Below are 288,358 nucleotides of genomic sequence, written 5' to 3' on the forward strand. Positions count from 1 at the left end.
TGAGAACAGTGTTGGGAAGCCTCTGGGTCATTTTTCCAGGTGTACTCCCGGGCCTGATGTCACACAAAGTTTCAGCTAATCCTCATTTTTCTAATGTTATTAGAAGTGGCACATCCTGGAGGAATGGCATAGCTGAGAATTAAAGAAAGGACCTGGCAGTGCCCATTACTATTCAAAAAGTGTTCTCTGGTGTCAAAATCCCTGACCCACTCACAACATGCTTCTGCTCCACCCTTGTGTAGCCTTAACCGGGAACCCTCTCCTCTCTGAATTTTCCCCTCAGTTGTAAATCCTGAGTGACCAACTGAGGTCAATTGAGTTAGCTTTACCTGCATAAATGTGCAGATTTTGGCCCTCTCTGTTTGGAGTGGCTAGAAATTTTCCCAAAGTGGTTCAGGTCAAGCTATTTTCAATAAAATTGAAAAAAAATGTTAAGTATGTAAAAAAAATCTTAAAATAAACAGGAAAGCAAATACAATATAAAACATATCACTATGTGTGTATATATTATACATCTAAAACATTGCCTGGTAACCATGGGGCAGATGCTGATCACGCTAATGTACATGCAGAATAACTCTGCTGAAGGCAGAGGATTTACACAGAGATCAGCATCTGACTGTATGGGCTAGATCCTCAGCTAGTGTAAATCATTAAAGCTCCACTGACTTCAGCTGAGGATCTGGCCATGTATCTTTGGACATGCTACATGCCCTTGGAAGGACAGCGAGTGAAGAGCTAAAAAGTGCTTTTTCAACCATTGGTTTAAAAGAGGAGAGGAACGAAAAAAAATATAAAGTCAATGAAATTGCTTCCGTCCACAGCAGACGTGAATTAGGCATTTTTTGAGCAGGAGAAGCAGCTTCTGGTAGATATTTTATTGGACCCGGATGGGCACCAGAAAGAGAGCAAGTGCCCATGATGGTGGTGGCATTTACCAGGGAGAGAAGAGATGAAGGGTAAATACTGATTTCGCTCAGCTCTTCTTTCTCTAGGCTATGGTTGTGACTGATTCCTTTCCTCATAAGCTACTAAGCCCTCTGCCTTGTTGACCTTTCGTATACAATGAAGTGTGCTCCTTTGAAACCAAGTAGGAACCAAAGTACCTTTATAGAACTCAGTGTCATTACAACGCTGTACAAGTAAGAAAGTATTGATGTAAACTATGAAAAGAGGAACCTCCGGTGAGCTGATCTCTCCACCTTGCGCTCCTTTGTCTCCCCTTGCTCTCATTCACGCGCTCTCTCACAGTGACCCATTCTCCCCAAAATGAAACTTCCTCCATGGAGGTGGAGTGCAGCTGTCCTTCAGGGATGTCAGCAACTGCTTGTCCGGCTGAGGCTGTCAGGAGGATTGCATCAGGCCTGTGAGGCGCTTGCCTGCCAGAGACTTTCCCTAGAGAAACAAACAAACAGAAGACGAAAGCCAAGCTGTGAGTGAAGCTGCTGTACAGTAAAATAGACCAGCCTGCTCAATCAGCTGGGCCATGACTGAGCACGAAGGGCAGGAGACTGAAATGGTTGAAAGGGTGCAGATGCAGCTGAGTGCAGGGGATCAGTGCCTGCCACTTAAGGGTGGTGACGGGAGCATGTGGTTTCCTACCCATGCCAATGCTTACACAGGGGCAGTAAATTTGCATGTAACAGAACTCTTGGTATTTCAACCCTTCTGTGCCTCAGGTACCTGATCTTGCAATGGAATAATGCACATAGGTCATACTTACAGAATGCGGGACTCTATCCTGGGAAGCAGTGACTCAGAAAAGGATTTGGGGGTCCTGGTGGATACTTAGCTGAACATGAGCTCCTAGTGTGATGCTGTGGTCAAAAGAGCTAATGTGATCCTGAGATACATAAACAGGGGGCTCCTGAGAAGGGGTACAGAGGTCATTTTACTTCTGCATTAAGCACTGTATTAGACTGGTGCTGGCATACTTGTCCAGTTCTGGTTCCCCTCAATTCAAGAAGGATGTTGATAAACTGGAGAGGGTTCAGAGAAGAACCATGGGAATTATTAAAGGATTAGAAAACATGCCTTATAGCGACAGATTCAAAGAGCTCAATCTATTTAGCTTAACAGAGAGAAGATTAAGGGATGAATTGATTATAGTCTATAAGAATCTACAAGAGGAACAAATATTTAATACTGGGCTCTTCAGTCTAGCAGGGACAGGTACAACACGATCCAATGGCTGGAAGCTGAAGACGGACAAATTCAGACTGGAAATAAGATGTACATTTTTGACAATGAGGGTGATTAACCATTGGGACAACTTACCAAGCGATGTGGTGGGTTCTCCATCACTGAGAATTTTAAAATCAATATTGGATGTTTTTCTACAAACTCTGCTCTAGGGCTTATTGTGGGGAAGTTCTCTGGCCTGTGCTATACAGGAGGTCAGACTAGATGATCACAGTGGTCTCTTCTGGCCTTGGCATCTATGAAATGAGGTTCAGCTGAATGTTCAGCAAGACGGGTATCAGCTCAGACACTGAAGTCTGCCCTCTGGCATTAGCTCAGGGGGTTACACTTTAATCTCTTAGGCTAGGTCTACACTGGGTGTGTGTGTGGGGGGTGGGGATTGACCTATGATACGCCGACTTCAGTTACGTGAATAGTGTAGCTGAAGTCGGCGTATCTTAGGTCGATTTACCTGGCCATGAGGATGGCGGTGAGTCGACTGCTGCCGCTCCCCCGTCGACTCCTCTTCCTCCTCTCGCCGCGGTGGAGTTCCGGAGTTGACGCAGAGTGATCGGGGATCGATTTTATTGCAACTAAACTAGACGTGATAAATCGATCCCTGATAGATCGATCACTACCCGCCGATTTGGCGGATAGTGTAGCCATACCCTTAGTGTCAAGAGAAGTTGAGTGATGGTATGCGAATTAGCCAATGTAAAGCTCATTTCTAGCTCCCTTACTCACACTGAAGAGTACTTATCCATGGGAGTAGACCTATTGAAACCAATAGGGCTAGTCACATGAGTAAGTGTTGCTCAGTGGAAGTAAAGGTTGCAGAATTGAGCCTATGAGCACTCTGACAGCTTCCTCCCAGTGTGTACTGGGCTGTACTAAGGACGAGCCACCTGGGCACGCAGCTCAAACCCATATCACACAACCCTGGATACTGATTATCAATCCAATAGAAATACATTTAGGACAAACATATTTTAGAGATGTTTTAATCACTCCCTTCCCTTCTACCAACCCCCCTTTCTCCACACCTCAGTCATCTCACACCATGTCTACTGCAAACTCCACCTCTCTGGCTTCCCTGCTTGCTCTCCTCCAGGCCATTCAAAACACTAAAGGAATTTTGCTGTCCAGGGCCCCGATACTGCACAACTGATGTTCGCAGGAACTTTGCCATTGATTGCAATAAGTATACGATTAAGACTCAGATGCCCATGTCACTACCAGATTTGAATCCCTTCATTGGATTTCCCTTGCACCATACAATCCCAGCCCCCGGTCAGTGCATATCAGCCCTACCTTCTTTCTTATGCACCTTCGGAGATGTGCTTATTAAAGGGACATTGCCAACTTTACAGCTAGTCAGGTTTTAAAAATAGGTTACATGTAATTTCAGAGGTAAGTTCAGCAGCTGCAAAGTCTCCCTGGTCATTTTTTCTTGTGTGACAATAATACTCTCCTATTATAAAAAAATATATTGAAATAAGCTTACAAGGAATAGCAGAGCTCTGCTACCGCTAACAGGTCTTATACAGAGCTTATTTTATGTTACTGTATTTAGCCAAAATATCCACATTTTTGGAAAAGTCTTATTTATTGCTGTTTCAAAGACCCACACAAAGAGTAAAGGGAAACAAATGACACAGTGAAATTGACTACATATAAAATGCAGTCAAATTCATAAAGTAAACAAACTGAATAATAAAGAAAAAAATTTCTCTGATCTCTTCCGGTTATAGTGTTGTTAGGTGTAACTTGTAACAATAGTAGGTAAAAAAAAAATTGTAGATAGATGTTTGATTTTACGCAGAGATGTGGCTCTTTAACTATATATTAACTATGCCCACAGGTGGAGTACAATTTACCACCCATCCATATGTTGGCAGATTTTTGTTAAAAAATGTCCCGCACATGAACAATGTGTGGTTTGCAAAGCTTCATAACTTGGCCCAATCTTGACCCCGGTCTCCACTTCTGGTAGCAAGTAAAGAGAGGGGAGTTGCTGGCTGAGGATGTCGGGGGGGAGGGGGAAGAGCTGACAGGCAGTGAACAGTGTCACAGCTTCTCTGCTGGAAGAGGGGCATCCAGTCCCCCATCCCCATGTTACTTCCATGTTTAACAATCCAGCTTGGGGTGAGGAGTAAATGGGGGGTCCCACCCTCAATGCTGATTTTAATGTTTGCATGTTTAAATTGTTCCCAGGGCCAGGCTGCTCAGAGGGAATGGGTCAGCTGACAGCAGAGTAAGGGCAGAAGGGTTGCATGGTCTCATGGGGAGCAGAGAATGACTCTGAAAATGGAGATTGGGGCCCCATCTCCACAGCTGTTAAAGCAGCAGAAGGGGTAACTGACAGGTGAAATGTTGGTGACGAGTAGGGTGACCAGATAGGAAGTGTAAAAAATCGGGATGGGGGTTGGGGGTAAGAGGTGCCTATATAAGAAAAAGCCCCCAAAATTGGGACTGTCCCTATAAAATCAGGACATCTGGTCACCCTAGTGACCAGCTAGCAGGGGTGAGGCCTTTGAATCAGGACAGGGATTGTTGCCAAGAAGCTGTTCCTTCCTCTGCCACAGGCTCTCACCATCTGCTCTTGCTCTTCCTAGGCAAAGGCAGGACACTCATCACTGCACTCCTTTGCAGCCATCTGCAGTCTTTTGGTAAAGGTATTGGCCTGGTAGCTAGGAGATCTATGTTCCCAGCTCTGCTACAGACTTCCTGTATGTGAACTTGGACATTTCACTTTATCTCTCTGCACCTTAGAGTTCTGGAAGGATACATTTGTCAATAAACTGGTAGGGATTGAGATAGTATGGTGCTGAGGTTCAGATAAAGAGATACAAGGTGTTTTATAAAACACTAAAGAATCTATGCCCATTTTGCAAAATATGACATTTCAAAAGATGATGCCAAATCAATGGTCACATATATATTCTGTGTGAAGCTAGAATGGGGGAGGGGCTCACAGGAGTACCTAGACAATTTGATTCTGTATATTTTTGGCAATGGGTAGAGAAGGGCCTCTAGGTGAAAATTTCAGCTCTGAAACCAAAGAGCCCCAGTGTTCAGGTGGATTTAGGTGCAGGGTTGTGGTTCAGCCCACTACAAAGATAGGTCCCAGGCACAAAGCTTGGATCTGGATCTGACCACCCGCAACGCTGGAAGGGTTTGATTTAGCCTTTTCTCTTTATACAGGTCTTTCTTTTCCTTTTACATTTTGAAAACTAAATTTTGTGAGGAAAAATGGTGCAAATTTCCTGTGGTTAATACAAATAACAGGGGAGTCAAATTCACAGATAAAAATACTGGGCCACATGCTTAGCAGGTGTAAATCAACGTAACTCCGTTGACTTCGGTGGAGCAAAGCCGACTCACACCAGCTGAGGATCTGACTCGCTGTATTTATGTTTCCTTTGTAATCCCTTCATTGCTTTATACTCCCAAAGTCCTCCACGGAAAAGACATAAATCCACAAAATGTTGCTGAGTGTGGTGCTTTGCATGTGGAGTTAGCTGAGAGAGCTGAAATAAAAGACATAGTGCCGTACAGTTCCTTAGTGGCTACGCACCTGGTCATCCTCGGGAGAGCGAGTTAGTCCTGCATTTTGACACAGCATTCCTTCCAAACCCAGCTCTCTCTGGTTGACCATAAGCCACATGCCACAGTTTTTCAAAAAGTGCCTCAACGTTTGTTAGCACCATCACTTTCGCATGCAAATGACAGAATGTGTGTACCCAGAGCAGAAGGCGGTAGTGGCGCCTCAGGAAAGGCAGGGTGGGCACTGTCCTCCTGATTTAAAAGAGTTGCAATAACACTGTGATGGAGTAGTCTGTCCCATTAAGTGTAGTGGTGCCTAGGGAGCAGCACTCCCCTATCATGTGGCATGGCCCTTTAAAATTTTGAAAGGTCTGATATATATAAGGATCTAGGCGATATTGGCAGAGAGGAAGTGGTCACAATACCATTTTTCTCCAGCCCTGATGCCGTAGACAGCGACCTTACACAGGCTCTCCAGCATGGTTTGGTGCTGCTCTGCTACCCTGGCCAGCTGCAGATCCCACTGTTTTTGTTGTGTCGTCCAGATTTGCCAGAGGACTGCCAGGATCTGTTTGGATGACTCTGCTTCCTCCAGCAACTGACATGGGAATGCCAGAGATCACATCTACGCCCCAATACATCAGCTTGGGAGAGGAGACCTTCTTCCGGCATTTCTGCTCCATTCTCCAACTGCAACTGTTCACAGTCATCCGTGATTGGAGATTGTCCCAGCTTCCCTTGCTACTACCACCAAGTGGACATTGGGAGCTGCCCTCAAGTATGCCTCCTCCTGGCCCTGCAGGTGCATTGCCCTCAGCACTCACTCAGGTCCTTTCAATCAATTACCGAGATCAGATTAGTTCAAAACATAGATCCCTTTCATAGGGTGTGGCTTATTACCTCTCTCTGCAGAGTGTAACTCACTTATTTGCTTAAGTTAACACCCACTCTGGTGCCATATAAGAGTCATGATAGATTTTCTTGCTCCAGTTCGGGAAGACCCAGCCCTCCTCCCAGAGCTGGGTTGTACTTCAGTCAGTCACTCACTCTTAAGACAGGAGTCCCCAATGCTCTTCCTTGGAGCTGGGTTATGATTTCAACCATCTGTAGGGCCTTAGCTAGCTTTTCTTTCAGCTGGCCCCTTCCCCCAGCTGGTCCCCAGGATCACAAGAGTCAGCAGGTCAGTCCTCTCCTGCTGCAAGGGTGGGGACAGCATATAATCTCGTCCCCTTCCTTAATGCTCAGCCCAACTGCCTGAGAACGGGGGGCTTTGCTTTGCCGATTCTGCAAATCTCCTGGTTCTGGGCCCATAAACAAACAGTGATGGGATTTCCTCACAAGCACCACTTATTCCCAGGTGAAGTTCCTCTCTACAATGTCTCATAAATCCTTGTATATATTGGAGTTGCAGCTAGCAAGGGATGTGAAGGGTAACAAGAAGGGTTTCCTCAGGTATGTTAACATGAAGAAGAAGGGCAGAGAGAGTGTGGGACTCTTACTGAATGGGGGAGGCAACGAAGTGACAGATGATGTGGACAAAGCTGAAGTACTCAATACTTTTTTTGCCTTCTATGATGAGATAACTGGTTCTGTGGATATGGGGAAAGCAGTGGACATGATATATCTTGACTTTAGCAAAGCTTTTGATATGGTCTCCCATAGTATTCTTGCCAACAAGTTAAAGAAGTATGGATTGGATGAATGGACTATAAGGTGGATAGAAAGCTGGCTAGATCTTTGGGCTCAACAGGTAGTGATCAATGGCTCGATGTCTAGTTGGCAGGCGGTATCAAGTGGCATGTCCCAGGGGTCAGTCCTGGGGCTGGTTTTGTTCAACATCTTCATTAATGATCTGGATGATGGGATGGATTGCACCCTCATCTAGTTTGAGGATGACACTAAGATGTGGGGAGAAGTAGATACACTGGTGGGTAGGGATAGGGTCCAGAGTGACCTAGACAAATTGGAGGTTTGGGCCAAAAGAAATCTGATGAGGTTCAACAAGGACAAGTGCAGAGTCCTGCACTTAAGACGGAAGAATCCCATGCACTGCTACAGGCTGGGGACCAACTGGCTAAGCGACAGTTCTGCAGAAAAGGACCTGGGGATTACAGTGGACAAGAGGCTGAATATGAGTCAACAGTGTGTTGTTGCCAAAAAGTCTAACTGCATATTGGGCTGCATTAGTAAGAGCATTGCCAGCAGATCGAGGGAAGTGATTATTCCTCTCTATTTGGCACTGGTGAGGCCACATCTGGAGAATTGCATCCAGTTTTGGGACCCCTGCTACAGAAAGGATGTGGAAAATTGGAGAGAGTCCAGCAGAGGGCAACAAAAATTATTAGGGGTCTGGGGCACTTGACTTATGAGGAGAAGCTGAGGGAACGGGGCTTATTTAGTCTGCAGAACAGAAGAATCGGGGGATTTGATAGCTGCCTTCAACCATCTGAAGCGGGGTGTGATGTTGCACTCCATATGCTTTATGAAAATATGCTTGTGAATATGATGTAACTGGAATATGCTTTATGCAAAAGGTCTCTTGTCATTTATCATTATAAAGACTATAATCTACTGAGTGTGTTCTTCCTATTTGTTTGCATGTATTATTTCTATGTCTGGAGTTAAGAGTATAAGATATAAACTTGTATTACTATTGTAAACATACAATAGTGGAAGCCATTAAGGGTGCTTCAGAATCAATGAACTGTGAATGGGTTTACCTCCAAGCTTTCCTGTGCATGTGTGGGCCAGCCCGTGGGTAATGAAGAATGAGGTCTCACAGGACATGTCCATGTTACAGGATACTGGAATCCATCTTAAATCTGGTACTTTTCCATTTAGAAGGAGGGGTGGGGACCCAGAGAGACAAAAGATTCCCGCTTTGTGCCAAAGCTATAAAAGGGGGTGGAACAGGACAAAGAGAGTGGCCCTGGCTTACCACCTAAGATGTCTGCTGGAACTAACAAGGACTGTACCAGGGAAAGGATTGGCCCCAGACTAGGAAGGAGTCTAGTCTGTGAAAGAAGCTTATTGGAACACCTCTGAGGGTGAGATATTACCTGTAATCAGTTTCTTAATGTATTAGGTTTAGACTTGCATGTTTTTGCTTTATTTTGCTTGGTGACTTACTTTGTTCTGTCTGTTATTACTTGACACCACTTAAATCCTACTTTTTATACTTGATAAAAAGCACTTTTGTTTATTAATGAACCCAGAGTAAGTGATTAATACCTGGGGGAGCAAACAACTGTGCATAATCTCTCTATCAGTGTTATAGAGGTCGAAAAATTTATGAATTTACCCTGTATAAGCTTTATACAGAGTAATAAAGATTTGTTTGGGGGTTGGGTCCCATTGGGAACTGGATGTCTGGGTGGCTGGAGAGGTAACCTGCTGAGCTGTTTTCGGTAAAAGTCTGCAGTTTGGGGGTGTAGCCCAAACCCTGAGTTTGTGTTGCAACAAGCTAGCATGTCTGGCTCAACAAGGCAGGGTTCTGGCAGTCTCAAGCTGGCGGGGAAAACGGGCTCAGAAGTAATTTCGGCACATCAGCTGACAGTCCCAAGGGGACTTTCTGTGACTGAACCTGTCACAGGCGGTTCCACAGAGGATGGAGCTAGGCTGTTCTCAGTGGTGGCAGATGACAGAACAAAGAGAAATGGTCTCAAGTTGCAGTGAGGGAGGTTGGATATTAGGAAAAACTATTTCACTAAGAGGGTGGTGAAGCACTGGAATGGGTTACCTAGGGAGGTGGTGGAATCTGCATCCTTAGAGTTTTTAAGGCCCAGCTTGACAAAGGCCTGGCTAGGCCGATTTATTTGGGGTTGGTCCTGCTTTGAGCAGGGGGTTGGACAAGATGACCTCCTGAGGTCTCTTCCAACCCTAATCTTCTATGATTCTGTATCAGACCTTTCAAAATCTTAAAGGGCCATGTCCTGTGACTGGGCTGGGTTGGCTGGGCCCTAGGCACCACTGCCTTTAAAGGGCCAGTCTATGCTATCACAATGCCATTTTTCTACAAAATTTGCTCTGAGTTTCATAGTCTCACTTTGAGACATCATCAGCCTCCCCTGACAAACGGGATTTCTGAATCCTTCTCACACAAATTCTGTTATTTATGAAGGCAGTGATTGTGGGTGCAAAGCTGAATGCACAGATTGCAAAGTAGGGGGTCTGTGAGTATGGGTTTGTGCTAATTTGATCCCAATATCATGTCCCGTCTTTGGGACTTGTCTACCTGAGATGTAGAAGTCAACCAGGAGGAAGACTGGAAGCAGTTAAATTGATCCTCACTTAGGTATGATAGATGCCAAAAAAGTTAAAACCCCAAAGGATATTTTGGGCCAAATCTCACAGTCTTGACTTGGTGAAAATTGCCTCGTTGGGAGCGCTGACTAAGGAGTCCAGGGTTTGTCTGTCAGTGTGGCTATGATGGTAAAATATGACACTCTGGATTTGCACTTTCTTAATAGAAGTTCTAAACAAAATGCATATTTTCTGCCACTTGTATCCATCAAAAATAAAACCAACCCAACTTCCCTCTTCTCCTGCCATGGTGCTGTTGGCTGGCTTTATACAGTATATGATTTTGATTTCAGCCTATACCCACCAAATATTGATTTCTGACTGTCAAACACATATGCTGATCCACTTAAGTCAAGGACAAAAGTGGGCACAGTCGTAGGGGTAGACCTTCAACAGGGGCTAAATCTTAAAAACAAACAAAAACCACCAATCAAAAAACCCCACACACCTAAAGTCTTTCAGCAGCAAGATGTTCTTCATTGGTAGTTATAGCAGCAACAACCAACTAGCCAGACTTTTCTCACTCAAACAGTATGTTACAGCTTTAGGGGTATTGCTGGAGAGTTTTGGAAAGGAAAAGGTGTTAGTTCCTTTTTTCAGCTGTTCCCCTGCAAACAGTTGTACTTCATTGTAGATGTCAAGAGAGGATCCAGTCCATATCTATTGCAGGTGGGGAAGGTACTCCTCAGCTCTGTTTATGGAGTGGAATGAGTTTGTTACTCTTGAACTCTACCATTTGCAATAGTTGCAGTTTTAGAAATAGGGACAGACTGTGGCTGTGGTGTGTAATTTGAAACTGGATTAACCCCAAGGGAATTTTCAGGGAATTCTTAAAAAGGATTTTGGCGATTCATGTTCAGAACCTGACTTTTGACTGTCCAGTCCATTCTACTATTTGATCAGCTGTGGGACTTAGGGAATCCAATCCTCTGAGGTGCTGAGCACCCTCAGCTCATGCCACAATCTACTGAAGTGAAGGTTCTCACTATGTCTCAGGAGATGATTAACATCTTGCAGGTTTGGGTCCAAGCTGACCTGCTGCTGAACTAAGATTTAAAATTCCATTAACATTCAGCTTCTTAATGAAGTGTAATACAGTAATTAAGCACAACCGCCACATAGAGGCAAAAAGCCAAATGAAAGCAAACTTTCCATCAGGCTCTCTGCATAAATAGAGAACAGCATTTCTTTCTAGCCTGCTTTAACGGACTGTGTGTCTTTGTGTGTTGTGTTATTCCCCATCTTGTACTTTGCTAACGCTGTAAACAACGGGAATTTGTATACAACGCTGTATACAACAGGCTGCCGTTCTCATAGCTAGGAGGAAATTGTGAAGTAACTGTCTTCAAAAAAAAGAAAGTTTTGTTTTGGCCAGATTTTGTGGTTTCAGAATACTTTAATGTGCTCTGGCCAGCACACAGACACATGCAGACATTATCAGCATCAGCATGCACTATTCAGCAATCAGCATGCACTCTATCAATTACTTACCTGGGCAGTGTTTATCCTATGGGGAATTTGGTGGTTATGGGATGGCAAAGAGGAAGTATGTAGGAGGGCTTCCCGCATCTGGGCTTCCCTTGCCAGACTGACCCAGACCAAGTGGGTTTAATGCTACGAGAGTTCCTGTCCACAGTTCCTGCCACCCTCCTTTGACATCAAGTTAAGACTTCAAGAAATTGATTCAGATATAACAGTTGGTTTTCCTGCCACCCCTCCCCCTCCCCCCCGCATACCCTCCTTGCTGCCATTTCCCCTGTTTGTTTGATCCCTATGCAAATCATCCTCCAGGAGGGCTGAGACTTGAACTATGTACATCTTTCTTTTGGAGGCAAACAAATGGTACTTCAATCAAACCTGGGTGATAGATATTCTTGACATTTTGGACCGAAGCAAATCTTAACTAAAGTGGCACAGGCACATTAACTGGGTATTGAACAAGAGAGTGTTGCTACCCACCAAACCGTTCCTCGAGAAAGAGATTTTCCAACACTGGCCATCTTTTCATTGCTAGATTTCTGTATGGATCTTAGGGCAGTTTCATTTTTTAATGTTCTTTTTATTAGACTTTTTCCACAAAAAGACATATTACCAACATAAGATAAGTAACAAATTAAGAAAACAGAAGATAAATATGAAAGAAGGTTAAAGAAACCCAATAATGATAAAGTAAAATAACTTAGTTGAACACTAAATCCACACAGACAGTCACATAAATTAAAAACATTTAAATTAGAATACACAAAAGTAATGGACAATACCACCAAAAACATGCCTTACAGAGAATACAAACCAAGCTTTTAACATTAGGTATACAAATAACAGCTCACTTCATTTCCAGCCATGCCAACCACTCCTTACCACTGTGTTCTCAAGAGTTCCTTCCAAAACATTGCAGACTGGACCTCTTATCTGGAGACATTTGACTGTGGTATTCTATCTCACTACTGCTCACAGTTAGTCTAAGCGACTATAGTTTACTCCTCTCCAAAATCAAAAGCTTGAGTGTTTGCTCTTTCCCCTCCCTCCCCTGCTCCTGGTTATGTTTCTGGCTATACCTCTATGGGCACATGCTTGGACAATAGGTGAATTAAAACTAACATTATCCATCTCTGCTCTATTTTCAATTTACGGAGTATTTCCTATTCTTAAAGTGTTTACCTCACCAAGGCATTGTACTTTACCATAGCAAACAGCAGTAAAATGTACAATAGCCTCTAAGTATAAAAGAAGCAAAGAACTAAGACAAACTTCAAAACCCACCAATTCCTAGAGATCCATTTGCAGATCTTGGTGATCATCCCTACAATCTCATACCTAATGAGAGAAAGATCTTCTTCAGTCAAGGAGCAGTTATGGCTCCTTGATTCTGAGAACTAGTTTGTGCCTGTCCTGGTACCAGTCCTAATCAAACTCTGGAGAAGGACTGTGATCAAAATATGTGATCTGGAACATAGAAATAGTTTTGCATCAATATGGACTGCAGGATTTGGTCTACTATATGTCAAAGCTGATAAAAGGAGATTAGGGTTTTTTTAAAACAGCAAAATCACAAAGTCTAGAACTCCCTCCTAACAGCTGTTATCTTCTTTAATATGTTTAAGAAGTGAAAATAAGTAATTCCCAAATATCCTCCAGGTCACAAAATACCTTGATTGGTAGTTCTAACATATATGCTATTTTCTGATGTTCACTGGAAGGGAAAAGGTAGTTTTTAAATCCCATCTTCTATATTATCTAATAGGTAAATTGTAGATAGAACTATGTTATACGCAACTCCTAAATTATTATGGCCAGTGCACAATTCTATGCAGAATGTGTCCTATTAATGCTGAAGAAGAAGCCAGCATTCTATGTTACTGTTTCAATGCAGATGCAACATCAGGTTCTATTCTTCTCTTCATGACAGGGCCGCCCAGAGGATTCCAGGGGCCCGGGGTCTTCGGCAGCAGGGGGCCCCTGCTTCAGCAGTAATTCGGCAGCGGGGGGCCCTTCCATTACGGGACCCGCTGCCGAAGTGCCCCGAAGACCCGCAGCGGGGGCCCCCCGCCACCGAATTACCGCCGAAGCGGGACCTGCCACCGAAGTGCAGCTGCCTCTTCGGCGGTAATTTGGCGGCGGGGGGGGGTCCCGCCGCGGGTCTTCGGGGCACTTCGGCGGCGGGTCCCGGAACGGAAGGGCCCCCCGCCGCCGAATTACCGCCGAAGACCCAGCTGCACTTCGGCGTCGGGTCCCGCTTCGGGAATAATTCACCGGCGGGGAGTCCTTCCGCCCCGGAGCGGAACGACCCCCCCGCTGGCGAAGACCGGGAGCGGAAGAGTTTTCCGGGCCCCCTGGAGTGAGTGAAGGACCCCACTCCAGGGGCCCCGAAAAACACTCGTGGGGGCCCCTGCGGGACCCTGCCCCTCTTGCCCCCCCTCTGGGCGGCCCTGCTTCATGAACAGGGAGCTTTACTTGCTTAACTCCCTTTAGTGGAAATAGGGATTACTTACGTAAATATCTTGTACAATAAGAAAAGAATAGAAACTCGTGAAGTCAAAGTTCACTTGCTTGCACCTGTTTTGAGAAGGAAATTTAGACTAGGCTAAGTTGAAATCAGAGCTGGGTCCAAACAAAAGCCCAGAATTGAATCTATCAATTTGAGGGTATTTGAAATCTGGATTTGAATTTAGCAGCCAGAACTCAATCTCTAGCTGAAATGTATTGATATTTAATCGTTCAGAGCTTGGATGTAGCTGGAATAAAAGACAATGAAGGAATACTAGTTTTTTCTTACACTTCATGTAGTGCCTTTCATCCAGAAGGATCCAAAAGCACTTTACAAACTGTATATATAAGGATCACTCACCCACTGCTGGAATGTAGTGACCTCTGGAGTGTAACGCAGCAGCCATTCTGTGCTAGCTAAACTACACAACAGTGTTCTTAGGAAGGGATGGGAAGAATAACGTATCCAATAGAAACTATGAATATTGATCTTTAAAGGAGCCCTTGTGTAGAAGAGAATATGCAGCATACACGCAATACATGCAGCCTATTTTTACAGTAGATAAAGCATGCTGTGTAAGCCCATGTAGCATATACATAATACAGACATAGTATTATGTAGATACAGGGAATAGATGCAGTATATTCAAGCATGCAGCATATATTCAGTACATGAAGTACATAGAATGTTTGTAATGTCTGCTACAGTGGAAGGTATTAACTAATTACAATAAGTGTTACAATGAACAGAGGACATGTTGTGAATGTATATTAGATACCCTCACACTGTTGGTGCATTCTGTTGCTTTCTGCCACCTAAATAGTGCTGGTACCTTTCTCTAGTATAGTCACATCCCTCTTAGAGTGATTGTAAATATAAAATGATTAAAATATTGAGTGGACAAACTATTATTTTTATATTAATAAAATATCCTTCCTAAAGGTAAAGCAATCACATCTCCAGATAGCCCCCTTAATGCAACATTTGAGAAGCTTTGACATTTATTTCAGTGTCTCTCTCTCTGAGCTAACTGTTCCTGGTACCTACTTTGCTTGCATCTCAGGTTACTGCCTCTTTATGCTTGTTGCAGTTTGGGTGTATTTATTCTCTGTTCACCGGTGTCTTTGACTTTTAATTTTAGGCCAGGTGGCACATTTGTTTTCTTATAGTGCAAGTGGCAAATAGTTTCCATGCCCTCTCATGATGTCACCTATTTATCTATGTTGCATTAGTCCAGTGTCTGGAAAGCCACAGATAAATAAAGGTGAACTGAAAGGTCTACATGATTTTCAGGGAACAAGTTAAAAAAAAAGAAAGTCCTGGCCTGTTGTGTGACTATACCAGGTACTTACCCATCAGCCAACCAGAAGCCTCCTTTCACAATGTTCACATCATAAACATTTATAAAATATCACATTAGATTCCATGTAAAAGATAATTCATTCAGCTGTGAATGATGAGATCCCATCCACACTTTTCACATGTATGACATCATCCTCATGGATTATGACATTAAACCAATAGGGACTGGGCTCTTGGAGTGTGATGTAAGAATTACTCCAATGGCAGACAAAGTGAGTGCACATAATAAGCAGAGTAGCATGAGGCAGCAGCAGTGACCAAGAGCTAGGGGTAAAGTAAAGGAGGTGGGGGTATGAAAGTGGCAAAAAGGGGAGGCAGCAGGGAAAGGACTGCATAATATGCAGGGTGGGGATAGTAGGGAGGGGAAAGAGGTTGTGCGTGGGACAGGGTACAGCAAAGCAAGGAAGGAATGGCGTCCCATGTGGGGCATAGACCCAGGAGTCTGGTTTATGTGTAATATAAATTTAAAAACAGAAGAATGGTGACTTTAAGGTTCTTTGGGTTTCATTGACTCTTGTGGTTCACACTGTCACTAAAATATTTTGATTCTGTTACAGTCATATAATTTCCCTCAGGGCAGGCAGTGTCCCTCCTATTTGAATTAGACACTGTATACTCTGCTCTCTATCTACTGCTGAAAATTGGCTCTAAAATTCACTTTTACACATCACATTTGCCTACTTGTTTTCAAATGTCACCAGCATCTACTGTCAGCTGTTGACTCTAGCCTGGTGAATATTTAACAAATATAGCAAAGATCCTGCAGCCAGCTACCATGTAAAGTCCTACATTATTATCTAAATAGATTTCACTAATACATATATAGAATCATAGAATCATGGAAGAAACCTACAGAGGTCATCTAATCCAGTCCCCTGCACTCATGGCAGGACTAAGTATTATCTAGACCATCCCTGACAGGTGTTTGTCTAACCTGCTCTTAAAAATCTACAATGATGGAAACTCCACAACCTCCCTAGGCAATTTATTCCAGTGCTTAACCACTCTGACAGTTAGGAATTTTTTCCTAATGTCCAACCTAAACCTCACTTGCTGCAATTTAAGCACATTGCTTCTTGTCCTATCCTCAGAGGTTAAGAAGAACAATTTTTCTCCCTCCTCCTTATGACAACCTTTTATGTACTTGAAAACTGTTATCATGTCTCTCCTTGGTCTTCTCTTTTTCAGACTAAACAAACCCAATTTTTTCAATCTCCTCTCATACATCGTGTTTTCTAGACCTTTAATTATTTTGTTGCTCTTCTCTGGACTTTCTCCATGTCATTTGTCCACATCTTTCCTGAAATGTGGTGCCCAGAACTGGACACAATACCACAGTGGAGGCCTAATCAGCGCGGAGTAGAATGGAAGAATTGCTTCTCATGTCTTGCATACAACACTCCTGCTAATACATCCCAGAATGATAGTTGCTTTTTTTGCAAAAGTGTTACACTGTTGACTCATATTTAGCTTGTGGTCCACTATGACCCCCAGATCCCTTCCCGCAGTACTAGGCAGTCATTTCCCATTTTGTATGTGTGCAACTGATTGTTCCTTCCTAAGTGGAGTACTTTGTACCTTATTGAATTTCATCCTATTTACTTCAGACCATTTCTCCACCTTGTCCGGATTATTTTGAATTTAATCCTATCCTCCTATCTCCACTTGCAAACCCTCCCAGCTTGGTTCATCCGCAAACTTTATGAGTGTACTTTCTACGCCATTATCTAAATCACTGATGAAGATATTGAACAGAACTGGACCCAGAACTGATCCCTGCAGGACCCCACTCGATATGCCCTTCCAGCATGACTGTGAACCATTGATAACTACTCTCTGGGAACAGTTTCCCAACTAGTTGTGCATCCATCTTAGAGTAGCTCCATCTAGGTTGTATTTCCCTAGTTTGTTTATGAGAAGATCATGTGAGACAATATCAAAGCCTTACTAAAGTCAAGATATACCATATCTACCGCTTCCCCCTATCCACAAGGCTTGTTACCCTGTCAAAGAAAGCTATCAAGTTGGTTTGACAAGATTTGTTCTTGACAAATCCATGCTGACAGTTACTTATCACCTTACTTTCTTCTAGATCTTTGCAAATTGATTGCTTACTTATTTGCTCCATTACCTTTCCAGGTACAGAAGTTAAACTGACTGGTCTGTAATTCCCTGGGGTTGTCCTTATTTCCCTTTTGGCACTATATTTGCCCTTTTCCAGTCTTCTGAAATCTCTCCCATCCTCCATGATTTTTCAAAGATATATCACTTGTGCATATCAGCTTTCACAGCATTTTAGACAAGAGAAATTTAGTATACAAATAATCTTACAGCTACTGCAGGCTGATTGGCTAAAAGGGACCCACTACTGCAACTCCTAATCACCTATGAAACAGCTATCAGTCTGAGTCTATTGTGAAATACATTTGAAAATGAACATAGCTTCTAAAATGGTTTCCTATGTCTCTATACCAAAAAAGGGTGTCACAAAACAAAGATGCATCTTTAGACTCCTCCAATCCCAGAGCCAGCCTGGCTCCTGGAATATGTTAGATCAGCAGCAAAGCTACCCTAAATTACCCATGGTTGCCAATAACCCCGGCAACTGAGTATAGGCAGGATATAGGAATACTATGACCATGCCCCTTTTCCCTGCTCACATCCACAACACCAGGATGAAGGGTGGTGTAGATGCCAGTCAGGTGGCTCTGTGCCTGTAATGTGGGGAGACTCCTCAGGAAGATGTATCCACAGGATTCATACTACAGTGTTCTTGATATCAATGTCTCAATTTTCATATTTCTATCTGTGCCCTAAGTAGCCTAGACAGATAAATGAAATGCTAATAGGCTAGAGCATGGCTGGAACCTGTAGGATGACAGTTCAAATCTTGTCTGGGTTGGTGGTAAATTAAAGCTCTAATAATCTTACTTTTGCTTGGTGGCCTGTGTGAAATGGTCTAAGCCCAACTCCAAGTGGACAGGTGCCTAAATCATAAAAACTGCCATCACCATGAGCACTAATTAACAAACCTTCCCGTGGATGGGCAGGTAATATGAAATAGCCTCTCACTCCAAGAATGGTCCATCCAAGTCATAACACCTCACAACATAAAGTCAGAAATGCAAAGCCTAAGCCACAATGCCCATCTGGATCCTGGATAAACGTAAGAATAGAGATTACTTTGGTAAGGCATGAATGATCCCACTGACAACAAATTATCACGTGTGAAATCTGCAGTTAATACAGGAAACAAAATGGAAGAGAACCACTGAAACTACCCAGAATTCCTGATCAACCTCAGTCCAAGGTTTGGCAAAGGTCTATTTGGATTAAACGAGAAAGATTAGATTACCTCTTATTAGTGAAGTAGTTACACATTAAAAAAAACAAAACCCTGATCTGTTGCACAACACATTAAGTAGCAGCATAACAACACATGATTCATTGCAGCATGCTCACGACAGGATTCAATGGGAGCCTGCAACTCATGAGTAGGTTATGCTGGCAATTCACGTTGATGTCTCGGTTCACAAACACCACACATATAACCTTAAAATGCAGCTAAATTGGTTAGCATAAAACTCAATACAAACAGCAGAGAATTGATTTTAAAAATAAAAATCCTGCGGACTCAGGAGCTCCATACCTAGCACTGTTAGAATATCACAACACAATGCTTTATTGGGATCACAGTTCAGAGACTTATGGGCTGAAAGAGAAAAACCAAACCAAACCTTCCCCCTATAATTTCGTGTCAACATCTAAGCTTCTTGAGCCAAAGTCAATTAAAACCTGAAGTTGTAATGAAAGAACTAGATGCCAGGAAACTAGAATGGAAGAATTACTATCACAATAACACCAAACAGTTACCACCTGTTGACAACCGAGTCATGAGCAGTCTGGCCTAGTGGTTGGAGCAAGAGTCCAGCCTACCAGTTAGTCCTGAATCCAGATAGGGAAGGTCCAAGAGTGAAGCCAAGAGTTGTAGCTGGGTGTCAGAGACCAAAGCCTAAGCCAAAGGGTTAACCGGAGTCACAGTCAGAAGGCATAGAAGAGAGTCAGAGCCAGGAGTCAAAAACCGAAGCCTAAGCCAAAGGGTTAATGGCATTGCAGTCAGAAGGCGAAGCTGAGGGTCTGAGTCGGGAGTCCAGAGTCAGGAAGAAGATGGGAGCTTGAGCAGGAGCATGTAGAGGTTGGGGCTGGAGCAAGGCTAGAGAACACAGATGGAGGGACAGGTCCAAGTGCAGCTGTGTGCTAGGAATAAGTTGAACAGCCACTGAACTGCTGCTGCTACTGAACTTAACTACCAGCCTCCTGATTCCTTCAACCAATCAGATGGCACAGTCAGACAGCTTCTATCAGGGCCAGCTGTGCTCTACTAGGTTGCCAAGAGATTGGCTTTGCTGCAGGCTAGGCCCCTGACATTACCCCCACCTCAAGGGAGCCTCATAGGAGCCATGGGACCAGCTTTTAGAGTGTATTTCTGATGGAAGGCAGGTACGTGTTCTGGAGCATGGATGTTTTCTACCAGCTCCCATGATTGCTCTTCTGGTCCATAACCTTCCCAGTCCACCTGATAATAGCATTTGGCTTGTACTCGGTTAAAGTCCAGTATTTCCCTAACCTTGTACTCCTTTTAGCCCTGGACATTTACAGGGAGGTATTGAGGAATCACAGTGGTCAGGAAAGGGATTCTCTACATAATGGTTCAGACAGGACACATAGAAAACTGGGTGGACCTTCAAGAATTCTGGGAACTGGAGAATAAATGCTACAGGGCTAATTTGTTCCATGATCTTAAATGGGCCTAGGTACTGGTGGTCAAATTTGGGTGAAGAATGTGCACATCTCCTACTGACATGGTTGGTGTGGCTTGGCATCTGTTGGCTGACATGATGTTTGTAAGCCTCCTTGGCAGCTTCCAGGTGTTTGATAAGCTCTTGAAGGTGGGCAACTAGATCTGCTGCAGCAGGGACTTTGGAATCTGCAGGTGCAGCTGACTGGAGGCAAGGATGGAAATCATAGTTTGCATAGTATATTTTAAGTTGGGTGGATGCATGGGTGGAGTTGCATGCAAACTATGTGTATGGCAGAAGGACAACCCAGTCATCTTGACGATAATTGAGAAAGCAATGGAGGTATTGTTCGAGGATCTGTTCATTTGTTCTGTCTGCCCATTGGTCCATGGGTGATAGGATGAGGAGGTAAGCAGTTCCATTCTTAAGAGTTTGCAGAGTTTGTGCCAAAACCAGGACGTGAATTGTAAATGTCAATCTGAGACTATTCTGGTCAGGAGACCATAGAGCTGAAAAATCTGTACTAGGAAAATATAGATCGTTTCCTGGGAGGCTGTGATGGAGCAAATGGAAATAAAGTATGCCATCTTAATGAGGAGATGCTGAGGATAACCATGCAACTCTGGGAATGAGGTAGCTCCATGATGAAATCCAAGGATACTAATGACCAGGGTCAAGATGGGATAGGCAAAGACTATGGAAGAATGAGTGGTTTCACATGCGGGCACTGGCTTCAACAGCAGAGACCATATGAACTAATATACCTCTTAATGTCAGTAATCAACCTTGGCCAATAGAAATTCCGTAACACTAGGTCTTGAGTCTTGAAGTGGCCGAAGTGGCCAGCAACTGGCATATCATGATACAACTTTAATATCTTGAGACTGAGCTGGCCCTCTAGCATGTACAAGGCGCCTTCTACAATAAAGCAGACCATCCTTCAAATGAAATATTGAGCTAGGCAGATTATTAGGATAATCTAGGGTCTGACAGATTTTAGTAGATTGGAGGTCTGGGGAAGCAGGCACCAGAGGAGGGACATCAGGTCCCTGTTTTTTGACCCTCGAATAAAATTTGAAGGGCATAAAATAGTAGCCAAGGGAGCTGTATCTGACTCAGCGTATTCATCCTTGTAGGACAAGGTGTCTGCCTTCCCATTTCCTGATCCAGTATGGTAGATTATGATGAAATTGAATCTGGAAAAGAACAGTGACCAGCAGATCTGTCTCTGGTTATAGTTCTGAGCTGTTTGGAGATATTCCAGATTTTTGTGGTTGGTAAGGACCTGAACCAGGAACTGATCTCCCTCTAGAAGGTGCCTCCATTCTTCGAATACTGTCTTTATTGCAAGTAGCTCCTTGGCCCAAACATCATAATTCTTCTCAGTAGGGTTAGTTTTCATGAATAAAAGGCATAGGGGTGAAGTTGGTTATGAGGGACAATATATTGTGACAGAACAGTTCCAATGAATTCATTAATAAGTGGCAAAAGGTAGTAGTTTTGGACTGTCACTTTGTTCAGAGCTCAATAGTCAACACAGGGTAGTAAGAAGCCATCATTAGGTTGCCAGAAGACAGGCTCTGCTACAGGTTAGGTTCCTGACACCTTCTAACAAAAAAAATCCTTCTCCCTGATTCCTTGAATCTCTCTGCACTCATTCATTCTCTCTGACTGCTGGATTCCTTTCCACTTCATGTTTTACCACACCATACAGATGCTAGGTGTATGAGATGTACTATAATCTACATTTAGCTTGTATGTGCATACATAGACTGTAAGCAGCTGTGAAACTTTCTGTAACAAGTTTATACAAATGACACTTAAACAAATTCCACTGCACTAGCAGAGAGAGAGAGAGAGGGAGAGAGAGAGAGAGAGCACATACATGAGGGGATTGTTCCACAGGCACTAATAATTATCCTTCACAACATGCTTACTGCTTTAGTCAGAAGTATGACATATACACCTTCCCAGGCCAATGACTTGGCATCAACCATTACATCCTCTACACTTGCTCTATGGCTAGGCACTTAGGTTTGGGTTGGTATTTGACAGGCACCACAATTGCATTGGAGGCCATTGCTGCCAGCAGCACATTTTTACTTCTCTTTGGCCATACAAATATCTTTGCACTGTTCATTAAGTGAAAGAGAAGTACATAAGAACTGCCATACCAGGTAGGACCAATGGTCTATTTAGGCCAGTATCCTATCTCCTTACAGTGGCTCATGAATTAGAGGAAGTTTTGAAACACCCAAATAAACTTAAACCATACAAAACTATCCCTTGGCTAGAATTCCTTTTCGACCATGACTGGTGAGCATTTTATGGCCTGAAGCATGAAGACTGATACTCCTGGTCATTTACAAAAAAAAAATCCTAGCTATTGTAACTGCAAGTGCTCTTTTTGTTCATATAAATGTCAAGTAGGAATGGAGTGTGGGGCCCCTAGTGCTCAATATTGTCACTGGCTTTCATGCTGGTTTTCTCATGGCGACAACCTCCTGTAATGTTACAATTTTAGAAAAGTTCGGATTCTGATCTGAACTTTATAGCTCAAGCTCAGCTCTGCTAGTCACACAGATGCATCCTGCAAAGGATGGAAATCATGGTTTTAATCTCAGAATGGGCACTGGACTAACTACCAATTGGACTTCAGGCAATGGAAATATTCAATATGCTGCGGCATGCAATAAGGGAACCATCATCTGTTTCTCCTTTTATTAAATGTGGGAAATATTATGTGCTACCAGCAACAAGACAGGAATGGACCCAATGGCTTTCACTGTAATATAAAAGCATCAATGTTTTCCCTCCATGTATTCATTAAAATATATTTTCCTTCTACTCATGGCCCTGATGGATCATCCCAGCTTATGAAAACTAAGCTTCTGCCTATCTGATTATTAAATCATTTCCAAAGCAGATGGGAAACTACAGCAGTTTAAACACCTAGGCTGAGACTGCATGACTAAAAATAGCACCGGTAGGCTACTTTTAATTAGCAAGATGATCACACATGTCAGAGAAGAGAAATGTAGATTATATGGATTTATTTGCGTGTGTGTCTCTTTAAAATTAAGTTATAACCCTTAATACCAGGTGCTATTTATAATATGATATATGATGTCTGATTTTTATGATGTCTGATTTTTATCTATACTTGTAAGGAGAGAACGGATAACTCAGCTTTGGTTATGCCACTCCTTGCCATACACTGAAGAAAACAGTAAAAAGTTAAACCTGCCACTTGCCCGTGCCATCTTTGTTAAAATGAGGTGGATTAGAAGGCACATTGAAGCAAGAGGCTGTCAGATCTGCAAAGTCCTGTCCACCTTGACTGTGACTGTCCCCTAGATTTACTCCACAAGAATCTTCCCAAGGCCCCTTTGAAAAGTTTAAAAGATTATAGGTTTTAAATTACACTTTCAAAGAATGAGCATCAAATATGTAGCCCAATGGGCCAGGTGAATCTTGATGGATCTATAAGTAGGCTCTGAATGAGCTCTCCCCTGATATTTACTGTTGAGCTGGGGGAAAAGACTTCAGGAACAGACTGTTTGTATAGAGATGCCTACTCTGCCATGGTGGAGCTGCTTTGCCAAAATGACCACTTTTGGCTGGTGTTGGGTTATAAATCACTTTACTATTGAGTGCAGTGGTAATGAAATGTTATCCTTATTGTATGAAAAAAGGCTAGCAGAACTGTACTTAGCCTGCCCAGAAATGGGCCAGCTCCAGGCACCAGCGAAGGAAGCAGGTGCCTGGGGCAGCCAATAGAAAGAGGCGGCACGTCGGGGTCTTTGGCAGCACTTCAGCAGCAGCTCAAGTGCTCTGCTTTAGTCTTTGGCGGCAATTTGGCGGTGGGTCCTTCACTCCGTCTCTTCCGGTTTTTCTTTCTTTTTTTTTTTCTTCGCCGCTTGGAGCGGCAAAAAAGCTGGAGCCAGCCCTGGCCTTGAATGAGGAGTTCCCCCTAAACTGAATCTCACTCACTAAGTAGGGGTTAGGGATGCCAAATTTCAGTGAAGGAGAGAGAGTGTGTGGAAACAGGTGCTCTGACATAGGGGTGTGGGCTCTGCCTAAGAGCCATGGACAACATTTGACTCTCCCCTTTGCACTGCTTAAAGACAGAGTTAATTAGACTCCATTGAGAGTCCTTGTTTTGTTCAGTTATCACTAGAGCTGAAGTCACTAATAACCAGGTGCTGAGCCTTACAGCTGGTGTGGGACAGTGTTGCAGTGAAAGTCACTGCACAATCTGCACTAGCAGTGAGGTTCCCCACTACCCTCTGAAATCACTCAGACTGGGTTTAGCGGTGGAACCTCAGACCATCATGTTGCAGCAGAGACACAGAGGTAGAAGAGTGCAGTGGCAGTGGGAGGTGGTGGCAGTGGTGGCAGTGTGACCAACGGTGGCAGCAGAGTGAATGGCAACAACTGGGAGCCAGTTGCAGCAGCAGTAGCTGAGGCATTGCTTGATGTGTCCCCCCTTGCCCTAGATGGGTGGTGAATTCATATGAATGTACTTCTGAACTGTGGGTCTTCACTGACCAAGAACAGCCACTGTGAATGGGGTGCAGTGGAGGGAGAGAGGAGTGATATGTTAAAGGAACATTTGTTGTTGGACTTTCATGCTGCAAGGTGAGAAACTGAGGCAAAGGACACTGCCCAGCATGCTCTGAGGTGTTTGCTTGCTCATGGTCATTTGCTTTCAAAATGTGGTAGTGGTGTTTTCCCAAATTAATGCCGGGTTCCTTTCCCCCATTTATTAAAAGTTTTCCTTGCTCTACACAAACTCAGTGCTTGTGACAGGGGAGATATTGCCTCTTAGAAGCACCCCAAAGGTGGCGTTTAATTTTCCCAGATTACCAGGTGAGGCTTGAGCCAGTTCTGATGTGTATTGCTAACAGGAATCCCTAGATATTGAACCTGGCCCTTGTTGCTGCCGACTCCACCTGGCAGAAGGGTTACAGATGCTTACATCCGACCTGTATATCTGTCCATATATTTGCTCCACAATATAGACATGGACCATCAATGTTGCACTGATGGCTGTGACATTTGGTATTAAGACTGTATAGCTATTACTCCTGGCTGTGGTGCAGCTGGGGTGGAGCCAGAGCTTGAGGGAGAGTGCATGGGGGTGACTAGACAGCAGTGTTGATGATGCAGGGGCTGCCACAATGTACAGTGGCATTGTCATTGCCCATGTCTTACTTCTTGGCTGCTTAGAGGAGGCCTGAGGCTCAGAAGCAGAAAGGAAAATAACAATGAAAATATGATCTGCACATATTTCATAAGAGAAGTTGAGGCGTCTGAGGATATCTGGCATGTTCTGAGTTATCAGGTCAAGTGAGCTGGGACATGAAATTTAATGCCCTGATTCTGCAGGTAGAACTCCCTTTGGTGCCAGTGTAGAACTCCACTGGGGAGCAATTGTAGAATATACCCTTTGCTACATAAGGGTCATGGAGCAATGAGTACCCTCCCCGTGTAGTTGTGCAAAGGTATCAATTGTTGCTTCAGGAATATTTGTAAGTAAAACATGAAACATTTGTTTTTGTGACAATTCTGAAAGCTGCTGAAGGGCAAAATGTTGCCATTTCTGTCGGGTTTAATGTGAAAATGGTGGTGTCTGGCTTTTGGGCAAACTTGGCACATTTTACAATAAGAAAAGATTTTAGGCAATTTCATCTGTGAACCTCTTTCTGAGTCAAAACTACCCTATGAGAAGTCCTCGCCTTATGGATTTGTAGAAATTAAGGTTCAGGGTGAAAAGAATCATCTTAAAAAGGTTTTGATGTTCCTTACTCCTCACTTGTCTTCCCTGAAGGCTCCAAGTGTCTGGCTAGCTAGTGGGGTGCCATGGTGTCTTTTCTGATAGTAGTTTACCTGGTTTGGAGTTAAACTACATCATCCAGGGAAGGGCTCCCAGACACAACACTATTTTTAATAGCTTAGGGACTGAGCCCACAAAGCATTTCACCCAACTGAGAAGGCATTTTGGAAGCAACAAAAGCTTGTATTTCATTTTACCTGACAAAAACTGCAAAATATTTTGTGGTTTGAAGAAACCATATAACAAAATAAGCTTCGGCCTTTTTCTCCAGTGCTGTGAATCTCTCTTTTCACACTTCTATATTTATCAAACAAGCATAAGGAGCCACAGGTCATGAACCTAGGCCCATTGGCTGCTGCCACATCCACAACTCCACCAAACAGCTCTGGCAGGGACTAGCAAATTGGGAGCCCTAGGGCCTTACATTCCACTGAAAGTACCACCCACAAGGCCCTGGTTGGAGGATCTCTGGAGCCGCTGATTGGACCAGGTACACTATTTAAGCCAGAAGGGGATACAAGAAGTTCTCTGTGAAACAAAGTGGATCCTGGCGTGCTGTTGCTACTCCCAGCCTTGATGCTGGTTCCTGACTTCAGCCCTGCCTTTTTCCTGGTTCCTGCTCCTGTTTTCTGACCCTTGGCTTGACTCTAATTCAGCTCTGGCCTATGACTCTAGTCCTGACCTTTGGCTCTGATTCCTGGCTTTGATTCTGGCTTGACCCTTGGCTCTGGCATCCATCCTCTGGTTCTGATCCTTGCTCCCATTGCCCAACTCCTGCTCTGACCACCGTGTCAGAACACCTACTTCCCAGGCCCTGACAACAAGGAACTATGACATATAATAAGCCACAACAGAGAAACATGGAGGGTCCAATTTTCACTTACACTAAGGCTCGTTTTATGGTTTTATGGCAACATAAAGAGACTTAAACGGTGTGGATACAGCCCCCAGTGAACATCCCTTGGTTCATAGGTCCTCCTCTGCTGATACAGTACCAACAAAAGGGCTCGGTGCTGTCTGTGCTCTCAGCGCGCAGTAAAGAAGGCAGATTGTGAACATGTTAGGACATGAGTGGGCTGCACTTGCTTATGCCTAGTCTCAGTTTCCCAGGGCACTTAGGTGGCCTGGGGAAGCAGACCATAAATTAGAACAGCCCCAATTTACAACAGAGGCCTGGTCAATGCTTGCCTGGTTCCTGAATACAGTGAGCACAAAGATGGCTTAAAACAATCACCCCCAGCCCTTTCTCTAGTGCACAAATGGTGTAACTGCAAATCAGACCAAAAGAGTTTTGATCACATGATGGGAGGAATAAGGGGGGGAAATTAGTAGTCTGCAATATTATCAGAGATCAAGTTTTCCTGTGTTTTCAGCTTATTGATCTCATGAGATTTTAAACAAGAACAATTCTTTTGCTTCAAGTGACAATGACAGGTTAAAAATCATATGGGTCAGATTTTCAGGTGGTGTAAACTGGCATAGATCCATAAAAATTAAAGTACAGCTAAACCAATTTATACCAGCTATAAAAGGCAATGAAATCATTTACAGTTTTTTTTACCAATAATACTGCAATATCTAAACTATAGATCAATCTATGATGATTGCCTTGACTATCTTTTATATCATAATCCTAGCACTCCGAGATGAGTTTTTCATACTAACCTTGAAATCAAAAACCTAAGTACCATATTCTGCTCTCAGTTATGCTACTGTAAAACCAGTTACTCCACAGAAGTCACTGAGTTACTCTCAGTATACATGAGCATAACTGGGAGCAGAATCTGGCTCCAAGTGTAAAAATATCTATACTATATTTCTTTTCGTTTTCTTCTCTCTCGCTTTCTGATAGAGGAAATCTGCCAGTAGAGCTAACACACATCTCTGGAGTCTGCAGACATATCAGATGTCACAACTGAGTTTCGCTTGTATAGTTATCATGACAGCATCAGAAAGGCCCCCTTTGATGCCTACACATTGTATTATAGCTCACACTTACCTGTGTAGTTTCCCCTTTTCTATCTGTGTATGCAAATATTTTCTTTATATATCTTTATCTTTATATATATGGTGCATACACATGTATTATATATAAATATACATACATGTATGTACACACACAAATGCGAGCATATGTACTGTATGTACATATAGTACAATTGCTCCATTACAAAGGTGTTATGAAAATGTAATAAAGATCATGTTCTTTTCACAAAGTCGTGTACTGAACATAGCTTCTTACAGATTCAACCACATTCTGACTATCATCTTCATACATCACCTTCTTACACCATCACCAACAAATTTGGGCTACCAAGGAAGTTGTTGCAGTTGATATATAAAAGGTGCAATATGGGTATATATGTTTTTTTATATATGTTATCATTAACCATGCATAGAAATCAATATAGATACAATACAAATGATGCTATTATAACCATGCTGTCCTACTACAATGTGCAGGGGAAGCCATAACAAATATTGTAGTGTGAAAATAGCAAAACCACAACCTGCCTTTTAACACTAACCAAAATTGGCCTATTGATGTGGTGATTTTTATCCAGAATGCACATTATGGAATTCTGCTCCCCGCTCCCACCACCCTTTTTAAAGAGCTACAGTTTTGATGAGCTACTGAACTAAAAGAAAAGCTGCAAAAAGGCTATCTGCAAAAAAATTTAAAAAGAACTTAAAAAGTTAAGCACCAACACCCCACAACTAAAAGTAAAATGCTGAGGAAAGAAAAAAAAAATAAGGAACTTACCACACTGCGAGTGAACTTTTCTAGAGAAGTTCTACGACCTTGCTCATTCTCTGGCTTTAAGGGGAAAAAAAGTGGGGAGAAAAAATACAGAAAAAAAACCTTCAGCTTAAATGCAGTTTTTCAAAACAGCAGAAAAAGATAAGGAAGCAAAAAAAGAAACAAATTAAAAATTGGATTTTTTTTTAAAGCAGCAACTGCTGTTTGCTACAGCAAACAGCAAACCCTTAAAGAATGAGAGCCAGCAGCTGCCTTGGAGAATGACACCTTTTCTTCTCTTCTGTTCAAAATGTGCTCCATAGCTGATTCAAAGCTATAAAACAGGGTCTGTGTAGTGTTATTGATTTCTTGTTGAACTTTCCTTCTGTAGCTGTTTGTGCGGAGACCTCTGATTCTGGTTAACATCTGCCAAACAGCTGATTGGAGGCTCCTATGCAGATTTTAGAAAGATGGAAGAATGACATCAACTTTATAATTTTCTGGGCAGTGAATGCAGTGCTGGAGAAAAACAGCGCTGGAATTACAGCCTGAACTCCTCCATTTATTGAGAGGGTAGAAGCAGATTTTCACCGCACTGCATCACTCAATGTGCCTCACCTTTTCTCAGGAGAGGCCACCTCTAGGTATGAGACAGCATATGTATACTGTGAATGGCTGTGGAAAGATGAGGTCATGTTTTTGGCCCGGGTTTTGGTTTGCACAGAGCTTATGGGTATTCATATGCTAGAAGTCATAAAACTTCATTGCAATAAGACTGAAACATATACACCATTGGCTTATTAGCATTTACATGAGGAATATGGCTCACCTCAGGACTGAATAGTATTTCATTTGGCACAAGAGAAATTCTTTTGGCCACTAATGAGGAAAGAAATTGATGAGTTATTGGCATGTTTGTCAGTATGTTGAATGAAAAAAGACCTAATAATTAGAAAAAAATCACCAACCCTTGGCAGAGCACTACAGCCACCACCCTTCTCCATTGATTGGCTGCATTTAGACATTAGTAAAAGGAAGTAGAGAACACATCATTTCACTACATTTACACAGATCTGTCCAACAGCTAATAAATCCAGCAGAACAGTTGCCAGTAAAGTACTCAGAGACTTTGTCCTTCAATCTGAATTTTCTGAAAAGATCCATGAGCATAAGGGATTTGAGAATCAACTCTTAAAAGAGACTTGGGGAGTATACTGAGATACAAAGCACCCATACCACCACCACCCTTGACCATGGGGGGGGGAGGGATAGCTCAGTGGTTTGAGCATTGGCCTGCTAAACCCAGAGTTGTAAATTCAATCCTTGAAGGGGGGCCATTTAGGGAACTGGAATAAAAATCTGGCCAGGGATTGGTACTGCTTTGAGCAGGGGGTTGGACTAGATGACCTCCTGAGGTCCCTTCCAATTCTATGATCCCAATTCAAGGAACCCAATTAAAAGAGTCTGCAGAACTTTCTCAGTAATGATACATTGTCTGAGGAACAATACATTCAGAAGGACTATCTGTACTACATAGTGCATGATTATAATGGGACCAAGCATAAACACATAGTCTCCATTTTACTGCTGTATGGTCCCATCACCAAGATTTCCTATAGATAGGTTTGACAGTGTACAGAATAAAGTGGGGAAAAGTCATGCCAAAAGTGACAGTTTGAGGATGTCTGTATCAAACTGTGAAACTCATTTTGTTTCAGAAGCTCTGCTTTGTACTCTAACCTTCTTCTTGGAGTGTGACCTTCACGCTGTGTTGTAACCTCCAGGGTAGATTAGAGCACCCATCTTGTGGCAGGGACTTGACAGCTGGTGGGAAAATTCTAAAAAGCTGAGACTGAGCAAACAAGGGCCATCAATGCTAGAGAACTCTTCCCTACTGGAAAAATAGATTTTCTATCATGTGGGCCATTGACTTTGAATGACTGTCTACTCAGAAATTAATGGGGCCAGGGAGGGGCTGGAGATTAGAACTTCTCCAGCAAGCACATAGGTGAAGAGGAGTGCTTCTCTAAGCAAGAGGCCAGACCATTGCCACATGCAAGTAAGAAGACAAGAAAGGCTACCTAGTCTAAGGACGCTGCCCAAACCCAGGACTCACAGGAAGGGTGAGATCAGGCCTGCGGGGGCTGTGCTCAGGACTGTGTGTCATTTTCCAAAGATCCATAATTCCCTAGTGTGCTTTTTAAGAGCAAAGTGTGTGGTTAAGAAATTCCTTTATTAAGCCTGCATTCCTGGCTCATCTGTCCCTGAAGGGGTTAGCTGAGAAACAAGAGCTCTCACAGCCAGGTGGATCCTGGGGGAATATGTCTAAGCAATTGGACATATTCCACTGCCCAAGAATAGCATCAAACACCTGGGGTCCACCATGGAGTGTGCCCGAGAGATCCAGGGTTAGGAACAGTAATGAGTCATTACCCAGATGCAGGGGGCTTAGAAGCATATGGGTTCCAGCAGTGGGATCCATTAACAACTGACTGGTGTCCACATAGAGAATGGGATTGAACCAACTATACAAACTGATGAAGAGAACAGCTGAAGAGGGCCTACAAATTGTTATGGAAAACAAGAGCGATTCAGTAGTGTGATTGCAAGCACTGCTCAAAGCTTTCTGTCTGCATCCAGAAGACAGAGTCCTGGAAAGAAACTTATGTGAATGTGACAAGCCAGGGAAAAGATGATGCTATTGGGAGGACACAATTTATACTGGAGAAGAGGGAAGAAGAGAGGGCCATGTATATGAGATAAAACCCATTAGAGAAACAGATACAAGAAAAGTACTTCTCTAGAATCTTCTGCTTGTGATTACCTACCAGTTGTGACTTCAGCTGGAATATCAACCCAAAAGGCCAAAGAAGGAGTACAGAAACAACAAAGAGAAGATACAAAGAATCCAAAAGGAAGGCAGGTGAACTGATAAAGACACCTGTAACTTGATATATGTCAAGACTTTATCAGATTATACAGACAGTTGATTACCTCTACCACCAAAGAACAGCACTTTAATACCTAGAAGACCAGACTGAACTAGCTGTCAGTGATAAGACCTCAGAGACAGCAGGCCCATGGAAATGGACATCCCTTGTCTACATGAGACAACCACGGAACGTTTTCCTGTGTAACTATTTAAAAGAGCCACACTATCAGCCAAGATGCCACCATATGGCATCCAACACAAATGCTAGAAATTCTAGGATGATTAAATTTTATAGCTGAGCTATAAAATAGTGTTATTTTAAAAAGCATATTCGTTTACTGTGATTTTTAATTCTAAGGACAGCATTTCAGTAGGGAGGGAAGACGAACAATGAGGCCATGCTTTCAATACTGGTGTTCATCTACGCAGGTTATACTGATATTCATATTCCAGAACCACATATAAAACAATGATAAATTGAAGGTTTGGGCCAAATATAAGTTAAAATGGCAGGTGTACCCGGTAATTCCAAACTGGATGCGGGGAGCTGTTCATTGTGGCTTCTATATGGCACGCCAGCAGCACCACTCTGCGTAGTATAAGAGTTGGCGGGGGCAGGAAAGCTGATGTGGAAAGTATATAAAGGAGTGAGAGGTAAGAGGTGGGGGAGATGACTGGACTCTTCCTTCTGATTGGGTAAACTGTTGGAGAGTCAGAGAAACCAACCCCGCCCAAAGGGGTCCAAGGTAAATCAAGATTGGGAGGAGCCCAGTACAGAAAGAAGACCCCTGCTCCGGGAAGTTAAGGAGAAGTTATCGTAAGTGATGGTCTTAATCTTATTGCAATAAATTTCTGCTTCTCAAGCGAACTCTTCATTCCTGTGAATTACTCCCAACCCTTCCACCTATCCAAAGTGCAACACCTTCCAGGATGCCCAGCTACGATGGTGATCTTTGTGAGTTGGACTTCTGTTGAACCTGTCATAATTTGGTCATTGTGTGACAGCCACTATCTTGACCAACTCTGGGGACTGAACCGTAGCCATCCAGAGCTGAAAGCACAGATCTTTACTACTGGAGCTAGAGAACCAGACTCCATAGCTGGGGGCCATAACAGACCTATACCCTGTGTGGATTGGGCACTGTGGGGGTTGTTTAACATTCACACCACGGTGTGTGAGTAGAGGAGAGAGAGGAAAGTACTAGGAACCTCCAGACTCACTCATATGTGGCCAGTGTAAGATTAAGTCACAATTGCAGTCCCGGTGCACAGGGAAGGGCAGAAACTCCTCCTTCCATGCACTCACAGGGGAGCATGTCACTCCAGAGGAGGCACATGGGAGAGGTAGGGGGAAAGTGAGGCATAGAGCTGCCCTTCGACACAGATCAGGCCAAGTGCAGCACTGCATCAATCTAAAGGACAACACAGATTGTGCAGTACCTTTGTGCATTGGGCCTCTTAGAAGCAGTGTCCCTTTCTGTGTAGCTAGGAGTGGACATTTGGGTGGGCTCTGACTTTTGTGTGGACGGGCAATGACAGACTGTGCGAGCTAAGCTTCTCCCCCAATGCCACGCCCTCTTCGCAGCCGTGGTGCCCCCAGACACAGGGCTTCACCTGCTGAGCTGGGCACGCACATGAGGTGGCTCAGAAAACGGCAAGGCAGAGCTGTCAGAGCGTAGCTTTCTGAAGGGCGGCCACATAGCTCTGTCCTGGATTTCAGGTGCCTGAGTGACGCTCCGGGCCGCTGTGGCAGCACTACACCCCTACTCAGATTTGGGTGGGCCTGGATGCTGAGTGGGTGGGCTGCGGCCCACTCAGGCCCACCCATGGCTATGCCCCTGCTTCTTGACCTCCCACTGAGGTGATGAAGCTTTGCCTCATCCCCAGCAATGCCCAGTGCCTTATAGGCACAGTTTTGACAATGAAATGTAATGTCTAGGCCAGTGGTTTTCAAACTTTTTAGGCTGCGTGCCCCTTTCCAAATAATGTAGTCTACCACATACCCCCATCTGAGATAGGCTCATATATAACTATGAAAACAGAAAAAAAGAGTCTGTAAAAGGGATAACACAATGTAATACAACGCACAAGCCCTGGAGTGTGTTGGCCCAGATACAATTATTATAGCAAACACAGGCATAGTTTAACTTCTATATTTGGGGAGGCATGGCTCCCAGTCAGCAGCTGCTGCTCTCTGGCCGCCCAGCTTTAAAGGTGGTGCCACCACCACCAGCAGCAGCACAGAACTTCAGAGCTGGGCGGCTGGAGAGCAGTGGCTGCTGGCTGGGGCATTCATGTTGTTTGCAGTGCAGGAAGGCTATGTTTTTAATCCTGCTCCTGTCCTGCCCCGCAATACCCACTCTCACCTGCGCCCGGATTGTTTCTTAATTTGTTATCCCGCTCTCGCTATTATGGCAGCAAGTCCTGCAGGACCTGTGGGACCCCAGTCCTGCTGCAGGGCTCACCTCTGAAGGCAGCACTGCCACCAGCAGCAGCGCAGAAGTAAGGGTGGCAACAGGGGCTGGTGGGGCATCCCATCCACTTTGCATGACAATGCATGGAGGGTTAGAGTTTTCTAATCCCTTTGAGTGGGGGAAAAGGAGATGCAGGGGCTGCTCATGCCCTTGTAGAAGTGCATGAGGACTCCAATCCCTCTGCATGGGTGAGCTGGGAGTTCCCATTCCATTGCAGGGTGGGTGCTAGTGGGGAGACATCCCGAGAGCAACATTTCCAGCCATTGCTAGGAAAATGCCATAGGACCCACTACCATAATAGCAGAAGCATGGAAACAATGTGGGAGGGAGTGGGAGTGGAAGTGGGTATTGTGGGACGGGCTGGGAGCGGGATTAAAAAAAATAGTCCTCCTGCACTGCATACAACATGAACTCCCGTGGCCAGCAGCCGCTGCTCTCCAGCTGCCCAGATCTGAACTTCTGCACTGCTGCTTTGCTGCTGCTGCCGCCCACAACCAGGAGAGCTAGAAACATAGGTGTTTTTGAAAGGAGCTCCTTTTGGTAGCAAAGGTTCAATTCTCTGGCAAATTCTGCAACTGCAGAATCAGGAATGTCTGGAACACTATTGTAGGCTGATGTCGTTTCCCATTCTTAGGGAAACTGGAGTCGGGGGTGTAAATGGACCACAAAGATTCAGTTTGGGGCACTGACATTTTGGATCAACTCACAAGCTGCAGCATATAAGGTTTATTCTAATATTGAAAGGGTTCACTGGGAACTACCATCTGAAAATTTAGCCATGCTAAGGTCCTATATTGAAACCTGCCTTGCAAACACTCCCAGCTCCACCATATGACACACATACGGTGAACTGTATTAATGCAATAGCCCCGAGTTTAAATCTAACTGTGTAAGGTATCTAGAGAACACCACTCACCAAAGTATCGAGTTGCTGATCAAAGCATTACATTTTTCTATTAAAATAAAAAGCACTGAAACCTGGCTGCACGCCAAGCAGCCGACGTGCACAGTTTCAGGAGGACTGCACATTTGTGCTGGCTGTATTGCTCTCCAGCATTTCCTGCCCGCTTGTCTACAAAATGTGTGACTGGCTATGTGTTATTGAGGTAACCGCTTGCCTGCCTCGGTCCAGATCAAAGCAAAGGTGCTTGAGGCTGCCTTGCAAAGTGGAGGAAGGAAATTTAAAAATAAAGTGGTAAGAAAGTAGAAAAATAAAGACTAAGGATCTCTGTATGTTTTCTGAACGCATCAGGTAAAGCACAGGAAGTGCACCAAAATGCTTTGAAATATGACAACTATGCTCGTACAAACACACATACACAAGCTTGTTCAAGCAGTCCTCAAACATGCAAAAAGAAAACTTACCCTCATCAACAGTAAACAGACCGACCTACTGTACAAGTTAACAGTAGGATACAGATTTTTTAAAAATTTAAAAAGCTTTTATTAAAAACAGCTGAGCCCAGTTAGGTGCAGAAAAAAATCCAGAATATACTGGACTATATCACTAACCATTTACTGCAGCTCTCCATGTTTCTTTTTCTTTTGTTAATTATTTATCAAACTGTTCAATTTTAGTTCTTTTGAGTAAAGAGTCTGTTAGCACAGGGCAGCGTAGACATTAGAAAACCAACTACAAATGACTAACAACATGATTAGTAGGAAATCTCATAGCATTCTTATGGCACTCAGGTAAAGCTCTATCACAGTCGCACTTCCTCTGAAGGTACTGAGAAGGGGATGGAGAGGTGCTGAAGTTAGCTTGGTAGACACTAAGGAGACCGAGAAGGTGAGAGAGCATGAGACTGGTTTTCAGAGAGAACTTGTTTGCAATGGAGACTGTCCGCCCATGGATGCTAATATGACTTTTGAGTTCTCTTCTCTTTCTAATATGTATACTAAGGTCCCAGTTGGCTCATGCTTGAACCAATGAAAGTTTTGCCATTGACTGAAGGAGAGTATGAACGAGTTCTAAGAGCTCAGTATTCTACACTGTAGGTCACCATTAATAACGGAACCTGGTACTAATTTCTCCTCAAGGCTTTTGTGTTTCAGAAGCATGAAATTCATGTCTTTCAAACAGAACAATATTTTACTAGGCATAATTATAAGCAAGGCTGGAAAAATTCCCTTGATACTCGCTCACCTGTGGACTAAGAGTCAGGTTATCAATTACCCTGCCCCTCACGTAGTCATTGACACCAGCGCAGAATGAGTGGAAAACACTGCTAGCTCAACAGGGTGGCAATTTATACCTACTTTGCACTCACTAGCACAGGGTAATACGGAATCTGGCTCGATGTGTCCTTGTTAGGGAGAAAAACAACTGCCCCACTCTCGTAAACCAGGCATATTTTATTTACATTGGCACATCAGCTCTCCTTCACCAATAAACTGATGATAGATCCACCTATTTGCAGAGCTCCTCCACTGTTCTACCCCTCCTGAGGCTCAGATAGCTCTCAGCCCCTCACCTGCAGCTGGGCCCTCTCCAACCCTTCCCTGTCCTCCTCTTAGAAGACGGTGGCTCAAAGGCCCCCTGCGCCTCGTTTTTGGTGAGAATGGCTGTAGTTGCTTGCTGTTCATTTTACACAAACATTCGACTCTAAGAAGAATGCCAGTGCAGCAGCCACTGTCCTTACTGCCCCATCTCCGGAATGAGAACTAGCAGTCTCGGGGTCCCTCCACTCCCTCCCTCCTATTTATCTAGGTTGTTGAAAGGGCACCGGGGCTTGAGCTTCTCTGCCTTTTTCCTTCTCCTCAGAGCAGGAGCCAATGACTATCTAGCCCCCCTCAGCCAACATACCCTGTCAAAATCACTATTCGCCCTCAGTGAGTGGATGAGGAGGTTTTTCAAGGCCTAAATGTAACAGGCATTTCTTCTCTTGCATAAAGTTCACTGTCATCCAAGGGCATGGCCATTTTTTGGCTCCTGAGGGGAAGGGATGGTGGTTATTGCCCACTATAAAATGTGGTAATGTATGTATCAGTAGAAATATGGGCAGACTGATGCTTGGTCTTGCACAGCACAGGTGTGGCATGTTGTGCATATGCACAAGAAGTAAAACACAATGGGTAGGCGAAGGAACCCAATCCTGCATCTGTGAGATAGCTGCCAACAGCAACCTAATGACTCCTACCTAGAAGCAGGAGTGAGGCTCACAGACAAACACATAGCTAAGTGGCTCATCTGCATGCTTACCAGGCTAAAGTCCTTTTCTCCTCAGACACATGGATGAACTGCCCACATCCTTTCCCCTTTTCGCCCTGCCCTTTTCAGAGTAAGAAGGCAGGCATGCAAGGGTGTCCTACTTCTGTGCAATGCAGAGACCTACATCTAGCTCTTAACCTTCCTTGTTCCTACATGGAGCCTCCAAACACACCCCTGCGGGAACCCAGTCCTGCACTCAGAGTAGTATACCAGGGATTTGCAGGCTCTAGGCCATCATATTGTGGCACATATAACAATGACAGTGGTAGGAAAGAAGGAAAACTCCATCATGAATGAATAAGGAATTCCTTGCCTATACAAGGCCCATGTCCACCACCTGTGCATCCATGAGTCTGTGTAAAGTATGTTCATTTTCCCCTCTCCTCCTCAGAACTCTGCCACGCGCCCCTCTTGCTCATTCCACTTTCAGACCCTGGATCAGAAACTCTCACATGTGCAGTTATTTTGTGATGTGGAAAAACAATACTTTGCACTTACACAGCGCATACTATATAGATATTTGCACCTGAGGATCTCAAAATATGCTAGCCATTTTTACAGACATTAATTAAGACTCACAACATCTCTGCTACACAGGTCAGAATTATTACCTGCATTTTACAGAGTCGGGAGTATAAGGCACACAGAGATTAAGTGATTTACCCAAAGTCACACAAGAAAATTAGTGGAAAAGCCAGGGAACAAACACAGATCTCATGATTCCCAATCCTGTACCTTTGCCACAAGGCCTATATATGGGATGCAATGTATGGCAATAACCCAAAATGAGGGGGACACAAAAATGCATTCATACAAGAAACTTAAAATGCAGTGGGATTCATTTCTTTAGTGTAAATAACTTTCTGTAATCTCAGTTCCATGATTCTGCATTTCTGCTGTAATTAATAGTAAACAAGAAAAGCGAGGGCACATCACAGATATGGAATGCGGGCCAGTTTGGGACTAAAATGAGTGCTGTCCCTTGAAAGGAGGGATATTCGGGAGGTATTCCCGACAAGGATTCAAATGTTTCAAACCTTATTGAAGTCAATGGCAAAACTCCCACTGACTTCACTAAGGCCAAATTTTTAATCTTGGGATTTAAACCCAAAGCCTCAATACTGAAAGGCTCTGGTATCCCACTGTTCTTCCTTTACCCCCACTCCAGATTCCAGGCTGCCTCAAGAAGCCCCAAAGGACTCCCTCAAATCTGCTGTAAAACTACTAAGGCTCTACCAGGTAGGTCAGCATATGGAAGCTTCATTTTCTTTCAGTCAACAACTCTGTGCTATTGGGGTACAATGTCTACTAGCCGAACACAGTAAGATGTGCTTTACAGCTTCTGAAGTAACTTTAATTTCTACCCACCATGTGTTAAATTGGTGAATGACACATCTACATGATTTTTGCCACTGTCTTCTTTTTGCTTGGATATGTTTACTTGAGTACACGCAGATCTTTCTAAAAGAAACTAGATTCTTATTTCCACTGCAGTGTTAGCATGAGACTGAAATCTGTTCCTCAGGTGGCATGAGAATCATTCAAGTCATGCTGACAGGTCTAGCACTTGATCTGACAGCAAACGATTCCAAAGAAATCTTTGATTCAAAACTGGAGCTGGGAAGAGAACTTCCCTTTGTATTAAACACATGAACCATCAGGTCCTAATGTTTTGAAAGGGAGAGCTTGAGAGGGAGAACATACAGGGACGCTCGTAGGGATAAGACAGCAAAGGTTTTAATTTTTCTTTTACATCATCACAGGGTGTTCAAGAGTTTTAACTGCACCCCTTTCTTTCCCTCAACCTCTGAATTCTGACCCAGGTTTAAAGAGCAACTTAAAATTTCAAATGTTAGCTAGAACTTTGCATTTCTTCTTCTGGTCTGTACTTGTCTAAAACCAGCTGGTTTTAAAAGACAGGGCCAGTTCATGTCCTCAGTCACACCACTGCAATCCAACTGAAGCAAATGCCAGGCACAACGGAGAGTAAAGATTGGCCCCTTTTATCACGATATGCACTTTGAGGATCCATAATAGCAATGAGCCTGTAAAAAGCCAATGGGATTTCACTGAGTTGCGCCAATGAATTGTAATTTGACAGCCCATTGAGAATGCAGTGGAGAAACAGCAGAAAGCATGGTGATGGAAAACCACAAGCTCAGGCTGCAGTAGCTGGAAGTAATTGTATCTAGTGTTTTGTAAGTGGGTCACACAAAGGTAGGTGCATGCACACAAACACTTTCTCGCTCTCTCTCTTGCAGAGTACTGGAGTAAGCTGGGAGGTACAGAAAGCATTTAAACACAGCCCCAAATGCAGAGATAAGTATCTTACCTTCCAACCCCCCTTGCCTGAATAGAACTAGCTGGATAAGAGCTGACTTAATCCTACAGAACCAATTCTTTGCTACTCTGAATGGGTAATTCATGGCAGAAAATATGTTGCTGGCAGTGGACATGCTGACACCAAGGGGATGAAAAGAATTGAGGCCCAGGTCTTTGGTGAAGAATATGACTGAAGTTCTTGATTTCTCTCTGGGTTGCAATTATTTCTTGTTTAAAATAAAAAGCAAACATTTTTGGGGAGCAAAGAGCTGGGAAAAGGGGAAAAGGAGGAGGGGGTAAGACATTACAGGGAGGTCCCCAGGTAAGGCATCCCAAAGAAGGACCACATAGTTACATCTAGAATGCTGCACCATCTTCCCAATCTTGTTACCCTGACTAGCAAATGAACACATTTATGGGGTCTAATTCTGATACAAGATATTATCTTTGTCATGAAGAGGAGATAGTGGACTTCTAATTGCCTGCATTGAGTTTGGAAGACGCCGGTAAAATCTGAGCATTTTTCCATATTCTGTATTTTGACTGGCTGGCCTTTCTACCTTTCCCCTGTCATGGTGGCTGAAGCAGTATATAGGGATGCCATACCCTGGGCCTTCAGGTGAAGGAAACAAATGTTCTCATTCCTTTTTAAAAAAGAAAAATAAAAAAAAGTAAATGAAACAATATTCCCATTTTCACACTAGCAGCAAGCAGCAGGCGAGAATCAATAGGTGCTAAGAGATGCAAGCATGTCCTTCCCAAAAGATACCTTCTTCTTCGCCAGCAATAAGTCTTGGTACGTGTTAGAACGGAGGAAACGTGCGTAGCTGTCACTCTTCATCAACTTGTAAATGTGCTCCTGTGGGGCAGGAGGAAAGGAAAGTTTGAGAATTGTTACCAAATACCATTCAGAAATCAGAGGGATTCAAAACAGTCCAATGAAAGGAAGGGAGGGAGAGAGAGAGAGAGAGACAATTAGAAAGAGGGAGCAAAGTCCTAATTATAATAATTTATCGTTTGTATTGTGGCAGTGCCCAGGAGCCCACGTCCTGGAGAACTCTATTACGCTACGCACTGTACACCCCACCCAAAAGATGGTCCATGCCCCAAAGAGTTTGCATGTATTAATCTGCAGCCTAGAAAAGGGTTGAATTTGTAAAGCCCAAGGCTCTCAGAAGCTAGTATATTATGACCAGATTCTGCCATCTAGTGCTATTGAAATAAAAAAGACTACAGAAGGAGTGTTGTACTACTTAAATGAGAATAAGCATGAAAGAATCTGTCCCTTAATGTCCTATCATCAAGGTTCGAACAGCCAGTAAGACTTTACTCTGAGGATGTCATACTTACAATCTGATACTCTGCTTCAGAGCTTTGGCGGGTGGAGTTTCTCTGCAATCAGACAGAGCTGTTCCCCCCCACCCCACATCATCAACTTGCTTGTTCAGTTTTAATTAATAATTGAACGTATCTTGAAAAACTCAGTTATTTTTCTACTGCCCCTGTAAACTCTTAATAACCCCGTGCCAAACACAACAAAATATACTTGACTGAGTAAAGACAGAGACTAGCAGTAAAAAAGAGACTCTAATTCACAAGAGGGAAAACAGGAACACTGGGCATTCCTATTAGTTCTTGCCTGTGGAAAACTCTTTTATGCTGTTACATTGTGTATATTTATACCATACAAACTCTTTTTTCTCCACCCCAAAACTTCAGCATTTAGGTACATATGAACCTTTAGGAGAGAGGGAGAACCAGTGAAGGAGTTGGTTGAGCTCCATAGATCCACAGTGGTGGCAAACCAAGCAAAGCTCCAGGATCTATATAATGTTGCTCAATCCTGGAGTTATATGTGTGAGTCTGAGTATTACCCTAGTCAACTTTTTTACTGTGTTCTCTGTAAGGTAGGCATTGCTGGCAATCTTTTTACTCAGACACAGTATAATCTTTACCCTACGATGTAATCTGGCTTGGAGCAATCCTTTACTTGTCAATTTTGCTTACTCACTTTCAGATGCCACCATCCTCCACTGGTGCAATGTTCTATATTTCATGAAGAGCACAAGATTTTACAGAAGAAAAGCCCGTTTACAGAAAAGCCAAAGTCTCTCTGTCCTACTGCATTCTTAAGAAAGAGAATCTCAAAAGACATAAACACAAACAAAGTGGGAGCATAGCTTTATTTCCCATTACCAATACAGCAGCTGTGGAATATTTGCTCTAGTAGTTCAGCACTGAACATAGAGAGCCAAACTCACAGCCAACTAGAGGGGAAAAAATAAAGCATATGGCATGAGTTTGGTCACTAAAAGCCTTACATTGTTCTTGAGTGCATGTGACATTACTTATTAACTCTCACAGTATTTCAGTAAGATTGTAGGACTCAGTTGTATTAAATTCAACTGGATGATGACTGGCTCAAGTTAATTTCCTCTTATATCATGAACTCCATGCCCAGCAACTAGAATTTCATAATGGGTTAGAAATTAAAATATGTCAAAACACACACAAGGTTTCCCCATCCTGAGACCAGGAGCATTGTAGAGATGATTCTCTCTGTAGGTTGGGAATATTTGGAGGCATTGATGGAGGTGACATTCATAGTCTCTAGAGAGTAAGAGTGCCTGGAGTATCATAGAGGATTGGTGTCTGAGGAGGGACTGGGCCTGTCACGGACATGAGATTCCCAGCCTCCGAGGACATGCTGGGCGCATGGTAGAGATTATGGCCTATGTCTCTGAGGAGTGGGTGGAGGAAAGTGTTGATTTCATCACTTTTTAGCATAGTTATGAATAATATTTTAGCCTTGGAGAAAGACACAGGGAGGCCTGAGCACAAAAAATGTGCTGCAATACATTATTGGTGGAGGGATTTGGATGCCACTTCATGGGGAAAAAAACCCTAGTGGCCTATATTGCCAAGTCCGAGAACCTGACAATTTCTGCATGGCTCAATTCCATCTTCCAAGAATCACTGCCTCAGGCGGTGCCCTTAGTAAGTGCTGATGTCTGGGATCTGCTATATAATGGAGAAACTTGTATTCAGATCCTGGGGCTTGCTGTCAAAAGGAAATGATCCTTACGGGGTAAAAATATTTTCAGTCCTCGTAGGCGCAGAGACATACAGACATATGGCACTAAATGTTTGCAGATTAGAGAGAGATGTACCAAACCAGGTCAGTTAACAGTAAAGCTGTTGCCCCAGTACTGTAACTAGGGCAAACTGTCCTCCTCCAAGCCAAGACAACAGCCTGTATTTGTTCTTTGTTAGAAAGAGTAGGGACTTTACATCTGAGGCTGGGAGAACAAAACAATGATTCATCAGATCTTGAGATTAAATAAACAGTGAGCTGACACCTTGACTGTGTCCCTCCCAGAAAAGACAAGGCACAATCACTCCCAAAGGTCTAATGTAGATGTATTCATGTCATTTTTACTAAGCATTCTCTCTGGGTTTCACAAGTTGGAGCCAGCAAACACTGATATTTCTACTGTTCCTCTGCAGGGCACTGACATTATGGAATTGTTGATAATTATTCCTAAACTTTGGACCTTAATGAGGAAAGGTGGTTGAGCATGGGAAATATGTAGCTTCCAGAACCAAAATCTTGTTCTTCAGTTATAAGTGTTCAAGGGTTTTCTTAAACTCATGACTGATGACACGACTGATATGCTGACCATTTCATAATATAGCTTTTCTGGAACATTCACTGGACATCTGAACCAGCTGTTCATGTCTTGCAGGTCTGCAGAGTGTCTTCCAGCTGACACATGCTCAGCATAGCTCCCACTGGCTCATTTGAAAGAGCTGCTGAGAATGGACCACAAAGGTTCCAGTTTGAATTGTGGCTGCAATAATGTGCGTACACAACAAATCCAGCCACTGGATGGTGGATTCTAATAACTGGCTAAGTCCATACTGGTCTTTGATACCCTCCATTAATAGACACCAATGTATTGTTGATACAACTGCCATGTTAGAATCTAGGGAATCTGAGATGACTTGTAATTATAGTGTCTAGCACCTCACAATTTCTGAAATACTCAGAAAAGCAAGCAAATTCAAATAATAAATATTGGGGGAAAGACAGATCGACAGTGGAGCACGTGGGAATTTAGCTGCACTACTCTCATATAGTGCAAATGGGTGAGTCCCATTATGCATATGACTTTAATTCATTCCTTGTTCTGGGCTATCATTGCTACCTATCGTGATCCCATTTCCTAACCTACAGAGCAGCTGCATGTGTTTCTCTTCTTTACTGTGTGGCTGAGAGGCTGAATAACCTGGTGTGAGGCAATAATCTTCCTCTACAATTATTTTTAGGGATGTAACATTTTTGGGGATGTGGAAGTGCAATGCCCTCTACAGACATGCACATTCCAAGATGTGCTTATCTACATGGGGCTGCTGACATGAAATTCAGGGCTGTCCATTGGAATGTTGAAAGAGTATTTCATTTCACAGAGCATGTATCCCAAACCAGCGAGTTAGCTGCAATTGGCACAGTGACGCAAACACACCACTTATGCGATCCACAACAGCTCAGTTGCAACTCTGGACAGTAGAGCCTATTTCATTGGGAGAAGGTTGGGCAGTTCACTGGAATTGCCCATTACTCTTACTCAAGGAGTGCCATGGAAAAGTTGTGTCTTGCCTTGCACTGTCATTCAAAAGAAGGAAGAGACATTTTTTATTTTAGGAATAGCAACAATAACTCCCCTAGCAATCCTTAGGTACTGCCTCTCAGCGTTAGCAATCAGAACGAAACTAATATAACCTCAGTCCTGTGCACTAACCTTAAGACAACACCCCTCTATATAATGTTCTAAAAAATAAGCCTATAATATAAATCTCACAAATGACTTTTAAACATCAACGAAGGGAGCGTTCTACTTTTAAAACTCTAGAGTAAGTGGAAAAGAGCATTTTTCAAGAACGGGCTGACTTATTATGGATTTATTATCCATCCCATTGGCTCTGTCTAGGGCCTTCTCTCACAGGCTCAACTCACAAAACCACAGTCTAATGTTTTTTCTGTCACATAAGAGCACCACCATCCAATCACAGTGGACGAGGTGCCTGATATTGGATAGAATCATAGAAATGTAGGTCATCTGGTCCATGCCTGCAGGACCAAGTATACCTAAACCTTCCCTGACAGATGTTTGTTTAACTTGTTCATAAAAACCTCGAATGTTGTCAATTCCACAACTTCCCTTGGTAACCTATTTCAGTCCCTAACTACCCTTATAGTTAGAACGTTTTTTCTAATATCTAAACTGCTGTATATTAAGCCCATTACTTCTTGTCCTACCTTCAGTGGACATGGAGAACAACTAACCACAGTCCTCTTTAAAACAGCCCTTAACTTATTTGAAAACTGTTAACAGGTCCCAATCAGTCTTCCTTTCTCAAGACTACGCATGCCTTTTTTTTTAATATACCTTTCCCTATAGGTCAAGTTTTCTAAAGCTTTTGTCATTTTTATTGTTCTCCTCTGGACCACCTCCAACTTGTCCACATCTTTCTTAAAGTCTGGCACCCAAATATACCACCTTTACTGCTTCCCCCCATCCACTAGGACACTAACCCTAAGTAAGAAGGCAGTTAGGTTGGTTTGGTATGATTTCTTCTTGACAAATCCATGTTGGCTATTACTTATCATCCTATTATCCTCCAAGTTTGAACAAACTGATTGTTTAATAATTACTATGTATTACTGAGACCTGGCTAGATAACACAGCTGGAATTGTAGCGGCTCACATTGCTTTAGCCAATCACTTAGGGTATGTCTGTGCTGCCAAAAAAGGGTATACTCAGCTCAGATTAGCTAACCTGCATTAGCTAGCTTGGGTTAAAAAAGCAGTGAGGACATGGGCAATGAGACTTTTAACTCAGATTATCAGCTTGAGTTCAACCCCAGGCTCCTTTAGGCTTTCACTCAAAATGCTAATCTGAGATAAAAAAATGCATTAACCCAAGTTAGTTAATTTGAGTTCAGAATGCATTTTTTTTCAGTGTAGACATACTCTTAATACGGGATATGGAGAACGACAGTGAAAATTTAGGTTTGCTTTGTGATCTGATATCAAACACAGCTGATCTCCCCTCCCAAGGATGGATTAGTTTGGGTATGTGCACCTAATATCAGGAGTCTCACATATTTATCTATTTATCAAGTAATATGGCCCCATGTCACAGTAATACCAGTATCTCACATGTGTTAAAACAGTCACAAAATGCTCTCTCCCCCTTTCTCTACCTGTAGGAGTAAACAAGAACAGTTAGCCTGGGTGTATTTTTGTGCATATGGGTGTGAAGAGCTCATTGTGGAAAACTAAGTCAAAAAAAAGAGAGTTTTGCATTTTGTTCTGAAGGCAGAGAGGTCTGTGGTCATTCCCCTCTCTTTGGGTAGTGAGCTGCATAGAGTTACATGGGAACCTCTCTGAAAATTCTGTCTTCTGTGCTCATAGGCCTCCCCAGGGTTGGCAGCTCCATCATTCCTATTGAATGCAGATGTTGCAGGAGGCTATGGTTATGGATGCAGAGATAATCTCTCATGCACCTTGGGCCAAATTTATGAAGGAATTTGAATATCAGGACAAAGACCTTGAAGTGTAGAGAATGGAGCACTGAGGTGATGTGCTCACAACAATCTGTTTTACGGTTAGATTTTTTTAGGGTATATGGCTCCATTACTAGATAGGAGTGACATGATCATATCTAAGAATGAATTATACATATAGTTAATTATCATCCTCTAGCAAACGAACTAAGGTAAAGTATCCAGGCTGATTAGATCTACGGGTATCATTTGTTCACTCACACCTGTGGTCTAGTGAGCATGATTAGAACAGCCCTTCTGTAGGTTAACTTTTTCTCCTAAAAGATCCCAGAGGTAGTGCAGGCAACTTGCTTCTACTCTCTGAGACTGTACAGTATCTCCCGACAACAGTCTTTGCTCCCCAGCCTCTGAACTCGAGCAGCTGGGAGCTACAGGTCTGTGTATACCCAGCATTCTGAATAAAGTATCCCTTTTGTGTTTACTACATGTGAATTCTGTCTCTTCTCCAGTCTGAAGAATACTACGTGCTGCCGGAGATGTACCGCTTCCATCCCATATTCTCTGTGCATAGCTTTATATGTTGTCTGTTAAATTTTGCAAATAATTGCTCAGTTGCTGTTGCAACATATGTTACACTGTAAATGTGAAAATAAATAGTAAATTTAAAAAAGGAAAATGTTGACACTTCTGTGGATTAGAAAACAAAGGACCAACTAGGTAGTAAATCAGGGAAACTTTCTTTACGAGAGTTATGAGAGACCGAAAGGAAATCACGCCCCAGCTATGGCTGACAGCTGAAGTGTGGGGAAGTAAACCCTGATAAGACGCAGCACCCCTCTGCTGTTTTCCCTTCACATGCCACATCTTTGGAAAGAGATGAAGGACAAGCTTTGTAAATTTTCTTGACAAGAGAGGAAAGAAAAAAAAAATCAAAGTTGGAAATCCAGACGGGAATGTGGGAGGTGGATGAGATAGCAGAAGCTGTCTCAAAGCTGCACCTGCTTCAAATCAATGTGTTGCAACAAGATCTTAAGTCTCTCCCTCCCCCTCCCGTAAGCAATCAAAGTACAATGACCCTGACTAGGGCAGAGGGTGGCAGCCGGCCAACCAACCAGGACCTTGGGAATACCAGACAAGGATGTTGGAAACGGCTGAGTGATTTAAAAAATAATTTTATAATGCACTCTTCTAGGCTGGGTACCTGATAGCGCTCAGCAAGCATTTTCTTCATTCAAAGCATCCTTTCTAGTGGGAAAACTTGGCTATTTTCTCTGAATTGTGTGTACAAGAGAAGGGCAGTTTCTCTGGTTGAAAAGTGGGTTGTTGTTTTTTTATAGCCATCCAAAATCTCATGTGCTCCCTGCCTGGTGCAAAATCTACACAAAGGCCAAGATTTTGGGGTCTTGTAGACTTCTGGGCTCAAGTATAATGTTCTTGCAACCTTCCAACTCAGATGGCATTCCCATATGCCCCCAGATTCTACCTTGTTAACAGAGTGCCCCACATTCTGGTATATATTTAGGAGTAAGCAGAAGCTAATGCTTGTCTGTAGATGTTTGGATGGACAAAGACACATCTTGAGATTGTCTATACCCTGTGTGTTTTAAGGTACAGTTTCTATCACATTTGGAGTATAAAACATTCTATTAGAATAAAAAAATTGCCCCTTAACAGAGGATCTACACAAGGCCTGTGCACCCTGTAAGTTCTACAGGCTTCACATTACATTCCTTCAGCTTGTCCTCTGGAATCCTGCCCTGGCTTACAGGATTATTGTAGCACAACAGCACAAACACAGACCCAGGGATCATCAGCAAGCTACGTGCAATAAAAGAACAGAACAAACCCTGGAGGAGAGTCAGTTACAACATTTAAACCTTTTCTGTGTCATTGCTGAACTTAATGTTCTTAATAAGCACTCTTATCTGATCACCATTTAGTCTACCTGAGTATTGAGAACTGCACTGCAACTTGATTCAGATTAGGTAGGAGGAATTGCCACATCAGCACCAGAAGCAGAAGCAATTGGTAGCAGATGTAGTTCAGAGTATGCATGAAATATGTAGCAGAGGGAAGGACCTAACCTTACTATACTCTAAAAGAAAGACACCCATTAAAAACTCAAAGGGTTTTCATTCAAAATACCCTTAGCCTTCCATAGCCCTCACACAAAAAACCCCATTCTTCTGCATTTGCTTTATTCTTGTTTCCACTGCATTTTCAATTTTCTTCCCTTTCCCCCCCCTTTTCAGACTACCTTTGTGTAATCATTTTAGCAGTGTCTGCATGCACCAACTAAAGCAAAATTACAAAGTTCCCTGCTTGAGCCCACTGGATAACTAGAGTGGTGCTAGCTAACATCGCTATGGTTAAATGATCATTGTAGACTCTGTTAGAGCCCTAGATTTTGAGAGATTTATAGTTTAGAAAAGAAATGTTTCAGGCTGTTAATTGACACAAAAGATCTTTGCCTGAGAGTGAACTGCTCTGGAAAATTTGAGAAAAATCTATTTGTCCATTCTCAAGTTATTCTTTTATTTAAGTGACACAATAAATTACATCTGAAGTTTTAGCTGTTGGTTTTCCTTTGCACTCAAACAAGTGATTCTGTTATTTAACAACTGATGTGTAATTAGATCATAATATGGACTTACCTCGTTGCTAAACTAGAAAAGCATAAAACGATGATTGAAATAAACATTGGGATGAAGGTACAGTAAGGTAGTGATGGAGAAAAAGAAATACCCTAAGCATTCAGAGCTCATTTTGAATAATGTACAGGAATCTGCTGCTTAGCCCTATAGATCCATAGTTGGAAATACAATGTAAAGCTTTACGGTTAGTTTATAATGTATAGATGGTAATGCAGTACAATGTATCTTTAGCATCAGAGCTACTGGAAATCTATTTGATAGTTGGTTTTTCACTATCAAATATATGGTAGAAGTGCAAAACTGCTAGATGTTCTTTACATGTTCATTGTGGGAGTGTGCAAAGGCGCAGAGTTCTGGAATTTGGTACAATCCAGAGGTCAGCTTCGTACTACAGGAAGATTTAGAGCTAAATATAAAAATAGCTCTCCTGGGAGACAGGAGTGGACTCAGTATTCTAATGTCATATGAGCAGCTTTAGGTTTTGAGAGCAATGATCATTGCTAAGAAGTTGATTCTCACAATATGGCGAAATCCTGGTCCTTGGCAAAAAGCCTGAGTGAACAGGCTTTGCCTCATGGAGGAGGCAGGTTCTGCAGGGAATGGAATCCCCTTTCAACCAGGAGACACTGTATAGTGAAGCCTCCATAAACTGAAGCAGTGGCCATAGCCCACTGCACCCCCACACATGTTGTCCAGCTGATACACAAGGTTCTTGAACTTACTGGTCAAGACTTTGCCATAGCCCCGACCCATCTGCCACTTCCCTTTCCAGGTTCCCATGAAGAGAACACTACCACAAAGCTGAGTTTCATTGTGTGCAGGGATATTTGGAGTCCCTCCGCAGCAGAAGTGTCATTTTACTGCATTTTGGGCATTCCCAGGGGTGAGAGTGGAGGGTCAGGATTTGGCCCTATGGAAGTAGCGTACAATAGCAAATATCATACAACACTGTCAACGGCAGGGGTTACATACAAAAAAAGTGTCCCTATTGTGATAAATTATGTCAGCCCTTTTGGCGATAAGTGAATGCATGCTGGGTCTATGGGTAGATTTGTGCTATTCACAAGTTATTGCAAAGTATCATCATATGTTTATATGCTCTGACTATAGATCTCAGATCAGATTTTGGCTTCAGAAGTTCGATGCTGAGTCATCCTGGAGGAGCTGATATTGTTTGCAGCACAGGAAGCTAGTATGCCCAGTAATTTACACACCACTGTTCCTTGGGGAAATGCTATGTGGAAAACACATTGGCCGGTGTACTTCTCATCTCATTCTCATGCGCTTTGAAGAGATCCTATATTACTGAATGTACAAGGTGGGAGCTCGTTCCTTATGCCCTCTTCCTAACCCTTGTGCAGTACAGGAAGGGAGTCAATCATTGAGGTCTCATCTTGCAGAAAGACATTAGCTTGACAAAGGCTGTCATTTCAGACTTCAGGACAATATGTCACTTATCATGAAGTGGTGAGATTTCAAGTCCATCGGTCCAGTTGCAAAATATGGATACTGAACAACAAATTCAAAATGAAAATCATTTCAAAACCATAAACTACTTCAAGATTTGTGGCATGCACATGCATTCTTTTTAAAAGAGTCAGGAAACTGAAAGAATTCGTTGTTGAATACCATCTACTATGCAGAACCCTGGTTGGTATCTTTTGTCTTCTGCTTCTACAGTAACAGGGACTCAAATCTAACCCTTCACCTTCACTTTCCTGATTTTCACTATTTAGTACTTATACTTAATTGTTCCCCTGAAGATGATCTCCCATTAGATTCATGATGTTTGGTGATAGGCTGCTTTGTGAAATCCACAGGGAATTTATTCATCCTTTGGTCTGCATATTAACATAAGCTTAAAAGACAGAAATACATGGTGAGGGTTCTGGGGAGAGCTATACTTCTGCAATCACAATAGACCACACATGGGTAGAGAAATTGGAGAGAAATGGAAGGAAGTGTTGCCCCCTACAGCCCAAAGGAGCTGGACACAGCCAAAGGAGCAGGGGAGAACACTACACCAGCTTTGGGCACAGTCTCTTCCAAAGAAGGATATCACAAAAAGTTTAATAACTGAGAATATTAATTAGGAAAACTGTGTAGTCTGGCGATAGCAGCAAAAGACTGAGCCAGGACTCCTGAGTTCTGTTCCATGCTTTGTCATTAACTTGCTCTCTGACCATGACCAATCTCTGAACTTCTCTGTACTGGCTCAGTTTCCCCATCTAAAGACTGGGGATAATTCTACTTACTTTCCTTTACAGGAGTGAGTGTGTATGTGGGCTGGGTACATGAGCGGGGGTTGAAAGATATGATTAAATTGTTTGTAAAGTGCCCTAAGGGTTTTGGACAAAAAACATTGCAGTTCTGCAAAGGTGTATTCTTTTTAAACTTTCCTTTCTTCCAATCATTTCTACTCAAGACCCATCAGAAAGACATCTGTCTACTGAATGGGCAACATGCAATACGCTGCCCTTCGTCTGCTTGCTTCATTTCTTCCTTGCATGAAAACACCAAACAACCAACACACACACACACACACACACACACATACACACACACTTTCACTTTCCCTTCTTCCTGAAAGAGAGAACCTCTGAGAGAGTCCACCTCATACTTGGAGAACATCTCCATTAACCCATTAAGTGTTTGCTTTTAATGTCTGAGTTCAACATGGTCCTAACATTATTACGGTAATAGTCTCAGCTAAAGATGGAATCAAAATGAAAGCCTGATTGCTTGAAAATTTTGTAGAAGTTCCTATCTCTATAATGTCCCAGAACAAACTGGATCCAAATTTGGGGCTGCTGAGATCTGGACTTGGATCCAAACGTCACGGGCCAGGTGCATCTCTAGTTTGAACAGCACGGAGTTTGGCACAATGATCTATCTCTGCTTGGGAAGTAAGTATCTGAGCAGTACAGTTAAACCCTTAATTGAGCTGGGATTAGAACTGAATTTCCCTAAATCATCTCCTTAGTAAGCAATAGCTGATTACCTCGGGTAATTGAACATAAATCTAAAATATCTGTTTGATTTATCAAACCAGAAAACAAACACCAACAAAATTCCAACTAACCATACACAAAAGAAACCTCAAGGGCAACTATGTGGCACATTCTATTAAAGTATGCATGGGTCCAGAATCTACCAGGAAATGTCCTACAACCAAGCATTAATATCAGGAAACACAGTACATTCTTGTGCTGTTGGTTCACAATGCCATAGCCTATGAGAATGGAACATAGATCAATGGCTCTCTGAAGACTAGAGGACATTTCAACTGGCTAGGAACCTAATACAAATTTGAAAAAAACATAAAATGGAGTTTATTAAAAAACAACCCAAAGAATGTCAGGAGAAAGCTGAGCTTGTGTGTCACATAACTAAGCCCCTACTTCTACCTCAAGTAAAAAATGGGTTGGTGATCAGCAGCTTCATTTGCAGAAGGGGGATGTTTGGATACACTGGTACCAATTTACTTTCCAGAGTTGACCCTGGCAGTGTCATGTCTTGGGGCCTCACACTGGTTGCTCAGTGATGCTGATACCTGTTCTGAGAGTTTAGAACTTGCTAAGTGGTGTACTGGTTTAACTGAGCTGACCTTTCCCCATGGTGTCCTTGTATTAAAAACTGCTTTAGTCCCAAATGAACACTGTTTTGAGCATTATAATCTTTTGCTTAGTGGACAGTTGTCTCAGAGCAGAAAATAATCATTTAAATTGGCAGTGTCTCCTGCAGAGGAGCCCAGGATTGGAATAACAAAAGATGCTGCAGATCACGGCTGAGGAGCATTAGCATAGCTGTGTATATCGGGGATCAGGGCAGGATGAGCAATGTGGGTTGTGCAGATGAAGGAGCTGCACTTGTAAAAGTATCAGGGTGGGAGTGGGGAGCTGGGCTCAGGAGTGGAATAGCATAGAACAGGGCTAGATAGGACTTTAGTGTACTGGCAAAGATGGATGGGGAACTGGGATGTGACTGGCATAGCAAGAGGTGCTACAAGGCAGGATGGATGGCATAAACAGAGCAGTATAGGAATACATGAGTAAAATCTCAGAGGGTGGCGGGGGAGCTTTGGAGGGCCGGATTGAGTCACGTTAGCAAAACTGAGTGAGGGAAAGGTGGCAAAATACTTACTCGTGCCTAAAGCTATCTTATTGGGAGCACTGTAATGAACACTAAATTTATCTAAAATTTAGATCTGGATTATAAGTACTTCAAAGTTCAAGAATGTTTGGATCTAAGATTTTTGTTCAGCTCAGTATAAAGTTAGGGGCCATCAGCAAAATTCAACCCCCCTGAAAATGGGGGTAGGGGTGGGACTTGGATCAAGAGGTTTTGCCTGGGGCTCATTGACAATGCTTTCTTAGCCTCCCTTGTTGTTCTGTGTGGCTGTAGCTTTTCTGTATAAGTTCCTAGTTCAGGGAAGCTATGTTCTGTAAAGTGTTGTGTACATTTACAGTGTTATATAAATGAATTATAACAATAATATGCTACAGTTTGAATTTTTGGTTCTCATGTGTTCAGTAGTTTGAACCACATTTTGTCATATTCCTTTTATTCCTATGCCAACATTCCTTCCCAGTTTTTCCAGTGTGCTGCTGGCATTTTGTACAGATGCCATCTCATAATTCAGCATACAGGCAAGATACTACTCCATGGTCACCTTTTCCTATTTTCTTAATTCAGATATAGTGTTTGTCTTTTCTCAGCTGAGCCAACCCTCTCTTCCCTCGTAGAGCATCTCTAAGTCATTGGCATTTAATGAATGCACTGTTTGGTAAACTGGTTTTGTCTCTCCTTATATCAGGACTTTCACATTGTTTTATTCTGTCCCCTATCTTGTGTAGTTTTAACATAACAGTCACATTTCTGCCTCCCTGCCATTGGTATGTTTTGACTGATTATGTCTGGCTGACACCACAGGAATGTGATATGTTGAACTCTCATGGGATCTTAGTGCCTGTACACTATGATAATGGAAAGGTGCCCACAACATGCCAGGGCTTTGGAGCCAGCCAACACAAGGTCGCACAAGGAGGCAATGTTGACCGAGGAAGGGATGTAGTTAGGGTGCTCATGGCACGCTATGTGGAGCCTACGCTGACGAAGCTCCAGTTGAGCCCATACCATACCTTAAAGTAACCATCTTCACATGGAGCCCCTGTGAAAGCTGGCAGTGCAAACAGAATCTGCCGTTCTCCAGGGTGAATCCATGGTAGCTCCAATATTCTAATTTTCCACTAGGCATATGGCATTTATGTTACCTCCTATGTCTGCTTTTTCTCATTATTTAGCCTCATTAGTTAATTTGCCAATTAACTCAGAAATTAGTAGTATGGCTTTCTGAGGGCTATGAACTATTAGAAGTCATCTACAGTGCACAAGCAGATAACTTGGATACATGATCCCTATGAACTCACTCTGAATTCTATCTTTGTTTTTGATTTGATCTCCAACTAGAATACAGGAGATTACAGGACAGCACTTCTGACTCATTGAATCTCTTGGTCATGGGAATATTTCCATTAACTGCAACAGAAAGTGGGGGAATCAAAATCTATCAGAAGGTGACCACATTTAACAAAAACTTGTCTTAAGAACTCCCATTTGATTTTATTAGCTCCCTTTGGGCAGCAATTAAAATTGAAATTGATCAGTCCAAGTCTAGATTTTCTGCCACCTTCTTCCAATTAAAAAGTTTATTGAAAGCAAGATGGACTTCTTAATAATAATTCTACTTATATTAATAATTTTCTTTGGCACTCACTCTTGTCGTGTTTGTAATCACTTTGGGCTATATTTTCCCATCACAATTTCTCCTGCTTAAAGGGAATCTGCAGGTGACACAGAGAAACCACAGCTCCTGGTCACCTGTTTTGGGGTATGACTGAGGAAAAAAGGTATGCACTGTTAATCTCCTGCCACAAGGGGGAATCCTCTGCTTTCAGGCTGCTTTAATTTATGCTGGAGGCTGCCTTGGAACTTTGCACACCCCCCTTCTGACTCGTGACCAAGCTACAGAGGAATAAAGCACTTGATTCAAGTTTGAAGATTCCTCTCCCAACCTTATAAAAAGCACTACTCTACAGTTATGGTCCAAAGTACATCACAGCTGACAGCAGTGTTAGTGCTGCATTTTGGAGCATCACTTTACAATGCTGATTTTTTAAAATAAGGGCCCATCCATTACATTTGTTGTAGTTTTCACTTTGCCTCTTTTATAGATAATATCTCTCTCCATTGTTTTCCTGAGCTTATTTGCTCTTCCATTTCTCCTTTTTACTTCTTTATATAATGTCCTTTCAGTGTTTTAAAAGGTTAGACAGTTTTGTTCTAGTCTGCACCATTTTATCATATATTATTTCTTCTCCTAAACATATTTTCTGTTCACAGTTTATCTGCAAATTTGCCCTGATAAATCTGGAGCCCTTTACTGGAATGATTAATGCAATTTATGGTTCACTCTCCTATCTTTTTTTCTAGGGGCATAGTCTGAGAAACATGTTTCCTGTTGGACTATATGGAGTTGCTGCAATTGAGTGTAGTGGTTTTTATAAACAGAAGTTATATATACATTACTCAGGGATTTTGATATGACTTCAGTTCTTCTGAGAGCCTCTGACAGGGAGGTATATTCTGTTTGGGGTAAGGAGGTCAGAAAGACTTATTGTACTGTATAGGTTTTTTTTCTTCCCTGTTTTGTTTGAGACTTTGTGTAAGTACCTGGAGGGCTAAAATCTGAGACTGTGGTGGTTCTAGGCAACTGATGCTTCTACATCACCACTGCAAGCTCTGGCTGATTTTCTGCTGGGGGACTTTGTGAAGCTACACACTGCAGGAAGTACCACTCAGAGGGGCTGGAGCGTGCACACCCCATCCCCCTGATTGGCTCATGACATCAGGGCCGGCTCCAGGCACCAGCGAACGAAGCAGGTGCTTGGGGCGGCACGTCCGGGTCTTCAGCGGCAATATGGCAGTGGGTCCTTCAGTCCCTCTCGGAGTGAAGGATCCGCTGCTGAATTGCCGACAAGAAATGAAGTGGCATGGTTGAGCTGCCGCTGAAGTGCTGCCGATCACGGCCTTCCCCTCTCCCCCCCTTCCCTTCAACACTTGGGGCGGCAAAAAAACCTGAGCCGGCCCTGCATGCCAGTATGTAAACCAGGAAGCCATCACAGGAGCTATCTGAGCAATGACGTAGACTGCCTGCTTGCTTCTGTTCCAGACCTTGCCTTACTGTGAACCTTAAACCTTGACTTGTCCCTGACTCTGCTACTGGCTTCTTGTCTGCAACGTGGCACCTGACCCTGACTTCCTGGTATCCTGACCCAGCTCGACTCTAGTACTCATCTTCTGACTGCAACTTGGCAGTTGACCAGTGCACACTAGGTGCCCATGGCCCAGCCCTGACAGTTTGCTCAGACCACCTCTGGGCCCCCCACCTCAATACATTCTCATAATCAGAGGATGAAAAGGGCAGGCCACCCTGCGACTAGAGGTCCCCCAAGGGTCTGGGACCTGCAAGACCAAGTTACCTGCCTGCAAGCAGAGAACCTTGCACTTCAGACCCAAGCTGCTGCCTGAATGGTTTGACAGGGACCATCAGAAATTCTGCAGGTTTCTGAACCAATGTAGGTTGCTCTGTCTACTTTACCCCTGCACATATCCCTCAGATCAAAGGTGGGGCTAGTAGTCAGCCTTCTCACCGGCAAAGCACTCAGCTGGGCTTCCCACTGGTTAGAGCAGAACAGCCCAGGGCTCTCCGGCTGGGACACCTTTCTGCCAGCCTTCTCAACCATCTCCGATGTCCCACACCACATCCATTCTGCAGACGCTGCCCTCCAGAAGCTTTGTCAAGGGCAAGGGACAGCCAACTCTTACACTGATCACTTCAGATGACTTGCAGATGATGGTGAATGTAATGAGGCAGCCCAACTACACCAGTTCCAATAGGGACTCAGTGAAGATGTAAAAGATTAGCTAGCCCATGTTGAAAACCTCACCCATCTAGAGCCCTGCACATCAACTCTTGGCTGCGAGAGCAGGAGGAGGAAAGAAAGGATGGCCCAATGCGCCAACATCTGTCTGCTCCATCAAAGTCTGTAGAACTGAGTCCTGAACCCATGCAGATTGACCTGGATTGCCGACACCTGACCCCAGAGGAGAAAGCTCATTAATGGCCATTGAACCTCTGTTTTTACTGTGGAGCACCAGGATAAGTCCTTATCATCTGTCCAGCTCAGAACTTTATGCTCTGGAACAAACCACTCCTCAACTCTTGAGTAGAAGCTGACCCAGACACCATGGGGTCTCCCCATATTTCCAATGCCCCCTGCCATTGCCATTACAGTTGTGAGGGAGATGAGGCAGATTCCCCCACAACTGGCGATGATAGACTCTGGCGCTCAGTGGTACAAATAGAAATCATTTTTTGTTGGTCCACTGCACTCATGGGAGGGACATAAAGGTGGGGACACATGACCTCCGCATGTGACACCCCCCCACATGACTCCCAATCACCCTGCCCCCAGCCCAGGGCCCCCTCGCGTTCCCCGTCCCCTCCCCATGATCCACATCCATCCTATGTTACCTGGGGTGGGGGTGCGGGTGGACTCTGTCCTCCTCCTGCTGCGCTGGAGACTTCTGCTGTACAGACCCCAGGCAGGAGTACTCAGGAGACACAGCTGCATGGTGGGGCTGGGGGTAGTACAGTAGCACCAGAGGAGTGGCCGGCATGGGACTCTCTGGAACCACAGCAGGGAAAGGAGCAGAACATGGGGCCGCTGGGCAGCCCCTCGCTGGCAGCTCCTCTGGCGTGGCTGCTGTACCACCCCCAGTCCCGTCCTCTGGCGGGGCTCCTGTACAGAACCCAGGCAGGATGACTCAGGAGATGCAGCTACATGGAAGGGCTGGGGGAGGGGCTGGGACCCTCTTGTGTCTTTCTGGTACGTTGTACCAGCTATAAATATCATACTGGTATGGCGTACCATACCACCGTACTTGCATCATTGCTGCGAACTTTATAGACACTAAGGCAGTCCAACCCTCCAGATGCCTCTCCAGCCAAAACCCACAGCAGACCTTATTGATTGGGCTGCTCCTATCATCACCACTGATGACTCAAGAGACTTTCTCCCTAGAAGCTGTAGTGGAAGGGCACTGTGAAATAATGTACTCTGTAATCTCATTCTTCTCAATAATTTTGGCACTCCTTGGTTAGAGCAACATGGCCCATGTATCTCCTGGCAGTGGCAGAGCATTAGCTTCCCCTCTGAATACTGTCACAAACCAACCTCCAGGGAACTACACCCTGGGCCCCAGGGCTGGATGGAAGCAAGAGCCCAGATGACAGACCAGAACCCCAGCCTCCTTGACAAGTCCCAGGACTACCTGGAAAAATGCAGATTTACTACACCCACAAAGGGATTATGATTGTCCAATAGACCTACAACCTGGGGCAAATGTGTCCTATGGACTGATATACAACATATATCCAGGAAGAGCTTGCAAAAGGCTTTGTTCTGCAATCTACTTCTCCCACAGGAGCACCAGTCCTCTTTGTGCAAAAAAAGGATGGGTTTGTACACCTCTGCACAGACTATTGTGCACTGAATCAGGTGACTATTCATAACCGGTACCCTCGTTCCTCATCCTGGAATTGTTGGACTGCTTAAGGACTGCCAGGATTTTCACTAAATTAGATCTTTGAGGGATGTACAATCTAGTGTGCATAAGGCCTGGGGATGAATGGAAGATTGCTCTTTGAACCCAATACAGGCAGGCTGAATATCTAGTAATGCCATTTGGCTTAATCTATGCCCCCACAAAGTTTTAACATTTTGTAAATGATGCGATTAGGAACATCCTGGACCAATACCTGACAATATGCCTTACTGATATACTGGTGTTTCTGAGAGCCCTGAGTAGCACTACCATCATGGCTGGTCCATCCTGTAGAGGCTAGGGATGCATGATTTGTATACCAAACTACAGAAGTGCACCTTCAACCAGTCCACCATTGAATTTTTGGATTACATTATTTTCCCAGAGGGTATTCAGATGGACCTGCACACCTGGACAACATCCTGGACCCCCTGAGAAATTCAGTGCTTCCTGGACTTTGCAAATTTTTATAGGCAATTCACCACCAATTTCTCTGAACAAATAGCTCCCCAACCCCACAACTTCCATCCTTCATAAAGCTATTTGGTTCACTTGGTTGCCTGAAGCCCAGTGTGCTTTTGACCAGCCTTCACCATGGCCACAAATCTGGCACATCCCAATCCGACTTGCCAATAGGTGCCAACTCCATGGGTGCTCTGGGGCTGGAGCACCCATGGGGAAAAATTGGTGGGTGCTTAGCACCCATTGGCATCTCCCCACCCCAGCTCACCTCCGCCTCCACTCTGCCTCTGTCTCCTCCCCTGGGCGCACCGCGTGCCTGCTTTTTCCCCCTGTGCTTGCTCTGTGAAACAGCTGATTTGCGTGGCAAGCGCTGGGAGGGGGGATGAAGGGGAATGCGGCGCGCTCGGGGAACAGGCGGGGCTGGGGCGGGGATTTGGGGAAGCGGTCCAATAGGGGCAGGGAGGGGGCGGAGTTGGGGTGGGGACTTTGGGGAAGGGGTTGGAATGGAGGCAAGGAAGGGGCGGGGAAAGGGTGCAGTCAGGGTGGGGCCAGGCGTGGGGGGGGCATGAGTACCCACCAGTGACGGGGAAAGTTGGTGCCTATGGACTTGCCGATTTATAATGGAAGCAGATATGTCTAATGTGACAATCAGGGTGGTACTCCTGCAGCGATTTCGACCCCAGCATACCTTCTGCCTCCTTTCCATACCACTCTATGAAAACTCACCCCCACAGAAATGAGTTATGAAATACTGGACAAGGAGCAACTCACAATCCAAACTGCTTTTGAAGAAAGGCGTCACCACCTTTGAGGGAGCTCAGCACCCAGTACAGGTTTTTTTTACTGATCATGAGAATCTTGATTACCTCTGCAAAGCCCAAGCTTTGACAGTTAAGGTGGGCTTTGTTCTTCTCTCGATTTGAGTTTACAATCACTTACCACCCAGGAAATTGAAATGGGAAATCTGAGGTTCTATCACAAAAGGGGGAATACTACTGAGAAAATGAGGAACTTACCTCTGAGCTCCCTACCTCCTCAAGCCTAGTAAGTTTGTCAATGCTGCAATTCATCAAGACCTGGTCTGCCTCAAAAAAAGACCCATTCACCCAAGGAACATAATCTACGCCCTTAGGGACTAAGATGCACAGCTCCCCCCCTGACTGGAGGTGCTATGACTGTGCTACAGCATTCTGCTGGCAGATGATTTTGGCCACCTTAAGACCTCCGACATGAATTCCCGTTTTTTCTGGTGGCCCCACATACAGGCTGAAGTCCAAGCTTACATGGACTCCTGTGAGTGCTGTGCATATACCAAAATGCCTGGGACTAGATCTTTTGGCACCTTAGTACCCCTAGAGATTCCAGCCAGGTCTTGGTCTGCCATCACCCTAGACTTCACTGAGGAACTTCCAGTGTCTGAACAGCAGGCTTCACAGCAGGCTTCACAGTTGTAGACCATCTGACTAAATGGCCTACTTCATCCCCTGCAACCATCTTTCCTTTGCTGAGACTACTGCCCAACTCAGAGGCCAATCATAGTTCATCTTCTCAGACTTCCAGACCACATAGTTTCAGAACAAGGCCCACAGTTTACCTCTTGCTTCTGGTGCGGAGTGCTCTGGCTACTGGATGTCTGCATAGCTACCTCCCCATGTACACTTTTTGATAACAGGGAGCTCTGGCATTCACAGTAGGCCAGAAGGTGTGGCTTGTGGCAAAAAATCTCCCAACCAGTTGACCCTCCCAAAAACTGGACCACCAGTTCCTGGGACCCTTCCAGATCTGACAATGGATCAACTTGGTTACCTTTAAACTACAAGCTTCTCCAGTCCCCAAAATACATCCAGTTTTTTATATTTCAGTTCTGAAGCCCTATACTAATAATCCCTTCCCCAAGCAAACCACACCACCACCAGTCAAAATCCAGGGTCATGAGTAGTTTAAAGTGCATGGCATCCTTGATTCCCAATAGACATGTGGCCACCTGTACTATCTTGTGGATTGGGAAGACTACGGTTCTGAAAAGCACACCTGAGAATATGCTTCCCTTGTCCATGCTCCAGGTGAGGGAGTTCCAAAGGACTCACCCCAACAAGTCTGGACCATAGAATCATAGAATCATAGAATCTCAGGGTTGGAAGGGACCTCAGGAGGTCATCTAGTCCAATCCCCTGCTCAAAGCAGGACCAAACCCAACTAAATCATCCCAGCCAGGGCTTTGTCAAGCCTGACCTTAAAAACCTCTAAGGAAGGAGATTCCACCACCTCCCTAGGTAACGCATTCCAGTTCTTCACCACCCTACTAGTGAAAACGTTTTTCCTAATATCCAACCTAAACCTCCCCCTCTGCAACTTGAGACCATTACTCCTTGTTCTGTCATCTTCTACCACTGAGAACAGTCTAGATCCATCCTCTTTGGAACCCCCTTTCAGGTAGTTGAAAGCAGCTATCAAATCCCCTCATTCTTCTCTTCTGCAGGCTAAACAATCCCAGTTCCCTCAGCCTCTCCTCATAAGTCATGTGTTCCAGCCCCCTAATCATTTTTGTTGCCCTCCGCTGGACTCTCTCCAATTTATCCACATCCTTCTTGTAGTGTAGGGCCCAAAACTGGACACAGTACTCCAGATGAGGCCTCACCAGTGCTGAATAGAGGGGAATGATCACATCCCTCGATCTGCTGGAAATGCCCCTACTTATACAACCCAAAATGCCATTAGCCTTCTTGGCAACAAGGGCACACTGTTGACTCATATTCAGCTTTTCGTCCACCGTAACCCCTAGGTCCTTTTCTGCAGAACTGCTGCCCAGCCATTCGGTCCCTAGTCTGTAGCAGTGCATGGGATTCTTCCGTCCTAAGTGCAGGACTCTGCACTTGTCCTTGTTGAACCTCATCAGGTTTCTTTTGGCCCAATCCTCTAATTTGTCTAGATCCCTCTGTATTCTATCCCTACCCTCCAATGTATCTACCACTCCTCCCAGTTTAGTGTCATTTGCAAACTTGCTAAGGGTGCAGTCCACACCATCCTCCAGATCATTAATGAAGATATTGAATAAAACCGGCCCCAGCACCAACCCTTGGGGCACCCCACTTGATACCGGCTGCCAACTAGACATGGAACCATTGATCACTACCAGTTGAGCCCGACCATCTAGCCAGTTTTCTATCCACCTTACCGTCCATTCATCCAGCCCATACTTCTTTAACTTGCTGGCAAGAATACTGTGGGAGACTGTATCAAAAGCTTTGCTAAAGTCCAGAAATAGCACATCCACTGCTTTCCCCTCATCCACAGAGCCGGTTATCTCATCATAGAAGGCAATTAGGTTAGTCAGGCATGACTTGCCCTTGGTGAATCCATGCTGACTGTTCCTGATCACTTTCCCCTCCTTTAAGTGGTTCAGGATTGATTCCTTGAGGACCTGTTCCATGATTTTTCCAGGGACTGAGGTGAGACTGACTGGCCTGTAGTTCCCTGGATCTTCCTTCTTCCCTTTTTTAAAGATGGGCACTACATTAGCCTTTTTCCAGTCATCCGGGACCTTCCCCGATCGCCATGATTTTTCAAAGATAATGGCCAATGGCTCTGCAATCTCATCGGCCAACTCCTTTAGCACCCTCGGATGCAGCGCATCCGGCCCCATGGACTTGTGCTCGTCCAGCTTTTCTAAATAGTCCCGAACTACTTCTTTCCCCACAGAGAGCTGGTCACCTCCTCCCCATACCGTGCTGCAGAGTGCAGCTGTCTGGGAGCTGACCTTGTCTGTGAAGACAGAGGCAAAAAAAGCATTGAGTACACTAGCTTTCTCCACATCCTCTGTCACTAGGTTCCCTCCCTCATTCAGCAAGGGGCCCACACTTTCCTTGACTTTCTTCTTGTTGCTAACATATCTGAAGAAACCCTTCTTGTTACTCCTAACATCTCCGGGTAGCTGCAACTCCAAGCGTGATTTGGCCTTCCTAATTTCACTCCTGCATGCCTGAGCAATACTTTTATACTCCTCCCTGGTTATTTGTCCAATCTTCCACTTCTTGTAAGCTGTTTTTTTGTGTTTAAGACGAGCAAGGATTTCACTGTTAAGCCAAGCTGGTCGCCTGCCATATTTACTTTTCTTCCTACACATCGGGATGGTTTGTTCCTGCAACCTCAATAAGGATTCTTTAAAATACAGCCAGCTTTCCTCGACTCCTTTCCCCATCATGTTAGTCTCCCAGGAGACCTTGCCCATCAGTTCCCTGAGGGAGTTGAAGTCTGCTTTTCTGAAGTCCAGGGTCTCTGTTCTACTGCTCTCCTTTCTTCCGTGTGTCAGGATCCTGAACTCGACCATCTCATGGTCACTGCCTCCCAGGTTCCCATCCACTATTGCTTCCTCTACTATTTCTTCCCTGTTTGTGAGCAACAGGTCAAGAAGAGCTTTTCCCCTAGTTGGTTCTTCCAGCACTTGCACCAGGAAATTGTCCCCTACACTTTCCAGAAACTTCCTGGATTGCCTGTGCACTGCTGTATTGCTCTCCCAGCAGATATCGGGGTGATTAAAGTCACCCATGAGAACCAGGGCCTGTGATCTAGCAACTTCTGTTAGTTGCTGGAAGAAAGCTTCGTTCACCTCATGCCCCTGGTCCGGTGGTCTGTAGCAGACTCCCACCACGACATTACCCTTGTTGTTCATACTTCTAAATTTAATCCAGAGACTCTCAGGTTTTTCTGCAGTTTCATACTGGAGCTCTGAGCAGTCATACTGACCAGTACCACTCTGATGGGGAGCCTGAAGTGGGTGTGTGTGTGTGATGTAAGCACCTGTGGGACTAGAACTTGAGACCATGGAGCTTCCAGGATCTAATCTCCTCTCTGTAACTGGTGTCTGATCCTAACTTCCTGGTATGTTGACCTGGTTCAGCACTGACTCCGCTACTCGTCTCTTGACTCCAACCCTGCCCATGGCCTGGACCCGACACTTTGCTCCAGCTTAGCACTCCTTGTAGATTTGTCAGTTTAGGAACATCTTTGTTTCCAGTGGAGTATTAGCCTGTTAAAGCCAATAGATTTAGAGAAATACAGTTCACCCTGCCTGAACTGAAATCACTAAAGTTCTTTCCAACTGCACCTCTTTTTTCCCCTTAAAATTAAGTGGATAATGCTGCCATAGTAGAATATAAGGAGTTACAATAAAACTAACTATTTAGTTACTAGTTTTCTACTAGTAATAAAATCAAAATCCAAACCTGGGCATCTTCAAATGTGTATCTCCCCGGGTCTTGGACGTTTTGACTTGTTCTCTCATAGCTGTGAGAGTCCAGGTTGATAGGGCTTTGTGCCCCTGGAGCTAGAAACTCTTGCCAGATTTCCTCCACTCTGGTGGCTACATCCTGCAAAGGTTGTCTTTTGAGATCTTGGACAGCCAACCAAAACCTTTTACGGGAAGTAACAAAACAGAGAAGAAAGAGAAAAGAAAAAAACTCAGAAATAACTTTGTGGATCAACCTTAGCAGAATCCTGAACCAGTGGGTCCTGGTCCTACACCTAGTGGGGTCAATTGCAGTGTCTCCATTTACATACTTGACTTGGAGAGGTCCAATATGCTTTACACCAATCCACTAAAACATCCTGAGGGGCGGAAAAGTAACTCTAGAATGTTTCATATTCAAAACGTGCCACTTCCCTGCATGTCTGACCGTAGGCATACAAACAGGCTGTCACTCTTAGAAGCCCTGCAGGGTCCATACAGCTACAGGAGAATGGATAGTCAATATCCAGAGTTTCAGAGGAAGGCCGAAGAAAACAACTTGGTGAGCTTGGGCCATCCCATGACACTGTAAAGAAATAATATTCCTTGCTCAACTCCCTAGCCAGTATCAGGCCTTTCCTACACACACCTGGACTTCTTACATGAGTGAGCTGAATTTGCACCATTTTCTCTCTTGTTATGATCAGTATCATAATAATAGATTCGTCTCCTGCTGCTCCTTGTTGTTACAAACTCTCTCACCAGACTGAGGTACTTAATCCATCTGTGAAATCTGTGAGAGACAGCAGTGGGCTGTGCTACTTTGACCTTTTAAAACCTCCTGCAGCTTGATTGGCTGGCCATTCATGGTCTCCTCCTCTACAGCCCTTGCAATGGGCAAGGAAGAGTAGAGGCACCCAGCCAATTGAAATGAAGAACACTGCAAAGATGAACAATTGTGTGGGCCCACAACCAGCATCAACAGTTTATACAGATCATTACAATGAATATTTTTCATTCTCAAGACAAATGACACTAGCTCATCGCTTAAGCCATCTTCATTACAACCATAAGATTGCAATCTGGTGTGGTCCTCTTTGGACATTATAATGCAGGACAGATACTATATAATGTGCAGGGTCAAACTGTATTTATAGAGCAGGTCTGTTTTAATCTGTAAAAACTTTCTTCTCAGGTTCTGACTCCAGGGGGACAGGGAACGAGGGAAAGTGTGCCAATTCATTGGCTAAGACATGTAGAGTAAACAAGAAGCCCTTAGCAAAAAGGGAACAGGGCAAAGCCGCATGGTCACACTAAAGGGAGCACAGCCCCCTGGAAAAGGAGCACAGTCCAAGTAGTCTCCCTCCAAACAGCACCCATTGGTCAAGCAAGTGCATACAGGGTTGGATTTCCAATTAGGTACAGTAGGCACATGCCTAGGGGCACCTTATCTCTCTAAAACTGTGTGCAATGCAAAGGTCAGCTGTAGGCAGGAGAGGCACTGAAGATGCTGTGCCTAAAGGCGCATAAGGTGTAAATCTGGCCCTGAGTGCATAATGTAAACCTATGTAGGAAGTAGCACCCACTCCAAGGCAGTTGGGAGTGTAGCAACAGAGAGGAGCCAGGGCTGAAATAAATAAATAGAAGGTCTGCTGGGTAACATTCAGCAGACACTGAGCAGGAAGTTATGGGCATGGATTGCCATGAACAAAGGAAGGGCAGGGACAAGCCAACAACAGCACCAGCTTTCTCCTTCTGTTCTTGTCCTATATGGCTATCACTGGGCGATGATACTCAGAGGAGCCTGTCTAGGCATGACTTACTATCCTGAACTAATTCACATGAAATGACTGGTTGCTGTTGGTGACTGTTTGTGGGGGCTTTTGCAGAACTTTGGTACACATGGGGCCTAATCCTGTAACCCTGACTTACAATGAGCAATGCTTATATAGATTCTTTTATATATATAATTGCTATTTGCTCACACTCTACAGTATGGCAGTATGTTGTCAGTGAAATGCACTGGGACTGCACCAAGGCCATTTAGTCAACGTTCTCTAAGTTGGATTTCAGCAATCAGTTTTATAAAATAGGGACACATTTTTATCTTGGGTTGGCTGTGGTGTCCTATGTGGCCTTATTTCCTCTTGCTTCTTTTAAGATGTCCACTTAGTTTGTAAGGGTGTCATGCCTATAGCCTATCTTTTCCCCTTAATGTTAAATGAGACTGCAGAAAGCTGCCCAAAAGGGAGTGTATCTGGGATATGGAGCTGCAGGAAAGTGGTGTGCTAGGGGTAGGATGGAGCAGTGATGCATCAATTCCTAAGAGAGACTGCAGCACCTGGTGTAACTTAGAGCAGCCTTTAGGCTGCTGAACTGACCCCTGGCTGGAGAAGCCACCTTCCTGCACCCTGATCTCTTCAGCTGAGGGTCTGGTCCTATATTTATAAACTTTATACTTCCTTCCCTGTATTGTCTCTCGCTAGCCTCCACCTGGAAACTGCTCTCATTTCTGCATTTTAGTTCTGTGGGCAGGAAATGTGCCTTTTTTTACTTGTTTGTGAGGCACCTAGCATGCTTGGGAGCACTTACAAATAAATAAGTAAATGCTCCCTCCAGTGCACCATCTGGTTGTAATGTGTGGGTATATTCTAGGATGAGAGTACAGAAAGGAGCAGGATTTTGATCCCAGTCTCCTGAATGGTTATGTACAATTTGCAACCCAGGCAAATGTGACATAAAAATTATTCTCACTGCTGAAGCAGAAAGAAGTTTTCTCTGTGCCCACAGTAAATTCAGAAATAGAGTTTTTGTGCCCTCTGGTGGCCAAGAGAAGATTAGAGAAATGAATGTTGAATGTGAAGGCATTTCAACTTCAGTAAAGTTTCAGATTTTCATTACATCATTTTCAGTAAAGAGTGCAATCATCCCACTAATAAATCTAACTGAAACTCATAGTACAACTCAGACATCAGCATTGCCTTCTGTTCAGCCCTCCTGTAAATTCACCATAGTACGATTGCATTTTGGTGCAAACGCTACGGCCGGTCAAAAATTTCACATATAAACATTTTATTAAATAGAAAATTGGGTTTTCAATTAATTTCTGCTCCTCCCCCCCATTTTTGATGTTTCATCGGAAAACCAAAAATCTATACTTTCAATTTTTGGTCACAAATTTCCCATCCCATCAACACATAGAAACACCTGCTTTAGTGTGCTGCAGTCAGACTTCGCATTTCTATTCTATTCAGATTTTTATATCATGCTTATCACCGTAGTATCTAAGTGCCATTGTACACAAAGGATGGATGTGCCGTCTACTTAGGTCTGTGGTCAGGAGTACAATTTCCCTTCCTCTTGGATAAACTTGGTGTCTCCCATGATCCCTTTTAGCTCTTTCCAACTGACACTCTTTGAATCTGGGAAAAACCTTCTGACTGGAGGATTGAACATCTCAGCAATCTGCTATACTTCCGTGAGCTCCAAAAAAACAAGAAAATCAAATGAAATTGCAGCTCAAAGATGGTGACAGAAAGGTGAAAGAAAAGAGTGAGAGAAAGAAGAGTGAAATCAAAGGCAAGAAAAAGGAGGGACTTTCCTGCTCTAACAGGAGCAGTAACTAATCTAGCCAGTAACTAAATAAGCGATAGAATTCAACCAACCCCAGGAGTGTAGTGGGCCCAATCCTGCAGTTCTTACCTGGGCAGTTTGCCACTCAAAGGACCAATTTTGCTCTCCATTACAGAGGAGTGCAGTAGCCCCACTGAAGTCAGTGTAATGAATCTGGATTTACACCAGTGTAGCTGAGAGCTGACTTGGGTCCAATTTGCTCCTTTCCTATCCATCGACACAGCTAAAACTCTCATCCAGGTTCTCATCGCCTTGTGTCTCGATTACTGCAACATCCTTTGTTTTTTTCGCTTGGAAAATGCAGTCTTGCCCCTCCTCATATCCATTCAGAATGCTGCTGCAAAGATCATTTTCCTGGCCTGTCACTTTGACCATGTCACCCTTCTCTTTGCATCCCTCCACTGGATCCCTCCACTGGATCCCTCTTTGCTATCACATCAAATATAAGCTCATTATCTTCACTGTCACAGAACTTCACAAGTAATCCCCACCCTACATATCATTTCTCATTCAGTATAAAATAGCTGACTCCCACCTCCAATCAGCCTGTGATGCCTGCCTCCATTGCCCACTTATTACATATTCAAACACCTTGTTCTTTTTTCTATGTTGCCCTTCATGCTTGCGAGGATGTCTCTGAAAACATATAGAAAACTAATTCGTTATCCTCTTTCAAATCTCTCCTTACCTGGGCTATGTGGGTTGCTTACATAAAACTGGACAATGGTTAGACTGCTGGTGTACAGAGATCACTGCCAATCATGCTGACCAGTACTGTCATTATTTCCTGGTACTCCCCAGCAGTTTTTCTGTATCTATCTGTTGTCTTATACTTAGATTGTGAGCTGTCTGAGGCAGGGATTGTCTTTTTATTCTGTGTTTGTATAGTATCTAGCAGAATGGGGTCCTGGTGCGTGACAGGGTCTCCAAAGAATTATGATAATACTTATAATAATAATAATGGAATGTAAAAATATTTCAAGGAACTAAATCAGCCAGCCAAGTGCACATTGCAGGAAACCTCTTTGGTTGCACCGCTAGTAACTTCTGAGTTTTCCAATATTCACTTGTTTGTATCTGTCTTATTGGCCACTCAGTAACATATGGATTTATTCTCTCCTTGATGTGTGCATGTAACTTCTATCAACATTAATGAGGGTTGCATTTATGCCCCAGTGGAAGAATATGGCCCCATTGTGATCACCTCACACATCTGATATCTGTTGGTTGCAGGGTCTTTAAAGAATGGTTGCAGATGGGAATTTTCTAGCAAGTGTTCATCCTAAAGAAATTACCTACCACTTCTCAGACATTCATTAGTAAATACAAGTATAAATTTTGCTTGATCGTGTCTAGCACTGGCCTTCCCTCTGCCCCGCCACACAATTCCACACCACTGTTGATGCAAGAGCCTTCTACAATCCAACCTGTTTCTATTTTCCCTTATGAATAGGTCTTCATTTTTCTCTCTTTGTGCTAGTTATTATCTAAGGGCTAGTCTACACTTACCTGCCGGGTCGACGCGGTGAGTTCGACTTCTCGGAGTTCGAACTATCGCATCTAATCTGGACGCGATAGTTCGAACTCCCTGCACACTCCGGTCGACTCCGGTACTCCACCACTGCAAACGGTGGTGGCGGAGTCGACCTTGGAGCCGCGGACTTCGATCCCGCGGCGTCTGGACGGGTAAGTAGTTCGAACTAGGGTACTTCGAGTTCAGCTACGCTATTCACGTAGCTGAACTTGTGTACCCTAGTTCGACCCCCGCCCTTAGTGTAGACCTGCCCTAAGGCTTCAGTCAGCATGAGGATCCGCTAATATGGAGCCCTGTGTTTGTGTGGAGTCTTGCTGGAGTCAAGAGTCTGTGTTAGTGGATCCCCATGTAGGGTCAGGGCCTATCCTGTAAACTGTTGTTTAACTCTGCTGGGTTTTTGGATAGTTTTTGTGAAAGGCCTCCTTCCCTTTGGCATGTACATAGGCTTTACCTCAGGGTTAAAGAGAATACATAGCGGCATGAGGAGTGGCTAGTGGTGACACAGAAAGGTAACAATTTGATTTCTAATTATGATACCCTCTGGATTCATTGGAGTAGGCTGAGTGCATGCACACCTGCCAGAGGCAAAACTTCTGCCCTTCATTAGTTCAAGCAGGAATGCATTTCACAAAAGGAATCTGAGGAATGCACCCTATTTAAATGGCAAAGATCTAACCAGTGTTTCATAATGGCAGATTAATTGCCAGAACAAGAACACAAATGTACGTAAGTGCAATGAAGATGTAGAAGTTCAATAGCCACTTAAAGGGGCTTGGGAAGGTTAAAGACCATTTTAAAATATTGCCTTGCTTGTGTTACAAATAACTTCTTAGATTATTAATAGTACAAAAAATGAAAATTGTATTATTATTTTTTTACAGTTTATGCTGTTCATTTACCTTTTAAATTTCTCATTTGACTCAGTTTCCCTATAGTTTAAAACAATTTTCCAGTGAATTTCACTTTTCTCATGCACTAACTCAGTGCTCTAATGTCTGCATTGTCCACCCAGTTCATTCATATTTCATTCTTAAAGTTAAAATAGTTACACAAATTTAGGGCCAGTGAAAGACACTGGGTCAGATTCTCAGCTGGTGTGAAGTGGAGTCGCTCCATTGATTTCAATACATTAATTTACACCTGATGAGAATTGGACCCTATTTAATCCTCTTTATGTCCTCAGAACAGATATTGTGCTGGCAGCAGAAATACAAGCTGCCCAATATTGCCCTGCCAAAGTGCTCTAACTCTCCTCTAGAGGGAATGCTTCTTAGGGAGAAAGGGTGATTCAATCTCTGTGCCCATTCAGCTGTTGGCCGCTATACTGAGATTGCCAACAAGAGAAACATTTGATAGCCACTGTGATGATGTAATTTGGAATGTGCATGTCTGTCTATTTTTACTGGACTCCATAGGATCTGCGGCATTCAACACTCATTTCTTGAAGCCTTAGAAACACAAACTTAAGCCATAGAAACATATGGGAATTGGAAGTCATCTTTAATCTTCAAATGAAGCTGTAGTCTCACTGCAACTCTTACCATTACCCTCCTGTGCTAAGGTATTTCACTTCATCTGGTAAATGAGGTCAGCACCCACTTTCTGTAGCACCTGACCGAGGGAATTTCAGCTTTAATTTCCTGACTTTTAGTCTCTAAAAGCCATTTTTACATACCTTATTTTTTGTGGCTTAACTTTCCCATTATGCACTGGTGTTAACTATAAAGAAGATACTGTGGGGAAATTTATGGTTATTTTGCATATTCAAGGACTGCATGACTTGGCTCTGTATTAGATATATTACACAGAACATAAACAATTCTTTAAATTAGTTTTTGGACTGCATCCCTCCCATGGACTGCGTTTCCATCATGTATACCATTGGGGAACTCTTTAATGAGATTAAAAGTTGTTGACAATTGTATAGTTTGACTCTTGTTAAAGAATAGGTTTTGTTTCTGCTATTCTTTATGAAAATTATTGACTGACAGTGCACTGTGGGGAGTTTGTCACATCACATTTCATGTTCTATGAATTACTTAATCTATTTAAATTAAGGAAAGTTTAGAAATTTGTTTTGCTAAAATCACACTAAACTATGATGTCCCTTTTCAGCCTGTCCATTCCTCTGATTGCAGATATGTATAAGGTGGGTGTAAACATGGACTCTCCCCTTTCTAACTGCTCTAGTTTTCTCTTCCCTGCTGCATTCATTTGGTGATACCACAATTCCAGATGTGGCAAACCAAACTCAGTGTAACTTCAGGTGCTCGCTGTAGGCACAAAGCATGATGAATTTGATCCTGAACTTCATCAGAAATGATGACAGGTCAGGGCACAATATCACTGCCTTACACCACTATGCAACCTTAATTTGACCCCCTTTTCTGGATGCATTATGATATTCTCTAATTACATCATCACATACTACTTCTGCCGTAGAACCCCTGCACTACTTATTGTATATGAACCCATATGTATGTTCTGATTCATCACAATGTTCAACCTTTGCAAGCTGCAGGTTTATTATTGACACACTGACAGACTTGTGGCAAAGGTGGCTTTGGTCATGATTATCTACATCTTTTCATAAATGCAGCACTCGTATAAACTGATGTAAAATTTACAGTGCATATGCTGTGGGCCAAATCCTATAACTCTCACTCAGTCTTTACTCCTCTGACTTCAATGAGTGGTTTTGTCTGAGTAAGGATTTCAGGTTTGGCCCAGTACATGGGGGTGAACCTGTGCATACAGCTCACGTGGAGGGGTTTTACCTGAGGTTTTCTGAACTGAATTCGGACTCCAGAAAACGAAGGAACAGGTCTCGCCCCACTGGATCCTTCAGCACCTCATCTATAGAGAAGCCCCATCTTTTCACACGTTGTTGGCTGGGCTCTTTGCTGTCAAGGTGAGGGAGAGGAAAGGTAAGAGTGAATGCATGTCCATCTGTGGTCCAGAAAGGGTGAATGGCAATTGACTCACTTCAACATCAAAGGGAAAAAGGATGATAAACCAAAGGGTGAGGCTTCTCTTGTAACTCACACAAATGGAGGCCATCATGCACCATATGAAAAGAAGAACTGAAGACTAGGGCACCCACCCCTCTGAAAATCAGGCCTTTTTAAAGGGTCTTAAGTTGCACATCCAAAAATGGAAGAACACAAAATCACTAGTCACCTTTGAAAATCCTGTCCTAAATATTTCCTTAATATTACTGTTCCACGGCAGTAATTTCTATAGTTACATCAGGGATATGGTATATTTGTAAATGGGAGGAGGTGATGTCTGCTATTGCAAATTAGAAGAGAGGTTTCCAGGAGAACAGCAATGCATTAAAATGTGGCCCACACTATGAAAACCTTTGAGGAGTCTCTGATTAAGGTTGACATGACTTTAGGTACCAAATAAGGCACATCCATTAAAATACAGCATGGTTGCTCAGACTAGTAGTACTAAAATCTCAGTCTCCTTAAGACAAGTGCAATGCCTAGTGAGCATGCTTTTCTGTTTCACAGATTACAGATGAGGCCTGGTCATGAAAAATTCCTAAAATCAGAGACTCTAATAGACAATGGGTCCCTGCTAAAAGGACAAAGGGGGCCAGAATGCAGGAGTTTCAATTAGTGTGCCTGCTTTTAATTTTCCTTTGGTGTAAAGATTAAACAAAGATAAAATAAATGTCATTGGGGGGATGGAGTCTTTTAAAGTCTTGACGTATTAGGGCATGGAGTGAACCAGGATTTGATATGACCTCCACTTGACAACCCAAGCTGTATCCAAAACTGAAATATTTACAGTTGCATTTCCTGAAGTGTGGGTTACAGGAGGGACTACCTGCAGGGTCACAGTAGCTGTATAAATTAAGATGGGTAGGCCTTTGCCAACACATGGTGGGTTTGAAATGGGGTGTGAATAGTTTCATTTTCCTGAAAAGGGGGTGGCTGGGAGCCTGAGTTTTCAAAATTATTCAAACAAGTTGCAACTAGATGCAGAAGCAGCTAATGCTCTTGGAGTAGAGAATAAAATGGACCTATCAAGCTATTGTTCTCCCATCTCCCAGCAGTACCATCTTCTCATTTTCATCACCAGAAGAATCATCTCCATTAACTTGACCTGAGACCCTAGAGGTGGCGAGGCATTTCTTTACACTCATATGCAGCCCTGACATCAGGTTTAAATCATAATTCTCAGGCGCACAAAAGTCTTTCAGGAGACACCATGCTGACCACTTGGGGAGATACAGTAATAATATAGCTTCAGATATCAGGGTACCAGCACTCTGTTAATATCAGAGGGGCATTTTGCTGCAGTTATGGCTGTTTAGTCCATACAAAACTTTTAAAGAGATTAAAATTGCATCAGGGTCTTGCAGGGGAAGCAATAACCAAAACTGAAATAGATTAAAAATAAGTCCAGGGTATCACAAAATAAAAGATAAGGGAAGTAGGGATTAAGAAATGGATCACAGATTCCAGTGTGTGATGGAGTGAAAGTGGGGAGGTACCTTTCACAACTGAGGGAAACACAAAAATACATTTGCTCTGTCCTTGGATTTCTTTTAGGACAGGATTTGATGTCTGGCTGCTGAGTCTGGTACTCTCCACAGGCAACCATGTGCCTGGAGATGATGATTCAGCATGGACTGGCCCTCCAGAGGCAGACCCAGTATTTCGATTTTGAGTTTTTTTTACCTCCAAGTTCCAAAGAGCAGATTTTACCTTAGGTTTCTATCTCATAATCAGGCATGAGAACTGAAGCGAATTTGTAGCTCCCCTTTGAAATATTTGACTATTTTAATATCACACCCAGGTCATATTTGGTCTTGAGTAGGAATGCCAACTAAACATTCACACAGTAAGAGCAAAGGATTTGGAGAAGTGGACACTGCCTAATCACCCTGGTGCCTGAACTGAGGTCTAGCAATGTGACCGATGGGTGTATGTGAATGAGCTGGGGAGCCAGGCCCCAAATACTCTGAGGCTGCACTCAGAGCTGCTCTTGCAACTGCTAGACATGTGCTCAGGCATGATGATTCTAGTCCCAAGTGCTACTGTCATTGTGATCTGAGTAAATAAGGACACTGGGTTTAAACTTTATTCTGCCTTATATCTTGTGTAGTCATTCAGACCTGTGCAAAGTGGGTACACAACATGACCATTCTGGTTTAGCAAAATCGCACACCCATTTTTCAAGGGTGTAAATAAAATAACCACACAAGGTCATGGCAGTGGAGAATCACCACTACATTCTTTCCTTTACCTTTTTGGGCATTTATTGTATGCCATAGAAGAGCAAAACAAACAAGAAAGGCCCAAATCTCTCTGTGGCCATCTAATATAACTTATGAAAATTAAAAAATAGCATGAGCCCTTCTTTCTTGCAAGCAGGTGTCGCTTCTGAACGTACCCGCGTATACAATCTACTGTCTATATGGGGAGCACAATACAAATAAAATGAAAGGATTGCTTTAAGGTTATTAATAGTTTCCATGGAATTTCAATTTCTTACCTCATTTCTATGTCCCATAAAGTAGAGTCATCACTTATCCAGGGATTGGAAGGTTCAGCAGGAGTTATAAATGGATCATATTCAATGTACTGGTCTGAGTAAGTTATTAAACTAGGACAGGGGAAAAAAGAAAAGAAAAGAACAGCTGTGGCCTACATGTTTACATGTGAATTGGCAAACTACAATTCTTCAACAATTTTCTTTTTAGTTTTACATATTGGTCAAATTTTCCAACAAGTACCTTGATGCTTTGCCCCATGACACCTCTTATGCATGGAAGTTGCTCTCCAGAAAACTTCACAAAGCCACTGCATTGTCCTCCTTAAAACTCATGTCTGCTATGGTGCGTATAGAAAAACCCAATAACGGTTAGGCAGCTGGTGTGCTACGGCCAGGGCTTTTCACAGTGATCACGTCATTACTGTGTGCGCCCAAGTAAGTTGTATCCCCTTGTTGTCTTGTCTTGTACCTAGGCCTCAATCCTGCAAAGACTTCTGCACATGATTAATGTTATGCTCGTTGTGTACACACGGGGGCGGGGGAATAGACTTTTTCAGGATCAGAGCTTGACTGTAAGCTCTTCACGGCATGAGCTATCTTTTAGCAATGTTTGTGCAGATGGAGCTGCAACCTCTAGATGCTACTGCAATACAATCAATAATAGTTGTATCTTTTAATAATCTAAGTTTCAAAAAATAAAAAAAATTGTGTACATGTTGGTAAAGCTCCATAAATTAATTTGCAAGGCGCTCAGCATCATGCTGTGTTCTTGAGCAGGGAAGTTTTTTGAGCTGTGTTTATACTAGAGCTGAGTAAATAATTCACAATAAGTTATTCAGCTAATTATATTCCTTTTTCTTCTTATAGAATATCCACCAGCAGATTGCAATTCCACCAAGTATTACCTGAAATGATGTGATTAATATTTTGTTGAGTATTTTGTTTTTATTTCAAATATTTTATATATATGCCATGTTGCTTACTTGTGACTGGTTAGATAAGGCACATATTATAGTTTCTATTCCTTGACTGAATGAGTGTGAAAGTACTTGCTGGGTAAATAACTGGGGGTGCGGATTTAAAAACTGGCTTCCACAAATACTTGCAGAAACAACTTGGGAATTCCTCTTGTGGGAACATGTTTGTGAGTAGAACTTGATCAATCAAATATTTGCAATGGGGGAGAAGGGGAAATCCACAACATGAAGATGAGCATAGCTAAAGGAAATTCATTTAGCCCAGACACTGAATAGTCATGGACATTTTTTTCTTTTTTTCTTTGTGTCACAGAAGCCAGAAAGTTGCTCTGACCTACCCTATTCACCACCCCTCCTCTTTTTTGGTCCTAACTGTTGTCAGAAGGTATTAAAATCACACACTTTTGTAAATGTAGCAGGTTCCAATAGACCCTCAGGGCATCCAGTCCCATGATGTCTTATTTCATTTCATTAATTACATTTCACGATTGTTGAGGGTTAGGGGTTGGAGGAGGGAATGGCATCCAATTTCAGAGAGCAGCAACAATCCCAGAGATGGAAATGCGAGAGGAGGGCAAAAAATCAATCAGGCGCACTCTGCTGTGAAAGTTAAATGGCTCCTAATAAAATAATGAGAATGCATTGCAGGCGCCACAAGTCGTAGCAAAAAATAAGTTAAAATTAAATAAAACAAGATGGGCTAAGTGCCTTTTGCTGATTCAGCCTATCAACAGCAACTGGATCATTGCTTGTCTAGATGGAAGTTATAGGCCCAGGCAATCCTAAGGGCCTTTCAAGTGATGTAATATAATTCTGGTAGAAGATGTAGTGGTTATGCTTCACTGAGGCATGCAAGAATGGTGTTAGGCATTTCTTACACGCACATTCACGGGGATACTATTAATGCAGGGGATTCACAACACCCTTGGCATGGTTGACACCCATCTTGAAAGTTACAAGATACTCCTCCATGGTTTTGTTGCAGGTCACAGGAAATGAGTTGCCGTTCATTTGAAGAGGCCCAGATTTACTTCAGGAGTCATTACAATGGAATGGTGCTACAGGACGGTGTTGTATCAATACACAATCATGCAATGTCAGAACAAGAAAAGCTCAAACATTGTGGAAAGGAGTGGGTGGAATTTGAGACAGTAATTTCACTCAAGGTACCCAAATCCTAAAGCCAGCAGTGGTGCGTGCAGGGGCGGCATGTATTTTGCTGCCCCAAGCACGGCAGTCAGGCGGCTTTCAGCGGCATGCCTGAGGGAGGTCCACCGGTCCCGCGCCTTCGGCATACCCAATGCCAAATTGCCGCCGAAACCGCGGGACCAGCGGACCTCCCGCAGGCATGCCACCAAAGGCAGCCTGACTGCCTCCCTCACGGCAACTGGCAGGCCGCCCCCCGCAGCTTGCCACCCCAGGCACACGCTTGGTGTGCTGGTGCCTGAGCTGCCCCTGGGTGTGCAGGTCAAATGGAGAAAAACAATGTGGAGGAAGGAAAGAGAACTCTTGTCACTGAGTATTTCTGGCACATACAGCAACAGAGCAATGTTTGCTCCCTCAGGAATTGCTGTGGTGGCTGGATCAACATAGAATCATGGAAACCTAGGGCCAGAAGGGACCTAGAGAGGTCATCTAGTGCTTCCCTCTGGACTGAGGCAGGATCATGTATGCTTAGACCATCTCTGACAAGTATTTGTCTAATCTGTTCTTAAAAACCTCCAATAATGGCAATTCCATAACTTCCCTTGGTAACCTATTCCAGTATTTAGCTATCCTTACAGTGAGAGTTTTTCCCAACTTCTAACGTATATCCACCTTGCTGCAGATTAAGCCAGTTACTTCTTGTCCTACCATCAGTGCACATAACATGCACTTTCTTTAGCCTTCCCACAGAGGTCAGGGTTTTCTAACCCTTTTATCACTTTTGTTGCTCTCTTCCAGACTCTCTCCATTTTGTGAACATCATTCTTGAAGTGTGGTGCCCAAAACTGAACATAGTACTTCAGCGGAAGCCTCACTACTGCCAAGGAGAGCAGAACAATTACCTGCTGTGTCTTACATACAACGCTCCTGTTAATACACCCCAGAATGATATTTGCCATTTTTGCAACTGCATGACATTGACTCACATTCAATTTATGATTCACTATAACCCTCTGTGGCCCAGGGACCTCTTGCTGCCAACTGGCAGAGGGCATAATGGGGGCACAAGGGTTATAGGAATCCCCTGGGTCTGGCATTTACATTCTAGTTGATCAAAGAGTGTCATTTGGGGTCTGTAATAAAAGCCTGTGTCACTCTGGTCATCAATATCATTATGAAATGTAGGTACTGATACTATGTCAGAGTTATGTACTATATACTGAAAATTATGTTCTTAAGGTATGCAGCTGCAGGGTTGGTCACCAGGAAAGGTGCAAAGCAGGTTTTTCCTCTATCTGTTTATGTTTACATGTACACGAAATATTGTCTGGTTCACACTGGGCAACCTAGTATTCTAAGTCAAATGCTAATGAAGAGCTGATAGGGACTTCAGAAGGAAACTACCATGAAGAGGTAAACAGTGCCGGGGGGAAGGGCTATCTTGAGATACGCATCAAAGGTGTGACTGGTATATTTAGCGAGAAGAAGCAAAGACGACACTTTGGCATCCTTCACTGAGGAAGTAAATAAGTAAATGGACAGTGAGTTCACTTCATAAAAAAGGGATCTTTCAGCCAGGCTTGGTTGAAATCACTGGAGAGAACCTTGGATCAGATAAGCTTTGTTAGACAGGCGGACAACCTGGTAGTTAAATTTAGTCTCTAGAAAGTGTGTTATGATTTACTCACTATCAATCATTTGAATCTCTGTTCTCTGACAAAGCTTATTCTTGTTTTCACTATAAATATATCTAAGTGCCATGTGTTTAGCAGAGCTGTGTTCTAAGGGATAAGTAATAAGCTGTGGTCCACTGTTCCTTTGGGAACAGCAAATCTGGCAGTTCTCTGAGTGTTCAGTGGATAAGGGGCTGGATGCTACAGGAGATGGTCGGAGGACTCAGGTATTAGTGTGCCTACCACTAACCCGCACAGAGAAAGTGAGGCTAGCGGAGGCCTGGAAGGTAGTGCTTGTGCTGAGTCACAGCAGGTGTAGAGATTTCCTCACACTCAGGTTAAATCACAGTGAGGTATCTCACAACCCTGGGTACCATTCCACCCCCAGATCCTTTCCCCAGTTCCAATGACTAGCCACTTATTCCCAATTTTTTTTTATTTGTGCACTTTATTTTTCTTTCCTAAGTATAGTACTTTGCACTTATCTTCATTGAATTTCATCTTAGTGGTTTCAGACCAATTCTCCAATTTGTCAAGGTTATTCTGAATTCAAATCTTGTCCTCCAAAGTGCTTGCAACCCCTCGCAGTTTGGTGTCATCTGCAAATTTTATAAGCAAACACTCCACCCCATTATTCAAGTCACTAATGAAAATAATGAATAGTACCAGACTCAGGACAGACCACTGAAGGTTCCCACTAGATATATTCTCCCAGTTTTAGAGTGAGCCATTGATACTGGGCTTAGCATGGTTTTTCAACCAGTTTTGCATCCATTTTATAGTAGTTTCTTCTAGACCAAATTTCACTAATTTACGTATGAGAATGTCACATGGGACTATGTCAAAAGCAGTACTAAAATCAAGATATAATCACATCTACTTCTTCTCCCATCCACTAGGCAAATAACCCTGTCAAAGAAGGAAAGTAGGTTGGTTTGGCATGATTTATTTGTTGGCAAATCCATATTGGCTAGTACTTACTCTATTATCCTCAAGATGCTTACAAACTGATCGTTTAATAATTTGTTCCAGAATCTTTCCAGGTATCAAAGTTAGACTGACTGGTCTGTAACTCCCCAAGTCCTCTTCCCCCTGCTTTTAAAGATAGGTGCTATGTCTGCCCTTCCCCAGTTCTTTGGGATATCATCCATCTTCAGAGATAATCATTATGGTTTCCAAAATTGCTTTAGCTAGTTTCTTAAGATCCCCAGGGTGTATTTCATCAGGCCCTGCTGACTTGAATAATTTAACTTATCTAAACATTCTTTAACATGTTCTTTCACTAATCTGGCTTCTGTTCCTTGCCCCTTTTTGTCATCATTAATTGTGGTAAGCATTTGGTCACAATTTGTGTATGCAGAAGAATTTGAAAACCAGGGCTGGCTCCAGGGGTTTTGCCGCCCCAAGCAACCAAAAAAAAAAAAAGAAAGAAAGAAAAAAGCCGCAATCGCGATCTGCGGCAATTCAGTGAGAGGTCATTCGTTCCAAGCGGGAGTGAGGGACCCTCCGCTGAATTGCCGCCGAATAGCTGGACCTGCTGCCCCTCTCCGGAGTGGCCGCCCCAAGCACCTGCTTCTTAAGCTGGTGCCTGGAGCCGGCCCTGCTGAAACCTACCCTTTTCTTCTGGGTGGTAGGATTCCAACCTGCTTTTAATTTGTTTTTTTTTAGCATGAAAATGGGAAAGGAATTGGCATTGCCATCCCAGGTTTCTGCCATATGGATATATTCCCTTAGACAACCTTCCTGGAAACAAGGGTACCACCCTAAAGTATTTAGAGAAGGATACTACAGCTGCCATTTTGGGAATGGAAGCATGTTCCAAAGAGACCACAAGTTCCAGCATGCAATGCTCCATCTTGATGTGGGAGGCCTTCTTCTCAGATCAAGAAGAAATACACAGGCTGGGACCACATCTGTCTTTAAGACTCAGATGCCTACAGATTATACCTTTCAACCACCTCCAATCCCTTCCTCCATAGACAAACAAGGCCATCCCAATCTGGCTTTAAGCATTCATTCATTATAATGTCTATGCTGGGCCAGGCAATCACAATTTATGTCATGTTCATGATACACCTGTCCTTTTACTGTCTGGTAATGGAGACTTCTTAACAACTAACCCTTTTCATCTGAGACAGCCCCAGGTAAACCACAGCCACTGTATTAATGCACAACTATACAGATGGTTGGGAATTATTCAGTGAATTTTTTCCCCTCACTCTCCCCTCTTAAGTTATGTGCCCCAGCCCCCTAATCATTTTTCTTGTCCTCTGCTGGACTCTCTCCAATTTGTCCACATCCTTTCTGTAGCGGGGCCCCCAAAAATGGACGCAATACTTCAGATGTGGCCTCACTAGTACCAAATAGAAGGGAACAATCACTTCCCTCAATCTGCTGGCAATGCTCCTACTAATGCAGCCCAATATGACATTAGCCTTCTTGGCAACTAGGGCACACTGTTGACTCATATCCAGCTTCTCGTCCACTGTAACCCCCAGGTCCTTTTCTGCAGAACTGCCAGCCAGTCCACAGCCTGTAGCAGTGCATGGGATTCTTCTGTCCTAAGTGTAGGACTCTGCACTTGTCCTTGTTGAACCTCATCAGATTTCTTTTGGCCCAATCCTCCAATTTGTCTAGGTGACTCTGGACCCTATCCCTACCCTCCAGTGTATCTACCTCTCCCCCCAGCATAGTGTCTTCCGCAAACTTGCTGAAGGTGCAATCCATCCCATCATCCAGATCATTAATGAAGTTGTTGAAGAAAACCAGCCCCAGGACTGACCCCTGGGGCACTCCACTTGATACCGGCTGCCAACTAGACATTGAGCCATTGTTCTAGCCGGCTTTCTATCCACTTTATAGTCCATTCATCCAATCCATACTTCTTTAAGTTGCTGGCAAAAATACTGTGGGATACTGTATCAAAAGTGTTGCTAAAGTCAAGGTACATCTTGTCCACCTCTTTCCCCATATCCAAAGAGCCAGTTAGCTCATCATAGAAGGCAACCAGGTTGGTCAGGCATGACCTGTGCTTGGTGAATCCATGTTGATTGTTTCTGATCACCTTCCTCTCCTCCAAGTGCTTCAAAATGGATTCCTTGAGGACTGCTCCATGATTTTTCAGGGAACTGAGGTGAGGCAGACTGGTCTGTAGGCTGGCAGGCTCATATAAGAAGGGCTGTGGTGCAGAGCAGATTCAATAGCTGCCTGGAGCTTGAGGGGAGATGACCAGTCTCCTAGCAGCAGGAAGGACCCCCAGCACCTGGGACAGAGCAGTGCTGCAAGCAGGGGCCAGGGGAGCTAGAGAGAGCTCCTGGCTGGCTGTTAGGGTCTGCAGGCTGAGGTAAGGGTTCTGGAGCTGTATGGGAAGCAGCCCTGGGATAATGAACTGCAGTTGCCACCGAGAGTGTGGCTGGACAGAGATTGCAGGTCCTGCAGAAGGGGGGAAATACAGAGTGTGGCACAGCTGGAGGGCAGTGTCACTGAAAAGGATGTCCTGGGAGTGGTGTGAGTCCTGGAACAAAAATGATGGTGGTGGGGCACCACTAGAGGAGGGCGCCCTCATGAGCAGACCTAATTCCCATGACAGCTGACAGGAGGCGCCACAGTGGTAAGTGAACCTCGTCACAGTCCCAGTTTGGGATAGGAAAATTTGTCAAAATCTCAAAAAAATTTGCAGGACAGTAAAAGCATATCCTGCCTCACTCTATCCAGCACCTGATATGGAATCTGTTTATACATCAGGCGCTAACTTCTTAGTGGTTCTGAGCATCTGTAACACACATTGGGAGGCAGTTCAGCCTAGTGGCTAGAGCACTGGACTCAGTAGACATGGATACTATTCCCGGCTCTGCCACTGGCCTGCTGGGTGACCTTGGGCAGCTCACTTCACCTTCAGGAGCCCCAATTTCCCCATCTGTCAATGGGGATATTGATACTGACCTCCTTTGTAGAGCACTTTGAGATCTGATGCAAAGAATTAGGTAAGAGCTAGGTGTTAGTAGTAGTACTGACTTCAAAGGAAATTGCTACTGCTCAGCCGGCACTGGATCCTGGATGGTGCTGATTGGCCTTAATTTCCACTGGCTTCAATTAGAGTTGAGGATGCTCAACATCTTGCAGGAGTGCTCAGCATCATGCAGGATTGAACCACCAGTGATGAGCTCATTTCATGATTTAGCTGCAGATGAGAAACACAGCTGTACAGGAGATTCAGAGTATGTCTACACTGCAATTAGATACCCCCGACTGGTCCGTGCCAGCGGGCTTGGACTAAGGGGCTGTTTAATTGTGATCTAGATGTTTGGGCTCGGGCTGGAGCTCAGGCTCTAGGACTCTGCGAGATGGGTATTTCCTGTGGGAGTTGGATCACAAGGCACATGCAGGTTGAATGGCTGGACTGTATTATGTCTTGCTAACACTGCAACTTGTTTCCCTTTCCCCCACCCCCACCCCCACCTCGGAGTTCTCTCGTGGGTGTCCTGAAATGCCTTTATGCTGAACTGAAAAAATGCCAGTTGGTGTTGCATAGGGTGCTGCTGTCATTATTCGGCTGTCTAATGGAGAGCACAGGAAGAAAGTCTCCGTTGTGCTGTAGCATGCTAAACTGCCACACTGTCAGCTGAATTAATCTCTTAAAGTATGGACTTACTCTGACAGTGACTGTAATAATGGCTCCTTCTTACTCAACAGAACTGGTCCTTGTGTGTTCAGCATTTTACATGCTGACTCGAGAGACAACATTCCTTGTTTCAGATAATTGTTCACATCAGCTCATTCCTTCTCATTTGCCCTCTCCTCTGTCCAGCCATGCAACTAATCACCCCATTTATTATCTTCTCCTGCTCTGGTCTTTGCACCTCATTTGGTGCAGTTCCCCATGTCTGGGATTCTCTTCCTAGCCCGTTCACTATGCCTCAAAACCCCAGAACAAATTTCAAGATTTGATTGTAAAAGGAACGTGTAACCCTATAATAACCTACCAAAGTAACCTCTGGGTTTTATTGCTGGAACTCTTGTCCTTCCCCCTGCCTGACAATGTCTGCTACAGTAGAACCTCAGAGTTCTGAACACCAGAGTTACAAACTGACCGGTCAACAACACAACTCCTTTGGAACCAGAAGTATGCAATCAGGAAGCAGCAGAGATTAAAAAAAAATAAATAAAAAAATAGCAAATACAGTACAGTGCTGTGTTAAACGTAAACTAATAAAAAAAGGGAAAGCAGCATTTTTCTTCTGCATAGTAAAGTTTCAAAGCTGTATTAAGTGAATGTTCAGTTGTAAACTTTTGAAAGTACCACCATAATGTTTTGTTTAGAATTACAGTCTCCATTGCTGAGGTGTTTGTAACTCTGAGGTTCTACTGTATCTGTTTTCCTTATGTCTTACAGTTACCTATGGTAAATAGTACAACACCTACTGATTTCATAGGGAGCAGGATAGACCTCAGACTGTACACTTAAGTACAAGCACAATGACCTTTACTTCCTGGAGGTCTTCGTGCCTTGAACATTGTTGATAAGAACACTCTGGCTTGGCCTGACTGGATTGCATACGCCGAATTAATATGACAAGAATATTTTTGAAACAAAAGTTTCTTTTTTGGTTTGAAAAAACTTTATTTTGAAACTTTAGTTAAATTAGTTTAGTTTAGTTAGTTTAGTTAAAGAAGGTTTTTGTTCCTGTTTTTTAATTGTTGAAATAAAAACAGAACGTTTTGAAATTATTGAAACAAAACATTTTTTTCCAGATTATCCATTTGTAAAGAAGTTTGAGATTTTGACTTGTTGTCCCAATTTGGGATGGGAAAACGTCTTGAAATCTCTAAAATTCTCATGGGACAGGAAACTATTTCCTGCCTAGCTCCAGTTGAAATAACTATTTACTTTTGAAAATCTTGGCATTAATAAATACTACTATTAATAATGACAGTTCAGCTCTACTTGAGGAACATGTATGCTCGCTGTTAATAAATTAATGAGTTCTACTGATTTTATCCTTCAGAATTAATACAATTCTTGCAAAACTATAAAAAAAAAGATAAATTTGTTTGTCTACAAATTATCTGTCTGGAGATTTTTACTGCCTCATGGTATCAACATCTTTATGGTAAAATCTATGCAAATGGCCTTTACTATAAAGCACAAAATTCAGCTGCTAATTGCCAATGGGAAGAATGGATTCAAAAAGCCTAGAGCGTAAATATGGATGTGATCATTTTCAATACAGCAAAATTACATTTATGCAAGGTCCTATGAAACATTTGAACATTTTCTTTTTAATTAGTTACATTGCCATTTAACTGGTTAGTTTTGATGACCCAACATTGCCTAATTCAGTATAAATATGTTGAAGGCAGGAGCTGCTTCTGTGAAGCACAGCACTTTGCAAGGTAATGTCTTTTAAATTTTTTTAAACATGGCAAATTCCCAATATTTCTCAATTATTTAATTATTTTTCTATAAAGGACCAGCCTTCACCTGGTACTGCAGAAAATATAATCATCATTGTTCCGTTGCTTTAGATTAAAGTACAGTTCTGCTCTGCAAAACAACTCTACATAGCATTATGGGGATCCCTATTTGTATCAAAACTTCCATTGCAAATGTTCTCAGTTTACAAGTAACTAAGCTGCTGTTCTCTAACTGCCAGCCCTGCAGACTCACACTGGGATGATCAATTCAAGAAGGTTCTTTTCTGGCTCATGCTTCATCACCAGCAATAAAGATTCCACAGGAGAAACTGTTCCATCATTTGCATCTGTGTGACGCTAATGCCTTAAAACAGTACCTCTCAACCTTTCCAAACTCTTGTACCCCTTTCAGGAGTCTGGTTTGTCTTGAGTACCCCCAAGTTTCACCTCACTTAAGCTACTTGCTTACAAAATCAGACATAAAAATACAAAATGGTCACAGCACACTATTATTGAAAAATTGCTTACGGTCTCATTTTTACCATATAATAATAAAATAAATTGACCGGAGTATAAATATTTTATTTACATTTCAGTGTACAGTATATAACAAGTCATTGTTGGTAATGAAATTGTAGTTTGTACTGGCTCCACTAGTGCTTTTAATGTAGCCTGTTGTAAAACTAGGCAAATATTTAGATGAGCTGACGCATCCCTGGGAAGACCTCTGCGTAACCCAGCGGTACATGGATCCCTGGTTGAGAACCACTGTCTTAAAATAATGCTTGGTTTGCACAGGTACAACCCTAGTGTCTTCATTGAGGTTGAAAAGCTGTAAGTGTGGCCAGAATCTGGCCCTACAATTGAAATTGCATTGGCAATTTTATAGGTGATGCATGATTCAGAAGAGTATCCAGCTCATTCTCCCAGAGCTGCTCTGGCTAACAGGAGTAAAGAGCAGTAAAAAACAAATTATTTTTCATACAAAATGAACGAGGAAATTTTGTAACTGAAATGGAACTGTTTTCATCCTTTGTACAGAGCCTTGCACCATAACTTTATGGAAAAATGTCAAATTTGATCATCTGAGATGACAAACAGAAATACTAAATCAACAAGAGCGTATTATAATAATGACAGATTTCAGAGTAGCAGCCGTGTTAGTCTGTATCCGCAAAAAGAACAGGAGTACTTGTGGCACCTTAAAGACTAACAAATTTATTTTAGCATGAGCTTTCGTGAGCTACAGCATCCGAAGAAGTGAGCTGTAGCTCACGAAAGCTCATGCTAAAATAAATTTGTTAGTCTTTAAGGTGCCACAAGTACTCCTGTTCTTATTATAATAATGTAAATCAAGAAACTCACCTTTCAGCTACTTTGGACATTTTTAAACAGTGTCTGTCTATCTGCACATTCAGAAAGGTTATCTGAGGAAAGAGATGACGATTAAAAGAGATTAACAACCCAGCAGATCTAGAGCCAGGGGTGCTGGAGAGGCCAGGGGGGCAATTCTTCCCCCCCACTTTTTAACATGAGCATAGTCGGGTAGGTGCGGAGAGGTGGTGGCAGGGGCTGCGCTTCACAGTGGGGGAGCTCATAAGGTGATCAGCTCCCTGCCCAAAGGGCAGTCCCTGCTAGCAATGCTAACCTCTTCCCAGTAGGGGGGGTGAGGTGGGCCTTAGCCCTGCCTTGCCACAGGGCCCAGCCCCTTGCTCCTCCTGTTTCCCCCACAAGTTGGAGCCGGGCTGTGGTAAGAGCCCTCCAGAGAGCCCAGGACACTGTTGGGAGCCCCAGACCCACCACCTGCCCAGGGTGGCTGTTCTCAGGCATCCTGGCCGGGGCAGGGCCTTGAGGGAAGAGAGGGAGCAGCGGGGGTACGGCCACAGTTGTGGCACCAGTGCCCCTTCCACTTCTACACAGGTTCCGGCGCTCCTTTCTAGAGCATCCACTGATTGTGCCACAATGCAGTCTTGGCTTTGCATTTCAAGTGACACATCAGTTTGCAAGGAATAACCATGTGTTCTCTCCCGGGTGTCAGAGAACACAACAGTGAGACAGGTTTACTTGTGCTGGAACAGGGACATGTAAGTTGCCCCTCCCTGCCTGCATTCGCTGGGTTGGCTGTGCGCTGCAGGGATTCTGATCATAACTGCATTACCCCCTTAATATTCAGCCCTTGCTACACATTGGTGGTACAGTGCCTGCCTTTCCCTGGGGGGTTCTACTACAGAAAATAGCGTTTATTCCTACTGGAAGTTCCCTGGAAGCCCTGCCTGTGGAAGCAGCACTGAATGAGCAGAACCTTCAGCTGCTTTGGATAATCCTCCTCCCTTATCAATACCGCCCACTTTTTGAGTATCCCTGGTGACCTGAAGGAGAGGCAAAACTATGGCTAGAGACAGTACAACACACACAAAATTCTTTATAAATTTGGTTTAGTTTTTGGCTGCGGGTTGCTTGCAAACCCATCCTGATTTTTGTTGAATGCATTCATTCTTTGCAAGTATTTGCCAAATATTCTGGAACATAATTTTCAGACCGTGGGTTGTTCACAAACTGTTTGTGTTGCCTATTTGCTATTCGTGGCATGTTGTTGGTCACCAAAGTCACATGGCATTGCATGTGCTCCCTGACTGGATGACTGAAACATTTTTGAAAGGTATAATTACTTAAAATAAACCTGCACAGAAAAATTTGTAACATTTTATGGGAAATGCTGTCTGTGGGCATGTAAGGTGAGTGGAATTTTGGGCTGTTAATTTGAAAAAAGAATATGGCATGTAGCATTCATCTCAATGTATCTGCATGTCCCCTTTCATACTTAGCTTTTAATACATTCTACTTTGTTCAAAGCATGCCAACATCACCTTACATTTCCGTTGTTTTGCACCAGGAAACAAGCATTTTTCTGGCTTTATTGATATTTCAATACAAATATAAACATCTTTTTGAAAATAATGTACTCAGTTCTTGGAGGAGTTGTTCTAAGATGGTCTACTTACTTTTTTTCGGAAGTCCTCTTTTGTAGTTTTTCGTATGGGTTGGGACGGCATATGTACAGGGCTTTGGGATTGAGCATCTTCTGTAACCCCATATACTGACTGAAACAAATAACACGAAAAATTACAGAGCTTTATTGTTGCACATGTAAAGAAAATCTGTGCATGAAAACAGTCAAGTAAGGAGCCAGCAACTGTCTACTGTTGCCTTTTCAAAGATCAATAACTCATAAATCTGGAACAAAGTTAATACATGAGGTTGTATATACAAATACCTGAGTGGTGAATAGCTGTAGCTGTGTTAATTGAAAATTGTGATTTCTCTCTGACGAGCCCAACTGAGAACAAATACAAATCTCGGCCTGATAATCAGAGGTACATGAGAGGGTTTGTCTTCTGATTCCCTACCTTAGGGTATGACTACAATTGCAGCCGTACAGTGCTGCTGTGGGAGCGCTCCCGCAGCAGCGCTTTGAAGTGCTAGTGTGGTCGCGGCGCCAGCGCTGGGAGAGAGCTCTCCCAGCGCTGCCGGTACTCCACCTCCCCGTGGGGATTAGCTGGGGCAGTGTTTACACTGGTGCTTTGCAGCGCTGTAACTTGCTGCGCTCAGGGGTGTGTTTTTTCACACCCCTGAGCGAGAAAGTTGCAGCGCTGTAAAGCGCCAGAGTAGCCAAGGCCTTAGTATGTTAGTGGCAAAAGTGAAACTTCTACATTTTATGAAGCTCATATTTTTGATGAAGGCTTCATCTCTGTGAATTTGCATCTTTTGACACTTACTTCAAAATTTCTCAATATCTGCTTGCTTATTATAAATTACCTAATTTTCAGTCAAGCACTCTTATCTAGATATAAAATAACTGTTTTTTGCTCTACTCTACAAGTCTATTGCATTTCCACAATGAATAGAGACATTTATATTTGAGAAGTGATACTTCGGTTGTTATGCATTTTTCAGGGTACACAGGCTTCAGGGAGACTGCCTTGTGCATGAAGTTATGTATGTGTGTTTATGTTTGTAGGGATCAGTAAATGAGATGGGGGGCAGGAAAAGATAGGGGTGGAAATCCAATTCTAACTGAATTGTCTCCTAAACATGATACTAAACAACTTTAAGAGAACTTAGGGAAATAACTTTTAATCCTGAGGCTGTGATACACTGAAAAAAGGGTTAATTTGGCATCAATTTAAGTTTTCCAAAAACCTTAAAAAACAATAGCAACAACAAAACAGAAAAACACCATCAAATCACTGGTAGTGCATTTATTTGTCAGGTACTGAAGGCAATAGCAGGCATCTTTTTGTTCAATTTTTTTTATTTGACATTTGTATGAAACATTGAAAGGTTATGTCGTCATTTAATAGCCAGCATATTGATGTGTTTGGGACCATCATGCTGATATGCAACAGTTCATTTATGTTTGCCTATATTTGTTAAAATGGGAGCTCTGTAGTCACAAAATTAAAATGATGACTACCCCAGGCAAAAGAAAAAATAATCAGGTCTTAATTTGAAAAAGAGTGCTGTCTAGTGGCTACAGAACTCCCTAGGGCTGTTCTCAACTCTGCCAAGACTTGGTCTGGTACCTGTGCATTTGTAAAATGAACATAATAAACTTACTTACAAATGTGGAGGCTTAATTAATATTTGTAAATTACTTTGAAATTCTCATTTGAAAGATGCAATATACTGTTGGTGTAAAACATAGTTGTTACTGTTCTGAAAAAAAAACAACCAACCCTGACCTTTTTGACCTTCTGTGGGTTTTTCATACGTCGACACTTTCTGATGTCCATTTCTGTTGTGTTCACGCAGCCTGGCTAAGAAAGGGACATTCATAATATTACCATTGATGTTAACAATGTACATACCACCTCCTCCCACTGGAAAGCAATAATAAAAAACAGAGTTTTTATCCTTTGCTTGCAGCATAAATATTGTTACAAAAATACATAATAGGATCTTTTTCAAGATGCTTTCTTTAAGGTGTGTACTATAAATCATATTTGTTAATCAGTAACTGCACATGTTAATTAAGTTGAATCTCAGCATCCAATTCATTTGCTCATAACTTCAGCATACAATTTCAGCACACAAATTCCTTTCAGGCTGAAATTACTTGGTCTCAGCTTGAAGTTGAGTTTTTCTAGAAAACTTGAACAAAACTGGTTTAACTGCTTTTGAATTCTACTTATGAAAAGAAAAAAAGAACCTTTACCCTTATACTTTATGTTCAAATAAAAAATGATGTGCATGCACAAATCTAAAACTTTTGAAACAATTTTGTTCAAACTTGGCTTGTTCTGAAGATCTCCTAATAGACAATTGAAATGTGAAGAAAATCTGTTCAGCAGTTTTAAAGCTAACCTCTCCATGCAGTGTATCCAACATCACTAGCTTTGCTAAGGAGCGTAATTTAAAAAGAGACTTACCACTGGCCTGTGCACATCCCAAAATGCTCTTTCTTGGCTGTCCAAAATTTTCCTTTCAGTTTTATCCTTTTTTCTGTCAATTCTGGGAAAATAAAGAAATGAAACAATCCACGACTTCACTTTTCTGACTTGCTCCCAGTTTCCCCCTGGATTTTTGGACCCGATTGACAGCAATTCTAGTACTCCTGTTCTAGTCACACATTTTTCCATACAGAAATGTCAGATTGCAGATGCCAAGTGATTTGTGTGGTCATTCCACCAGCCTGATGAAAGGGATCTTTTGCTTTTACTGAGAGAACTTTTTTGTTAACATCTGCTCTGCACCTGGCAACGAATAGCTTTCCTGACACCAGATTTCCCAGTCCCAGTCAAGCGGAGCACTTAAGTTGGTGCTTAACTTTTTAAACATGTGAGGAGTCCCCCTGAAGTCTGTTTACTTAAAAGTTACGCATAAACTTAATGGCTGTCCTGTATCAGGGTCCAACAAGTCAGATAAACACATGATTTCACAAAATTGTTCCACATGGGACATACTAACAGAATTATTGCAAATTTCTCATGGTCAGATCCCCCACACCATAAATACCAGTAGCACCATCAAAACTGGCCCTTTTAAGGAATTTCAGAAGACAAGTCAGAGACTGAATGGGACAAGGAGAATGAACAATCCCCCTTAAGCATAATGTGGTCCCTTCAGAACATGTTTGAAGCATATTGATGGAAGAGTGTGGTGGAAGCCTACACTGGCACTACATATGCTCTACCTGTTTTGTTCCTTTACAGAGGATGTCTGTTTCTAAAGCTCTCAATTCAGCATCTTTACTGACACTATTTTTAAATGATAATTTAAAGTAGTAGTTGGAAGAAAACCCATCATTGTGGGGGTTATTAGTTATTTGTCTTTATCACCATCACCCCTGGTTGGAGAGGTTGTGACCAGTTGTTGATCCACAGCCAGACATATACATGGAATTATAACATCAGCTCTTGGAACATAGCATCATAAGGCTGAGACAATGACCCAGATCCTTGGCTGCAGATGAGGAGCACATAGTGCAACCTGGGAGGGCGGCATGCAAAGGCTTTGTGCTCCCCCAGTTCTGGGTCACCTAGCATAAAGTCAGAGCAGCCTTCAGGTGGCTGTCAATGGGCCGAGGGCATGGCAGCGGAGGATAAGAGACTCAGGGCTTGTCTTCACTACTGGGGAGATCGACGCTGCTGCAATTGATGCAGTGGGTGTCAGTTTAGCAGGTCTAGTGAAGACCCACTAAATCGACAGCAGAGAACTCTCCAGTTGACTCCGGTACGCCAGCTCCCCGAGAAGAGTAAGGTAAGTCGATGGGAAAGTGTCTCCCGTCAATGCAGCGCAGTAAAGACACCAGGGTAAGTCGACCTAAGCTGGAGTGGCGTAACTTAGGTCAACTTACCCCCGTAGTGAAGACAAGCCCTCAGATTCAGCCCACTTTCTTCCAGCCTAGCCCCTTATGCCAGACAAAGGTGTACGGGATTGAATAGGAGATGTTATGCCAGCTTTACAACACTCGAAGATTCCCATGCTCATAGTGGGTAATCCTCCTGTGGCTGGTTACACTGACTTTAGGGCTGCTTTGTTCTAGTAGTAAAACATAAAATGGTTGCAACACAATCCAGGATCTGGGCTTTTTTATATATACAATCTCCAAGAATGTGCAATTGATTACAATTTTTTTAAAATTAGAAATATTGAATTATGAAAATACAATATAATTAATTGCATTAAGGCCATGATTTTCAAGCATTGCAACTAAATCCACTAAGCAGGTGGCCTGATTTTCAAAACACAAAGTGACCACAGCTCTCACTGAAGTCCACATTGAATATTACTGCTCATTCAATGTTGCCCAGGGCTTTGGCATGTCCAGCCTACAGGTAAATACACCAATGGAATTCTATATGCGAGATGGGGGAGGGGAGTACAAAACTTGATATGACAAGGACTGTTTCCAGATGCTTGTAGTTTTTCAATTTAAATCTTACTCTGCAGTGCTGGAAACCTAAGCCCAAACAGCACTGGAGTAGTGTCTGAAAACCAAGAAATGAAGCCAATTAGCAACAAGAAGTGAGAGCAACCAGTTGATTTTTATTGCTCCAAGTGAATGAAATGGAGAAAAAGTAAACAAACATCATTGATAGTGAAAAGAAAACAAGACTTAAAATCCTTCCAGTTGTAATGATCTATGCTACTAGTGACAGAAGTACATAATCAAACAAAATTATGATTTTTATCTTGGCAGTGAACCTTTAAGCATCTCAAAGACTAATTATTATTGTAACTTCCAATTTTCTCATCTCATCAGAATACCAGCACTCTGAACTGAAATAATCCCTTAATTACCATGTTATTTTAAGGATAATTACCATGTTCTTAAATGGTCCATAATTACAATGTAATTACAGTGTTAATCAACGAAGTACTACAAATATAGATACACACACTTGCATATATACACATACATAATAAGAAATAGCAATCTCTTTTTATTTTGTAACATTTGTTTTGCTGTTTGATTCTGAAAGTGCAAATTCCCTCTGCTTTTTCGGTGTTTCCCAAGAATACAAAATATGCATATTCTGTATAACTAATATGTCACCTTCACCTTCCTTGTAGTTTTCACATGCGACAACTCCTTCTGCAACACGGACATGCAGACTTCTAAGCACCCCACTTTCACAAACCCAGAACCATGCACATATTGTGAAAGTAACAATGTCATGTTGCATATACTACTAAGAGACTGCACATTGTGATCATCAGTAAATAGAAGGTAAACTGAAGATTCCCAGTTCTGGGTGGAATGACAGGAGAAGGAGGGTAAAAAAAAAGTACTTGTAAAATATGAGTAAGCCTTATGGAAGTATTACATAATAGTCCACAATGATTTGGTAGCACAAGGAGGTCACTTAGTATGGATACAATAGAACTGAGTTTTCTGGGATTTGATTTATTCAGCGGGAAAAATAATTGGGGATATTTATAAAACAAATGTACTGTGTGAAGCCCAATTGCATAGCTACTGCAGAAATGGCAGCACTTTTTATCTTCAAAGTACACCTCTACCCCGATATAACGCGATCCTTGGAAGACAAAAAATCTCACCACGTTATAGGTGAGATCGTGTTATATCAAACTTGCTTTGCCCCCCCCATTTCTTGTTCCCTGGCCGCCCCCTTCAGAGACCCTCATCCCTAATCACCCCCAGGATCCCACCCCCTACCCAACCTCCCTGTCCCCTGACTGTTCCGACCCCTATCCACACACCCCGCCCCCTCACAGGCACTCACTGGCAGCGGCAGGAAGCAGAGCAGCCCGGCCCCAGTCCGTTCCACCCTGCCAGCTCCCAGCCATGGTGTTCCGCTTCCCGCTGCAGGTGAGTGCGGGGAGGCTGGGGAAAGGACGCCCCCCGTACTCACCTGTGGCGGGAAGCAGAGCGCTGCGGCTGGGAGCTGGCGGAGTGGAGCGGGCTGGGGCCGGGAGGCTCTGCTTCCGCTGCTGCTGGTGAGTGCGGGGGGGATGCCTTCCCTCAAGCCCCCTCCCCCGAGCGACACGGCTGGGGCCGGGGTGAGGGAAGCAGAGCAGGCTGCTCCCAACCCCCCGCTAATCCCCGGGCCACTCTGGGACTGAGGGGCCCCCAAAAGTGCCTTCCCACAGCTCCTGCCCCCCAGATTCTGGGGGGGAGCTCCTGACTGCCCCCGAGACCCTCTGCCCCTTATCAAACCCCTCAGCCCTGGCCTGGCCCGACACCCTTAACACGCTGCTCAGAGCAGCATGTCAGAGCTTTACCATGTTGTATGTGAACCCGCCTTATATTGGGTCATGTTATATCGGGGTAGAGGTGTACTTTACAAACATTAACTCATACACCTGCCTGGTAGGTATTATTCTTCCCACTTATACCGAGTGGGAAATTGAGGCACAAATGGCAAGAGACTTGAACAAGAGCAAGAAGCTCAGGAGTTCCTGGCTTCCAGACCTGCGCACAGATGATTAGACCCATCTTTATCCTGGCATTTTTTCCTCACGGTATGTGATCTTGTGAATTAGCCCTATGCTGTTTCCAGTGTGACAGGGACTAGAATTTGCCAAAACTAAACTCGGGATTTATTGGTAAAGGCTCTAACTGGGAAACATTGTCTTAATCCAATCCCCTTCCCCAGCAAAACTCTAAGGACTCCTCCAGTTCACTGAACTGGGAATAACTTACTTCACTTGGGCCTCTGCTTGCATAAAGATGAATTCCCACTTCCTTGCAAAAGCTCTCTGCAGTCTTGCTAGGTTTTCCTGATAAGAGAAGCAAACAAAGAAAACAATTAATCACACTAATTACAACTGAAGTTTACAAATTAAATTATTGCATCTTTTTTTTAACCTGGAAAGCTCAAAACACTGAAATTAATATTGGTAAATTGTCTCAGTAGGCAAAATATGATATGACTGTGAATGCAATGGTGTGTGTCCCCCTTTCAAGCCACCACATAGCAGAAACAGGAAGGACCAAAGCAGGAGTTGTAACAGGGTGTGAAACAGACTGCCAGAGCTCTACTAATAAAACAGTGTTGGACTTGTTTCCACGTATTCCTCAGTGTACTTTCCACTGTGAAAGTTTTTGGAACTGACAACTTCCCGTTCTGATAGCAGCTGACTGCTACCTGCATGCTTTGCTTTTGTGGGGTGGCTGGGTGGGGAAGGAGGAAGGATATTCTCTGGCCTTATTTGTTTCATAAAGGATGACCATCCCTCAGTTGTTCAGTGGATTATTAACCCTGAAGGCATTCCACAGTGCAGCATACTGAAGTCTGGGTATTGTCAGGGCAATTCATGAAAGGAAACTGATTATTTGTCAGGACAATGGAAATAACTAGAGATCGGCCCAAGCTGCTTAAGTCTGGATCCAGATCCAAACTTTGTCTAAGTCTGAGGTACAGTTTAAGTTTCTGCTCCATGACCATTACAGTGAGAGGCCTGAGCCACAAAGTTTGGAGCTGGATCTGAACTTGATCAGAATGTAAGGTGGGGTTTGGCACATGGCTCGAATTCCAAGTTTAAGCCCATTTCTAAAATTAACTTCATAACACTGACAGGTATTCTGAAGTCAAATTTAGACACACACACACACACACACAGGTATGGAGACATAGAACACTATTAGCCTGATCCTCTTCTTCTCTTCTAACTCACTCTGGGTTAAACTGTTTTAACTTTTTACTGGTTGGTAAGATATTATTGGTTCTATCACTATAGCCCATTATTGCTATAGCTCCAATTCAGGAAAGCACTTAAACACATACATACCAATCTCCTAGAACTGGAAGGGACCTTGAAAGGTCATCTAGTCCAGCCCCTGCCTTCATTAGCAGGACCAATTTTTTCCCCAGATCCCTACATGGCCTCCTCAAGGATTGAACTCACATCCCTGGATTTAGCAGGCCAATGCTCAAACCACTGAGCTATCCCTCCCCCCAACATGAACATGTTGGTTCATAAATTCACAGACTCCAAGGCCAGAAGGGACCATTAGATAATCTAGTCTGACTTCCTGTATAACAGGCCATAGAATTTTACTCATTTACCCCAGAAGTCCAAACATACATAAGTCTAAGTTCATACACATTCAGGAGACCATTTGAGCATGTGCTTAAGTCGCATTGAATTCTATGTGACTTAATCATATGCCTTAATTTAAGTACATGCTTAAGTGTCGTCCTGATTTGGGATGCTCTCCTGAATTATGGGGTCAGGAAATCAGCAGTAGCTGGTAAGGAGGCAAAAGAAAACTTAACTATGCCCACTGTATATTGGTGTAAATCAGGAGTAACTCCACTGAAGTCAATGGAATGACACCAGGTAAATCTGGTGTAACTGAGAGAAGAATCGGGCTTATATTTGGCCAACAAGGGGAAAAAAATATAAGGGCATCTGAACTTAATCTTCCAGGCCATACTATGGTTTACCAGTAGAAACATAGGGACCCTATGAATGTGCATGCAGAAGAGTTGATGCCCTTATCATCTTCCTGTCTCTAATTAAGAGGGCAAGTTTGCAATTCAGACGTGATCTCTAATCATGTAATAAATGAGAAAATGACAGAAAAATCAAGATCTAATTGTTTGCCATCATTAGAGCATTACTATTCTCAATAGATACTTGAATGTAAAAGTACTTAGTACTGTAGCTTTATTGCATGAGTGCAAGTGTGGGTGCTAATGCTGGTGCTAAACAGGCCTTTTGTTTTTTATAATGGATCGTTATAGAATTTAGTTAGTCAGGTGACTGAGTAATTATAATTTTTTAAAAATAATGAAACTGGAGATATGCAGAAGCAGCAAATCAGCAAAAGGATATACAGTGCATATGGATTTTAATATTCCACAGCTTGTCTGCTGTTCAAGGGTAGCATTACTGGGATGGAATCTGTGGCCTAAATCCACAAAGGAATTTAGGCTCCTAACTGCCATTTTAGGTGCCTAAGTCCCAAATTTAGATCCTCAAAATCACTGCCTGGTTGCTGCCTACCCCTGAAGGGACTTACATTCCCTAGTTGCCTACATTTCTGCTTGCAAAGTCCCCTAGGGCCGGAGGACTAGGAAGTTAGTAGGGAGTAAGTTAGGGTGTGAATTTAAAGTGCACTAGCTATTCTGCACTAACTCTCCATGGGGACACTCTTATTTCACACTAGAAGTTCCTTTGTAGGTTTAGCTTAGTAACTTAAAAATGGATAAGCTACACTGCACAAAAGGCACTGTTAGTGCAGAGTAAGGGTGCCCACATGGAGAGTTCATATAGAACAGCTAGTGCACTTTAAAGTCATACCCTAGCTCAGGGGTAGGCAACCTGTGGCACGACTGCCAAATGTGGCACGCAAGCTGATTTTCAGTGGCACTCACACTGCCCTGGTCCTGGCCACTGGTCTGGGGGGGCTCTGCATTTTAATTTAATTTTAAATGAAGCTTCTTAAACATTTTAAAAACCTTATTTACTTTACATACAATAGTTTAGTTACATATTATAGACTTATAGACAGAGACCTTCTAAAAACATTAAAATGTATTTACTGGCACGTGAAACCTTAAATTAGAGTGAATAAATGAAGACTCGGCACACCACTTCTGAAAGGTTGCTGATCCCTGCCCTAGCTTATTCCACGCAACTTCCCATGTAGACAAGCCCTTTATTTCTTCTGGTGGCTATGTGCAAATCTTCCCAAATTCTGACGCCACTGAGCTGCTCAGTGCTGAAGCATCAGTGAGATCCTCAATCTAGGCATCTCGCCACCTACCTCTATTGGATCAAGCTCTGTATAAAACACAGGAGGAAGAGGTGGTGCCCTTATAGCCAAGAGCCCAATGGATAGAGCACTCATCCTGAATGCAAGAAACCTGGGTTGAAATCTCAGCTTTGCCAACTGAGAACAGGGACTTGAACGCAGGTCTTCCACCTTCCAAGAGACTGCCTTAACCATTTGGCTATACAGTTCTCTGGGATGGGCCTTTTCCAATCTCTCCTGTTGAATTTTTTCCATATTTTATAAAATACACACATAGACATTGGAGTATGGACTGGAGCCTGGGTCTCCCTTGACATTGCTAGGCTAGGCTAGAGAGTTATGCTCACTCTCTCTCTGGCCCAATGAGAGATTTAGATTAGTGTTAGAGCAGAATTTAACTCAGTATACTGTCGCTAGAAAATACTGTCTACTGTTATTTCCTACTGTACATGGAAATGCAGTCCCTATGTGGATTCAGCAGCAGCATGACTCCAGTCAGGCACTGAAGGCCATATTTTGTCCTCGGTGTATTTATATACCATTCCTATTGTCATCAACAAGACTTGTGTGCAAGGATCCAATGGAGCATACATAGTCCCTTGTGTGCAAAAGCAATCAATACAGGGTTCTTTCTTTATCTCTAGTCAGTACAGGGCACATCTGTGGCATGATGGGGACAGGCTAGGCTATGAATTAGATATATTAAACAGGTCACTGCTAGGTCACATTTGCTCCCAAATTTAGATTTTATAACAACGAGGAAGGAGGGGGAAATTAGTTTTGTTTGTTTGTTTTAAAACAAAACCTAAGACCAATACAAATGATTTCATAAAATTAAAAAACATTTCTAATAGTAACAATTTTTCAAACATTCCACTGAAGTATCTGAAACTCAACCACTACTCTGTTGAGCTAGTAAAGCAGAACCTGAAAATTAGATTGACTAGCGCCTGATTATAAACAAAAGTGCAGTTGGCTAGAATGCTTTCATTGCCTACATTCAGAGTAATGCAAAAAGTGAATGACTTGTAACATAGGTTAAGGGCATTTTCACATGTCTGCTTTTTAGCCTGACAATGCCTCTTTACTAAACATAGCTAATGCCTGTATATGGAATTTGGAAAATTTAGCTCAAATTCATTTTTTTGAAAATCGTTCCTTTGAGAGTCTACAAATATGAGATATGCATCAGTGGCAATGTAATTGTCCAAGAATGCTAACCTTGTAATATATCTAAACATTTATCATCCCACTGGCTCCTGGAAAGACAAAAGCTAACCAGAAAAGCAGCCGCAGTGTAAGCTCTTGTGCAACTTGTCCCATATCTCTGAAGGAGTATGCTGTGGATACTTAAAGGTGAGGCACTAAAATGCGTATCAAGGACATCCTCGTTTAGGAGTTCGACGTTCTCTCAAGAATTAACCAATAGAATCTTTTGAAAATAAATAAAATAAAATAATAAAATAATAGTGATAATAAAATAGAGAGCTCCCTGCTAAAGGTGAATTCAAATCACTAAGAAGAAAGATTCAGTTTTTGAAGAAAGCATTGCTCCCGCCCCATGAACTGTAACATCAGTATACCTACGGCTTCATAATCCGCCAGCTCCAGCCTAGCTTTGTTCTGCATGGTCCGCTTGCAAAGATAGATGGCTAAGGGGAGAGCCATAATGAAAACAATTCAGAAAAAGGCAGTTACTACAGGATGAAAAAAAAACCAACCAAAAACATTGTTGTGCATGCATTGTTCATTCACATAGTTAAACCTGACCTTAGGCATGATAGAGCTAGATACCTAGCTAGCATTTCCTGTGCACAGTAGGGGTCTCAAGTCTCACGGGAGGATATAACCTTTAAAGATCTGGAGACATCTCAATTAATAAGCATGAAAAAAGCCATTTTATTTAGACTCAGCTCTGCTTGCATTTTATGGGCTATATTATGGCTTTATCAACAAAGCCCTGAGTATGGGGAGGAACCCAAGGAGGAGTCGAGTCTCAGAAAGGCATAATTGCTACTGGGGCTGGTGAAAGATGCTCTCATTAGTGCATTGGCCATGCTCCACAGCTGGTGTGGAAGGGGTCAGAGCCATCACCCCGTTGCTTCCTCACCCCCTTTTTGAGCATCCTTCTCCCAGCTAGAGCACAGAGAGTGAGAGTACTGTTCTTGCGAGTGGCCCTGTATATCTTCTGCATTTCCTTCCCTTGTTTACTGAAAAAGTATTCAGATTATTAGGGTGACCAGATGTCCCGATTTTATAGGGACAGTCCCGATTTTGGGGTCTTTTTCTTTTTTAGGCTCTTATTACCCCTCCACCCCCTGTCCTGATTTTTCACACTTGCTGTCTAGTCACCCTACAGATTATTGATACGAAACTAAAAATTTGAGCTAAATCCTGGGAGGAGCTGAGTGCCTCTTTGGATTTGATTCATTGCTTTAAGATCCATCAGCTCCACTTGCTTATTCCCATTTAAAATCATTGTTTTGTCCAACACCAAAACCAGTTATCATAGCAATTGCTGTGAGTGTATATACTGGGGGTTGATATGGGCCCAGTGTATTCTGTACCATCCTGCATTCTGAGGCAGTTAGCATCAGGACTTTGCAACTGGCCCCTCACCTCTATTATGGACTGAAACCAGAACACAGAATCTCACCCTACACAGGAGCTGTGTCAAATTCAGATTAAGATCCAAATTACATAATATGGACCCAGGTCTCCAATCTTTGGGGTCTTTGAAATCTGAACCTGGATCTGAATGTGGTAAAAGTCCCTATTTTACACCCTCTCCTAATCTCTTTCAGGGCTGGATACAATCTGACCCACAGTCTATAGAAGTAGAACTGCTCAGAAAATAGGGTTTTGTCTGAGAGAAATTATTTTTTTCATCAAAATTTTCAATAGAAAATGTCAACTTTTCGTTGAAAAACATAGATTTTTGATTTTCTGAAAAAATAAAAATGTTGAAACAGACACTTTCCACAAAAAAAACCTTCATTTATTTAAAAACCCAATTTTCTGTTAAAAATTGACAGAATATTTTCAACTACCTCTACTGAGGAGATTCAGATATTGCAATAGAGGCACAGTGACCATACTGGATTAATTCAAGTATTGTTATTCTTGGTATTTATATATTTCAACAGTAGTTTCTTCTGGAAGCCATTTATAGGGTCAAAATAAATCCAGATCTAGTCATCTCAGGGTATTTCCACATTCCAGGGACTGAACTATCATCAGAAGGCCAGTTTCAGCCCCATCAATGTCTTTGAGGCATCAAAAATGCAGGTAAAAAAAATGTATAGACAGCTACTGAGACTTCAGTTTTATTTGGGTGTAGCTGAAAACTGCCACTTTGGGCTTTATTCAGGATTCTGAAGAATCCACATGGCCTAAGTGATACACAAATGCTGATATTGGATACGTGAAAGCTAATGCATCCACAGCATGTTTGCAGCCTTGGGGCAGGTCACAGAAGGCCTTTCTTTGAGGGGCACTATTACATACAATGCATTGCTTCTACATCCAGTTTTTTACTTAATGCTACTGAAAAAAATCTTCTGTTTCCAGATAGTTACTATGATACGTACAGAAAGTATTTTCAGTGTAACTGTGCACATACATCATATACAGTGGCTACCATTAAAATATTTAGAAATGCCTTTGTAAATAATTAACATTACTGTGACTTTTCATAGATGTTCCCTACACTTAGGCAAACATAGAAAGATGTTAATAACTATCACTGTATGTGGGGATTGCAAATGAGCTCTACACACAGTTATGGGCTTCCCGTTTACTCTACCAAATATTATTTCTAAAATCCACAATGATGAATGATTGTTGTCTGGGGCGGTGGGGGGGAATTATTATTTTTTTTGGTTATAAATTGGCCTTAGTTACTGAGAGATCTTTTAAAGAAACATTTCCAGAAGCCCTTGTTTTAGGAGCACACAGATGCATTCACTTCCTCTGCCAATGCCACAGTGGGATGGAATAACTGATTTTATCATGTAGATATGAGAACAGTGTAGTTCTACAGGAGAGCAATAATGCACAGGGACAGCTAAAGAGGACAACACTGCTGTATTTTCTTTATGCATTATTCCTGTCCTCAGCCACTCAGCTGTTTAATATAGGGTACTGTGATTTATTAGCTCATAAACCATTGTTATTCTTCTGTCACCAGTTATCATCTGGTAATTTAAATGTATTTTCCCTTTTCATGTTTTTAATGCCACGTATCAGAAAAGCTTAATTTTTGTTTGACACTGCTAATGGTATGCTATTGTTGGTTAGATAACTGTTTATTGAGCAGCCAGCCCAAACAGGATTAACATTTATTGACTAATAGTTCAAACTGAGCTACAGATCAGAGAGTATTCCACCTCAGAAGCAATCTTTATGCTACTAGACCCTACTAATTCTTACAAGGGAGATTACTTATACCTTCACATTGACTATCATCTTACGCCCTAAATAGTCCTGTTAAAATCAGTAGGACTATTTGAGAAGAAAGGTGCTACTCAATGGGTGAAATCCTGGCCCCACTGAAGTTAATGGCAAACTCCCATTGCCTTCAATGGAGCTGGGATTTCACCTAATGAAAGGATGGCATGTAATATGGCCCTTATCTGGAGTTGAAGAGGAAACTCTGAGCGTGAAATGTTGTAGACCACTAATAAACAATTTCTACAGGGCAACAGTGTTACTTCTGACACTTTCAACAGGAATTTTCAAAAACTAGAATATTTTATTCTCACCATAGTCTGTATTTTCTGGTTCCCAGCAGTTTGAAGGCCAAAAGTATGGGGCCTGAAAAACAGCACATCATATTTATATTTATATTCATTTAAGCTTAAATAACAAACATTAATGCAACTGAAAATTATAAATATTATGATGCCCTTGACAGTCTAAAGTCCAATCCCCATTCTTATGGAGTCAATGAAAATACTGCAATTGACTTCAGTGGACACAGGACTGGGCCATCAGTAGGGTATCGGCAAACTTTCTCTGCATTCAGTGCCTAGGGATAGATGAAGAGACCAATACACAGATTCAGGGTTCCTAATATTGAGATTATCTTTAGACACCCTCACCCCTACATTTGAGTATCGGCTTGTTCGCACATCCCCCGGCAACCTTCCTCACTCCAAAAGAACCTGCTTTTACCTTGAGCCATCTTTAAGGAGTGTGAGAACATTCCTGTGACCTTTTTACACATTGTACATATCATTGGGTTTTGAGCACTGTTAATGTGCTTGGTACTGTACAAAACAGAGGAAGATACAGTCTCCTGCCCCAATTTACATTCTAAATTAACCGGACAATACAATTCAGATTAAGAATAGGCAAAACTGATTTTCCCAGTTTCAAAACCCCATCTAATATTGTAGTTCTGAAAGCAGGACCCAAACTAACATCACTGGTTTTCCATTCTGCTCAGGAGAGAACACTGTAACCACCCAGCTTAAACCTTCTGCTACAATTAATTACAATAATATTAACTACATGGTAGTTACATTGCAGTTTTAATGTGCACGAAAGAGTAACTTCTCTGCCAAAGGTGGGCATAGCACTTTGCATGAATGAAGATGACATATCTTTGTGCCAAGGAGCAGTGAAAGGAACTGTTAATGAGCACATGGAGGTGTCGAAAAATATTTAGTACAAATCCTACTGTGACATTATCTGATTAAAATATGACCATGCAAAACATTTTTGCTACCACTGTTACATAATTGCAACAAATCTTATACAAAGTATGATGCATGGCCAGAAAGGGTTAAATCCTGCAGAATAAATGACCCAGATCCAACCTCTAGAGACATATTAGAAAAGTATGCGAATGGTAATGAGGGCCATTCCATGGTAGATACGCTAGAACTTTAAAATGCAAACCTATATTGTGAGAAATTAGAAGTGATATTCATTGTTTGTGTGTACTCATATTTTGTTAGAGGTTAATAATGTAGTCATTTAATGTAGTCATCCGAAGAAGTGGGCTGTAGCCCATGAAAGCTTATGCTCAAATAAATTTGTTAGTCTCTAAGGTGCCACAAGTACTCCTGTTCTTAATGTAGTCAAATAGTCCCTGTCTATGCTGTATTCTGTTAATTCAGAGATCAAAAGGACATCTTAACATTTAAATGAACTGTAAACACAGTAATATCACTATATTCATCTCTCTTTGAAATGTATAGCAAATCACCTGAGAATGGTGGAAGAACAGGCAATTGCCTTATGTTAATCCATGTAGCTCATTACCAGTGATACTTAGGAAATAGGTCTACTTCAAAGTCTCCACGATTGCCTATTGTTCTCCTAAGGACGCTGAGCTGTCAAAAAAAGGCCTGGAACTGTATAAAAATGTCTTGTGTCCTTATCCTTTTAATCTCAGATCTGCTTGATGCTTCATGCAGGGGAAACTTAAATCCTAAAACTGAGAACTCCAGTCCTATCTGGATCACCCTGAATATGAACATTGGACTATAACCTATGGACTAATTCTGAAAGAACTATTTGCAGTTACAAAGCTCACCATCTCTACTATGAATCTGATCTCAGAACTATACTCATGTCTGTATCTATACTGATCTTTTAATACTCTGTATCTCTTTTCTTTTTAATAGATTTTAGTTTAGATAATAACAATTGTCTGTAAGCATGTATTTGGGTAAGATCTGAAATATTCATTAACCTGGGAGGTAATGTGTCCGATCCTTTGGGATTGGTAGAACTTTCTTATATGATGAAAAAGATTTTCAGTAATCCTCATCATAGTTGACTTGGGTGTCTGGGTGGAGGCCTGAGGCTGGGTTGATTTAAGGGAACTGTGTTGTTGGCTTCTGGGTAATCAGTAAGGTATTACAGAAGCTGTTTTATGCTGGCTTGGTAAATCTAAGTATTGGAATATTCACCAGCTTTGCAGTTCACCCTAACTGAGTAACCTCAGTGTGGCTCCTCTGGCCCTCCGGTCACACCTACCCTAACACATTCCATGCGAAGACAAGTGGCTGATATATTCAGATTAGTGGAATAGGAAAGTGATTCTAGCAGAATATTTTTGTGTAGAATGACTGAGGCAAAATATGTGGCAGGGCATTGAGAGATGACCAATGGGTAGACAACGTTCTAGAGCAGTGGTCTCCAACCTTTTCACGCATAAGATCACTTTTTGAATTTAAGTGCAACCCAGGATCTACCCTGCCCCTTCCCTGGGGCCCCGCTCTTTCCCCAAGACCCTGTCCCACTCACTCCATCCCCCCTCCCTCCGTCACTCACTCTCATAGAATCATAGAATATCAGGGTTGGAAGGGACCAAAGCAGGACCAATCCCCAACTAAATCATCCCAGCCAGGGCTTTGTCAAGCCTGACCTTAAAAACCTCTAAGGAAGGAGATTCCAACACCTCCCTAGGTAACCCATTCCAGTGCTTCACCACCCTCCTAGTGAAAAAGTTTTTCCTAATATCCACTCTCTCTCACTCACTCTCACCAGGCTGGGGCAGTGGGTTGGGATGTGGGAGGGGATGCGGGCTCAGGGCTGGGGCCAAGGGGTTCGGAGTGCGGGAGGGGGCTCTGGGCTGATCCTGGGGCTGGGGTTTGGGGCGTAAGAGTGGGTGATGGGTACAAACTATGGGAGGGAGTTTGGGTGCAGCAGGGCACTCCGGGCTGGGTCAGAGTGTTGGGGTGCAGGAGAGGATACAGGGTTCTGGCTCTGGGAAGGGGCTCAGGGCTGGGGTAGGGGGTTCAGGGTGCTGGCTCTAGAAGGGGACTCAGGGCTGTGGGTTGGGGTGTGGGAGAGGTGTGAGCTCCCACCAGCCAGCACTTATCTCAGACAGCTCCCAGTCAGCTGCGCAGCAGGGCTAAGGCAGGCTCCCTGCCTGCCCCGGCCCCAAGTCACTCCCGGAAGCGGTCAGCATGACCCTGCAGCCCCTGGGGTGTGGGCACGAGGCTCCGTGTGCTGCCCCTCTCTGCAGGCACTGCCCCCACAGCTCCCATTGGCCACAGTTCCCTATTCCCGGTCAATGGGAGCTGTGGGGACAGTGCTTGCAGGCAGGAGCAGTGCAGAGACCCCTGCATTCCCACGCCAGGTTTTCAGGGTCGTGCTGGCCGCTTCCAGGAGCGGCGCATGGCCAGGGCAGGCAGGGAGCCCGTCTTAGCCCCACTGCATCGCCGGACTTTTACCAGCAGGAGATCGCGATCGACAGGCAGAGGCTCCAGGATAGATCAGTCGATCGCAATCTACTAGTTGGTGACCACTGTTTTAGAGCAAAAGACACTGAAGGAAAAAACAACATGATCTGGTGACAGTGCATATGTGGGATGAAAATGGGGAAAGAGAGTTAAACATGACCCTGATGTTGGAACCTGGCTGACAGGGTGGAGGGTAGGAGTTTTTGACAGCTGGCGATGACATCCTGCTAATGACCCTTTCTTGATAGGTCTTTTAATGAGGCCCAGTGGGAAAGTACAACTGTACAGGTGAGTTAATGACTATTTGGTAATTAATCTACACTTCTGCTTCTTAAGTGAAAACAACATGCAGCAGTAGGGCAGCGGGAGCTAGTGGCAACAGAGGCAGAGATGAAAGCCTTTTCAATAAAAGCTCAACAGAGGGCAACACAGAAGGAAGGGAGGAGTTAGATGATGGAGAAGGCAGCAGTAAACAGAAGAGAGAGGACAGGAAGACCAGTGGCCTAGCGGAAAGAGCCCTGGAATTTATTCCCAGCTCTGATGCAGGCTGCTAGTTAGCCTGGGGCAAGTCACTTCACCTCCCTTAGCCTCAGCTTCCCTTCCGTAAAATGTGGATAATGATAAAATATTTGCAAAGTGCTTTGAACTCTATGGATGAAAAGTGCTATAGAAAAGCCAGGTATTCCGGTATTATTAGCATTACTATGGACCATATGATAGGTGGAAACAAATTCAGTTTGAAACTTTACACAACCAGCTCCACCTTTGTTCTTTCCTGGTCATTTTCAATAATAGACAATCTGTTATAGAAAAGGAGCTTTGGGATCCCAATCAGTGAATTAACAGGGAAGCCTTGGATCAGCAGATTTCAGGAAGGATGTGTAAAATAACTAGGCCCTGCAGTTAAACATGACACTGGGAACAGAGTCAACATGGGGAAACTGAGGCATGGAGCATTTAAATGATTTTTGCCAAGGTCACAGAGACTCTGTGGCAGAGCCAGAACTGGAACCCTGATCTCCTGACTTCCAAACCTATGCTTTAACTGAAAGATGATCCAACTAACCTAATATAAAACTGCGCATGGAACTGGATGCAGATTTCTAACACTTCAGTGTTTGCATGTGTTTGGATCTTGGTGTTGGTCCAGCCCATTACACATAGAAAACTAGCTACCAAATTCAGGCCCAGGTTCAGATTCTGAAAACGACTTACCTCAAGATTTGGGGTTTTGATTCAGATAAACATACTTCGGGACTGTAGAACAAACTTTCTTAAAGGGACTTCACTGGTACTTCATGGCTGTGCCCAAATGGCCTCAATAAGTATAGGGATCTTTGCATTGTATGAACTTCAACAGCACTCAGTGTACAGGTAAACACTTCAGTGATAACAGAAGCAACAATGTAGGAAGCAGAGGGCTCACCTACCTGAAAGCGATAGAAGGTCCCATCATCTTTCAGGGTAAGAACATGGTCTGAGATTGGAAAGATATAGCCCTGTGCTGCTATAAGACTTCCCATGTGTATTGCTTCCACTGTGAGAGGGAAAGAAAGAAAACAGTAGAAAATCTGTCAGACAGATGTACACTAGGGCAGCGTTTCTCAAACTGGGGTCTGCAAGGGTCGTCCAGGGGGTCCATGGGCCCTGCTGATCAACTTCTCCCCCTCCCTCCCAGTGCCTCCTGCATGCCAGGGAACAACTGTTTCCCCGTGTGCAGGAGGCACTGGGCGGGAGGGACAGGAGGGGGAATGGGGGCAGGAGAGGGAGTGGGCAGAAAGAGGCAGGGAAGAGGAGGGGCGGGGTGGAGTGGGGGCAGGAAGGGGTGGGGCAGGGGTGGGGCCTTGGGGGAAGGGGTGGAGTGGGGGTGGGGCCTGGGGGTGAGCAGGGCTCTTGGAGGTCTGCAGCAAAATTTTTAAATCAAAATAGGGGTCCTCAGGTTACTAACGTTTCAGAACCGCTGCACTAGGGAATCCATTGCTTTCAGCAGATCTTATGGTGGCTCAGAGTCAGACTTGGTGTACCCCTCAGTTCTCCAACCACATTATACAAAAGTGAAAACCAACCTTATAGTATTGGTTGACTCTACTGAAAATGTTAACCTGATGATTTTAATGTCCCCACAGGGGAGGAGGAGAAGTTGATGCTTACAGGGTGTCTCAATGCTCTACATTGTGAAATTCAATTCAAAGCACACTGTACATTATCATTAACAAGAAATCCATTCCCACAGCGAATCCCATCATTTCTCTAAATTATACAAACAGCTGGAATGCTACACTGCTAACAGCATCTTTATTAATATGGCAACAAATTTTAAAAAGGGAACAAAGGGCTTTACTTGGAGAGAAATGCACTGAGGCAGAGGGATGCTGCTCTGCAACTTTTGGCAGCACCAGTGGCAACTTCAATTCCCTCTCATGCAAGCTGCACATCAGGGGATAGCTCTCCAGCTGATGTAAACTGTCAAAGTTCCATTGACTTCAGAGTTATGCAAGTTTATACAAGTTGAGGATCTGCCCATAGGTGTACAGTCAGGGCCCCAGTCTTCAAGCAAAACAGGCCTTTTCACCTAGGTAAATGTTTAACAAATGGCTTGAAAGTATTATATAGGATTCTGGCATTAGCAGGAGGAGGTTCTACAATTCACGGATATGCTGAGGGACAGTAAATATGATTCATATCCCTTTCTTTCCCACTTCTGTCCTGATGACTACAACCTCATTGCTTTATCAGCACTAGACTCAGTGACAGACAGGTACCTAGTATCTAATGCCACACACACACACACAGTAGGTTGTTCAGTTTCAACAGTCATATTACCTGGGTCCTCGATGCTGAGGTTCTTCATGAGCCACTGCACAATGTCAGTACCTACAAAGACAGAATGCACTACACATGTAAGACCACAGATGTTTGGAAGCTGTGGAGAGACACCATGTTTAAACAAGAAAAAAAGAAACAGAAATTCAGGTCAATGCATTTCCTTTCCTATTCCCACTGTAGGCTTGAAGACTCTTTACCTGTGTGATACTATTTCACATTTATTTATTTAGAGTTATAAACCCGCACTAGTGCCTCATATGACAGGCATCTTGATATAGTTTAAATTACACAGCATGTGAATGCCACAGAATCTACTCTCCACACAAGGAGTTAGGCTTGTGAAAGCCCCATATCTCAAAGAAAGAAAAGACCTCATTGCTCATTACTAACGGTAGTGAGGCGGTGTGGGTCCCCGATGCCCCAGAGAGAGACGAACCCCTCCGGACACCAGAGTGGGTGGAGCCAGGGAGCTCTGAGCCCACATCCCAGAGCATCAGGCATGGCACAGGCAGTATAAATCAATCATAGAATACCAGAGTTGGAAGGGACCTCAGGAGGTCATCTAGTCTAACCCCCTGCTCAAAGCAGGACCAATTCCCAATTAAATCATCCCAGCCAGGGCTTTGTCAAGCTTGACCTTAAAAACCTCTAAGGAAGGAGATTCCACCAGGTAACCCATTCCAGTGCTTCACCATCCTCCTAGTGAAAAAGTTTTTTCTAATATCCAACCTAAACCTTCCCCATTATTCCTTGTTCTGTCATCCTGGTGCCACTGAGAAGAGTCTAGATCCATCCTCTTTCAGGTAGTAGAAAGCAGGTATCAAATCCCCCCTCATTCTTCCCTTCTGCAGACTAAACAATCCCAGTTCCCTCAGCCTCTCCTCATAAGTCATGTGTTCCAACCCACAAATCATTTCTGTTGCCATCCAGTGGACTCTTTCCAATTTTTCCACATCCTTCTTTTAGTGTGGGGCCCAAAACTGGACACAGTACTCCAGATGAGGCCTCACCAATGTTGAATAGAGGGGAATGATCATGTCCCTCGATCTGCTGGCAATGCCCCTACTTATACAACCCAAAATGCCATTAGCCTTCTTGGCAACAAGGGCACGTTGTTGACTCATATCCAGCTTCTCATCCACTGTAGCCCCTAGGTCCTTTTCTGCAGAATTGCTGCCTAGCCATTCGGTCCCTAGTCTGTAGCAGTGCATGGGATTCTTCCATCCTAAGTGCAGGACTCTGCACTTGTCCTTGCTGAACCTCATCAGGTTTCTTTTGGCCCAATCCTCTAATTTGTCTAGATCCCTCTGTATTCTATCCCTACCCTCCAATGTATCTACCACTCCTCCCAGTTTAGTGTCATCTGCAAACTTGCTGAGAGTGCAGTCCACGCCATCCTCCAGATCACTAATGAAGATACTGAACAAAACCTGCCCCAGGACCAACCCTTGGGGCCAGTGATGAGCTGCTAAAATCTTAACAACCAGTTCTCTATAAAAAGTTCTGATTTAAGAGATGTGCCAGAGCATGTCTTTTTTGTACCAATAGGGTTACCATATGTCCATATTTTCCTGGGAGGAATTTTTAAATTTTAAAAATTCCGCCCAGACAGCAATTTAAGAACCGAAAAGCTGGACATGTCCAGGAAAATACGGCCGTATGTTAACCCTACTAAAGTTCTTTTTTAAAAAGATGGGCCTGAACTAGAAATGAGCTCCTTTTCACATGTGTGGGTCCCCACCACTCCCTTGGGGTGTGCTAGGGTGACCAGATGTCCCTATTTTACAGGGACAGTCTCAATTTTTGGGTCTTTTTCTTATATAGGCTCCTATTACCCTCACCCTCTGTCCCAATTTTTCACACTTGCTGTCTGGTCACCCTAGGATGTGCACATGTCTGGGTCCCAGCTGCTCCCTGCCCCCCCTCATTGAAGCAGGTGTGCAGGGTTAGTGCCCTGAGAACTGCAGGGCACCAGTGGATGTGGGGCTGGCTGCAGACAGGGGCGTGGGGCAGGGCTAGCTGGAGGCAGGGAGTGTGACACGGGCTGGCTGCAACAGGGGCTGGCTATGGGTAGGTGATGCAGACAGGGGCTAGCAGGGGGCAGCTGCGGGCAGAGGGTGGCTGTGGGCAGAGAATGGCTGTGGCAGGGGGTGGCTGCGGGTGGCTGTGGAAGGGGCTGTGGCAGGGGCAGGGGCTAGCTGCAGGTGGCTGTGCCAGGGGATGGCTGCGGCTGGGGGTGGCTGTGCCAGGGGGTGACTGTGGGCGGCAGGGGCAGGAGCTGTGGCAGGGGCTGTGGGCAGGAGATGCAGGTACTCACACGCGGGGAGCAGCCGGAGGCAGCCAGGGACCGACCAGGCAGCAGCAGGAGCCCCAGGGCCAGAGATCCGAGGAGCAGCAGCAGCAGCAACTGGGCCAGGAGGCAGCCCACATGGCTCCCGCAGCAAAGCGCAGCGCCCCCCTGTGGCCGGGAGGAGGAATTACACCCTTCCAGCCAGAGCCCGTCAAAGCTTCCCTCGCAGGGAAGCCAGTTAACAAGCGGTTCTAAAACTGCTTCTAAATTTAACAACCGGTTCGTGCGAACCGGTGCAAACCGGCTCCAGCTCACCCCTGCTTGGGGCACTCCGCTTGATACCGGCTGCCAACTAGACATGGAGCCATTGATCACTACCCGTTGAACCCAATGATCTAGCCAGCTTTCTATCCACATTATTGTCCTTTCACCCAGCCCATACTTCTTTAACTTGCCAGCAAGAATACTGTGGGAAACCATATCAAAAGCTTTGCTAAAGTCAAGGAATAACACATCCACTGCTTTCCCCTCATCCACAGACCCAGTTATCTCCTCACAGAAGGCAATTAGGTTATTCAGGCATGACTTGCTCTTGTTGAATCCATGCTGACTGTTCCTGATCACTTTCCTCTGCTCTAAGTGCTTCAGAATTGATTCCTTGAGGACCTGCTCCATGATTTTTCCAGGTGGGGCTGACTGGCCTGTAGTTCCCCGGCTCCTCCTCCTTCCCTTTTTTAAAGATGGACACTACATTAGCCTTTTTCCAGTCATCTGGGACCTCCCCCGATTGCCATGAGTTTTCAAAGATAATGGTCAAATCACATCCGCCAACTCCTTTAGCATCCTCGGATGCAGTGCATCCAGCCTCATGGAATTGTGCTCATCCAGCTTTTCTAAATAGTCCCGAACCACTTCTTTCTCCACAGAGGGCTGGTCACCTCCTCCCCATGCTGTGCTGCCCAGTGCAGCAGTCTGGGAGCTGACCTTGTTCGGGAAGACAGAGGCAAAAAAAGCATTGAGTACATTAGCTTTTTCCACATCCTCTGTCACTAGGTTGCCTCCCTCATTCAGTAAGGGGCCCACACTTTCCTTGACTTTCTTCTTGTTGCTAACATACCTGAAGAAACCTTTCTTGTATAAAGGCCTGACCCCAGAGCTCACTGAGGGAGCAGCCGCCAGGGAGACCAGATGCCTCTGGCCTACCTCCCAGTTGGGAAGCCCCAGCGACCTGCGGTGGACCCAAGGGCTGGCCGGGTCTTCCCCAGGCCAGCTACCTGGAGGATTTGCCAAGCCTGCCCAGCGCCAGCAATCCCAAGGAACCCAGGGTGCTGGACCCCGCTGAGGACACCGCCCCGACCCAGGTACCTCAAGTGGGGAGTCCGGAAGTAGCCCAGGAACAGCCGACACTAGTCTGGCTGTGACATTACCAAAACCCATGTCAGTGTGTTGCAGCCAGGATCCCCACTGACACAGCAGTGGGTCTTCTGCTGCTGCTAGGGCCCCAGTCTGGGACGTAGTGGAGTGGGAGGGCCTGCTCCCCCATCCCCCAACTTATGGGTGGCAGTCTCCCCTCTCCCAGGCCTTCGGACCCAGGGCCTGGGCTCACTGTTGATAAACTGTTGTTGCTTAGCCCCTGCCTGAGGGCCTAAGCACCTGACTCACCATTGCCCCACCCTAACCTAGGGCCTGGGCTGATGACTACCTGTGTTGTTTCTGCCCTCACAAAGGCTATGGAGGAAGACTCCTGTAGCCGGACTAATTTCCTGCTAGACCTCTTCCCGAACCTGTCCCCACCACCCCAGAGAGAGACGAGCCCCGGCTAACCTCTCTACACTAACACTTTCACCCATAACTGTCAGAGGTGATTCCTAGGCTAGAGCAGTAGAACAGAGCAGCTAGTCATAGACCGGGGGTGGGGAAATGAGCCTAGTTCACATCAGTCACATAAGTAATGTCTTGGGGAAAGAAGTGAGACAATGTGTGCCAGGGGGTGGGGAGCTCTCTTTGAATGTGTTGTTTGCTAGTGATATCACTGGAGGTTTGTGGAGGCTAGGGAGGAGAGAGTGGGTCTGGGCTTTTCAGCTCTAGTCAGGTACAGCAAATGCAGTTCTCTTTTAAGACGTGTAAGACCTTTAGAATTGATTTCCTACATGCACATGGCCACTCTGCTGCCTCCATGAAACACATGGGAGCAGAAAATGTGTCACAGTTCATAAGCAGATGCTATTACTGATCAGTAAAATGTAACACAATGGGATACAAATTTTTGCCACCTTGTTTAAACCATGTACTGAGCTAACCATGATGTAGGCCATGTCTCAAGTAGGCATCCAAATCCCCTAGCCAGCTTTGTAAAACAGCCAATGTGAGTTTTCCGAAGTCACACAGCAAGTCAGTGGCAATTTAGCAAGTCTATACTGGAGCCAAACTGGGGAAATCCCACCTTCCAATACAATGCACTGATTTCACATCACTCTGGATATTGACACAACAGCAAGACTTCTTCAATGCATATTCAGTTTAACTAGAAAGATTTACACCCATGCACAATTTTTCAGTACTCACAATAATACATGGCATTATATAGTGTGGGGGAGGGATAGCTGAGTGGTTTGAGCATTGGCCTTCTAAACCCACGGTTGTGAGTTCAATCCTTGGGGTGGGGGGCATTTAGGGATCAGGAGCAAAAATCTGTCTGGGGATTGGTTCTGCCTTGAGCAGGGGGTTGGACTAGATGACCTCCTGAGGTCCCTTCCAACCCTGATATTCCATGATTTCTATGATGATAGTGCTTTATGAGCTCAGAGTGTTATACTCACAACAACTAATTACCATAGGTTTCAGTCTGCCTAAAACAAACCAGAGGAATTATCCCTTGCATGGAGCACATCTTGTGAGTTCAGATTAAGGATCACAGAAATTCACAACATTCTAATATGCCAGAACAATGTGAAAGAGAAGGACAGGGAGATTAGTCAGTACTTTGGAGATTGAAGGGCAAACTCAGGGTTGATGTACAAAAGTGCCAGTCTGACTTGGATGGCACTGCACCAACTTACACCAGAATTGTGTTGATGAATTGATATTAAACTAGGTTGGAGATTTCTGTACAGAAGTTGCGATTGTAAATAGTATGAGCTACAAAGATCGGCTCTGCTTTTAAACTTTCCCAAAGTTCAGAGGTGTTTAGATATAAGGTTCGGTTCAGGCTCATCTCTAGATGGAGAGGAAATAATAATTGGTTCCTGCTGTATATTACTCCATAGTCCATTCACTCAGTTCCTACATCAGCAGCCAATATAGGGGTATGGATGGGCTGGCTGGGGAATGCTGACCCCTAGCTCCGCCCCTTCTGCCTGAGGCCCAGCCCCTGTACCAGTAAGTGCTTAATGTTACTTTCACCCCTGGCTGCCAGACTCATTTTCCCTCTGACTCCATTTTTGCCTTGGTTAGACGTTACGTTGTCACTGCTAAACACAGTATGTTCAGCTTGATGCATTTTTTAATTATGGAAAAAAAGTTAAAAATCATGACACAAATGAACCCCCCCAATACATGATCGATATTGTATTGATCAGCACATAAGGAGCAGCATGTGGAAGCAAGCACAGATCCCAGAGTTTGTTTTGTCTGCAAAAAAGAGTGACAATCCCATGAAAAACTTCCAAAAAGGTATTTTGAAACTCTTATTCTTTTTCTCAACCCAATTTTCATTGATCCACCCTGAAAAATTCAAATAGTGTGGAAAGTTTACTTGCTGTTTTATTTTTTTGTCTTTTTATTGTGATTCTTACAAATTACTCCTATTTCAACCTTACTGACAAAACTGTGGGCAGCCACGCAAGAATATATTGCCATTTTGTCAGTCCTCTGATACTACACAGTATATATAGGAACTGAAAGCATAACCCAAAAATAAATCCAAAACCATCACTTGAAATCATGGATCTTAATTTGTCTTGGTTTAAAAAAAAAGTCATTTCTGAGTGTTGCCAAGAGACTGGAGGATTTTATGGCCATTCTCCAGCTTTCCTCAGGCAGGCAGATTATCTTTCTGCTGAGTTTGCTGAACCATTGTTTATCTGCCAAGACCGATTATTCAACCTCAGGACAATGACAAGTCTTTCTTTCCCCTGTTAATTACTGCCACATTAATACCCATGTCACTATTTATTATTCAGTCACAATGAAAACACTTCGCCCCCAAAACCACTTTCAACTTATAGACTTACCTTGGCTTCAGATCCATCTCTGCCATAGGCTATATCACTACAGCCCAATCTCAGCCATCTACAAAATACTAGTTAATCCATCTCTTAAATTATCAAGTTTGCATTTATCTATAAAAGTCAGAGTAGCGGGAACAAGTTCTCTTTAACAAGACCTCCTCTTCGTCATGTCCACCATACAAATTCTTTTAAAGCCATTCATTCATAACTAAATTCCTCTCAGAATCTCATTTTACTGCCCTCCTAGGGACCATGCTAGAAGTTCTCAAACAATTCACTTTACCAAAGAAGGTCTCTTCTGGAGGTTTTCTAGGGTCCATATTCTACTCTTCTTCCCTGCTTTCCTAATAAGCAATTTAATAGAATACTTTGGCTGGGCTACTTGACCCTGCCAAGTTTCAAGTTCCTACTACAAACTGCGGAGGCATTGAAGATATTTTTTAAATAGTTGGAAATGTTTTTATAATGGAAAGTGTCGGCAACTCAAAATGAATGAGTTGCTACCACTCCCCCCACTATAATCTATACACGTACAGTCCTCTGGGACAATATACCCACTTCAAAGATAGTTAACAGTCTGGGGACATCTATTTCCCCCTTATATACAAGGACACTATTGCTTTTGGATGTTATTTGAAGCAGCTGTAGGTGAAGTTACATAACAACACTAAGACTGAATCTATCTGAACATAAGGTATAACTATATCCATTCATCTGCTTATCTGGTTTAGAGATAGAACAACAACTTTATATTCTTGCCATTTCCTCCTTTTTACTTTAGGCCTTAGTGGTCTCATAATGGTACCTAGTGTTTCCAGAAGGCCAGTGCCTGTCAGCATGACAAATAGCAAGCCAGCCATGAAAAATAAAATACAAAGGGATATTCAAGCGGCGTGGGCCCCAGGTGGGATGCATTTAATGAACTGAATCACCACAGCTATACTTATCACCTTTTCTATCCTACCGAGCCTGGTCCTTCTCTTGTAGAAGAGTCAGTCCTATTTTGGGAGGGCCATTTGGAGAGAGCTAAATGAAGCCACAATGGGATTCACCTACCTTCCTCTCCCTGCACTGGAATGGAAAAAAGGGACAAGTACAATGAAGTAACCACCACTAGCAGTACCTAAAAACCCTAATGACTTACTGCATATAGCAGAGAATGTACTGCTGATTCTGGACTGTGGGACTTGGAGCCTGAGGGGTTTGTTTACTAAATCAGTGGATTGGGTGTGTTCCTAACCTGTCAGAGTACAGTTTGAAAATCTCACCACACGTGTATGTCACTGCATATATATTTCTATGCCCGGGTCCCTAGTGAGCAGAAAACTACTTTTATTTGTAAGAAATACAAATACAATTGGAGAGAATAGAAAATGAATTCCCCGAAGAACAAAGAACCCAGAGGCTCAAAACAGTTTTTAAGCTTTAAAGGAAATGCAGAAATGAAGACAAAGCAGGAGACAGGCTTGTAAAAGGTTCAGTTTTTCTTTTTCTGAGTTACTCAAAAACCTGAATAATGATCTGGGGCAAGTTTCAGAGTGGTAGCCGTGTTAGTCTGTATCAGCCAGAACAATGAGGAGTCCTTGTGGCAAGTTAGAGACTAACACATTTATTTGGGCATAAGCTTTCGTGGGCTAGAACCCACTTCATCAGGTGCACAAAGTGAAAAATACAGGAGCAGGTATAAATATATGAAAGGATGGGGGTTGCTTTACCAAGTGTGAGTCAGTCTAACAAGATAAATCAATTAAAAGCAGGATACCAAGGGAGGAAAAATAACTTTTGAAGTGGTAAGAGACCCATTACAGACAGTTGACAAGAAGGTGTGAGTAACAGTAGGGAGAAATTAGTATTGGGGAAATTAAGTTTAGGTTTTGTAATGACCCAACCATTCCCAGTCTTTATTCAGGCCTAATCTGATGGTATTCGGTTTGCAAATTAATTCCAGTTCTGCAGCTTCACCTTGGAGTCTGTTTTTTAAGTTTTTTTGTTGAAGAATTGCCACTTTTAGGTCTGGGGCAAGCTGCTAAGCATCAGTGACAGTGTCTCAATGCCCACCCTTTCCAGTGATTGGGAACACGAGACCTCAAACTACCCAGCTGTAGCATTAAGAATGGAGGACTAAAATTTGCCACTTTGGGAGCGAATGAGGCAGTGGTACAATGTACACTGACTTCCTTCATTACATACCATACAACAATAATTCCAGATCAATTTGCCATACAGTTCTGCCTCATTCTTTGCCTAGCATATGAACTGAATGAGGCAGGTTCTTGAAGAAAAATACTATATGATCAGGTAATAAAAGACTAGATTATAATGCATTGGGGATACAGGTAACATTCCACAGCCACTCTTAACTTGATTGTTTCCTCCTTTCTGAGTGCTTAACTTTAAAACCTTAGCATATTACAGTGTGTTTTAATGAAAGTTTCAAAAACATTTTTTTTCCTCAAATGAAAAATGAAGAAACTAAATAAATAAGCATAAAATAAATTCCTTCCTGTTCATCTGGAGGAATGTTCATGTTTACTAGACAGCAGTGGAATGCTCTGGACAGGCACTATATAAGCAAGAATGAACCAGGAGCCTCTTTCCACACACAGCTTTCTATAGCATATAAAAGACAACAGAAATCCTTTGGAGTCACACAATCTTCTATATGCCTGATGACCCACAGTACTTATTCACTAATTGTAGAGAAAGATGCAGCATAGCCTACAAATTTTCCTAAGTTTCAGAGTGGTAGCCGTGTTAGTCTGTATCAGCCAAAACAATGAGGAGTCCTTGTGGCAAGTTAGAGACTAACAAATTTATTTGGGCATAAGCTTTCGTGGGCTAGAACCCACTTCATCAGGTGCACATATGCATATGAGCAGAACCTACTGACCATTGGCAACCACTGAGAGACTGCATTACAAAATTCAGTGTGCATGAGCAAAATACATGTTCAAACTCCCATAAGGGGGGAGGGATAGTGCAGTGGTTTGAGCATTGGCCTAAACCCAGGGTTGTGAGTTCAATCCTTTAGGGGGCCACTTAGGGATCCGGGGCAAAAATCAGTACTTGGTCCTCCTAGTGAAGGCAGCGGGCTGGACTCAATGACCTTCCATCTCTATGAGATAGGTATAGCTCCATATATTATATTAACTTTGACCAATCACAATCAGGGGTGGCTCCAGGCCCCAGCATGCCAAGCGCATGCTTGGGGCGGCATGCTGCGGGGACGCTCTGCCGGTCGCTGGGAGGGCGGTAGCCAGGGCTCCGGTGGACCTCCCACAGGCATGCCTGCGGAGGGTCCGCTGGTCCCGCGGCTTCAGTGGAGCCATGGGACCAGCGGACCCTCCGTAGGCACGCCTGAGGGAGGTCCACCGGAGGCACGGGACCGGCGACCGGCAGAGCGCCCCCCGCGGCATGCCGCCGTGCTTGGGGCGGCGAAATGTCTAGAGCCGCCCCTGATCACAACCATCTCCAGAGCACCAAAAGGCAGAGCTGTGACTATCTCCCCACCAATTTCCCATTTCTCCCATCTATCACTGATGTACTAAAGCTGTTTACAAAAGTCAGTTCTGTCTCTCTTTTTATTTTTCCTTCAACAGCAGCAGAAGTGTAGTTTTCCCTCTTTCAATTCATTCTTGAGAACTACTAAGCTGTTTTGGCACAAAGTTTTCAAAACAATTTTCTCCCAAACTAAGACCAAACCTATCCAATTTCTTTCACAGCAGTAAGATTGAAAAAGTCATAAATATCCAAAATAACCCTTTACAATATAAACACGTTTGCACACTTAACTGCGCAGATCATTCCATACTCTGCTAATAATGACATCAATAAATAATAAATGGAATTGCACCAACATGTATTTGAGGGCAGCATTTGCCTCCATGGTGCATCTGGGAATGATGGGGTTAATTTTCATGCTTTCACTTCCAGATCTACAGTTGTCAACTTTGGTTGGATGAATTCCTGGAGATTTCATCATATGACATAACCTTTAATTAAAGATTAATCTTCAATTCCTGGAGACTCCAGGACAATCCGGGAGGGTTGGTAACAATATCCAGAGCATGTTAGAAAACAAACAACTAAAACAATCCTTGCAGAAGGACAAAACTGTTTATTGTGGGATCTCCCAGCATGGTTTATTTACTCAGAGCTCAGCCCTACATCTTTTCTTTGGCAACCCCCTCAGTGGAAGTTTTGCCTGGGTAGGGAGTTTAGAATTTTGGCCATAGTACATATTTTGTGTAGTGCTCCAACTTTTGTGATGGAAAAAAGTGATCTCTCTTTGACTCTTCTTTACATTGTGTCACAATATAGGGAAACAGTGTATAGCATTTGCCTGCAAAAAATCATGTAAATACATTCTAGGGTCAGCTTGAAAAGCCTCAGCACTTCTGTCAGAAAGTGTGATAATTTACCCTCCTCATTAGCACGGATAATTGCACCGCTCAGTGTCAGCATGGAGCCTCATCACAGCAATAGCAGCATGGATTTCTTAGCCATTAGGATTTTCTTTACATTATGTGCACTGTAAGTCTTGCCTGTGCATTATTTAGTATTATGGCAGCACCTAGAGGTCCTATTGTGCTAGTACTGTATGTGCTAGTACAGAATGAAAGGACAGTCCCTGCTCCAAAGAGTTTACAGTCTATTTAACAGTTTACAATTTAAGCCCCCAATCCTACAATTCATAGCATGGTGGCAGATTGCTGTGCATGCTCAGATTCCCCTCCCCCCCTCCTGCACCTCCCTGGGGATCCACACAGGTATAGAAGTTTCCCTATGTGCAATAAATTGCAGGATCAGGGCTTAAGCAGTGATCACAGTACTAATGAAAAATAACAAAGGACTATACCTAGCGAATAGGCAATCCCTGCCCCCAAAGAGCTTACAGTGTAGATAGCATTGTATTACAAAAGTACTACAAAAACAACAAACAGCTGGATAGGTAGCTTACCGAAGTACTACATCAGCACTGGGGGAGTCTAATGTCATTGCTCTCATGGCTTATTTTATAAAACCTTCTGGATAGTTTCATAACATCATAAATCATCAGTTAATATCCTGCTCATTCACAACCTGACAGGCACTTCTCAGTAGCCAAGTATATGATCTGCAAGAGGATGGTGAACACAAGAACTAGATAGGAGGAAACTTTGAAAAAAAACAAAAAACCCATTGTTGATAGGCAAAATTAAAGCTGAAGAATGCAAAGGATACAGCTCAACTATCATCTTATTAAAGTCAAAAAATAAATACTGTTTTATCAACTAAACTTACAAAATTTAAACAGTACTGGTAATGTGTTTCTGTAAAATGAAACACTGTGCCGTCAGCTTTTATTACTCTCTTACGCTTTGCTAAAAGGGGTGCAAGAAATTTTGAAAAAATCAAAACCTGTAAAAAAAAAGAAGCTGTGTTCAATCAAGATTAATCTGAGGGGACTGTGAACATTTTACTGGTTCTTATGAGTTCAGAAACACTGGGGCTGGAAAGAACCCAGCTGCTTTAAAGATAAAAAAATTATCATGGCTTATAACCTCCCATATTTCCTGGCAACGCTCTTGTCATCAGCAATGTGATTTGGGAAATGCAAGTTATAATCCCCTTCTGCTTGAATTGATTTGTAGGTGAAAAGCTCTGAGAGGCAAAGGGTAGGGAAATTCTTATTATGCAAATTTTGTAGTTTTCAAGTACAATAAATGTATCTTAAACTTCACATAAGGAGCTTGTTATGAAAGTGATCAAAATAATTTATATAATGCTTTTTATCTTGAAGACCTTCAACATGTATTAACTAATTCTTGCACATCCACTGTGAGACAGATAAGCATTATTTAGTCCTTTTTACAGAAAGGGAAACTGATGGACAGAGAGATTAAGAACAACATTTGCAAATGAGCGTGCCTAATGTTAGGTACTTTAATCTATATTTACTGTAGGCATCTAAATAATTGGCCTGATTTTTCAGAAATGTGGATCATTCACAACTTGTATTAACTCTGAAAATGTGTCATACTGAAAAAAGATTCCAAGTAATCATTTAGCTTCTCTGCAATGATCTTATCTTCTTTAATTTCTTCCTTAACTCCCTAGTAGGACAGCATCCTTCCTCCTTCTGACTGATTTCTTGTTACTTACTTTTCAGTGTGTCGGCCGATTAAAGTGATGTTATCATTGATTACAGTTCATTTATTTTCTACATTTTGCTCTATCCCATTAGTAGTTTCCTTAATGCTGATTGCATAGAGAGATCCACGGAACAAAGCATTGCTATAGGCATCCGCACAGACCATTTATCACTTTGAATTACCAAGAACTGAGATGGCAGGGAAACATCACAGACAACACTGTTCCTCGGCTTTTTCTGTAGCCCTCCTTCTCTTCCTCTTCCCTGCAAAAGCCACTCTAAGCATGTTGGACACGGAGGGAGGCAGGAAAGGATTGCTCTATTATAGGTGGAGCTGGTTAGTTAAGGTTGTCTAACTTTATTATAGGGCCCTGTTTTCAGCTGTCCATAACTTTGCCAAACTAACTGTTTGGGTCAAAATTTTCCATGCCAGGTGTCTGCTTCAGGCTGAATTATTTTGTAGTTTGAGCTAAAATGGTTCAACTGTTTCCAAGAATGAAGTTAAAGAAAAATTTGTTTTGTCCATGTTAAAAAAAAATCTTATAACCTTTTAGCTAAGAAGCTCTAGTGTCCCCTTGCTCTGGAGAAAGAATTTTGAAATTTAGCAGGGGGCTGCCCAGGTACCAGGGAGGGGCTTTTTTCCATCCCTGGGAAAATCTGCTCAGGTTATAAACTTGCAAAAAATCTCAGTTCACATGCTTTGGATTGGACTGCTGGAAAAGAAGTGATGATGTTACAGTTAAAGCAATTGATTGCTGTCCTGGAGAACAGGATTCTATCCTTGACTCTACCACAGAGTTTTTATGTGATGCTGAGCAAATCGCTTGAGGCAAAATTTTCACAGTTGTGCGTTCTTCATTTTCTGGGTGTCCAATATGAGACACTTGGGGCTAAACTTTCAGAAGTGCCAAAGGCTCACAATTCCAGCTGAAGCGGACTTGGAGCTGTGCTTTGAACATATGAAGTGCTATAAAAAAAGGCTAAGCACTCTTAAAAAGCGATCAGGCCCTATGTACCCAAAATTAGTGGATACTTTTGACAATTTTGGCCTTAATCTCTGTTCCTCAGTTCCCCACATATAAACGGGGGTTAATACCACTCCCTCATTTCACAGGGGTGGTGGAAAGCACTCAAATACTATTGTGGGTCAGAACACCATAATAACACCCATGAGGAAATTAAGAATTCTGTCTTCAGTGCAGGGTTTGGATGGAGTGAGATAAATAAGGCCAGGGCTACTCACTCAGTGATGAGGATAAAAGAAATAGTGAATAACTAGCCATTCATTGAATGAGGACCATGTGGAAAAAATAGTGTATGATCATATCGTTAAAGACTGTCTCATAACGCACACCAGAGCAGCAAATTAAGGTTGCACAGGAAATTTTAACTCTGATTTTAACTCCTAATTTTTGAGAGCTTGATTTTGCAACATTAATGTTTAACGAAGGTGTGTGTGGTGGTGGGGGGTTGTGTGTTTTGTGTTGTTTTTATGTAATACTTTTATACAAAGCAGAAGAATCACCTATTAGCATGACAGGAAGCAACACATTCAGTGGTCTTTTCAGGTAAATGGTACAAGGGCATCGTATAGGGATATAGCAACTAGAGGGCCAGATTACATTCTCCGTACGATAAATATGTAGCAAACACTCTGCTCCTCTCCATGTCCCACACTTATATGTGGACTACTGGCTCACCTGTTGGACAGATATACCATTCCCATTCATCCATTCCTTCAGCTCTCCTGTATAAGTTAAGGTCTATGGCTTTCTTTGAAGCTGTTTAATGGTATTCTCTAGGTGAGGTGAGATGCATTCTGAGAGGCAACGCTTGCACCATTACACAAAGTGCAACATTTCCATGTGCCTTGTCTCTTCTGACCCCAAACTTGGGCAGCACAACACCCTTCTGCTGCTTCAGAGAACATGCCTGCATAAATAAATGGATACGCTAATCAGATTATAGAGGGTTAACCTTGTCAGTTATTGAATGCCCATTAAAGTGAATGACTAGGATGTTTGCCTTTCTCCTTGACTTGTTGTTATTGACACCAGGCTCTGAAGCAAGATGGGCGGCACTTCTGCAAGAGTGGAAAAATTCTCTCACAAGGAAGGGAAATGTCCGAGACCCAACTTGTATTGTAGGTTGTTGAAGCACATTCCTGCTGCAAAGGAGGTTAGAGGAGATAGCCTTGGAAGGGGAATGGAACTACCACGCACTGTAATCATGGGGAGGTGGGGAGGGAAGGGAAAATAACATGAACAGCAGAGATCTCAGAGAATGAGACCCATGAAAGACACAGAAGTGCCACTGTTGTAAATAGGATCCAGGCAGAGATTTCAAAGCTTCTTCAGTTTTGATATAATTTAAATTAGTTCATAACGTAAAGGCTGCAATTTTAAATCTCTCAACATTCCAGTCTGTAATTCTGGTCTTTCCTTCCTATATGTTTACTTCACACAGTCAGGCACACACATTTGTTTGGCTTTATACATCCTAAACAGATAGAGATTAACATTATAGGATCCCTCGATCCAAAACGTCCCTCTACCAGGCCTCCTCCCAAATGGGCTCCTCGAACTTCCCCTCCCTGATCCCCTGGACAGACTCTTGGGGTATGTCTACACTGCAATTAAAAACCCATAACTGGCCTGTGCCAACTGACTCCGACTTGCAGGGCTCAGGCTAAGGGTCTGTTGAACTGTGGTGTAGATGTTTGGGCTCAGGTTGGAGCCTGGGCTCTGGGACCCAGCCGGGGGGAGGGTCCCAGAGCTCAAGCCAGAACCTGAACATCTACATCACAATTAAACAGCCCCTTAGCCTGAGCCCCATGAGCCCGGATCAGCTGGCACGGGCCAGCCGCAGGTGTCTAATTGCAGTGTAGACATATCCTTCATTTCTCACTGTTGAGTCAGGCTGGCTCAAATCACTCATATAGAATTCTGGGGGTCAATGCTGTCTCCTGATAATCCATAGGCTGACACAGCATTCTCACACCCAAAGGAAATAAAGCAAAGCATCACTGAAGACCCAGCCAATGAGTGCTGAGGAATCCAACTGGCTGAAAGTGAGCTAAAGAGTTACAACATCACTTATACTATACTTAGGACAAACCAATACAGGCCCTTGACTGGTTGAACATTCTGACACCTGCTTTCAATGAGATGCCAGGCCACATTCTGATCTCAGTTACAGCAGTGTATATCAGGAGTAATTAAACTGATTTCAGTAGTTAGACTAGGACTGATTTACATTGGTGTAACTGAGATCAGAATCAGGTTTGCTGTCTGCAGAGATGGGCCTGAACCAAAACCCTAAATCTAAAATCTACAAACTTCAGAGGGGTTCAAAATCAGAATCTGGTACAGATTCAAATTTTGTGAATGACCCCCGTCTGTATAATGGGCCAAACCAAAGCCCCAGAGGTAGCCCCCTCACACAAGGCCAAAATCTTGGACAAATTTAAACAACAGTTCAAATTTTCTGACTTGTGCCCACCTCTACACATCTCAGGAGAATCTTCCTCTTTATCTTAGGTATTTATTTGGCCATATGAACACCTCAAGAATCTTTAACATATTTACCCTCACAATGTCATTGTGCAGTAGGGAAGTGCCATTATCCTAATTGTACAGATGGGAAACTAGGCACAGAGAGGCTGAGAGACTTGCCCAGAGTTACACAAGAGTCTTCAGCAGAGCAGGGAATTGAAATTGGGTCTTCTAATGGCTAGGCTAGTGATCTAACCACTGGAACATCCTTCCTCTCCAGCCACTGTTCACTGAACGAACATGAGTGATGGAAACGTTTACTTTGTGTTCATGCAGCCTCAGCAGCAACACAGTTATCAGCATTTACAAGAAATATGAGAAATAGGCTCCTTCTCCAAATGGTTAAGCACTGCAGATGGTTAAAGATGTCTTTTTCTCCCCATCTACATTTTTAATAATGTTTGACTTGCTTTTCCACCCTCTCTAGCATTAAATTACACCAAAAAATGACTGAAAGCAGCTTGTATAATTTACTAGCTTGGCCTTTAGCAATACACTAACATTTAGACATTGCCCTCATGCTGTCAAAATAATTCAGCAACAAAATGGCAAGGGAAGCAATTGAAACATTGCTGGAATCAGGAGGTTTGAAAATTCTGGTGTGCATACATATTTCATACTGACAAGCTTTAAACAAACAAAAATGTTCTGTCATGTAAATCATACCTTGATAGTTTTTCAATAGCAGATTTTCTTTTTAAAGGAGAAGGAAGAGCTGTAAAACATCAAGGGCCAGATACTTGATTGCGGTAACTCAACATAGCTCCACAATTATCTGATTCTCCACTACCTCACACCTTGTGTTGTCATTTACACCTGCACCAAGTGGGAATCAAACATTACCAAATCTAATGCTTCACTCACACAGTAGTGTATTAAGACACTCTTTGTAAAGGTATGAACAAAAATGCACAGTGCAAGGAAGAGGAGAACCAGGCCCCAAGTGACCCTGACCCTGTATTTCAAATTATTTGGTATAATATTTGTTTACTAGAGATCTGACCCTGCAGTCTTTACATAAGCAAGGCTCTCATTGATTTCAGTAGGAATTCAGTGCATAAGCACTGAAGCATTATACACTAAGAGCTCTGGCCATGATAAATCACTATATTTTGCTAGGAGGTCAAACAGTTCCACTATAACTGCATCAGTATTACCTGTGTACTGTTCTGGTGTAGATGCAGACTGAAGGATAACATCAGCTTTTCCATCACAAGAAGAAACCTCTCTGTCCTGACCTCCTGCTAGTATTCTCCTCTCAGATTGTAAGGACAGCCGTGTGCAGTGTCTGAGTTCAGCAACACCAGTAATATGAACTGGGGAGTGCAGTACCTAACAGCCCTAGATCTTTTACTCTTCCTTGTAGGTCTGCAAGAGTTGAAGTCTGAAACATCAATCATGAAAATAAAAGGGGCTGTACTGCATAACTCCCTGCCTTTTCCCATCTCTTAGCAGCTAGAGCAGGGGTGGGCAAACAGTTTGGCCCGAGGGCCACATATGGACATGGAAATTGTATGGTGGGCCATGAATGCTCACGAAATTGAGGGAGGGGGTGAGGGCTCCAGCTGAGGGTGCAGGCTCTGGAGTGGGGCCAGAAATGAGGAGTTCAGGGTGCAGGAGGGGGCTCTGGGCTGGTGCAGAGGGGTTGTGTGTGGGGGGTGGGGGGGACAGGGGATGAGGGGTTGGGGTGAAGGAGGGTGCTCTGGGCTGGAACTGAGGGGTTCAGAGGGTGGGAGGGGGATCAGGTCTGGGGGTTGGGGCACAGGATGGGGCTAGGGGTGCAGGCTCCAGGTGACACTTACCTCAAGCAGCTCCCAGAAACAGCAGCATGTCCCTCCTTCAGCTCCTACGTGGAGGTGTGGCCAGGTGGCTCTGCATGCTGCCCCATCCACAGGCACTGCCCATGCAGCTCCCATTGGCTGTGGTTTCTGGCCAATGGGAGCTGTGGGGGCGGCACTTGGGGTGGGGGCAATGTGTGGAGCCCTCTGGCTGCCCCTACGCATAGTAGCCAGAGCGGGGACATGCCTCTGCTTCCAGGAGCCATGTGGAGCCACAGCACACATGGAGCAGGGCAAGCCCCAGACCCCACTCCCCAGAGGAAGCTCGAGGACCAGATTAAAATGTCTGAGGGGCCAGATGTGGGCCCCGGGCCGTAAATTTGCTCACCCGAGCTAGAGGCTCTAATCCTGCAAAAGCACAAATGTGCTTGGGGTCATAGGGTATGTCTAGAATGCAAAGTAAGTCTGGTCTCAGAAACACACTTGAGTCCAGTGCCCCCACTCCATTTACACACAAATCTCTCAGACTTGGGCTCAGACCTAGGCTCCTAGGACCCTGCGAGGCTGGAAGGTCCCAAGCCCTAGTCAAACTGTGATGCAGCGTTCAAGCCCTATTACTTTTCAGTTAGACAGAGCCCTCTCCCTGACTCAGGGCCTGGAAATCCACCAAAAGTATCCCACAATCCTATGGGCAAGCTACCTTTGTCTTCTCTATCCCAAGAATCTCCTGTCGACTCCAGTGAAAACAGAAATCACTCCCCTTGACATATGGCAGCAGCTCAGTGAGTCAGCATTAACTCTTCCATTGTTTTTGACCGCTGAGCTGAAAACACACCAGCAGAGAGCCTTCTGTGTTTGCAGTGGAGACTGGAACAAGCCTTCTGCAAAGTGCATTGCTTCATGGTCACAGGAACACAGCCAGATTTTGGAAAATCCCTGGTGTGAGGCCAGGAAAACTATGGACTTTATGAAGAGTACCAGAAATGGCCACACATCCCAAGAAATAGTGAAGTAGCTGGCAGCTTTGCAAATTTATTGGACTGGTGACCAGTGCAGGGAATGGATTAAGCAGCTCAACAGTGAATACTGGAAAACCAGGGACCAGGACTGTACCTCAGGCAACTCACTGACATTGTGCCCATTTTATGAAGTGTTTGATAGAGAAAAGGCATGCCGAGAGGCAAGAGGAAAGGTTCCGGCTGGCTGCATACTTGAGGACAGGTTTTCAGCAAGGGTTCAAGCACTGTAGTTACTGTAACAGGAATGGAGGCTAAGGGAGGAGGATAGAGGTCAGCAGAAAGAACTGTTTGAGCAGCTCATATCACTAATAATTGCAAGAGTGAGTCTCCTGCATGTTACCCTCTGCTGCAGTCCAGAAGCAACTTGGAAGACTCTTGGCTGGGTGGCCCATAAAGCCAGCTCCCATGAGTGGCTGGGTAGGGCAAGCTACACAGCCCTCCATACTGAGCCCCTCCCCTATGGAGCCTCCACCCACCCACGGGGAAAAACGGAAAAGGGGAACACACGGCCACGATATGCCACAGTAGGTTTCTGGCTTGTACATGGCTTCACTGGTTGTACTGGTTTATGCACCCTTTTTTCTCCCTAAGGTTCTGTTTTAGTGGTGTTTTGGTGTGGTTATGGCAGCTGGCCTGCCTGGGAATGGGTGAATGTTGTACTTTTCTAATATATGTTTATAAATACAGGTTTTTATTTCATCAAGAAAGTTGATTGCTAGCATTGTGTATTCAAAAGTAAAGGTAAACACATGATCAGGAACAATTAGGAGTTAGTATGCAAAGGCTATCCCTCCGTGCAGTTATCTATAGCAGTGGCTCTCAACCTTTCCAGACTACTGTACCCATTTCAAGAGGCTGATTTGTCTTGCGGACCCCCGAGTTCCACCTCACTTAAAAACTACTTGCTTACAAAATCAGACATAAAAGTACCAACGGGTCACCGCACACTATTAACTGAAAAATTGCTTACTGTCTCATTTTTAACCATACATTTATAAAATAAAGCAATTGGAATATAAATATTGTACTTACATTTCAATGTATATTATATAGACCAGTATTAAGAAGTCATTGTCTGTATGTACTATATTGCACTGACTTCGCTAGTGCTTTTTATGTTGTCTGTTGTAAAACTAGGCAAATATCTAGATGAGTTGATGTACCCACTGGAAGACCTCTGTATACCACCAGGGGTACATGTACCCCTGCTTGAGAACCACTGCTCTATAGCAATTCATACCTCAATCACTCCTCACATCAATCCATACTATGAATACCACTTCCCCCGGCCCCCATTTCATAAGTGGTCATGCCATTCATAAGTACATTGCATGGAACAAAACTCCCCACCCCTTCCTCAAACACTGAACCCCTCTCCCCCGACAATTAACAAGCCCTCCGCCACAAGCACATTCATAGAGATACCATTCCTCCTCCTCCATTGCGCCATGCAAGTCCACAATGTGGGAGCACAAAGCATCCCTGACTTCTGTTGCCTGGGTACATCCAGCTCCAGCTGAGGTAGGTGCACTTGCTGGCTGAATGTACTGGTTCAGCATCCCCTCACTGTTGTAGGCCCATTCAGGGGGAAATAGCTCACCTCTGGCTTCACAGAGATTGTAAGGAGCTGAGCAAGCCAATAATGCTGATAGCATTGATGACACTGGCATCCAAACAGATCTGTAAACATCTTGAACAGGATTTGAATTTGCCAAAAGCACATTCAACCACCATTCTGCACCTGAGAGTTTAATTAAACTGTCTTTCAGCAGGGCCTCTGAGACCAGGGTATGGTTTCATAAGCCACGGCAAAAGACGGTATGCAGGGTTCCCTGGAACAATGGTGGACAGTAACTTCATTTATGATAATATCATGTGGTGGGAATAGTGTCCCAGCCTGTCCATGAATGAAGACTGCCGATTGGTGAAAAACATGGCATCATGAACTTACCTGTGCAGCCCATACTGACATTTATAAATCGCTCTCTGTTGTCCATGAAGGCCTGCATAACAATGGCGTAATACTCTTTGCAGTTTATGCTGTCATTTGCTCCTTGAGGAGGGCAAATTACAGGCACATGAATCCCATCAATGGCTCCAGCACAGTTATAGAATCATAGAATATCAGGGTTGGAAGGAACCTCAGGAAGTCATCTAGTCCAACCCCCTGCTCAAAGCAGGACCAATCCCCAGACAGATCTTTACCCCAGTTCCCTAAATGGCCCCCTCAAGGATTGAACTCACAACCTTGGGTTTAGCAGGCCAATGCTTAAACCACTGAGCTGTCCCACATTAAGAAACCCTAGTCTCTCAAAGTCAGTTACTCTCCCACAGTCAATTTTCCCACCCCAAATTTGTTTGCAACAGAGCTGAAGCTTCCAGACAGCTATAGCAACCCATGCCTGAACCAGCAAAGATGGCTTTGTGTGTGTGTGTGTCTTTATGCTGAAGGGTCAGGGCAAGCTGCTCGCAAAGCTCCAGAAATGTAGTTTTCTTCATGTGAAAGTTCTGGACTCACTGGTGGTCATCCCAGGTCTGCATGATGATGTGATCCCACCAGTCTGTGCTTGCAGTCCTGCTCCAGAAGTGCCAGTCTATGTAGGGGGACATCAGCGGCTATAATGACTGTCATGAGCAGTATCTGCCACTGTGAGTCTGCCATTCCTGGGTACTCCTCCTCCTGCTCCATCATAAGCTATATTAGATGCCTTTGGTGGGCCATAAAATACCACCGAAACATCTACCAGTGCCCCATGTTCTTATGGAAGCTCTGTTCATTCCCTGACACAGGAGATCTTAATCAATTTATCTTTTTCCTCAGTGTTCAATATCTGTGTTGAGAAAGTGATATCAGTCATTATCGCCTGACATCACTGGAAAGTATTCCCTGAAAGTTGTGCAAAGTCCTTTTAGGTGTGCAGTTATATTGGTTTTAGTGCACTGATCCAACTGAAGTTTATGTTCTGCCAGGAAGTCATGAAGATTACTGGAACACTTAGTTTGATTGTTTTCCAAACAACTTTCCCAGAACTGCAACTTCTTTATCATGGATTATACATGCTTTTGCACATTGAAAACTGTTATATTGAGTCCTTGAAGAGATAAATTTAGGTAATTAATTCTTGAGAAAATATTTGCTAAATAAGCTAAGCTCTGGAGCCAGACATCATTTTCCATAGAGCTGGCAAGGTGGAAAGGATGGCTGTTGAAAAAAACTAGGATTTCCGTTCACTAAGCTCAAACAAGCACACAAGGATTTTGTCCTGTGAGAGCCATCTAAGTTCGGTATGGGTCAACAGACAATTGACTATACTACCCATTTCTTCACAAAGTACGTGAAATATAGTGGAATTCGTTGGCCGTGATTTTATGAAATTCACCATTGTCACTGCATTGTCCAGCACTTCCTTCAGTCCCTCAGGCATGTGTTTTGTTGCGAGGGCTTGTCTATGGATACTGCAACAGGAGACTTTTAATGAAAATTTTAGAAACATACTCTCCAACTCATTATCCAAGTCATTAATGAAAATAAAGTAGTACAAAACCCAAGTCAGGCCTCTGTCAGACCCCACTATATACATTCTGCCATTTTGACAGTGAATCGTTGATAATTGCTCTTTGCATATGGCTTTCAAACCAGTTGTGTACCCACGTTATAGTGGTTTCATCTAGCCCACATTTCCCTAGTTGGTTATGAGTGTCATGTATGACTGTGGCAAAAGCCATGCTAAAATTAAGATATATCACATCTATTACGTCCCTCCTATCAACTAGGTCAGTAAGTCTGTCAAAGAATTAAATTGGTTTGTGTGACACAGAGGCCTATTGGTGAGAACTGGCAATGGGTCACTTTTCTGTAACAGTAATTCCTAACAGACCCAACAAACTCAGTACACCCAACAATTGCTTACATAGCATTTAGCCAAAGAGGGTCAAGTGAGGTTCTAATAAAAGCTTATGTCATATTGATCCTCATACTTGTTGTGAGATGTATGTATGAATGATATTTAAGGAGGTATGTAAGGAGGTACGGCTACACTACAATTTAAGTCAACATCATTTATGGTGCTCAGGGGTGCGAATTAGTCACCCTAAGTGACATAACTGATGCCAATTTAAGCACCGGTGTGAACAGCACTGCCGCTTGTTGAGGGTGGATTAATTAAGTCGATGGGAGACTTAGAGTGGCTATACTAGAGCGCTTACAGCAGTGCTGCTGCAAGCACTCTAGTGTAGCCATAGCCTATATATACCGGAAAACATGTTTTAAATATGAATTAAAGCAGGGTTAACAAGCAGCCTGACCAGAAAAAGGATGCATATTCATCTGTCTTCCTTGATTCACATGTAAAATAGGCTTTGGAAGCCAACGGAAGCCCATTTGCATACAAAATCAACCTGAGGATGTGAAGGCAACATGAAGCCAACACTCCAGGGAATAAACCATGGGGATCATCTTGGAGACAAATCAATTACTTTGGGGAATCAAAGAGGAAGGGAAAAAAACACCTCCCCCCCTTCATTCTTTACTGAGGAAGCAAAAAGATAGTACTTTTTGCATTCATGAAAAATGGATCCCAGCCATGTCAGTTGGAGATGCTCAGAGATTGCTTTAGGTAAGAAACTCATTTAGACGAGTGTTTAGTCTGTTAAAATTAAGTTTAGACTCTAGGAAGAGTGTTATATTTCTTGTTTTATATGTAACTATTTCTGCTTCCATTTTTTAACCTTACTCACTATCTCTTAAATTGTAACCTTTAATAATAAATATATGATTGTTTTCATTGTATATATATATATAGTGCTGGGATGTTATTTTGGAGCATCTAACAAGCTGCTTTAGGGAGAGTTTTCACGGTAATTTCTGTGAATGTCTGGCGGTTGAGGGCTGCAGCGGAATGCCTCAAGGGGGTTCAGAGATTGGAGTGCATGTGTTAACCTGAAAGGCAAAGTAAGGGCTGGCAGAGCCCTGAGGAGATTGTTTGGGTGGCTAATAGACTGGTGGGGTCAGGGAGATGACACCCAGTTAAGCACAAGCAGATCTTCTTTTTGCTGGAGATAGGGGAGTAACAAGATGACTCAGTCCTGGGCACCCTAAAAAAGAATAAAAAAAGTATCTTTACAGGTATCAAAGTTAGGCTGACTGGGCTATAATTCCCCAAGTCCTCTTTGTTCTCCTTTTTAAAGATAGGTACTATGGTTGCCTTTCCCCGGTCCTCTTGGACCTCACCTGTCCTCCATGCATCCTTGGAGATCATCATTAATGTTTCTAAATTTGCTTTAGGTAGTTCCTTAAGTTCCCTTAGGTGTATTTCAACAGGCCCTGCTAACTTGAATACATCTAACTCACCAAAATATTCCTCAACTTGTTCTTTCCCTATTCTGGTTTATGTTTCTTCTCCCTTGTTGTCAATATTAACCATGTTAAGCATCTGGTCCCAATTAGCCTTTTCAGTGAAGACTGAAGACAAATAAGCATTAAACAACTCAATCTTTTTGGTGGTGGACCAACGAAAATGCCATCAAATTTAGGACAAAAAACAAAACATATACAGGCTACAGCATTTTAGTTTGAAGAGGAAAGTGTTGATCCTTGGATTGAAAAAAATGCTCTCCAGTGGTATATTGTGCCTAGCACAGCAATGCAACCTCTGCAAGTGGATTTTCCTCAGGCATTTAATATCAGTAGATTCAGGTCTCAGATGCTGCTTAGAATTTTAGTGTGCTTCTTCATGTGTGTGCATTCTTGACTAAATGGTTAAATCGATTTCTCACTGATGTCTATAGTAGGGGTGTCAAGCAATTAAAAAAATTGTGATTAATCACAATTAAAAAAATCAATCATGATTAATCACACACAAACAATAATAGAATACTATTTATATAAATATTTTTGGATGTTTTCCACATTTTCAAATATACTGATTTCAATTACAACACAAAATATAGCGTGTACAGTGCTCACTTTGTACTGTTTTATTATAAATATTTGCACAGTAGTGCAATCGCTTTAAAAATGTAAAATAACTGCATTCAAAAATAAAACAATGTAAAACTTTAGAGCCTACAAGTCCACTCAGTCCTACTTCTTCAGCTAATCACTCAGACAAACAAAGCATGAAGGGGCATATGAATGTTTAGCATATCTGGCACATAAATACTTGCAATGCCGGCTACAAAAGTGCCATGCAAACGTCTGTTCTCACTTTCAGGTGACATTGTACATAAGAAGCGAGCAGCATTATCTCCCGTAAATGTAAACAAACTTGTTTCTCTTAGCAATTGGCTGAACAGATAGGACTGAGGGGACTTGTAGGCTCTAAAGTTTTACATTGTTTTGTTTTTGAGTGCAGTTAAATAACAAAAAAAATTCTACATTTATAAGTTGCGCTTTCACAATAAAGAGACTGAATGACAGTACTTGTATGAGCCGAATTGAAAAATACTATTTCTTTTATCATTTTTACAGAGCAAATATCTGCAATAAAAATATAAAGTGAGCACTGTACATTTTGTATTTGGTGTTGTAATTAAAATCAATATATTTGAAAATGGAGAAAAACATCCAAAATATTTAATACATTTCAATTGGTATTCTATTGTTTAACAGTGTGATTAAAACTATGATTAATTGCGATTAATTTTTTTAATGGTTAATTTTTTTGAGTTAATCTTGTGAGTTAACTGCAATTAATCAACAACCCTAGTCTTTAAGCATTTTGCCTGTGTGAAGCTCAGACCTAAGATACAAACATGCACATAAGATTTCTGCTTTCATTGCCAGCCTAGTACATAAAAACATGCAAAAATATTATGATGAACAATAGGATGTGCATCCAGCTCTTTACTGACATTTCCACAATCTTCCTGTCTCCTAGACTTTGGTGTAACCTCTGACTGCCATCACTGCTTCTCTCTTCATATCTAGTCTTTAGGTCCTGTTGCTTTTTCCTCACTGTGTCCGCTACTAAAATTCTTGTCCAAGTTTTGGTCATGTCTCTCCTTGCTGACTATACCCTTTTCCTGTCACCTTTCTCCCTCCAATCTGACACTGCTAAAGTCATCTCTTGTCATGTCATTTCCTTCTTCAAATCCCTCCATTAGCTACCACATTAAATTCATACTTCTTGTCTCCATCATCTAACAAAGTCCTACATAATCTTGCTGCCACCCATCCTCTGATTTTGTTCCCTCACACTCTGTTCTCGCCCAGTACTTTGTCTTAACTGTTCCCTTAGTCTGCTCCTCCTTCATTTCTTCTCTTGTGCACTCCTACACTTGGAATACTCTCCCAACTGCTGTCCGCAAAGTGCCCTCTCCTTCACATTACTCTTTAAGGAACACCTATTCGAGCAACGCCTCCTAGCTTCTTCTGAGTCATAACTCTCACTTCCTATCTTGTCCGAATTATTGCCCAGCATCTTGTCCTGTGTATCTTATGCTGTTAGCCTGCTCAGTCTGCATTGTTAAAGTGCTGGGCACATTTGTAAATTATTAACAACAAACAACAAACAATTGGGTAGCAATTATAATCAAGGAGCAAGTACAAAACAGGTAGGAAATTATTTGCTCTTTCCTAAGCTAGTCTGATTTTGCAGGATTGGGAGCAGTAAGAAATGCAGTGAAAAATCAATTAACTTATTTTAAATGCATAAGCAATATAATGCATTTACTGCCCTATGGCATCAAGATCCCAATTGCTTTACAAAATAATCTATAAAATTAAGAAGAGTTCAGGAAAGCGGAAAGCAGATGCAAACAAATATTCCTGCAGTTTAAACAGTCTTTTTGGTGCCAACAGAGTCTGTAGGTTGTAGCTGCAGACAGCATCTACATCTAAAAGCCTCAAAGTGATTTTTTTCCACCTAAGAAAACACTGAGCTTAACTAGCAAAATATATTCCTTTTTTTCCGACAGGTTTACAATCAACATTTTATTAAGATCCTTTACAGGCGATATGAATCTTGATCTGGAAAACAGAATTTATGCTTAGCTTTCAAAGCAAACACTGAAGACTGCATTCGGTGACAGACCTTGAATCTGGAATAGGCTCAATGAGAGACTGAATCTTGTGCTTTATTCTGAATCAGTCATCATCATTTTTTCAAACCTCTCTCTTCTGTACATGCAAGCACAGGGCATAGCCTTGAGAAAACAGTTTATTCTGCAACAAACTAAGTGACAGCCTTGTTCAGGGCAACTTGCCAAAAGCAACATCCTACAATACCTATGAATATGTTGGCAATATCCTTGCTCACTATGTTGCCCATTGCTGTTTCAGGGCCGGCTCCAGGTTTTTTTGTAGCCCCCTTGAAAGGTTGGTGCCTAGAGCTGGCCCTGGCTGCTGTCCTGTTTTCAGTCTGAGACCAGAATGATCCACAGCGCAAGGTTCAGCAGCCTACCTGGTTTGTTTGTTTTTGGTTTCTCAAGAGGCTCTACTGTAAGCAATGTAAGTGTCACCACTGATTGCTGATGAAGGCCAATTTTCTAGTTTATTCTATAAATAGTGGTGTCAGACACATCAATTGCTATGAGTGAGTGGAACTGTGTTCTCATTGCCCCAAATTATGCCAATGCAATGCCAATCTGCCCCAACAGTGTTTCTTAGCAGGCACAATTCTGCTGTGTCAATTGATATTTCTAGCAAAACAAATGATACATTTTATTTTCTCACAAATAAAAAAAACCAAACATCACTTAATCCAAAGGCTATTTTAGCCAACTCAGTTTTTTTCTAATAAGGCTTTAGGATTTTTTCTCAACCATTTAAAGCTAAGAAATATTTATATGGTATGTTAATGCATCTCTGGAGCCTTTCAAGAGATTCTAGAAACTAGAGTTGAGTGAGTACTTCAGAATCCTCCTACAACATTCACACAAATAAAGCGTTGACTTTGTTCCACCTCAGCCCACATCTCTTTTGTGTTTACTTTCCAGTAAAAATAATAAGTTGAATATTTATATTTCAGTAGCACCCTGAGGCCCAATAAGGCTCTGTACAAAACACAAATGAAGACACAGTTCCTGCTCTAAGTTGCATTATAGTCTAAGAAGTTACTGGCAGGAATGTTTACAGGAATGGCTACATTTATATGGATATTAGCGGAAAGCAAATTTTGTATTCATAGACGCAAATATTCACACTGGAAACTGGTTTCTAAGCATTACATGCATCCAATCAGGGAACAGAAATGATGCAACATGACCTTTGGGGCCATCAAAGCTGACCAAAACAACTCAATTTTCTAATCTGAAATACAGCAAGCTGTTGGTGATCAGTCTGCGAATCAATAATTTTTTGCATATAAATTATTTGAATAATTAATAAATTAAATAAACTGTACAGGGACCATTTGGGAACAGAAAAAGATAAAAAATTATTTGCTGCAAATTATACAGTCCATGCTTGTCAATATATGCTTCAGTCAGAAAAATAGGAGTTAGGTGGTCTTGTCTTAATTAATGTCTGTGGACTTTAGTTCACAGCCTAAATACACCACACAATCTGGTGTGATTATCAGTCTTTGCTCAGATTAGATATCAGTGTAGCAGGTTAGAGTTAAGTGGATAAGAAGAGCTGGGAGAAGGGAGCCAAAACTGGAATAGGAATGAGATGACAGTCAAGACAGAGGTTCATCTAATAGTGGAGGTCCAGGATAAATAACGATAGTAGAGCGAGGGATGAGGTGGGCTGGTGCTTTGAATTTCTTACCCTGCCTAACCTGTGCATTGATCTAGCTGATTAGACCTTTACTCTCAGGAACACTGTTTCACCCAGGAAACTGGAGGGGAGGAAATACAGAAGCATTTACATGTAGTGAATGGTACAGAAGGGCCTAAAACCCTAGAGCCAAACATTCTTCTCCATCTGGAACTTCGGCAAAGTTCAGGATCCATATTTTTCCAGTGAGGCCTCTCTCTAGTGAACAGAAGTGGAGTAGCAACAGCATGGAAGGGGTGGAGGAGGAATGAATGTACCCAAATGTCAAAAGAAAACTGTCATCACTACTCTGTTTTGACAGAGTGCGGCACTAATCCCTTTATCAGCTGGTTATAAATGAAATCCCACACAAGCTGCAATTCAAGTGCAGCACTGCTGCAGAAGTATGAATCAACTGTGCCTGAGGCAAGGAACTTTCACTGAGCCATCTGTGCTCATCAGGCAAACTCAGTGCTCTCATTTAAAATATAAATACATTTCTCTTTGTTTTGTCTTTTTCTTTCTCCTGGAGCTTCCCCTCATCTTCCTCCATGCCCTTCCTCTCCAAACTGCTCATTCTTCATTGCTAAAACTCCTTTTGAAGTTAGTTGGGAGTGTTATTATGCAGAATACCTGCTGTAATGAACACTCCAGTAGAAAACAGCAAGCTGTCTGAAAACTGGGACTGCTTTGTGGGCCATCAACTAGAAAGGGATGTTTCTTGCTTGCTGTACAATATTAGACTCATTTCGTGGCAGTTTTTTTTCCCCTCAGCTCAGCAGCACCTCGAAGCAAAAGCATCATTAGGCTAGAGCTCAATTACTTGCCACAAGGTGGTGTTGCTATCCATGAATTACAGAGCAAAGGCCTCTTCAGCAGCTATGGTATCTTTTCTGAATGCAGCTTACAGGCTGAATGGACATATTGATTTTGAATTTCTTTTAAATTAGCAATCATTAGCCCCCTCCCAATACTGTTTAACATCTTAGCTTTATAGCTATTGAGCTGAAATCCATCTAACATCAATTTACAGAAATGTAGAGAAGGGAGAAAAGACCATTGACACTGAGTCACAGCAGAGCCTTTCTTGCACGGGCTGTGCTTGATTTAAAAATGTGACTGATTTTACAGTTAAAAACATAAAACACACAGTCCTGAGAGAAGGGGCAGGGGCAGGCAACTGAACAGAAACCTCAAAAAAAAAAGATAGAATGAGAAGAGGAAAGGGAGAAGGACAAAGGGGAGAGCTCACTCATGGGGTAAAAGAGAGAAACAAAAGAATGAAAGCAGTATACATAGTCAGTGATGTGGCAGAGTGCCTGAGTTGAATCCCAAGAGGTGATGGCGAGGGGAGAGTGAGTGGAGGTTCTGTTGACTCTGATTATTTCACTTCCTTCTTGTAAACAATAGGAGGAACACACAGGTGGAATATACCTTGGTCACTGTGATGTTGGGTTTTTTGTACAGAGCCATTGGCTTTCAGTACAAAAGTTCCAAAAGAAAGATCTTGTCATACTGGGGTTGCTTGCTCTGTAATTGACTCTGGTGTAAGTCAGTTGAATCTGCACTCATTATGAGTGTATCTGTATATAGCATCCATTCTCAGGCCCTGATCTGGACTACTCCCATGCATAATGTTAAGCATATGCAAAAGTGTTTGCAGGATCTGGGCCCCAGGTTACTGCATGTCTTCTATCCTTGGGATGCCAAGAATTTCTGGGAATCTGCTTATTTTTATCAAGAAGGCTAACAGGGACATTTGCTTCTGAGGATCTAAGATGCAAGGGGTGAAATCTGCATTATGCAGTACACCACTACTACTGACAAAATATAAAAATGTAAAAACAAAATAAATTTCAAAACAAAAATTTTCCCAAACTTTTTTTTAAAAATTCCAATTCATGGGACATTTCAGAAATACTTGTTTTTGTTCCAATTTGGACCAAAACCAAAACGTTCAAATCTCAATTTCTCATTAATCAGAAATACCAAATCTTGAGCAGCTCCAGAAATGAGTGGAAAGCATGTCAGGAGACAGAACATGCATGTAAAGAAAATATCAGAGAGAAAAATATATGGATTTCCAAATGAATGACATTTAGAGCTATGTTGATCTCAGCTCACACAGGGCTCTGCTGCCAATCCTAGGTTTATTATTAGAAGTTATTTCCCTTCATCAGCCCTGTATTTTTTATAGCATCAGCCTGGAAATCACATCTCAGTTCTTTCTCCTCCAGACCTTTAATCTCTGCCAAGTCTTTCATATTTCACAGAAGAAGCCTGCAATTTGGTGCCACCCTCTGCTTTTAAGGGATGTGTTCTCCAACTGCTGCTTGGGTGTATGGACACAAATTACATTTGTGAATGCTAAGGGGGACATATTTTTCCCTTCAATATGTGAACAGGCTTTCCATTAAAATCCAGAAAAGACCCTTGTGCGCACCTGAATGAAGAGTTTGGCCTTAATTAATGAATAAATGCACTAGGTTTTTTTGCAGTTGTGAAGGGTGGTACACATTGAACTTGTAAACCGTATAAGTACTAAGAAACCGGTTGCTGAACTCATAATGACCTGTTGGTTCATTGCTGACCTTTTATTCTCCCTTTCATAAGTTTCCTCTACTGTTTCCCGGTATTATGTACCAGTGACCGTTACACTTAAGGGCTTGTCTACACAGCGTGGCAATGCAACCAGAAGGGGTGCGATTTCTAAAGCGCACCAATGTGTTGTGCACTAACTGGCCTGCACAGACTCTGGTGGCACAAAATCAAAGTTCCCTAGTTGCGTTACCGTAGTGCTGTTTAAAACAACACGATGCTAATGCACAATAAGGAACTTTTAGCTCCTGCCAGCAGGGCCGACATAGGCCAGTTAGTGCACAGCACAGCACACTTTAGAAGTCACGCTCCTCTAGTGTGCATTGCTGCACCTTGTAAACAAGCCCTATGGAAGTTAAACAGTTTCAACTCCAGTCCCCTGCTTCCAGCGGCTCATAACTTTCATAATTTCAGACTGGCATTCTCAAAGTAAGAGTATGTCTATACTACCCGCCAGATCGGTGGGTAGTGATCGATTTATTGGGGATCGATTTATCGCGTCTAGTGTAGACACAATAAAATCAATCCCCGATCGCTTTGCCGTCGACTCTGGAACTCCACCGCGGCGAGAGGCGGAAGCGGAGTTCTCACGGACGTTCTCACGGCCAAGTAAATCGACCTAAGATACGCCGACTTCAGCTATGCTATTCGCGTAGCTGAAGTTGCGTATCTTAGGTTGAATCTCCCCCCCGCCCCCGCAGTGTAGACTTAGCCTTTGTTTCTAGCTCTGGTCCTTGAGAAGAACATTGAAAATGTGAACAGCATAAGTTGCCAGTAACCAAATGGTAGTGTGAAAAGGAACAACTAGCTGAGTTCCGCTTCTGTGGTAGAAGTTGGGAAGGAGCCCCTTTGCACACATTTACGTAACATCAGTTAGTTACATTTGGAATGTATCCTGAAGAGACATCTTGCTAAACCTCCTCTAAGCATAGAAGTGTACTAATGATCAAGAGTCAGTTGTGTGGTAGACGTAGAAACTGATTTGAAGTCCTATCCAAAATTACACATCACATCCCCCAGCAAGTTCTTCACCTCTGGGTTGGAGACCTACGCTCTACAAGAACAGCATCATATTACATACATGGTATGTTTTTACCCACCAATTAGATGACTTTCCCTCTCTCTTCATCTATTTGCACAACTTCCTGAGTCAAAATAAAAAATGCTTCCAAAAATAATCAAAGTACAAAAACAATCAAGAGATTAAAATATTGTTCTGATACAGATTATGTGTTGACTCCCTGATCTAATAGATTGAGGCTGACAATCAGGGTCTCCCAAGTTTTACTTCTCCTGAGTTCTTACTAGGTTGCCATATGCTGTACAATCTCTCAGTTTTTCTATCTGTAAAATGGGGCTAACAACATTTAGCTACCTCTCAGAAGTGTTGTAAAGATTGATTAGCGTCTGCATAGCAGTTTAAAAATGTAAACCACTATGCATGTGCTTATTATATTGCATATTACTAAATCTTCCTGACAGAATTTTCTAGTGCTATCTTTACTTGCTAATAGTTTCTCCTTTGTAAATGACTCAAAGTTGTCATTGCTCTGCAAATAAAGTTCGTGTTATGCCCAGAGTAACTAATGTAGAATCCTCAGGCAAGTAACTCAGAATATTATTTCCTACCTGAGACAACTAAATGAAAGGACAATATGTAGACATCCTCAGCAAGTCAAGCACAGAATCAGACAAATCAATGCAAGTCTGAATCAGTTATCCTGATCATGTAACTTTATAATCATGTGTCATTCTGTTTCTTCATTCTCTATTACATAGTACTGTACTGTAGCTCAGTAGTGCCCAGAGACTTTAAGCTATTTGGGGAGAGATTTTGCTATTTGTCTGGCACATTTATCTATAACAGAATGCCATGTACAACAATATCACTCTGTAAACATTCATCAGTTCACAGAGCCACACCCCATGACCACCATGTTGCAAACAGACTTGAAATACAGCGGTTATTGTACACTGGCTAAACCAGAAAAGCACAGCTAAAGGCTGGTCTGGCAAGAGAAGAGGAAAACTATAGCCCGGAGTGAAAATAATATTAATCACTTACTGGTACAGGGGCTGGCTCTGGCCCCTGGAAGGGGCGGGGCCTCAGGCAGAAGGGGCGGGACTGGGAGGGGTCAGCGTCCTCCAGCCAGCCCATCCACACTGCCTAACCTGAACCTCCGGGGGCTCCAGTGGCGATTTAAAGGGCCCAAGGCTCTGGCTGCCGCTGCAGTAGCAGCAGCCAGAGCCCCGGGCCCTTTTAAATCGCAGCCCCAGGGTAGCTGCTCCTTTTGCCCCCGCGTCGGCAGCCTGATGTGGGGGGGGCGGGGAGCAAAAGGGGCAACAACGTTAAAGTGCTGCCGCAACAGCACTTTAAGCAGGGTCCTTTGCCGTGGCAGTGCTTTAACGTCAGCTGAGTACGGGCCGGTATCGGCGGCAGCTTTTTACCGGTACGCCGTACCGGCTTGTATTGGCTTACTTTCACCCTTGACTATAGCAAATATTCAGTTGTGATTGTCACACTGACAGTGCTGGCTATGAAAAGTCTGTGTGTTTGTACACCCATGCCCCCTGCAGAAGCGATACCTATGTGATATGTTGCAGACCCGTGCAACGCATTATGGAACCATGTGTTAAATAAACATATCACTCATCACTGACCATGTCATCTACCCTCAGCATGTTATTTAATCTCTCCTGGGTCTAATATTACAAGGCCCTTGGCATCAAATCAACCTACCAGAGAAATGTTTCCTTCTTGTCCCATTAAATGTGAAATCACTACCCAAATTACACCTGCATGCAGCCCACAATGGGCAAGAATCAGTGCTGGGCCAGTGATTGCTTTTCTATACATAAATATGTTATATCATGACTTTAAAGGCTAGTAACTTAGACCCTTGCAGGGTTAGAAACAGGGAATTTGAACCACTGGGAAGGGGAGATTCTTCCCTTCCTAATAGAACCCAGCAGTCACTTTTTGCCCTGGAGGTACTGGAGATAGTAAACCTAAGAATCAGAACATTTGAATAGATAGAAAATCTATTTTTAGAGCTGTTTAAAATGTAGTATATTTTTCTAGTCTCGGAGCCTTGCACAATTGGTAATCAAGGAGCCTGTCTTTGCAAGGAGAGGGATTAAAAAAAAGTTTCTAAAATGCCCTTAAACATTCTTCTGATGGTGTTTCTGTAACATGTGTGTCTTTAGATCCCACCATGAAATATTTTGAATAAATGTTATCTCAGCATTCCATTTGGGATGAGGTGCACAAGTCACTCATAACCTTGTCACTCATCATCACTGCACCCAACCCAAACTCATGCTGATAAAACAGCTGGAGACTTCCCAATGTTGTAAGGCAAGTTCTATTTGTTTGGACAGGAATATAATGGTGTGATCTAAAAGGTTTTCTCAGCATGAGTTTTGGATGGGTGCAGTGTTGATGAGTTGCAAAGCTATGAGCAAGTTATGCACCTCATTCCAAAGGAGTACTGAGAAAACCTTTAAACCACACCACTATGTATTCCACATACACTGTCCAAACAAACAGACCTTGCCTTACAAACCAGGGGTGAAAGTAAGCCTGGGCTGTTACGGCCTACCAGTCAAAAGTGGGCCAGTCACTGAGTATACTCAGTGGAATTATACCAGAGATGACTTTGGCCATTTTGTTTGTTTTCACACTCCCTTTAAAATAGACTAATACCACAACTGCAAAACCATTACAGGAAAATAAAAAACAGCACAAAGCTCTTTTTAAAAAAGACTCCTACTGAGATTATTGGGTTGAGAGAAATCAATGATCCACACAGACTGTCTGTTTACACTATCTTATCTAATGGTGATTCTTAATTAGTATGTACCTTATCCTCTCTATGGCTTGTTTATGTACCTATGGTACTTACTACACCGATAACGGCCAGTATATATCAATTACTAGAGCTACCAGAGCACAAAGGAGATGTAGTGTCCTTACCTGCCAGTGAGGAATGAATCATTTTGAACTTGACTGTTAAAGTTAATGACCACAAATAAAGCTTTTTGCACATGCCATTTGTTCTGAAAATGGTACCAGCTGTGATGGCCTCAGCCTACTTGTGGCCCAGCCAGAATTAGAAGAAATACCTTGCTTCCTACCCTGCAACTCAGCCCATTAAAACGCTGCCTCCTCTTTTAGGGCCTGACCCTGCAAGTTGCAGAGCACTCAAGTCAATAAGCATTTAAATATGATGATGAAGAACACAGTAAATGCCTAGAGGAAAAAAAAAAGACAAAAATGCATATATTCCTGAGGGTACCTGACAAGTGTCACATTGCACCTCATAGGATTGGGTCCTAAATATGTAGATTTAAATATAGAAAGTACAACTGTAATAACACAACATATCTGTTAAATTCAAATTGGAACTAAAGCACAATTTTTTAGCGGCTGGGGTGATTAACCATTGGAAAAAAACACCAAGGGAAGTGTTGGATTCTCCATTTCTTCAAATCAAAACTAGATGCCCTTCTGGAAGATCTGATTTAGCCAGAGACTACTGGGCTCAATACACGGGTAACTTGGTGAAATATAATGAGCTGTGATATACAGATTAAATGATGGAATGCTTCATTCTGGCATCTATGAATAGTTTCTCTGTTCTTGCTCTGGTTAGGGAACTGTGAACCCATCAAGTGGTGCATGGGAAACACAGAACCCTGCATACCACTATCTTAGCAGTCAATGAAGGAGAACAGATTTTCCAATTATTTAGACTTCAAATGCAAAACTTTAAAGCCCCACATATGTTCTGTGGCTCCTTTGAAATCTAAACTCTTAGAAAACGATCTGTTCTTAAGATTTGCAGTCAGGCTGGGCGTGGGGCATAGTCCAGGAATCAGGGTGGGGACAGAAAAGAAGACTGTACAGCACAAGGGCAGTAGGAATGCAGCTTGGAAACAGTTGCTGTGCATCCATAAGTACCTGACTGGTTGTTACCTACCTGAGCCACTATGTGACCCCATTGCCCACCTTTCTAGTACTGACTGCATGCCCCAATACTAAAGTTGTGCAATTAGCTCAGTGAACAGTTCAACACATACCCATGCTGAGCTGTTCTAATTGGGCAGTCGTTGTTGTGTTAAGCTTTGGTATCAGGGAAGAAACTATTCCTTTTAAAGCAAACTGATTTGATTTATGATGAAATCTTCCCTGAGGATTCTGAAAGGTCCACACAAATGCATGGCATACCCTGCCAAATGGCATTTTAATTAAAACAGCCATATTGCTGATGGGGCCTAATTGCTTCATTCAAATTTAAAGGGGATAAGAAAAGTTGATCTATAGCAAAAACATTAGGAGTATTTTTTTAACATCTTGTTTTTATCTCTTTGCAGGAAGAATAATCAGTGGCTATCAGGAGCTAGAGACTGATGGGTTCTCTGTTGGCTTAGTTTCAACTAGAAATGTCTTCTTAGGTGAAGAAATTTTAACATTTGGTTATTAAACTCACTTCTGGTTTAAAAAAAACGTATTGTAGAGTGATTATGGAGTTCATGCTGCTTTAGATTGCTCCTTTTTATGAGACAAAATTGTTGGAAGCGTGTGTGCGGTCTATAATTTTGTATTCTAAAGCAATGACTCCAGTAAGTAAAACAAATTCAGTCCTTTGCCTGTTTCCCTTTCTTAGTTGTCTACATCTCTCTACTTCTTTAAACAAAACTCTTCCCCAATATGTGTAAAGGGACAAATGGTTGCATCTCTGTCAGTTCCATCAAGTGGGCTTTCAAAAAGTTAAATGAGTCTTGTATGCAGTGAACAATGCCCCTGCAGGGATCTAGTTTATTTAATCAATTGCCAAACATGGCATGTAAACCAGTCTTCTTCTGCTCTAAGTCCCCGGGCTTCTCCACCACATGGAGTTCTGAAGTCTTCCCTGCTAACTCAGGGTCTCTCTCAGGGCCCTCCCTGCCTGGAGAGCTTTGTGATTTCTTTCCTCTGGAACGTTCTCTCTTTGTATTCTGGAGGCTGTTCCTCTCCCTGCACCCTTTGGAGTAGCTTCCTACACAGGAACTTCCTCTCTATGTTCTAGGGCCTCCTACCTGAGCACTCATAAGCCTTTATTAGGCCCATGTGCTCCTTACCTAATTAACTGCTCCTCAGCTGCTTATCCTAATAACTACCCACAGGTTGATCTGGGTTGGCTTATTCTCCTTCCAGCCCATCAAAGGCAGGCTGGGTGCCTACATCCTCAGAGGGCAGCCCAATTGACACTGGCATTTGTACATATTTGAAAACCTCCCCCAGAGCTATTTAACATATGTCTTGATTGTTCAAAACAGTACTGCTCTCCTTCTAGCTGCAGTGCCCTGGGGACATCCTTTACATGTGCCTGACTAGGCAATGGAACAACAAAAAGGAGATGCTGGCTAAAAGTTTCAAAAGCTCCTAAGTGACTCAGGAGCCTAAAACTCATTCTCAAAATGACAAGTATTTAGAACCCAGATCCTCAAAGGTGTCTAGATGCCTAAATCTCATTGACATCAATGGGAATTAGGCACCTACTATGATTTTCAGATGTACCTAAGTGCCAGTCTGCATCTTTAGTATGTAAATACCTTTAAAAATCTGACCCCAAGTCACTTAGGCATTTTTGAAAATGTTTCCAATTGCCCCCACGTAATCCATCCCAATGTTTACACTGAGCAAATGAAGAGAAAAGACTTTGGAAATTAGTCAGCGCTGTTACTCTTGTATTACAGCGATGGTCAAGAAAGACCATAATGATATACTTCCTGTTATATCTCGGTGCCTTCAGTTAAGGAGCTTCCAATAGACTGTCAGTGTAAAGGACGCTAAGTTTTGGCACACATCAAAATTATTATCCCTCAAGGTAAATATAGAAGCTTTGCTTCATTCGATATTTACCTCTCAATGACCAATAAGTCTTGATGTGCACTTCAACAGTAGTCAATATCTACTTATTAGATATGCAGTCCATGTGATTTACTGTATTTATGCTGTGCTTCTACAGTATTTATCTGAATATAACTAAATATATCCATCCATTTCTGGATCATCACACACACACTGAACTCCCAGTCAATGTTCCCTCTAATTTTTTACATCCATATGTGGAATGAATTTTGTTATGTGCACCAATATGGAGGTGATGTGTGGCAGGGGTGGGGCAGAGGGGTTCGGAGTGTGGGAGAGGGCTCAAGGTTGGGGCAGAGGGTTGGGGTGCGGGGGGGAGGAGGGAGAAGTGAGGGCTCCAGCTGGAGGTAGAGGCTGGGGATAAGGGGTTTGGAGTGCAGGCTGCCCTGGGACTGTGTGGGGGGAAGAGAGGACTTCCCCCAGGCCTCTCTCACCACAGCAGCCCAGGGCCAGGGGAGAGATGCCTCTCCCTAGCAACGGCGGGGCTGGGCAGGGAGAGGCACCTCTCCCCACTTGCACGGTCCTTGATAGCCTGTGCGGCTTAGAGAGAACTTAGCTTCCAGTACAAAACTCATAAGACTAACCAGGGAGTATTTGTCCATATATTATAAGATCTTAAACCCTCTTACAAGCAATCACCTCTTCCTTGAGCCTGCAGGTAGTCCCAGATTATACTCTATGATGTTATTCCTTTCCCCCTTGCAAATTACTAGTCAGCTTTTTATCAAACAGATGAGGATTGCTGGTAAGACCACCCTTATTTTGGCAGTCACATTTTCAGCGGTAAATATATATTTAACCCCCTGAAAACCTTGGGATAGTTTAGTTCATATGCTATGAAAATAGACAAAAGCAATGCTGCTCACAACAACCTTCTAGTATTGCAGCAAGAGATTTATTTCTGTAATAACCAATTAGACGGATCAAAACTGGCTGACTACTGATTAGCATATGATTTCTTGTCTGTACGGACTTACCTTTTAGAGGGACAATTAGAGAGACAGAGCTTTTGTTAAGCTCCAAGTATGACCAAACTTAAACCACTGTAAGCTGTAGTTAAAGCCATTCGTGTTCTTAGATCTATTTTTAGACCTTTCATGTCTATTTTTATATCCCCAAGACCATTAGCAAGAAATATTTTCTATTACTACCATATTGGCATGATCACTCCAAAGTGACAGGGGTGAAACTGTGCTGTGTCACTCCAATGCAGTCTAAGGGGAGGGGGAGAAAAGGCAGTGATAGCAGACTAGATCATGTATGTCCAGGACCAGTGTGCGGGGGTAGGAAAGAGAGGAAGTTTTAGGGAAATAATGGTTGGATTGTTTGATTTAAATAGGAAGGAAAGGAACCTACATGTTCCCCAGCCAGGACCTACATGTTCTCGAGCCCGGACTGTAGTAAAGGGATAAATGTCCTGGTTACCCAGCAGGTTCAACTGTTACCAGCACAGAGATCTTTCTGCCTGAAAGAACTTGTTCTCCATGCCATACTGCACAGGAGCACAAGAAGAGATGATCACATTAGCTTTGGCTGTTGGTGTGGCAGTGTTTTCTGAACCAATGTCTTCCGTCTCACAATGACTGTTAGCCACGTGATTACCACTAATTACATTGAAAAAGAGCTGATGTTTAAAATATCTGAATGAGTGTCTGTGATAGGGCCTTCAGTGGCTGGGCAGCCTAGTAGCGAAATCGTTGGTTATGGGAGGCTGAAGGGGGAACCTGACCTCTCCTTCTCCCTCAGGTCCTGGCCCAGGGTCCTGTGTTGTTCACCCCTAAACAGGGGAGATGGACCTTTCTCCCCGCCATGAGGAGGAGTTCAGGACCTGTTTTCCTGAGCTGCTCCCTATGCAAGTCCTTTTAGTTTGGGGCGTGGCCCCAATAGACCTGTTTGCCCATAGTTGAGGCTTGTCTGCAGGTTCCCCCTGGCAGGGGAACACTTACTTGCATCCAGTGGCTGGGCTGGCAGGCTGGTCTGTGCCTTCAGGCAGGCATACAGAGAGCGTCTGCCTCTTTGCCAGTCAGCCCCTGACTGAGCCAGGCTCCCTTCTTTTCTCCCCCCTCCAGGCCTGGCATTGGCTGCAGGTATAACAGGGCAGGGCAAGCTGAGCCCACAGGTTTTCTTTAATCCCTACTGTGCCTGGCAGCATTCTCTCTGCTCCTTCCCAGTGTCCTTTATGTCAAACACTAAACTCCACCTCCATGGCAGCATACCTCTGTATGTGACAGACAAATATAAAAGCTGGGAGCATTCTAATCTGGTTTCAAATGATTTCCCCACCTGCCTTTTGTGTTTTTCACTGTAACACTTGAAAATTACAATTAAAATACAACTGAAAACAAACACAAGGCCACAGTCTTGGTGCTGTTGGTGCAAGAGTACTCCTCTCTGCAGATCATGCTTCCTGGAACATTCTTACCAAGTCTTCCCACCTCATTGACTCTATTTAACTTAAAATCTCATGACAAATCCATCTTTTCTTCTCTCCCATCAGTGTGGATTGCCCCACAAGATCTGCATATTGCTAGGAGGAAGGAAGAAGCAGGAGGTGATGTGCATCAGCTTCTGCCTCTCCAAGGTTGTCAGGGAGTCTCCAGGCTAATTCCCTTTTGTGGTGAGTCCCCTATATAGTACAATCCTCCTTCGTAATGGTCCCAAGGGCAGCTGCCTGTGTTGAAATCCATACCAGCAAGGCTCCATTTGAAGCTGCCCTGCAAGAGTGCCATCACCACCACTGGGCCATGGACTCACTCTCCAGAGGACCCTGTGTGCCCAGTAGAATCTCTGTGGTGCTTGGGGGTTGGATCCTTCTCTCACAAGGTGAAATCCCACCCCAGATTTGAAGGAAAGGAGGAAGCACCATGGGCAGAACCCACTTGGAGTCTCCCTCTCCCCAAAGCCCCTCTTGAGGGTTCCATAGAAAGCCATGATCTGCTCCATTATAACACTTAAAGCATTTGATTCTAAGGGTATGCCTACACTACCAGATTAGTTCGATTTAACTTAATTCGAATTTGTGGAATCGACCTTACAAAGTCGAATTTGTGTGTCCACACTAAGGACACTAATTCGACTTTGTGAGTCCACACTAACGGGGCAAGCGTCGACATTGGAAGCGGTGCACTGTGGGCAGCTATCCCACAGTTCCCGCAGTCCCCGCTGCCCATTTGAATTCTGGGATTTCCCCACAATGCATGCTGGGGGGAAAAATGTGTCGAGGGTGGTCTTGGGTAACTGTCATCATTCAACGTGCTTTCAGAAGTCTCAAGGGGAGATGGAGGAGCTTACTGACTCACTCGGATCTCAGCGAAACCAATATCCCCATTGTTATTGCAGCTTGCTGTGTGCTCCACAATCTCTGTGAGAGCAAGGGGGAGACCTTTATGGCGGGATGGGAGGTTGAGGCAAATCGCCTGGCTACTGATTATGCTCAGCCAGACAGCTATGCAATTAGAAGAGCCCAGCAGGAAGCAGTGTGCATCCGGGAGGCTTTGAAAGCTAGGTTCCTCAGGGAGCAGGGTAACCTGTGACTGTTCAGTTTCTTTACAGAGAAGCTGAATCTGCCCCTGCTTCAGTTACTGTTGACTTTCTTCTGCGGTTACATACCCCATTCACCACGTTTCCCCCCTTCCAACACACATTTAAAAATAAAGTTAATGGAACATTGTTAATTAACAACATTTTCTTTATTAATGAATTCACGTTAAAGGGTTGAAACAGGGACGCAGACTGTGGTGGGTAGGGTGTGCAGTGATGTTAACACTGCTTCTGCACTCGAGGAATGATAGGCTCCTGCTCCTAGAGAGGTCTGCAGTGCTGGACTGGTTGTTTCAACGGAGCCTGCCATCCCTCCTTTTCGGGACTCTGTGTGCGGGGGCTATGTGACCTTGTGGCGGGGGAGGACGGTTACAGATTCCCCTGCTGCGTGGCCCTGTGGTTCGGGACAAGGACCGCTGCATAAGTTCTGTAACCGCCCTCCCGTGCCACAAAGTCACGTACCCCCCACCCACACAGAACATGGAAAACACCTCCCAGACCGACCAGGGTGCCTACTGACTGCACTGTGTGTGTGACCTGCTGTTGATCCTGCCCCCGTGCCTGTACCCTGGTAAAGGTGACTGTCCTATGCAATTAACAACCCCCTTCCCACCCCCCCTTCACAGACAGTCTTCTGTAGAAAAACTTGACGGAAATAGTAATTAACAGCAAACTACTTTTAATAATCAACTACATAGTTAGGGGATGAAACTGGGATTGCGGCTTCGGTGAGCCAGGAAGGGAAGGACTTCTCAATATTTAGGGAATGAGAGCCTTCTTGTATTTGTGCACTCTGCAGGGGTGCAGTGACAGTTTTCATGGCCCCTGTCGCCCCTCCTTCTTGTTACTTTGGGCGAGGGGGGTTTGGGACTTTGTGGCGGGGGAGGGCGGTTGCAGATACAGTGCAGGGGGGCTCTGTTCTCCTCCTGTGGTCCTGCAGAACATCCACAAGGCGCCGGAGCGTGTCAAATTTTCCCTGGCCATTTCCTGTGTGGCTGGTCAGAACATCCAAGCTCGGACTGCTGTCCAGAGCGTCAACAGAGTGGTGCACTGTGGGATAGCTCCCAGAGCTACTAAGGTCGATTTCCGTCCACACATAGCCTAATTCGACATAGCCATGTCGAATTTAGCGCTACTCCCCTCATCGGGGAGGAGTACAGAATTCGAACTAAAGAACCCTCTAGGTCGAACTAATTAGCTTCCTGGTGTGGACGGGTGCTCGGTTAAGTCGAATTAACGCTGCTAAATTCGACATAAACTCCTAGTGTAGACTAAGCCTAAGTATTCCCTATTTAATAGCTCTTATAAGAGAGAGTAAAATAATGCCAGGAAACAACTTCCTACACCACTAGGTCCATTATTATTAATAACAAAAATGATGAGGTGTACAAGAAAATGCAGTTACATTTCAGGGTTATACAGTAGCTTGGAGGGGGATTTCATTAGTGCTTAGTGAAAAAGGACAATGTAATTCAGTAATACTGCTTAAAAATCAAATTTGCTGGATAGTGGGACAAAGCAGGATGAATGCTTCAGGCAACCATCTCACTTAGCATTCTGTCAGAGGTGCTCATCTAAGAGATGAAGGAATTTACTCCAACTAATTAGGCATTATATACTAGCCAAGGTCATACCTAAAGAGCAGATGTTAGTTCCCCTTAATTGAGAAAAACCAGCAAAGTAGCTGAAAAGACTAATTTAGCTATTCCAGCTTCTGTTTCAAGCCCTGGATCAACTGTTCAGGGTCAACAGTTCAGGAACTTCTGCCTTTTGATTATATTCTGTTCATGTAATCCAAGGCAAAAAGGAAAAAAATCACTTCTGGCCTGTGAAGCCAAAGCCCTTGACAAAGTCAAGAGAAATCAAACTGAACACCAGGAATGGGGTGCAGATGCTGTATTTGATGAGCTCTGACCTCTCTAGTAAGTATGACTGCAATTAAGAAGCATTATCATAGAGGTTGTGCATGTACAGGGAGGGAAAAACAAGGAGTGTCTGTTCCAAACCACACCAAAAAGGGAATTCTCAGCAGTAAGTAGAGAGTTTAACTCTGAGCTCAATAGAGAGCATGTATTAAAAAATTGGATCAGGCACCTGTGTGGGTACAAGATAATGGGGGTTGAGTACACTTGTGCTGGCTTGGAGCATTAGAATGTTTTCAACATCACTCAGGTTAGGTTTAATTAATGTGCAGGTTAACAGCAGACGAACAAATGGAGAAAGTTTCTTCCCAGATCCTAAAAGACAGCAATGGAGTGATACAGTTTGTATCAAGAATTTTCAAGTGGAAATCAGGAGTAACTCCACCAAAATCAGAGTGATACTGGTGAGAGTGAAAGGAAAATTAGATGCAATATCTCCAGGTGCTTTGGCTAGGGTGAGAGCTGGGTTAATGAGCTAGCCTTTATCTGGAAAGGAAGCATGTGCCTAGTCACAACAGTGAAAATGACTTGGTGATCTTTTCACCTTTTAAAACCACCAACTCGAATGTCAAAAATTATGTCTTCAAGTTATGTTTGTGTAATGCCATCACCTTCCAATTATGTCCTTGGGTGCAAAAGCATGGCCTTCAGTGGGTTTGCTTAGCTGTAACTGATTAGGAACGTAAGCCCCATTTCAGCAAGTCACTTAAGCACATGCTTAACTTTAAACACATAGGTAAGTGCCTGATGTGGACACCGTGGCAAAATGAGGACAGACACATGCATGGAATTAAGTGGCAGGCTGCAACTTTTATTAATCGTTAACACAGGTGAGGGGCGCTACTTGCCCATCACCCATATTCTCCTATACCAGGCATTGAATTGGTTCCAGGGCAGGGATTCCAGGGCTCCTTACCATATAACCCATAACATGGGGTAGGGACTACTCAGTCTACCCCATAGGACTCAACTCTGAGTCCTTGCACCCTCCCTACCATGAGCCCAAGGCCCAACATCAAAATCCCAGGTCTTTTCCCTCTGGGAACTGTTCATTTTATTCTCTTAGCTGCACTAGAAACTGGCTGCAAGTTCTGACAAATAAACATCTCCACCCCGTACCTCAGTCAGGTACTAAGTGCATTCCTACTCAACCCACTGTGGCTTGCAGGTGCTGCGAGGAAGGCAAAAAATCCCTGGTCTTCTGCCAATTGGCCCCTGGGAGAAAAAATTCCTTCCTGACCCCTTGGCTAGATTGGCTAGAGCTGCAGCATCTGTCAGGCTGAGTTTCCATTCCTTGTTTGGGTGGGTATGGTGGGCTGCTAAAACAGAGCTGAAAGAGGCTCCACTCCTGCTCCAGGCTAAATCCTGGGAGCAGAGGAATGCTGGCTAATCAGCACCTCCCTCCTCCAGCTGGCCAATGGGTGCCAGAGAATCTCACAAGGAGATACCTATTGTCCCTTGGTGAGCGTCTCCCTCCCTTGCTCCTGGGTCTGTTCCCCTTTCACTGCTGATGGTATCAAGTTCCCTCACCCACTGATGCAAGTGAGTGGCATTTTGCTGAACTGGGTAAAGGCAATACAAAATTAGGACCAGATTCCAACTCACTTTCTCTTAGCTGCCCTGACTTTGCAGAGATAACAAAGCAGCTAAGAGAAAGTGAGTTGGAGTAAAAAGTAGTTTATATATAAATATGTAACAGTGGGCAAGTCACTTCTATTTTTCTCTACCTCTGTTACCCATCTGTAAATGGAGATAAAACTTCCTTACCTCACAGCACTGCTGTGAGCCACTTGGATTCTGTGGTGAAGGAGGCCATAGAAGTACATAGATAGAAGGCTACAATTAACTGTGTATGTAACCCTAGGCCAGGTACTTAACCCTGTGTGCCTTACCTTCCCATTAGTGAAGTGGGGATAAAACTTACCAATTCACTTATGGAGGAAAGGTGCTGTGTAAATGAAAAGTATTGTTGACAGTGCACTTGTATAAAGGCATCTTTTTTTATGTTAAATTTAAATTTGTAAATGATAGCCAATTTACTTTTAAAAAGGTATGTTCACAGGCTCCCTCTCACGCATGTACCCTTTATTATTACTATTATATATTTATAGCACTATGAATGGGCATGGTGCTTTAACAACACATATTAAAAGAGATGCTGAAAAACTCAAAATCTCACCCAGACAAATACAATAATTAAAAAAAACAGTGAATACATGGGAAGTTATGAAGACCTTTGTGGTGACATCCACATAGGGTTTTGAGAAGAAGCAGCAAGGTGCAACACATACAGGCTGTGGGAGGTTATACCAAGTATAAGAAGGCAGCATGGAAGAAAGTATGAAGCTGAGGATATCAGGAGGAGACAAAGCAGAGAGGATTATAAAGAGTGCCATAAGGGGAACAGAATTAAATGAGTACTGAGACGTGGGCAGGTCCTGGAAGGTAAGGATGCAACGACTGAAATTAGTGCAGGAAAGGCACAGAAGCCAGGGGCAGCTAGCTAGAAGTTTTTTCATCTAAACTACTATTTTGGTAAAGATGCTAATGAACTGCATATTATAAGCTATTGATATAAATACTCAATATTCTCTCCCTATAGAAAGGGTTAACAACCAAAGAAAGCCTAGATCAAGGATCCAAGGATGGAAGACCATAGCAACTACACTTGTATGGTCCGTAAGGCACTTGTATGTGCTCTAAATACAGTCTTTAAACTGGATGGGGACTAGCAGAGAACTGGCAGGCTGAATCCCATCTTATTAACAACAGCCACCATCAGACTGACAGACCATGAGCGGAGCCCAGCACACTAACTCTCTTTTCATATTTCTTTTTCTTTACCTACCTGTACCTCTCTAGACTGATTTGTAGTGAGGTAAATGTTGATCTGCTTATGTATCATTTATTTTCTTTTGATTTGCATTCTTCTTTTTCTTAATACACTTGTATTGCAGGAATGAACGTCAAGAGTCTGAGGCTGTTTGGAAGAAATGTGCACAGTTCATCAGAGAACAGAGCCTTCACACTTGAAAGGAGAGATAAGCGGGCAGGCGGTCTAGTCTAGTCATTTCAGAATTTTTAGTTGAAAGACAAGGACTAGAGGGATCTGTGTCATAAAGAGCAATTGCTGCCGGGGTTGTGGTTAGAGCGACACACAAATAATCCAGAAAGCATGCACAAGAGCTGAGCTAGAGGAGCCTGCCATGACAGAGGTCTGAATCCAAACTTCAATGATTCAGTTAAAAAATACAATGGCTAGAGCAAAATCTTTTGAGATTTACATCTCCTGATCCCCTACAAGTGCCCCAGGTCTGCTGCAGGTGCAATTATACAAGATGCAATGCATTTTAATGCACAGTTCAGAATGAAATTATTTAAGGAAAACAGTTGGCAGATTTTGAACTACATAGGGCAGGGGTCAGCAACCTCTGGCACGCGGCTTGCCAGGGTAAGCACCCTGGCGGGCCGGGCCAGTTTGTTTACCCTGCCGTGTCGGCAGGTTCAGCCAATTGTGGCCCCCACAGGCCACGGTTCACCTTCCCAGGCCAATGGGGGCAGCGGGAAGCGGCGCGGGCTGAGGGATGTGCTGGCCGCGGCTTCCCGCCATCCCCATGGGCCTGGAGCGGTGAACCGCGGCCAGTGGGAGCCACGATCAGCCAAACCTGCCAACGCAACAGGTAAACAAACTGGCCCAGCCCACCAGGGTACTTACCCTGGTGAGCCGCATGCCAGAGGTTGCCGACCCCTGACCTAGGGATTCAAAAACATCATAGATGGAATCCAGATTTGGAAGTGTGTCAAACATGACCCAGATACCTATTTAGAAGTTACACCCAAAACTAGCTCACATAGGACTCAAAAGAGCAGGCTGATCAGCAGGGGCAGCTCTAGCAATTTGGCCGCCCCAAGCAGTCATGCGTGCGGGAGGTGCACCGGAGCCGGAGGACCAGCGGACCTCCCGCAGGCATGACTGCGGAGGATCCGCTGGTCCCGCGGCTCCAGTGGATCTCCCGAAGCTGCGGAGGGTTCGCTGGTCCGGCGGCTCCGGTGGAGTATCCGCAGGCATGTCTGCGGGAGGTCCACCCGAGCCGCGGGACCAGCGCACCCTCCGCAGTCATGCCTGCGGGAGGTCCGCTGTCCCGCAGCTCCGGTGGACCTCCCGCAGGCATAACTGCGGAAGGTCCGCCGGACCCGCCTGCCGCCCTCCAAGGAAAATGCCGCCCCACGTGCGCGCTTGGCGCGCTGGGGTCTGGAGCCGGCCCTGCTGATCAGATACAGCAAAGAAATCACCATGGGTAATAGTGCTAGCACTTTATTGCACTGACAGCGTTAAGGACTCCTCAGATGTCCTAGCTCTTGCCCACCTTCTACTTCTGTTATGGTAACTAGCTTCCCAATGGGAGGGGGTTAGAATATAATTATGCCTAAGAACCTGGAGAACTTTACTTTCAGGAAGTACTTGATGAGTGAGGAAGGAATAGAGCTGGAATGTTTCATTGTCTTAGTTTTTTCTTCATGCTTGCACACAGAAGCGAGTTGGTTCTGCTGGTGAGTGAAATCAGAAACTAAGAATACTGTCATTCTTCCACATTCCCTGCCCCCCCCCACCAAAAAAGCAAAAAATGTAAAAATTTGACCAAAAAACCAAAGAGAAAACAATCCTGACAGCATATCAGCTAGACACGAAAGGGGATGTGTTTAGCAACTAACATTCTTCAGCTCACAATGGGCAAACTACAAAATTGCAATGGGGCTGAATTAAAAGGAAAACTAAGTAACACCAGCCACACTATTAGCTGAAATGGAGAAAGGCTCTTATATGCTCCAACAGCATCTAGATATGTCAGCAGCAGATCGGGAGGGCCCAGGTACAGTCTTAGAAGCATTCCAAAAGCATTTTCAACCCACAAAAGATGTCATCTATAAAAGATCTCTCTTTTATAAGTGTTATAAAAGTGTTATAAAAAATCTGGAGAAGCAATAGATCAGTAGATTGCCAAACTATGCAAAATGGCTGACTCGTGCAATTATCAGATCTTAAAACATGAACTAATGTTTTATAGATGACATCTTTTGTGGGTTGAAAATGCTTTTGGAATGCTTCTAAGACTGTACCTGGGCCCTCCCGATCTGCTGCTGACATATCTAGATGCTGTTGGAGCACATAAGAGCCTTTCTCCATTTCAGCTAATGAGTTGGACAAGGCTTTCTTCCAGCAACTAACAGAAGTTGCTAGATCACAGGCCCTGGTTCTCATGTGTGACTTTAATCACCCCGATAGCAATACAGGGAGAGCAATACAGCTGGGAGAGCAATACAGCAGTGCACAGACAATCCAGGAAGTTTCTGGAAAGTGTAGGGGACAATTTCCTGGTGCAAGTGCTGGAGGAACCAACTAGGGGAAAAGCTCTTCTTGACCTGCTGCTCACAAACAGGGAAGAAATAGTAGAGGAAGCAATAGTGGATGGGAACCTGGGAGGCAGTGGCCATGAGATGGTTGAGTTCAGGATCCTGACACAAGGAAGAAAGGAGAGCAGTAGAACAGAGACCCTGGACTTCAGAAAAGCAGACTTCAACTCCCTCAGGGAACTGATGGGCAAGGTCCCCTGGGAGACTAACATGACGGGTAAAGGAGTCGAGGAAAGCTGGCTGTATTTTAAAGAATCCTTATTGAGGTTGCAGGAACAAACCATCCCGATGTGTAGGAAGAAAAGTAAATATGGCAGGCGACCAGCTTGGCTTAACAGTGAAATCCTTGCTCGTCTTAAACACAAAAAAACAGCTTACAAGAAGTGGAAGATTGGACAAATAACCAGGGAGGAGTATAAAAGTATTGCTCAGGCATGCAGGAGTGAAATTAGGAAGGCCAAATCACACTTGGAGTTGCAGCTAGCCGGAGATGTTAGGAGTAACAAGAAGGGTTTCTTCAGGTATGTTAGCAACAAGAAGAAAGTCAAGGAAAGTGTGGGCCCCTTGCTGAATGAGGGAGGGAACCTAGTGACAGAGGATGTGGAGAAAGCTAGTGTACTCAATGCTTTTTTTGCCTCTGTCTTCACAGACAAGGTCAGCTCCCAGACAGCTGCACTCTGCAGCACGGTATGGGGAGGAGGTGACCAGCTCTCTGTGGAGAAAGAAGTAGTTCGGGACTATTTAGAAAAGCTGGACGAGCACAAGTCCATGGGGCCGGATGCGCTGCATCCGAGGGTGCTAAAGGAGTTGGCCGATGAGATTGCAGAGCCATTGGCCATTATCTTTGAAAAATCATGGCGATCGGGGGAGGTCCCGGATGACTGGAAAAAAGCTAATGTAGTGCCCATCTTTAAAAAAGGGAAGAAGGAAGATCCAGGGAACTACAGGCCGGTCAGTCTCACCTCAGTCCCTGGAAAAATCATGGAACAGGTCCTCAAGGAATCAATCCTGAACCACTTAAAGGAGGGGAAAGTGATCAGGAACAGTCAGCATGGATTCACCAAGGGCAAGTCATGCCTGACTAACCTAATTGCCTTCTATGATGAGATAACCGGCTCTGTGGATGAGGGGAAAGCAGTGGATGTGCTATTTCTGGACTTTGGCAAAGCTTTTGATACAGTCTCCCACAGTATTCTTGCCAGCAAGTTAAAGAAGTCTGGGCTGGATGAATGGACGGTAAGGTGGATAGAAAACTGGCTAGATGGTCAGGCTCAATGGGTAGTGATCAATGGTTCCATGTCTAGTTGGCAGCCGGTATCAAGTGGAGTGCCCCAAGGGTCGGTGCTGGGGCCGGTTTTGTTCAATATCTTCATTAACGATCTGGAGGATGGTGTGGACTGCACCCTTAGCAAGTTTGCAGATGACACTAAACTGAGAGGAGTGGTTGATACGCTGGAGGGTAGGGATAGGATACAGAGGGACCTAGACAAATTAGAGGATTTGGCCAAAAGAAAAATGATGAGGTTCAACAAGGACAAGTGCAGAGTCCTGCACTTAGGACGGAAGAATCCCATGCACTGCTACAGACTAGGGACCGAATGGCTGGGCAGCAGTTCTGCAGAAAAGGACCTAGGGGTTACGGTGGACGAAAAGCTGAATATGAGTCAACAGTGTGCCCTTGTTGCCAAGAAGGCTAATGGCATTTTGAGTTGTATAAGTAGGGGCATTTCCAGCAGATCGAGGGATGTGATCATTCCCCTCTATTCAGCACTAGTGAGGCCTCATTTGGAGTACTGTGTCCAGTTTTGGGCCCCACACTACAAGAAGGATGTGGATAAATTGGAGAGAGTCCAGCAGAGGGCAACAAAAATGATTAGGGGGCTGGAGCACATGACTTATGAGGAGAGGCTGAGGGAACTGAGATTGTTTAGCCTGCAGAAGAGAAGAATGAGGGGGGATTTGATAGCTGCTTTCAACTACCTGAAAGGGGGTTCCAAAGAGGATGGATCTAGACTGTTCTCAGTGGTAGAAGATGACAGAACAAGGAGTAATGGTCTCAAGTTGCAGAGGGGGAGGTTTAGGTTGGACATTAGGAAAAACTTTTTCACTAGTAGGGTGGTGAAGAACTGGAATGGGTTACCTAGGGAGGTGGTGGAATCTCCTTCCTTAGAGGTTTTTAAGGTCAGGCTTGACAAAGCCCTGGCTGGGATGATTTAGTTGGGTTTGGTCCTGCTTTGAGCAGGGGGTTGGACTAGATGACCTCCTGAGGTTCCTTCCAACCCTGAGATTCTATGATTCTATGATAATTCTTGATAGATTAGTAATATGGATGAAAGATACAGGAGGACAAATGAGAAAGCTCAGGGAGCCCCTGCTAACTGGCTACAGACATGTGCAAGGCTAGGTAAATAAATTCACAACCAAATGCAGAGCATCAGTGGAATGGACACAGATGATTCACCAAGGAGGACAGGGAAAGCATGAAAATACAAGGAAAAAATACACCAAAATACATGCAAAAACAAATGGCCAAATACAAAACAGAGGAGAAACAAAATGCAAAGAAAGACCTGTTGGTAAGAGGAGAAAAACATGACAATGGAAAATGCCCCATATATGGGGAGTAATAATTTTGGCAAGAGAAATTGTTATACCAAAGCTTGTAGACAAGGAAAAAAGGAAAATACTGAGGAAACTAACTGTGACTCAGGATGAGATTTGTATGTATGCGACATTAATGCAGTGGGAAACAGCAAGCCTAAATCATTTGTAAAGCTCAAACTAGCACCAGATGCAAGGAGAGGGCAGCAGCAGGCAAACAAACAGGAAACTGAGTGCTACTAGACAGAGGGGCATCAGTGAACGTGCGAGGCTACAAAGGCTTCCTCAGCATTATGCAAGAGAAGAAAGCAAAATTGCAACCAAGCAAAGCCAAATTAAAAGTATATGATGGCATGATCATAATACCACAAGCACAATGTAAACTGCAAGCAGAATACCGTGGTAAAGGACACAGGCTGAAATTTTAGGTGGTACAAACACCACAGAAATGACTGCTTTCAAAACAAATGAATTCATGCACCTAGTGATAATAACTGTGACAGTTATGGCAATTTCCTGCCATATCCTTGAAAGAACTTATGGTATTAGAAGTATGTATCACCATGGGCCAGGATTGTATGTAACCTCTCTAGGGAGAAAGAGGTGAGAGACATTGCAATGCTATGCACTCTCTTTGGGGTCCACTGCTCTAAATGAATGATTTATGTACGATTATGTTCTATTCCCCAGGGGAAAGGCTACCACAGCTCCTCCAGGAAGTAAAAAGTGGTGGTGGTGATTAAGGCAAATCAGCCAAGTTGTAACCCCTCAGAGAGGTATCCCCTCCTGGGGAGGTTTCTTACATATACTAACTCAAACTGGATTTCCCAGAGACCAACAGACAAAGACAGGATGTTTGGATAAATAGCCTGGCTCAGGGCCTTCTTTCCCAATCCAGCAAATGGGCGGGACCTTCTGTCCAAAGGATGGGAGGGGCAGTCCTTGCAGAAGAGTTGGAAGGACTTGAACTGCTAAGGTCCCATAAGACTGATGGGTGGCCTTTGGTAAGCTGTTAGCATGCCTATAGGAACTTTTATTCCTTTAATATACTTTCTCTATAATGTTTTTACCTTAAGAAAAAATGTGCTTGCTTTGAAGGAGCTGTGTGGTAACTTATAACTGTGAGCAATACACTGGTCATAGCCTCAGAGAGGAAGCAAAATACAGGCACTGCCTGTTTAGATAGTCTAGTGTGGTAGGAATAGCACAATGTAAGGCAGGAGACTATGCAGCCTTAAAAAAGCTTGGTCAGAAGGTAGTCAGATGCAGGTCTCTGCCTGGGAGAGGTGATGGCTGGGTGTTGGAAACCTTTAAGTGGGTGCCCTTGTTGGACCACAGAGCGGGAATACTAGTACAGTTGCCCTGAAACTAACCCTGTGTAAAGGGACTCATTCAGACAGACACACAAGCACAACAAGCAACATATCCAAAGCAAACACTGCACTGTGGCACCCCTGCAGCACAGCTGTTACAAGATTGCCAAGGACTGGCATGTTTTCTGTAAATATTACACCTGGAAATAGAGAAAATGATTTATCCAGTGTAGCATCTGCCTTGCAGAGCACGCTTTGCAATAAGAAAAAAAATAATGGGAACAATAAAGCCAAATGGAAAAAGTCATCATTGCTAAAGTGACAGAGCCCACAAGCTGGATAAGCAGTGTTTTAACCATCGAGGAGCCAGTCAAGCTGTACATTGGCATAGACCTAACAATGCAAACAAAGCACTAAAAAGAGCTCACTACCAAGTGCTTACAATTGAAAAATTACCACCTTACTTGGCAAAAGCAAAAATATTTGCAATATTTGATGCCATGGATGGATATTAGCAGGTGCTACTGGATAATGAAAGCAGCTACCTCCCCACATTTTGGACACCAGTATGTAGATACATGTGGTTGAGAAAGCTGTTTGGAATTAAACATGCAGTGGAAGAACATCAATGCCAGAAGACAGACATACTAACAGGACTCACAGGGATCGGCCTCACACCTGATGACATTCTGATGTATGGATGTGGAGACAGCATGGCAGAAGCTGTGGCAGACCACGACCACAACCTCATCTGTCTACTAGAAAGAGCCATGCAAGTAAATTTAAAATTAAACAAAAACAAGATGAAATTGCAATGGACTAAAATATCATATGTGGGACTCTTATCTAACCTCTCAAGAGCTATGACCCGAGGCTGAAAAGGTAAAAGCAATAGAGCAGACGTCCATACCCAAATATATTAAATCAGTTCAGAGTCTATTAGGATTTGTGAACTATCTGACAGAATTTCTTCCAAGTCTCTCAGTTCTGTTTTGGCCCCAACTGCATGCCACACAAAGAGGTGGTTTTATTTCAGTTAAGCAAGATATATGTGCAAGTCATTTCTGTCACTGAATATGCCTAACCCAAATAATTGCATATATTGGAAAATACATGCACAAAACCAGATCCTGGGGCACTAGGCCTAGGTATGGAAAGTGATGGGGGAAAAAATACTGCCAGAGGACCTTGCACCCAAGGAGCTCCAAATACACAAGAATAGCAGGCCCCATTAAAAACCCAGCCTCTGTCATTCTGCAGTGATTGTGGTTCTGGGGTGTCTACTATTCTAAGTATTTATTTTAATGGTTACTGCAGAGCCTGCAATTGTCAATGTTCAGATTTTAGTGTAGCTAACTTTAAGCCATGAAAGCAGGGCTATTTGAATTACAAATAGCTTGTGCTTCTATCCCCAGTTCCCTACGTTGAGGTTAATTCCTGCCGTATCCCTCTCATACAACTCCTGAAAAGACAGGTGATTTACTGTAGACATGTAACAAATACCCCAAATCAGAATGTTTTGCTCAAAGCCACAATACTGATACTTAAAATTGTGGGTTATCGCCCAGTGAAGGCCAAGTATAACTGAACTTCACTCCCCATTCTGCCATGGTACCTCATGACAGCCAAAGCCTGTGCTGAGTCCCATTCCCTTACCCATCCTCCCTCGATCCCATCTCCATTGCTAAAGTATCCCTCCTGCTGATATGGCTCCTTCCATCCAAATAGTGCCTAATGATTATTAGCATCTGAATTATGATTTGGTATTGACCAGATACCAATAGTCTTTGTATCTGATTATTTAAAGAGAAGTAGAATCATCCAATCCCCAACAGATGTAAAACCAAAACCATAGGACAGGGAATTCCACTAAAGTGCAACACAAGACTATACGGATAAAATAACTGGATATCTAACTTTGTATTGTAAAAGAAAAATATTACTTTTCTCTTCAAGTTCATGTGATTTTGGAATTATGATTTAAAAGTGAACATGCTTGGGATTTTCAGTTAGGCTTCTTTTTAAAGCTCATTTATTTAGTTTCTCAGTTTTAAGAATTACACATTGTGAAGCCATGCTCATACTGTAGAAGGATCTGCTCCTAGAAATTTCCTGTTCAGTATATGACTATAATACTGAGGTAGACACAAGCGATGTCATGCCAGATATCCTCTTCCTGCAGCAGAAGCAGGGATCACATAGGAATTAACTGAAAGAAGACCTAAACTGTTGAGTTGTATTTCTCTGCAGAACAAAAAATATATAGTTTTTCTCCTGCATATGGTAGTGAATCATACAACTAAAATATCCAAGCTCCTTAATTCACACTGCACTTAGAATAAAGGATTTATCAGTTAAAGAAAAATATATACCATTATGTACATTTTTCAATAAAATTGGGCTTCTGTCAATTTTTGCTTCTTTATAATATATAAATAGAATATATATAAAGGCTGGAATGTTTTTTTCCCTGCTTTCCTTTTACATATGAATTCATGTCTTGTCTACACTGAAAGACCATGGCCAAGTCTATAGGGGTCCTAGCCACTGTGGTATTACAAATAATAAATAACTGATTCGTTCCTAATTGAACTGGTTAAGCACAGACAGTTCAGTGTGTCTACGCTGGCTATGTTGATTTGTGTACTGGAATCTGAGAGTCAAAGTCAGACGGGAACATTTTGATCATCCAGCCTGACCTCTTGTGTAACACAGGCCATAGAACTTCCACTGGTGGTTTACATTTTCTTCTAGGTTATTGATAAATAGCGTAGGTACAAGAAACCAATTCCTGTGGGACCCCACTAGAAACATACCACTTGATGACAATTTCCCATTTATAATTACAATTTGAATACTGAAACCCTGTGTCTACACTAGTGCTGCGCTAAATCTTTCACTTACAGTGACCTCTTGGAAGGTATCCCACTGTTCCTGGCACAGTTCCCAAAAGCAGTGGATTCTGGGTGATTTAAAAAAGCAGCTGCATTGGGGACAGTAGAAGGACCATTTTAACCTATTTCCTTTTAATTTTTGTGTTGTCCTTAAAATAAACATTAAAACTACACTAAGATAACAATCAGATTTGAACAGCACAGAAGGCTTCAGTTATGCTTTCCCCATTAACTATAACTTGGCTACATTGTACATAGAGGAGGCATCCTGCTATTAAAGTTACCACTATGTGTAAAGGAATAAAATATGCTACATGTGAGACTGGTGTTACAGTTACTGGGGGAAACCATAACTTTGAATTTCCCGACTTTAGTACATAGATTGCATTAACATAGGTTTTTTACATTTCATTTGAAGAAACTATCATGATTTATAATTTAAGCCTCTTTAACTGAAGGTCAGGGCTTTCTCACTAAATACCTTGAAAATTTGTTTGACTAAGTCAGCCGAAGAACGGTAAATAAGAGCAAGTAAATGTATTTGCTGAATAATGTGAATGATTTATTTTTTTAAGTGCTGGAATGCCACCAAATGAAAGCTGAAATACACTGTGATTGATTGATTCAGGATGGTGCCTTTCAAATTATGTTCAATAAAGATTTGTGGATTCAATTTGCTATCGATTGTCACTTTGTATTTAGTATAATTCATTCCACAGCACTTAATGGTATAAATGGTTACTTGTCTTAGGGTCAAATCTCCCCTCATGCCTTAGAGGGCATGGACATCTCCCATAGAACTGATGTGGCTCTGTTGCACAGATGATGGAGGGAAAGCCCACAAAAGTATTGGGGGTGGGATAGAAAAGGACAGAGAAGTAGTAACGAGTGAGAAGAAATGAGGCTGGATTGGTGGATCCACCACCACCACAGATCCACTGCCCACTGTAAAGCAAAGGCAGAACAGCTGAAGTATTACAGCCTCAGGACAGTTGTTCAAATTCAGTGACCACTTATGATACATGATGGGCCTTACACTTAATCTGTGCTCTTGTGCGATATCATTCAGATTCTGAAATAAACTTTCACAATAACGTTGTGCTTTTGAAGACATCAGGACAAAAGCAAGAGTCATTAATCATTCATTTTCATGACTTTCTACAGGTGGCGAAATATCGATAACTCTTTTTAATGCGCCATCCATTAACCACAATATTCCATCAGCTAAATGCAGTGTGTTTTATAAGACTGTAGTCAGCACCAAGAAAACTCTTACCTAGTAATGTTTTGATACCACGAGTGAATTATCAATTCATCTAACCACTGTTTCTTCTATAGTTAAATTATCATCACGTCAGGCCCATTTCATTCCAATTCCTAAGCCTGTGCTGAAGGCTAAAAGTCCTGAAAGCAATCCTTAAAAAAATCAGATAAAACAAAAGATGACTGTGGCTGCTTGTGCCAAGCACAGAATTCTTGCTGGCTGCTCTCATCAGCAGTCTGGCCTATTAACCTCTATGCCTTCTATTTTACAGCAGGCGACAATGTTTTTTGTGATGTTCCAACATGATAAGATGGCTAAGTCTTCCCCCCCCCCCTTTGAAAATGTCTCTGGTGTCTGTAGAGAGAAGACAAGTCATGGCAGAAAGTCTAAATTGACTAAGGGTACGTCTCCATTTAAGGTGGGAGGTGCGATTCCCAGTTTGCGTGGGTACCTGTTGGGTGGCTAACTCGACCCACCGCCCATGCTATCCTTGTTACTTGGCTATCCTGTTGTTTTTAGAGCTGGGTACATCTGTGTGACCTGGGAAACACACCTCCCAGCCCAGTTGTAGACAAATCTTAAGAGTGAGCCAAATCCTGTCTGCTAGACAGATTCTTATGCGCCCACTAGAAGCTCAAGGTAACAGGTCTGTTGTCTAAGCCTCAGATTCATCATACCTTGACTTTACGGTAATCATACATTCAGTTCCTGGAAGGATATGTTCAGCCCTTCATTCTTCCACAGCAGATACATTAGAGTCTGGATCTTTTGGATAATACCTTATAGCTCTGTCTACTCTGTGGACATGAAAGATCACATGACACTTTAAAGTTTGCTGCAATGTTCTAGGCCAAATTTTACTCCTCCCTACCATTGTGCACTGGGCTATTTCCTTAACTACTGCTCTCCACTGCCAACGTGGCTGTTTTTAAGTGCTGCCATGTGAAAACTATTGCTCATTAAAATGTCTAATTCCAACCATTTTAAAAGTGAACTTTAAATTATTTAGGGGCAAACCTTGAGGCCTGGATATGCATTCTTACAGATCATGTTAGCCCCATATGATTTGTAAGCAGGGATGAACAATCTTGAAGCGGGCAGATGGCTAAGAATCAGTTCTTTGGGAGAAGTGTATACAGTCACCATTGAAGGAAGGCTTCCTTACCTCCCTCACAAGCCCAGAGTAGCTGTGGCATCAAGCAAGCTATGCGGTTTAGTCTGTTTCTCTGCCAGAGAGCTGGGAAGGTCAGTATTAGGGGATGAATTGCACAGAAAAAAATAAGCACAAATCAGGCTTAAATTAGAAAAGCACAATATATTCACAATATGGCTGTGAATCTACATTAACTATATGGAGTCTGATGCACAACTGCAGGGGCGGCTCTAGGCATTTTGCCGCCCCAAGCATGGCAGGCAGGCTGCCTGGGGTGGCTTGCCTGAGGAAGGTCTGCTGGTTCCGCAGCTTCGGCGGACCTCCCGCAGGCACGCCGAATCCGCAGGACCGGCGGACCCTCCGCAGGCACGCCCACGGGAGGTCCACCGAAGCCGCAGGACCAGCGGACCCTCCACAGGCAAGCCGCCGAAGGCAGCCTGCCTGTCGCCCTCGTGGCACAGGCAGAGTGCCCCCCGCGGCTTGCCGCCCCAAGCACGCGCGTGGCATGCTGGGGCCTGGAGCCGCCCCTGCACAACTGGGTTGTAGTAAAGGGCAATGGCACATAATACACAAAAGCCACTTCATTACTGTATATATGGATAGAAGATAGAAATAATGCAGAACCCTGTTAGATATTTAATCATAATGTACAACACAACTACTATTCTTAAGTGTATTTTCTTGTTAGTTATTTACTGGAGAATTATATGCTCTGCATATGTCTGTGTATGTGCATGCATGCACACACACTCACACCCCCACTCAAAGATATGCAGAAAGGCCCACATTTTAATAATTTAGTTTCAAAGACTGGTCATTTTCACAACCTTGTCTTACTCTCTAATATCCCCAAACTCTCTGAACATCAGTTTCTCTGTATCTTTGCTTTGCAATGAATTGAATGAAGCCTTAGCAATCGGCAGGGAATTTAGTGTACTTGTAGCACTGAACTCATTCTCCCCCCCTACTTTAATCAAAACTAGCAAGTTCAAAAGGAAAAAGGGGTAGAAGGAATTGCATATAAAGCTGGCATAACTTTTCTGCTCCTTCCTTAACAGGGTTCATTTGTATCCTGGCACCGGACCAAAAGAGTTTAGGAGAAGACTGAAGAAGAAAATTGCAAGCCATGCAGTACGTGTATTGGAACTGACATGTCTAATACCATGTGATTCATGGAGGCTTTGGACTGCACTAAATAAAGAGGTACAACAGCCTGCCCATTGTGGGCTGAGTGGATTACATTTCCTAATGTAATGTAAAGAGGAGATGCATAGTAAAGAATACCGCCAAGTTATGGTGAAGAAATCCACTTCAGTCTTAGCTTGAAATACACCTCTACCCCAATATAATGCTATCCTCGGGAGCCAAAAAAATCTTACTGCATTACAGGTGAAACCGCATTATATCGAACTTGCTTTGATCCACCAGCGTGTGCAGCTCCCCTTCCCCCCCCAGAGCACTGCTTTACCATGTTATATCCAAATTTGTCTTATATCGGGTCATGTTATATCAGGGTAGATAGTGTGCTATGTCCCTTTTGTATTTTTATGTCTGATTTTGTAAGCAAGTAGTGTTCAAGTGAGGTGAAACATGGGGGTATGACAAATCAGACCCCTGCAAGGGGTACAGTACTCTGGAAAGGTTGAGAATCACTGGGTTATAGGTTCGGATTAAGGTGAATCAGAGGGGGAATGAATAGCTAAAAGGTATTGGATTACAGGTCACCCTTGAGGTACATTATCAGAGGTATGAACAAGCTCAGGACCAACATGGAGAAGATTTGGAATCAGGTTTGGCAGAGCTATAGGTGAAAGGGGCTGTCCATACCAGAATAGCATAGGTGCTGCAGATCAGTACAACATCGCTTTTGCAATGGTGTACAGAGAGCCCTTGCGTGAAAAATAGCAGTGTTTGAAAGCTCTGGGGTCCTTGTATGGAAATACCAGATTAACAATGAGATGCATTGGCAGAGGTGTAGAAGTCAGGTGCAGTGGAATGGTGGTTACTATACTGAGGAGGTGTATTGACACCACTTTTTGATCAATGGAATACCATGGAGTGGTGAGCTGTAAGTTTATTTATGGGCATTCCAGTAACAGAACACGACTGGAGGCATCATTTACTTTACCCGAGAGGGGAATGTGTGGTTTCTTCCACTGCAGCAAGTGCTGTTCTAGACAATGACTACAATAGGCATTTAGGGAGATGGGAGATTCACATCCTTCTGTACCACAACACACATGATCGCCACTGGCCAAAGATGGGTGCTGAAGTAAAAAAAAATGACATTATTCTACTCAAACCTCACTTCCCAGAGTCACAGTCCCATAATTCCTCATATTCCATTCTAACCCTCCTCTGACAGCTCCCTGTTCCACCTTCCCTCCTGATCTGTGTCTGATTTCCACTCTCCGCAGTTAACACACACAGCTGGGAAGAAGGAGGAAGAAAAATGCCAGTGCTGTATACTGTGCTGCTGCAGTCAAGAAGTAACCCCGTGTGTATTACAGCGTGGCTATTGTTAGTCTGACAGTAAGTCATGCCGTGGAATTTTTGTTACATTTTCCATGTGGAATTGAATTGGTTGTGAAAATATAGAACATCATTGGATTTCAGGAATTAAAATCTTTCCAGATAAGTCTATTCTTAGTGTCAAAGGCTTTGAAAGTATGTCTTTTTATGCTAAGAACACTAAGCAAATCAAGGGTTAAGAAATGTACTTAATTTGGCATTGTATTAATGCAAAACAATCTTTCTTTTGTTTTTATCATAGATATAAATCTAACCAGCATCAATTTGTGAGAGGCGGAGGAGAGGAAAAATGCAGGAGACTTCTGTTTTTCCCTGCTGCCCAACCTCCAAAGCTCCAGGTCACAGCCACAATTGGCTGAGAAGAACTGGCTGAGGTTTCAAGTTAGCTGAAGGGACTGTCAACTGAGCAACACAACACATTTCCCACATCCTTCTCTGAAAAGGTTTCCACTCATTTTGGATTAGGTTCTGTTGTTTTATCTGATTCCGTTCATTCCATCCCTCTTTACTAAAAATGTTTGGAACTGTAGTTCTCCTCTATGGAGAGACCCAATTTCAAGGTGACACTATTGCTATTCTGGAACAGCAGAATTCAAAAGGGCACTTTTCACTCTACCAGGGAGCTGTCTCCCATGGTGGTGCTTAAAGATAAATATAATCAGCTTAGAGATGCTGTTAAGTCTCCTGTTTTCTTCCTCCTCCTAATGGCTTGATGACTAGATCAATTGCTTAATCAGGTCAATGAATATTAACAAGAATATGGGCAACCTCTCTTAGCTGAATAAGAATTGAGCCATCCTGTTTGTGTACTCTGCACTGGAGCTTTAGGATGAGTTTTCAAACTAGATAAAATGATTATTTCCCCTAGGAACTTTCAAAAATAGTTAGTCAACACATGCTCCAGTCATAAGCATCAATTTAGTGTCTTTTCACATCTCATTGTAGATTCATGTTTCTCTTCCATGCCTAATCCTAGCCTAACTCTGCAAACTGCGTACTACATAGAGTCACACCCTGGAAATCAATTGGACTACTCACAGAAGTAGAGCTTATTGCTTGATACGAGGTATTCACAGGATTGATCTTTAAATCAGTAGCAACACCATGTCACTTTCCATATTCTTGCCGTGACTCCTACATTGCTGGAGGTCTGTATTTCACTCCTGTGCTGAACTTGGACAAGGGCTATTGCTTCTGATACAGAGATGTCAAATCATGCTTCTTCTCATCCCTCTGACTGAATCAGCCTAACCTGCAAGTCTCTGGTCAATCCAACGTTCCTCAAAGTAGATTTTGCTGCCTATTTACAGGAGGATATTGGCTTTTTGCATTTTTACTAATCATTGTAATGAGCTGATTGTCAGTGAAATGTGCCATAGAGAGTAATGTCTCTTTATCCACAGAACAGGTAAAGCGGCAGTGAAAGTTTCCTCAAACTGTCCCAACAATGCGCTTCAGGCCTGGCCTGGCAAATATACTCCAGGGCTGAGAGGGCATTTCAGGATTAATGGTTTATTCAAACCCTTATATTCTCTGCTGGGATTGCAAACAAAGTAGAAAATTAGAACTAGTAGTCTAGTTGTGGGATTGTGTGAGGTGGACAGCTGTCCACTGGGAATGGAACTGAATCCCCTGACTCATTCTACATCTGTCACCAAGAGCATCTATCACACAGCAATGACTTTTGGTCTCAATAGCCATGGAGAAGTTCCAAGCTGGAGATATAGGAAGGAATGGCTCTATATTCCGATGCTACGCTTCTGAGTCACCCCTGGTTCCACAGGTTGAGACACAACTTCATTGTGCTAGAATGGTCCCTGTAATAGAGATTTAATATTCCCATGGGGCTCCTGTGCACTCAGAATAAGTCTAAAGGAACTGTGATAAAGTATCTGGGGAGGACAAAAAACAGATTCCTCACATTATCTTCCCAGCAGCTCTCCCCAGTGCTCTTTCAAGCCTCCTGACTTTAGCCAACCTTTTTGTCTATCTGCTGATCACGTGCTGTATTTGCCAACTTTATTTCTAATGTCTCAAACGGGAGCCTGTATCCCCCTGTTCCTGTATGATGTCACTACATAAGATATTGCATGGCAATGTTGTGATGCAGTCTAAAGCTATACAAATACTTAACAGGTTTTCAAGGATCAACCTAAGGAAATCCAATCACTTGGTTAAAAATTGTTACACTTTACAGAAGAGAACCAATTTGGCATCGTCTTTTATGCCTTGACTGAAGGGCACATCCAGAAAATAGGCCCAGATCAGTCAGCTTTTCCCTTCATTTCCTCTTCCTCCAGCACTCACCTCTTCTTCGCGAGGTTACAGGGCCATATTCCTTTTAGCACTAATTCATAGTCTTTCATTCAAACCATGGTTCTTACCTGTGACAACGCTGGGGATTTTAGACAGAAAGCTCTTGACTGTTCGGATAGGAACTCCACCTGCTTTGTCATCCTGCATTCTTGTAATTATATCTTCAATCTGGCAAGGGGGAAGGAAAGGATTACATTGGGTTTGCAAGAATAGTGACTATAGATACTCATCATACTGATAAAGTATTGGCACCAGCAAAAACTAGGTGCCATGAAATCTTTTCATGTCATTTGCTAAGATTTGCTAAGCTATTCCAATTCCCTTGTCAATGGGGAGAAGGGGAAAAAGGATTGAGAATGTATTGATATGATTGGTTAATGCAAGGTTTACATGAACAATCCTAGAAGTGGAAGACTAAGTTCCAGACATGTCAACAACTTCCATTTTTTCCTATTGGGCCATATCTTGAATTCCTTACTCAGTCAAAACTCCCATTGAAGACAGTTGGCCCAGAATAACTAATGCACTTCAAAGGTAAAAGTAAAAGAATTGGAAAAAAATGAAGGAAGTGGAAAAATTAAGTAAAATTTCAGATAGTTTTAGTTGCTCCTGGCATTGGTTGCCACATATTTGAGAATAGCTGCATCACACACTCATGGCTCCAGCACATAAATAATGTAATCAATCCAAACGTGACAATATTTATTTGTTGTAGACTGATAATGTGATAGGCCCTACACAAGGGGAAGGAATTTCCTGTCCTGAAGAGCTAGCTCGTGACATCCAACATCATTTTTTCCCTCTTATTCCACATGTCTCCCCAAAACAGTGGAACAAATCAAAGCTGAATTTGCGTCCTTAAAAAGTGCAGTGATGTGAGTTACCTTGGGAGTGAGACAAATGGTGCTGTGCACATTGCTATACTATTCTTACTAGTTGGCATCTGACTAGAACTAGTTGACATTTGTGTGTGTGTGTGTGTGTGTGTGTGTGTGTGTGTGTGTGTGTGTGTGTGTGTAAAAATTAGTGTTGATGAAAGTTAGTATGTCTTTTTTATTGACATAACGTGTACAACACCGGTGGCAGCAGCAGCTCAAACTTTCTAATACTCCCTTCTCAACTACAGTTGTGTGAAATAATGGATGTTTTGGTTTGCTGGCAATATGAAAAAAATTAAAATTCATTTTGGTTCGGGGTTAAAACCAAATTAATTTTTTTTGTCAAATCAAGAAGTTGAAAAAGGCTTGTTTTGGGTCATATGAAACATTTTATTTCAACAAAACCTAAACATTTTGTTTCATTTTCAACCTTTTAAAATATTTTTGGGAAATCTGAAACAAAAAATCATTTAATCATTTCAAACTGAAAAATCAAAACATTTCATTTTGAAAAAAAATGTCAAAATAAAATGAAGATTTTTTTCTGAATTTTTGATAAAAAACAGTTTAAAGAAACAGACATGAATTGGCATTTTGGCATTTTTTGCCTTCACAGCTGAGAATTTATGCCAATTCGGTGGAGGGGCTGATTTTCATGGTGTGGAACACTTTACAGTCACTGCTGATCTGGGCTCTCTTTGAATCAGCATTCTACAGGGAGAATACTCAGCTTAATAATCACCTGAGCCATGTCACACTCTCTCTTTCTCTCTATCTACATGACCAGTCTGCTAAATTTAGAGCATATTTTCCATACAGACAGCACAAAAGGGGAAAGGGTCAAGAGAAGATCTATCTCAGAGCAGTCAAACATTTCAGTAAAGGAAGATGGTAGAATCAGGCCACTTTATTTCTCTATTCAGAATCACTGGTTTTGCCCCCACTTTAATACTAATAATGGAAGAAAAGACGAGAATTGAAAATTCTGGTAGTTCTGCGGCATGACTTCTAATTTAGCCACACATGCAAGATGTTAAATTTAATTACATTATGATCATTATTATTGAGCTGTTCAACTATATTAACCTCTTGGACCAGATCCTGTGCACCATTTAGGACTAAATCTAGAGTTGCCTCTCCCTTTATCGGTCCCAGGACTAGCTGCATCAAGAAGCAGTCATTTATGGTCTCTAGAAATTTTATCTCTGCATCCTAGCCTGAAGTGACATATACTCAGTCAACATGGAGATATTTGAAATACCCCATTATTATTCAGTTTTCTATTTTTGTGGCCTCTCTAATCTCCCTGAGCATTTCACAATCATCATCCTGGTCAGGTGGTTGGTAGTATATTCCTACTGCTTTACTCTTATTATTCAAGCATGGAATTTCTATCCATAAAGATTCTATGGTACAGTTTGACTCTTAAGATTTTTAATATATTTAACTCTATGCGTTCTTTCACATATAGTGCCACTCCCCCACCAGCATGATCTACTCTGCCCTTCCTATTTATTTTGTATGCTGGTATTACTGTGTGTGATGGTGTATGATTGGGACATGACCATTTGTATCATTAATACTGCCACTGTTAGACAATTGCAACACATCTTGTACAAAGTATATTATGTAAGTTGTCAATGGAAGTTATTGTTTGCCAAGTATGATTATCCTGTTTATATGCATGTATCATTTTTGTATCTGAAGTGATGAATATTGGCTCTATCTATTTCAAGTGTATTTGCTCCTGGGATAACATCCACCAGGTAATTTACATCCAGTCTGGCCAGCACATTGTGAATGAACTATTCAAGTTGATGGCCCATTAAAGAACACTCAACCCTCACAATGGGCCATAGAAGAAGTTCTTCCTCACCTGGTGTACCTTCCTGTGGATGCTTTAGCCAGAATATGGGTAATGGCTGCTCCTAGGAATCATCAAGCCATGTAAAACATGTGACTTGCTCACATGACCCTGCATTCCATTTTGTGCTTGTAATTTTCCAAAAATTAAGGCTGAGAGCTGTGTTTGGGACAGTGAAATTCCCTCCACACGGGAGAAGGTATAAAAGACCCTGGAAGCATCTCCATTTTGCCTCTTTCCTGCTCTGATCTCTGGACTATGGACTTACTCTAAAAGAAACATATTGACTATGGACTGAGGACTTTCCAATGTTTTGGAAGTTACCAGAGATGTTACAAGCCAACCTGTCTGTAACATCACTGCTACAAAACTCATCCAAGAGCTTTTCAATGATTGTATGTATATGACTTCCTTAATCCTTTTAAATCTCTCCTCTTTCTTTTCTCTTATAAATAAACCTTTAGATATTAGATACTAAAGGATTGGCAACAGCGTGATTATTGGGTAAGATCTGAGTTGTATATTGACCTGGTTATGTGGCTGATCTCTTGGGATTAGCATTTGTATACAACCACTTACAAAATTTGTCAATATTTACTTGTCTGCCTTCCTGTGATGTAACTAAATGGGACTCTCTTTCATTTGACTGTTTCTCTTCAGCTCCTACCGGTACTTTATCAACTTCTATCCTCTCCTCTTTGCTAGGATATAGAGAATGTCCGTTAAGAGATCCTCCCCTATGGGATGTCTCTGTCCAAACTGTGTGCTCCTCCTCAACTGTAAGCTTTTCCCTACCTCTTAAGTTTAAAAATTTCTCTACTACCTTTTTAATTTTACATGCTAGCAATCTGGTTCATTTTGGTTTAGGTGGAGCCCATCCTTCCTGCATAGGGTCATCCTTTCCCAAAAGGTTCCACAGTTCCTAATTAACCTAAAACCCTTCTCTCTACACCATTGTCTCATCCACGCATTGAGACCCTGTAGCTCTGCCTGTCTAACTGGCCTGCACATGGACCTGGAAGCATTTCAGAGATGGTTACCATGGAGGTCCTGGACTTTCATCTCTTACCTAGGAGCCTAAATTTGGCCTCCAGGACCTCACTCCGATCTTTCCGTATGTCACTTGTACCTACACATAGTACAACCAACAGCTTCTCCCCAGCACTGCACGCAAGTCTGTTTAGATGTCTTGAGAGAGCCGCATCCTTCACACTGAGCAGGCAATTTACCATGCAGGTTCTCCCAGTCATCACAAACCCAGTTATCTATATTTCTAATAATTGAATCCCCCATTACTATTACCTGTCTCTTCCTGATAATTGGGGTCCCCTACCCCAGAAGGGGTATCCTCAAGGTGAGAGGATACCATGACATCATCTGGAAAGAGGGTCCTAACTATGGGATCATTTCCTTCTGCTCCAGTTTGATGGTCTTCTTCCCTGAGACTTTCATCCTCCTCAAAAGCACAGAAGCTGTCAGACTGGGGGTGGGACTGCTCTACTGTGTCCTGGAAAGTCTCATCTATGTACCTCTCTGTCTTCCTTATCTCCTCCAGTTCAGCCATGAGCTGCTTTGCACCAAATGCATACATATGCCACCTGCCCAATCATAAACATACATATGACATCCAGTTCAATAAATTGGAGAGCCCCTATTCTGCACAAATGCATATAGTTATTTCCAAAAGCCAAAATAACAGTAGGGTCTGATTGCTGGAGCAGTGGAAAACTCAAGTCCCTTCCTATTTCTTCTAAAATATGAGGGGATTTTTTGCCCTTTTGAGGACATTCAATCTCTGTTTCCACCTGGAGACAATGGTGTTAGTTCCAGGGGGAATGACAAACTAAACATTAGTGCTGTACAGATATCAAATATCTTCAGGACAGCCTTTCCTCTGATCAGAGGTCTGAGGTCTACAAGATGCCCCCTGTCCATGACACATTCAAGGCTCCTCTTCTACCAATTATGGATGTTTAAAATATTCATAGTACCCCCTTGTTACACTAGGAGTTGGAGTTCTGCAATTCTTCCATTCCCTTTGGAACGCAGGTCTGATGCCTAGGAGATACTGGATGCCCCTTTTTCACAGTGTTTACATTTTCCCTATGCTTTCCTCAGGATGGATGGGCAGGAATGTAATCCTTGCAAAGAATCTCTCTCCACCACAATGACAGATTGAAGCATTATAACCATGAACCTGGATGATTTCCCCTTAACTTTAGAAGCATTTAAAAAAAGATCTCAGGTCAACTTTGATTGCAGGCTCCATTTCTACATTTCAAAAATTAATTTAATTCCAAGGTTTCCTGGGGTTGTAAGGCAGTCTTGCCTACTGCAGATGCTGAATTTGATCACCATGTTTGTAACCTCAGGCTATCACGTGAATGAACTACTCACCTTGTTTATATATTAATTTTAAACTGACACATGCACTGGTGAATGGATCAGCAGCAGAAACCAAGACACAGAGAAAAATGCTATTAGAGTTACAAGAGATTCTGTTGACAGCTGGTTATCCATATTTAATCTGTCATAGACTAATGTTGATTCCCTCCATATCATACAGACCACTGAGGAACAGAACAATTTTACTTACACCCTAACTCTGTACACCACTCAGAGCTCTTAGTTGGCCATAATAGTTTTCTCCATTTAAGAATTGTTGGAAGAGTAGCAGCTCGTGTGTCCCATGTTGTAGAATACATATTTCAACAAGGACTTTCAAAGAAATAAGAGCATCAAGACATCAATGAATGGCCTGGCAGCCATAACAGAGTCCTGCAAGGAACTTTCAAAATTACTCAGTGAACAAGAACATATGCAATTACAGTGCCACATCTACACTGAGGACATGGAACTGCTAGTGAGCAGTCACTGGGTGAATTATGTCACACCAGCTTTTGTCCCCACATGGAAACCAGAAGTGCAGAGGCACTTGAAGATATCAAAAATTGCTGATTCTTTCTGCATCTGTCTAAAATACAGCTTTTGCTATTGATTCACACTGCTAAAACTCTTGTCCAGGCTCTCATCATTTCAATTACTGCAACATCTTCTCCAGCCTTGACAAATGCAATCTTGCCCCACTCATATCCATTCAGAGTGCGGCTGCAAAGATCATTTTCCTAGCCTGTCACCGGGACCCTGTCACGCCCTCTCTCTGAATCCCTCCACTGGCTCCCCTCCCACCCCAATTATATCAAACATAAGCTGCTTGTATTCACTTTCAAGGCCCTTCAGAGTCAAACCCACCCTACCTATAACTTCTCATTCACTATCAAGTTGTCAGTGCTTGCTTCCGATAAGCTCATGATGCCAACTGCCATTGCTCACTAGTTAAATTTTCAAACAAACAGCTCCATGCTTTTTCCCACACTGTCCCACAGACTTGGGAGGTAAATGTCCACAAAGTTATCACCTTCCAATCCCTCCTCATTATCCCTTTTCAAAACTCTTCATCATGATGCCTACATAAAACTGGACAATGGTTAGGCTGCTGCTGTCCTGAGACTACCTCCCATCATGCTGATCAATATTGTTTCATTGTTTGTACGCCTCCCACCTGACTGTAACCATCTGTTGTCTTTCATCCTATGTCAACACTGTAAGCCACTTGGGGCAGGGATCACCTCTTTTGTTCTGTGTTTGTACAACACCTCGCATAATGTTCCCCTGGTCTACAGTAGGGCCATCAAATGCTACAGTAATAAAAATACCACATCATAATAATAAAACAAGAGTTAAGCAAAACATTCCCAAAGGAAGAAAAACACAGTTGAAAAGTTTGATACACATGTATTCTATTATCCCGGGTTTACCAATGGAAAAACTGAGGCATAGAGCAATTAAGTGACTTGTCCAAGGTCACCCTGCAAGTCTATGTCAGATCCAAGAATAGATCTCAGATCTCCTGTCTTCTGGTCCTTTTTAACCATGAAACATTGACCAAGATTTTTAAACATGGGTGCTTAAAATTTCAGCTCCTAAATTCTTATTTAGATGTTTTAAAAAAAAATCAGCTTCCTTAGTTAAAGTAGCATCCAGAAGCTTCCAGCTCCCAAGCCATATATTTCTTCCAGTGCAGCTGATATTCAGGATGGACCAAAATGTTCAGTCAGGCTCTCAACTAGCAGAAACTTCAACCTGATTTAAGATCTGAATGAATTAAGTACCTCAAGCCTCCATAAGCCCAACTACTGTGGCACCTTTGAATGGAAATCAGACACACAACACAGCTAGATCTTTCCATTTCACACTAGAGGGGAGAAAAATAGCTTTTGGGGGTTAGACCCACTTTTTCAAGTGTCCTTTAATTTTAAGGTCTCCAGTTGTAGTTGTAGGACTAGAGCTACACAAAAATTCTTTATTATAAAATATGGACCAAATTTTCATCAATATTTTTGCCATTTTTTAAGTATTTTGGTTTCCAATGAAAATTTTCAATTAAAAATTAATTGTTGCAGCAAGAAAAACACCTTCACTCCTCCTCTGCACCCCACCCACCCGCCACCAAGGCACAACTTTTCATAATCTCCCTCCCACACAAAAAATATAGAAAATTTCAAACAAAACCATTTCTTTTGAAGGGTTTAGCAAAATATACTTTTATCTTTTTTTTTTTGAACAGCACTACTGAAAAATCAGGCAACTAGAAGAGTGTGAAGTTAGGCATTCAAAATAGAGACATCCAAAAGTATGACTATGACATTCCGGGGTGCAATCCAGACCAGTGAGAGTTGTGTCACCTCTGCTCTAACTTTGGATGGCTTCATAATGCCTTGATCCTGTAGATCCCACTTGGGGCACTCACTCTGCCAGCATGCAGGTCACACCTGGAGTGCCTGTGGATAGCCACAGCTCTGGTTCAGCAGATCCCAGCAGCCTGCCAGCAAACACCAGCCCCACTCTGGATCCCAACAGCCGTGGTTATTATTTGCAGGGTGACCCAACACAGTCCCAGTCCTGAATTCGCCTTCCCCCGTCCCCGCCAATGTGTGTTCTATACTGTCCAGCCGTCTCCTGGACACATCAGATATATTGTAGATCCCTTGTGCCTGCAAGGGAACAATATACGACAACTTGCTCCTTTCAAACAGAGTTACCACACAGCCCACTTTAACCACAACCCTTGATTAGTTTTGTTTAAGAATACAAGTTTATTAAACAAAAAAGATAGGATTTTAAGGGAGTACGAGTACTAAGGCATTAAAGCCAGAAATGGTTACAAGAAAAATAAAGATAAAAGGCTTCCTAGCACTATACTTAAATTAGACTTGGTGAAATTCTTACCACATGTTTTCAGTAGCATTGCTGACCAAGTTTCAGGTCAGGATCTGCTCCCAAGGTCCAATGGCTGTTTCTTTTGTCTTCTTAGGTGAAAAGAGAGAGATGGACATGGAGAGAAAACTTGGGGTGGTTTTGCCTCTTATTTTTATAGCTGTCATCCTTTCAAAAGCATTTTCCTGAGCATGGCCCCGAGTTAGAGTTCTTTCCAGCTAAGAGCAAGGAGACATGGAGCCTCGCGGCCCCATACTGTTTCTTTTCACCTGTGTATGCTGAAATGCAGCTTTTCTTTGTCTTCTTTATTCCCCCTCTTGCTGTCTGAGGACTCTGTTTACAGCTAATATGCAAATTGAGATAATCCCCCACTTGTTTAAAGATAGTTTGTTTGAATGTGTGCCTTTAACATCATACAGGGGGATTTCATAACTTTACACAATGTTGCTACAGACATTTCGCCATGATATTATTGACCAGTGAGCTACTCATTTTCAAGTGATAATGCTTCACAAAGCATATGTTGTACAAACATTATTACATAGCATGTAGGGTGGGAATACAGGGGTGCATTCCATCCCAATGACACTTTTGAAACTTTGAGCATTAGTGACTTGCCCAAGTTCACACAATGAGTCAGTGATAAAAACAGAAAGAGAACCCAGGTTTCCTGACTCAATCCCATGCTCTGTTCAACTAACCCTGCTGCCTGTGGTTTTTGTTGTTGTTGGGATTGTTTTTAATTAAAAAGAAAATACTTGCCATCATTGAGGGAGGGAAAATAGAATTATGGGCCCAAAACTATGTTCACATTTCAAACCCCATAATTCCGATGAGTTTGCTTGGCGGGTGTTTGTTTGATCCATTAAAAAGAAATTATTATTGTTGTTTTTTTGCAAAAGCCCTGTTTCAGGGTTTCTATTTTGAAACCTTCCAAAGTTTGCAGATGTTTGTATCCAAGGTTTTGGTTCATGCTCATCTTTGGAAACGTTTCAGGAAGTAGGTGACAGTCATAAGAAAAAAAAAGCTCACTACAGCATCAGACATGCAGAAAAACAAATGGAGTATCAAGTGTGAAGGCCATTTTTATTACACTGTATCATCCTAACTTTGCAAAGCATTGCCTATTCATAACTGCTAATGGGTCTGTTCAGTTCCTGCCTTTCATTAGAGTTCCCTTCTATCTGGAAAGTAGCAAAAATGAATCCTTGGATATTTTATCTCATCTGTGTGGGAGGCAGAAAACAGTACAAGCAAATGATAATCATATTTCTTAATCCAAAGTGCATGAGCTTCATTGAACTGGCTTCTGCCAAGCAAAAATCATGATAAGAAGAGGCAATTTTTTTCCATTATGTGGTCATTGATATTTCTTTTAGCTGTTCACTCCCTTTGTAGTAGTAAGGGGAATTTTCACTTATTCAGGGACAAGGGCTTACTAGCTTCTTGAGAAACCAATGGAAAATTAATTTATAAGATGACAATTTCACCAACAAAATGTGTGTATAACAAACCATACAGACATAGTCTTTCTCATAACTGGAAGCTGTCATATGACTCAAACCACCCCTCTTTATGGTCCCTCTGTCCTAAGATAGCTGCACTTCACATCAGCACACTTTCACAGCATTTGCAAAGTGCTTTGAGGCTCTAGGAGCATATGACTATCAACACAAAGAGGATTCTGAATGCAATAGTTTGCAATATACTGTTGTATTCTCATGTACCAAATTCCAAATCCACTCCTTTATCCATCCAATATAAAGGGACTTCTGAATATTCATTAGACCTTCTCTCGTTCCATTCTAAGCACTTCCACTAGCAAAAAAGCAGGAAGAGCTTGAGTTTCAAGCCCAGCTGTGCTGAATACCACTATTCTGGGGTGAGGTTGGACAGCAGTCTATTTTCCCATACACGTTACTACAGTACCATCTTTGTCTGCTTGTTATAATAAATGCAATTAACAACCACCATCAATCTGATTTTGAAGAGCGATTTCTTGGATTCCAACGTTGTGGGACAAGAGAATGATGAACCTGCACTGTGTATCCTCATCTACGAAGCATTTCTTTGTATGAATAAGACTCACTTACATTTGACTAGTAAAACAGTTTAAGCAAAGGGGACCCAGAGCTATACAAAACAAAATCAGATTTATCTTGATTTTCCTCTCTCCATTTTAACAGAATTTTCAAAATGTTCCAGAATTTAAAATAAATTCTGTGATGATATGGGCCGGTCAGTGTCCAAAGAAATAGACACCACTATCAAAGTAATTTCAGGGCTGCGTCTCATTGCCAACTCCAGGGTTGTCATCTAATTGTCTCAAAATCTAACATCCCACATTCAATAGCAAATGATTTTTAACTCTGCTGTGAATTTGCTTGCTTTTGCCTCAGACCACAGCAAAGGAAGCCACCAGCACATGGCATACTTGAATTAAAGCACACGGACAGAACGACCTAGCTTTGTGTTGAGTCAGAAATGGAGAAGCTGACTACAGCATGTGCAGGGTGATGAGGAAGGGAGATAAATCAGAAATAAATTAAAAGTTGTCTCACCTGCCAAGGCCCAGTCATGGTTGCTAGTTTTCAGCTTCACGACACTGCCTTGTTGAACATATATCGGTACTTAGTAATTACCATCTAGTGAGTTCAATTCAGAGATCACCAGAGACTAATTTTGCCAACTCCTTCCAGTAAGCTTGTAATGGAACCAGTCCTTTTGTCCCAGCCTCTTAATCTGCATTTCTCCTCTCTCCTTCTGCCCCCAATCACTTTCTGGAGACATGTAGGTGATATCTGCTTCTTTCTAAATGATCCACATGTGCCAGTCTGATTCCCTGCAGCAACTGCCTGAATCTTAGCAATTCATTTCACATGCTAACCAATGGCAGAATGTTCTGTAAGTATTACTCAGCAGCACTTAATATTAAACCTAGAAAAGAAAAAACACACCTTACACTGAATAGACACAATATGGTATGCAGTTTATACTGTTTTGCCTTCTAAACTGAGAATTCTCATGGATACTGACTGGAGTTTGATGGCATGGGGAAGGATCTATGAGCTAATGTGGTGATAACCAGATTATCAAGTATGTTTTACCTTCTCAGTTGGATTGAAGTGTAAATTAAAAATCAGTAAAATCAACGAGGAGTCCTTGTGGCATCTTAGAGACTAACAAATTTATTTCAGCATAAGCTTTCGTGGGCTCGAAGCGCAAAAAAGAAAAAAGAAAAAAAACAGCCAGAGTGCTGCCGAAGCGCAAAAAACAAGAGAAAAAGAAAAGGCAGCCGGAGTGCCGCAGAAGCGCAAAAAAAAAAAATGAAAAAAGAAAAAAATGGCAAGAGTGCCACTGAAGCGCAAAAAAGAAAACAAGAAAAAAGAAAAAAAAGAGGCTGGAGCGCCACCGAAGAAAAAAACCCAAAAAATGAAATGTGCCTTCCCCACTGCCTCTTCCCCCTGTCTCCCGCTTCTTCTTTTGGTGAGAAGAGCCGTTCTCCTCCCCAGCTGCTCCTCGCTCTTCCTCTGCCCCATGCACGTCTCCCCTGCTCTCCCCAAGTGTTTCCCTCTCTCACTGCATAGCTGAGAGCCCCCGCGGCTGGAACTGCAGCCTTTCAGTTACTGTTATGGGCAGTTCGCAAACGCAAGTCGTCTTCTGCCCAAGAGAAATTGACCCGCTTGAAATTGACTGGCTTGAATGGTAAACCTCGCTATACCGCGACCCCGCATTTATCGCGATCAAATTTTATGGACCCCAATCATCGTGTTATAGCAGGGTTTCAGTGTACTTTTGACCAACACCATTCCTTGACTAGATTCAGACGGTTGACCTAGGAAAGCTCTAAAAGAAATAACTGCAGTTTAATAAGAGCATAAGAATTTATGATGAAAAGCAAAATTAAACCACAGGTCGGAATCTGAAGTGGGAAAAAGTAGAGATTTAGCTGAAAATTTGTTCTTTCACAAATCAGTTCTTTACAGGCTGTGTGGGTTGGGGGAAGGTAGAGAGCAAGAACTCTGTTTAGAAAAGCTTTTAATAGAGTGATCTATTGCAGGGATTGACGGAAGTCTGCTGCCTCACTACAGAAATTTTTAGACGCACAAGTTGCCTTGGTAACAAGAAAGATTTTCTTTTCTGTTGCATCACTGCACCTAACATAAAAACAGCCAGGTCTTCAGACTACATTAGCTTATACAATGACGACTAAAAAATAGAATTCAGCAGACCTACCTGACAGAAATGCAGATAAGGGGGCTGTTTCAGAAGAGGCGAATGCTGTACATTCATAAACAAATTTCCCCCATCCCCACACACACTTTCATTCACTATATGGCAGAGTACCAGGGTAAGACCCATTAATCTAATAACCAAGAGCATGAAGATGCTGAGCTGTGCCACAGAGAAACAGCTTCTGTACCAAACTCACTTAAAATAAGCTTATACATACAAACATTCTGAAATAGCAATTGTCAGAAACAAAAGCTGGCCAAAGCAGTTTCAGTTCACCAGCCTTTCCCATCAGTTTCACTCTGTGTGGTGTTTGCTACCGTGAGTATCATTCTGAGTGCTCACTTTGAACCAATCCCCAATATACAAAATTAAATACTGCAGAAACCAAGGATTTTCACCTGAATTTGTGCTGGAACCGTAAATGAGCTCCATCTCATTGACAAAGCTTCAGGAATCTTAAATCCTTCAGCAAACCTGGGCTAAGTTTCATGTTTGTAATGAGACCCAACAGGCCAGTTTTGCAGATTTGCGGTTTTGTAACAGTATTTTACAAGACTTAATTTTATTTTGAAATTCTATGAATGAATCAATGGAGAGGGCCATGAGAATAGCCAACTAGTTACAGAACAGGGAAGTTTGTGTACCACTGATTTCTGAATTACCGGTCAACTACCACTTCAGATTAATTCAACAAAGATGCATACTCTACTCCAGTTAATGAGCCATAGCTACTTTGATGCAAAACTGAACAGAATGTCACCTAAAATGAAGATGTTTTCAAGAACATAACAAGCATAATTAAATTCCAGACTCTCACTTCCCAGATCCAAGTACCACATTTAACTGAAGCAGCACATATCTCCAGTCCTGTTTTTGCCACCTGGAAGGTCAGCATAGCTACCCAAAACAGGAGACTATTTGCCAATATTGTGGTGGACATTTTACTCTCTGCATCTCCATGATTAATATGTAATTTGGTCACAGCTCGGACTAGTGCTTTCCAGTTGTCCATTTTATACACGGAAATCCCAATCTCCAGCAGCCTATTCACAACCTGGAATCAGGATGAAATGTCTCTTTCCAATGTCCACTTTGCCCAGTGCATTATTTGTGGTGGGGGTTCAGGTCTAGGGCACTTCTGGAGATAAGATCCTGGACCACCTGGGTCCAGGATCTGTTCTGGTAGAGCAAGTCCTGTGTTCCCAAGTCTTTACAAAAATTAGGATTCAATTACAAAATATACGCCCAGGGGTGGCTCTAGGTATTTTGTCGCCCCAAGCACGGCAGGCAGGCTGCCTTAAGCGGCTTGCCTACAGGAGGTTCCGCGGATTCGGTGGCAGCCTGCGGGAGGTCCGCTAAAGCCGCAGGACCAGTGGACCCTCCATAGGCATGCCGCCAAAGGCAACCTGCCTGCCGCCCTTGTGACGACCGGCAGAGCACCCCCCGTGGCTTGCCACCCCAGGCACGCGCTTGGCGTGCTGGTGACTGGAGCCGCCCCATATATGCCCACAATTTAAAAAATCCCAAACGCCCAGACTTCTACCAGCAAATTCCCATACTAAAACTTAAGCAAATGTTCTGGAAGCTGCTGTCCAGTACCCTCCTTCACACAGCTGGAAATACAGAATTGCAAAACCCTACTCTGCCTGCCTCAACCAAGACACAGTCAGCAAAAGGAAATCCCAGCCCTGGCAATGACCTCCTTTTCCAGCTACAGTGCCATCTGGAAAGGAGACTTTCCATGGAGCAGGCTGGAAGAAGCCACAGCGTGGCAGAGTACAGAAAGAATGATTTTTGGTGACATGGGGCAGGTGAGACAAAGCAGGCTGCACTTACTGTGGAAGGGAAGAATATAAATGACTCAGCAAGCAGCTGTTGCTAAGTTCCTTTGTAAAAAAAAAAAAAGGTAAAAAAAAAAAAAGCATAAGTTATACCTGGTAGTGAGCAGGTGCAGAGGAAAGATGGAGCGAGAGGAGCTGATAAATACCCACAGTAGAGATTTGTATTATTATGGCAAAGATGACTGGGAAATTTCATGGTGTCACCATCCAAATGGGTTCTCATGTGAATGTCTGGTTCCCCACTCCTGCTTTTTAAAGGAATACAAAATTTATACCCAACTTGTAAGTCTTTAACAAAAAGCAACACTCTACAGTAAGGGGACAAAAGCTATACTGTACAAAGGACCGGTTTCTGAATATGGAAAAGTTTTTAAAACAAAGCATCACTCAGTTTAAAAATGGACATAGTCTCTATTTAAAATCTCAAGGCCTAATTTTGCCGTCAGATACATATGGCACTTCTGAGGGCATCTCTGGGTCTTAGTCTCTCTTCAGAGACTGCAGGGCTGAAAGTTCTTCTTAGTGAAATCAAGGATAATTTTTGACTTTTTACACTGCAGACCTCTGTTTTCAACATGTAGATTCAACAACATGCTGTAAAATGCAGACAACAGTAATAGGCAAAATTAGGTAACAATTCATAATAGGTTGCAATATCTGCTCTGTGATATTTGTGAAATCTGGTAGCACTGGACAATAGTTTCTCCTTACAAAGTTGCAAATTTTCATTAATACGTTTCCAGCTTCCCACACAATAACGCAGATGTCAATTTGGAGCTATTCAGAAAATAGTTAATAAAATATACCCACTATCAAACTCAGCCATTTGGCACTGATGTTCTTGAGAAGAATGTCACATTAAAGAGCACAGGATCACAAATACTGGCTTCCCTGGAGAACTGATGGGCAAAACTGTACCCACTATACCCCACATCTTTATGTTTGTGGCCACTAAGTTTATACACATTAACAAAAGCAACTCAGGCTGGACAGTCTCACCAAATGATTAGCAAATGCTCCATAAACACATTAAAGACCCACAAAAGATTCTTTTGTGTGTTATATTGCACCACATAATGCAGTGTGGCAGGTCATTTCATGCATGATTTAACTCATTGCCATGCAATGTATCACAAGAAAGATTAGATCTAAAAAAGTGTGGCAAAGTGAATGCAAAGCAGTGTGGTTTGCATTACTAGCAACCCTGTTTACCACCATCAAAAGAGTCATATTTTCAATATAGCTCTCCACAAGGGTATGCAACTCCACTGTCTCTTAAATTTTTTATAAAGTAGTTCAACTAAAAGAACATATTGCATTAAAATGTTAAATGCAACAATCAAAACGGGGGGGAAATAAGTTTGCTATCTGTCTCTTCAATGTTAATGCTGTTAAGTGGAAGTGTTCTTCCCAGAAGAACCCATTCAAGAAAAGGGAAGGGGAAAAAAAACTGTTTAAAGATTCCGTTTGCTAGGGAGTTGATATTCGGCTCAGTTTTGCTTACCTCTTCCAGTTACATCTGATTTGCACATCCATTTCTTGTAATGCTTTTTAAAAATAGGTATTAAAAAAAGCTTAAAAGTTCATGCTCATGAAAAATGCCAGATCAACAACTCTGAAGAATGAAGTCTTCAATTTATCCCCGATTAGGTACCGTTGGAGCATTGGCACAGCAAGTCTTTACGCACTTCCGCTTGCCAGCATGTCCCAGCCAATGGCATAGAGGGCTAAGTCCACTGGAATTTTACCTCTAGAATTTCATCCCACATCCATAGAGGGGAAAGACTAATAAGCCTAACCCACTATGTCACTTCGCATTAACGGTAAAATATATTGTCAATGGCTTAACAACTTTATGACTGTTTTATGATGCCAATTAACTCTTCTCATTGTATTATTAATAGTTTATATAGCTACAAATACAAGCTAGTTGAAAACCAGTTAAAAAAAGAGCAGAGAACATTCTGGAAAACTGCAGGAAAAAATGACCTGAAATTTCAACCAGTGACAAGTCAGTTACAATAAGGTACTATAGAGATAGGAAATAAGTATCACTAAATACAGTAATTCACAGAACTTTTGACTATTGCCATAGATTAACACAACTAACAAGAGAATTTAAAATAAGATGTTCCCCAAAATCAAATCCTGCTACTAAAGAAATTCTATACCTTGTGGACGAGCACCAAAAAGGGTAAATATGATGTGGTTATTACATGTACAGTATACATATCATGTTCCTTCTTGTCTGTATGGAACGCATCTAGCACACTGCCACAAACAAGTGATAATAATATTAATAACATACACACATTATATGCACACACGTAACTTTTAGCATACATATATGTAGAAGTGTGAAATAGATAATGGATTCAGATCAAGACACCAGATCTGAACTCCCAGATTTTGCAAAGTACAGATCCAAAGTTCCAGACTCAGACCCACTTTTAAAATGGGGTAATACAATACCCCACCATCTAGACAGCTCTAACCCTTGGGAAAATCTGGATCTGCATTTTAGCTTTTCAGGCCCATCTTTACAGTGAAGTAATGCTCAATAAACAAAGCACTTATTTTAAATAAATCCCCATTAGCTACAAAATTACATTCAGCAAAATCACATTAACAAATTAGGTCTCTTTTTTTAAATTATCAGTTTCATGTTCTTTTATTGTAATATGATCAAAGGTGTGACAGCAGCTACACTAGTTTGCTGGGTAGCAGTTGTCAAATCTAAGCAGCATAACACTGAGGAATAGAAGATACATATATTCATTCTAAAAGATATCAGCAGAATCCATTTTTATGTAAAGAGTCAAAAAATTGCTCTTAGAAATCTCTTTAGGGGCTTAAGCTAAATCTAGTGCTGGAGCCAGTAATGCCCAGACAGTATGGTCATCTTAAAGGCCTACTAGCGAAGCTAACATGAGAGCATTCTAATTGATTCTGACAACCATGCATTATTACAGTTAGCGTGGGCCCCCATGTAGTCCTGAAAGTAAGTTTACAGTAGCTGACACAAATCTAAAGAAAGTGACTGTCCATGAGAGAGAGAAAAAATAATGTTATACCCTAAATGAAACATGTCGACAGAAACAAAATAAAGCAGTTTTAACCCCTTGACCACAGGCATTTTCTAAATTACCAGCCAAGCCTTGATCCACATACTTAACTTTAAGCATGTGAGTTGTTTCATTGATTTAAAGATTTGTACAAAATCACTAAAGACTGTTGTCCCTTCTTTCAAGATCAGTGTCCTATTCTCACAATAGTGTTGTCCCTCTGCCAAATGGTACCATAATTCTGGGTCCTTGCAGGTCAGCTTCCCCATGGAGGGAGAAATCAGTGATGGATATATTCTAAATGTAACTTGTTTTGTTTACATGTATACACCAGATGATCAAACAGCATTCAGGCAATCACATCTTTCCAGAATCTGAGCCCAACTCCAGTGTCCAGCTTCCAGGGGCAATTCTGCTTCAAGGATTGACTCTAATCAGAGACCAAGACTAAAAACAAACTCTCCGGCTTCTCACACAACTCCCTCTCCCCAGGACCTTGTATAACCAAAAACTAATACTAGCATTTCTTCTAAAATTAAAGACCTGCTCCTACACGAAGAAGAAACTTAGAAAACCGTGTGTAACAGCACCACCTGGAGATGCCTGCCAAAACAATACAAATACAAAAAAAATCTACATTACTCCATACATATTAAGTAGACAGTACAATAACTAACAGCTGTAATAAAAACTCACTTTGCTGGATAGTAATAGTAATTAACTTTGAACAGACAGCTGAATATCAAAAGGACAACATAAAAAAAAAAGGCAGAAGTTGGTTACTTCCAGAGGAATTTTATGTTAAGTTCACTAACTACCATGCACAGAATGTGGAAAAATCAAGAGCAAACAATATTCACAATTTGGCAAGGAATGAGAGGTCTAATCCAATATTCCTGAACACTGTTACAGGATCTCCACATGCAAAGCCAGTATCTGAGAGAAATCACGCTGAATAATGATCAAGTGTGATCCTATCTGATCAGAGAAATAAAAATATAGTTATGGTTCCAATTCAAGAAGCGTCAGTCTAAGGAACCAAATATTCTTGTATTTGCAGAACTGAGTCCAATAGCATAGCACAGAAGAAGGGTTTTAGTGAGTTAAACTCTATTAATAAAAATATCTCCACTTCAGACATTTTCCTAGGCAAGTTACAGGGATCATATCCAGTTATTGCATATATATTAAGACACTTATGAGTAGTCACTTGCCAGAATAGATTAAAAAAGATAATGCAACAGATATTGGAAATGGAGCAAGAGGAGGGGGGACTGAATTTCTGGGCGATCTTGTGCCTTGTTTTTATCTGATCCTGGTCTGCTCTGACCCACAGAGAGAAAAGATGGCTACAAAGATCTCTGGTTTTATGCTGGAGATGTTCCATTTAATACTAGGAATTATAAATGAAAATATAGCTGTACTTTTTGCGGTAGATTTTACTCTGGATTGTTATCCAACCTGTGTTCTGAGCCCCACTCCATTTCCCAACCCCCCCCTCAAAGGCGCTCCACAAGGAGAATGGAAAAATCACTTATTTAATTAAAAGAAAATAAGAAATTGGAGTTTTTTAAATTTAAATCTGATGTTTCAATTTTCTTTTTTCGTTAAAAATTTTAACAGCCATCCAAACAGCCATCATTTACTACTGGTATGGCCTGGACCAGTGACATAGCCCCAGTCTACACAGAAATTGCATTTAATTAAACGCATGCACTTAACTTCAGGCTATTGAGTAGTTTCACTGAATTCAATGGGAATATTCATATGGTACTGTTAAGTATGTGCTTAAATCTTTGCAAAATCAAGGCCTTAAATAAGTTTGAGTGTGACTAACATTGTTTAGTATAATTCAATTTAAGTTAAATTGGTATCAACCACTTAACTGATTTAATTTAGAAATGTGTTGCGTATACATAGAAACTGCACCAATTTTAACTCAGTTCACAAAAGGTACAGGTTCCATAGCCCCTTACCCTGAGCCACCCAGTTCCTAAGCAACTTCCCTTTTGTATTGGTCATAATTATAATGAAAATAAATTCAAAATTAAATGGAAGACAAAGGGATAAAAATCAGATATGTTTATAATGAAATGTGGTCATCTTTACTGGATTCATTAACATTTTAATTCACTGCAACTCTCATTTATTACGTTCAGGGTGATAGGCACTTTCCCTTTAGCGGAAGAATTTTCAGAATAAGGCAAGGGGATCAACTGTTGTCATCACTCGATTACAATTCTCACCGTGACTGCTATTATTATTTACTTCACCTACTGATTTCATGATTTATTCAGTAGTTCCACTACCAGCTAAATTATTTGGTGGCAGCTATATTTCCAATTTACAGTGAGGAATAACTCATAAAATACTGTACAAAGAAATTTTATAGTTAAAAGAAACACATGCAAGTCTCATTTCAGATGGCTAGAAGGAAGGACTCTTCACACCACCATATTTTCTCTCTCTTCCCCCAAAATGAATCAAACATACTGCCAGTTGCGCTAACAATTATGACAGAAAATTCTGTCTCTGCCTTTATTTCTAATCTCAGACTGTAGTTTCTACGTGAGCTATCTGTCTTTTCTCCCTTATGTCAGGAAAGCAATTGGAGCCAACTGCTAAGGTATTCAATTACCTTCTTTGTACCTAGTTTCTCCAGTGGACAAGACAATTACTGATTTGAAAGCAAACAGAAACTAGGGGCAACTGCTCTTCCAGAAGACCTGCAGCTTATAGCAGTGCTTAATGTCCACAGTCCCTACCTCACACAATATACTTTTTAATCATATATTTTATAATGCACCTAGAAACCTCTCTTTAGAGTTCTTAGACGTACCTCACCTTGGCAAAGCACAAACATTCATTTCAGTCAGGCAAAAATAGTTACATCTTTCATAAAGTCTGACAGGAATACCTTTTTTTCCTCCAAACATCTACTCTTTGTAAGCATCTTACTCATACATGGTTATATTCAAGAAAGCTTGGCGCTAAAGATTCTCTGCAAGCAGCTGATTTGGGCCCTGGCCTTCTGGTGACTTCACAATTCACCAAGCAAGACTGATCTGCTACCTGTAACACCTTAAAGCAGGCCATATCTCCTCCCTGCTCCTTTCCATTTCACCATGGCCCTGTATGGACACTTATACTGACAGTGGCACAGAGCCAACTTTATTCCCATTGATGATACTCCCACAACAGGGTAATATCCAATAGTTGCAAGTGAAAATGTATAATGCACACAACTGAAAACTGAATACAATTGTATGTTTTCTGCACAATTTAGGTATGCATTGCTTGATCAATCTTAATCTGTTAGTTTACAGCTCTAGGTATAATTGCTTGACTGAGCATTGTGATTGTTCTATGGCCCTGTCTATATGGGGAAACAGTCCATGCCCTGAAAACAGTGTAAAGAACTGATCTTAAAAATGTCTTTAGATAATACAGTTATGCCTCCCAATGCTGACCAATGTGCATGGAGCCAAATGGTTGTAAATTTAGGCCTGTGTGCACCATTTGAGGGACATGTGTGATTTTATTGGGAAAATTCAGATGTTTCCATAAATACTGGGTTGGGTGGCAACTACAGGAAATGCAACAATGTTAGCACACTTTAGAATCTTTGTGGTAAATGACAGTAAGGAAATAGACATATTGGTGGTGATGGTCTTGTGTACACAAAAGAGCCAAACCATTGATGAAAACAATTTTCAGCAGCAGGTCCCCGTCTCCCACACTGCCTAAGAGGTAATAAAAATGAGGTTACTTACCTGTAACTGGAGGTGCTTCAAAATGTGTGGTCCCTAACTGTATTCCACTGAGGGTTTATGCATGCACACCATGCATTCAGGGCCAGAGATTTTGAAAGTAATAGTGTCCTTTGGTCAATGCATGCACTCTTGGCTCATCTGACTGTTTCATCCAAGGCTTCTCCACTGCGAATACAAGAGATCTGCAGCAGAGTGTAAGGAGGGCGGGACGTAGAAAACAGGGACAACACATGTCAAAGGACCTCCAATTACAGGTAAGCAACCTCCTCTTCTTCTTCTTCGAGTGATAGTCCCTATTGTATTCTACTGAGGGCAATTAACAAGCAGTACCTAAGTCAGAGGAGGACATGAGGATGGGGATAGAATAGTTGAGCAGAGGACAACCGCACCAAATGAGGCATCCATTGCAGAGTCCTGCACTAATGTATAATGCGTAGTAAAGGTATGTACTGAACTCCATGTGGCCACTCTGTCCCGAAGTGACACATTGTGGAGGGTAGCCGGCCATGGTTGATGCCTAAGCTCTTGGGGAATGGACTCTCATGTCAGGGATGGAAGCAGTCCCAATAACTGATAAGAACAGATTTAAAAATTTTATTAAAGCTAATGTTTAAAATAAAATTTACACAAGTTAAGAAGGAAGGTACTGTACATCTGGCATCAGGCTTGAGTTATGAGGTTACAAGAATTGGTTACAAGGTTCACAAGATACATACATAGTACATAACCAGCACAGACTCAGATTGAGGTACAGTTTAATGCACACCAAAATCCATTCCAGATTCTCTGGGGAGATTGCTTGTCCCTTAACCCTCACAGCTAGTCCCATAAACAGTCTAGGGAGATTTCCTGATCGGTCACATCCTTTGTAGGTACAAAGCCAAGGCCCGGTGGACATTGAGGGAGTGAATGTGTTGTTCCTCTTCCGAGGTGCAAGGCTTCAGGAAGAAAGCAAGTAAATGGATGGGTTGGTTGATGTGAAACTGAGATACGACCTTTGGCAGAAACTTGGGATGCAGGCACAGGAAGACTTTATTCTTATGGAAAGTGGTGAATGGAGGGTCTGCCATCATGTCCTCAAGTTCACGTACCCTTCTTGCCAAAATGAGAGCCACAAGGAAAGCAACTTTCATGGAAAGGAGGGGCATAGAACATTAAGCCAGTGGTTCAAAAGGGTGTTTCATTAGTATCAATAGAATTAAGTTGAGATCCCATTGGGGAATGATAGGTTGTATGGATGGGAAGGTTCTCATGATGCCTTTCCAAAACTTATCAGTCAATGACCATCCTGTCTGGGGAGGATGGAAGAAAGGGGACCCCCATACAGACCTGTTGCCAGGGCTGCCCAGAGGGGGGCAAGAGGGGCAATTTGCCCCAGGACCCGAGCCCCACAGGGGCTCCCACCAGAGTTTTTTGGGGCCCCTGGAGCGGGGTCCTTCACTCGCTCCGGGGGGCCCAGAAAACTCTTGCGGGGCCGGGCGCAGGAGCTTCTTCTGCTCCCGGTCTTCGCCGGTGGCGGGACCTTCCGCTCCCATGCGGAAGGACCCCCCGCTGGCGAATTACCGCCGAAGACGGAGCGGGACCCACCGCCGAAGTTCAGCCTGGTCTTCGGCGGTAATTCAGCGGCAGGGGGGCCCTTCCGTTCCGGGACCTGCCGCCGAAGTGCCCCGCAGACCCGCGGCGGGTACCCCCGCCGCCGAATTACCGCCAAAGACCGGGCTGCACTTCAGCAGCGGGTCCCACTTCGGCGGTAATTCGGCGGGGGGGGGTCCCCGCCACGGGTCTGCGGGGCACTTTGGTGGCGGGTCCCGGAACGGAAAGGCCCCCCCGCCGCCGAATACCCCGGGCCCCCGGAATCCTCTGGGCGGCCCTGCCTGTTGCAGGTCCATCCACCACTGGAGGGAGGAGAGTATCTTGAGGGGGACTGTCAACATGAAAAGTCCATGACATAGTGCGTGTGTGAGTAAATTCTGGAGTGAAATCTGGAGGCAGCGAAGTTGGAGATGAGCAAATGCAATGATGCATGTGCACAAGGCCATGTGGCCCAGGAGGGATAAGCAAGTCCAGGCTGGGACAGAGATACTGTTGATTATTGTGGCTATGAGTTCTTGCAGAGACTGGAATCTGTCCCTTGGTAAGTAAGCTTGTGTTGTGATTGAATTGATCGAGGCCCACCCGCTCCCTGCTCCTCCCCTTCCCCCAGGCCCTGCCCTATGAGCTGGCCAGAAGTCAGGTTGTGGTAAGAGTTGTGCAGGAAGCCTGGGCTGCTGTGGGGAGTCCCGGACCCTCTACATGCCCTGGTGGTGGGCTCTGAGGGGCAGAGACATGGGCTAAGGGCTGGTCTCAGGCCCCGCACCCAGGGCAGGTGGAAGGTCCAGGGATCCCTGGGCAGCTTTTACTACAGCCTAGGGTAACCTTATGTCCCATTTTGGCCAGGACAGTCCCCTTTTTTAAGCCCTGTCCCAGACATCTCAAGTTTTTAAAGAAAAACTGGGCATTTGTCCCATTTGCTCTTGCCAAGTTGGGTGGGGGGACAGAGGGGCTCCAGCCAGCAGCTTTGCCGGGGGGGGGGGGGCAGGAGTGGCTTGGCCAGCTCTGTGCGGGGAGAATATGCTCACCACCACAGCTGGGCTCAGGCTTCTGGCCTGGCCAGGAAGCAGGGCCTCGGGGGGCGGGGGTGGGGAAGAGAAGGATCTGGGTGGCAGGGCCCCAGGGGGGAGGGACAGGAGAAACGGGGGCAGGACCAGAATTCCAGCGATCCCGCTGGGGCCTCCACATTGGCTGGGGCCCCTGAGCACAGGCCCTCTCAGCCCATGTAGTAATCTGCCACTGGGCATAATTAATTGGTAGAGCGGCTCTAGTTGGCACCAATGAGTGAAGTATATTCAGAAGCTTATGCTGAGTATCTTGGATTTCCTCCAGGGGACTGTGAAGCTCTCTTGCCACTCTGCGTAGCAGGTCCTGAAATTGCCAGTAGTCAGAGGATAGGGGGAAGCCAAAGCCACTGCTGCATCCAATGAGGACAACAGGAACATCTCCTGTTCCGGCAGTGACATTGGAGCTGGACTGAGTGGCTTATCTTCCATTACTGGTTCTAGGCATCTATTCGAAGGCACCTGTGAAGGTGAAATAGGCAAAGCCTCCCTGACAGAACAGACATGTTCTAATGGTGGGTACTGTGGCAAGGATCCCCAATACTGCCAGCATGCTGGATCCAAAGGATGTTGTAGAGAACCCATGGAGTAGGGAACCAGTTGCTCTGCATCACCCAGAGTGGAGGAAACTGCCACAATGTAGAAGGCTGCCACTGGTACTTGTAATGGCAAGAAGGGATGGACAGTCCCTGACCCCCATCAGATTCCTCCGAAGATGAAAATTCATCAGTGGTACCGACAGAAGCATGTACATGGCCAGAGTCGGGAGTGAGGAGTGTCTGAAGGCTGACTTTACCATAAGCAAATTTTCATTATAAGCAGAATTCCATTTTCAATACCCTACTGGTCTGTAAGATGTAAATACATTCAGTCTATGAAGTCACTAAGCAGCTCATTTATTTAAATATAGCATATGATTGAGTTAGAAGTCATTGCATTAATTTGTCAAAAGAACAATTAAAATTTAAAAACTTAAAACTCTTCCAATCTTCTTTAATTCATTGTTCTTTCTAGGATATCTACTGCTTAGAAGATCAAAGATTCTCTATTCACCCGTGCCTTTGGGGTTCTTTTGGCTATTGTTAAGTTTCTTTCTGCTCAGTGTCTGAAGAAGTATAATTTTTCCAGCATTTAAAAAGGGTTAAAGCATGTTAATGAAGTGATATAGGTCTCTATTAGCATTTCAATTATCCTAATCGACAGCTAGAGGTGATCCGCAGCCAATGAAAGGAGCCTAGGAGGTATTCAGTTGCTTTGGTTGAATAGTATCAGCCCCCTCAGAAATCCCTTGTTCCCTATATCTTGAGTTGTGGGTAAAAGGACCAAAGTTCTACGGGAAATAATTAAAAGGGATTTTGTATTTAATTCAAGGAGGAGCTTCATTATAAGCAAGTGTATTATCAGCAGGGTCCATAGTATTATTTTGGATTGAATAAATACAGGTACTTTCTCACTTATTGCTTTGACATTGCAGAAAAGGGATTAAACACGGAGCACAGTCACCCTGGGTGAGGGGAACAATTGTTCCTTGCCTGTATGACTTGGTTCACACTAGCATTTTTGGTCCTAAATTTTCCCCATCACAAAAATCACTGCTACAGCTTCACAGGTGGTAACTACAATGGGAATGCTGGTATAGACAAGGGCACCAGCAGCTGCTGCTACTTTAATTACCATCTTGTCTACACCTGTTCAGAACAGGGTTAGATTACAGACTCTTCTTAGCATATGCACAACGTGCCTCAGGCCTTGGCTACACTTGAGAGTTACAGCGCTGTTGGTGGCTTTATAGCGCTGTAACTCATTCCCCACCCACACTGGCAAGGCACATACAGCACTGTATCTTTGTGGCTACAGCGCTGCTAGTACTCCACCTCCACGAGAGGAATAAAGAGGAATAAAGAGTATAGCGCTGCTGCTGCTGGGGTGCCAGTGTAAACAGGGAATAATCTTAGTACGCTGTGACTGATCTCCAGAAGCTTCTCATAATCCTTTTAAGTGAAGATAACTCTCTTTGTTTTGTTGTGAACTCCAGGCTCTGGAGCTGGTTATCAAAAAAACAAACACAGCTAGTGTTTGCTGTGAATGGGCAGAGGCAGGGGCTCCCTTTGGAAGGCCCATATCTAGTGTTTGCTTGAAGAGAGGGGGAGGGAGGGAGCTTGAGGAGAGAAGCAGCGTGGTGGGCAGGAGGGAGGGGGGGTCTGTTTCGGAGCACTGCTTATCTGGTCTGTGAGGAAACAAACAGCTGTTGTTTGCTTTCAGTGAGTGAGAGAGGGGTGGGGGAGGGGGTCGGAACTTGCAAAGCAGGGTGCTGACACAGTGTTGGCTCCAAAATTCCACTCTCTCTCCCCGCTACGCTCCCTGTCACACTCCACCCCCACCTTTTGAAAAGCACGTTGCAGCCACTTGAACGCTGGGATAGCTGTCCATAATGCACCACTCCCAATGCCACTGCAGAGGCTGCAAATGTGGCCACAACAGTTTGCTGGTAGCTGTCAGTGTGGCCAGACTGCAGCGCTTTCCCTACTCAGCTGTACGAAGACAGGTTTAACTCCCAACGCTGTACAGCTGCAAGTGTAGCCATACCCTCAGTCGGCACCCAGGATTCTTCACTGAATTTGGTTTGCTGGTTTCATCATTAGCTTCCCCAGCTTGGGCCAGGTACTGACAGGGAGTGCAACATGAACGCTGATCCATACCCCCTGAATGCTGATCCATGCTGACTGCCTCTCTCTGTTTGTGCCTGGAGCTGGACTGGTGGGGAATTTATGGAAAATAGTTTAATATAGATACCCCATGATAGGCCCTGTGTAACATATGGTTTAGACTAAACCACGTCAGATGAGAGCTGTTACAACTAATCTCCTATGACATTATGGGACAGGACGTAATTGCGGACAAGTATTTGCACTTTTGACCCATTTAAGTTCTTTCCTCTAGTTTAACTGCATTTTTATAGTAATCACAGATTTCTAAAGAGAAGTGAGAATCTTAATTTTTAGGTATCAGAGGGGTAGCCGTGTTAGTCTGGTTCTGTAGAAGCAGCAAAGAATCCTGTGGCACCTTATAGACTAACAGACGTTTTGCAGCATGAGCTTTCGTATTCACCCACGAAAGCTCATGCTGCAAAACGTCTGTTAGTCTATAAGGTGCCACAGGATTCTTTAATTTTTAGGAACCACATTGAGGTCAGTTTTCATGGTGTTCAGAAAAACCCACAACTCTCACATTTAAGTGATCTTCATTTAAGTGTAAGTAAGTTCTGCTGGCTTCTGATCTCTAAGGGAAGACTCCTGTGCGATTTCAATCTTACCAGAAAGAAGTCTAGAGAAAGACATATGCACACAGAAAGAAACTGGTTACCATTTGTTAAAACTGGGAGACAGGAGATTTAGGTTCTATTCTAGCTCCACCTCAGATTTCCTAAGTGACCTGGAGTAAGACCCAACCTCTCTACACCTCAGCTTCTCAATCTGGAACATAGGGTTAATAATACCCTCACTGGGAAGCTGTGAGACTTCATTACTGTTTGAAATCCTTGTATAAAAAGTGCTATAGAAATATGAAGAATCTCCATTATTTATAATTTGGAAGGGGGTAAGAGGTATAAAAATGGTGCTGGGGTGATTCTGGGAATTGCAGAGCAGAAAGCCTTCCTTCAAGGCTAGGTAAATTTGTTCAAATGATAACTGAAGATAGACTTAAACACCTTAACAAATATTGTATGATAGACAACCCAATATGCCAAATGTCAAGGAAAATTGTGCTTCTCCAATCTAACAGAATTCTTTGAGTGTTTCAAAAGGAGTGGATAAATGAATAGCAGATGATATAATTTATTCAGACTTTCAAACAGCATTTGACAGGGTCCCTCACAAAAGGCTATTAAAGAAACTAAGTATTCATAGGGTGAGGTAAATTACAGTCATGGATCAGACTCTGGCTAAGAGACAGAAAGTAAAAGGCAGGAATAAAGGTTCAATTTTTATATGGTAAAAGTTTAACATCCCCTTGATTCTGTACTAGGGATGATATTTGATATATTAGCAATTGGAAGAAGTGGCTAAATTTGTGAATAACTGTTTTTTTTAATGGGGTCTGATCTCAGATAGGGATTCTAGGCAATATTGTATTATAAATAATAATTTAGGTTCAGCCTGACTAGAGAAGACTAGCAAAAATGATATGCATGGAGACACTTCCATATGAGGAGCGACAGTAAAGACTACAGAGAAAATAGGTCAGAGGAGACATGTTAGAGCTAATTTCTAAATAATAAATGGTATAGGAGAAGGTAAATTAGGCTCTGCTGTTTATGGTCTCTTGTATTTCCAGAACAAGGCATCCAATTTAAAAATAGACAAAAGGAAAAATATTTACATAACTTAGTACCAGGCTTCGCAACTCATTGCCACCACATATTAGGGAGGCCATGAGCATAGTAGGAATTTTAAAAAGAATTTATATGGATAATGAAAACATCCACTTACATTAGAAAGATAAAAACAATTAAAAAATGATACACATGGTAACCCTACAGGATTCATTGCATAACCTCCAAGGGCTTGATCCTGCTCCATTGAAGGCACTTTCACCATTGACTACAATGGGAGCAGGATCAAACTCTAGATGAGAAAGATTAGAAAGAAGCTTCCTCTATGGGAAGGTTACTCCATTAGAGTGTATTGCACCTTCCTCTGAAGCTTTGATACTGGCTGGTATTGAAGACAAGACACCAGACTAGATCAACCATGGTCCATTCAATAAGGCAATTCTTATATTCCTATATTAGTGAATGTCTGATAGGAATGTGGTCATTTTAATAAATTTCTCTCACTCAGTGCTCTTCCAAAGCTGACCTTCAAAATCTGTCACAAATACCAGATAAAAAAAACAGTTTGGTGACTTTGAAGTCCATAAATAGCTACCACTTTCCAGGATATAAATGAGGGAATATTTTCACAAAACTTAACCAGATGTATAAAAATAGAAGGGCAAGAGCTTTATGAAAATATGAATCCAAAACAGATTACTAATAAGTGACTGACTAAAAGAACCAGCTCTCTTAACTGGATTGCCCAGAACTACCAGCACAAACATTGGCTTGTAACGTAATTGAGGCTCCAAAAGTTTTTTAAAAAAGGGCGGAGGGGGGGAGTCCCCTCACAAAACAATATTTCTACACCTTTTCTCTTGGACTGAAGCTATGATAATTTTCTCTTTCCCGGTACTGAGTCTATCACAAACCCAGGTATCTGTCAGTCTCAAGACTTGCATTCCTAGTTTTGTTGCTTACTGTTTTCTGGCACTAGTATCTAGTTTACCTTATTTGTGCCTTCTTTCCTGTGAAAGGCAAAAAGCTGTGGTCCCCTAATAACATGGGCTGCACACTGTTGATAGTTTCCCAAATTCATTTTATACCTTATTTATCCACTGAATTCTTCTTACTAAGTGTCCTTTCAACTGCACCAACATGTATGGTGCTTAATACTGCTGCATGGAGAAATTAACCTTTCCTTAGAATTTCCTGTGCATCTATATAGATTGCCACAGTGTGAAGGGGGCCATTCATGTTTTCAGTAGGTGGCACTATATATTTTATTAAATGTAATTGACTTGTTATAGGGCATAGTCTTGATTCCCATTACAAATAATATAGGTTTATAGTAAACTCCACTTGCACTATATGCCTGTAAGAAACTTGTTTAACTAGAAAAATATAACTTAAGTTTCTCTTTCTCTCTTTTATGTGTATGAGTGCAAGAAGAGGTAGTTAAAATACTATTTCCATTGTGTTTGTAGTTATTTGATACCAATGGCTGGAATTTCTGAGTACAAAAACCACATCTAGAAAGTAGTTTGGAAACTATCAAGCACCAAAAGGTTACTTATGACTACATAGTACAACATCTATCTGGCCCATCATCATCATCATCATATCTGATGCAGTGTCACCAATAAATTAAGTAATACACTCTCTCGCTTTCTTTTTTTAAAAAAGCCTTCTTTATAAAAAAAAAACACCAAGAGGTTCCAATAATAATATGAACCACAACTATGAAGCTCAAGCAGCACATACCTTTGTTATCCCAAACTTGAGATGGAACAACATTACATGGAGCTAGGGGGTGTATTCTAGGGTATTATAAGTTCATGGAAACTCTATTTGGGGGAATTTTTTTTTATAGTTTCTTTTCAAGTTTTAAAAAGGCGCTCACAACCTTCAGATATGGGATTCTCACTCTGATGACAGGGAATTACACATTAGTAGTCTTAACATGCACCTTTGTGTTGTCATATTTTATTAGCGTTAAAGTCTGACATAAGTACTTAGTGCTGAGTTATTATTCAAAGAATTTAAGTCTTGACTTGGTGATAAAAATCACCTTCTACCATGTATTATAGTTTATTAAAGCTTTTGAAGTCTGAAATATTCACCATTTGTATGGATTCAACATTCTCTTGTTCCAGAACTTCCTTTTTTCTAGAGAAATAATCTAAGTTTTCTTTCCTGCAACAAAGGGACATCACCTTTGTAACATAATTTAATAGGAGCCCAGAAGATTCTCCAGTTACTGAAATTTCAGAAGGCTAATTTTTTGTAATCAATAAGCAATGTGGCCCATTTGGTGCTGTTTTGTGGTGTATTGCTTTATTGTCATTGGTGAGTTGCAGCAAACTTGCAATTAAAGATAGGCTCAAACTGAAATCAGTGTTGCTGCCAGCAACCTTCTAATTTGAATTATTTAGAGAATAAATAATAAAAAAATCTCATGAATCTGGTAATCCTCAGACATCTGTTAAACTGAGGTATTTCTTCATACCCAATTTTAAGAGAAGTAGGGAGGGGGAAAACAAGAAAGCCAGGTGAGTCCCTTGGCTTATGCCTATTTATAGCTGGGTAGATGCCATCATGTGCCAGCAATGCCCCTCTGCCATGTACATTGGCCAAACCGGACAGTCTCTACGCAAAAGAATAAATGGACACAAATCTGACATCAGGAATCATAACATTCAAAAACCAGTGGGAGAACACTTCAACCTTCCTAACCACTCAGTGACAGACTTGAAGGTGGCAATTTTGCAACAAAAAAACTTCAAAAACAGACTCCAAAGAGAGACTGCTGAACTTGAATTAATATGCAAACTAGATACCATTAACTGTGGTCTAAATAAAGACTGGGAATGGTTGGGTCATTACACCAATTGAATCTATTTCCCTATGTTAAGTTCTCCTCACACCTTCTATGGGCCATCTTAATTATCACTTCAAAAAGTTTTTTTCCCTCCTGCTAACGATAGCTCATCTCAATTGATTAGACTCTGCCTGTTGGTATGCATACTTCCACCTTTTCATGTTCTCTGTATGTATAAATATCTCCTGTCTGTGTGTTCCATTCTATGCATCCGAAGAAGTGAGCTTTAGCTCACGAAAGCTCATGCTACAATAAATTTGTTAGTCTTTAAGGTGCCACAAGTACTCCTGTTTTTTTTAGAGTATCTATTGAAATCCATACTTTACACTTTAACTTGAATAGGAAAGAAAGGCTTTCAGAGGATACTCTCTCTCAAGAGCACTCTGTCAACTCACTGTCCTCACTTCCCTGGTCTTCGGTATCAGACAGGTGGCTCCGCAACCCCTATTTTCCTATGCCTTTCACAGAGAAGAAGATTAATGAAGAACCTAACTTCATCGTTATGCTAATATCCAAACATCACAGATAACCCAAATCTTTACAATAGGCAACAACAAAACTTTGGATCTGAATACTCCTAAACTGTGGACAAGTTTATATCCGCAACTGAGAGTTATTTCTTTCTACATCATGGGTCATTAATCTAGAGGCTGCAATAATGCTTTACAGCACTAAAACCATAAGGCACTCTTAAAATAATTATGAAGACACGGGAATAAATTCAGAGAGTCTGGGACCATGCGGATGATATGAAGAAATGGCTATGAATACTCTAAGCCCCTGACATAATATTACCAAAGTCAGGGTTGTTTGGTTTATGAGATTTCAGAAGCCGATTAGCCCTAGATCATAGGGCTCGGCTAACCTTTATAAGTTAGGCGATTAGGTTTGGTCTAGATGAGCAACCAAAAATTCAGAAGCCTGTCCTATTATTCATTCCAACTATTAGCCAAACTTTGTAAATGCAAAATTAGTGTCAAAGCATCATGCTAACAGAATCTTGTGTGGCATTTTGGTTTTTTATGCTTCTGGCAGACACCAGACAAAGATTTTAAAACCAAGAGCTAGTTATGACGTAACATTTTTCAGTTGCGGTAAGTGCTGGTCAAGTTATTCATTGTGAATATATTGGTGCTACAAATATATTCACTATTCATAAATATTTGTCATATAATTTGAATAAACAGTTTTTCTGCCTACCGATTGTTCATGAACTGTTGCCTTCTATTCGCTATATGTGGTGCAGAGGTGGTTACCTAAGCAACATGTTATATTTCTGCCCTCTGATGAGATGACAAACCTTTGAAGAGGAGACTGTGGAAGTGACAATTAGCAAATAATCTTGGTAATGTATGAATATAACTGTTTGCTGGTCACCATGGCTATTTACTTGAACTACAGCCATTCCCCAAACACCCTTGCAGATAAAATCCCATTATGTGAATGTTTGTGCTTAAATAAAAAAAGGGCACACATGGTCAAACCAAAACACTGATCCAGGATCTGAGTGACTGTTGGTGAACAGAGTTTATACAGCATTCAGCCAGCTCAGGGTGCTATATTTATCCATATTTAAACTTGCACACACATGCACAGACATAAAGGGCATACAGGGAGCTAGTATTTTCCCAACTTTTGAGTGTCTCTAAACCTAAAGCACTCTTTCAGAGATACATTTCTGTTCTGCCTAAATGTGACAGAAAACTGAAGAGTCTCTTAATTATGTAGCACTGAAGGCTAATTCCTGTTTTGCCTTATTCACAGCAGTAGTTTTATTGAAGTACAAGGGACGATGCATGGGTATGACAAGCAGGACTTGGCCCATAATGTGGTTAATTATAATGGGGAAGCTGGATACCTAACTTCCATTTGTCCTTTTGACAAACTCCCCCACGTCTTGTTTATACAGCTTGTATTCCAGCCGAAGAAAGCTGGGATAATACAAGCATCGTGAATCTGTTACTTTCAGTAAAGGTCCAAACGACTGCATCTGCAATCAACACAACTAAACAAAACTATGTCAGTTGCCACCTCAGTGCACTTCTGCTCCTTCTGAAGCTGCATGGGATTTTCACACCTTTCTCCCAGGCTCAGGGACAACTGCAGCAGGGCTGTCTTCTCCCCTTCCCAGGCTCCTGAGAGGTGGAAGGGTGAGAGCTAAGCCTGCCTCCTGCAGGACCCCAGGGGCATGCACAAGGTGGTGTAAGCAGGAACATGGGCCCTGGGGCCACGAAAAGGATATAGAATATGTCCCTCCAAAAGCCATCAAATTTTTATTCCTCCACACACCCCTGAGGGGACCTGATCAACTGCTCTTCCATAGGAGGTGAGAAAGACAGCCAATCACAGGGGTTTCCCCTATATGCTGTGGACCTACTAGTTGGAAGTGACATAGGTGTATTGATCAATCACAGGATTACTATGAGCCACCAGTGTGATGTGGCTGAGAAAGGCTAATGCAGGCCCAGGATGCATCTGACAAGGTATTTCCAGTAGTGACAGGGAAATGTCGTTACCATTATACAAGGCAATGGTGAGATCACGTGAAATACTGAGTACTATTCTGGTCTCCCATGGTTAAGAATGATGAATTCAAACTGGAATAGGTACAGAGAAGAGCTACTAGGATGATCAGAGGAATGGAGAACCTGCCTTACGAGACAGGGCTTAAGGAGCTTGGCTTGTTTAGCCTAACAAAACAAAGTCTAAAGGGAGATATGGTTGCTCTCTACAAATACATTAGAGGGATAAACCCCAGAAGGGAGAAGTTCTCGAACAGCCCTGCAAATGAAGTAGTGGGGGCAAAATAGCCCAACAATCAAACCTAATTTGTTTCAAGCCTGAGCTTGATAATTTGTTTATGGAGGGGATGGTATGATAAGGTTGCCTACCATTGTATATGGCCCATCTGTGACTGCTATTAGCAAATATCTCCAGCGGCCAGAGATGGGGCATTAGATGGGAAGGCTCTCAGTTACTACAGAGAATTCTATCCCAGATGTCTGGCTGGTTGGTCTCACCCACATGCTAAGGGTCTAACTGGTTGCCATATTTGAAGTCAGGAAGGAATTTCCCCCCAGAGACCCTGGGGGTTTTCTACTTTCCACTACATCGTGGGGCATGGGTCACTTACTGGTTTAAACGAGAGTAAATGGTAGACTCTCTATCTTGAAGTCTTTCAATCAAGATTGGAGAACTTCAGTATCTCAGCTAGAGGTTAGGACCTACTATAGGAGTGGGTGGATGAGGTTCTGGGGCCTGCAATGTGCAGGAGGTCAGAATAGATCATCGTGCCGGTCCCTTTGGGCCTTAGTGTCTAGGAGTCTACATAACATCTTTAAAAAGCCTAGCCATCAGTTTCCTGAATAATGAAAAATTCCTCCCTAACTGCTGCTGCTTCCATCCTGGTGCCAAGTGGTCCCTCTGTTAGTGCTAGCAAGTATGCATGAAAAGAAACAAGTCCTGACAGCCCTGAGATCAGCAGTCTGGGCTTCATGCTGATTGCTGCACAGCAGTGCACAAGGGATTTGAGAGCAGGAGGTGAGAGAAGATGCTGGAAGGCCATCAATAATAAATGTTAAAACAGCCAGAGAGAGAAAAAAGGAAGGAAACTACATGGTGGTTTTCAAAGCTGGTTGGAATTCTTGAAAGGCTTCTCTGAACCTGTGCTACAGGAAGACACCAGCAAACATACCGTGTACATCTATGAGTGAATGAATGGGGTTCATTGTCAAAGGCATCACAGAGCATCGAAGAAAAGCAAAATCGAAGTTAGAAATATCTTGCCTTTTGAATCACTTACTAATCAGGGGGTGCTCTGAGGCAGTACCGTTCATTTTAAGGACATGCAATGGTGTAGAATTTGAGAGGGAAGTTCATTGGAAAGGTGTGTACAGAAATTCAATGCGGATTCTTCTCTACCCTGGTTTCATAACTCCAGATATCAGACTAGATTTTAACACAACCTCGTGTTAGATAGATTATCAGAATTTTGGTTCAGAAACACAAACTATTAACAATCTTGTACAAAATAGATTCGATCTTATCAAGCTAAATTACCTAAACTGAAAATCTTAACATTAAGTTCTCTCTCACAGCCATACAGACATTAAACTGTAAAATTCTCAATGGCTGGCAGCCAAATAGCATTGTCTGCGTCCCTGCCTTTCTGATATTATTCTAGGATCTGATTCAATTCCCATTAGAGTCACAGAAAAGACTAGCACTGATTTCAGTGGAACCAAACTCTTATACACCTTTAACATTATACATAATTAAATACATACCTAGATTGTTCTGTAGTATCATGACTGCAGTATTCTGAATCCCAAGAATTAAAAAAAATATTTTTTTAATATTATATTGTGTTTTTTCACCTGCCTGGATTTTTGAATATCCTCTGCCCACTACTAATGGGGGCGTGACAGTTACAGTGCTGCTAACTCTCCCAAATTTAAACAGCGAGATGATTTCAGCCCTTGCTGCAGGACTTCTGTCTGGTTGCCCGATGGTTCAGGCAGGGGCCTCAAAGCTCAATTTACCTTAGGGCCAGTTCCAGTCCTCAAATCCTCCCAGCGGGCCAATAATGTCACTGAAGATGGTGTTCAGATAAGAAAATGTTTATATTGTATTATTATTTCTAAGAAATTTGAAGTAAAAAAAACTGGCATACAACTTTATATCATTCTTCGCCTGCCAGAGAGTTTTTAGTGTTTGCCAGACTCTTGGCAACGCTTCAGTTCTGTCAGTTTGTTGACGTTTGGCCTCAGTGACTGAGCAGTTGAAACCTTCAGGATTGCAGCAAGGCGTGTATCAGATAGCTATGTTCAGTCAACTTTCCCACACTCCATGCTCTGCTAACAGCAGGACCTTGCTGGGCTGGGCTTCCTTGGGCACAAAAGTGGCTAAGGAGGAGGCACGGTCATGGTCTGCCCACTGGTCAGATGCAGGGAGTGAGGAGCATGGCTACTATCCTAAAGAGATGGGGCAGTGGGTGGTTCTAATCCTCCCTGTGTGTCTGGGATTATGCTCCCATCAGGTTCAATGCCTCCTGGTGCTCCTGCTGAGATGGACCTCTCCTACACAACCTACCAACCAGGGTGACCAGACAGCAAATGTGAAAAATCAGGACGGGGTTGAGGGTAATAGGAGCCTATATAAGAAAAAGACCCAAAAATCAGGATTGTCCCTATAAAATTGGGACATCTGATCACCCTACTACCAACATTACATGGGACAGTGGGTAAAAAAGTAAATAAAGGGCCCCATTTCATTACACAGACCTACAGTGCCAATAGCTAGAAAGAACCTCTTTCCTTTCTTCTTATCTTCACCTTATCTTATCTGCAGGCACCAGGCACATTGCCTCTGTGCAGGTGCCGTCCCCCGGAGCTCCCATTGGCCACGGAGTCAGCGCTCGGGGAGGGGGAACAGAGGCAGTGTGTTCCCTCACGCTGTCATCCACCTCCCAACCCATTTCCCACCCTTTTCCCTCACTCCCTTGGCCTCATGCCACCCCAGCTGACTCTGCCCAGCGACTAGTGACACTGCCTCCATGGCTGACTCTGCCCAGCAACTAATGATGCTGCCTCCATGCCTGACTCTGCCCGGCAACTAGTGATGGCTTCTCCGTCCCGCTCCCGCAGTCAATGGAAGCTGCGGGGGGCAGCGCCTACAGTAGACAAAGACGGCAGCGTGGCTGCATCTCTCCTGCCCACTCCCTTCCCACCCACCCACCCACCCAGCTCAGCAGCCACAAGGGCCAGATGAAAGAACTTTTTTAAAAGTTTCTGTGGGCTGCAGTGGGGAGGTTCTCAGGCCGCAGATGGCCCGCAGGCCGGGACTTTGAGACCCCTGGTTCAGAGCTTTCAGCTTTCCCCCAAAGCCTAACATTCTAGCCAATTAATTCTATGCCTCCAGCCAGGTACAGCTGCCCATCTCCCAGCCCAGCAATCAATTATTCAATCCTCCAGTCCCTACATCAACTTTGCCCCTCAGTGTACTTCTGCTCCTCATGCAGCTACATGGGATCTTTACACCTTTCTCCCACACTTGGGGTCAACTACAAGTGGGTCCTCTTCTCCTCTATCCGGGCCCAGAGGGCAGCTCCAGAGGTTATTCATCCCCTCTCCTCCTTCCCACACTTGGTGCTGCAAGGAGGGAGAGGAACAGAGAGAAGACAGAATCATTGTCACAAGAGGGGGAAGAAGGAGGGAACAGACCCACCAGGGTCTCGCTGCTCCCTCCCCTTCAGTGAGAATGGTGTTGGCCAGACTCTTTGTCACCTCCCCATATCCAAAAACAACTATTGGCTCCCAAGCGGGGTGGGGAGAACTAAGCCTGCCTCCTGCAGGAATGATGATAAGCTGCTCTTCCGCAGAGGGTGGGAAAGTCAGCCAATCACAGGGATTTTCCTTTGGGCAGGGCTGAAAATTGCATGTGGGCTAGAGCTTCTCCTGTCATGGCATGCCTGGCTCACAATGCCTGATATTTTGATTAGAGCCCCAATGTGAGAATCTCAACTTTCTGCTCTTTAAATAAGATTTTAGGCCTCATGGTTGTGTGGAAAAGCTTAACAATGGGATCCAACCTAAGAGTTCAGAAACTGGTAAGCACATAAAAAGAATTTCAAATGTAATTTTGTAGAGGTCTCTGTACTTTTGAGCCAATCTCACTATTTGGGGGGGGGGGGGGGTGACTCATGGTTTATTAACACTTGGAGCTGGCAATACTGAGTTTCTACTCCCTAATCCTACAGGGCTGTGTCAGACCTGCAGAACTGCAACTCCAGAGGGTGTTGGTGGGAAGGGGTGGACTACCTGGGACTCATGTTCCTCTGGCCTTTCCAAAATCCTATAAGGATGGGACTTTTAATTGCAAAAAAAAGGAACCTCAACTGAAACTGATTTTTGTTTTGTTTTGGAATGAGTGTAAGATAAATTGTATCACACACACAATTTCTAGATTGAAAACAATGCCTAAGGCAAAAACAGCATTGGCATGTGGTTAAAAGCAGTTTGTTAGCCCAAGACTGAAAGCAAAGCTGGGAGCAGCTACCACATTTAAAATTCTGGTGATAAGTCAACCAAAATGTTTTGGTTTTTTTTTAAATCTACTCGGAAGAGGAACTGGACATGAAATTTGACAGTTTATAACAGTTCACTGAATCCTTAGCAAAACCTAGAATCTGTAACATGGCTGGAGGAGATGTGGTGGAAAAAACAGTTGTTCAGACTAACTGATCTCTCCCACCAATCAGGGGAAGCTCAGGAAACAAGACATTTTCACTTTACAGGGTTATTCACTCTAGTGGCAGACATTTTTTCTGACCATGAATGAAATATACCATAGCTTTCTAGCACATGAAGCTTTTAGAGCTGTCTGCCTTCCATGTATTGGCTCTTTTGGGGGAGAAAGATACACTAAACAATATTAACGGGCAGTGATAACTAGTTTAGAATTTTGGTATTAAATAACTGTCTTTCTATTGTCTCTTGACAACTCACAGGCTTGATTCTGCCCCCATGAAAGACAATGACAAAAATCACATGGACTTCAGTGGGAGCAGCATCAGTCTCAGATTCCAAAATAACAGTGCAAAATAGACAATTGCCACAGCAACTGATGCCTCAATACTGGCTACTAACAGGCCAGACATGTTAGTATATCTTTAAAAACTTCCAATCACTCCACAAAGCAGGTTTACTGTGTGTGCCTTCACCACAGTTTATTTCATGTCAGAGATCAACCAAGCTGTTTGGTGATTGAGTACTCTGCAGTATATATCAGTAGGGATTGGGTTAGTCTGGGTTTCATATAAATCATGCCCACTTTCAAGACATGCATATTTCTTCTCTGCAGTTATGGTTGGGACACCCGCACCTTCTCTGTACCTGATTTTCTTGAGGCAGATTTAATGTTGAGTGGCCTAATTTCCAAAGCCTCTGTACTCCCACAGCTCCCATTAGCTTCAATGGGAGATGGCATTACCCAGCAGCTCTGAAATCAGGCCAATTGCTTGTTGCATAGTGACTTTCAAAAATCTTCCACTAGCTCACGTCCCTCTCTTTTCTACACAGACCTATGGGAGCTCTAACTGGAATTTGGATATTAAGTTTCTTTCATAAAATCTCTACAAGCTATGTAAAGTGATAACATTAAGTAGATCTTTACAGTTTGTTATTTCTCCTTCCAGTATTTGAAATGCTACCTCAGAATAACCTTATATTTTTTACAATATTGAATTTTCTTTTAACCAACATATCCTTAATTTCACAAGTATACAAATATGCTTCTGTTTGGCAAACATTTTTTCCAATGGGTTTTTATTTACATGTTCCCCTTGTTGGTGCAACACATCATTCATGTCAATACATCTCTGGGGATAGGATGTTTTTTAGTTCCCTCTTCTGGTTCTGCACCAACAGATCAAAACATATTATAACCCTTACATGTAAACTACAGGCTAAAGAATGTTCTGCTTGAAATATCTTGATGACTTGGTGGTGGATATTTACAATCCAGTGAACATACGCACCAGATTAAAAGGTCCATGAGCAGAGGAGATAAGGGATACATTTTTATTAAGAAGCAAAGACATGGTTGCCTGCTACTTAGCCTTATTTTGTTTATGATAGCTTTAGAACCATTAGTGATTGCTATAGAAGCTACACGTGTAACACATAAACACAACAATCTGTGATTATTATTCAGGAGTAGCTTTCTACTTTGTTGACTACAGCTTCTCTTGAGTCTCACATTATTTAAGTCCTATTCTAAATACTTTTCACTCACCTAAAAATATCATGCATAACCCAATGCACTTGTCATGTGTGATTAACAAGTTGGCACATACCAGTTGCTAAGTCCAAAGAAATCATACTTTTAGTTACACTCATACTGAGGTTCAATGCCAGTTTGTGTCCAAAGCTTAAGTAGCAATCTTAAAAAAATCTCTTCTGTATTCATTCCGACTTCTCTCCTTTCTCTAGGCTTCACTCACCACAATGAAACAGGAAACCAAATAGACTACCCCTTTTTTCCCCAACTAAAATGTCTTTTAGTCCCCTAATTTAGGGCTAGATTGTGCTACCTACATGCTGGCCATGGTAAGGGGCTGTGCAAAGGTGAGTGCAGTGCCCCAGAGGGAGCACGGGCATCATTTTAGACAAATCTAGAGGCAGGGGGCAAAGCTGTGGCAGCATCCCCACTTCTGCCTCCCCACTGAGGCTATGGATGCTCAGGGGGAGGTTAACAGGTTGGTCCCATGCCCAGGAGCTGAGAGGGGGGGAAGAGGGGGAGGGGAAGCAGTGGGCCACTTCCATCCCATGGAGTGGGGGAGGGCACAGAAGGCCAGGAGTGGGGTGTTTCACCAATGGACATCCTGGAGCAGGTATCTGGGCCAGCTCACTCTGCAAACAGCTCCAGCCCAGTATGCTGCTGCTTCCTGTCCAGCTGGCAGGAAGAGTGGGAACAGCACAGACAATGCACCAACAAGGAACCCCATCCCACCCCACCCCACCGCATCCTTCACAGGCTTCACCGAGCATAGCAAAGGGCTATGAAAAGTCTGAGAAAACTGCCCCCTGACTCATAACAAGTGATGCCCCGACATAGGCATTGTACCTAAAAGCAGCACAGGTCAATATTTTTAGGAGCCTAAAAGGAGGGATGGGGAGCAGTGAGACATCCCCTTGTCAAGTATTGCTCATTCCTCTCAAGCAACCAGCCACCTATGCTGGCCAGTGCCCAATGGAGGGGTGGGGGGTTGGGGAGTGGAATCCCGGCTGTGCCTATTCTTCACCCTTTTGCTCCCAAGTGGCATCTGGAGCTGGTATGCAAATAGCCATAAAGCAAGCTGTGTATGGGGATGCAGGGTGTGTGTGTGTTATTTGCATGTCCCTGCATGTCCACATAGGGCGAGGGCACAATGTGATCTTTAAATATTTGATACTAATGGCTTTTTAGGATGCCTTTCAGCCAAAGAACTGAAAGAATTTCATAAATATTAACTAAGCTTCAGAACTGGAACTACCAAACTGTTCCTAAATATCAACTTCAAACAATATGTGGAAAATTTAAAAATATAAAAATATATTTTTCCACAGATATATGCTGCCTTTATTGCACTAAATGATTTGTATTCAATATGCCTAACGCTGGTCCATGATGTAAATAAGGAGCAACCCCAAAGTCAACTGTTATTTTGAATTTACACTAACAGAACAGAACTTGCCCCAAGGGTATTTTTAAATGTAGTTGGCATCAACCTGCAAACTGGACTTGTACTTCATCATGAAAAAAATAAGAAATGGTCTAAAAAGGGTATTTTGGCCACAATATTTTGTGTTTGGTATTGGCAGACCTAATCACACCCCTCCCCTCCCTTTGAAATAAGCAAGTAGTATCCTCATTTCACAAATGGGTAGACTGACACAGAACAGATCCTAAGGATGTAGAGTGCTGTTGACTTCAACACCAGCTGAGGATCTGGCCCAGAGAGTTTAAGTGACTTGCTCAAGTCACCGAGCATGTGAAGGGAACATAACACAGACGTTCCAGCTGCAAACCTCTAAAGCTCTAGATCCACTTGACTTAGTTGCAGGGCCGCCCAGAGGATTCCGGGGGCCCGGGGTCTTCGGCGGCAGGGGGGCCTCGTTTTGGCGGTAAGTCAGCGGTGGGGGATCCCTCCGTTCAGGGACCCGCCGCCAAAGTGCCTCAAAGACCCACTGCGGGGACCCCCCTCCTCCGAATTACCGCAGAAGTGAGACCCGCCGCCGAAGTGCAGCCCCCACCACGGGTCTTCGGGGCACTTCGGTGGTGGGTCCCGGAACGGAAGGACCCCCCCCGCCGCCGAATTACCACCGAAGACCCGGCTGCACTCCGGCGGCGGGTCCTGCTTCGGCGGTAATTCAGCGGTGGGGGGGTCCTTCTGTCCTGGAGAGGAAGGACCCTCCGCCAGCGAAGACCAGGAGTGAAGAAGCTCCGGGGGCCCGGGCCTCGCGAGAGTTTTCCGGGGGCCCCGGAGCGAGTGAAGGACCCCGCTCCAGGGGCCCCGAAAAACTCTCGTGGGGGGCCCCTGCTGGGCCCGGGGCCTGGGGTAAATTGCCCCACTTGCCCCCCCCCACTGGGCGGCCCTGCTTAGTTGTATTTTTAAGTTCAGTTACTGCCTAAACCTCAGTAAAACTCACCATCAGCAAACCAGGCAACTCGAACCATCCACGTGCTTAAGTACTTTGCTGAACAGAGATGAATTTAAGTACATACTTAAAGTTAGACGCATGCTGTTTAGCCCATTTCAGACATGGATGGAGTCTGGAAGTTCTCAGGTAAGGCAAGACTAAATTACAGCTCTGATTTAACAAAACTAATATACATACAGATAAATCATTTAAGATTTTGCTCATGATTCTCTGTTCTGTTCTTATACCAGGACAAGAACAGAGGTGGGGAGGAGGCAGAAAGCAGTTGCTTTAAGTCCCTTTTGAACGTCATGTTCTAGGTAGTTGGAAGCCTGCCCAATAAATCACCAGCAGTCTTAGGGCTGGGAGCAGCTAAAAGAGCTCTAGCCACTCTCCTGCCCTCCTCCCAACATGCCTCCTCTATTCTACAGGTTGCGAGAGGGCTAGCATACAGCTCTTCCATCAGCTCTATGCCAGCTGAGGAACCCACTTACGTGGGGCTATTCTTCAGAGCTATTTACACTCCCTTGGAAGTAACGGAGATGCACAAAGGGGCCACAGAATAAGAGAACTGCACCTGAATAAAAGCTTAGAAGCAGACTATCAGATTTTGATTTCTTTTCCTAACTCTTTCCAATCCACATGCTCAGTTTAGACTGAAGAATTCTCAGATCATTATATGCATGTGGGATGGCAAATGATAATGGATGTAGCTCCCTGTGCTGACATGCCAAGACAAATTTCCTTATTTAGTAAAGCAAAATATCTTTAATTAGCAACCGGCTTTCATTAATGTCTTTACAAGGAAAATTCAAACGGCACCTACCTTGAAGGATTTTTTACACTAGTTAATTAGAAAGAACTATCCTAGCTAATGAAACCTTAATACAACACGTTTATCCTCCCATGTGAGAGGGGGCATCTGGCAAGTATATGTAATAAGGCTCTCACAAGTGCAGTGCTCACCAAGGCAGAAAGAGTGGGGAAAGCCCAGAGTTTAGAGAATTGCTAATAGAACCACAGGGACAGGGCTGAGCAGTACTACCCAGCTGCAGTGTCTAGAGAGAGAATCAAATTAGTCAGCTCTCCCAGCCTCTCCAACAGAATCTGCCAAGAGAGGAGGGAATGAGACCCAGAAATAAGCCCTCCCCGTGAAATCTGATCTCTCCCTCGCTGCTGGGAGTGCCCCAGTCAGGGGGCTCCTAGCTGCAAGTCCCAGCTGGGCTGGGAGAGGACTTGTCCTTCCCCTGCACCTCCATTCTCAGGGGAATATCAGACCCACCTCTGAGTGCCTCCCCCTGCTGCAGGAAGCTCCAGCCTGGGAGGTTCCTGCAGCTGGAGGAGACTTGTGGAGGAGGGTCCAATATCCCCCTGCTCCTGGAAGCACCCCAGCCAGGGAGCTCCTAGATGCAAGTCCCTGCTGGGCTGGGGAGAGACAGGACTTGTCCTTCCCTTGCATGGCAGCTATGGGGGACGGGAGGAGGAAGTAGGTGGGGTGATCAGACGCACTTACAGGTACCTTTTCAGTTGGGACCCCCATGGTTACACCACCATGAAATTTCAGATGTAAACAACATGAAATTGACCAATTAAAAAACCCTCTGGCCATGAAATTGATCAAAATGAACCATGAATTTGCTAGGGCTCTATTCATACAGTCACAAGCAGGCCACATTTGTTTACCTGTCTTCTCCTCCATCTGTAGGACTGACCCTCAGGAATGGCTTTGATGAATGACATCTACACCAAGGTCAATTTTGCAGGTTAATTTTTAGCTGTTAACTTTGCAGGCTCTCAACCACTATGTTTACTAGAATACAATTTACTGGAGAGCCAAAGGTTTTTATTTAGGGATAATATTCCTATTTGTAAAAAAAATCTTTCTGGTAAAAACCCAAACATTTTGGCAAAAATGACCTAATTTTAAGTATTTCAAGTAATGTTTTAAAAAGGTTTACTACAATTAAGCCAAGTTATCGGAAGTGTGCTCATCTGCTCTGACAAAAGTCTTTCAATGTCACAGAAGCCTTGACAGTGTTTTGCTGAGTGACTGAATATGGAAAGACTGCAATATCCTGTTCACATCACTTGCTTGACAGCCCCAGCTGATAAATATATACCATCCCTATTGCACTTTGATTTTCCCTTGTAATATTTTTGTTGTGATTACTTGATACATGTCAGATTCCTCTTACAGTACCATCCACTTTTTTTTTATTTTAAGCATACATTTATAGCAGAGAGGAACTGATATAAGAATTGATTTTATCTGTAGAAATTCCAATTAGAGTCTTCTGGAATTTTTTTTCTTTATTTCAAACTGATACTATGTACACTTTCTGGAAATGTATTTTTAAGTGACTAATCAAACTACTAAATGCACAGCAGATGAGTAAAGAGCACTATCAAGCTACAGTGATTTGACCTAGCATATATGAACAGACAAAAGATATTTTATGGTTTAAATCCACTGTAAATACCGGTAATTGTTTGTAAAAACAAATACTGTTCCTGTTGTCTCTCTGTTCTGTATCATCAGTGAATTAACCAGCATGTTCCTCAGATGATCTGGGTGCATTATTACTGGCAATGTTTACTGTACTGGTGCACTACAAAAGGAAGTAGCAAACATTGTGCAAGTACTAGAGAACCCATATCCCTGCTGGTTGATGAAGACTAAGAGGTATACTAGGCCCACTTTTGCAAGAGAATCATACTAATTGTAATGTGTATGTGAAACAGTGTGATTTTTTCAAACACTTAACTCCATCAAAATCAGTTTGCACTAGAATGCTCACAGGCATTTCTCCTTCCTAGGGATTATTTCTCTAAGGGCTTGGCTACACTTACAAGTTGCAGTGCTGGTGGACCCTTTCCAGCGCTGCAATTACACCCCGTCCACACTTGCAGGGCACAACCAGCGCTGCAACTCCCTGGTTGCAGCGCTGGCTGAAAACCCGTCAGGGTTGGGGTATAAGGAGTGCAGCGCTGGTGATCCAGCGCTGCTCAGCAGGTGTGGACACTCACCAGCGCTTTAATTGTCCTCCAGGGAATAAGGAGTTATCCCAGAATTCCTGTTCAGCCACTCTGCTCATCAGTTTGCACTCTACTGCTCTTGCCTCAGGTGACCCGCCCTTTAAATGCCCCGGGAATTTTAAAAATCTCCTTCCTGTTTGCTGCAGCCAGGTGTGTGTGGAGTGCAATCAGTTAATCTTTACAGGTGACCATGCCTCCACGCGGCAAACGAGCCCCAGCATGGAGCACTGGCGAATTGCAGGACCTCATTAGTGTTTGGGGGGAGGAAGCTGTGCAGTCCCAGCTGCGCTCCAGCCGTAGGAATTACGATATCTTTGAGCAGGTATCAAGGTCCATGCTGGATAGGGGCCATGATCGGGACGCACTACAATGCAGGGTGAAAGTTAAAGAGCTGCGGAGTGCCTATTACAAAGCCCGCGAGAGTAATCGCCGATCCGGAGCTGCCCCCACGACCTGCCGTTTTTACAGGGAGATGGACGCGATACTTGGGGGTGACCCCACTGCCAATCCCAGGACCACGATGGACACTTCTGAGCCGGGTGGGGGACAGGAGGAGGAGGCGGAGGCGGCGGGGGGGGGGGAGGAATACGCGAGTGACACCCCAGAAGACACCCCAGAGTCCCTTGAGGCATGCAGCCAGGAGCTCTTCTCAAGCCAGGAGGAAAGTACCCAATCGCAGCAGCCAGCAGTTGCAGAAGGACAAGCAGAGCAGCGGGTTACCGGTAAGCGGCTTTTATTTTCTGGGTGGAAATGTTTCTGGAGAGGAAGGGGGGTTCGGGCTGTATGCATGCCAGCCTAGATGTGGAATAGCCCATTGATGTGGTCTATCACGTCACGGTAATCGTCTGCAGTTATCTCAGCAAAAGTTTCAGCCAGAGCGTGGGCAATATGCCTGCGCAGGTTTATAGGGAGAGCCACTGTTGTCCTTGTCCCAGTCAGGCTAACGCGTCCGCGCCACTGTGCCACGAGGGGGGGGGGGACACCATCGCTGAACACAGGCAACCCGCATAGGGTCCAGGGCGGAATCCACATTGCTGTAGAAGAGCCTCCCGCTGTTCCCTAGTGACTCGCAGCAAGGAGATATCTTCCAGGATTAACTCCTGTGAAAAATGTTGGGAGACTCTTTAGTGAAGCTAGTGATAGAGATAGGGAGATAGTGAAGATCACCCCTGCAGCTGCATCTTCACTCAAACCCTCTATCACTGAAGCTTACCCAAAGCAACCAGCACCCCTCTATCACTCAAGCCCCAATTCTCCCTCTATAAGCACCCCTCACTCACCATTTTGTGGCTTCTGCTGTGTTATGTGTGTGGTAAAAGAATGCTAAAGTGAGGACTGAGAACTCCTTTAGTGTGTGGGAATTTCAGTCTTGAGATAATGAACACAATGCTTCCCTGTTAAATGTTGTCAATTCTTTTTTTCTAAAGTGACCTTGACTGCTGGACTGACCAGATGTACCACAGCACAGAAGCTGCAGAATTTGAGAAAAAATCCCCGAAAGAGCAAGGAAGACATGCTGAGAACTGTTATTGCTCACTCTGCTAGAGAGAGTAAAAACTTGCAGGAGTGGAGAGAGAAGGAGAGCAGGATCCGCCAGAGGGAAAGCAGGACCCGGCAGAGAAATGCAGTGGCCAAGAGGAAAAGCACAGAGAAGCTGCTAAGCATCCTGTCGCGCCAAGCGGACTCTATCGAGTCACTCGTTGCCATGCAAGCAGAGCACTACCGTGCTACTCCACCCCCCCCCCGTCCCAAAGCTTTTTGCCTTGTGCACCAATGTCAGTTCAAACCCCCCTTCCCCAGCATCCAGGTTCTTACCACCACCAGCTGCCTCCAACACCTGTACGTTCACCAACCAGCCCTGCTAACTACAACCCTTACCCTCTGCACTCAACCCCAATCACCATGCAGTTTATGCACACTGAAGTGCAGGATTCATTGCACAGCACTCCAGACAGGACGTATGCAAACTTGTGACTGTGCAGTTCACCAACCCACACCCCTACCCTCTTGTGTTCATGAAATGTTGTGTTTCTGTCTGTCAAGGAAGTTTTTTTCTTTTCAATAAAACAATTCTTGGCTTTGAAAACAGTCTTTATTATAGCAGATAGTGAAAGATACCTTAGCCCAGTAAAGAAAGAGGCACTGCAAATCATTTTAGGGATAATAGAATAACAGTGTAAACAGTGCAATTCACTCCCATGCAAGGCAGCAAACATTACTGTTGGCTTTCAGCCTCAAATTCTTCCCTCAAGGCATCCCTAATCCTTGTAGCCCTGTGCTGGGCCTCTCTATTAGCCCTGCTCTCTGGCTGTGCATATTCAGCCTCCAGGACTTGAACCTCGGTGGTCCATGCCTGACTGAATGTTTCACCCTTCCCTTCACAAATATTATGGAGGGTACAGCAAGCGGATATAACTGCGGGGATGCTGCTTTCCCCCAAGTCTAGCTTCCCATACAAGGAACGCCAGCGGGCTTTTAAACGCCCAAAAGCACACTCCACAGTCATTCGGCACCGGCTCAGCCTGTAGTTGAACCGGTCCTTGCTCCTGTCAAGCTTCCCTGTATAGGGTTTCATGAGCCAAGGCAGTAACAGGTAAGCGGGGTCTCCAAGGATCACAATGGGCATTTTGACGTCCCCTACTGTGATCTTCCTGTCTGGGAAAAAAGTCCCTGCCTGCATCTTCCTGAACAGGCCACTGTTCCGAAAGATGCGTGCATCATGCACCTTTCCAGGCCAGCCTGTGTAAATGTCAATGAAACGCCCACGGTGATCCACAAGCGCCTGGAGAACCATAGAGAAATACCCCTTACGATTAACGTACTCTGATGCCAGGTTGGGGGGGGGGGGGCAGAATAGGAATATGCGTCCCATCTATCGCCCCTCCACAGTTAGGGAAATCCATTTGTGCAAAGCCATCCACAATGTCCTGCACGCTCCCCAGGGTCACGGTCTTTCTTAGCAGGATGCGATTAATTGCCTTGCAAACTTGCATCAAAATGATTCCAACGGTCGACTTTCCCACTCCAAACTGGTTCCCGACCGACCGGTAGCTGTCTGGAGTTGCCAGCTTCCAGATTGCAATAGCCACCCGCTTTTCCACTGTCAGGGCAGCTCTCAATCTTGTGTCCTTGCGCCGCAGGGTGGGGGCGAGCTCAGCACACAGTCCCATGAAAGTGGCTTTTCTCATACAAAAGTTCTGCAGCCACTGCTCGTCATCCCAGACTTCCATGACAATGTGATCCCACCAGTCAGTGCTTGTTTCCCGAGCCCAAAAGCGGCGTTCAACGGTGCTGAGCATTTCCGTGAATGCCACAAGCACTGTAGTGTCACACGCGGCAGGCAAATCCATATCGATATCATCGTCAGACTCCTCACTGTCACTTTGGAGCTGAAGGAATAGCTCGACTGCCAAACGTGTTGTGCTGGCGACACTCATCAGCACAGTCCTCAACAGCTCGGGCTCCATTTCCCACAGAAATCGCGATTCACACACAGAGCAGAAAGACACTCACAATGGCGCCAAACGTTGCCGGAAAGACAGAATGCTGGGATGTGAAGCGATGCACCATGGGGCGTTGGAACAGGAAGCGGAATGACCCACACACTTCCTTCCCCTTCCCACAATACTCAGCGCCAAAACGGCGCCAAAACGGGACGAGGTGCTCTGTGGGATAGCTGCCCACAATGCACCTCTCAATACAGCGCTGGAAAGTGCTGCAAGTGTGGCCACACTGCAGCGCTGGTAGCTGTCAGTGTGGCCACACTCCAGCGCTGGCCCTACACAGCTGCATGACCAGCGCTGTAACTCCCAGCGCTGCAACTTGTAAGTGTAGCCAAGCCCTAAATGTCAATACTCAGCCCCATCCCATTTCAACACTACAACTATTGAAAATAAATACAATTGGCTATACCCTTTGAGGTGTGTTTTGTTACTCCATTATGTCACCAGAGCTCCTTAAGTTACAGCATTGCTTTCACTCAGGGCATATTATCAAAATATTGTGCATTGTCATTCCTTATAATAATTGTGTAATACTAAAAATGTATTTGCATGTTTAAGCAAATCAGCTAATACAACTTAATTACCTCCCTTTTCACATCAACTACCATGCTATTGCAGAGTTGGGTGTCAGTAGGATTTGATTTATGGCCAAATAGAAGGTGTGCTGCAGGGGAGAACTGAGGCACAATGGCAGACTTATGAGTAAGCATGGACTGCTAGAACAAAGGATGGTGCAGGTGAAGACTGAGGTTCATTGGCAGAGCTGCTTGGAGCTCCAGGACTGACACAGCAGGAGATGCTAGAAATCAGGAATGAGATTCATTGGCAGAGCTGTGAGAGGAACCTTGCACATAGATTACCCACACTATGTCTGACTCAGTGCTATTAGTCACATTCTGATTAAAACAATAATCTATCATAACCTTTAACTGCAGAATGTTTAGGGAACAATAACCATGTGAGTAGGCCATTTGGAGCAATGAAACTGGCTCTCTTGGTACATGTAATTTTAGGATGAATGTTCTGCTTGTGAAATTTGAGGTGATCTATAATTTAAAAAATTATAGTACTACAAAAAGGTGTTTCACCAGCCACTTTAGAAAGGGGGCACAATAATGGTAGGGGATTTTGTTCTTGTAGTTCTTCAACCTACACAGAAATGAAACAACAGGCAAAACACAGCAAATGCAGCAGCATAGATCTGAGCTGTACAGTTTCTCCTGGTCTATGATTCCCCAGATCATCCTTAACACCTTTTCTAGAGAGGAGTACAATTTGCATATGTTAATAAGGCTTGGATGCACAATGGTGAGCAGGCTGGTTTCAGATATCATAGGTAAGTTGCTATGCTGCTGGCAGAGCAGATGCCTAAAGTCTTGGCAAAAGCTGGCATCAGTTGAGCCCTGACAATTTCATAGCTGAAAACCAGACCAGCTCATCTGTATATTAACATTGTTCAAGACTTGTACAAATATGTTTAGTCTCTATAAAATTCTTGTAAGTTGCTGCATGCATTAATCCTACTTGTGATGTCAGTATCCCATGCTATAAGGCAATATAAGGGTTGCTTTATAACTGTGAAAATGCCTGCTCTGAACTTGTGAACTCAGTCAGGAGGAATGGTTCCCCTGCCCATTAAGGAGCACTGTCAAAACTAAGTGGGCGATTGTGAAACACCAAAATACAAAAGACTTTCCTAATTGCTCCTTCATAGGCTATGTGAAGAAGAACTTGTCCCATCAGTATGAATTCTAGGAGAATGAAATAAAGATAGTGACATGAAAATTCATCATCTCTTTGCTGTTTAGACTCTCACAAGACTGCAGCTAGGAAACTAAAGCAGAGATACCCAGGTTGAACCTAGGTTAGCCCTAAAAATCATTCAGTGCTGACAGATGTCATCTCTATCGCCTTTTGGAACCATACAATAACTCATTTGTGTATATATGGTGCCTGCTTTAATATGTAAATAAGTTATTCCCTTTTCCTAGTTAATAAATCCTTAGTTTACTATAAGATTGTCTACAAGTGTTGTCTTTGGTGTGAGATCTGAGATTCAAGTTGACCTGGGGTAAGTGACTGGTCTCTTGGGACTGGGAGTAACCTGAATATTTTGTAATTTTTGGAAGAAAGCAACCATCTATCACTAACTCCAACTTGCCTGCGTGGCAAGATAGACTGGAGAGCCCAAGGGGACTGTGTGACTCCATGGTAAGACTGTTATAATGCTTCAGGAGTTCACATGTTGCTGGATTGGTGAAATCTAGCTATAGAACCAGTTTGTGGTGCCCACGCTGCTTTTTGACAGTCTGCCCTGAGGTTGGCACTCAACAGTCCTGAGCCATCCTGACATCATGACAGTGGCCAAACCTACAGCATGGTGGCAGTGACAGCAATGTCTGGGACAGACGCAGGTGATGGGGAATATGGTAGAGGATGAGAAGCTACCGTAATGCTTCACTTGCGGATGGGGCTGTTGCACTAGCACTTACGAACGCTCTCTACCAGCATACAGCAGAGGCTGTGGGATCTACTAGTGAATAGGGTAAATGCTGTGGACAGAAGCTGGTCCAATAAAATATATTACCTCCCCTACCTTGTCTCTCTAATATCCTGGGCTACCACACTACATATGACTGACATGGAGCACCTATTCTGAAATAGCGTTTTAGGCACCATCCCCTACCCCACATCCTCTTGAACTGCTCTGACTACATAAGCATGACCAAAAAACACCAGATTTGAAGAATCCATTGAGTGCCCAATTCAAACCAAGGCTCTGAACAGACATCCTAATAGCTATTTGCCTCTGCCCAGCTTTTGGCCCTAGTGTGTCTATTCTGCAGTTTCATAAGAGGATCAGAATACGAATTTATCTTATCAGGGTGTTGAGACTTATTTCATTTATATTTGAGATCCTCAGGAGGAAAGCTCTATGTAAATACAAAGCAAAGCATTGTTACATTTGTTAGTTTGATGCTTAGTTCATTCAGGACTCAGCCAAACAATAAAATCACCAGGTTTGAATGGATTTCTTCCACTCCTCCACCCATACTTCCATCTGACAATCTGTTCTCTTCACTGCCTCTAAATAGTAACCCTAATGCAGGTGCTTCCTGCTCATCTTTTAAATAAGATGTCAAATCACCTAGTCCTACAGTCACTGTGTGTGCTAGGAATCTGAAGTGACAGCTCCACTCTGCCCCACATACAAATGTTATTAATTGACACAGGATTTTGTATCATTTTAACCATAACACAGGATTCAGATTGGCCATGCAAGTTTTTAAAGAGGTGATGGGAGGATATGCAAGTGTCTGAAAAACTCACACTTACAATGTTTTAATGATGACAGCAGTCATCCAAGTAATTTCTTTAAATAAGTCATTTTATAATAGCTACCGTACAAACTGACTCTGGGGAATGGCTACTGAGCTAATCAAACTCAAGGGATTAGAAGTTGTCTGCTGAGCCTAATGCCTTGACATCCTAGGAGTATTTATTATCTTATGATAATACATGAGAGAAAATGTGGTTATTACTTGAATCTTAATGAGACCCTTACAGCATTCAAAAGCTTATCAGGCCCAGCACCACACTATAGTTTATTTCCTGTGTGCATGTGTACGTACACACACACAGACACACACTCATCAATGTCTGTTCTCAAACCTTTTTAGCTGTTGACCCAATTTAATGCATGGCTGGAGATTGTCCTCCCAGCTGTAATTAAAGTAAAAAACCTTTACAATAAATTTATTCCTCTAAAGCCCATGGCATCTGTTTACTCTTCTCTCTGTGTGCATGTGCACAGACTCATTCCAAAGAAATATATACTTGTTAGTGTTTCAAACACTATCATCCCAATTTAAAAAAAAAAGTCACCCCAGAATAAATCCTTGGTTTCTTATAATGAAGCAGATAATCCTTTAGCAGGCATTTTCCAATACTTTATAGGCTAAGAAAATAGTTCTATCCTTATAGCCATCTGCAGTGTGTTATCCAGCTTTATCTCTACAACAATTACATTGTTGTAGTCAGTCACTTTAACTTAATTCAGTCACTGCTTCTCTGAAATAACCCCTACCTAGACCATAATTAATGTGGCACATCAGGATAAAATGCGATTACTATGCTAAATTGGTCTGCAACAATTATTGAAATGTCCTTAGCCAACACCTACCAGACATACCCTTTTCTAGTAAGAATAGTGTACACATGTTTCCAACTCACCCATTTTTTGGGCACTCTTCTATTTGAATCTCTTTGACCTCACATAGGTCCCTCCCTTCTGGAACTCAGACTTATACTGGAAAGAGACATTTGTACAGAAAACTATACACACTTCTAGAACTTGACAATTTCAGATCAGGAATTTGAAAGAGCTCATTAAAGAACCCATCTCTCCAATGTAAGTATATGATCCTGGTGCTCCCTGCACAGGAATAATGCACTAGGGGAGTTGAAGCTGCGTGAGTTTTCATTTGTTTCAGACTACTCCATGGCTGCAGAGGAGGGATCTGCTATCCTGTAAGGGGGACCAAGGATTTCACCAAGCCCAGGGATCTCATGAAATCTAGCACAGGTGAAGGATGGCCCCATTGCCACCCAACCAGGCCCTACCCAACTCTTTGCTTAGATCCAAACATGAAACTCACCCACTTACACACTAGCTACCCCAATATAACTAGATGAATTTGTCACTTATCCTATCGCTACTATTGTTTGTTAAACCCATTGTTTTGTCTTGTCTTATATTTAAATCGTAAGCTCCTTAAATCCTGGATTTTTTAATTTATCTGTATAATGTCTAATGGGCCTCCAGTGCTGATGGGGTCTTCATGTATTACCACAATATAAATCATAATATACTCCACCAGCAGTTTCAATATAGCAGGATGTTATTGAACCATAATGAAGTGGGACATTTAATGACCATAAAAAAAATACTCAACACTTTGGGAAGCCACACATGGCTCTCAGGGAGTACACAATTTTCACAGAGCTCTTGCTTTCCTTCTGCTGCTCACTTTTCAGGCAGATTAAGTGGAGCACTGATTAGAAGAGTGCTGAGCTAACAGACTAAAGTCACCAGGATCTCTCCTGCTTCTTCAAAAAAGCAGGAAGGAAGAGAGGAGAAACGTACTGCACTGCCAGTAGTCAAGAGGAGAAATGGTGGAGACCAGAGAGATCTTTTTCCCTTACTAACAGCCAAGAAGGGGGAAAAGAAAGGAAAAGCACACGCTTCCCAGCAATTTACGAGGATTGGGAGAAGAGGATGGACAGTGATTTGGTCATCATGGAGTGCTGCACAGGAACTGGAGCCTTATACTGATGCCTTGCTATGACCCAAACATTACTATGAAATGCCACATATGACAAATCAATGTCACAATCATAGAATCGTAGGACTGGAAGGGACCTTGAGAGGTCATCTAGTTCAGCCTCCTGCATTCATGGCAGGACTAAGTATTATCCAGACCATCCCTGACAAGTGTTTGTCTAACCTGCTCTTAATCTCCAATGGTGGAGATTCCACAGCCTCCTAGGCAATTTATTCCCGTGCTTAACCACACTGACAGGTAGGAAGTTTTTCCTTATATCCAGCCTAAACTGCCCTTGCCACAATTTAAGCCCCTTGCTTCTTGTCCTAGCAGAGGTTAAGAACAAATTTTCCTCTCTTCCTTGTAACCTTTTATGTACTTGAAAACTGCTATGTCCCCTCTCAGTCTTCTCTTATCCAGACTAAACAAACCCATTTTTTTCAGTCTCCCCTCATAGGTCACATTTTCTAGACCTTTAATCATTTTGTTGGTCTTCTCTGGATTTTCTCCATTTTGTCCACATCTTTCCTGAAATGTGGCACATCCAGTTGAGGGCTAATCAGCACAGAGAAGAGTGAAATAATTACTTCTCATGTCTTGCTTACAACACTACTGCTAACACATCCCAGAATGATGGTTGCTTTTTTTGTAAAAGAATTACACTATTGACTCATATTTAGCTTGTGCTCCACTATGACCCCCACATCCCTTTCTGCAGTACTCCTTCCTAGGCAGTCATTTCCTATTTTAGGTGTCAAGTATCAGAGGGATAGCCGTGTTAGTCTGGATCTATAAAAGCAGCAAAGAATCCTGTGGCACCTTATAGACTAACAGACGTTTTGCAGCATGAGCTTTCGTGGGTGAATACCCACTTCTTCAGATGCAAGTGGTGGAAATTTCCAGGGGCAGGTATATATATGCAAGCAAGAAGCAAGCTAGAGATAACGAGGTTAGTTCAATCAGGGAGGATGAGGCCCTGTTCTAGCAGTTGAGTGAAAACCAAGAGAGGAGAAACTGGTTCTGTAGTTGGCAAGCCATTCACAGTCTTTGTTTAATCCTGAGCTGATGGTGTCAAATTTGCAGATGAACTGGAGCTCAGCAGTTTCTCTTTGAAGTCTGGTCCTGAAGTTTTTTTGCTGCAGGACGGCCACCTTAAGATCTGCTATTGTGTGGCCAGGGAGGTTGAAGTGTTATCCTTTTCTCTAAGGATATCCTTTTCTCTAAGGAAAAGGATAAATGGACACAAATCAGATATTAGGAATGGCAATATACAAAAACCTGTAGGAGAACACTCTGGAATCTCTCCCATCTTCCACGATTTTTCAAAGATAATTACTAATGGCTCAGATATCACCTCAGTCAGCTCCTTGAGTATTCCAGGATGTATTTTGTCAGGTCCCAGTTACTTGAAGACATCTAACTTGTCTGATTAATTTTTAATTTGTTCTTTCTCTATTTTAGCCTCTGATCCTACCTCATTTTAACTGGCATTCACTATGCAACATAGTGTCAGGACTTCTCTCTGAATTACTGTTCAGTGATTTTTGGTGGCTTTCATGCTGGTCAAAACTGAGAATCACAGCATTTATGAAAGCTAAAACAACAGTAAAGATTAATCTAATCTCATGCTTCAAGGCATAAAATGATTGTCTGTAGGATGGAGGAAAAGGTTTTCTGCTTATTACAATACTCTGCAAATGGTGGTTCTTACCTTCCTCTGAGATGGGAAATAGCTGGAGATAAGACATTACTGGTTCATCTATTGTAACAGGAACTGTGGCAAACTATAAGAATAATTAGAACCTCTGTCTTATTTCTGCTTTCTTGTCCTTTTGTGATATGGGATAGTTGGGGAAGAATCAATTTACGTCAATTTCTGCCATGGAATGTTTCAGACAATGGTTAAACTTTGGCAAAGTTATAAACAACTGAAAACATGATCTTATAATGGGAATTGTCAGGCACCTTAACTTTCCATAATGTTGGAAAGAGACACACAACTTTATCTACTTATTTTCAGAACCTATTTGTAGAGGGGAGGATCCTGAATTATAACCCAGTCTGCATAATGGTGATCAAATACCAAATACAATCAATATGGAAAACATTCATTGAAGATGTAATTTTACTCCTAAAGCATTATATGAAAGGGGAGAGGGCTAGCTCAGTGGTTTGAGCATTGGCCTGCTATACCCAGAGTTGTGAGTTCAATCCTGGAGGGGGCCACTTAGGGACCTGGGGCAAACATCAGTACTTGGTCCTGCTAGTGAAAGCAAGGGGCTGGACTCAATAACCTTTGAAGGTTCCTTCCAATTCTAAGAGATAAGTATATCCAGTGGTGAGCTGGAGCAGGTTCTCAAGAACCGGTTGCTAAAATTAGACCTCTGTGGAGAACCAGTTGTTAAAGGGCCAGGAGGTCAGCAAAGAATTCCGGTCTACAGGCCAGACCATCCTGTTGCTCCCAGGATTCCCAGCTGGGGAGGCTGAGGCTTCCCCGCAGCTGCAGCGTGGCCAGCCGCCGGCACCAGCTGGGCAGCTCAGCTGAGCTCTGGAGTCGTCCTGCTGCCACTTTTTGAATGGCCCAGCAAGGTGTAGGGGGGGCTGCTGCAAGCTCCAGAGCTGGCCAGAGGGGAAGGGCAATTGGCCCAGGCCCTGCAGGGGCCCCCGGACCCACGACAATCTCTCCCTGGCCCCTCCCCCGCTCCCCCCCCTTAAATCAGAACTTTTTATAGGGAACCGGTCGTTAAGATTTTGGCAGCTCATCACTGGGTATATCTCCTATTATTATTTACATGACATGAAAATAGAGCAGAAAAAAATACATAGCTACATTACTTCTGTGACCATTGTACACAATGTGGGTGGCAAAGAGCCCCCATTAATCACAGTAATTAAGTTGGATCATTTGCACAATAACATTCAAGTTGTAGAAACAGGGCTTAAATGCTGTCTTTGTGCAATGATCTGTAGCTGATAATGCAATTGCCAGCCAAGCCTGGCAAGAGTTACTCTAGTTTCATAGTAAGTGCTCTCCTCCATCAAAGCATATTGCTACTCCTAGGAGGTGCTGAGAATTTCTGGTATGAAACAGGTACAGTACAGAACAGAGGCTGTTCCAGGTTGTTTACCAGCACCACACATCATATGAACCTTGAGATGGCAAGACTTACACAGGTAAATGGCCAGTGTCATTATTCCCAGAATAAGCGAGAAGTGATGTCAAATTATTTTAGAGGAGTTCGATAATAGGTTGGGTAAACAAGATACCAGTCCTTCCCCTGTATAAAAAAAAATGCACAGGGTCTTTTGAACTGGTACCACCCTGATCGGTTAGCAAAAGTAATTAAAAGAATTTAGAAATATTGTACTGATGGGCCTAGTACTTGCCTTTCACTAATATTCTAAGACAAATAGGCCCACATACTTCATGGAGTGAATTTTATTTTATTAATTTGACCACTGTCTACGGGTGGTATATTCAGGCTCAATCCTGCAACCCTCCATGTGTGGCATTTCCTCTACCTCTTTAGCCTCGTCTACACTAGGAAAATTACCCAGTGTTCTTGCAAGTGTAAAGGGGCCTTGTGGTGGGTATAAATATAAATACACTCCCGCTTTAATTAAATCCAAACTTTGAACTCTAGTGTAAAACTGATCTGGATCTGATCCAGTTCCAAACATTCTAGCCTCAGGTAACTTTATAAACTTTTTTCCTTTGGAGAAATTGCTGAAAATTTGAAATAGTGTTTTAAACTATTTAAAAACAAAGAGAAAAGAAGAAAGTGTAAAGAAATCAAGTTAGTTGCTGTCTCCTTCCTGTAGTTATCCTCAACCATTTCTTATGTTTTCTAAGGAGATTATTAGGATCTCTTTCTAGTACCTCTAGAAGTTTGATTTCTTAGCCAGACTAGGCCTAAGTTACTCCTCTAAAATTGCACCCGAAACTGATTTTTGGCCCAGTTCAATTTTAGAAAGAAAATCACGGCAAAACTTCTGGGCTTCTACAGAGTTTTGGGGTGGGTAGTGCTCAGTGGATGATTTAAGTCCATCCTATCTGTGGAAGGAGACAGGAAATAATAGTTGCTTTAGATTTTTTTCCCCCTTGGGTTTTTAAAACAGCTTAAAATACTATTGCATTTTTTCAGCATCTCCACCAAAGGTAAAATGTGTATACATTTATCATGGACTAGATCTCTGGAGTTCTTTTCTAAATCTCTCCTTAAGAAGCATCTCCATTTAATTTGGACCTTGGAAGACAAGGTTTGTTCTCAAATAACCACAATAAGGGCTTTTAGTTTTTAAAGTAGATACGAGCACAGAGAGTTCATTTTTAAAAAGTCTGCTCACACAGAAACTTGTGTGAGAAAAGTGTTCTTCGAATCTTTCACCTTTACAAAAGTTTGTATTTCTAAAAATTCTCATGTGTCTAGGCTCAGAGCTCAAATCTCCTGGGAGATTGCTGCCATTTAAAGTCCAGCCTCTATTCTGGGTTTCTGAAATGAGGTCATTCCTTTATCTCATGTCACTGAGTGCCTTTTACCAAAGCTGTCATTTCCTCTCATGGTGCACTTGGGAGAAAGCTTCTAATTAGCTTTTCTTCTATTTGCATTTTCCAAGAGAACTTGTACGAGCATTGCAAGGATCTGATTAACATTTTCTATATTCCAAAAAAATTGCCTAGCATCTCAGTCTCTATAGTTACAGTGAATTTTTGAAAAACAGTATATTTTCCCCCTATTAAAAAAAAAATCTAAAAAGTTAGTACAAGCTCTGGTAGCACAATAGCCTTCACACCCACAAAAACCCAATCCAAACTACTTTTGCAGCTGTCACTGTGCTCTCAACTTGTGAGGATTATTAAAAATATAGAACCTGATCCTGACTCAGTTATGCTGCATTTACATCAGTGTCACCACATTGTCTTCTATTGACTTACTCCCCATTTACACCATTGTGAGCAAGATCAAAGTTGGGTCCATAGTCTCTGTATTCACAAAATAGCATATTGCCTGATTCACCACTATTAGATCAGTTCTATGTTGTTGTAACTGTTGACTTTGTTGGAGTTAGATTTCATGCCAGGTCTAGTGAGAATCAGGCAAGAGAGCTTTCAGGAGCTCTAGTTTTCATGGAAATTGAAATCTGAAGTATTCAATTTAAAAAATGATCTTTTCAATTGAAAATTTAACATTTACTTTATTTTGATGCATCTGTACCATCTCTTCAAAAATGTTTAAAAAATGTTTTGCTATACTTGGAAAAATGTCTATTTTATTCTGATGCCAAATTCAGTTTGACAAGTTTTCCTCTTTTCAGCCAGTTATTGTGCCAAAGGATACATTCCCCTGAGCGTTTTGTTTTTCCTTAGAAAAGGGATTGCCTATATGCAGTGTTAGAGGTAGAGGGCCAGATTCTCTCCCATGATTAAGCTATATCTGCCCAGCTAAGAATTCCCCCAGATCTCTCATCTGACCCAGAAGCCATCCCCCACCATAGCCAGTTCCTACCATCTCCTTGCCCCTAGCTCTGGCTCCAGCAAAGGGACATATCAAAGCCAGGAGGGGCACAGTTGGAAGGCTGATGTGGTCCAATCCCCAGCTGATGGATGAGCCCATGGGGACAACTGCCAGTTGAGATAGCTGCTCTAACCTCCTTCGGGGCTTGAATTGCAGTGTCATAGGTTCTGAGCATTTTACAACTGTTTGCTAGTCTCTACGAAATAAGTGTAGTGATCTCAGTCCAATTTCTGGGGATGGAGATGGAAGAATCAGCTCCCAGAACCCAATCCTGCTCCCACTGAAGTCAGTGAGAACTGTTAGGATCTAATTTGTAATATGGAGTAGATGTTTAAGAACAGAAATCTACATGTGCGAGAGTCATGGAGTTTCAGAGCTCAGACTTTTCCATGGAAGCCCAATGCATTGTTTGTTTTGGAACTGGTACATAGAGCAGAGCAAAATGTTTGCAACAAAATCCCATTCCAAGTGAAACTAGCATGGTTTCATTAGAGGTTACAAACTAAACACTCAAAATATGTTCACTTAGAGAGCTAAGGTGGATGAGGTGATGTCTTTTATTGGACCAGCTTCTGCTGGTGAAAGAGAAGCCCAACAGAAGTTGGTCCAATAAAATATATTACCTAACCTTCCCCAAGCCATTTGGCTCTGGAGGTATTACCTTACCCACCTTGTCTGGGACCAACATGGCTACAACACTGCAAACAATGTTCAATGAAAGATCCACTAAAGCTCAAGAACCTTTTGAGTGAAAGAAGTGCAGTTTCAGGTGAACCTGGGCTGATGTCTGGTACTCATTGAGGAGCACATCAGAGTAGAACATGACTAGCAAGTATCTTTAGTCTGTTTTGAGTGGAGCTCTAAAAGGGGAATTATGAGAACAATGACCATTTCATAAATTCCTGCCATCTGAAAATTGAATACTTGAAGATTGCATGTTATTCCTAAAAAAATTGTGACAATGGCTAGGTGTGCTGAGACCACTGCCTCTCATATTGACCAATGCTGTCTTGTTGTTTTCTTGTGCTCCCCACATATATATGTCTGTATCCACCTATTGTCTCTTGTCTTAGACTATAATCTCTTCGGGGCAGAGACCAGCTTTTTTATCTGTGTTTGCAGTATCTAGCATAACAGGGTTTGTAGACACTTCTGCAATACAGTTAGTTAATAATTGCATACTACATGCAATTATTCAGTCTGCAGTCCCCAGGGAACTGGCTGGAATCATATGCTTTAATACAAATTTCTTAATATAAAGGAACCCAAGCACATTTAAACATTCTAGAATATTATCTGGATGTGGGATGATCTTGATTCGTTCAGAGATTATCAAAATGAGTTCAGTTCCCTGTTAAATAGTTAACATCACAATGGCTAAAAGAATGCAACAGAAATGAAATGGCTAATCCAATATGTGGAAGGGAGTTGCAGCTCTTAGTGACACCCAGTATGAGAGCCAGTGAGATGAGAAGCATGTCATACGCTTGTTCTTTTGTAAAATCAATCTTCGGCTGTGCCATACCACAAGAGGTGTTGAGATAATTGGGGCTATGGATTTAGCCTAATTGTAAGGTTATCTGTAAAGAGTGACAGTTCATGAAGTGTTACAATAATCGACCATAAGAGTTAATGGAAACAGTTGTAACACCCTCGCTCCTCCCCAAAAACCGCTACATTTGTACAAACAAGAAGGCCTACTCATATAATTCAAGGCCTATGTTAAAATTATGCTTGGTAAGCTAAAACCAGACATTAATAAACCAAAACAGGTGTGTCAAAAGTTAGACTTATTGGTGGACAAAATAATGAGAATGAACTATTCACCCCCTTACTCCCTTTTGGGGTTCTTAAAAACTTTGCCGCCCCCGCCCTCCCAAAACAAGTGAAGGATACCATGATGCTAGCTAAACTAAAAGAAAAAAGTCAAAGAAGCAAGCTTCATCTCCTGGGACCCCAGACTTTCCTCCTGATAGGAGACATTCTGACCAGACTAGCCCAGAGAGGGAGCCAGATGACACCACCACCTCCAGTTGAATCCTGTACACCACCCGGGATATGAGACTGTGTCTCTCCTCTTCACCTGCTCCCTCCCCCCATGTCTTCTTCCTTTCCTACCCTATGTCTTCTTTTTCCTTTTTCCATTTGCTTAAGGAAAAAGTCTGGCTTGACCAGCCAAGACTGCATATTTAGAAACACTGCTGCAATCCTGTAACCAGAAAGGCATCCATATGCAGTGCGTTAAACAGCCGGATGTTGATACAAGTTTGCCAGATCTCAAAGTGGCTGATAAGACCATGTGTTCCGCCTGTGTTTTTCCAACAGTGAAGTCGCAAATGAGAGTCAACATCAGGGAAGAAGCTGCATTAGCTATCTTCACTGTGCTTCTCTCTCCCCTTAGGTGTTTGTCTTGCTCTTAATTTAAAATTTTTTAAATCAGCAGCAGCCAAACCAGCCCATCTCAACTAACTTATTCCCCCCCCCTCAAAAATGGACTGTTATTACTATTTAAAAGACAGTTTGCAGTGTTGTTGTAGCTTTGTTGGTCCCAGAATATTAGAAGCACAAGGTAGGTGAGGTAATATCTTTCACTGGACAACTTCTGTTGGTGAAAGACAAGCTTTCGAGCTACACAGAAGTTGGTCCAATAAAAGCTACTTACCTCAGGCCACCTTTTTTAAAAAAAATCTAAATCAACCTTTTTCTTTCTGAGGCTCCCCAACACACTATAAAAACCTCCATGGCCCACCTGTGCCACAATAACTGGTTTTCTGCATATAAAAGCTGGGGCCAGCATTAGGGGGTAGCAAGCAGGGCAGGTGCCCAGGGCCCCATGTCACAGGGTCCCCCTGCAAAGCTGCAGTGCTCAGGCTTCAGCTTCAGCCCTGAGTGACGGGGCTCAGGGCCCCGAGGCGTCAGCCCCATGCGGTGGGTCTTTCAATGTAACAATGTCATTCGGTGCCCCAGTGAGTCTAACGCTGACGATGCTTGGAGATCCCCCTGAAACCTGCTCACAGCCCCCCAGGGGGCCCCGGATCCCTGGTTGAGAACCACGGATCTAAAAGACTGTCAAACAAAGATATTTTTCATTCAAAAACTCTACAGCAGTTAAGGGAGAAGGAACAAGCAATAAGATAAAAGCCTACTGAATACTTTACATTTCAAATGCTTTAATATCCCCCCGCATGCCCCACCTTTCCTTTCTCTAACCTTAATTAAAGGTTAAAAAAAAGTTAATTGTGTGTTTGCCATGGTACTAGGCAGGCTCAGGTACCAGACCCTGAACCTCGTTTAAAACTGTTTAATGTTAAACAGTAACTGGATTATACTAACATTTTAACTCTGGGGGCCCATATAGTCCATCTAAATCAGAAGAACATTTTTGGTGTCCCTGATGGATCTAAATGGTTAACACGTACTCAAAAGCTGGCACTTTGGCAAACAATTATTTTCAAAGGGTTTAAAACTCTTAAATGTTACACTTTTAAAAAAAAAGAATAAAAAGAGTAAACAATTTTGTTTAGAGAAAAGGTCAATTTTTTATACTAATATTAAAACTTAAATACTTTGTTTTGTTCTTTTTCTTTTATTTTAGGGTTTGCAGTTTTTGTAAATAGAAAAACCTTTAAAAGGTTTAATGTAACATAAAGGCATTTTTAAAAGCTGCAAAAATAAAGTTTCTTACATTGTTAAAGGTTAAGTTTTAGCATAATCATGCTAACCCCACCCCCATACTCTGCTTGTTAACAAAACGCCATCTTAATTGTACATTTGTAGGCCCGATTATTACCCTAAGTGAAAGCTCAAGTGTAAAAAGTGAAAGTTCATAAAGCATCACAATAATCTATAATAAATGTTAATGGAAAAAAATGCAACGCCACCCCCAGCCCAAATTCATACAAACAAGAAGTCCTACTAATATAGTTCAAGGACTATGATAGAATTACGTCTGGTAAACAGTCGAAGACCAAAAATTAATAAACCAAAATTGGTGCATTCGAAATTAGACCTATTGATAAAGAAACTATTCCACCCATCACTCCCTTTTGGGGTTCTTAAATACATAAACCCACCACAAAGGCAACCTCAACACTAGCTAACTTAAAAAAAACAAGAAACCAAGCAAGCTTCACCATCATGGCTGCCACCTCCACTATCTCCTAAAACCGAGACCTTTCTTCAGTACAATCCTAAAAAGTGTCTTAATGAAACTGGCCAAAAAAAGAAGCCAAGTAACATTGCCACCTCCAACAGCTCTGGCTAAACCCTGATCAGCTCCCCACTGTCCCCCATGTGTCCTTTTCCTTCCCTACCTTACATTGTCTCTTTTCTTTTGTTCTCCTTTTTCCTTCAGTCTAATAAAAAACTGCCTTAGCTGGTCAAAGCTGCATTTTTTGCAACACTGCTATAAGCTTCTAGCCAAAATGCAACTGAATGCAATGCCCTAAACAGCCCAAAGCTGGTACAAGTTTTCCAGATCTCAAAGTAAACTGTGTGTTGTGCCTGTGTTATTTCAGAAGTCAGGTTGTTAAAAAAAAAGTCCAAGTGTTCTCCCCACCCCCCTTTAAAAACTCTGCAGTTAATAGACATGGTTAAAATACAAGCCTTATTTAATAAAAAAATTACATTTCAAAAGCTTTAACCCAGGGGTCGGCAACCTCTGGCAGGCACCTCGCCCAGGTAAGCACCCTGGCAGGCCGGGCCAGTTTGTTTACCTGCCGCGTTGGCAGGTTCGGCCAATCGCGGCTCCCACTGACTGTGGTTTGCCGCTCCAGGCCAATGGGGGCTGCGGGAAGCCGTGGCCAGCACATCCCTCGGCCCGCGCCACTTCCCGCAGCCCCCATTGGCCTGGGACGGCAAACCGCGGCCAGTGGGAGCCGTGATTGGCCAAACCTGCCAACGCAGCAGGTAAACAAACTGATCTGGCCTGCCAGGGTGCTTACCCTGGCGAGCCGCATGCCAGAGGTTGCCAACCCCTGCTTTAATCTGTCCCCACCCTGGCTTCTCTTCTGTATCTTTAATAATGTTTTTTAAAAAATCCATCAAACTTGTACGTGTGTTCACCAGGGTTCCAAACAGGCTGAAGTTTCTGTATACCAAACCCCAAACCTTGGGTAAAACTGGTTTAATGTTAAATAGTAACTAAATTATATAAACATCTTTAACTCTTTGCACCCATATATTCTATCTAAATTAATATTACAGATGTCACAACCTTCATTGCTTTCTTTTGGAACCCAACACGTTGGTAACAATTCCTCTAATTTGAAGGAGTCTCTAGCATAGGAGGTATACGATATGTCACATACATGCTATTGGGCATCTTAATTGGGGAATAAGCATTCATTTTATTCAGTAACAGTGTTTCAAAAGAAACATCTACCAGATGACTCATAGGGAATCACTTTACAACTGCCAGCAGGAAAACAATCTGGGGCCAACCAAAAATACTTGCAGTAAGCATAGCCCCCAATGTGGGATGGGCCAACAAGTGACTATGTCCTGAGCAGTGCTCACTCATTCATCAGCTTTGCATGGAAAGTTGGGTAAATGAGAATAGCTAATGATAAACACCTTGTCATTCTCCACCCAGACTGAACCTATGTGAGAATACACACATTGGGTTGGGGAACAAACAACATCCAAAGCCCACCAAACTTTGTTTCTAAAGGCTTTAGCTCCTTACAATCACTCTATTGTAATTCATTTGCGAATGAAACCCAGAGATGGCATAAAGTCAACTAGGCTGAAATACAATCTATTATTATATTTACCTTGCTAGCACCATTCCCCAGAAGGCTCTGGGCTCAGCCTTTAGTCATGGATCTCAGCTTATAAAAGAAGAGACAAGTATATAAACTGGAACTATGAATTAAAACGGAAGGAAGCTGGTTGTAGATCAAACCCATTTGGGTAGAAGCAGGAGAAGGCTCTCAGTGTTTCATAACTCGACAATAGAGATCTCCTATTTGGGCTATCAAAACTGAATGAAAAAGCTTTATAAAAAGTAAAAAAACAATAAAAGAGGCTAGTTAAAATCCCAAATAATTATCTGAATACATGTTTTACTACCATGGCCACCACCCACTTCTATTTTAAATTTATCAGGGCCCCTGTAAACACTCACAATGCTTTTGCTGGGAATGGGCGACAGGATGGATTACCTGTTCTGTTCATTCCCTCTGGGGTACCTGGCATTGGCCCCTGTCAGAAGACAGGATACTGGGCTAGATGGACCTTTGGTCTGAACCAGTATGGCCGTTCTTATGATGTTTCCAGTCTAAAGTCCTTTAATTCACTCTTCACCAGGCTGGCAACAGAGTTTGTCAAAAACAGAGCTCAAAAGTCCCCAAACAAAGTCTATCATCAGTTTCAGCTCAGCACACTATTTCCCGGGCTTCTCTAGCCCAGCAGTTCTCAGCCAGGCATCTGGGGGCCCCTGGGGGACACAAGCAGGGGCAGGACTTGCTGGGGCCTAGGGCAGAAAGCTGAACCTTGCTGTGTGGGGCTCAAGCCCAGGGTTCCTAGCCCTGCCACCAGGGGCTGAAGCCAAAGCCTGAGCAACTTAGCTTTACAGGCGTGGTGCCCCAGGCAATTGCCCAGTTTTCTACCCCCTAATGCTGGCCCTGGCTTTTATATGCAGAAAAACAGTTGTGGCACTGGTGGGCCATGGAGTTTTTATAGCGTGCTGGGGGCGGGCCTCAGAAGGAAAAAGGTTGAGAACCCTTACCCTAGCCTACTACCAGATCTCTGGCAGTCTCGGTTACTCCTCGCAAACACACACTCCCTATCTGCAGCTTCTGCCACCTTTGTATTGGAAGCCTTGATTGAAGCCCAGGTGGGGCTCATCTTATAATCAAGAGTTACTTACGTCTCGGGCTCTCCAGCCCAAGAGTAGATTTAAGTTTGGTTCAAAATGTGGCCTGACTCCAAAATGTCAGCCTCAACTTTTGCACGTGTATTAAAATGGGGATAAACAGACACCTATCTATGTGACCTAATAGTTATACTTTGTACTTCTCTAGTACTGTATATTTGACTTAAGCCTCTCAGAACTCTTTACAAACATTTGAACTAGTGATGGGTGGGAACCAGTTTTCCTGCCCCATGCAAATTTTTGAGATTAAAAAAAATTCAGAGAGAAATGGCTCCAAAAGGAGAAACAGGGAGACTCCCGACAGAATAACCAACAGCCTGCTGGCTTGGACATTCCGGTGGGGTTTGGGAGACTGAGGTTCAATTCTTTTGTCTATATGAGATGGAGAAGAGACTTACCTGGGACTCCCATATTTTGGGGGTGGGATTGTGCCTTATGTGCTTTGCTGTTCTGGGATAGCTCACTTGCTCCAGAAATTCCATTCTTGATCTGAGAAACTTTTCCTGATGAAAATTTAGACAAAACTGGCACATTTCCCATGACATGTCTTCGTTCTGATGAAAAAAATCTTTCACTGGAAAATTCCCAAACAATTCCAATTAGAATCCAGTTCACCCAGTCTTGTGCCGCTACAAAGCCATCCTTCCTTTTTGTGCTCATACAAAATTTGCAGGCACGATTTCTGAGTATGATAAAAAAATGGACTTTGAAATTATAAAAATATATTGAACATAATAGTTTCTGTCTTCACCTGCCAAGACATGGCACCTCCTACAGTCAGTGACCTCACTAACAACTAAAGCAGCTGATTGTCATTAGAGACTGTGAAGCAAACATAGAACTTGGACTTTGGCAAGTAAAACACACTTCAGTTTTCCTTTAAAAAGGAATCTCTGTAGTTTTAAAGCCCACATGTGCAGCATTCAATTAACAACTGTGAATTTCAAATGACTTGGGATAAGGAAGAGCTTATGGCTAATGGGATTGTCAATTAGAACTCACATCTTCTGATTATGAACCTTTCTTTGTGACTAAGCAAATTATTTAAACTACTCAGCGCCTCAGTTTCTTCATCTATAAAATTTACCTTGGGGTTCCGTGTAGCATCCATCACCATGGTATCAAGCTGAATTATATTTACCATGTGCATTTCCTAAGGGGTGGAGTACAGATTAATTATTTACTTTATGCAATACCTAAAGGGTAGATATCAGATATACAAAGTATTAAACGAGCTATTAAATAATATCTGTAAGTGTTAGTTTTACATTTTTATTCCACCAAAAAAAAAAAAGGTTTAGCAGGACTGCTCTCTGCAACAGCTGTCAGCTCTGTCTGAGTTCTAACTTGCTGACATATCATAGTCCTAGGCTTGGCCTGGAGGGGCTACCTGAATTTGAAGCCCAAAATCCACCCACGTGTTATACAGTCTAGTTCAAGAGTAAGAGTCTGTAAAGATGACAGCAGAAACCAACTTGCATTTTCCAGCTGATGTTTTCTCGTGGGCAGAGTCAGGCACACACAGAGTCTAGAGGATGGATGGATGGATAGATAAATTGATTTGATTAAATGAGTGGTGTCCAACCTGTGACCCTCGAGGCTGTAAACTCCATCCCTGGAGGCAAAGCGTGTTAAGAAGAAAATGTACATTGGATTATGAATTGAAGACATGTTCCCTAACAGTACCCAGTGATTTTTAAACTACAGCCACACTGGTTTGGGGAGGCACTAGGGGGTATCTTCTCCCCTGCTGCTCTCCCTCTGCGTCCCATGCAAGCCCTGGTTTGAAACACCAACATTTTCAATAGCTCCCTTCTGTGCTGCAGCTGATTAGCAGCTCCTCCACTGGCCATCTGCTGCATCACAGGGAAAAAGAGGACCGTGTAGGTCAGGCTGTTCTGCCCACCTGCTTCCCTGCTAGGGTGCTGGTGCTTCTAGGAGTAGGAGAGGTGCTCAGATAGCTTTGCCTGAGCTGGGGAGGGGGGCAGTGCTGAGCAAAGGATAGTGCCCAGGGCTGCTCTGGACACCAACATCTGGGGGGTGTCTAATCCCCAGTTTGTGCCTTTGGCTACCTAGTGGTAGCCCTGGATGGCTCCCCTTCCCCACAGACCCACCCACGGCAGCCCAGGCAAGGGGAAAAGGAGGGGAAGCTGAATACCAACAATCAGTTCCAGTTCCCTGATTCTCTGCCCCAGCTCTGGAGCAGATTAAAGCAACCTAGAGGCTCTGCTCAGCAGCAACGCAGACAGCAGCTGGGGACAGCCATACTGCAGCATGTTCCAGCCACTGCCTCTCCACTCCCTCTGTGGGGAGTAAGGTGACCAGACTGAAAGTGTGAAAAATCAGGACGGGGGGGGGGGGGGGGAATAGGGGCCGGTAGCCCCAAATATCAAGAGTGTCCCTATAAAATTAGGACATCTGGTCACCCTAAGGGACGCACAGGAGACAGTTACAATGGCTCAAAACCCACTGGGGATTTCCCCATACCAGAGACACTCAAGCAGGGGGACTTGGGGGTTGTTCCTGTTCCCTTTGAAATGTTCCCCAAAGCACTGATTGTGGCCCCTTGACCTTTTGGAAATAATAGTGCACAGCATTGAATTAAGAACACGCACAGCATTGGATTAAGTAAGGAAGGTCACCTTTCCTTGTATGTGTTTGGTGGGGGAAGCACTATCCTGCCTGCATAACATACAAGAAGAGCTCTTCATAACTTGAAAGCTTGTCTCTCTTACCAACAGAAGTTGATCCAATAAAAGATAGCACCTCACCCACGTCCTCTCTCAGATTACAATGAGCATGTCTACAGTGCTGCCCATCCGATGATTTCTATCTACTTAAAATATTAATGAATCAAGGCTCATCACACCCCAAGAGGTAATTATTATTCCCATTTCACAACTGGGGAAACTGATGCACAAGGGACTAAATGACTTGCCCAAGCCTACACAGAGAATCCGTGAGCTTGTCTGTATGAACACTTAGTTCATGGCAAGCTGGGATGTAAATCTACCCCACACTAGACTGCCATGTCCACATGGATCCAGCTGCCACACACCGAAAGTTCTGTAATGCGCTTTGATCTATTCCACTTTGAAATAGGAAACAAGCAAACTATGGAATCTTTGGTGAGTTGCAGCAGGGTCCACATGGACACTTGGTGCACAGCAGGCTAGTGCAGAGTACATTTACACCCCAACTTACCATGAACTGAGTGTTCATATATACAAGTCTAGTGACAGAGCTAAGAGAACCCAGGTGTTTCAAGTCCCAGTCCTGCATAACAACTGTCTCAATTTCTGGGCAACTGTACCTATATCCCCCACCCCTGTGGTCCCTCAAGGGCACTCTATCACATTGTGGGGTGCAATCCAGACTCGTGAAGGGTTGTGTCACCACCTGCCCTGCAACTGTGGGTGCCTCACAATGCTTTGCTGATATTGCTCCCCACCCCTCACAAGCAGCATGCAGGTCATACCCTGAGTATGTGTGTATAGCTGCAGTACTAGTCCAGCAGCTGACCCCAGCGGCCTGTCAGTAACACATCAGCCCCACTCTGGCTTCCATCAGCCTTGGTTACTACATGCAGAGTGACTCCACCACACTCCCAGTCCCAAATTTTCCCCAAAACATGTGTTCTGCACTGTCCAGCCCTTGCCGGTTCAGACAGTATAGGTCCGTTACCCCTTACAGGGGGACAATATCCAACAGTTTGGTACTCTACTTGGAGTTACCCAAAGAGTTCAGTTTAACCACAGCACTGGATTAGTTTTGATTAAAGAATAAAACAAGTTCATTTAACTACAACGAGATAGGTTTTAAGTGAGTGCAAGTACAAGGTATTACAGTAAAAATGGTTACAAGAGAAATAAAGATAAAACACACAGTCATAGCTAAGACTTAATTAGGCTTGGCTCAAGGTAAAATCTTTATCATATTGTCCCAGCAACATAGCTGACCTAATTCTCAAGTCGGAATCTGCCCCTAATAGCCAAAGGGCTGGTTCCTTTGTCTTCTTGGGTGAAAGATCAAGAGAGAGATTGGGGTGCTTTTGCTGCTAACTTCTGTAGCCCAGTTCCTCTTTGAACTGGATTCTTCTGAGGATTACTCCTCAAAGCAAAGTTTATTCAAACTGTAAAAGCGGCAACATGGAGTCTGGGGGTAAAGGTGCCCCCATGCTCTTTCTTCTCCCATGTATGCTGAAATGCAGATTTGCCGTGTCTCTCTCTTGCTGTCTCAAGGACCCTGTCTACTATTTATATGTAAATTGAGTTAAACACGCATGCCTTTCTTTAAGCTACACCTGGTTAATGGTCCTGCCTGATGGTAGCACATGTTCAGACCCACATAGCCCTATCATCATACAGGGGGATTTCATTACTTTACATAGAAAGTTGCTACAGACTTTTCACTATGATACTACTGAATAGTGAGTTATTAGTTTTCAAATGATACCTCACAAGGCATATTTTGTATCAAGATTATTACAATAGTTTGTAGGGTGTGAATATAGGGGTGCATTTGGTCACATACTCTATAGGCTCCTGGTTTCTCAGCCATCACCTCTCTTGGGTAGAAACTCATGTTTCTCTCTCTCCTGAGTAAGGGTTTTCCAGGCTGTACAGTTCCATGCCTACACTGTGTTATACCCAGCAAGCCAGACAGCCTACACAGGCCAGCTTCTGCACTTTGCTCCCTCTCCAGATGTTCTGAACAGTGTAACTGCTGCAGTTACCACACAGTTCTTTATAAGCAAGCACATTTATTCTTACAGTGAAAGCATTATACAGAATACACATTAAACAAACAATAAAAGAACCTACACAGTTGTTAAAAAGCTTATCAGAGGTCACCCCAACTCCAACTTCAGGTTCTGGTGGGTGTCAGTCCTGAGTTTTGTCCATGATTACAAAATCTAATGGTTTCAGATTCAGAACAAGAACCACCATGAATAGTTCAGTCTTTCCTTTAAACAGCTTGGGCCTTTGATCTTGGCCTCATGTAATAGGTAATTAGCAGACAAAGACCCTCTCCTCAAGTCATAGCTTCAAAAAGCAGAGCTTTTTCATAGCCACAGATGGGGAGTTTTCATTGACATCCTCCTAGGCATTCCCCAGGAAATCCTCACCAACACCATTTTGGTCTGGGGCTTTGTTCGATATGATCCTTTGATCCTCCAGGCCTCATATCACATATTCCCCCTAGAGAGGTTACACACAATGTAGGGCCACAGTAATAGCAAAACGTTGTATTTAATACAATGGTCCCCCAGAGATACTTAAACTTAATTCAATAAGGTTTCTCAAGGTTTTTCTGTCACAATAACCACACCATATCCTTTTTGCCCATTTCACCCTTTAAAGGGAACAAGAAAATCTTGAAAGGTAGCACAGAGAACAAGGCAGGCCAAGTGGTCATTACTGGTTTATTATTATCCCTGGAAGTACCATTTACATGGCAGGGTGGAAGGGGACTGTCTGGACAATGATGAGAAACAAGGGAATAGTTTGTAAGGCTGTCTGAGTGGATTAATAATCTGAAGCCAATTGTATTGTCCATTAAGGCCTCAATTCAGTAAAGCATTTAAACATGCTTAAATCCATTCCTATTCAGCAAAGAATTTAGGCACATATTTAACTTTACGCAAATGCTAAGTCCCAAAACATGTCCTTTGATGTTAGGCATATGCTTAAGTGCTTTGTTTAACATAGGTGGTTTGTTGATATGGTGCCTAAGGAAACAAAAATGCAGCAACAGTGAATAAAATTCAAGTTCTTTGGCCCCAAAAGCACAACATTGTACCCAGCAAATTAACTGAACAAGTCCACTAGCTCAGCCAGTAGAGGGAACCCAAAGACTGTACACTTGAGGCGATCTTAACATTCCATCAGCTATAGAAGCAAACAGCTTATGACTCCCCATTCTTAACTCTCTGTCCCATCTGCTGGGACTGCAGCATCTACTATGGTACTATAAGAACCTAGAAAGATACATGTACAAAGATAAAGAGAAAGAGGGAACGCACATATAGAAGAAATTTTTAGGACCAACTTCATCAGCTTTCTATTTTAATTTATTTAATTATTTTTCTCTCTTGGCACTGCTCCCCAACATCAGGGAAGACGATTTGGGAAGATTTCAGTGCCACTGAAGAAGCTGTTTGCTAACAGACTTGTATAGTATTCCCAGTGTTTATATTGCTTTTTCTGCTTAAGTGATGCAGTGTTCCAAATGTTCTTGGAATGAGTAATGTTAGCAAGAAAGTCATTAGGTATGTTGGCATCAGTTGCAAGCAAGGATCTCTCACCACGCCACCCCCAACTCCCTAAGAATTTCTTCTACCAAGCCGTGATGTTTTGGAGATGCTACAATGGGTTTCCCATGAGTTTTCTGGCAGCCCACATTAATCCCTTTTCAGCATCTTGAACTCCATTTGCATGTGAAAGCACAGATTACTCTAAAACAATTCAAATGTCAGCTGATAGAAGAGTTTCTCAACTACATTTCATGGTTGAAATTATTTAAGGGCAACAAAGAGAACTTTGTGGACAAGTGAGTGCATCTGAAAGAGATTAGGAAGCTTGAAAATTATATCTTGTTGTTACAGTGAGTCATATTGTATAGAAGAAAGTTATCCGTCTTCTCCACGACCCTTTTCACAGGAGTGTCTGCCCTAGAACACTTTGTACCCACTTTCAGTAACAGTTCAGCTGCACCAACGCTTGCAATGGTCTAAGAACCAGGATAGACAAGATTTGGGTATTTATCCCCCATGAAGTGGTAAGAACAGCTGAGCTCTGTCTACACTAGTGCTTACTCTCTTGCTAGTGCTAGCTTAGCTGTACCATTGCTAGGAAATGGATACACAGTTTTGTGTCTAGTCTATAGCAAATATTAAATATCCCTGAAGTTACCTATTGTTGCTGAAACTATTTTGGATGTAGCTACCAGGATGTTAAAAAAAGAGAGGGAATACATCGACAAGTTCTACTGCTACTGGACCACGCTCCCCTCTCTTTGTGCTCAGAAATGTATAACCTTCAGCCCACCTCTTCAACATCATCCCCTCATCTTAAAGAAATTGGTATTATTCAGATGCAAAATAGCCATGACAATTAGTTTATGCCTGAACTGTAGGCTTCCTATACCATCTTCCTTAAAAGTTAACTGTAACTCAAGACAAGTGATCTAATTACAAACTAGATTTCAAATGAGGCAGACAAATTATTTTGATGAAGACTCTTGCATTTTAAGTTTGAGCAGCTCCCTTATTTTTGCTAAAGCAGCCTTAGCTATTGGGGCAGAGGGAAAAAAGCAAAATCTACTAAACTGCTATCTAAAAAGAATTACACTTTTCAGCTATTACATTTTAGCAGAGGCTACAGATTGTCTGCAGATGCTATTTTCCATTCATCTCCTTCCTCCTCTTCCTGATTCTCATATTTGACACTTGAGACAGCTTCTGTTATTTATGAGATCATTCAAGGTCGGTCACCCAATCACACTGGTATTCCTCACAGCAGACTGTACAGAGCTAAAAAGGGCAGGATATCACAGTACGGGTTGCACGACTCTCCGCTGATGCTTTACAGAATTTTGCTGGCTTTTTCCTATAAAGCTATATTGCCACACACAATATAGATGAGGTGTTTGCAGTGTGACAGTACAGGTTCAGGCCAGTTTGACACACTTTTCAGCTGATGGAATGGCATTTTATTTCCTTGAACACTTTCTGAGCCATCATTACTCCAAGTGGACAAATAATGGATCTTTGGTTTGCTGACAATTCCAAAAAATTGAAAAAAAACAAACAAAATAAAACGAAAAAACCCACAGTTTTAGGTTGAAGCAAAATGATTTTTTTTCTAAAATTTCAGTGAATCAAAAGTAAAAAAAAAAAGTTTTGAGTCAAACTGTGTTACATTCAACCCAAAATGAAACATTTCATTTCAATTTGAAGCATGTTAATATTTTTCATTTTTTTAAATAAAGGAAATTCAAATTAATTTTTTCAATTTTTCTATTTAAAATTACTGTGAAAATTACATTTCAATTTCAGATTTTTTAAACAATTTTGTGAAATCAACATGAAATTAATGTTGCCAAATTTGCATTTTTCACTGAAAAGCTTTTGTTGAAAATTTTTGCCCAGCTGTATTACTCTGTTGTATCACCAGTGAACTGTGAGTTTGATGATCTTCTCCTAGTCGTTTATAGAGACCTACCCAAATTAGAAAACCGTCATTTAATTGGCAGTCTCTGTTCTAAAACCTCAGCACTGGGAGACCATAAGAACATAAGGAAGCCCCTACTGGGTCAGACCAAAGGTCCATCTAGCCCAGTATTCTGTCTTCTGACAGTGGACAGTGCCAGGTGCCCCAGAGGGAATGAACAGAACAGGTAATCAAGTGATCCATCCCCTGTCGCTCATTCCCAGCTTCTGGCAAATAGATGCTAGGGACACCATTCCTGCCCATCCTGGCTAATAGCCGAGAATTGTACAGGTTAGGATTGTGGTGTATTGTTAACGCTCAGAACTACATGGGGAGGGGGATATATCAGATCAGCTTTAGAGAAGAGGGTGGGTAAGGACTGGGGCTGCTGGTCACAGTGGTCTCATTCTGCAGATGATCTGCAAAAGGGAGCACAGGAAGAACTGAATCACTAGTGGGGCCCCAAGCAGCCCACAATGGAGATTAATCAGCAGCACTGCTTCTTTCTAAACCCTCTATTTAGGCCAGATCATGGACAATGGCACTGCCTTCCCCAATATGGCAGCCTTCTCCATGAAATGGAGCTCAGGTCTGAAATAGCACAAAGTTCTGCAGGTCAAGACTGACCATTGGCAGAGCTCCAGACTACAACAGCTCTGACAGTGAAAGGCCCGTCCAGGACCTGTCTGCAGCAAAGAATCACAGGGCAGGTCTACACTATGGCTGGGATTGACGCTCTGAGATCGGTCCACTTCCGGTCAATTTAGTGGGTCTAATAAAGACCCGCCAAATCAACTGCAGACCACTCTTCAGTCGACCCCTGTACTCTACCCCCGACAAGAAGAGTAAGGTAAGTTGACAGGAGATTTTTCTCTCGTTGAGCCTCCGCAGTGTAGACCCAGCAGTAACTCAACCTAAGGTACATCAACTCCAGCTACGTTATTCATGTAAGTGGAGTTGCATAGCATAGGTCGATTGACCACAGTAGTGTAGACATAGCCATAGAAAAGTACAGCTGGAAGGGAACCTGAAGAAGTCATCAGGTCCAGCCTCTTGTGGTGAGGTAGGACCATAACCTCCATTGGAAACTATTCCAGAGCTTAACTACTCTTATAGTTAGAAAGTTTTTCCTAATATCTAACCTAAATCTCCCTCGCTGCAGATTAAGTCCCTTACTACTTCTCCTATCTTCAGTGGACATGCTGAACAATCAGTCACCGTCCTCTTTACAACAGCCCTTCACATATATGAAGACATATTAAAATCCCCCTTAGTCTTCTTTTCTCAAGACTAAACATGTTCAGTTTTTTATCCTTTCCTCACAAATCAGGTTTTCTAAACCTTTTATCATTTTAGTTGCTCTCCTCTGGACTCTCTCAAATCTATCCGCATCTTTGCTAAAGTGTGGCACCCAGAATTGGACACAGTACTCTAGCTAAAGCCTCACCCGTTTCTTACATACAACACTCCTGTTAATACACCCCTAAAGGATATTAGTCTGTTTCACAACTGTGTCACATTGTTGACTCTCATTCAGTTGTGATCCATTATAAGCCCCAGATCCTTTTCAGCTGGACTACCTGCTGAAACGTACCATGTAGACAGTTATTCCTAATTTTATAGTTGTGCATTTGATTTTTCCTTCCTAAGTGCAGTACTTTGCACTTATCTTTATTGAATTACATCTTGTTTAATTCAGACCAATTCTCAGATGTGTCATGGTCATTTTGAATTCTAATCCTGTCCTCCAAAGTGCTTGCAACCCCTCCCATCTTGGTGTCATCTGCATATTTTATCAGCATACTCCCCAGTTGATTAGACAAATAATTAATAAAAATATTGGCTAGTACTGGACCCAGGACTGACTCTAGCCAGTACTAACAGTCCTTCAATTTTATGAGCACCAATTTCACAAACAAAACTTTTTTAGAAATCCCCAAACCAGATAAATCAGTGGGCTGACCTTGAATGTTGGATATTAGTGACCTTTCATAACTCATTCTTGGCTCAGCTTTGCTCCATCATACATGAGTTATAGGGTCATCAATATCTCTCTGAAACAAATGGTGCTTTCAGAGCCTGCTCAGAGACCTGTCATTGTTCTTTCCAATACAGGCATTTCCAAATGGAGAAAGTACTGGAGCTAGTTTAATGAAGGAAGTTCATGGTTATTTTATAAGAATCACTATTTTTAGAGGGATTGTCACTGCAGGGGAAGACAGGGACACCGAAATACCATCATTATTTAAACATAAACCCATGGAGTAATTTTCCTCTCACTTACAGGGGAAAGTTTTCTAAGACACGAATGGCAGTTAGGCACCAAACACCCACTGATTTTTTTTTCAAAATGGAAAGAAGACATTCTCAGTGTGATCCCCAGGAACTGACTTGCAGAAATTCCACCAGTGGAAATAGAGGGTAAATCCCAGCATACTCAACTGGAATTCAGAAAGGTAGCCACGTTAGTCTGCATCAGTAAAAACAACAAGGAGTCCTTGTGGCACCTTAGAGACTAACAAATTTATTTGGGCATAAGCTTTTGTTGGATATAGGATAGGTGACCTTCAAGTCAGCGGCACTGCTATGAGTACCCACATGGCCCCACAGTATGACAACATTTTTATGGCTAATTTAGAACAAAACTTCCTCAGCTCTTATCCTCAAGTGCCCCTACTCTACTTGCACTACGTTGATGACATCTTCATCATCTGGACCCATTGGAAGGAGGCCCTTGAGGAATTCCATCTGGATTTCAACAATTTCCACCCCACCATCAACCTCAGTCTGGACCAGTCCACACAAGAGATCCACTTCCTGGACACTACAGTACAAATAAGCGATGGTCACATAAACACCACCCTATACTGGAAACCTACTGACCACTATACTTACCTACATGCCTCTAGCTTTCATCCAGACCACATCGCTCGATCCCTTGTCTACAGCTAAGCCCTCAGATACAACCACATTTGCTCCAATCCCTGAGACAGAGACAAACACCTACAGGATATCTATCAGGTGTTCTTAAAACCACAATACCCACCTGGGTAAGTGAAGAAACAGACTGATGGAGTCAGAAGGGTACCCAGAAGTCACCTACTACAGGACAGGACCCAAAAAAAAAAAGTAACAGAATGCCACTAGACATCACCTACAGACCTCAACTAAAAACTCTCCAGCGCATCAAGGATCTACAACCTATCCTGAAGGATGATCCCTCATTCTCACAGACCTTGGGAAACTTGCTTACAGACAGCCCCCCAACCTGAAGCAAATACTCACCAGCAACTACACACTACACAACAGAAACACTAACTCAGGAACCAACCCCTACAACTAACCCTGTTGCCAACTCTGTCCGCATATCTATTCAAGGAACACCATCACAGGACCCAACCACATCAGCCACACTATCAAGGGCTCGTTCACCTGTACATCTATCAATGTGATATATGCCAGCAATGCCCCTCTGCCATGTACATTGGCCAAACCAGACAGTCTCTACACAAAAGAATAAATGGACACAAATCAGACATCAAGAATTGTAACATTAAAAAACCTATAGGAGAGCACTTCAATCTCCCTGGACACTCAATAACAGACTGAAAAGTGTCATTCTTCAACAAAACTTCAAAATCAGACTTCAACGAGAAATTGCAAAACTGGAATTAATTTGCAAACTTGACACCATCAAATTAGGCCTGAATAAAGACTGGGAGTGGCTGGGTAACTACAAAAATAATTTTCCATCTGTTGATATTCATCCCTTCTTGTCAACTGTTGGGAATGGGCCACGTCCACCCTAACTGAACTGGCCTCGTTAGCACTGACCCCCCACTTGATAAGGCAACTCCCATCTTTTCATACACACACACCTGCTTGCTGTATTTTCCACTCCATGCATCTGATGAAGTGGGTTATATCACATGAAAGCTTATGCCCAAATAAATTTGTTAGTCTCTAAAGTGGCACAAGGACTCCTCGTTTTTCAACTGGAATTGTACCCCTTGCTACCTTCCCTACTTATCTAAATCCAATGTAAAGGCAGCAGGAAGAAGCTCAGAATAATGCTGTACATAGCACTATGTGAGGAGAAAATACATTCTGTCAGAAATCCATAGTTCTCTTAATTGTTTGCAGTGGTGCTGTGGCCATGTTGGTCCTAGGATATTAGAGATACACGGTGCGTTAAACTGGCCCAATAAAAGATATTATCTCATCCACCTTGTCTCTCTCATTGTTCCCTTTGGTCTTGTATACTCTTGGAATATTTTCTGTTGGTGACAATTGGTGATAGCAATGGGTGTAGCATAACTGGTGATGAACATGGTTTACTGTAAGAGTTCTCCAGGACAAACCACATAAAGCAACATTTCTACCTTCCCTCCTGCAGGATTTTTTTTGGGGGGCGGGTGAAGGTGGGAGTGTGGTTTGCATGAAGTTCACACACTTGTACATGCTGCCTTGGTTTACCATTGTTGGCGCAGGGGGTAGGGAGGGTAGAGAGGTGAGGGGAAAGATGGGGCATCCTCCCTGTTGGAGTTTACTCAAATCAGGAAAAAAAAGTATAACTACTTTCATACATTTTAGACTGGAAACATAAGACCATAATTCATTACATTAAGCACTTTGAGAGTGAAAGATTCTCTGTCTTGAATTGGAGATTCATGCCTACTTTACGATTGGTAGGATGTGCTTCTGTGATTTATACGAGAATATAGTAATATCTGGATAGAAGCAGATTTATGTGGCATGTGTGTAATTTAGATCCAAAATGAGCTGTAGTGTCAGTATAATGAGACTTAGCTGTGAGGTATGTTCCCCATTCTCTTACTTGTCAGGCATTTCAATTATCTCTCTCACAGTTTGTTATAAATAAAGCTGCAAGGAGATGTTCAAATCCAGGCTGACTGCAAAAGTCAAGGGCTTAAGGGACCCAACCTTCACTTGCATATATTTGTTTTTAACTCAGGATTACTAGAATCCAAGATAACGTCATTATGCAGAAGAGACCAGGTCAATTTTTCACCATGAAAGTTCAGATTTGTTTAGCCCCAATTATGCCATTCTGTGTAGAGTGACCAGATGTCCCAATTTTGGGGTCTTTTTCTTATATAGGCTCCTATTACCCCTCACCCCCTGTCCCAGTTTTTCACATTTGCTGCCTGGTCACCCTAACTCCATGGCCATTATTTGAAAGAGGAAAACATAACAGAAACATTTAAACTGCACAGTTCAGACTTTTGGGGCACTAGACTTTACAGCTCTGGAAATCTCCAGGTTTCAACAGCCTTGTTCTTGCCTCCCAACAAAAGCTCAGAATTCCTCTCAAAAGCATCTGCTTTCAGACCTTGGCAATTATATTAATAGCTAGTACCAAAAATAGACTCATCTTCCCTCCACTACCATTTCCTCCTCCCATGTTTTGTCCTACATTTTCACCCACCACTTGGCATCTATCTCTAAGTCAGGAAGACAGAGGAAGAGGTTCTATGGCTACAATTCATAACGGACACATCTGTCCAAGGCTTTGTCTACACTACTGACTTCTCTCAGCACAGCTATGCTGGTCAGGGGTGTGATGAGGCTTGATCCCTGATCACCAGAGGTGTGCTGGCAGAAACCCTTAGTATAGATGCAGATATACCAGCAAAACTGCACTTTTATCAATATAGCTTGTTTTACTTTTAGGTGATTTTACTATACTGATACAAAGCTCAGTTTTGCAGGTGTAGCTGGGTTCACACTAGGAGCACTTTGCCAGTGCAATACTGATGTTCCTATATGGACAAATCTTTCCTAGTGTAGACATACTTTATACATCATATAGTACAGCACAAATTATAAATATACTATTTATACATAATCAGATTAAATAGATGGATATTTGCAACTTTAAACAAACAACATCTTTGAGAAGTCAAGGATTTTTTTTTATAGAGGAGTTGACTTCCCTGATTATTAACTACTAAAACGAAAGCGAACATGCTCCAGTCTTTATGTACTTGTTTGCTACAGACTTTGCCCTTTCATAACCCCATCTGCTCTTTTTTTGGTGGGGCTTTCTTTAGAATTAATTAACTGCAGCTTTTAAAATACAATCATTTGACTTTTAAAAGATTTTGTATCTGCTTCTGTCTGTGATCCTGATGTTCCTTCCATGAACCTGAAGACACAGATCATTCTATAACAGGCAAAAGTCCTCCCCATTAACATCGTCCAGAACTCGATGAATTCTAAAATAAACTATTAAAAGAATATACAGCATATGACATACACATTTTTTTGGAGGATAGCTATTTTTTTTCTCCTTCTAAAATAAGGGATGCCTGTTAACAATAGTTCTTTCTCCATAACTGGAAGATACATTTAAGTTAAACTAACTGATAATTCTTTCCTAGAGACAGATTTGATAGGGAGTTTGGAGACAACTTCCTTATTCTTAGCCTCATACTCCTGGATTTACAGGTTGTTGATATTATGGAGGGGCTGTAGCAGGTTCGTAGTTAAGGAAAAGATGAATTTTAAACAAAGACAAGAATTAAATCCCTTAAATTAACCTTGAATGTCAGACGCAGCCTTACCAATGTGTATCATTTCAACAAGACAAACTTGAATTTTCTGGGTAATTTTTATATTGTATTAAGCTGTAGTTAAAAAATACAATAATCCTGCTGTGACAGTCATGAAAAGGATATGTAATAACCTAAGAATACTGACACGCAGTAATGTATGTGACCTGGTCAGCTAGGTAAAGTTACTGTATAACTATGGTTGGTTACACAGTATGAATGACTGAACTGATAAAAAAAATGTATTCAGACAGTGGAATGTTTATAATGCTTGAATCCAATGCAGACTGAGAAAGAAGGCAACACAATGGCTTCCTAGATAAGAAACTGCAGGCACACACTTGAAAGACATGAGGAGGCTATTAGTTTCAAGGATCCTATCTCCTGTCTTGTTTCACCACAGCTGGAAGTTACAGGTCTACAGTTTAAAAGCGACTTGATTCCTGTAAAGGAGGTGGTCAGTGGACTGACTGGGTGTCACGGAGTCCCCGGGCGATGCTCTGGAACTTCTCCCTATGAAGCCAGTCAGGACTCTGGTGAAGTCTCCTCTCTGTGAACAGACTGTCTTCAGGGCAAGAAACTCACACGGCTTCCACCTTCCTGGGTCTGACCTTTGGAGCATTCAGCATCCTCTGCCCTTCCATGCGCTTCCCACAGCAAGTCCACCCAGGCGGGGTCCTGGGGAAGCCAGAGGATCCTGTACCCCCACTTCGCAGTCAGACATGACTCTTAGCCAGCCAGTAAAACAGAGGCTTATTAGATGACAGGAACACGGTCTAAAACAGAGCTTGTCGCTACAGAGAACAGGACCCCTCAGCCGGGTCCATTTTGGGGCTCAGTGAGCCAGACTCCCATGTCTGCACTCACTCCACATCCCCAGCCAGCTCCCAACTGACTCACCCTCCAGCCCCTCCTCCTCTGGGCTTTGTCCCTTTCCCGGGCCAGGAGGTCACCTGATTCCTTTGTTCTCCAACAGCTTTAGCTATCACCCTGCAGGGGGGAAGGGCCCCGGCCATTAGTTGCTAGGAGATAGAATGTCGGCCCTTTGCTCTGCAGCAGTTACATCCCCTTATCCCACCACCTAGAGACTTAAGAAATGCATAGGGGAAACTCAGGTACCCCTACAGTATTCAGAGGAAACATTAAGAACAGTTCCACTTCGTCACACTAGGCAAGAATTAAAGTGACACTCCCTGACACAGGGGAGTGATCAGTGAGCTGTGACATGGATGCAAGCTGACACAGGAAGAGACTCTGAAGAGGAGACTATACGAAGTTAGACCAACCAGGTCCCCAAGCAGAAGATAGCTAGATAACTGGTAAATCAGACACGTGTCTAGTCTGTTTTAAGATCGTTTTTTCTCTTAAATGTTTTTGTTCTGACAAACAATACTTTGCAGAAAGAAGGCTGGCTGTTCACTGGTTGCCACTTTCATGGCTTCAAAAAGGAACAGAATTGCAGGGTCTGGACACAAGTCAGCCCTGCTGAGTTATCATGGTTGTTACACGTGGGTTGTAACCTAGAGTGCTGTCCAAGAGGGAAAATTGTGGGACTCCACCTTGAGTGACAGGAGATGGCTAGAGGCCTAAGACCTGAGGGGCTGCATTTGAAGAGACCAGAAGGGGTCACAGATGAAGTTCACCCCCTCACTGTGACACCTTCCTTCTTGATATATTTCTCCTGAGAGTCTAACTTTTTTCAAGCAATGATACTGTAACAATCACAACACTCCAAGGATTTAATGTTACCCAGGAGCTAACCCTGCGTTAGCCATTAATACAGGGGAGTTTTAAAACACTATTATAAAGGCTAAACAAAGATAGTCGTCTTATTTATTGCAGTGGGTTTATTTTGCACCAGGGAAGCACAAAGAAGCTGTCTTTGCTATGGTCTTCCTAGTACAGAAGCAAGAGTCTGCAGCCTGTACCTGTGGACCAGAGACTGGGAGCATGGACTTGTCAAGAAGCTGGGGATTTGCAGAATCTTAGAAATGTAGGGCTGGAAGGGACCTTGAGAGGTCATCCAGTTCAGTGTCCTGCACTGAGGAAGGACCAGGTAAACCTAGACCATCCCTGATAGGTGTTTGTCCAACCTGTTCTTAAAAAACCTCCAATGATGGGGATTCCACAGCCTCTGTTGGAGTCCTGTTCCAGAGCTTAACTACCCTGGTAGCTAGATAGTTTAACCTAAATCTCCATTGCTGAAGATTAAGCCCATCACTTCTTGTCCTACCTTCAGTGGACACGGAGATCAATCACTGCTCTCTTTACAACAGCTTTTAGATTATCTGAAGATTTATCAGGGCCCCACTTATCTTCTTGTCTCAAGATAAAACATGCACAGGTTTGAGGGTTGTTTGGTTTTTAAACTTTTCCTCCTGGGTCAGATTTTCTAAGCCTTTTATCATTTTTATTGCTCTCCTTTAGACTCTTACCGATTTTTCCACATCTTTCTTAAAATGTGGCACCCAAAGCTGGACACATTACTCCAGGTGAGGCCTCTCCAGTGTCAATTACCTCCCATTTTTTACATACAACACTTCTGTTAATACATCCCAAAAGGATATTAGCCTTTTTTGCAACTTCATCACATTGACGACTCATATTCAATTGCGATCCACTATAACCCCCAGATCCTTTTCAGCAGTATTACCACAGACAGTTATTCCCCATTTTGTATTTGTGCATATGATTTTTCCATCCTAAATACAGTATTTTGCACTTGTCTTTACCGAATTTCACCTTGTTGAATTCGGACCAATTCTCTAATTTGTAAAAGTCCTTTTGAATTCTAATCCTGTCCTCCAAAGTGCTTGCAACCGTTCCCAGCTTGATGTCATCTGCAAATTTTATAAGCATACTGGACCCAGGACAAACCCCCACTGGATCCAATTAGATAAGTCCCCCCAGTTTGACAGCAAGTCATTGATAACTTCTCTGAGTACAGATTTTCAACATTCTGTTGCACAAGACTAACCTGGCTGCATATCTGATGGTGAATGAAACCATGAGTAAAACTTTTGGACCTCTTTACACAAACTGATGCTAGTGAAGTAGCTGGCTACCCCTGCTAGATTAAGGGCCTAATTCTCAATTACTTCGGGCAGTGATAGACGGACATTAAGCCACCTCTGCATGCTCCATATTCTGGGGTCATGCAAGGGCCTGCCAATACATCCAGCATGCTTATTGTGGAATGTATGTCTGTAATTAATCTAAGGCCCAATGCTGCTGTGTGCTGAGTGTCTTAACCTCATATTAGATATCAGAGGAGTTGAGTGTCTCTTGCAAAGTGCTGAGCAACTGTGGACCGTGCCTGGTGTGGATCACAGCTGAGAATGCCACATTTAGGGCAGACTGTAAGAAACAGGGCAAATATTGATATCTTACATGACATACTTTTTATCAAGTCTAGTGCAATTGTGCAACAGTAATGATACATTATTGATTGTAACAGTAGTGTACATCTGATTATTCTTTTTATACAGCATCACAGCAGCCTCAACACATCATAATGTGAGACCCATGTATTGTAAGTCTCTAGAAGCAGGGATACCATCTTCTATGTTCTGTAAACTGCCTCAGAGTATTGGCACTCAGTAAATATGAATAATGACAAAACTGAGGAAAAAATGCTGGTCCTTCTAGCCTGGTATCCTTTCTCCTACAGTGGCCAAAACAGTCTTGAGAGAAAACTGAAACCTCCCCCAACCTACACACACACCACCTAACTATGTCTGCACCATTTGGAGAGGACACAGGCAGGGGCGGCTCTAGGATTTCCGCCACCCCAAGCAGGGTGGCACGCCGCGGAGGGCACTCTAGCGGTCGCCGGTCCCGCGGCTCCGGTGGACCTCCCGCAGACGTGCCTGTGGAGGGTCCGCTGGCCCCACGGCTCCGGTGAACCTCCCGCAGGCGTGCCGTAGCCACCTGCCGCCCTCCTGCTGGGACGCTGCCCCAAGCGCGCGCTTGGCGCACTGGGGTCTGGAGCCGGCCCTGGACACAGGGAATTTTCTGTTCCCCTGTCATTTCCACGGGGCGTCATCTCATTGTATTTCTATTAAAATGATGGAGGGATGGGGACAGAACAGTGAACAAATCCAATTATACCTTCTCCAGTTGTTGATAATGCTTAGATCCCTTAGAATTAATAACTTCCTCCACCACTTGACTTATGTGGATATCCAACTTGTGAAACTGAAATTGTGCAATGATACTGCAAAGGTGTATTTGCTATCTGAGGATGCAGGTGCGCACCTGTTTAATGAACAGTTGGAAAGGATCCCAGATAGAAGGATGTCCTGGTAGTGTCCTATTTTAAAGCAGTAGCCTAAAGAATTCAGATTGCAACATGAGCATTGGTAGCAAACAAATTGACAAAAAGATAGGCTCACTTTAAGACAATCGATGTGATTATTTAAGTGATGAAAATTGCCATCTAAATGAAAGCCAAACAAGAGAAATTTTGTAATCAGAGAGAAGTAATGCAATAAAATGATTAACTCCCAGACCACTACCCAAACAAAGTCTCAGAATTGCCAGCAAAAATACCAGAAAGGTGTAAATGTTTCCTTTTTCTTTCTTCCACTGCTGCATAAACCTAGAAATTCCCTGTGGAAATTGCTACCACTATAAGCTTATATCACCATAATTAATAATGAAAACAATGGCAGAGACAGCTGCTAATGATAATGCCATACAGTTAATTAAGAGCAGTGGGCTTTTAATTGACTCAAATGTCACTTGATAGCAACACACACACAGCCTGAGCAAACTCTGCATCCTGCTTATCCTGTACAGACTCTTTCTGCATTTTGGTGCATGTTACACACAAAGCCTGCCACTTCTGACAGACACTTTCACTAGTGTTTGGGTTAGGGCAAGTTTTTAACTCTTCAGGAGGATCTCTTGAGAAGTACATGAATAAACTCAGTATGAAGGTGACAAAGATGTCAATTTTTAAAAAATGTGTAATCCTCAGAACACCTGCACATGCAGAATAGCGGTTGTGGGCCACATGATAAACTGCAGGGAGAGAAGGGTCATTATTACCATGAAGGCAATTTGAAAGAATTCTCATCCCTGGAGAAAGCAGTGAAAAAGTGTTGCAAGTTCTTATGAAACCTTCAGGTTTCTCTCAAATTTCATGAATCAACAGTTGATGGTTTTGAAGCCATCTCTAGTCAACATCTCATATGTTATTTAAAACATATTTCTGAAACTACACACAAGACACATTCCAGAATACATAAGACATTTACAAAGTGCGTGACACCCCATCAGAAAACATCTGTGCACAGGGCAATATTAAGACAATTTGGGGTCACAGGCCCAATGCCTCTGCCCCATGCCTGAGATTTAAAGTGAAGCATATGCTCAAGTGCTTTGCTGGATCAGGGCTGAAGAATTCAGTATGGTGTGCACATTGTATTGCAGTTTTAGCTTATAAAGCACAGAGTATGGTATGTTTTGCTGATTTCACTTTTTAAATGCTTGTGGAATAAATTAGACTTTTAAAACAATTGTGTGACATCATCTAGGTTCATATTTGGTATTTGATGAGATCTATTTAGCTGATTAATCGAAGAAGGAATTCAGCATGTTATAGTTTACTACTGTATATTGTCAGATGTTTGTGTGTGTGTGTGCACGTACTCTCTCTGTGTGCCATCCCAGCTCTGCGCAGGTAGCTGGCACAGCAGACCTCGAGCAAACCACCCAATGACCACAAGGTCCATTAAGGTATGAAGGCGCCAAGCCAGGTTTATTGTCAATGAAGCATGGTAATAGCACCTGGCATACTATGATGATACTAAGACATATATGCCTATGACAATGGACGCAGCTCAGCGAATGGGGACGTTCCATTCTCCCCTCGGCTGGCCAAAGACACTCCCTCTGAGATCTCTCATTATACACTGATACAAACAAGTTTCGCATTGCCTCTCTGATGTGGCCAGGTGCCTCCCTCTGACGTATCTATGTGCCACCCATTACCGTATATGTGTTGGTTCGATCAGAACATCTCTATCCATCATGCTATCATCCTGATCCTATTTTTCAGATGGGTCAGCATGTTCCTGTTATCTTTGGGGAATGTTGGTATCAAGGTGTTCTGGTACCACCCTTCTGGAATGTGTGTGTATGTGTATTCTTGTGCCTGGCACTACTTACGAATGTATATTTCTGCAATATCATCCCTGTTCTTGCCAGGTTCTGTGAGCAGGCCCTGCCTCTAGTTCACAACCTGACTTTGCTTTATATCAGAAAAGCTTTGACTACTACTTTATCCCAGGCCTCATACCAGGCCTCTGATACAGGCAAACAGAGGGAGCTTGCCTGGGAGTTCGCTTGGGGGTTCCCACAGAGTTTTTTTTCCCCCCTTTCAGGCTTCTGTGAGCAGTAAATACAACATCTGAAGAGGCTTTTAGAAGGAAGACATTATGGATAGTGAGTGATCAGCTGTTGTGACCTGCACAGGATATGCCATGTTTGTCTTTCTCCCAGAGCATAGAAGCGACTTCGTCCGTACGACATGCAAGCTGTGATTGGAATAAGAGACTTGGTGGGGTAACTCACATGACTGGAGCACTGTCATGGATAGGTATAAAGTGTATAGTTATTTGGATGAACCAATTTGCATTATTGTTGTAATGATAAAAATTGTAGATGGGCAAAGTGAGCAGACTACTTCTGTGTTTAGTGGTATATATGGGATGTATTCATTTTCAGATTCTAAAAAAATTCATGCGTGGCAGATGGAGGCATAGACAGACATAGTAAGTGAACATAATCAACAGTATAGTACATTTGAACCAAATTTTCAAGAGCGGCCTCTAATTTTGAGTGCCACTTTTAAAATGTAAGCTTTAATGTTTACCTCTGTGTTAGCAATTTGGTTAAAATAAACCCTGGAATTTTTGCCCATTTCTGGAACTGAACTTTAACAGAAGCTTTTCACGCATCGAATAACACAATGTTCACCATTAAATTTAAAAGCCACAAAATCTGAGGTCATTATATTTAGGTTTGATTGGCTGAAATTATTTAAATTATGCAAAAACATAGTTTTTCCATTCAAAAAATTTTAAGTAAATCCTCAATACTTTAATAATGTTTTTTACCAAAATATACAAAATTTCAATTTTAATGTGAAACCATCTTTTCATAAAATTTTACATACAAGAAAAATAATATTTTGTGAAAAGCTGTTTGCTGTTACTGTACTTCCCTAGATGTAAGCGGAGGTTAGTCAGGGACAAGATCTGTTTCTCAGCTATTAATAGAGCTTCCCAAAACAGGCTCGGTTTTATCTGACAGGATTCATACAAACATTTTCCTCAGTTTTGATCTGCATTTCTCTGTCTCTTTTTGCTCTGCAATCACTTTGAGTCTCACGTTTGAACAAATCCCAAATCTGAAAGCAAACCTTAGTCATGAGAACCCCTTCATTTTTCATCAATCAGCATCAGCTTCTCAAGCCAGTAATTCTACATGATTTTGATGCAAAACAAACTGGGTCGAGGTCCACCGCAAAGTTTCACAGACCTTCACAATCCTTTTAGGAAATCTGGTCTGAGTTTCATATTTGTAATAGATCCCCAAACAAGTTGAATATCAATTGCTTTGGGGTTTCAGTGCAAACATTTAACTCTGCTCTATTATATGCCCAGGGGCGGCACCAGGCCCCAGCACGCCAAGCGCGTGCTTGAGGCGGCATGCCGCAGGGGGCGCTCTGCCGGTCGCCGGGAGGGCGGCAGGCGGCTCCGGTGGACCTCCCGCAGGCGTGCCTGCGGAGGGTCCGCTGGTCCCGCGGCTCCGGTGGACCTCCCGCAGGCCTGCTTGGGGCGGCGAAATGTCTATAGCCGCCCCTGTATATGCCATCCTCATGTGCCTTAGCAGCTTTACTAATGTGCAAGCCAGAATTCACTAGTTTTTACAGAAAGCCCCTTCAGTGTCAGACCCAGGACTACAGGATTTGAATCCTGGACATGTTTCCAAAAGCTTTAGGTCATTGCAAAGACAGTGTAGTACCCCCGCCCCAGTGAATACTGTATAGTGTATTTAACATAGAACAAACTAGCTTTTCAGACATCCTCTAACAGAGCCACACTCATGACCCACTCTAAGTAAAGAAACTGGCATACAGTACAGAAGGCTCGGCTGTGATGACAGCTCTGCACATCTGGCCCACAGGTATTGCCGTAATTAACTAGCCAAGCACAGAGAGACTTATTTGGTTAGAATATACATATATATAAATGGTGCATACAGTATATGTAGATATAAACATGAGAGGGAGAGTGACAGTGTGAAGAGTGAGAGTGGGGGCACGGGAACTAATAATATTCCTCTCCGATAACGCATTCATTGCCTGAGTCAGCAGCCCTGCTCTCACTCCTCCACCCTCAATGTGAATCACTAGCATGCTCCGCACTCCTCTCTGAAGCAGATTGTAGGCAGGTGGCACCACCTGCTATAAGATCTTAATTTTCTTTGGTAGCTTAATATTAGTGCTCTTGGACTTTGCATTTTAAGAGTTTCTCCAGAGTGAGAAGAAAAGGAGTAAGGGACAGTGGGGTTGTGTTTTATTATTATTATTAGCAGCAGCAAATTGGTGTTGATGCACCGGTGGTAGATATAATATGACTACAGATGTACCAATAGGGGTTCAGGCTTGTCATCATAGGTCATCATTTTATTGCAACTGGGATGCATCACTTGTGATAAGCTGGAGAAATTCTCTATACCTCTCCTGCTTCCTCTTCCAGTTGTGTGTCTCTTCTCTTATTTAGATTGTAAGCAACTGGGGCAGCAGCTTTGGATCAAATCCTAGCCCCATTCCGTCCTCTTGGTACCACTTTGGCAGCAGAAAGAGGGTTGAAAGCTGTCATAGGGGAATCCCCAGATAGCATAATACTGGTAGAGCTGCCACCTGCGTGTAGCCCTGACCCCTAGTACAGCAGACAGGAGGGGGCTGGCATTTTAAAACCCTGCACTCAGGCAATCCTGGGCCCTGAGACTGCCCTCAGGATGTGCAAGAGAAAGAGAAATCATGGAAAGCCAGCTGGAAGCCACCTATGCCCCTGCCCTCTTCAGGTGCACCAATTGCTGCTCCAGTGCACCTGAGACTCTGGCCCTTTGTATTACATATATCTATATCTGTTAAGGCGCCTTACACATATTTGGCTCAATTTTAAAAAAAAACAATAGATGTGCTTGATGGTGGCAAAAAGGCAGCACAAATTATCTTTGAGATGGACCAATGACATATCTGGCTTAGCCGCACCTATTTTAGCAACTCCTGTTGCCGCTACTCAAGGTTTAAATATGTATTCCAGGGACTGACTGTGGCACTAGTCTTGCTGATGCTACCGCACATGCATTCATAGAGTGATACCAGAAAGCTGTTGCCACAATACATATTGTGCAAGTACTCCAGCTTTCCTGGTCTCTCTACAATCACTGTTTTCAACAGCTACATCAGCCTGTCTACAGTGGTTAAGAGTACAACTGTTTCTCTCAGGCTGGCAGCCAGCACTAACAGTTACTGAAGAAAAGAGTAGAGTGTTCTTTTGATGGGCAATATCTCAATGATGGTCTTACAGCCAGAGGCAAACTAAAGTGGCTGCTGGCACATCACTAAAGTAGTAGTTTCTTAGGCAGTGGGAGCTATGGGCTGTATGGTTCATAATGCCATTGTCTTCATTAGACTCTTCCATGACTGGTGTGGATGGGTTAACAACTTCGGTCTCCTTGGCAGTGGGTAAAAAAAAAACAAAAAAACAAGCAAGCAAACAACCAACAACAAGAACTCGGTCTGCAGGTCAAGCAAGGTCTTCAGAGATACAGGGGCTAATCTGAACCAGTTTAGACAATTTGATCTTAGAACCTAAGATCTAATGCTACCCGACCTTCAACTGATTGCATCTGAAATCTTCACCACCCACCTTAGTGAAAACCATATCTATTAAGGCTTAGAATAGAATACTATCATTGCAAATGTTTATAAAAAGGGGCATCTTAAGTGGCATAGTAAATATACTTTAAAGATGACTATGAGTTACAGGTTTGACTTAGATGTTAAATACACACTGGAACATATATAAATTATAAACAAGTTGCCCTTTACTGATTAAAACTTTGAGGCAGACAAACTTGACAAATGTTTCCTGTTTAGGTGTCTTGGGTAGCTAGAATTGATCTTCCTTTACATTTTAAGGAGCAGGTTGATTATATACACTGTAATTTCAAAGTAATAACAGCAACTTGATTTAGGTTCAGGAAAAAACAACACATCTAGGCAGATTTTTTTAAACAATTATTCCTGCCAAAGCCTGCCCTATAGCACTTGTCTGCACCGCTTCTAATCTCCCTAACCCTCACCATTCACCATACTTTTAGGGTAAACAAGAAAATCAATAGATGCTTCCATCCCAGGGCTTACCCATGACCAGCTGATGTCATGCTAGTTCCTGTCTCATTTTAACATGTTAATTAACAGGATCTCATTTTCTAGCCAAGAGCAAGCACTATATCTGGTACCAGTTTCAAGAATTGGCTGCTCAAGGAAGAAATCTTCTGGCAATACCCATTCACTCTTCTATGGTAGGGAAAAGTACACGCTACTCAAGAAAAAGTTTCAGGAAATTGGGCAATTCTGGAACTCTCTGAAAAATACATATATGAATATATTCAATGGTCAGGTTTGGATCCCTGATTTAGAATGATCAAAGAGACATGGGGCTTTACACTGCAAAATATGAATGGACATAAACATGAATCACAAAAGGATACCAGCCAAACTCAATAAAATTCACTTTTAATGAGCATTACTTATAGAGATCACTGAGCTCAGATAGCCTTTGAAGGGTAATTTTTTTTATCTATTTCTTAGTTGTGGTAACAATCTCAATCCTCATCTCAAAGCTCTGCTTGGCAGAGACCCAAGGGAGCAAATGTGGCTGTATGCTACTTTCCCCCTGCCCCCCATCACATACAAAGTGCTAGGCAGTGACAATAAGGCCTAGAGCTTTTGCTTTTATTCATATTTCTGATTTAGGATATTCACTTTATGCTTTTGGATATAGCGATCATTTGGGTGTAACAATCCAAATGGGAATTTCCTAAATCCATCTATATAAAAGGGTTCCAGTGAAAATACATGATTTTTAAAACATTTTCTTAAAACATGTTTCTGAAGACCATCTGCACTCCAAAACGTTTTACAAATAAGTTTAAGATGAAATATTCTGTGCTTCAGTTTCCCCTGGATATAACAAGACAACATAAAAACAAGACTACATTGTAAGGATAAGATGGAAATGTTAAAGCCCAGTGGGGAACATTAGTTAAGCTTCGTACTCATCACTGTACTAGGATTATAGAGGCCAGTGTTTTGTTTCAAGGAAATTGAGGTTTTATGTTTCACTAATGATGAAGATGGGAAGCTGGAAAGGATGCTTGTGCTGAAGACAACAGACAAGTATTAGATAATCACACTAGTACATGGGCAGCTGGGACTAGAAACTTCATCTTTTGTAGCCAAAGACACAAGCGTCTAGCACTTAGGCTAAAGAGCTCCCTTTGCTAGTCAAAGTGGCAGGTCCCTTTGTCTCTCTCTCTCAGTCAGCCCCTAGGAAACATCACTCACTCATCGAGCCAGCAAAGGGTATATTTTACCCAAGTCAGAGAATGTTTATCCCAAGCACCTGAAAAAGTGCTTGTTCAGAGGCCAATCTAGCACAAAACTATGTGCTGCAGGCAATAGACAATTGCTAGTTAAATCTCTCCTGCATCCACATGCATGCATATACATGAACACACATGACTGACTGTCTACTGTCACTTCTATTGTGAAGAACAATCCTGCACTGGCAGGAAGAACAAACAATTGGGTCAGCTAGGATCCCCCTTCCAACTGTTGTAATCACCCCATAACAGTCCTATCCACTGTTGACAGCCCAGAGCCAATAGACAGACTGTCTCTCTGCTTCAGTGTCGTTTCATTCAAATGTCCAGGATGTTTGGGTCCTGGAAATGACAACTGTTAGATAGCCAAGAATAAAAAAATCATTAACAACAACATGGGATTGTGAGTACCATCTTGGTAGATATAAGACTCGGCTCTCACCCATCCCCAACATCATAAAACTGAGGGGGTGAAGGAGACAGCGCAATGTGAGCACAGAGCTTTCTAAACTTGACACAATAGACCCAGTGCTGTGTTTACAGGCTTATAATTTCATGCAATTTCCCTCAACCAGGCACTCATTTGTAGCATGCTTTAATTATTGTTTCCTTAGAGTTAGGGTTATGTGCAAGGGCATGCAATTTGATCTGTGCATTTGCATGCCTGATGTTGGTAATTATTTCTATGCTTGTTAGTGACTAATTTAAAATGTTTCATTAAACTTGAAATAAGAACCTAGAAAGGAAATTTAAACATCACTGTGGGATTCCATTGTTCTTTGACTTCTGTGGGTCTTTGGAAGATAGACAACACAGATTTAATCAGCCAGCCCATCCCCTCCTGCCACACAATACTTAAAATTGCTAATTCTAACATCTATAGTCTTGCATCAGTAGAGACAACCCTTTTGCATGCTGTAACCATAGTGTATTTTGCAGAAGCAGATAATATATCCATTATGATAGCATGTGTTCCATGGCCTACTGTATGATGAAGGGCACATACAGACCTCTCTGTTAAAACTGCCATTGAAACCAATTGGAATTTGGCTAGAGTATGGACAGTAGCACTCGGTGCTATCATTGCAGCCTAGTTTTACCCTTCAAAAATCGTATGTATTCCTTGGCTTTTAGGGGCATTATCTTGCAAGCACCAACAATCCATGGCTCTAGTGCTCCCATTTCAGTTTTTGTGCCCTATTGGTAATGGCATATAACAGCCATATAAATTATAGATCCTGAGTAAGCGTGGATGGGAAGGGAAGGGAGAAAATAAACTCAGTAATAATGGGTAAGGCTGCAAGTCTTTCATGAAGGTCATGGATTCTGTGACTTTCCAGGAGCACTGTGACTTCTGCAGCAGTGGCATGTAACCTGTCATTTAAATCTGCTTCTGGACCACCAGATGACTGGAGGATAGCTAATGTGATGCCAAATTTCCAAAAGAGTCTCCAGAGGTAATCCTAGCAATTACAAGCCTGTGAGCCTAACTTCAGTACCAGGAAAATTGGTTGAAACTATACTGAAGAACAGAATTATCAGACACATGGATGAACACAGTATGTTGGGGAAGAGTCAACATGACTTTTGTAAAGAGAAATCATGCCTGACAATTTCTACTAGAATTCTTTTAGGGGGTCAACAAGCACATGGACAAGGGTGATCCAGTGGATATAGTCTACTTGGACTTTCACAAAGACTTTGATAAGGTCCAGCATCAAAAGCTCTTTAGCAAAGTAAGCAGTCATGGGATAAGAGGGAAGATCCTCTCCTGGATCAGTAATTGGTTAAAAATAAAACAAAGTTAGGAATAAATGGTCAGTTTTCAGAATGGAGAAAAGTAAATAGTGTGGTGATGTCCCCCAGGAGTCTGTACTGCCACCAGTGCTGTTCAACATATTCCTAAATGATCTGGAAAAGGGGGTAAAAAGTGAGGTGGCAAAATTAGCAGATAATACAAAACTATTAAAGATCATTAAGGCCAAAGCAGACTGCGAAGAGCTACAAAGGGATCTCACAAAAGTGAGTGACAGGGCAACAAAATGGCAGATGAAATTCAATGGAGATAAATGCAAAGTAATGCACATTGGAAAACATAATCCCAACTATACATATAAAATGATGGGATCTAAATTAGCTGTTACCACTCAAGACAGATTTTGGAGTCACTGTGAAGAGTTCTCTGAAAACATCCACTCAATGTACAGTGGCAGTCAAAAAAAGCTAGCAGAATGTTGTGAATCATTGGGAAAAGTACAGATAATAAAACAGAAAATATCATATTGCCCCTATATAAATCCATAGTATGCCCACATCTTGAATACAGATGTGGTCACCCCATCTCAAAAAAGATATATTGGAATTGGAAAAGGTACAGAAAAGGGCAACAAAAATGATGAGGGGGATGGAATGTCTTCCTTATAAGGAGAAATTAATAAGACTGGGACTTAAATCATGACGGGTGTGGAGAAAGTAAATAAGGAAGTGTTATTTACTCCTCATAACACAAGAACTAGGAGGTCATGAAATGAAATTAATAGGCAGCAGGTTTAAAAACAAACAAAAGGAAGTATTTCTTGACACAACCAACCTGTGGAACTCTTGGCCTTCACAACATCCTCTGGCAAAGACTATAACAGGGTTCAAAAACACAGCTAGATAAGTTTATGAAGGATAGATCCATCAACGGCTATTAGCCAGAATGGGCAGGGATGCAAAACCATGTGTTGCCAGAAGCTGGGAATGGGTGACAGGGACAGATCACTTGATGATTACCTGTTCTGTTCATTCCCTCTGGGGCACCTGGCCTTGGCCACTGCTGGAAGACAGGATACTGGGCTGGATGGATCACTGGTCTGACCCAGTATGGCTGTTCTTATGTTCTCCAAATGGTGGTGCCTCTTCGGAAGTGTTACAACTTGAGTGAATTTGCTCAGCCACCCTCCACTCTTCTTAGTTCCTGGAGGGCTGTGGATCCCCTCCCTCATGGAAGTACAGACAGACAATCTCTCACCCACAGTGATACATGAACTTAATATAGTAAGATTTTACTTAATTAGATAAGATTTTGTCCAGGATATTGCAGGAAATTGCCATATCTGTCACATTTATCCACGCAATCAGTCAGGAGCTTGGAGCATAGAATTAAAATGTTGATATTAAAGGAGTTACAACTGCCTTCCCTCTACAATGTTCTCTATAAATTAGATGTTTTCTTTAATGTATTTAGAGAGGTAATGGAAGTTCAGCCAGGCCCAGTAAACCTGAATCAATTTGTAAACTCTATTAGTATTGGGATTAGATTTCCAGAGTAACCAGTCAATACTACACTCACCCCGGCAAGATTTGCTTTTTGTTTTTTTTATTCCAGCCTCCAGAGATACCTAGTTATGAGTAATGGCATACAATCCATAAGGCAATATAGCTTCTCACATTCAGATCACACATGCCTCTGCAGAAAACATTATGGATTGTAAATTAACAGATATTTATGCTCTCTCCTCACATGGCACATTTAAATTCACCCAAAAAGAAAACCTGTAATTAACATCAGTTAACAATGACTGACTATAATACCATCAGAACAGTGACTAATTTTGCTATACTCCCTTGGAATTGGTTTTTTGTTTGCAACAAATTAAATAAATAACAATTACAGTAATTATAAAGCTGGCCCACAGAACTGGCCCTTGCTATCTCGGAGACTGCATCTCATTCCACACTTACAGCCTCTCACAACAGATACATTTTGCCTGAGCAATTCAACTGACCAGTAGGATGCACTGGGTGGTGACAGGCAGAACTTTCTCAAGAGCGGGACCTAAACTTCGGAATTTGCTCCTGCAAAAGATGAGAATGACCAAAGACCTCATCACTTTCAGAAATAAATGCAAGAGCCATTTCTTTGACTCACTTTTCTTTGACCAAATTCTACATTCACAGTCACACAAACAAAAACACAACTCTGAAGAATTAAGCCGTTTCTCCTAAAGGCAGGGAAGGAGGGGAGCAGCTAGAGATTTCAATATTACTGTTTCTATTTTTAAGTACTTCGGATACCTTCAGACCTTCAGAGAAGCGGGCCATGTAAATACAAAGGTAGGCAGATAACAGGTGAACAGTACAGTACTGTCCATCTGAGAACTCCAAAACACATTACAAAATTCATTAATTTTAGCCTCAGAACACTCCTGCTATCCTCATTTTACAGATAAAGAAAGTGAGGCACAGAACGAGTAAATTATTTTTCTCAAGGTCACACAGGAAGTCTATGGCATAGCTGGGGATAAAATTCAAGTCTCCTGGCTCCTAGCTTTATGCCTTTAACCACAGACCACCCTTCCATCTTTTACAAAGAGCAAATGGTTAAAAAAAGCCTGAGGGACTCAGTTTCCTTAATGAGACATTCAACCTAACTCTGTATTGTGCATTGGTTAGATTAACATACTGTAACTGTCTGCAACTTAATCCCAGCACAGACTGAACAGATTTTTTTCTTCTAAAAAAACAGGGTTATTTTTTCTTTGTTTGTTTTAACGATACATAACTTTCACTATAATTGTATCATACTATATGATGTACATTGGCATATTGTTTTATTACCCACATTACAATGCTCTCAGGTAAGTCAGTTCAGTAATTCCAACAGCCATTATAAAAACTGCAGGGGATAAAAGATTGTTCCAAGTGGCTGGTCGGCATTCTGAAAAGGTTTCTTACTCTATGTGAGCCACCACGCAGTGGAAACTGCATTTATGCAGAACAAAAATATAGCTCACCATCCGGAGAAGCAATTTCATGACAGCAAAGACTGGCAACCCTTAGAGAAGAAAATTCATTAAGTAGCTCAGATCCAAAAAAAGATTAAAGCTCATCATCATAACTCTCCTGGGGTGATGTCCTCTGAGAGGCAAAGGAGGAGTTGGAAGGTCACTCAAATACAGTACCACTGATTGACTAAACTGAGGAACATGGTTGACTAGGCAATCATTACCCCTGCTCAGATTAATTTTCATTAGACACATTGTTTTATTTTATTTGTTTAATACACACATGAATTGGTAGGAGGAATACATGGAAGCAGTTTTGCTTGCACATCATCAAATGCGTGCTAAGGAATTGGTGTTGCACAGTCCCATCCTGGAATTCGTGCTGCACGTATTCTAAGGGATTATTTTTATCTTTTACTGAAATTGTTTGTGGTTATATACCTCTGGGCCACTCTAGCACTGTAGCTAAATGTTAGAAGATACTGAGAACAGTAAAGAACACATTTGCCAAAAGCTTTAACCTATTGTATTGGCAAATACCAACACCAAAGTCACAGTGCGCACATCAGAATCCAAGGATAGCACCCTGGTGGAAGTCTAATATATCTCGACCATGACTTCACTGTTTTTGCTATTGGGGAAAGGCCTTCCCAGCAGGGCAAGGCACTGGGCACATTAGTGGAGAGCAATTGGGCATTGTGGTATTAGTCTTAGATAGTAAATTACCTAGCTGGTGTCTGACAAATTCTGAGCTACCTCCCACCCCTTAATTGCTTGGAGAGTGAGGAGCCTGTCTCCAGCTCTTTCTCCTTCCTATGCCTTCCAGCGTGCAGAGCAGGGACTGAGAGTCAAGGAAGTTTCATGCTCTCTCCCTCCCCTAGGTGATGGGGACTTGGGGAGAGGAATGGAAAGAGAACAGATCTTCCTAGTAGGATGGACATACTGAAAGGAACACATATCTTTAGTACCGGACACGCACTTCATCTAGAATGCTGCTCTCCATTCTTCCCCAAATCAAGCCAAGAGAAGAGAGTGTCAGTGAATCAGACCCAGTATGTGGGGGGCCATGGTCTCCACCATTAAATAGTGATACACTTACCTAATAGCTAGTTAACCAATCAAGGGAGAGAGCCCTTCTAAAGCCTTGTTAATGAAGGTGGTGCGGGGAGTGTCAAAAAGTAGAGTACACAACAGATAAACACAAATGAGGGAGACTATATAGTACTAATGCTAACAATTCCTCAATTGATAGATTACCAATAGAGAGATTAGAAATAGCTATGGCTACACACAAGTCTCCTTGAGACTGCAGGACTCTCCCTAGAGTACATTTAATAGTGTTTGGCCCAGTTCAGATATAAATGTCCCAAGTGATGGGGATTCTTCAGTGTAATAGATCTCATTGGCAGAGCTTTTTCCTGATATTTGTCTTAAATTCTGTCTTTCTTAATTTCATCCTATTATACCTTCCTTTATCTCCCCAAATAGTTCTTCTCCCTCCTTGGTGCTTACACCCTTATAACAACCTTCAGACTTCCAGATAATCTGTACATTAGATTTAATGGAAGAGAGTCTGATTAGGTCAAGCAAACAGTAAACAATAGTGCTAATCGGACAGTCTCTATGTAAAAGAACAAATGGACACAAATCAGACGTCAAGAATTACAACATTCAAAAACCAGCCAGAGAACACTTCAATCTCCCTGGTCACTCGATTACAGTCGCAATATTACAACAAAAAAAACTTCAAAAAACAGACTCCAACAAGAGACTGCTGAATTGGAATTAATTTGCAAAATGGACACCATTAAATTAGGCTTGAATAAAGACTGGGAGTGGATGGGTCATTACACAAAGTAAAACTATTTCCCCATGTTTATTCCCCCCACACATCCACTGTTCCTCACAACTTCTTGTCAACTGCTGCAAATGGACCATTTTGATTACCACTACAAAAAGTTTTTTTCTCTCCTGCTAGTAATAGCTCACATTAACTGATCAGTCTCGTTAGAGTGTATATGGTAACACCCATTGTTTCATGTTCTTTGTGTGTGTGTATGTATATATATATATATATCTTCCTACTGTATTTTCCACTGCCTGCATCCGATGAAGTGGGGCTGTAGCACACGAAAACTTATGCTCAAATAAATTTTTTAGTCTCTAAGGTGTCACAAGTACTCCTGTTCTTTTTGCGGATACAGACTAACACGGCTGCTACTCTGAAACCTGTCATAAATCAAGTCAGTATTGGCAATTAACCCATATTCATTCACATAATTCATTTTAATTTGTGGAGAATTCCATAAAGAATGGGAAAGAAATACAGTGCAGTCACAGAGATGTAAAGTCTGATCAATACCTGTTATAGTCGTTAAAAGATTCCCATTAATTTCAGTGGGACAGGAATCAGGCCCCTAAAGGTCATCCCTCTTCTAACTGCACATGCAGTATAGAATTATTTTGTTATTCAACTCTTTTATATCTTTAAAAAGGTGATACGAGAGCAGCCAATAGACCAACCTCCTAGCAGGGTGGCTGTATAGAGTTGTGTAGTTTTACTCCAGCATTCGACACTGTCTGTTAGCTGAATGTTTACAGCTAGACAAACGTATATGGAAGTCACCTCATGTCTGAGGCAAGCAATACATCACCAGGGCCTTCCTGCACTTGGATGAAAGAGATTTATGAAGCAGAACTTACCTGTTCTGGTCAAAATCTGTAGTGAGGGATCAGGAAAGAAAAATGAGCATTTTGAGTAGGAAATGTGAAATTTATCTCCTGAATTCAGCACCTATCCTATAGTTGATAGATTATAGGATGTCTGACTTGATAGAATTTCAGGGTTGGAAGGTCATCTAGTCCAACCCCCTGCTCAAAGCAGGACCAATCCCCAGACAGATTTTTACCCCAGATCCTTAAGTGGCTCCCTCACAACCCTGGGTTTAGCAGGCCAATGCTCAAACCACTGAGCTATCCCTCCCCCGACAATGTCTTTAGCCTGACAGCATTTCTTTTCCATACTCTGTTCCATGTCAGGAGGAAGCCCATGTCTGTCAGGAATTTTAACCAATTCAGAAATAAATCAGTCAGTTTTAAGCAGCATCTTTAATGTTAGTGGAAGATTGATAGCCCTGGAGAATGAAGTTCTTTTTCAGTTGACAGAGCAGGCTTCTTTCCCACACAATGCCTCCGCAGCAGTGTGCCTCCAACACATATGGACAGATCACCTCTATCGATGAAAGGGGATCAGATTTTAAAAGTCAACACTGACAAGCAGTTACCAATCCATCCACCAAGATACCTGAGCTATTTCTTATTCTAAGTATTGAGAAGTGCTTTGTTTTTTTAGATATCATGCTATGCATAATTTTGAAAATACTGAATCTATTAATCCTAAAGTTAAACTATAATCTGACTTTACAAAGAAAGCTGCTTGATTATTTTTGCCTTAGAAGATCCACATACAAGCCCTTTAAAAATCCTATTTCTTTATTATTTTCTTTTAAAACTCACCAGTATTTATAACAATGTCTCTGAAACTTTCACAAATAAGAACTCTTTCATGATTCTGGATTTCATTCATTCCCTCTCCAGCTGATTTGCAAACATATGTACAGCCAATATAGTTGTCTTTTGTTAAACAGTGGATATTTCTCTCACTATAATATTTGAGTTCCAGAGGACATTTCCCAACTACGTATCTTGTAGTAGGAGGTAGCGTCCTGCCCTTGAAAGGGAACAGATTTGATCAAAGAGGTCTTTTCCATCTCTAAGGCCTATTTCCTAATATCCTAGGTACTATCAGTCTAACTTGAAGTTTAAACTATTTTGCATGGTGTCCCTTCACATCACCTGATAACGATCAAATTACATGCAGCAAAATGAAGTGGCCACAGAGGTGATATATTATGCATACATATTGTATTCTGGTGGCAATCCTGAGAGCCAGGATGGATAATAGGATATGGTTTCACTAATGGAGAATATTGGAAAAAATTATAGACCTTGGGACTGTTAATTGGAGTCAATGTAAATTGAGAGACAATGGGCGTGACTTTGCTTTAATATCTTTGCTAGTGATACACAGTGTCATTGTAGTCATATTGGTCCCAGGCCATTAGGATATCTCTACACTACCACTTACGCCAGTATAACCTATGTCACTCAGGGGTGTGAATAAACCAGCCCCGAGCATCCTAAGTTACACCAACATAAGCACCAGTGTGAACAGTGCTGTGTCAGTGGAAGAGCTCTCTCCTGTCAGCATAGAGCAGCTACATGAGCAATCTTACAGCTGCATAAGTACAGCTGTACTGCTGTAAGCTCACTAGTGTAAACATGGCCTCAGAAAGAAGGTGGGTGAGGTAATACCTTTTATTGAACTAGCTTCTGCTGGAGAGAGACTGAAATGTCTGTGTTAATAAATAAAAAATAAAATAAAACAACCCTTTCCAATTATATAGAACATGACCTCTGAAGAGCTCAAAAAACTTCACAAATATCTATATTACAAATTTCCCAAGTCTGTATGAGTGCATGCATTAATGAATATATTTCTGGTGAAAGGCCCTGCCATTGTGCCACTGATTTTAAAATGACTGGTATCATCTGAAATCCAGCAACCTGTATACATGCAATAAGGACACACATTTCTGATTAAGTGACCTATGGAGGAAAAGGTCTTGTTTTGTTTCTCTGCAAATGCCTCATTTATTTTAACCAATGGGATTGCAGTATTCAACTAAGCTTCAGATGAAGTATAATCATTGACTGAGATAGCTCAGAAGTGACATCAGAGGTATAAGTTTAGCTGCTGGCTTCTGAAAAGCTCAAGATGGACATACTGCTACAAGGGAAAGGGGAGAAGAGACACCAGCAGCAATTTGCATGAGAGTGAGAGAAGAGCATGTACAATTATATTTCTACTTGGTGTAACTTCACATATTTTAATGGAGTAATAACAGGACTAAATTTGACTCTATATGTTGTGTAACTTGCCAACTCATCTATTTTTCCTTATACAAGTAGCGGCTTACTTCATTTTATTTCAAGTATATGTTTCCTTCAAGTATGGGAAAGAAATTCAAGTATGCTAAAAGTATATAACACATAACACTTAGCCCAGAAGGTCCAGGTTTTAGATTAGTATCTGGTTAACTGAGCAGCCAGCAGTGCATAGGTTCAAAGAAGCAGAATTGTCAGGTGGAGAAAGGACAGGTGGAGTTATCCTCCATGAACGAATATGGTCTAGTGGTTAGTGTAGGCACATCTCTCACCTTAAGACTCAACTTTGCCATGATGCCTACAAAACCCACATTGCTGATCATGGCTGAGCAGGTAACAAGCTGTGCCTATTCCTTTCTCTTCTTTTCCTTTTCTATTCCCTCCCTCTACCCCCGATTTAAAAAACCTCAAAGCCTACAATATATGTAACAAAGCGGTACCAGTTCTTCACCATATTCATTTGCTGGTGTGTTGTGTCCACAGCCCCTCTTCATGGATTATTGTTTTTCTGTTTTTGTATAATGCCCTACCTAATAGAGCCCCAGTTAAATTGGGACCTTTGGGGTCTACCATAATATAATATTTTACTACTGCTACTACTGATCATCAAGACTAATTGATTCTTTTCCCAGCTCTGCCACTGACTCACTTGTGTAACCTTGGGTAAGTCATTAATCACAAGTGCATCATTTTGCCAATTGTAAAATGGGGATAATAATCCTGTCCTGACATACATACTTTGCAGTATCCAACACTTTTACTCAAAGATCTCAAAATAAAAAAATATTTAACATATCTTGCTTCACAACTCAAGGATCCTGTTTTCCCCCAAAAGTAAAGAACAATCAAATACGAAAGAAAAGAATCTCCTCTCTGGATCTGAATGTACCCACAGAGAACTTTTCAATACTCAGCTCCTTAACTTTCATTCAAAAAAAATTCTGGTCCTTGTCACTTCAGAGAAAAAGACTGAAAATGTGAATGCAAAAGGCAAATGAAAAGGACATCAAATTGACCATTATTGTTTTTAAATCTCATGATTAAGCCAATCTAATGATTATTTAAGGCTTGGAGATGGCCAGGCTGTGTACGCCAACTGAGGTCAGCAGAGGAGCTCAAGCTGGAGCTGCCTCAACATACATTTGAAGGAGTAGCTGGCAGGGTGTTCTCTGCGGAGGGCCCTCAATTTTGGAATTTGCTCCTTGCATGGTCTGCCAAAGCCCAAATTTGTTAACCTTTCTGATTCTCTGAAATGCCCTATTTTATCTCTTTTCATTAAGGCTGTTGAGGAAGAAGTAGGCTGAAGTGGATGTGCTTATGGACAGTAATGCATCAGCTAGGCAGCCGCAGCACAGGGTGAGAAATTTTGAGAAATGTGAAGGAATGAATAATAAATAACTGAGAACATTTTCTAGTCTGCCTCATGCATAAGCAACATTAACATCTACTGGCCTGAAGCCAGAGGGAGTGGTGGGTGCTCAACAGGTTTCAAAATTGAGGCCAAAATGTCTATTGACTATTTTTTATGAATGGTGCGGATGTGCAAGCCAGAAGGAACTCAGCTTCATTTTCAGATCCCGGCCTCAATTTGAGAAGCTGACAGGTAGGCAAATTATGTTGTGGCTGAGCACATTTGATAAAGAATTTATGAGAAAGAATAAAGAGGGTATCCTGCTATGTCATATTTAGAGTTAGACTTGAGACTGAGAATAAGCTGATTTAAAGTACTTATATCAAATGTTTAATAAGAAGGGAAAGTATAGGCGACCAACTCCCCCAAATCCTGAGTGCAATTATAGTCTAGGACAGGGGTTCTCAACCTTTTTCTTTCTGAGACCCCCTGCAACCTATTATAAAAACTCCATGGCCCACAAGTGCCACAACACCTGTTTTTTCTGGATATAAAAGCCGGCATTAGGGGTAGCATTAGGGGGTAGCAAACAGGGCAATTGTCCGGGGCCCCATGCAACAGGTGGCCCCACCACTAGGACTGCCAACTTTCTGATTGCAGGAAACAGAACACCCTTGCCCCGCGCTCTACCCTGCCCTTCCCTGGGCCCCACCCCTTCCCTGCCCCTTCTCCAAGGCCCCACCCCCACACACTCCATCCCCCCTCCCTCGCTCTTTCCCATCCTTGCACATTTTCATTGGGCTGGGGCATGGGGTTGGGGTGCGGAAGGGGGTGAAGGCTCTGGCTGGGAGGTGCAATCTCTGGGGTGGGGCCAAGGATGAGGGCATGAGGTGGAGGAGCGGGCTCTGGGCCGGCGGGGGGCTGAGGGGTTTGGAGTGTGGGAGGGGCTCTGGACTGAGGCAGGGGGGGTTGGTGGTGAGGGCTCCGACAGGGGGTGTAGGCTCTGGGGTGGGGCCGCGGGGTTTGGACTGGGGAAGAGGGCTCAGGGCTGGAGCAGGGGGTTGGGGTATAGTAGGGGGTTCGAGGTGGGGGCTCCAGGCAGCACTTAACTTCAGTGGCTCCCGGAAAAGACTGGCATGTCCCTGTGGCCCCTTGGCAGAGGCATGGCCAGGCGGCTCTGCTCATTGCCCGAGCCCACAGGCCCCACTGCCGCAGCTCCCATTGGACATGGTTCTTGGCCAATGGGAGCTGTGGAGCCAGCGCTCAGGGCAGGGGCAGTGCACAGAGCCTCCCTGGCCACCCCTGCACCTGAGGGCCACAGGGATATGTCACCAGCTTCTGGGAGCCGTGCGGAACCAGAACAGGCAGGGAGCCTGCCTTAGCCCCATTGCGCCACCGATCAGACTTTTAATGGCCCAGTCAGCAATGCTGACTGGAGCCTCCAGGGTCCCTTTTCGACCAGGTGTTCCAGTAAAAAACTGGATGCCTAGCAACCCTAGCCCCCACCAAGCTACATTGCTCAGGCTTTGACTTCAACCCCAGGTAATGGGGCTCAGGGCCTCAGACTTCAGACCCATGTGGTGGGGCTTCAGATTTCTACCCTGGGCCCCAGTGAGTCTAACATTGGCCCTGCTTAGCAGACCCCCCTGAAGCCTGCTTGCAGCCCCCCAGAGGGCCTGGACCCCTAGTTGAGAACCACTGGTCTAGGACTTGATTGCCTGGTACCATAATAGAGCTTTTTCTTGAATGATGCTGCTTCCCCACCAAAATGAACAGCCCCCATCCCCCGGCCAATTGTTTCAATCTCCTGTACAACAGAATTACCCATGCTGACTCCGTTTCTTTTTACTTATTGCTACTCTTGAAATTGGCCACAGTTGGGTTGCCTGGTGCCTTATAGCACCCTCTGTTAGCAAGCAACCAGTTGAGAGAAAGACTCTCTCTAGATCAAGTTGAGGAGAAAAAGGCACCGTAATTTCCCTGTCAGACTTGGTTAAGATAATGTGTAAAATAAAAGAGCAGGAGGTGGGGGCAACTAATCTAGAGCTTTCCCACTGCACTCTTCAACAGGGGCGGCTCCAGGCACCAGCACGCCAAGCGCATGCCTGGGGCGGCAAGCCACGGGGGGCACTCTGCCAGTCGCCGCGAGGGCGGCAGGCAGGTTGCCTTTGGTGGCATGCCTGCAGAGGGTCCGCTGGTCCCGCGGCTTCGGCGGACCTCCCACAGGCTGCCGCCGAATTCGCGGGACCGGGGACCTCCTGCAGGCAAGCCGCCGAAGGCAGCCTGCCTGCCATGCTTGGGGCGGCAAAATACCTAGAGCTGCCTCCGCCCTTCAGTAGTTATCCCATAAGCCCAAATTGACAGAGGGGGAAAAAAATGAACTGGTTGGAGAGAGACACCAAGGCAGTCACTTAGAATCAATGGGAGATTGGGACAGGAGGGGAACTCCCCATACAGATAAGGGACTAGACTGTTAAATCATAACATTCCATTCGTTTATCAACAGCGAACAATGTGCATTAAATATTGGCATATAAGTGTATGCACAATTAAAACAGAATGGGTCTTTGATTGTATACTCTCCAACCCCAAATTCTTAGAGAAGATAAGTGTCCAGTACTGTCTACCAGTTGCCAGACCTAATGGTCAGAGCAGAAGTCAAAGTCAGATGTTGAGTCGGGACTGGGCCAAGGGTGCTTCTGGAATCAAGATCTGGGGACAGGTTGAGGTCAGAACCAAGATCAGAGTCCATAGACAAGCCAGAATCAGTACCATAGCCAGAGTCCAGGTGTAAGCCAGGGGTCGAAGCCGGGTGGTCAGAGTCAGGAAGCAGAGGCAAGGCTGGAGCGGGTCACTAATAGGGCTAGAACAGAACAGGGCTCAGGCAAGGTTGGGGCAGGAACAGACTCTGGGAGTCTCCAAAGTCTGATACACCATGAGGCACAGGCAGGGCTGGCTCCAGACACCAGCGTAGCAAGCAGGTGCTTGGGGCAGCCAACGGAAAGGGGCGGCACGTCTGGGTCTTCGGCGGCAATTTGGCAGTGGGTCCCTGACTGCCGCTGAAGTACTGCCAATTGCGGCTTTTTTTTTTTCCACTGCTTGGGGCGGCAAAAACGCTGGAGCCAGCCCTGGGCATGGGGTAGGTTACTGGCCAGGTAGTGTTGCACAGACTGATCTGCAGCTCTGGCTGGGTTGGGGAAATACCTGAGTCTGGGGGTTATCTGACCCAGGCTCAGCTCAGGGACAAGTTGCTACCACATGCCTGAATGCTGAGTCCCTGCAGGCTGTTTTGGAAAGGTAAGTCAGTGCAGATGGGTCGTTGCTGCATGCCTGAGTGGTGATTCACCTCACCTCTGCTGGAAGGGCACCTGTGTGAGCAGCCCTGGTCTGGCTGCAGGTTTGCCTCACGGTAAGAAATGAAGCTCCCACTCCCCCCCTTCCTGAGGAAGAATTCATTTTATAGGAAGAGGAAGATGTGCCACGCCCCAGCCTTATTTGAATCCTAGAATTCATTGATCAAAGACTATTGTACGGAACTATGTAAAATGTGTACTGGTGCTACAGCTGGGATTAGAGACCACTGGACCCCAGGTGAAAATGCAGCTATTGTTCTACTCTTGAAGAAAGTGGCCACCATAATATCAAACAACTATTTGTGCCATCAAGAAGAAAAACTTCATTCCCTCTCTGATGGCTGATTAGTAGCTGTATACACAAAACAAACATCAACATGATTATAGAATTCACCAAGTACCACTGAGGAATGCATGAATTTACTTTCAAACGTGTGGGCAGGCAAAACATTCCTCCTAACTGGGAAATAAAAGACCAAATGTGATAATACTACCTTACATTTGGCAAACACAAACAGTGGCAGATGGATTTTTCTGTTTACCTGGCAACCGGACATTATACTTTTTGACACTGGCTGTGTACCAAGTGGCAAAGAGAGTAATTGGATAAGTAGCAATTTTAAACAAGGCTGTTGCTTAAAACAGGGACACTTGCTGAGCCAGTGATGAATTTCATCACTAAAAAGCTTGGACATTCTTAATGGCTCATTAAAGATGCTATTATGAAAATGGCTTAGGGACCCACCCTTTAGAGGAATGTTAAGGCATGTCCTGCTGCTTACAAATTTGATACACTTGAGTGTGCACACATGCATATAACATTTCTACATGAAATTAACTACTGTGATGAATACTGGAGTGCATGACGATTGAAAGCAAAACCATTCTATTCAACGGCTATGTGAAATTATTTACTCCACACTCCAGCTCTTAGTGGACAAGCGTCACATCTCAGAATCCACCATCACAAATTTGGCACCCTTGTTGTCCATCTCAGCAGAGCAGTCAAAGACTGAATAGGCCAATCACACTGAACTCTTCCATCCCTAGAAATGCTCCCCTCTGATCAGACTCAAATTATAATGGAGAGACAGCATGGGGAAAGCTTATACTGCTGTTGCTACCTATGCTGAACCTCTCCCATTGACAACTTCAGTCTCCAAGGTTGTCAGTTTTTACTAACCCTAAATTCTCTCACATACAGACTTTTCTTTATTCCCCTGAAAAGATGGAATTTTAGTTAAGGACATGAGTCGGTATTTTTCCTCATACTTGTTTGTATTTTCATCTGAAATGGTCTAAGCGTCCCTGTTTAAACAGATTGACTTTATTCTATAACCTGGGGATGTACATGCAGAATCACAAGCACAGAAGAAGTTTTGTTATTTTACTTTTCTCCTTCCTTTTCTAAAGGAGGGTTGTAGCTCCAAATCCCATAGCTTTACATAGAGCAATGAATCAGAAATGACCCAAAAAATTTAGAACAGTCTCTGGAGACAAAGATAATTTACACTGTAGCTATTCATTTCAAGTAACAAGCAACTATTAACTCCAATTTTTTTTTTGCCTGCAAACACTGACAGAGTTTTACTGCTGTTCAGTTTCAGCCCACTCTCAGACCTAACAACTTGATTTCCCCCACTGGTATGTCAGGAGAAACTCCACTAAAGTCCTAGGAATTACACCAGTGTATATCAGAGGAAAGTCATGTCCTACTTTTCAACAAAATATATTGATAGACCAATTAGTAATAAAAGCCAGCACTTTGGTAAGGCCAGAAAAGTGCTCTAGTTACAGCAGCTCTGGTAATTCTAGTGAAGTTGCAGTAAACTGTGATGTGTTTTTCCCTTTTTCCTTTAAGGATAGGTTCAAAAATGCTATTGCTGACAGAGTTGGTCTTAGCATTTGCAAGGCCATCTAAGAATTACCTAATGGGGTTTGTCAGTTTCTCAGTAAAACAGTAAGCAATTAATTTGCAACATCAACTGGTATCAAAGGAATCTCCATGGGACCCACATGAAATGCCTGGACCTAAGACCTGGACCTATGGTGGATGTCTGCAGGGAAAAAAAAAAAAGAAAAAAAGTACATGAAGCATAGATTTCTCTGTCTGCTTCACAATTTAACATAACATTTTTTGACAGAAGCCTTACTCTTTACTCAAGAAATCTGGGGGTTGCAGAGGCAGGTTAGAAAGCATTTCTTCCAGTGGGTGTTCACACTGCTTGTGTCACACAAAACACATCACTTCATCAGGATTTTCCTCTCTAAAGGGAAATTTTAAACATTATAAAAGACAACCATAAGAATGGTCAAATTGTGTAAGACCAAAGGTCCATCTAGCCCAGTATCCTGTCTTCTGACAGTGGCTAATGCCAGGTGCTTCACAGGGAATGAATAGAACAAGCAATCATTAAGCGATCCATCCCATCGCCCATTCCCAGCTCCGGCACACAGAGGCTGGGGACACCATTCCTCCCCACAGCTGGATTTACATCTTGGGCCTCCATAGGCAAAGCGGCTTGGAGGTGCAAGTGCCCCCAGCACAGCACCTCAGAGCTCCTAACCATCACAGGGGTACCCCGCCACTTTTAACTTTTAGGTGCCCTGCCACCCAGCACCCCTCCACCCACAGCCCCTCCACTGCCCAGCACCCCTGCACAGCACCACACAGACCCCCCACTGCCCAGCACCCCACCACACACAGACTTCCTCCACACCCCACTGCCCAGCGCCCCCCACAAATCCCCCCAGAGACACTCTCCCAAGCCCTGCTCCCCAGCCACACTCACTGGCACTGTTGGGAGGTGACTCTGTCCACCAGGCTGAACAAGGAGTGCTCCCAGCAGAACTGCATGAGGCCGTCACCCGGCCCTGCCCCCTCCTAGGATCCAGGAGTGGCAAAATTTGAATTTTTAGATGCCCCTAGAATGCCAGCACCCCTAGGAACGAGCCTACTATGCCTAATGGAAAATCCAGCCCTGTCCCTGCCCATGATGGACAACAGTCATTGGTGGACCTATCCTCCATGAACTTATCTAGTATTTTTAACCCTGTTGTAGTCTTCACAACAATCTCTGGCAAAGAGTTCCACAGGTTGACTGTGCATGGTGTGAAGAAATACCTCCTTTTATTTGTTTTAAACCCACTGCCTATTAATTTCATTTGATGACCCCTAGTTCTTGTGTTATGAGAAGGAGAAAATAACACTTCCTTATTCACTTTCTCCACACCAGTCATTTTATAGACCTATTTTTTAAATCAGTTTTGTTAAAATGGCAGCTGAAGTTCCAGTTGATTAAAATGATAAGGTCTCTAAACTCTCATGCACAGGACAATAGGTGCATCACAAGCTAGGGCTGCCAATTTTGGTTGGACGTATTCCTGGAGCTTTCATCATGTGACATACTCTAATTCCTGGAGACTCCAGGGCAATCCTGGAGAGTTGGCAATCCTATAACTAGCTGGGAACACCAATGCATTTTCCTCCAGGGTATAGTATTGGAAAGTTGCCACTCAAGCTGGTCAAAACATTTTTGACTAAGCAGTTTTCCCATCAGAAAATGCTCTTTTGTCAAAATCAAACTGCTTGGTAGGTACATATTAATTTTGATGAAATTTTCAATGGAAAAAATTCAAAACAGTTCAAATCAGAATGGAATATTTTATTCCAACTTCATTTAATTTCAATTTTTTTACTTTTAATGAACATTATATTGTTTATATTTAATCTTTACAAATATTTAATGTTATTAGCAAAACAATGTTGAGAGGTTATGTTTCAATAATGTCATTTCAATGTTTCCAAAATAAATATTTTGGAATCTTTGTACTGCAGTAAATTTCAAAGTTTTGAATTTTTGGCCTGATTCAGCACAAAAGGACATTTCAGAATGTTGGAATTCCCATGGGATGGAAATTCCATTTTCCAGCCAGCTCTAGTTGCCACATTGCATAGGCAAAACCACACACACACACACACACACTCACTACCACTTGGTATCTAAGCACCTCAAGTATTTAAAAACTAAGGGGACATTTTTTCCTCTCCAACCTTTTGCAAACCTCTTGCTTCCCTGCCCCACTCTGAGAGTGGCTGCAGGACTAATACATGCTGACCCCAGGTTTCCCCACATCTTAACGTTTTTTATATGGTTTCATCTCCACATTACTAGGGGTGTAGGTATTACACTTTTCTCTGACATATCTATTATTGGCCACTGGATTCTAGACTAACTGATTCAGTAGAATAGTCCTGTGTGACAATAACCCCTGTGTTTCTAAGGAAGAAAGAAAAGAAAAAAAATGTGGAGAGGAATAACCACTGATATCACAATCCAACAAGGAGCTGATACCAAGGAAGAAATGGAGAAACAGGATATAAGTCGGATAACAGGAGGAGGGGACAATACTAAACATGCTCATTTAGGACATGATCATGAGAAGTACTTAGTAACCTCAGCTTCCAGACATGTCAATGTGAGTTGCAGGCCTCTGAGGATGAGGCCATTTGTAATGGGCTACCAGGCTAGAAAGACAGACAGTTCATCAATGGACAAATCCTGGCTAATCAAGGGTTATCTCACACATTCTGAGGATAGGAAACTACAAAGTGGAACAGTTTTGTCACCTGAGGAGGATACAAGAACTGACCTAAATCATTTACATTTTAAAATCTTATAAAGTGTTTGTAAATTTCCAAAAGAGAACTTTAAATAAAACTCTAATTCTTTGTGCCTTCCTCTTTATACTTTTACACTTGACTTGCCAGAGTCTGAGCTTCTATTTTCCTCAATAGTATTTGACTTCCAATTTTTAAAGGATGACTTTTTGTCACTAACTACCACTTTTATTCTTTTGTTTAGCCATTATGGCATTTTTTTTTGGTCCTCTGACTTTTTTTTTTTTAATTTGGGTATACATATAGTATGAGTTTCTGTTATGGTGTCTTTATCTGGCCCTCTCACTCTGTAACGGGGTCTACTCACTGCGAGTGGTGCCTCCTGGTGGCTGTCCTGGGAATTAGCTCTGCCAGCTTGTGCTCTCCCTCAAGTATTGTCTTCTCTGATCTTCTCTCATTCAGCTGCCCCACTCACTGCCTCTCCATGGGTTGGTCCTTCAGCCAGGTCACTAAAGTCCTTCCCTTCTGGGGAATTCAGTCTTTCCAGACCAACTGTCTGGCTGGCACCTCCAACACCCTGGTCACGCCCCAGTGGCTGGTAGGGAAACTCAGGCCTGCCCTCTACACTGGGCTCCAGCCCCGGGACCTTACAACAAGCAACCCCAATCCCTCTACAGTCCTACCTCTTTCTGCTGTTTCCCTGGCTTCTGCCTACATAGCTAAATTCCGCCTCTCTGGGTCTGCCAGCCTCCAACTCCCTTCACTCAGGAAGTGACTGCAGCCTACTTCCCTGCAGCCTTCCCCCCACAGCAGCAGCCCCCCTCTCTGCAGCCAGCTATCTGGTTTTATACAGGCCCTGCTTGTTCCCACACAGGTGAGAGCCTGTCTTTAATTATCTGCCTCCAACCTAAATCTCTCCTGCTTGTTGTCTAATTCTCTGATTGAGCCTTCCTGGACTAATTCAGCTCTTGCAATGCTAGTGTGGAGAGTCTACCTCATCTCATACTCCCTCTCAAAACTCCCCCATTTACTGCTTCTGTTGACTACCTCCTCTAGTTGTTTAGGCACCGGCTTTTTAAATTCCTGGGTTAACCCCATTCCTCATCAAGGAATCCTAAAGGGATTAGGAATCAAAGGACGGCAGGCTACAGCCTCACTGGGAAGCTCTCACCCCTGCATAGCAGACCACTAGGTTAAACATATGTCTGCCCCCCCCCCAAACCACATAATAAGACTTCAATGAAGCAGGCACACTGCAAGCAAGCCCACAACAACAAAGGTAACTCCAGTTAAGTAAATGGAAGTACATGGATGTAAAACAAGGAGGAGGACAGTGGGTCCATTTTGCATTACTGACCATGCACATCATGAAGTTGTTTCTGTGGTCTTCCCCCCACCACTGTAACAGCTTTTCTTCATTGTTTTTTAGTGTCAAGTCATTTACTGTTTCTGAAACAGCAGCTTGGGGAACTATTTTTCCTCATACTTGTTTGTATTTTGCATGGCAAAGTAGGAAATGTCTTAGGTAGTAAGCACGATTTCTGGAAGCATTTCTTGTGCTGTGTGTGCAGTTTAGGGCTGTCGATTAATCTCAAAAAAATTAATTGCGATTAAAAAGGTTAATCACAATTAATTGCAGTTTTAATCACACTGTTAAACAATAGACTACCACTTGAAATTTATTACATATTTTACAAATATTTGCACTGTAAAAATGATAAAGAAATAGTATTTTTCAATTCACCTCATAGGGAAAGTAGAAAGTGTATTTAGTCCTACTTTGACTTCCATAGTATGTAAGCATGTGCAAGTGCCCATGGGATTCAACTAGTTAGGTCCTTAGATGTCTTCTAAGGAGAAGTGCAGTGGTTTTTAAACTCCTTTTGCTTCAACGAAAGAATCAGTTGTTCTGCCCCTCCAGCGTGCTTTTTCAGAGGCATGTCAATAGGTCCACTTGCCCCTCAATTCTCCTGAAATAGTCTGCATAGGGGTAGGGTATGTGGGCTCCCAGCCACCTGTTCTGCGCCCAACAGACTAGGATACAAAAAGATTCCTCCAGTCCAATGGCTGCCATTGCAGATGGCCCCACTAATTCACTGAGACGCCCCAGAATACAATGTATCCCAGGAACCGATATCCTATGGTAAATGCAGATGTAGGCCACACAAGGGGTAATAATTTATTGTTTAACTTTTCCTAGTTATGGAGCAGAATTATAGCATATATCAAGTGCAACTTCATAGTCTTTTGGAGATGTCAGCTTAAGAGCCATTTCCCCTTTTTCTTTTAAAGCCATTAGGCTCTTTCGTGGTGTTATTTTTAAATTCTGCTTACGAAGTTGAGAAAACAAAATAGGAAAAACCTTGTGAACAAAACTATTAGATTATATAATAATTCATATGAAACAGCAAGGTGTGTTTGGCACAGAATATATAGAATGCAGTATGTCTCCCCCATCCCCATCAACGAACTGATGAGCAATTTATTTCACACAACTTCTCTGCAGTATCACCAAAGACAACAAGCCTGAATGAAGCCACCATATCCTTCTGATACCTCTACTAAGTATACAGTACTGCTCTTGATAATCCAAGTGGGAAAGCAGTAATAAATCCTCCTGTTTCTAGACTGACTTCTCATATTGTGTAGTAAAGGGCTGCCTCAGAGCCAATTATGAAAATTTCTCCAACTAAAGATCTGCCACTTAGCTATTTTAGGGGAAATTCACTCTCCCCTCCCCTAACACCAGAACGAACAATACACAGAACTATAAAGTATGTAATCAATTTGATCTCAAACATATGTAAGTGTTTGAAAAGACAGTGAGTCATGAATGTTGGTTTAAAGCCATTACAGGAACAATCTCGGGTTATTACCCACAAACCTGATTAATATGATCCGTCAACATATCTAGTGCTCTTCTATGGATCATAGAATCAAGACAGTTTGGTTTACAGGCTGTTGGACTCCCAACCACTTGTGCTGGCCTGGTATCATATCAGATACACTATACTGGAAGAGCAGGGACCATAAAGCAAAAATACTACATCTGATCTGCAGGAGTCCTAGAGTGTGCCCTCATTTGCAGTGTGATTGTGAATTCAGTTGCTAAGACTGTGGGGATTGCTAAAGCAAATGAGTTACGGGCACTCCTTTAAGGAGCACTCTTTGTGTACATGTTCTCTAGGCCCGTGGAAAAAGAGAGAGACCCTTAACTTCCAAAAAGGATCATTCTGAGGAACTGGACATCTATGCTGACCCCATGTGAGGAAAAATGCTTTATAAAACATTACAAAATGTGATGAGGCTCCCTTCCTAAGGCAAGCCAAAAATGATTGCTAGGATTTCATTTAACGCCCTACTCTTTCCTCACGTGCAGCACTGAGTAAAACATGCAGGATATTGTATGTAATGTAGGGCTCATTTTGTGACCTGTATTGTGAGAAATTACCTCATTGTGTCCCCTCACTACCCTATGTACCACACATGCATCCATGACAGAGTTTTGCTGATATCTGGAGATTAGTAAGTATCACCCTGTCATGGAGCCACTCTCCGGAGGAAGCGCTTCCTCCTGGTCACTCTGGGGATTAGCTCCTTCCAGGTGCTGTGGCGGCCTGTCATCCTTTCTCATCCTGTGGCCCCCGCTTGCTCCAGGAGCTGCAGCTTCCTCTTTGTGACTGGCCAGGTCAGTATGTTTCTCCCTTTACAGGGAGTATAAAGTATTCCAGAGTGCACTGTCCACTCTCCACTGGCTGGTCTGTGCCACTTCCCCAATGGCTGGTGGGGAACCCAGGCCCACCCTCTACTCCAGGTTCCAGCTCAGGGACCCTCTGATCAGCAGCCAAGGCCTGCACGATCCTATACCTTGCTGCTTTTCCCCTTAGCCTTTCCTACTTTCCTGGCGCCCTCTGGTTTGCCAGCCCAAACTCCCACCTCCCAGGAAATAACTGTAGACTCTATAATCCCAAACACACCTCTCACCAGCTAGCGAATAACTTCAGACTACTTCCCTGCAGCCCCAGCTGCTCCCAGTGACTGGGCTTTATACAGCCCCCTCCTGTTCCTGTCCAGCTGAGCCTCATCTAATTAATCTCTAATCAATCTCTACTCTCTGCCTCCTCCAGGTGCAATCTGGGCAGTTAATTGTCCCAGCTAGACACCTTCACCCCTTCAGGCATTGTGTGGGGGTGGACACCCCATCACAACCACTCTCTTCTGTTCTCTCCTTTGGATTATTTTGTTTTATTAACTGTTTTTCACAATATCAACTTGCTCACATATAATTCACTAGTGGTTAGTGAGAGAATGCTTTGCACAGTAAATAATTATAAGGCGTCTACATCACGATCAGTTAGTCACTTGTATTGAGTTTTATAGTTGTAATATATTAATATATTCTATATACATGTACTCTAATTTAAAAAATACAATATTAATTATTAATTAAAAAGTGCTGCCTGTTTTTGTACG

General features: G+C 42.9%; 1 protein-coding gene across 1 annotated transcript; it reads right to left on the reverse strand.

Moving 5' to 3' along the window:
* Window positions 1–930: 930 nt before the first annotated feature.
* RGS6 (regulator of G protein signaling 6) lies at window positions 931–172,253 on the reverse strand. Its single transcript, XM_045015021.1, has 16 exons — window positions 172,154–172,253; window positions 108,919–108,969; window positions 107,526–107,632; window positions 102,658–102,709; window positions 99,482–99,546; window positions 94,835–94,911; window positions 90,594–90,675; window positions 89,907–89,981; window positions 88,167–88,265; window positions 86,530–86,591; window positions 74,955–75,065; window positions 72,221–72,346; window positions 64,275–64,461; window positions 40,466–40,555; window positions 28,782–28,835; window positions 931–1,395 (listed from the first exon to the last, which is right to left on the reverse strand). The coding sequence occupies exons 1-16, from the start codon at window positions 172,230–172,232 to the stop codon at window positions 1,345–1,347; spliced, it is 1,368 nt and encodes a 455-aa protein (XP_044870956.1). The 5' UTR covers window positions 172,233–172,253; the 3' UTR covers window positions 931–1,344.
* Between the last annotated feature and the right edge of the window lie 116,105 nt (window positions 172,254–288,358).

The sequence above is a fragment of the Mauremys mutica genome, chromosome 4 (genome assembly GCF_020497125.1).
Source record: "Mauremys mutica isolate MM-2020 ecotype Southern chromosome 4, ASM2049712v1, whole genome shotgun sequence".
NCBI lineage: Eukaryota > Metazoa > Chordata > Testudines > Geoemydidae > Mauremys > Mauremys mutica.

What these genes read in the sequence shown, in the direction of transcription:
- RGS6 (XM_045015021.1), bottom strand. Translation starts at nt 172,232, where the DNA reads ATGCAGGATGACAAAGCAGGTGGAGTTCCTATCCGAACAGTCAAGAGC. An exon ending in CCTCAGCATCGAGGACCCAG is followed by an intron (nt 107,633 to 108,918) that starts GTAATATGACTG and finishes TCCCTCTCACAG; the next exon opens with TGGAAGCAATACACATGGGA. An exon ending in TATTGCTGGCGAAGAAGAAG is followed by an intron (nt 28,836 to 40,465) that starts GTATCTTTTGGG and finishes TTCCCCTTAAAG; the next exon opens with CCAGAGAATGAGCAAGGTCG.